This window comes from Eptesicus fuscus, chromosome 19, assembly GCF_027574615.1.
Source record: "Eptesicus fuscus isolate TK198812 chromosome 19, DD_ASM_mEF_20220401, whole genome shotgun sequence".
In the NCBI taxonomy this organism is placed as follows: domain Eukaryota; kingdom Metazoa; phylum Chordata; class Mammalia; order Chiroptera; family Vespertilionidae; genus Eptesicus; species Eptesicus fuscus.
Genome location: NC_072491.1, coordinates 51,049,641 through 51,337,998, shown reverse-complemented (window position 1 = coordinate 51,337,998; position 288,358 = coordinate 51,049,641). Strand labels below are relative to the sequence as shown.

At 49.3% G+C, this 288,358-nt stretch overlaps 2 protein-coding genes and 1 long non-coding RNA gene across 4 annotated transcripts; 1 reads left to right on the top strand and 2 right to left on the bottom strand.

The window, feature by feature from the left end:
* The first annotated feature begins 33,352 nt into the window (after positions 1–33,352).
* ZBTB10 (zinc finger and BTB domain containing 10) lies at positions 33,353–65,312 on the top strand. The gene is made up of 6 exons (XM_008156818.3): positions 33,353–34,300; positions 40,226–41,117; positions 55,436–55,534; positions 62,911–63,087; positions 63,274–63,446; positions 63,714–65,312. The coding sequence occupies exons 1-6, from the start codon at positions 33,368–33,370 to the stop codon at positions 64,017–64,019; spliced, it is 2,580 nt and encodes an 859-aa protein (XP_008155040.3). The 5' UTR covers positions 33,353–33,367; the 3' UTR covers positions 64,020–65,312.
* A 4,502-nt stretch (positions 65,313–69,814) lies between these two features.
* Positions 69,815–105,548, bottom strand: LOC114228140 (uncharacterized). Its single transcript, XR_003614238.2, has 4 exons — positions 105,331–105,548; positions 92,195–92,328; positions 71,492–71,636; positions 69,815–71,099 (listed from the first exon to the last, which is right to left on the bottom strand). It is a non-coding gene; the product is annotated as an uncharacterized LOC114228140 (long non-coding RNA).
* A 52,739-nt stretch (positions 105,549–158,287) lies between these two features.
* On the bottom strand, positions 158,288–282,170 carry ZNF704 (zinc finger protein 704). Of its 2 annotated transcripts, XM_054708506.1 has the most exons (10): positions 281,868–282,170; positions 281,763–281,837; positions 243,483–243,724; positions 179,535–179,638; positions 174,602–174,828; positions 169,776–169,876; positions 166,983–167,247; positions 165,168–165,272; positions 159,057–159,154; positions 158,288–158,399 (listed from the first exon to the last, which is right to left on the bottom strand). In XM_054708506.1, the coding sequence occupies exons 1-10, from the start codon at positions 282,168–282,170 to the stop codon at positions 158,288–158,290; spliced, it is 1,632 nt and encodes a 543-aa protein (XP_054564481.1). The 2 variants fall into 2 exon arrangements, with proteins under 2 accessions (XP_054564481.1, XP_054564480.1); XM_054708505.1 differs by having other exon boundaries at positions 281,763–282,170.
* Between the last annotated feature and the right edge of the window lie 6,188 nt (positions 282,171–288,358).

The window sequence follows — 288,358 nt, the reverse complement described above, 5'->3', positions numbered from 1 at the left end:
TATCAGACACAGCATCTTGAATGGACCCCAATTCGGGAGAGAAGATGAGATAGGTATATACACCCTTGCGCTCACCCCGCACCCCCCCCCCCCCCGACACCCACACACACACCTTCCAGTTAGATGAGGAAACAGGGACAGAGAAAACAGAAGTGACCCCCCCCCCCCCCGGGGCGGCCAGCACCAGCACAAACTACAGAACTGGTCTAGGGCCGGCTTCCTCTGTCTCACGGAACAGGAGGCGCAGTCAAGGGCCATCTCGGGTCCAGACCAGGGGCGTTCGGCCAGCAGTGACTGTCCCCTGGCAGCATCGGAAGCCTCTGCAGCAAGCAGGGAGGGCCACAGACAGAAGGTGGAAAGGTGGCTTGCGGCTGAGATGAAGAACTGGTATGTAGCCCTGCGCAGGGCAAGCTCGCCGGGGGGCATGCTAAGGGGTAGGTCCTATGCCTGAGGAATTTTAATCCAATGTGCCTGAGAGGGTAGAGATGTGCCCATTTCTCCTGTAAATGGAGGCTCTTACCCTCTCACATAACTGCAGTAAAGATTAACATGGGGGTGTATGAAAAAGCTCAGGGGAATACGGTCAGGAATACTGCGATAGGTTTGAGCAGTGCGAGATGATTACTCAACTTGGTGTGGCGGTCACACAAAAAGATACATACGTGTTAAATCACTGTATTGTACACTTGAAACTAGTATAATATTGTATGCTACATTTTTTAAAAGACCATCTTGGGTAAAACGCATAAAGGAATTTCTACATGGAGCTGTTACAGAACCTGAGGCTCTGCAATTGAGAAAATAGGGAAAAAATAGACTCCTCTATTCTTTCTCCCTTCAGTGTATCCTGCCCCAAACTGGGTAGGAGACTTCCACCTGTTAGAGCGCCTGGTTTCCCTCAGGTGGGGTTCTAGGCAGCCAGGCTTGGGATGCTCACAGGTCCGCAGTTTCCTCCCCAGCCAGCCATGCTCAGGCCAATCCGACTGCTTTCCTGCCTTCGGAAGGACACCGAAGAACACAGGAGAGCTTGGGCCAGGAGAGGGGGCAGGTCATTGAAGGGTAACGAGCAATTTGGGGAGGATGCAGTATTGGGCCCAATCAACTAGTGGGTGCCCAAGTGACCCGGGAGCACCCCCAAACTGCCGTAGGGAGAAACAATTTTCCAGCGCTGTGCCTAGATCCAGAGAAAGCATGGAACTGCTTTTCTTCTTCACATTCCTCCTGCAGAAGGGGTCCTGACTGACGCATCCTGCGACCTTACCTCCTGGCACCTCCCACCATTATTTGACTGTGCGCTGGTTAAGCAGATAGTGTGGGCTGGCCTGGGAGGCGATGTAGTTGCTGCAGGAAAAGGATTCCTGAGTTGTAAGTAAGCAGCACACAAATGAAACTTGTGAACTTGGGCCGTACCTGTGCTTATAGTGTACATATTGATACAGCAGGCTGATGTCTTTAAATAAGAAACAGGCAGCTAGAACACCATTATTCCTGAACTGCCCCCAAACAGAGAACGGGTCTGGATTTTCTACTGTCATTGGCCAGAGTTTTTCCTGTATGACTTTCAAAATGTAATGAAGCCTGGCCGGGTAGCTCAGCTGGTTTGAGCACAGTCCCGATAGGCCAAGGCTGGTGGTTTGAGCTCTGGGCAGGGCACATACAAGAAACAACCAATGGCCCTAACCGGTTTGGCTCAGTGGATAGAGCGTCGGCCTGCGGACTGAAGGGTCCCAGGTTCGATTCTGGTCAAGGGCATGTACCTTGGTTGCAGGCACATCCCCAGTAGGGGGTGTGCAGGAGGCAGCTGATCGATGTTTCTAACTCTCTATCCCTCTCCCTTCCTCTCGGTAAAAAATCAATAAAATACATATTTAAAAAAAAAAAAAGGAAAAGAAAAAAGAAACAACCAATGAATGCATAAAGAAGTGGAACAACAAATCAATCTCTCTCTCTCTCTCTCTCTCTCTCTCTCTCTCTCCCCCCAAATCAATAAATAAAAATTTAAAATTTAATTTAAAAAGAAATAAAATGAACAAGCAGTAGAAATTGATATGTCTTGTATTTTTCAAGGATAGTTCCAGTTGTTATTGCATCAAAATGGTTTAGAGGAGTTGTTTAAAGTCAAGTGACCATGCCCTAACTGGTTTGGATCAGTGGATAGAGCATCGGCCTGTGGACTGAAGGGTCCCAGGTTCGATTCTGGTCAAGAGCACGTGCCCCGGTTGTGGGCTTGATCCTCAGTAGGGGACATGCAGAAGGCAGCTGATCAATGATTCTCTCTCATCATTGATGTTTCTATCTCTCTCTCCCTCTAACTTCCTCTCTGAAATCAATAAAAATATACTAAAAAAAATAAAGTCAAGTGACCAATCCCTGAAAAGATCTGATGCAATGCCCCACAAAATAGATTGTTGAATAAATTCATGTGTTATAGAGCTGGACAGCAACATCTATTGGAAATCCTTGCTAGTTATCTAGCTATCCTAAAGATACTTGATTTCTTTCTTCTAAGTACATTATTATTTCTTCTTAACTTATTTAGGACCCTGAGTGAAAATCCCCAAATATGCCTGACCCCAAATCCAGTACAAAAATTTTCACAAAAAAATGACATTTATTCGGCATGACCTTTATATCCTGGCTGATCCCCTTAATTTTTTATTGAATTCACATCAAGGTTACCAAATTTATTAGTTAGTCTGAATCGGTTTCTAAAGTGTTGCATTACCATGGAAGACACCTGAACACCAGGATTTAGGCCAATACCTCACCCTCCCTCAGGGCAGGCCTCCCTCTCCCCGGAGGCCAGGTTGCCATGATCTCTCACCTGGCATTTTACAGCAGCTTCTGAAATTGGTTTCTTTGCTTCTGCAATCAAGTCTCCACACAATGTCAAAGTGACATTTTAAAATAAATCAGATGGCACTGAAAATAAAATTCAAACTCCTCCCACGACCAATTGGAGCCCCATGACCTGGTTTAGCTCTTTCCTTGCCCTCCTTCACTCATTTCCATACGCCAACCCCACAGGCCTGTCTGTGTTCCTCAGGAAGTCTAGCATGTGCCCTACCCAGGTCTTCGGCACTGTCACTTCTGCCAGGAACGCCTGCCTGGCTCCCAGGCCTCACAAATCTGGACTCTTCTCTGTCTTCAGGTCTCAGCCACGCCCTGCTCATCTCTGACGTTGCCGCCGGGCCATCCAGTCCCTCTGAGGACTGTGACCCCATCTTGTTTCCTTCGTAGCTCTTGCTCCTAACTGCAATTATTTCATGTGTAGCTATCTCTCTGTCTTCCCTGCTCACTAGAATTTCAGATCAACTGGGACCCTGCTCTGGGACCCATCCCTGAGCACTGCACCTGGTGCATAGAGAGTTAATAGCAGTTGAATTCATGATATTTTTTAATTGAAGTTTTTTTGTTTTGTTGTTCGTTTTGTTTTTTAGAAAGAGGAAGGAAAAGAGAGAGAGAGAGAAACATTGATCAGTTGCTTCCTGCATGTGCCCTGACCAAGATCTAACCCACCACCTTTTGGTGAATGGAATGATGCTTCAACTAACAGCCATCAACCAGGACTGAATTCATGACATTTTAACTCATAAATTACTAGTGGCCCGGTGCACAAAATTCGTGCACTGGGGGAAGAGGGAGAGTCCCTCAGCCTGGCCTGCACCCTCTTGCAATCCGGGAGCCCTTGGGGGATGTCCGACTGACGGTTTAGGCCCACTCTGGCAGTCGGACATCCTTAGCGCTGCCACAGAGGCGGGAGAAGTTCCTGCCACCACTGCTGCACTTGCCAGCCATAAGCCTGCCTTCTGGCTGAGCAGCACTCCCCCGTGGGAGTGCACTGACCATCAGGGGGTGGCTCCTGCGTTGAGCATCTGCCCCCTGGTGGTCAGTGCACGTCATGGTGACCAGTCATTCTGCTGTTCGGTCAATTTGCATATTAGCCTTTTATTATAAATTATATTTTAGAAGAGAAAGAGGCCTTAAATACTATCCTATATAATAAAGAGGTAGTATGCATATTGACCATCATGCCCTCACAAGATGGCTGCCTATGACCAGGCCAGCAGGGGCTTTAGTGAGGGACGACCAAACAACTGAACAGCAGGCTGTGTGGGGTGACCAGGCCAGCGGGGGAGCTATGAGGGGTGACCAGGCCAGCAGGTGGGGCAGTTTGGGGTGACCAGCAGGGGTGTAGTAAGAGGTGATCAGGCCGGCGGGGGAGGAAGTTAGAGGCAACCAGGCTGGCGGGGGGATGCAGTTGGGGGCGACCAGGCCGGTGGGGGGGGGGCAGTTGGGGACAATTAGGCTGGCAGGAGAGCAGTGAGGGGCGACTAGGCTGGCAGGGGGACAGTTAGGGGCCACCAGGCAGGCAGGCAGGTGAGCAATTAGGAGCCAGTGGTCCAGGATTGTGAGAGGTATGTCTGACTGCAGGTTTAGGCCTGATCGGGCCTAAACCTGCAGTCGGACATCCCCCAAGGGGTCCCGGATTGGAGAGGGTGCAGCCTGGGCTGAGGGGACCCCTCCCCGCCGTGCACGACTTTCGTGCACCAGGCCTCTAGTAAAGTATAACTTTTCATGTTGTGGGTAATAAAATTAGAGCACAGCAGAGATTAAAACACAGATTTGTAAGTTCCAAGGCCAGCACTAGAATCCCATTCCCCACAAAGTCCTCAGTTTCCCCTAATTCTCCAACTGGCTTGTTCATTTCTCCTTTTCCTTCCTTGTACATTTTTTTCCTAAGCTATTGTTTTGTTCAGTCATCAACACTAACATAATTCATTTGTTTCTGGGTACAGCTTTATCATGAACTCTATGAAGAGGTTTGTGGTGCGAGTTGTGAAGAATACCTTATGAAAATAAACCATCGCGTGTGAGAACAGTACAGTCCGCAGCAGCGCTGATACCGGCTGCAGCACAGGCGGGGCTGTGTGCGGGGAGAGCCGGGAATTAGTAACACATTTCTGAAGGTCTTTCTTGCATAATTTTTGTGTCCAGATGTCTATGACATTCGGGTTCTAAAATAGAGTTCCAAATACCACACATTCATGCACATTTTCCAAGAATAATTGGATGGTTTTTGAGTCTTTCTACTTAATAAACATCAGGACTAAAGATGGACTCCTCCACAGGATCAGACTCACGCATTTAAACACTAATTCTGATGTGGAATAAACACAATTAAAAGGGGGCCAGATTGGGAGCCTTTGAAGTGCTTCTTTCGGAGACATATCTTCCAACTGCGAGCAGCGTAAAAATGGAAAGTCATTTCCATAAACTTCTTCAGCTCACATGTTCTTGGAGATTAACCATTAACAACAGTTCCCACAAAACCCTCTGGTGGGTCCCCACGGCCGAGGATAAAGTCCAAGCTCTCGCCCTGCTCCCTCTCCAGCGCCCACGGTTTGCAGTCCTCCCGAGTTAAAGCCCTAGAAACACAATGGGTTGTAATTCCTGGAACACAGCACAATACTTCTTGTTTTGATGTTTTGTGCACACCATGCCCCCCCCCCCCCCCATCCCACCCTACCCCACCCCGGCCCTGCACTACCTTCCAGTTAGGTGCCACTTCCTATAGGAAACCCTCTGTTGCTGAGGTCGTGCTGGGGGCATAACCCCTCCCTGCACCATGCTGACTAGAACTGTTCGTGCTGGTCCCCGTTGGGCCCTGGACTTTTAGACGGAGCTCATCTTTGTCTCCACAGCATCTGGTAGGAGTTCAATAAAGGTTAAATCAGGAAATAAGGCATTTGCATAAGGAAATGAAATTACAAAAGTTAGACTTCAGTGACTGTTACATGCAAGTAACCTCAATCAATGAGAACCAACTAACTCTGAATTTGCTAGAATTTATGGAGAAAGAAGAGTTACACTGCTTATGCTTAAAAAAAAAAAAATCTCAGGAAGGAAGAAAATGTTTTTACCAAGGAGCTCTTACAATGAATGAAAGAATGAAAAGGCAATTTCTAGGGTATGTCATACCATAAGCAAGATTCCACACAATCTTCCAAACCCTCTACATCGCTTCCACCAATCCTCAGAGAGATGGGGTTCCTCAAAGCTATTGAAAGTTGCCCTGGCCAGTGCGGCCAGTTGGTTGAGTCACATGCACCCAAAGGTTGCGGTTCGATTCCCGCCTGGGTTGTGGGCTCAATCCTCAGTCGGGGCCTCCAGGAGGCAGCCCATCAATGTTCTCTCACTCTCTCCCTCTCCCTTCCTCCCTATCTAAAATCAATAAATACATTTTTTAAAACATATTTTCTTTATTTACTTCAGAGAGGAAGGGAGAGGGAGGGAGAGAGAGAAACATCAATGATGAGAGAGAATCATGGATCAGTTGCCTCCTGCATGCCCCACACTGGGGATTGAGTTTGCAACCTGGGCATGTGCCCTGACTAGGAACTGAACCGTAACCTCCTGTGCTGGGGTTGACCAGCAGCCCCTGAACAATGGATGAACAGATTACTCCGACAGTTTCACTGTGGGGGAGAGGGCTAAGGGATTTGCCTGGCTCTAGTGGCCAGAGCAGCCTCGATTGCCTGCCTCGTTAGGCTTTTATTGGAATTTTTGTCTTTAGATACAATCAGTAGGTGAGTAATCTTGGAAGGACACACGTATTTACATTGTCCTCTAGACAAGGGCATCCAGGGAGTAAGCATAAGGGTTTCATTAAACACCCGGGTCTGCACTGCACAGACTGGTTTGGAAAGGTCAGGGGATAATTAGGGGCGCCGCCTTCGACACTCCCCTAAGTCTCCCCTAAGTCGGAATTCCGATAAACAGGGCAGATGGCCTTCCACACACTTCCCTTTTCTCAGAATGTCCTCCTGACAACTTTCCAACCAAGTCTCGTGTGCTCCCCAGCACTCCTGGTTCATAGGTTGACGCTCAACCACTGAGCCATGCTGGCCAGGCAATAAAAACATATTTTTTAGAAACTATTGAAATTTATCTTTAACCTTCTACTGTAGCCTATCTATGCATGTCTAATTCAATAACGACACTATATTAATATTTTAATGTACATTGATATCTGACATTAATAAAATATATATCCACTTAAAGCAATACTTAATGCACAGAACTGATGTCATTATGTATTTTTTCAATACACATATTCAGACATTCATTCAACAAATATATACTGAGAGCCTGGCATGGACCAGGCTCTGGCATGTACCAGGGAATTCGGTGAACAGGTTAGATGTGGCTCCTGCCCTTAAGGTATTTACAATCCAGTAGGAAAGACTCAACAAGCAAATAACAAGGAGCGGGTGAGCCCTGGGGAAGGGAAAACAGAGCTATGCTGGAAAACAGCAGCAGAGAAGGAAGCAGAGATCAAACAAGGCTTTTCCAGGAAAGCAACTTCCAGCTAAGCTCTAAGGTCTAAGAAGCAGCCAGCATGCAAAGCGGCGAGGAACAGCATTCCAGAGACAGGGACTGGCAATGCCAAGGCCCAGCCAGGAAAGAAGCCGTGTGTGTGAGGACCTGAAGGAAGGCAGTGTGAAGGCAGCAAACTGGGCAAGGAGGGAGGTGCACACCCAGATCCCTCGCTATTGGACCTTAGGGGTTTCCTTCTAATCACGTAGGAGAATGTGGCGAGGGGTAGGCTACTGTCCATCTAAACTACTTAATACTGGGCTAACTGTGCTGCGAATGAGCACTTGTGTTTCTCATATACGTACTCAAGCAATAGTTATAAAAATATTGACCTTTCAGAATACAGAAAGAACACTGCCTACTGAACATTTCCCCAAAACATGAAGTTTATTCTAATACTAGAGGCCCAGTGCGTGATTGAAGTCGTGCGAGGAGGTGCCCCGCGAGGAGGCACCCTGCGGGGGGCCGGGATCCGCACCTGACTCGCAGTGTCCCCCAGCTCCCCTGGCTGTGTCCGCTCTGGGGCATCCGAGCCACAGCGCCGGCTCGGGCAGGCCTCCCTGCCTCTGACTCGGTCTCCGCTCCGGGACTCACCTGAGCGCACAACCTCCTCCTGTCCAGTCGTGACCCGTTACGGAGTCCCGGCCTAATTTATATATTACCTGTTTATATAGAGAGAGATAGCTTGTCTACTGTGTCTCAATAGAAGCGTGGGCCTTCATGGCACCCTTCTCAACCAACTCCAGATGATATCCACAGAGAAAACAGGGCGATGGAGTTAGGACCCATGGGCAATGCTGTTTCTCTTCAGCTGGAGGGCACCGGTCAAACAGCAACATTTGTCAGGCCGGCTGTGTGGCCATGAGACTTCAGGGGTCTGACCTGAGACACGGCGCACACGGTCACGGTGCTGTGTGCTCTGAGTTTATTCTCATTGTTCTCACGTCAGCCGAATTTCCATGCCCGAGGCATTCTCCCCACCGGGGGAGGCATGCTTCCATGTCTCATGCTCATGTGTGGCCAGCTCAAACTTGAAATGGGAATGTGGTGATGTGCATGGACCTTAATGAACATCTACAGGGTTTGTTATGAATTTGAAGCACCTTCACCCACTGGGGACATGAGTCCTGCAGCTTCAGGCCTTTGCCCTAGGCGATCCACAAGGAGAGACTGAGAAATCGGCTGTCAGCCATGTCTCGGGGGTCTCCGAAGCTTTGGTGACGCAAGCACTTTTTCACCGGGTTAAATTTAGGAGGAAAGAAAAATCTGCTGAGTTCGTGTTTTTCATGGCAATAAGCCAATTTCCCTTTCCTTGCGCCATTTGCCCCGGGGGCACTCGCCGGGACGTGGGAATTGCCTCCCCTGAAGGAGAAGCCTCGGAGCCTGTGGGGTGATGAGTGAGCCGGGCGCTAAGATTCCCTGTACCCGGATAGGCAGAGGGTATAAAACTTGGGACTGGAGACGTGGGGATGAGGAACTTCCACCAGGTCAGGCTGGCTTCTTGGTGAAAGCAAGGGGAATCTCCTGAATTATTATGCAAAACAGGTTTCTGGAAGGTCCAGGCCGGGACCCTTTGAAGTGCAGGCCCTCCCTGAGCTCAGCTCCCAGGACCTCACACTGAGCAGGGACCAGGGTTTGGGAGGGGCTTTGAGGAGGGAAGCAGAGGTTACTATGATCGCACAGCACACAGGGAGGACTGGGAGCCTGGGGGCCTGGGGGGGGGGGTACGCTTCCTGGAGGGAAGTCCTCTCAACTGATATCTACACAATGGGATTCCAGGCACAGGAGTGGGTGGGGTGGGCTAGAATGGGGAGCAAGGAGAAAGAAGGGATGATGCAAAATAGTGAATGGGAGGTGCATCCGGGAACTGCGGAGATTCAACTCGTGCCCTGTCTCCACAGGGTCGCGGTGCTGTGTCCTCTGTTTATTCTCATTGCTTGTTCTCAGGACAGCGAGTTTCTGTGCCCGAGGTATTCTCCCCAATGAGGGGAGGCATGCCTCCTCACTGGACAGTGGACAGGCTGGCCGGGGAAGAGAGGAGGCTAGAGATGGGTAGCCAACTAGTCAGGGCCTTACCAGACAAGCTCAAGGTTAATCTGAGGACAACGAGGATCCAATAACGATTTTAAGAAGGAGAATGATCAATCGGGAGAGAGTAGGCACCAGCGTGAAGGACGCATTGGAGGGTCAGGGGGTACAAGGGAAGCCCATAGGAAACTGTTGCGATAACTCGGGAGATGGATAATGACCGGAATGAACTAAGACAGATTGTGGAGAGGGGAGAAGTGGGTGGGATTCGGAAGTGAGAACAATGAGACTTGGTTATTGGTTGGTAGGAGGCCCAAGTGTCCTGGTGGAAAGGGCTGGTGGGTGGCGGGTGGGCTCTCTGGGAGGGAGCCCAGGCGCTGGGCCAGGGTCCCGTGACCAGGCCCGGCCCTCCTCACTGCAGGCGAGCTGTGGAGGGAGCGAGCGGGGCAGCCAGACGCAGCTCTGACCCAGGTGCCATAGCCACGAATTCCCACAGTCCTGCTTTATGTCTGTGCTCCTGATGCCTCGTCTGGTCCAGCATTTTTTCGGAGAAGAGTGTCCTGGTCCGGACCATAAATCAGAGTCACCGTTCTTCTGACCGACGGCCAGGAGGAACACGAGTTAGTGCTTTTCTGGACACACTTTCCCGAGGTGCTGTCCTAGCTGGGGTAAGAGGGGTGGGATACTTAGTAAGAACAATTCATTATGCGTTCACCTGAGTGAAATCACCTTGGGAGAAATTCCAAATGTTTTCAGGAAAAGGTCCCAGTCCTTGTTGAACAGGTTCACCCAACCTGCCGCTTGTGTTTTAAGTTGTGAGCACCAGGGCTTCTAAACACTCCATGGCGGCTGGAGACACCATGGGCCTGGCCACAGGCGACCAAGCTTCCAGACTATTCTTCCACGTGGGTGTGCTTTTCCTGGATGAGATTATGCTTCGGTCATACTCAAGGAAGCCCCTTGTTCCCCGAAGTGAGCGGTTGACTTCAGGGCTGCGGGAAGGTGAGACTCGCCTATAGCTGTCCTCAAAGGCGGACCGTCCGTGTGATGCTCTCGCCAGGCTGGCTGCGCGGCCATGAGACACGCCGCAGGGGTGCAGGCCCAGCGTCCGGACAGCTCCGCAGGGCGGCCCCGCGGACCCGCCTCGCACCCAGGCTGCGGCTACAGGCTGGCGGGCATCCCTCCTCCAGGAAGAGTGCATTTCAAACCGCATTGGGGCTGCTCTCCGGAGCGGGAAGACACTTCCTGCCCGAAACACTGACTGCCGGCGGGTCCCAGGGGAGCACAGAAGCCGCATGACTGTGGGTGTACTCCGCTCACTTGAACTCTCGGACCTACAAGCATCACGGAGGAGAGTGAAAGAAAGAGAGCCCCGCCCTCACCCACCCCCCATTTTCTACATAAGGAAGAAAATTCTAGAAAATGTGAAGTCTCTCCTATCGCCACCTTCTTCTCCGTCTCTCTCTCCTGCCGCTGCTTCCCCAGGTCCTCTCTGCCTTCGCCCACCTGGGCTGTGCCCGCCCCTCACCCTGGCCCGTTTCCTAACCATGGCTTCTCTCTTTCCTAACGAACCCCGTGCCCTCGGTGCGGTCAGCGGAACTTCCCGACGAGCTTTCTAACTGAGCACCCAGATGCGAATGCCTAGTGGGTCGGAACATTTGCAGAGCATGTCTTTCAAAAGACCCGGCGTATCTGTTATTTCAAACATTTATGTTTTTTAGAGGAAGAACATAATGAAACTTAACAATAGAAAGGGGTAGTTTCGGGGGAGGGCGAGGTATCTTTGGACCAGGGCCTCCAAAGTTCAACTCTTTAAATACCTACTTTAATTTATTTTTTTTAAAGAAAGCTCATTTTATTTATTTTTTATTAATCCTCACACAAGGATATTTTTCCCATTGATTTTTTAGAGAGAGAGGATGGGAGGGAGGGAGAGAGGGAGGGAGACACACACACACACACACACACACACACACACACACACGGGAGAGACAGATGGATTGGCTGCCTCCTGCACATGCCCTGATGGGACCAAGATAGGATCTAACCTGCAACCCAGGTACGTGCCCTTGACTGGGAATTGAACCCAAGGCCCTTTAGTGCTCAGGCCAACACTCTAACCACTGAGCACACCAGCTAGGGCCCTACTTTTATGGACAACATCTGCCTTTACTTTTCAATTACAGCAGCAATTAGCATTAGTATCTTGCTTGATGAACTACACTGATTTGAACCCGTAAGGTATTATTCCTACTTAACAGAGAGGACACCAAGGCTCAGAGAAGCACTCACTGTCAGGGGAGGGCCTGGAGTCAGGGCTTCAGTTCGGGACTGAAACCATCCCCAGAAAACCACTCGGGTCAGAATGTAGAGCTACCACCTCCTGCAAGAAGTGGCTCCTCTACTAATAGCTCGTGTGAAGTGAGATCTGGTCAGAGGGACGGAGGAAGGGGGTCAGGAACAACGGGGAATTTGGCACAGTCAAGGAATATATGTCTGTGCTTTACAGATAGATATGAAATGATGACAACCTTGCATATCAGAAACCATAGATCGATATCTACCACCATTGTTTCCCAATTTCCCATTACGAAGGAGACAGTGAAATTATGTGGCCTATAAATCTCCGTGTTTGAGAAAACACTCGGAGATAGAGAACATACTAAATAGTGAAGCAATGGGGGCTGGGGGGAGGTCTAATGCAGAGGCAATGACAGCAGAGCGTAATCAGAATTAAAGTGAGGCCCATCGAAATAAAAGCCTTTAGAAAGAGCGTGTCTTTGGAAGAAAGAAGTGTCTTGAAGGCAGCTCTGGTCATGGCATGGAAACTCTTTCTGTCCCTGATGCCATGCTGGGACCTGTTAGGAGAGTTAGGGCAGTTTCTTGGGGGGAGGGGGGTGCAGTGCAGCTAATGAGCACAGGAAAAGCTTACACAGGAGAGCAGAGGCTCCAGGTCCCAGCCCCAGCTCGGCTGGCCTGTACTAAGAAGTGCTCTGAAAAGGCCGCAGGGAATGAGCAGGAGCAACACATTAGTTCTTGCCACATAAAATTTAAAGAGACACCTGGACTTAAAAACACTACTCGGCAAACATTTATGAAAAGCTTCTCAACCGGAAAATACTTGGCAACTGTGTGATGAAAGGCAGGTACTATCGCCTGCCTTTAAACAAATGAGTCACAGAATCTTCTTGGGGAGAGTAAGGGGTTTTGGGAGGGGAGGGTGGGGCAGGGAGGGTGAGGAGGGAAAAGCAAGGGGGGGCTGTGGGCGTGGTTCTTTAAATTGCTGATAATCTATCAAACCTAGATTGCAGAAAGTCTCAACGATGAAAATGCTAATCCGTAAACTTTGTACAAAGGCTGGGACCTGAAGTAGGCAGGCTGGAATTCGCCTTTCTTTGGGAGTGGTTGGATCTATCTGAATTCAGAACCTCCTCAAAGAATCTAGGGGCAAATAAGAAGCTTTTTTTTTTTTTTTTTTTTTTTTTTTTTTAGTTTTGTTTCGGTGGTAAGTATGCCTGTTTGTATAGAAGCATATTTGGGTTCACTAAGGCATAGGAAAATTCACTAAGATTAATCTCCTGTAGTATAGTTTATTAATAAAAGAAATATTCTAAAATCAAAAGATATATTTCTATGCATTGGTGGCTCTTTTTTTTCTTAATCCTCACCCGAGGATATTTTTCCATTGATTTTTAGAGAGAGTGGAAGAGAGAGGGAAAGACGCAGAGGAATATCAATGTGAGAGAGACACATCGATTGGTTGCCTCCTGCATGCCCTGACCAGGGCCTGGGCTGGAGAGGAGGCTGCAATAAGGTACGTGCCTTTGACCGGAAATGAAACCGGACTCTTCGGTCTGCAGGCTGATGCTCTATCCACTGAGCCAAACCGGCCAGGGCTGCAATGGTTACTCTTAATCTTCTTTACGCAGTTAACTTGTCATTATTTATTTAGATGTAATATACTGAGTCTCAGTAACCTTCAATTCCAGTGCAAATTATGATTCTGTCTGACATTTTCCGTCAACACCTCTGCTTATGCAGCATATACCTCCTGTTGTCTTTTCTGTTGTATTTAAAGAGCCATTTATAGAGCAAGTTCATCTCTGCCTGAGGATAACAGATGAATTATGCTTTGGGTCAATTTATATTCAAATCCGTTACCTATAAAGATTTATGAGAAGAGCTCAATGTGTTTTTTTTCAATGCATATGGCTTGAGTACGTGGACTTCGTATTGAGGTTTTAAGAACAAGGTAGAGCCCTAGCCGGTTGCTCAGTGAATAGAACTTCAGCCTGCAGACAGAAAGGTCCTGGGTTTGATTCCCAGTCAGGGCACATGCCCGGGTTGCAGGCTTGATCCCCAGTGTGGGGTGTGCAGGAGGCAGCCAATCAATGATTCTCTCTCATCATTGATGTTTCTAACTCTCTCTCCCTCCCTCTTACTCTCTGAAATCAATAAAAATATATTTAAAAATAAATAACAAGGTAGAATTTGTGGAAGGGCTGATTTGGTTGGGCAAGACAGGTGAAGCAATACAGACTCAAAGAGCAGATGCCATGAAGTCCCATGGCCGGCAGCATGGCTTGGTCAGTGATGGCAAAACTCAAGGTACACGCAGCATTTTATAGTTAGTACTAAGTTTGTTCAATTCGTTATTTTGTAGGTCTTCACAAGTTCCACCTCCAAAATACACCTTCGGTGTGTCTACATCTCTTTCTCTACACTGCTCTCCCTCAGTCTAGGCCTTCGTCATTGCTGTCTTGGGTTAGGCTTGGCTTTTGTTTTATTCCATTATCCACACCACTGTAGAACAACTTAAATCAGATCATGTCACCCTCTGGTTCAAACCCTCTGCTTCCCCATGAGCCTTAGACTAATATCCCCAAGTCTTACTATGGACTATAAGGCCCTGCAGACCTGGCCCTGCCCACCTCCAGCATAACCACCCGTTCTCCTCCCTCATTCACTGCACTCTGACTAGGTGCTTTGAATTCCTCCAACATCATAAAGGCTTCCGTACATGCTCATTCCCTACCATCCTTAAGCTAGCTCCTTATCAGTGTTGGCCAGGATATTATCATACATACCCTTTGTGAAGTTTCCTTGTTCTCTTGTTCCCTTCATAACATTGGTCACAGTTTGAAACTGCTTTGCTTATTTTCAGTTTACTTGGTCTTTCTGTCTTTCCCCTGCGAGACCCATGACCACAGAGAGGACGCCGTCTTGTTCTGGTGAACGTGTGGTACCTAGCGCAGAGCCGGGTGAGTAGTAAGTAAGCAATGAAATCTCATTACGTGAGGATTCACAAATAGATAGACAATACCTCTACGAAGTCCCCTGGCTTTTCAAAGAGGACATGGTGATTTACAGTGACCAAATGCCTGTTTAGTGGTGAACCAAACAGATCTTGGATGAGGAAAGTAATAATAGGAGGAAAGCCGAGAATAACTAGGGAGCATGAAGGGCACAAATAATAAAGCACCTTAAATCTTTCACTTCTAACGAAATGATAGAGCAGTCAAGTTAACCTTCTTAATCTTCTGAAGATTAACAGTCAATCAAGCCATGAGAAGAAGGAAGGCTAACAAATTCTAAGCTCACCCAAACCGAGAGGCTAATAGTAACTAGAAAGCTGACCACACAGTCACCTCCAATCTCAGGGACGCTGGATTGAAAGTGCATGTTTATCTGTTAGCTGCAAACATACACTTGGACCTGTTTCGGCAGAAAGGGGGCTGGTTAGGAGGATTCTGGTGTTGAGACCTGAAGACACGCTGTGGGGCTGGGGGACGGGACCCAGGGACTCGAATCAGTCCCCTCAGCCTCGAGTCTCTGTTCCTTTACACATCGCCTTCCCTTCCTTTACGTTAATGCGTTTAATTCCAGGCCTTATGAAGTAGATACAACTAATATTTCCATTTTACAGAGGAGGAAACCAAGGAACAGTATCTTGCTCAGGGTCATAAGGTTAAAAGGGGCAGGGGCCACTCTGCCTCCCCTTCCCGTCCTCCGCTCCCCCAGGCGCCTGGCCCGTGCCTTCCTCCCTCCTGAGCTCCGAGGGCCCTTCTGCCTCGGTGAGTGTTTCCTGAGCCTACGCAGCCCACCGGCTCACTCCCACAACCCCTCTGACTTTCTAAATAAACTCTCTCTTATAATAATAATTAGAAAAAGGAGAGCAGATACAACTAATATTTCCATTTTAAAACATATATTTTTATTGATTCCAGAGAGGAAGAGAGAGAGAGAAACATCAGTGATGAGAGAGAATCATCGATTGGCTGCCTCCTGCACGCCCCACACTGGGAACGGAGCCCACAATCTGAGCACATGCCCTGACTGAAAATTGAACCGTGGTCTCCTGGTTCATAGGTCAACATTCAACCCCTGAGCCAATGGCTGGGCTAATATTTCCATTTTATGGATGAGGAAGCTAAGGCTCACTTCTTTCCCACAACATTCTAGAGAGTCAAAGCAACCCCGCTTCTCCTGTTGCTTCTTCCATCCTAGGCCCTTCCTTGCTTTGCTGTCCCAGCTGTAATAAACGTGCTCTCAAAATAAAATTAAAAAGCGGGGTGAGGGGTGGGGGGAAGGCAGAACTAGGATTCAAACCCAAGTAGTCTATTGCCAGAGCCCGCACTCAGCTTTTGATTACAGAATATTGTAAAGATACGCTGGGTGGAGAGCCTGGTGCAGTGACGCCTGCATGATCACAAGCTCAGCCTTGGGCTCACTGGTGCTTCAGACGCCCCCACCCGTCCCCCAGCCCATCCCTATCCCCACCAATTACTCCCCATTGGAACTGCATTATTTTGAAGCAAATCCCATACATAATTTCATTTCAGCCATACATTTGTCAGTGCATATCTTGAAAAATAATTTTTTAAAATATATTTTTATTGATTTCAGAGATGAAGGGGGAGAGAGGGATAGAAATATCAGTGATGAGAGAGAATCATTGATTGGCTGCCACCGACATGCCCCACACTGGGAATCAAACCCACAACCTGGGCATGTGCCCTAACCGACCGGGAATCAAACTGTGACCTTCTGGTTCATAGGGCAATTCTCAATCACTGAGCCAGGCTGGCCAGACTCAAAAGAGAATTTTTTAACGTAATGACAAAACCATTATTAGACCTGACAATTAACAATCATTTCTTAATATCATCAACCATCCAGTCAACATTAAAATATCTAGTTGTTCCATCTGTTTTTTTCCATCTCGGAGAGCCTGTGATGAAACATTTCAGCAGCACACCACTGCTCATAACACATCTCATTCTGACCAGTCACATTTCAAGTGCTCAATAACCACATGTGGTTAGTGGATATTATATTACACAGCCCACCAGGGTTTGCAAATGAGTGTAATCTATTCTACCATTCCTTCTTCGTTTACTAGCTGGAATAATTCTATAAACATTTTCTTCACTAACTATTTAGTTGCTCTAATGCACAGTAAATTCAAGGAAGGCAAGATAAATCCTTGACACTTTTCAAATAATAATAACCATATTATGTTTTCATTTATAGCTCTAATTGTTAATCTGGAATACTGTGTTTTGCAGAAAGGACATGATTCCATGTCATTTTCAAGTATTGCTGATTCTTAAACTTTTTGTTTTTCAGATATAAGGCAATTAGGTAAATTGTATATTTCTCTCCCTACCTGTCCCTCCAGTATTTGGCAATTCTTAATAAGTGGCAATATGTTTCTTTGCATGAATTCAGTAAGACCTGTTTCCAATTGTAGCTATATTAGCCAGGATAAACTGATAATGGGCTTGCTATGGCAGCCATGGCTTCACCGCCTTTTGCAGAACTTGGTCCATCCAGCATCCCACAGGAGTCCCTTACAATCCCCGGGGCAGGCCATCATTGAACGTGCCCATGCTACCCTGGAGGGTATGCTAGTAAAACAAAGAAGGGGGAATGTGGGACTCCAGGACCTTGCTATAATACTATCTAAAGCACTCTTAACCCTTAATTTTTTGAATTTGAATGATCATTTTCAATCCCCCGTAGAAGGGCGCTTTACCTCAATAACCCCATCTCAGAAACCACAAGTCTTGTGGCAAGATGTGGACACTAATAACTGGATGGGACCCAATGAATTGTTAACATGGGGGAGAGGATATGCGTGTGTTTCTACACCCACAGGGCCGCTGTGGATTCTAGCTTGCCGGATTAAACCCTATCATGGCATGGCACAGGACCAATCCTCTTCCAGAAATGAAGAATCTGGGCCTAGGGACTCCGAAGCCCAGGACGATGTGCCTTCCCTGGACCCAGGCGGCCCCCGGAATAACCTGGGGAATGATGAAGAAGCTGATGGCGGAGGCTGAGCAACTATCGGAGCGTACTCACACTCTACGCATCCCAGATAACTAACCATCACTCCTTTTGTTTCTCTTTAGTCGGTAAAATTGAAACTGGAGCAATAAATGCACTTCACGGACCCTGACATTCTGAAGCAGAAAGTTCACCACCTCCCTCTGGCTTCTATATTCAGCAAAACAAAAAACGGGGAGATGTTGGGGAGCACAGGAGACTTGGTTGGGAAGTTGTCAGGAGGACATTCTGAGAAAAGGGAAGTGTGTGGAAGGCCACCTGCCCTGTTTATCAGAATTCTGACTTAGGGGAGACTTAGGGGAGTGTCGAAGGCGGCGCCCCTAATTATCCCCTGACCTTTCCAAACCAGTCTGTGCAGTGCAGACCCGGGTGTTTACTGGAATCTTTATTCCAAATCTTTGGGTGCCCTTGCCTAGAGGACAATGTAAACACGTGTGTCCTCCCAAGATTACTCACCTACTGATGGTATCGAAAGAGAAAAACTATAATAAAAGGCAGGCAATCAAGGCTGCTTGGTCCCTTTGGCCAGGCCTCCCTTAATCTCTCTTTCACAGCAAACGTTGTGTCGGAGTAATCCATTCATCTGTTGCTCAGGGGCTGCTAGTCAGCCCCGGCACTTCCTCTCTGAAATAAAAAAATATATAAAAAAATAAAATAAATCAATAAACATTTCCTCAGGTGAAGATAAAAAAAAAAAATCATGTCAATAGTTCAGTAACTTAGAACAGAGGGTGAGAATTTTCTCTCTCAACTCACTTAGAGGGCTCATCCCCATCATTAACTGTGAGCTTTAGATGCAGTACCTCTCATGAGTGGGTCAACCTATTAGACTTGTCATTGATTTATCTTTGAGGCTGTTCTCCGAAGCCTGCACATGGAGGCTCACATGAAGTGAAGAAGCACAGGACAACAAAAGTGTCTACAATTGAAAGCATGTTCAGTTCTTCAGGACTATTTCTTACATCCAGGGTTCAGCCTTACCCCCAACACACTCATTCTTCAATTTGTCTTACTGCTTAGTTCAGCTTTTATACCAAACTCTACCTCTGCCAAGCAAATATGTCATTTATTTTTTAGTGATCTAATAATTTGACTATTAATACATCATTTGACAATGTGCCATCAGATAACAATTAGCAATAGCATCATAAGATAGATTTCTTGGGGGGGGGGGACTTTTAAAGTGGCAGGTGAATTCTTCAATTAATTTTTTTAAAGTCTCTCATTTTTGTTGACTTTTAAGTCAAATCAAAACTATTTTCTTAGCAGCTTCAAGGAAAGAACCACGAACCGATTGCAATGACATTTCAGAACTGTGTGTGGCAACCATGCAGATCAGCACTCACACCATATCCAAGAGGAACTAAAAATAGACTGTGGGCAATTGTGCAAAATGAGTGGGTAGATAGATTTTTTTTAAGTAGGGTCATGACCTCTGAGGTTTTCTGTTGTCTTCACTGTGATCTATAAATTGAACAAAATGCTGTTTTCTGTCTTATGGGAGTTGTCCATTACTAGTCTGGGGCCAAGGCATTGCATAGGGACGAAGGCATAACTCCTGTTGTTTTCAGTGGCCGGTATGGGCTACCGGCACCTCCTCGCCTATGTCCCATGTCCACGGCAAACAATTTGCTGTAGCAATTCATAAATCTGATTCCCAACAATTCCAACTTGCACTGGCATTTTTTATGATGCAAGACTCTGCTTGAGAATCCTTCTAATCACCTGCTCAGCAATCACTAAATTACCACCAACCCCTCAGAATGCCACTCGACTTAAGGCAGCATCGAACGGGTTTTCCTTGAATTAGAAGTTCACAGTGGAGTAAGGGAGACAGACATGCGAGATACGTGAAATAAGGAAGGTTCCTTCATATTTACAGTGTAATTTGATTTTATAGTGAAAACAAGAAAGGGGAGATGGAAAAAAATACTCTGAACCTCTGTCATCCTGTGCAAGTACACGGAGCACAAAGCTCTCACCTCCTCCTGAAGTCATACGAGTGCGGCCAGGGGCAGATCACCTTATTTCACTCCATCTGAGAATTCTCTCTAAATGATACTGAGCATTATCTCTGAAATGCCACAGTCAACAGGGATTTCATGTGAACGATACATACAAAAACTTAGCTGGTTCGACTTAAATCGACAAAATAAACTGGTTTACTGGAAATCCTGTATTTAACGTGGAGCAAATCCAAGCCCAGCACTGGGATATGTAAAGCTGTCATATAAGACATTTAAGAAAATTGTTCCATGGTACTCAAAGCGAATCTCAAAAGTACAACCTTCAGAAACGGACTCTACAGCTTAAAGAGGGATGTGGGGAGAGTGGAAGGGACGCAACAGGGAGTCACAGAGATGATTAAAGGGTTGGAAAAATAGGAGCCAGAAATTATTTAGACTAAGTTAGAGAAGACTACCAGGTTTCTTAATAACAGTATTCAAGCATGGGGAGGGTGGTTATATACAAGATGATGCACAGCTGCTTTCTCCCTCAGCTGGGGAGTGAACAGAGAAATTGACTTTGATTACCGCATGAAAGATCTAAGTTAGATGTAAAAAAGGACTTTTGAGAATGAGGATTATCGGAATGAAACCTTCTCGTGTGCCTCTTCTTGCACCTGCTCATTAAACGACACTGTTACACAAACTTCTTTTTTTTTTGTTTTGTTTTAAAAAGAAATTTATCCTCACCTGAGGATATTTTTTCCATTGATTTTTATTTATTTGTTTGTTTATTTATTTATTTATAGTGGGGGGGGGAGGGAGATACAGAAACTTTGATGTGAGACAGACACATGGATAGGATGGGTTGCCTCCTGCACTCGCCCCGCCCCTGGCTCCTGACTTATCCAGTGTCATCTCCTGTCACTCCCCAAATGCTGCGCTTTTCTGCCTGCTTCTCCAGGTGACCCCTGCACTCTCCCCTCCTCCTCCGACACGACACACCTTCGCAGCGCTCCACGCTCACCATCCTCTCCTGCTCCAGGACCTGCGCTCCGGCCTTACCACTTCGGACCAGTGACCCTCACTAAAAGCTCACGAGTTTCCATGAAAACGTCCCTTGAGTGCCTTTATGGACTAGTTAGTATTGATAAGAGCCTTTCCCGGCCTCAGAGGCAGTAACTGACCATTTAGAAAACATCTGCGTTAAGGCGCGTCCTAACAGAATCTAGTGACTGAAAGTGCAAACGTCAGGCTGGAATGGCACTGCGGCCCCTGCAGCCTTCCCTCCACCGACCCACGGCTTCTCCCGGCTCCCCCTGCACCTGCGTACGCTCTTTGAGTACATCACCTCCAACTCAATTCTGACAACATTCCTTTGAAGCAGGAAAAAGTCACCACATATATGTAGACGACGTATATGTGTGTGTGTATGCACATACAGTATATGCATTCATTTATCATGTATATATCCTATGAGCTCTAGCGGACTTAACATGCCTCTTAAATACCTCAAAAGAACTTCAGAATCAAATTTCCAAAAATGAATTCATAATTTTACCCCCAAACTTTGTTCTTCTGATGTCACCTGTCACAGTGAATGATGTCAGACACCTAAGAATCATCCTCAACACTTTCCTCTTTTTAATGCCCGTAGCCAATCCATCACCAACTTCTGCAAATCTTCCCTCCCAAATAGCTCTCCAGCGTGTCCATCCTCTCCACCCAGGCCACGCTCTCATCCCCTCTTGTGGCAGCCTCCATGTCCTCTGGTCCTCTTCTTAGCCACTTCCTACAATCAAGAGAATCCCAAGATGCAAATCCCTTATCTGGCCTCACTCAAAAGCCCTTCAGCAGCTTCCATGGTTCTTTTCAGAGACCAATTTAAAGCTGCTCTAGGGCCGGGCACACCCACGTCATCTCACGGCCACCTCACGCCCATCCTGCTCCCTCAGCTGCCCAGCCTCACACTTGCAGGCCCCCCTCCCTCCGCACCGCCGGAAAGCCGTCTTCCTTCTCCCCGCCACCCACGTCACTTCACCAGCCTCCAGAGGCCAGCGGAGCACTTTCCCGGCGTCCCCTCTGGTCACCCTAAGGGTCCAGTCGAATCTTTCCATTGTAAGCTCCAAAGCGGCATGTCCTTCTCCTCCTCCCTCCCCTTCTTTTTACATTTGCTTCTGTGATTTTGGGCTCGGCGCCCTCCTCCATTAGACTGCTGGCTTCCTGAGAGCAAGAAGCGTGTCTACATCCTCGTCATCATTTGATCCCGGTGCTGAGTAGGCCCCGGCATGCTGTCAGTGTTTGTTACCGGTTGGTTTATATTTGCCAGGCACTGAGCTAGCCAGGTGTGCTTTACAAAGACCATCTCATTCATTTTCACAACAGACTTGCGAGGTTACTACCAATCTATGAGCAACTCCATTTTGCAGATGAGAGAACAGGGTCTAGAGATGTTGGGCATTTTCCCAATCTCACAACATAAACACTCAAGTCCTCTACAGTAAACTGCACGTAGGCTGCTGCCCATGCGTGTGGGTTTCCTTGGGGAAGTTAACGTGTTAACTACAGTAACTGAGCACATGAGAAGGAAGAAATCTCTGAATCACAAATTGATCATTTATTTATACCTTGTGAGTGAAAATCCTGAAATATTTAAGCATCAACAACAGGCCTTGGCTGGGTATCTCCGGGGTCAGAGCGTCGTCCTGATAAACCAAGGCTGTGTTTCAATCCTCAATTAGGACACGTACGAGACTCAACCAATGAATGCGTGAATAAGTGAAACAACAAACCTCCCTCTCTCTCCTCTCTCTTTAAAATCTATTTTTAAAAAGAGTCAACAACAGGGTGCCACGGTTGTTAGGTTGGGTTGCTCAAACAGAAGAAACAAGTAGGCTGTACCTGAATTGTACTTGTTCAGTGAGCCTCACTGCGCCCCGGCCAGTGACGCGTAACCACCGCCCAGCACACGGCTGCCTGAGGCTGGCCTGGGGACAGATCTCTCAGGGCAGTCAAGAACCTTCTCAAGGCAGAATTTATGACGTCTCTCTTCACCGGCAGGAAAACAACATACTCCACTTTTGTTGACTCTCGGAATATGCAGAAGACTCGACTGAGCTACTGTGCAGAAGCAGTACGCTAATCCGAAGGTACTCATGAGTTTTCCTTCTCCACCGCACTGCCCGGTCCACTCCTTCTGAGAGCGGAGGCGTTACTGCACAGCCATCGTTATGGCTCTTGTTGCAAGAGTAACACCTAAAAGTTTGAGGCAAATCTTACGTTGGCTGACCTGACCCTGACTTTTTGGAAGAGCCTCATCCTCATTTCTGGAAGCTGAGGATTTTAAACGTATCATCACCATCGTTTGTGAAATGATTGCACCATGACGGTGGAACTCTCAGTACCCCCGAGCGGTGGGCGGGGGGGGGGGGGGGCTGACAGATATGCCGCCTTCATTTGATCGAAGCAACAGAAACACATTGATATTAAACAGGACATAAACATCTATTGGAAACACATTTCTTAATTAGTTGAGTTTTTCCCATCTAATCAATGTGCCAAGAATTTGTTTGCCGCAGTGAGAAAGGGATTGTCATACATTTCATTCCCCTTTTTATTCTTTTGAATACGTGCTGAGAACATTTGGTCATAAAAAATTATGGATGACGGGAATAGAAGGGGTTTTGTGTCAGCTGTGCCGCATTCTTTAAACTCCTTCCAAGTTATGTGCAAAAACCCTCAGTGGTCTATGGTTGAAAATTACTTTTAATGATCAGCTGACCCTTCCCCTAGGTCCTTCGTCAGTTTTGTTGAAGAAAAGCTGGAAACGAACGATGAGAGGCAGAAGGCCGCTCCCGGGTAGTGACGGTGGCTCTCTGTCTCTGGGCCCTGTCCAGGCTGGGCGGTGCCACACATTAGGGAGGGGAGAAAGGTTGCCTTCTTTTGGGGGAAGTGGGAGAAGAGAGACTATGGGAGAGAAGCATTCGCATCAGTACAGTCTTGGGGTGAAGAGTGCAGATGCAGTGGAAAGCCTGCCAATGAATTTGCCTGAGCACTGAGCTGCCCACCCTCGGGAATTCTTTATACCGCTCCAGGCTTCACATGCCCGTCTGAAGAGCACTGGACTAGCCCGAAAGTGTTCTTTTCTTTGAAGTTCTATCCCAATCTTGATGTGTCCTCAATCTTGAGCAAATGGGAGAGTCACCCTAACTCTTTGGGATGGTGGATTTCTTTGGAAAGGCCCATCTCATGACTTATACTGATGCCAAGACTTTAGTTTCTGACCCCGACATTCCCTCCACATTCTGGGGAAGGGAGTTACCGAAGGCAGAATTGGGGCCCTTGTGAGGTTCCTGTAGGAAGCTGCTAGGAAGCCCTGTGGGGCGTTTCTTCCCATCACGGGGCCTCTGGGCCTCTGCCCCTACCCCCCCCCCCCCCCCCCCGCCCCCGCCACTTGGTCCTGCTGAAGCTGGTTTGCACTGAGAGTTTATGAAAGAAGTGGGTGAGGTCAAATCTGTGGCAACTGAACCGAGCCTCGGTAATGGGCCAATCAGGGAAATAAATCTGTGAACCAACAGTACCTGCAAACTAAATAGCTAGGATGGATCTCCTACAGAAATCAGTAATGTATGTGTCTTTTCAATAAGAAATAAATATCGAACCCCTAACTTCACTGTTCTCATTCTTTGCAACCTATATCAAAATTCATTCTGCAAAAAGAATCTGTTTTTGTACAACTCATATATACAAAGGAGCTATTTTACTTTTTACTTTATCTCTCTACAAATTCAGGGAGTGAACTCGTATTTGCAATTAACAGAATAGAGAAAAACTGCACTCACAAAATGGTTAGCTATTGTTAAATTTGGAATTTTAAATTAAAAGCATATCTTCACAGGTAAAGCAATGTTTATTTGTGTATATTTTAATGGCCTAGTAGTTTTAATTGGAATTGTTTTTATTTAGTTTTAATTTTTAAAATTTTCAAAACCACCTTCCTACAACTGTACACTCCATGGAAATGCCTCACGTGGAATAACATGCACACATTGATCAACACTTGAACTCTTCCACATTTCTGTTCTACTAGTTTATTCAGTAAAATTCTCATCTACGTTTTCATCTTTTGTTGAAAGGTCAAGGTTGTGTGTCCCTAGTGGTTGCAAATTTGCACATTCATTTACTGATTCACCCGACAAATCCTTACCGTCTGCTGTGTCAGTCACTGTTGCTAAATGCTGGAAACTCAATACTGAGCCAAACCAGAATGGCCCCTGCCCTCCTGAAGATATCAGTTTATTGAGGGAACGTGCAATAATCAAGCTATTAATTACACATGTGTAGAGACTGTGACTGTGACAAGTTCTGTGAAGGAGCGTTCAACATGCTAGGAGAATCTTCAGCAGGATGTTGGAGCGCTGGGGGAGGGGGAGTGATCGGGGAAAGCTGCCCTGAGGATGTGATCTAGGGATTAACCAGAGGGAGGGAAGAGCTTTACCGACAGGGAACAGCTTGTGCAAAGTGCAGACGGGGATCAAAGCAAACGCAGCGGGCAGAGGAGGAGTGTTGGGGAAGGAGGGAACCCATCCAGTGAGGCTGGAGTGGTGGAAGGCAGCCAGACCTGCTAGGCTCTGCAGGAAAAAGTGTTTTGATATGTAGACCAACAGGAAATAATTGAAACCTCTGTAGGGTTTTAAGTGTGGGTGGGGTGAGAGGACCAGGTTTGCATTTTGAAAAAATTACTGGCTTTGCCATAGGAGTGGATTAGAGGGCAGAGCCAGAATGTGAGGTTTATTGAGATAGATACTTCCTTGGACATATGCATGTAAACGTAAGCTTCTGAAAACAAACGTTTTAAAAGGATTGGAATTTTCTAAGAAAAGAAACAACTGGTATTTATCTTTTAAATCTTTTGTGTTTATTTGGGAGGGGTTAGGGCAAAACTGCTTCACAGTAAGCGGAGAAAAAGAATGCACTGTACTCCTTCCCAGAAGTCCTGGAAAAACATGTCATCAATGATCAAAGTTACATTTTCCCTCAAAAATGAAAATAGCTGTATTGGGGTGTTTTTGGATTATATTCAATATAAATTATATTCTGAATGTCAGACAGTACAGAAAGTGTATTAATAAAATATTCTAAAAACTGCAGTTCTACTACAGAGACCATGATGGTCTGCATTCTGAGGAATGTCAGTGCTTGTATTCACATATGCACCTATGCACATGCTCCAGGGACCTCAGCTGTTTTGTTCAGAATCTATATATGCCCAGTGCTCAACGAAGTAGGTGCTCAATAAAAATTAATTGGATGAATTCATTATTCCAATTACATATGTTAATATAATGCGCTTTTCACTCAACAGTTAAGTCTTGGACTTAGGTTGCCACATCAACCTTTTTAATGACCAGTCAGTAATTCGTTACAGGCATGTGCCATGTATGTAAATAACTTCACATTGATGGGAGCCCAAGTGTTTTAGGCTTATAAACAGTGCTACAGTGAACATCCTTGCACAGACATCTTAACACACCTGTCTAGGATAAATTCCTAGAACTGAATGAAATTGCTGGGGGAGTATATATACAGGGGATCCCCCCAAAGTGTACCGGTTAATAATGCGGATTTTTGTAATCAAAGAGAACATGATAATTTCAAGAGAAACATCAAAAGTGCTTTATTCGAAGTAATGTCCATCGCTATCTACACATTTCCCCCAGCTTTCAGGTAATTTGTGGATACTGTCCCCATAGAACTTTTCTTGTTTTGAGGCAAACCATTCAGAGACCCAATTTTCCACTTCTTCGTACGTTTTGAAGTGCTGCTCAGAAAGTGCGTGTGCCATCAATCAAACAAGTGGTCATCTGAAGGAGCAAGGTCTGGTGAATACAGCGGGTGGGTTAATACTTCCCAGGCAAGATCTTTTAACCTGTCTTAACTGGTGTTAAAGTGTGTGATGGTGCGTTATCATGAAGCAAAATTACTTTGTCGTGTCTTCTGGCCCATTCTGGTCGTTTTATGTTCAAAGCGTGGTTCAAATTGATTATTTGTTGTCAGTAGCGATCAGTGTTAACGGTTTCACCTGGATTTAGAAGCTCATAATACACCACCCCTTCCTGATCCCACCAAACGCATTGTCTTCTTTCAGAAGCGATTTGGCCTTGAAGTTGATGTTGATGGTTGACTTGGATCAACCCATGATTTTGTGCATTTGGATTCTCAAAATAAATCCACTTTTCATCGCCAGTCACAATTCGATGCAAAAAAGACTTCCTTTCATGCCATAAAGCAACATTTTATTGATGACTTTTCGGTTTTCCATTTGTCTTTCATTCAGTTGATGTGGCACCCATTTTCCTTCCTTTAAACTCTTTCCCATTGCTTGTATAATGATTGGAAATTGTTTGCTGAGCAATGTTTAATCTTTCTGCAAGTTGTTTTTCAGTTTGACACGCATCTTCATCCAATAATGCTTGTAATTGTTGGTCTTCAAACTTTTTGGGTTGACCTGGATGTTCCTAGTCTTTCACATCGAAATCATCACTTTTAAAGTATTTAAACCAGTGTTCACAAGTATCTTGAGATGGAGCATGTTTACCATAAGCTTCCCAAAGTATACAATAACTTTCAGCAGCACTTTTCTTCAAAATAATGAATTAAAACTTTCTGCAAATGCTCTTTTTTTGGCATGAAATTCGACATGCTTCCCTCCCTTCTCCACCGCCTGCTCGCTTGCTTGCTTTTCTGCAGCTTCGCTCCCTTCTGCAGCACTTGGCTTCCTTCTATGCTGTCTTCAGTCTTCACTCTGTGCCTGAATATGCAAATTAACCGGCATCTTGGTTGGGTTAATTTGCATACCTGCTCCTGATTGGTTGGTGGGCGTGGCTGGTGGGCATAGCGGAGGTACGGTCAATTTGCATGATTCTCTTTTATTAGATAGGATGTGTGTGTGTGTGTGTGTGTGTGTGTGTGTGTGTAATTTCAAATTTTGATGCATATAGCCAGTCTGCCAGAAAAGTTATTCCTATCTGCATTCCCAACTATGTTCATTTTCATATGTTTAACAGTCACTTGTATTCTTCTTATGTGATTTTTCTAATGCATGTCCTTTATGTTTCTCTCCTACCAGGCATGTTTGTCTTGCTGATTTATAGGAGCCCTCTGTACATTGGTGATACTAAACCCTGTCCATTCTATAGATCTGGCATCTTTCTCCTACTCCACTTTTAAAAAACCTTTGTTGCCATAGTTATGTGCCCTTGACCAGAATCGAACCCAGGACCCTTCAGTCTGCGGGCCAATGCTCTATTCACTGAGCCAAACCAGCTAGGGTGCTTTGACATGTTTGAAAGTGTTTCTGGAGGGCAATCAGGAAAAATATTTTTTAAAAATATTCATTCCCTTTTAGAATTTATCCCAAGGAAATAATATACACAAAGTTTTAGTTTCAAGGATATTCACTAAAGAGTTGTTTATAATGGCAAAAAAACAACAACACACACACACACACAAAAAGAAACGACCAAACAACCAACTGTTAACAATGAAAAGTTCAAAATGGAATGAAAATTGGTTAAATCAATTATGGTAAATCCATAGCCATTACATACTAAAAAGATTTAATCATATTAAAACATTAATTACTAAAAACACAAATATGCTTTTAGCACAAATATTCATAAGATCCAACTTATGAATGCCAAAAACAATTTTAACTCGGCACAGAAAGAGAAAACTGTATTTACTTATTAGTGGTTCGTTCTGGGCATTGGAAATAATGGGTGATCTTCTTTTCCTTTTCTTTTATAAGCATGTTTGAATAAAAAGTTTAAAATTTAGTGTAGCCCATAATTATGCAGATATAATATTGTTAAGTGTATTACACGTTTTAGTAGCTAGATTAGAGAGTATTACCTTTGTCTTCAGCCTTGTAACTTGTGCTTCATCCAATAACCAAGTCAGTTCACCCTTTTGTACTTGGCTTTCCTCATACGTTAAATGAAAATAATAATATCTACTTTGATTTCACTCACAGGAAGATTGTGTTACTGTTTGTAATACACTGTAAGCTACATAGAAAATGGTGCGAATAATATATTATTTACACTCAACCATGACATCATTGTGGGTTTTTTTTGGTTAAACCCCTTTATTGAGTATGACCGACATACAAAAAGCTTTACATCTTTATTCTGTACAACTAGATGAGTTTGGAGATAAGCATACACCCATGAAACCATCGCTACAGTCTCTGCCATAAACATACCCGTTAGCTTTCAAAGTTTCCTGCTGCCACTTTATTATTATTTTTTGTGATAAAGACACTTAAGATCTACCCTCTTAGCAAAACCGAAGTACACAGTGGAGCACTGCTGCTCCGGGCACTGAGCTCGAGGACTGTGTCTTGCCAACTGAAACTCTGTGCCTTTGACTAGTGCCTCCGGGTCCCCTCTCCCCAGCCCCTGGCAACCACCACTCCACTTGCTGCGTCTCCGAGTCCGGCTAGATTCCTCACATAAGTGGTATCAGGGAGTCTTCCTTTGGTGCTTACACTCCCTTCACTCAGCACAGTGCCCTCCAGGTGCTGCATGTTGTTACAAATGGCAGGATTTCCTTCTCTTTTTTTAGTTGCTTTCAATGTAAATGCAATGAAAACATTAGCTCAATACCTTAAAAAATATTTTTTAAATTAGCTAAGGAAAATTAAAAAAAAAAAGTTGCCTACCAAAATAGGTTGTGAGAGAAGAGAAAGTAGTCAGCAAGCGTTTACTAACTGCCCACTGTGTGCCAGGCTGGGGCTGGGATGCTGGGAGAATGAGTAACACACAGTCTGTTCTCGAGTCCTTCACCGTGGAGATGGCACAGGCAGAGGCACAGGCCAGGCTCCCGAGACCCTCAAGAGGCAGAGAGCGAGCCTCTACCAAGGCCGTCAAGAACAGGCAAGTCTGACCACCAAGGCCAGGGAGCCAGATACGGGTGCTCAGCCTCACCTCTGAGTGACGGTGGGGCAGTATCAGGGTGGCCTGCAGTAGTTCCACAGCCTACAGTGAAATGAGGGGACAAACTGGTTGGGGATGCCCCATTCTTGAGGGGTTCCCCTGGTAAGCATAAGGGGGAATCCCCCTGAATATGGTGTAACCCCAACAGTAAATATAGGGGCCAGAGGGGAGAACAGATCCCTGCTTGCTAGTGGACGACTGGAAGGGGTGGGGGAATTCTTAAAAACTCCATTTACAGAATAGGAGATCCCCTTCTGGTCCTCAAAGTTCCCTCAGGCGGGGTACTCCGAGACAGCTGTGGTTACTAGCCTCTTCAACTTTATTTCCGAGTCCATCTTCGCTCAGGGTTAGAGGAAGAAATGTGAATATACAGCATATTAATACATCTAGAATGATAGAAGTAGAAATACACACTCACCACACAAGCACACTGCTTGGCTGCTAGGAGTTCAGTAATCCCAGAATTTAAGTCATTTATTTGTGCCACTGGAACCTAATGGTTGTTCATTTTTAAATATAATTCCAAACAGAAGACAGTGTAAGACATGCGTGTGAGAAAAATTCACTCCTGACACAAATGCCATTATGGATTCCAACATTTTGGGTGATTCTGGCATCAGCAGGAAACAAAAATAATAACATTAGCATAAACTTACTTAGTGCCTATTATGCACTAGACACAGATGAAAAGAAGCAGAGATATGGATCTAACAGGTTTGGAATGAAATTAAAATTCTCAAGTCCATTTTCATTTCCCATCACCTTAACCCTAGAGAAGCAATTAACTTCAGGAACTCTTCCTTCTTTATATGGGGGAGGCAGTGCTGGTTAAAATATAATAAACAATGCATTCATTTGCAAAGTGCCTGGAATTTTAAAAATGCATTAAGGACCAAGCACAGTATTATTACTACACTAGAGGCCCAATGCACGAAATTCGTGCAAGGGGCTCGGCCCCCGCAGCCCCGGTTTCCACTAGAAAGACTCCGGTATAATTAGCATATTACGCTTTTATTATTATAGATTCTCCCATATATTCCATGGAAGCACATACTAAATGCATCCTGATAGGCAGAATTCTCTCATTTTTCCAAGGTACAAATTAGGTCAACGTCAGAGATTCTACTGCCCTAAGCGTCCCAACTACTAACATAAAACAGGACAAATCTTTCATTAAACCCACAAACTGCACCAATCTGACCTATATTGGAATTTCGAGCTGGTGATCACTGGTGGCCAGGTGACAATATGATCATTACTGAAAAATAACCCAAAGCCAAAATCTTTTTGTGGCAGGTTGATAGGATCATTCTTTACATTAAAATTACATTTTGTCTATTACATAGATACTAAAATTTCAGTGAATGAAGTGGAAGTTGCTTTGAATAAATCTATACAATCAATAGTAGTCTGGCTATGCCTGCATGTGTAGCTTTTTTAAAAACACTAAGTAGCATTTTTAATACTCATGTCCTCCCAAAAAAATGTTTTCTAAAGTTAATCTAAAAAAAAATACCATATTCCATATTATATATTCAAAGCTTTACATACTGTTATTTTAACAATAGAAACTTCTTAACAGAATAATAAAACTAGAGGGCCTAAATATTGTAACATACGCTCTTTATAGAACATATGTAACTTTCCACTAATATATAATATAGATTAAAACCTCTAACAGCCCAGCTGGCATGGCTCAGTGGTTGAGCATCGACCCATGAACCGGGAGGTCACGGTTGGATTCCTGCTCAGGGCACATGCCAGGCTTGCAGGCTCTATCCCAGAGTGGGGCTTGCAGGAGGCAGCCGATCAATGATTCTCTTTCATCATTGACGTTTCTCTCTCTTTCTCCCTCTCCCTTCCTCTCTGAAATCAATAAAAATGTATTAAAAACAAATAAAACCTCTAACACTAGGTAAACCATACCTGCAAAGAACCTTTACATATGTCTCATTTTTTCTGTGCACATCCTAGTACACATATATTAATGTAACAATGTAAATCAACACCCATTTTCCACCCAATAATTACCTTGAATATATTTTATGTTTGTAATTAAACTTTTAATATATTTCTTAAGAGTAAAAAGCCCCTGTTCATAGTTTGAGAACATCATTTTACCTGAAAGAGGTTTGCATAAAAGTAACTTGAGACTTACTTCACATTTAAAATTACTAAAATGAGTCTTGTATACACTTTAGAATTTGCTAAATTTAGCATACTAAAAATAAATCGGTATGAGGGCTTTAAGCTGGAAATTTTTTTTCCTGAATAACTCGACTAAGATTATGAGTTTCATTTCCAGCTCAATCTATTCTTCTGATCATTCTAAATTCCATAGGCAATGTACACAGTTCAAAAAGCAGTCGTAGGGATGGAGGCTTGTGTCGGAACAGACAGTGATGGGAGCCCCACACGACGTCCGCGCGAGCAGGCCCCGCCCCGCCCCGGGGAAAACCCTGCCTAATATTTATAACGTTCTGACATCGTGCTCCTCACAAGGTGGTTGTGGCAGCATAAACACCACGGCGGCTGTCTGATTGGCTGCTGGTGATGTCACACCCATGTCAATACTTCCCAGCGAGCGCACGTGTCCGACCTTTTATTTAAATTTCCATTTCATCACAGCAATCAGACACTCGGGGCGGTGCGTTTTCCGTGCGACGACTTTCGCCCGGGGCCCGAGGTGCCGCCCGGCACCCGCCAGGCGTCGCAGCGGGAGGTGTCCGTGGTCGGAGCCTCCACGCCCGAAAGGCACCGCCCGGCCGGCCTTTGTCACGGAGCAAAATAAAATACGTTCACTTCCTCGGGCGCCGCCGCCGCCGCCAGCCGCCAGCCCCAGCGAACGGCGCGGCCGGAGCGCCGCTCCCAGTCCTTTCCACGTCCCGGTGCGCGCGCGGCGAGGGAAGGAAAATGCGCGTCCCGGGCGCTGGTAGGTGCGAGCGGGCAGCGGGAGGCGGCCACCCCCCGACACTCCAGCTGCCCGTCCCCGCGGAGCCCGGCCGGCCGCACGCGCCCGCCCCTCCCGAGACCCCGGCCCGCCGTCCGGCCCCCGCCCCCGGCCCCCCGCCGGCCGCCGCCGCCGCCGCCGCCGCCCGCCCGGGTCCCGGCGCCCCCACCCCAGCGGCCCGGCCCCAAGCCCAGCCCCCTCCCCGCCCGGCCCCCACCCTTTCCCCTCCAGCGGTGGCTGCTACCCCGGTGCATTGTGGGCGCACGGTCCGTTGTTCATTTGCCATTCGACCTCCGCCGGGGCCTGGTCGGACGGAAGCGCTCCGCCCGCTTCATTGTCGGGCGTTATGTGGCGGGGCCCGGCGCCGTGACCAGCCTCGCGCCCCAGCGCCTCGCACCGGCTGCGACAGGCTCGGCGCTCGGCGGGCGGCGCGGCGGCCGGAGGGCAGCGAGGGGCGCCCGCACTCCGCCCAACTTCCCAGGCCGCACGCGCCCGCCGCGCCTCGCTCCCCGCCGCCCCTTCACCGCGCGGGACGCGGCCCGGAGCGCGGCGGGGCGGGGGCGCAGGGCGCGCGGGCGGCCGGCGGCGGCGGCGGCCCGGGTGGCGAGCGCGGCCGGCGGGAGGGCGAGGCCGGGCCCCGCGAGAGCGCAGCGGGGAGCGCGGGACGCGGCCCGAGGCAGGCCGAGCCGAGCCGGGCGGCGGCGGCGCGCGCCATGTCGTTCAGTGAGATGAACCGCAGGACGCTGGCGTTCCGGGGCGGCGGGCTGCTCGCCGGCGGCGGCTCCGCGAACAATAACGCCGGCGGGGAGGCCTCGGCTTGGCCCCAGCAGCCCCCGCCGCGCCAGCCCCGGCCGCCCGCGCCGCCGCCCCCCAACGGGCGGGGGGCGGACGAGGAAGCGGACCCGGAGGGCCGGGAGCCCCAGGACCCCGAGGCCGAGGCCGCGGCCGCAGAGGAGGCGCCGGAGCCGCCGCTGCCCCCGGACGCGGGCGGCCCCGGCTCGCTGGGCGGCGGCGCGGGGGGCCCCCTGCTCGCCGAGAGGAACCGTCGGACTCTGGCCTTCCGCGGCGGCGGCGGCGGCGGGGGTCTCGGCAACAATGGCAGCAGCCGCGGCCGGCCCGACCCCCCGGCGTGGCCCCCGAAGCATTTGTACGGACGAGGGCCGGCGGCGGCCGAGCTGGAGCTGGACGCGCTGGAGGGGAAGGACTCGGTGCCGGACGGCGCGTCCCTGAGCGACAGCAGCGAGGACGACGAGGAGGGGGCGAGCCTGGGCGACGGCAGCGGAGCGGAAGGCAGCGGCCGGCGGTCGGGCGGCGACGGCGGGGACGAGGCGGAGGGCGGCGCGGGGCCCGGCGACGGCGAGCCTGTCCAGCACCTCCCGCTCGCGCGGCCCAAGTCCCTGCTGCAGAAGCTGCAGAGCTCCTTCCAGGCGGCCTGGCTGCGGGACTTCCCCTGGCTGCGCTACTGCCAGGACACCGGCCTCATGTCCTGCGGCTGGTGCCAGAAGACCCCCGCCGACGGCGGCGGCGGCGACCTCGCCCCCGTGGGACACGACGAGCTGTCGCGAGGGACCCGCAACTACAAGAAAACCCTCCTCCTGAGGCACCACGTCTCCGCGGAGCACAAGCTCCACGAAGCCAACGCCCAGGTACAGTAGAACCCCGCTCCTGCCCCGGTCCGTTCCGGGAAGGGTCGTCCGCTCCGCGCGCCGCTCGCCCGGGGAAGCATCGTTTCGGTCGGGAGAGGTGCGGGCCGCTTGGGCGTGGGAGGCTGGGAAGCCTGGGAACAAGTTCTCAAAGTTAATGTGTGAGTTGGGGAGGGCGGGGGGATGACAATTTATTAATCGTAGCGCTGAATTTATTTCGCTGTTTTATGACTCATATTGCTTTGCGCATCAGATTGAGTAAAAAAAGAAAACTTAGTAAAGCAAGGTTGAAGGTTTTAACCCGAAAAGGTTGTCTTTGCGGTCAAAAGTTTCATTGCCTGTGATATTTGAAAAGCTCCTTGGGTTCAGTGTTTTATAGCATGCCGGTGGAAGTCAAACCTGGGAACTCTTTGAAGAATGAATTAAACCATTTCCTTAACCTTTGACGCTACCCCTTTTAGGAAAACATCCAGCCGGGGAAATTCCTTACATCAAGTCAGAATAGTTTGAAATATGAGAGCAGTATGTAAATGTAGTGGAAGCTATTTGCTTAACACCCCTTTCTCTTGTACAGAGTTTTACTAAATTCATCTTTGAACTTGTTGAACTTTGCTTTGGGTAAATTACTGTAGTTTTTGCCTGTTTCTTCTACCCAGATTTCTGTGTTGAGATTTTATATAATCCGCCTTTTTCAAAAGTTGATTTAACTGGTAGAGTACATATTTACCAAACTCCTTGAAAGCAAGTCCTTAGTTACAAAACAAGTAAGCTGAGCGCTAGTTCTTCCTTTTTTGTTTTAATATTTCCATCCTAGAGAATCCCCTTTCAGGCCTAGCCGAGGTTGGTCAGTTCTCCTTTAAGGCTTTTTGGACAACCTGTGCTGGTGGGTGGAATTCCTCTTGTTCTAGTAGCCCCCTGTTTATGGGAATGGTCTTGCTGCTCAGAACACTTACACTGGAGTTAATTAAGCAGCATCCAGTAACGCCATAGCCCAGAACCTTCTCAGAAGGTAAGGCTTGAACTTTAAAGCGTAGGTTTATTTTTCCCAGGGGACAGTGGCAATAGTTTTTGCACAAATTTTAACTGCCTAAGCCCAGAAGGAAGGTTATTTAAAGATATAAGGCCCAGAAAGGTTAAGTAAATTGTCCTGAGCCTTAGAGCCCTTGGTGATAACTGAGACTAGAGCCTGTAAGGAATGTTGTAATGGGGAAAGAATGGGTTTTGGAGTAAATCTGGGTTCAGATCTCAGCGTTCTGCAACTATTAGCTTTGTGAGCTTGGGCAATGGAGTGAAATAGAACTAACATTTCCTTGTTTTCCATATGCCAAATACCCATTTACCTTAACTCTGCAAAATAATCACTTTGCTCTCATTTTACAGGACTCCGAGGCTTTAAAGGGTTAAGTATGTATTTCTGCAGTTAATTAGTAGAATGATGAGGTAGGAAACTTGTGAAAATGAAAGTAGACTTTTCTAAATAATGGTAGGTTGGTTATTCAGAAAAATTGAAATAGACAATTAGAAATAACTTTCTTAATGTACTAGTACAATGGGCCAGTTACTCCTCTTATCAGCATAGTCTCTCCCTAATAGGCAAAGCTGAATGGAAATGCAAATTATAATTAGCTGCTTAGTGAACCTGAAATCAGGAAGGGGAATTAGTTGTTGGATCACCTTATGACAGGCTTGGTGTGGTGCATGTATTCTCCCCCCAGGCATGCATCCGGATCAGGGAATTCACTCCTAGGTAAAATCATTATTTATTAAACTTGATCTCTGAATCATCCCTCCCTTCCCATCTCCTTGGCTCCCTTGAAGCTCTCTTTTTATAGATCTTATATGCAGCCCATCTTCTTTCTCTTGGGACATTCTTCCATCAGACCGAGGGGATACAGTTTACTTGGAAGCTATATATTGGTTTCCTTGTTTGGATTTTGGATGTTTCCACTCTGAACTGATCCTAACCATTTGTCTATTTTAATTCTAGCTAATCTTAGTTTGGGGTGTTAATTTGCTATTGTGTGTGCCTTGCAGGTACCACCTACATTTCTCCTTGTTAATGTGAGTGACAGGTTCAAGAACTGACTTATCCTGTGGACTGAGTTCATTTTTTTCCATTGTCCTGCAGTCTTTGATTACCAGTAGGAGGCAGTATAACACAGACTGTAAGAGCATTTCGGGTTTAAGGTTGGGGGGACCTGAATCCTAATTCTTTTTATTGGCAAGCAAAACTTAGCTTCCTCATGTATGCAAAGTATATATGCCAGCACATAATCACTTAGTAAATGAAAACTGTGTTTTTCATCATTCCCATTTTCTTTGCAGGTAAGTGTAACAAGATGCTTTTTGTGCCCTGGTGTCTCTCATGTCTCAGTGTCAGCACTTTTATCAGTTTGGAGGCCACTTTATCTCACGCAATCACACTGATTCTAGAGAGCAAACCAGTTCCCTTTTTCATACCTTCTGAGATCTTGGCCATCCAGTTCTTTGAACATTCTGAGATTTCTCATCACACATGCCATTTTTCTCAGCTTCATAAAAAATGCCTTGCATTAACTTTCACCTATCTTAAAAACATTGAAATGAGAGTTTTAGAGTTCTTCAGGCAAGAATTCAGTTGGAGGTTGGGGTAGTTCACTCCTTTTATTATACACACACTTCTTTTGTTGTTTTAAGGAGGCCTGTTTTTTTAGAGGAGTTTGGCCAAATCTTAGTATGTCACTAAGGGTTACTTTTTCTTATTTTTCCTGTAAGTAAGAAAAGTTCTTTTTCATTAATTTCATGGTGGTAACTAAACCATTATAGCACCTTCTTAAAAAGTTTGATATTCTTGTTAACTGGATGTTAGTTGTTAAGGATTCCTCATGGAAGAGTCTGTAAATAAGCTTTCAGAATCTGTCCTGGGCCTTCTATTTCAAAGAGAAGACTGTAGTTCTTTATAAGCATATGTGAGGTGTAACATGTAAGGGACAGCATATAGCGAGGAAGAGGGAGAGAGAAACAATGATGAGAATCATCTATTGGCTTCCTCCTGAACGCCCCCTACTGGGGGGTCGAGCCTGCAACCCCAGGAACGTGCCCTTACCAGGAATCTGTGACCTCCTGGTTCATAGGTTGACCCTCAATCACAGAGTCACACTGGCCAGGCTATACCTTGTATTTTGAGTAACAGCTGACTATGTCTTTATAGAATCAAGTTCAATAATTAGCTCATACAGGAATTGACCATTTGGCCTAGAGGACTTTAAAATTGTTTTAACAGTGATTATACCACTGTCTGTTGGTTCAGATCACTTTCTACCCACTTGTGAAATTTCATAGCTTACGTCACACATTCTGCCAACCCTTTCCAGTTTACTAACCCTGAAACAAGCACTCAGGTGTATAGGTGTTATGCATTTACTTAGCCTTTCCAGAAAGTAAATACTGAATTCAGATCTGGTCTGGTTGACATTAATAAGTGGACTATGTTGAGGTCATCACTAAAGCAAAGGTGAAACAAAGCTACCAGCCTTCTTTGAATTTGGCAAAAATATGGCTCAAGGATTATTGTTTTTATCACTTTAGGAGGAAAATCTGAAAACCCTCTCACTAAGAAGAAATATTAAAGATGAACCTATGCCCATTAAATAACCACTTTGTATAATATTATTTGTATAGGTCCTAACATTGTGTTTGAATCCGTAATCGTTTTTTGAAAGGGGACTATAATTCTGGGCAGGGAAGTAAATCCTAATTGCTTGTTGGTTTTTAGCTAAATAGCATTTTCTTATTTATTGATTAACTACAGGTGAGTTCACTGCTTGCAACTGAAGTTGTCTCTATCAGAAGGGTGGTGTAGATTTCCCTACAAATTGGTGACATTATCTAGCTCCTCAAGCTAGAATGCTGAGGACCCTGTGATTCTTTTCTCCCCAGTCCCCACAATCTAATCACTCAGTTCTGATTTTTACCTCCCAAATATTTTTCCAAACTCTGCCTCACCACCTCTCCCCCTATTAACATTATCCATCTTCCCTAGTTAAGGTCCTGATTATTGCAAGGACTGTTAACTGTTACACAGTAGCTTCCACTGGTCAGAGTATCTCCAGTCCTAGTCCCCCAGTATTAATCCTCTACTTAGCTGCCGGTCATCTCTTCTACTAATCCAATCAGATCACTCTGCTTCTAAAGCTCTGGCACCTATAGAAGTGATTCTTAATCTTGTCCGGGATTCTAATCTCTTAATAATCTGATGAAAGCTATAGAAACTTTAAAGTGTTAGTAAGTGCACATTTGCATATCTTGGGTTTTTGGATCACCCTGGAGTATTTTAAGAAGTCTGGAATTGTAAGGATATTGTAGCGATCTTGGTTCTTTTTCTCCCACTATCTACTTTGCTTAGAATGCACATCCTTCCATCCTTTTCTTGCATCTTCTAAGGCTCTGCTCAAATCTTTCCCCCAAATCCCCTGTGTGCTCTCATAACACCCTTGTCATATTCTTCAGTGCTTTAGGAGTCTTGATCACTAGTGACAACTTTTTGCCTTTAGTATAAGAATTTAACTTATTTGGTTCAGCAAATAATAATGGTCATTTATTTTAGCTATGTTTCACCCAAATTCTCAAGTAATACTCCCCTTGGAAAGCAACAAGCACTTGACTTATAACCCATTTGCTGCCAAGGGCACATTTAGTAGGTGCTCTGATCAGTAGTGGAAAAGAAGTTGCTAGTGTTGCTTGTAAAAGCAGGGAACATCACTGTTATACAATAGTAATGAGAGAAAATCATGATTGAATAACTGTGCTTGATTTGTGTAGTTTGTGTTTAAAATAGAATGGGCAAATGTTTTGGTGTACAGGCTTTTGTCTGAGTTATTTTTAAAAATTAGGCTATTTGGTCTGATAATGGCGGAGAATTTCAGAACTTGGGACTAGCCCAGGAAATTGAGGACACAGTGACCAGAGCCTGAAATGATCACTACAGTTAGACACAGCCATGGCCTTCCTGCAGTGCCAGCTGCGTAATGTGCAGACTTTGAAGCAGTTCTTGATTTGCAAATGCTAATGCACTGCAGAGTGTTTTATTTTAACTTAAGTAACTCTTAATTCATGTCCTTATTTTATATTCAAGAATGACATGATACATGTTACTCTGTAAATGAAACCCTGCTGGTGTCATTTAGGTGTTTGATTTTTCTTACACTGAGTGGCCAGATTATCATGATCTCTGAACACATAATAATCTGGCCACTCAGTGTATATCCTATATAATAAAAGGCTAACAGGCAAATTGTCCCCTCGGCCAGGAGTTCGACCAGCAGGCAGGCCGGCCAACCGCCCATGTCCCCTCCCCCTGGCCAGGCTGGCTGGACTCCACCCATGCACAAATTCATGCACCGGTCCTCTAATATATATGTGTGTGTGTGTGTGTGTATACATATGTATACACACACACACACACACACACACACACACACACACTCTGAGTGGCCAGATAACCATGCGTTCAGAGATCATAATAATCTGGCCACTCAGTGTATATTAGCAATGGCTTGCACCAAGCTGTTCACTTTCCTCTCAGTACTTGGGATGTGAGCACTTCGTGGTGATTACTGACATTAGTGTACATTCAGTCCTCTGCACTTGCAGGCTCTGCATCCACCCAACCAACCGCAGGTCAGACATGTTGGGGAGAAAACATTACATTGTTGCTGACATGTACTATGGAGTGAGGCCTGCTATGGTTGAGCCTGTACTGAAGATGTACGGACGTTTTTCTTGTCATTCCCTGAACAACACAGAATAACTATTTACACAGCATGTCCATTGTAGTGGGTATTACAAGTAATGCAGAGATTATTTGAAGTACACAGGAGCATATGCAAGTACTACCCATTTTATATGAGGAACTTGAGTTTAACATTTATGTTTTCCATTCACTTACAGGAATCAGAAATACCTTCAGAAGAGGGATACTGTGACTTTAATAGCAGGCCAAATGAAAACTCTTATTGCTATCAACTTCTTCGACAACTAAACGAGCAGAGAAAGAAAGGTATTCTTTGTGATGTCAGCATTGTGGTGAGCGGGAAAATCTTCAAAGCTCATAAGAACATCCTGGTTGCAGGCAGCCGTTTCTTTAAGACTCTATATTGCTTTTCCAACAAAGAAAGCCCTAACCAAAACAATACTACCCACTTAGATATTGCTGCAGTTCAAGGTTTCTCCGTCATCTTGGACTTCCTGTACTCTGGTAACCTGGTGCTCACAAGCCAAAACGCCATTGAAGTGATGACCGTGGCCAGCTATCTGCAAATGAGCGAAGTTGTTCAGACTTGCCGAAATTTCATTAAAGATGCCTTAAATATAAGCATTAAATCTGAAGCTCCGGAGTCTGTGGTTGTGGACTATAACAATAGAAAACCAGTTAATAGAGATGGTCTGTCTTCATCGCGGGATCAAAAAATTGCCAGTTTTTGGGCAACACGGAATCTTACCAATTTGGCAAGTAATGTAAAAACTGAAAATGATGGTTGTAATGTCGATGAGGGCCAAATAGAGAACTACCAAATGAATGACAGTGGTTGGGTCCAGGATGGTTCGCCTGAATTGGCTGAAAGTGAAGCCCCAGGTCAAACAAAAGTGTTTATTTGGAATAATATGGGCTCCCAGGGAATTCAAGAAACTGGCAACAAAACAAGGAGGAAACACCAAACTGCAAAGAGATTTATTTATAATATACCACCTAATAATGAAACAAGTTTAGAAGATTGCTCCGTGATGCAACCACCTGTTGCCTATCCAGAAGAAGATATGCCATTCATTAAGGAAGAACCAGGTAAATATTGTGCATACAAAGTTATTTCAGTTTTCATTATAATTCTATTTGGCTACAGTGCTGAAGTATGCTTTTTAAAGTTTTTTGTCATTATAAAATACACGTAACTAATAAATTTAAAATAGAAGGGTGAAATTATTCAAGCACATAATTTTGGTATCTTAGTATTTTCTCTAGGCCTGTGGATGTGGGTTATGCAAAGGCTGTGTTAATAATCAGGCATTTGCCTATACTGTTGTGTGACATGCAGACGCCACTCAATGTTTAGTAATTTGACTTTCCTGCTTTGGACTCTGCTAACCTTTTTTGCACTCAGTGCTGGGAACGATAAATTCTTTAGTTGTAATATGTAGTTTGTCATTTCATAACATTTTTGAGATCTAGTTAACATCCTTGACTCTTTTAAAAATATTTTTTTATTGACTTCAGAGAAAGAGAAACATCAATGATGAGAGAGAAGCATTGATTGGCTGCCTCCTACATGCCCCTACTGGGATTGAGCCTGCAACCCAGGCTTGTGCCCTGACCAGAATTGAACTCTAACCTCCTGGTTCATGGGTTGATCCTCAACCACTGAGCCACATTGCCCGGGCAGCATCCTTTACTCTTTAATGTTTTGGGTAAATTAAACATTTATAAGTGCTTATAGAATTTGCAAATGGTAATAGGGTTATTCTCATTTGTGTAGAGCTGCTGTTCTTACAATAAATATTACAGAAGCTGGAGTATTTTAAATTTGTTCCACTCTCACGTCATTTTCCTTAGTTAAGAGAGGCCTCTGAAATTTTTCTTGAGACTTTTCAGTATATCCAAAGGAGTATGTACAAGAATCTTAGCATATCACATTTGTTGTGTGGGTTTTCAAAATAATGGGATGGAGGGCATTATTGAGGAGTGGAAATAGATTGGAACTTTTCCTTAACGTAACTTTTAACTGCCTCTGTCTGACTTTTTATTTGAAGCAGCAGCCCAGTGGGTTGGAGGTTTTCTCTGCAGACCCCAGACTTGTCCAGCGCCGCACGTGTGATGTAATGCTTGCTTTGCCCTGAAGCTCTGTAGCTGTTCAGTGTCTGATTTCCATGATGGTGATCATGTGGGGGTGGAGTACTTTCTGTTAAAAAGAATTACTGTTTTTATTTCCTTTTCCCTTTGGGAAAGGGCAAAATGTCATAGTAATCCTGTGAAATGGTTCCTCTGGCTTTTTCGGTTTGGGTTTAATTTTCATCAGTCGAAATTTTGCTTGTTTGAATATCAGGTGTGTATAGTGAACACTGTTTGCTGGTCTTCTCCATCCGGTTTATAAGAGTTAGGACATAATTGATATAGAGCCAGGGATTGGAAATTTTTACTGTAAAGGGCCAAACAGTAGTAACTATTTTGGCTTTGCTGGTCATAAGGTCAGTTACTTAACTCAGCCATTGTAGCATGAAAGCAGTCATACAGGATGGAGACATGCACATGGATGCGTTCCAGGAAAGGTGGATTGCCGACCCTTGGTATAGAACAGGGGGTGTCAGTCGTGCCTGTATGTTGGCATCGCTTGGGTCTCTCCATTAGTTATTCTAGTTAATTGGTCTGGGATGTGGCCTGGTTGGTGGGATTGTTAGAAGGTATACAGGTGATTATAATGTGAGCCAAGGATGAGATGCACTCAGAGAGAGGAGAGAACCCAAATAGACTCAGGATTTGAAAATGAGCTCTTCTCCTTACCCTCAATTTCCTCATCTTTAAAATGTGCATAAAACCACAACAGCAATCATGGTCACTTTAATCCCTCTTAAAGTTGGGAGACTATTGAGGTTATTTAAAATCGGTTTTCCAGTACAGTGTAATTCCCACCAAATTCTATATAAAATGGTCTTACAGCTTCAGCTTGACTTTCTGTTTGAATACTTAGAATACTTTTATAAGCAGCCTATTCCAGTATAGGATAATTAACTATGATTATTGGGAAGTTATTTTATATTGAGCCAAAAATTGCTTTGCTTTAACTACTTAATTCTGTCATTTGGGTAGTACAATATAAGCCCAACCTCTAACCTCTAATCTGCCTGATGATAACTCTTCAGATATTAGCACTTAGAGAATTTCCCTGAAGTCTTCTGGGCTAAGTGCTATACCTCCCACCTTGTGGATTCTTCCAGTCATAGACATGACCTGGCTTGTTTCACCTGGAAGTTTTGGTGGACAGAATAGACTACACCTCTTAGGCAAGTTCTGACCAGTAGAGAACACAGTGGGTCTGTGTTTACCGAGGGTCAGGCCTTGCTCAAGGTCATTCAGCTAGGAGATAATAGAGGCAGGCCTCATGTTTTGTTAAGACTGTCTAGTATAAGCATGTCAAAGGCTATCACGGGCCAAATAAATAAGGTTTAAGTTTGTGTGGGACACAAAAAATCAAAAGCTTCAATTTTAATAGAAGCGTAGGTTTATTTCTATAGAGCAGTGGTTCTCAACCTTCCTAATGCCGCGACCCTTTAATACAGTTCCTCATGTTGTGGTGACTCCCGACCATAAAATTATTTTCGTTGCTGCTTCATAACTGTAATTTTGCTACTGTTATGAATCGTAATGTAAATATCTGTTTTCCGATGGTCTTAGGCGACCCCTGTGAAAGGGTCGTTCAACCCCAAAGGGGTCGTGACCCACAGGTTGAGAACCCCTGCTATAGAGACATGCTGAATACAAAGGGCTGAAATAAATGAGTCATCGTTAACATAAAATAATAGAACATTTTAATAAAAATTAATATTTTTTCTTGAATTTTAACTTACCAGACATTGAATAACTGCACAAATTAATAAGCGTAACGCAAATAAACCTATTTTTCTTGTTCTCCAAAAGCGGAATACTTCTGTTGCGCACACCGAACAAGTCAGTACAAGACTAATGACCTGGCCATCGGCCGCTAAAATATTCGCTGCTAGTATTAGTGGAGAGAGATGGTGCGCCTGCGCATAGGGCGAGTAAGGGAAATGAATGCAACACGATTATAGTAGTCAGTCATTAGCGAATGTTGTAGCTCATTATTAATAATTATGTATAACAGGATATTGTAAAAATTAAGTTAGGAAGTTTATATTAAAACGTTTTTTACATACCGTTACATTGGCTGGGCCACAAAAATTTTGTGGGTCGCATGTGGCCCGTGGGCCACGAGTTTGACATGCTTGGTCTAGAAGACCCATTCTTTTTAAAAAACGAGTCCCTTTTAAAACTTCAAACATTTTTATGAACCCCGCAACATTGATTATACTTTATTTTATTAAGGAAATAGAGGAAGTTTCCAGTGAAATACATGCTTTTAAGATAATTTAGGTTCTGGACCTGAATGTCTGGAGAGTTGTGAGCTCTTCACTTTTTCTCCAAGCATTGCTTGGCACACTTGGGTTTCTTAAGCCTACAGTTTGTACAGCACAGCTCTCTCTTGCCGCATAATGCTGAAGCTGGTGTTTGGATGCCTCAAAGAAATGTTGTAAGATACTGAGAGAAGGAGACACACCCAAAGATAACGTGATTAAATCGGAGGCTAGCTAGCATGTCTGTTATTGGACTCACTACTCAAAGTTAGGTCCGCTTTGAATTAACATCAAGACTAATTCCACTGCCCACAAAGTCCCACGTGCCACCTCTTCACCCCTCCCTCCCTGTCCTCAGGCTCCTGGCAGCAGTTGGGCCTTTCACATCTCTGTTTTGCCTTTTCCAAAGTGCCATATAGTCTAAGCGGCTTCTTTCAGAGGGAGACAGCCGTCCTGCAGGGTGACAGACTTTGGCACGGAATTCTGAAAGGAATCTTCAGTGCGGTTTTGTCGAGCTGACACCAACCAGTATGATAGACAGCGTCCTCAAAAGCATTCTCTAGTGATGCAGCAGTAGACTATGTGATTGATTTCTGTCTTCCATAGAAGCCGACAGAATCCTATACTGATGACTAGATTTTTCTTAATACTGTACAGACTTGGGGACAAGGTGGTCTTGGTCACGGGATACAGAGTTCATCTAAAAACTCCTTTCTCTCATCTGTATTTCTGATGGGAAAACAGCTGCACAGCATGTGTGAGTTGAGTTGAATTGGCTTTAAGCTTTATATTTTTAATTTTTAAAATTGCCTTTTGTCTAAAAAACATAATTTGAGTATTTATTAATTTTGAGAAAAGTAGGTATTAAGATACCTTAATGTGGCACGTACTTGAATTACTTGCTCTAATTAGAGTAAACTCTGTAATTAGTTACCTGCTGACCACCACTTCCGCCCTGTTGTGTTTTGCGTGGTGTTTGGTACTTGGCATTATTTTCATGTTGCTGCAGAGTCTAAAAATGCTTTCTAAGTGACCATAGTTTTTAAGTTATTAAACATTTTTACACTTGAAAAATGGCCATATGATTTGAGACTTCTAATATTTTGACCATGTCACATGTGTTTGCTGTATGAACTATTTAAAATATGTTTAAAAACCATGGAGCTTGGGCTTTGGACTCAGTTTTGTCACTTAACTAGCCCTGAGTTTATCCCACATGATGTCCCTAATGGAAAGGAAGGAAGGAAAATGTCATAATTCTAAAATCTTGAAAGCTGTAAAACTACCTAAAGCTTTTTCTTAATCATTTTTATAACAAAACCTGATACCTAGTTGGCAGCAAAACCAGCTGTTGATAGTCTTACTCCCTTAGATGTGAACCTCTGTGTGTTTGGTTGCGGAAGTGCTGTTTTGATTACAGGATGCTACGTAAACCCCACCGGGAGTGCTGTAGTTAATTACTTTCTGAACCCTGAAATGTCTGCCTCTGTACCTCAACTCAGGGGTTTTGGATAACAGGTGATGATGGGCCTGGATCTTGGGCTAGTTTTCTTCCTCTAAGGATTCCAGATGTTCTTCCTCATTTTCCCAGCATCCTTTTGGTTGAATATAATTTAAGTGATGATGTTATTATTTTTAAAATAAACTGTTATAATTGGGTTTTAAATAGTAGTTTGAAAGTCTGGTGCTCATTAAAAAAACATTTTTTTTTTTTAGGATATGTTTACTGATTTGAGAGAGGAAGAGAGAAACATTGATCGGTTGCCTCCCATATATGGCCCAACCAAGGATCTAAACTGAAACCTAGGTCTGTGCCCTGACTGGGAATCGAACCTTTTGGTGTACGGGCTGATGCTCCAACCAACTGAGCCAACCTGGCCAGGGCCCTGACACTCATTAAAAAAAAATAAAGATCTCCACCAGTAGTTAATAGGCTATAAAATACAGTGATGCCTAAGACTCTTCACTATTTAATCTTGAAAGAATGCTAGTAGGCATCTATATGGTGGTAAGCCTGTTTTGCCATCTCGTTCCCCTTATTTATCTTTCCTCCACCTGTGTTCCTTTCCTCTCCGTCTGCTGTATTTGACCCAGAAGATGGCTGTGCTCACCTAAGTGAGAGCCCTGAGGACACAGACAGTGCGGCCAGACCCCGGTGGGTGCCGAGGAGGCTTGTGTGGACCTGGGAGAAGGCCATCTTTGTGGTTTCCACCTGCCAAGGGCATTACGTTTTCTAAACCCTGAAAACGTCAAATCGGAGTTTCTGTAACACTGAATGTTTGATTTCTGACACAACTTGAATATTCTGGGTGACCAGATAGATTTAAATTTTCAAAGCTTTCCTTTCCAGAAAAGTTGTTATATCCAAATGTTACATTTCTGGGACTCCAAAGTAGTTTTCCATATCATAACATGAGGAAATTTGGTAATAAAAGTTTTATTTAAAACTCCAAGAAACTAAGCAACAGGCCAGCTGGTGTTGATGTAAGACGTAGCACACGCGTTCACAGCGGGTGGCCGTGGCACCAGTGCCGTGTGACGGGTGCTCGGGAAGAAGCATGGGGAGCGCTCACTGGAGAGGCAGCCGTGGGGCTGGCCCTCAGGAGAGGGGGGAGGACGGGACCCACTGCAGCTGACGAGTTGGAATCGCGGGTAAAAACATAGAAAGGGACTGTCACAGGGACAGGAGGTTGGTGGGTAGGTTAGGGCCAGACTGTGATTCTCTGTTTGACGCGGTAACTGCGAATTTTTTTAGATTCTGAGAAGAGAGGTTTTAACTAGAGATTCAATCTGTTTATATTTGCCTTTAACACAAAGCATTTGTAGGGTGTTGTTCATGGAGTGGGAAGTGACCCGGGAGCCCGTGAGGTCTGGTCATGGCAGAAATGCGCGCCTTGAGTAGTGTGAGGAAACGGGGGAGCCCAGGCTGGGAGTTGCGTTCCGCGTGGAGGGGAACTGAAAAACATGCTCTTTCCATTGCTTGTGAACCAGATTTTTAAAAAACCCATGACCAACAAGAGGTCATATTTTAAAAATGCAATATATGTTAATCAGAATTATTTTAAAATGAATTCTGAGGAGGAGGTTGCTTTAATTTTTTTTTTTAATATTATTGATTTCAGAGAGGAAGGGAGAGAGAGAGAGAGAAACATCAATAATGAGAGAGAATCATTGATCAGCTGCCTCCCACACCCCCCTACTAGGGATCCAGCCCACAATCCAGGCATGTGTCCCCATGGTTCATAGATTGAGGCTCAACCACTGAGCAACACTGGCTGGGCTGGAGGATGCTTTAAAGATGACAGTGTATAACTGTAAAGAACAGTGATAGTTGACATCTAAGGCCCACTTAAGATTTTGAAATGGTTGTATTAAATAAAGGGAAGTTAATAAAGTTGAATGCTGGTTTAGCCGAGTGTAGGTGAGGTTTATCTTTGCGCGTTTAGCAGAACAGTATATCAAGCATCACTAGAAAGTGAGTTTAAGATGGACAGCATTGCATATTGAGCCCTTTTTGGTTGCTTGCTGTGTGCCAGGCCACACATCACCAGGAGTTCAGCTCTCTGCCTGTAGCTTACCCTCAGCTCCCTCCTACAACAAGGATAAGAGCACCCTGACCGTTGTGACACACACACGGACAGTTTGAGTGGGAAAGCATATACAAAAGGACTTACTGCTTGATGCATAAACTCTGTTCTCTGTCTTCTTTGGGGGAGGGGTCTGCTATTACCTGTTCATGGGAGAAAGACATTTGTAAAAATAGAAGAAATTATACATGGCTTATCACTTAACTCTGATGATTTGAATCATATTACACAGCACACATAATACCTGCTACCATTCAGAAAGAGCTGTTATCTTGTGAAACTAACGTCTTAATAGTTCTTTAAAAGGTCTGACAATTGTAGAGAGATCTTAGCGCTTTTTGCTAACTTTAAGTGAAGTGGAAGATTTCATAGCAAAGTCATGAATGTTAGAAAAGCAAATATGTTGAAAAGTTTTAGATTAAATTATTTTATAATTTTAGAGAAAAAGATGGTGAGGAAGACTTACTGCCTTTGCTTCCCAGCGAAGCAAATTCATCCCTAGATCAGTGAACAGCTGGTTGCCTGGCTTCTCTCCCACTCACATCAACGGAACTGATGAGAAATTAGTTGCTAGGCAGTGTGGCTGTGTCACATAAGGTCCAGAAGTGATGTGATGTGTTGCTTCGTGCATTAAACATGCTACTTAGGAAAGCTATTGTCGGCCTGGCAGAGCTCACCTGTGTTGAGGTTTGTTTTTAATACCAAGAACCAAGTAGCTGGTACCTCTCCAAAGAGATTTACTGTCTAGCACAGGTGTGGTTTTGTGTGGAGAGGAAATATGCACACAGGAAGACTACACTAGCCATCTATTGTTGCTGTTTTGTACTTAGTGTCCATGTAGGATTAAAGATTACAAATTAAATTCTAATACTTTCAAGATGGGGTAGAAGACAGGAGATGTCTGTTTTAAGAACCAGCAGAGGAAAGCCTTTAACAAATCACTATAGAACGTTACATAAATGGAAATACCCCATATTTACAAACCCATGTGGGAATTTGACAAAGCGCCCTCTAAACAGACTACACTTTAGAATTACTGTTTTTAAAAGATGGTGAGAAACTTAATATTGTTTGGATAATGATTTGAATTTTATTTTTGAATTTCAAAATTTATTTAACTTTTCATAGTTAATAATGAATTTCACTTATTTTTCAGTGTATGGATGTGTTTTAGTGCGATTATACACCTGAAAACTGAGAAATTATTCTTCAAACACTATTAATTACAACTAAACTAGTAATGTTGCAAAGGGCAGATTATTTATTTATTTATTTATTTATTTATTTTTTTAAATTTCTTTATTGATTAAGGTGTCACATATTTGTCCTCATCCCCCCATTCCCATCCCACCCCTCTCCCCACGCATGCCCCAATCCCCTGTTGAACTTAACCGTTGGATAGGCTTATATGCATACATACAGGTCCTTTGGTTGAACTCTCCCCCTCCCCCCCACCCTCCCCCTACCCCCCCCTATCCTCCCTCTGAGGCCCGATAGTCCGATCCATGCCTCCTTGCTTCTGGTTCTGTTCTTGTTCCTCAGTCTATGTTGTTCATCATTTCCCCTAGATGAGCGAGATCATATGTCACTAGATATATACTAATAAGAACTGAATGTGAGACGAGCAATAATAGTTATGCTGACAGGCAAATGAATCAATCTGTAGCGAGCTTCCCCCTGGACCAACAGTTCTTTTGAGACCCAATTTCAATGTCCAGTAGTTCCTTATGTGTACATGTCAGCACTGACCCCTCAGCTCTGGATGGTGGACAAATGGTGGCAATGGAGGTCCGACTCCCTCTGGTTTGGTCTCGGCCTAACCCAGGGGCACGGCGTCACCCAGACTAAGGGGCACGTGGCCTCACCCTTACCCAAGGGGCGCGTGGTCACACCCGGGCCTGGGATCCAGCCTCACCCGGATGGATCCAGGGGCGCACGGCCTCACCCGGACCCAGGATCTGGCTTCACCCGTACCCAGGGACGCTTGGCCTCTCCCAGACCCAGGGGCACGTTGCCTCACCCGGGCCTAGGTGTACGAGGCCTCACCCGGATCCAGGGACACATGGTCTCACCCGGACCCAGGGACGCTTGGCCTCTCCCAGACCCAGGGCCACTTGGGCTCACCCGGGCCTAGGTGCACGCGGCCTCACCCGGATCCAGGGACACATGGTCTCATCCGGACCCAGGGACGCTTGGCCTCTCCCAGACCCAGGGGCACGTGGCCTCACCCGGGCCTAGGTGCACGAGGCCTCATCCGGATCCAGGGACACATGGTCGCACCCGGACCGAGGGACGCTTGGCCTCTCCCAGACCCAGGGCCACTTGGGCTCACCCGGGCCTAGGTGCACGCCGCCTCACCTGGATCCAGGGACACATGGTCTCACCCGGACCCAGGGACGCTTGGCCTCTCCCAGACCCAGGGCCACTTGGGCTCACCCGGGCCTAGGTGCACGAGGCCTCATCCGGATCCAGGGACACATGGTCGCACCCGGACCCAGGGGCGCTTGGCCTCTCCCAGACCCAGGGCCACTTGGGCTCACCCGGGCCTAGGTGCACGCGGCCTCACCCGGATCCAGGGACACATGGTCTCACCCGGACCCAGGGACGCTTGGCCTCTCCCAGACCCAGGGCCACTTGGGCTCACCCGGGCCTAGGTGCACGAGGCCTCACCTGGATCCAGGGACACATGGTCTCACCCGGACCGAGGGACGCTTGGCCTCTCCCAGACCCAGGGCCACTTGGGCTCACCCGGGCCTAGGTGCACGAGGCCTCATCCGGATCCAGGGACACATGGTCGCACCCGGACCCAGGGACGCTTGGCCTCTCCCACACCCAGGGCCACTTGGGCTCACCCGGGCCTAGGTGCACGCGGCCTCACCCGGATCCAGGGACACATGGTCTCACCCGGACCCAGGGACGCTTGGCCTCTCCCAGACCCAGGGCCACTTGGGCTCACCCGGGCCTAGGCGCATGAGGCCTCACCCGGATCCAGGGACACATGGTCGCACCCGGACCCAGGGACGCTTGGCCTCTGCCAGACCCAGGGCCACTTGGGCTCACCCGGGCCTAGGTGCACGAGGCCTCACCCGGATCCAGGGACACATGGTCTCACCCGGACCCAGGGATGCTTGGCCTCTCCCCGACCCAGGGCCACTTGGGCTCACCCGGGCCTAGGTGCACGAGGCCTCACCCGGATCCAGGGACACATGGTCTCACCCGGACCCAGGGACGCTTGGCCTCTCCCAGACCCAGGGCCACTTGGGCTCACCTGGGCCTAGGTAGGGCAGATTATTTAAGTAGCATTTAACATTTCTTGAAAAGCTTTATTAGTTATGCATTTTTTATACATATACACATATGTGATATATAATTTTATTCTAATAAGAATATTTCATTATGGATTTCCCTCTTAGTTATATTTTAATATCAGTTTTTTTCAGCTTAATCACTTTTATTTTTTTTAAAAGGATACATATTGACTAGAAACAATCCAGACAATAAATACAAAATGAATAAATACAAAATACAAAAATGAAAGAAAAAAAGCCAAATTGCTCACTCAGAAATTACCATCATTAACGTTAGGTGAACATCAATTGCAATATTTTTCTATGCATGTAGAAAAACAATAATTCTTTCCTAAAACTGGAATCATACTATAGATGCTACTTTTAATATAAAAGTATTCATTAATTTTACTTGACTTTAAGAAAAAGGAAAACTGAAATGGAAGAGAATTAGTAGTTTAATGCATACTTATACATATGAATATACATATACACCTCAGGAGATAATTTTCTCAAAAATTATGCTAAGCCTTAAAAATAACTGAATAATTCAAAGTTAGTTTTTTTCTTTATTGATTAAGGTATTACATATGTGTCCTTATCCCCCCATTGCCCCTCCACCCCCCACTCATGCCCTCACCCCCCTGTTGTCTGTGTCCATTTGTTATGCATTTTGATAAATATTGAGAAAATAAGACCCAAACAGTGTTCTGCTCTGAAGGACCAGGTGAAGGAGGGTGGTCTGTTTACTTCTCAGTCATCCTCCCGATGTCCCGCCCATTTCCTCTGGGCATCACCCTCCCGTCTGCTGGACAGAAAGGTCCTGAGTGCTACCTTCAAACTCCTCTCCGGACAGATGTTCCTTGCTCTCTCTCCTGTTATCTGACCAAATAAATCTGACCATTTCTTTTTGTGGCATTTCTTCCATAGCTTTAACTTCTCCCCTTCTTAGTGACTTCTTCCTTTCATCTTAAAAACAACAAAATGCTTACTCTATTCGGCACTCTTCCCTTCTTCAGCCAAATTTCTCAAATTGTATTATCTCCTAATTCGTTATCTCTCATTCTTAACACAGGCCATTGTTACTCTTCCTGCCTGCCCCACCCACCCACTGGGGTGCTCAGGATTCTTGGATGAAATGAAAGTGATGCATATTAATCTTTTTATACCCTTTGGTAGATTATTAAATGCTAGGATTCCAAGGCCTCATCTGTTGTTGGCCACATGTATTCTAACGACTCAAACATTTTTGTCCCCAGCTCAAGTACCAAATCTATAGTTTTTGGTGCTAAATTTCTCCACCTAGAAGAAAAAAATAGTTAAAATGTTGAGTGTTTGTATAGCAGACAAAGAAATAATAAGCACTTTTCATTTGTTGCAGTAATGTTAAATGGAAAGTGCTTAGCTATTTGCCTGGTAGTTCCCCATCCTATCTAATAAAAGAGTAATATGCAAATTGACCATCACTCTAACACACAAGATGGCCACCCCCATGTGGACACAAGATGGCTGCCAAAGGATGGCCCGCAGTGGAGGGCAGTTGGGGGTGACAAGGCCTGCAGGGGAGGACAGTTGGGGGGGATCAGGCCTGCAAGGGAGGGCAGTTGGGGGTGGTCAGGCCTGCAGGGGAGGGCAGTTAGGGGTGACTGGGCCAGCAGGGGAGGGCAGTTAGGGATGACCAGGCCAGCAGGGGAGGGCAGTTAGGGGCAACCAGGCTGGCAGGGGAGGGCAGTTAGGGGGTGGTCAGGCTGGCAGGCAGAAGTGGTTAGGGGCAATCAGGTGGGCAGGCAGCGGTTGGGAGCCAGCAGTCCTGGATTGTGAGAGGGATCCCAGATTGGAGAGGGTGCAGGCTGGGCTGAGGGACACACACACACACACACCCATGCACGAATTTCGTGCACCGGGCCTCTAGTTTTATAATAAAACAGCTCTAAGTCTTCCCTGAGCATCAGTCCCCTAGAGGGCTTACTAACTTCAGGTTGCTGGGCCCCACCTCCAGAGTCTGAATAGGTCTGTGGCAGGCTGAAAATGCACATTTCTGGAAGTTCCCAGATAGCACTCTGCTGGGTTGGGGACTGCACGAGCAGCTGTGGCGTGGTCCTCAATCACAGAAACAAAGTAGCCTGCTTCACAGCGGGGCCGTGGCATAGCTGGTTCTAGTTCTTCATCCACTGTCCCCATCCCAAGCATATTATTAAACCTTTTTCTGAAGTCAGGCTCACAATTGAACTTCCTACACCTCCTGTTCCCTCCAGAATGGGCTCTTTCCTAAGGTTCCCAACTGCCAGTAGCAATAGTCTGGAAATGTACTCATGACCCCCACCCCCAACATCCAGTCTGTCACCAAACCCTGTCAGTTTTGCCCCACAAACTTGCTCAAATTCATCCACTTTTCTCCATTTGCCATGGCCATTCATCCATCACAAGCCAACACCAGTTCTCACTTGTAGTATTAAAATAGCTTTCTAACTGTCTCCCTCTATCTCCTCTTTTTAAAAAAAATACATTTTATTGATTTTCCACTGAGAGGAAGGGAGAGGGATAGAGAGCTAGAAACATCGATGAGAGAGAAACATCGACCAGCTGCCTCCTGCACACTCCCTACCGGGGATGTGCCCGCAACCAAGGTACATGCCCTTGACGGGAATCGAACCTGGGACTCTTCAGTCCGCAGACCAATGCTCTATCCACTGAGCCAAACTGGCTTCGGCCCTGTATCTCCTCTTGCCCTCCTTTAATTCACTCCTACAATACCAGGAATCGTTTATTTTTTTTTAAAGACAAATGAGACTAACAGCCTGTTTAAAACCTTTTACTGCTCTTAGCAAAAAAAAAAAAAAAGGCCAAATTCTTTACTGAAGCCTCCAGGAGTCTCCATGACTGTTTGGGATCAATTAAACTATTCTTCTCTCAGTCATTATGGAAGTATGTTATCATAGTGGCCTCTTAGTATGATAGTACCAGATCTGGTTTGTGGTTTGGGTTTATAGCTGCACTAGAACCGCTGCTGGGTAGTGTTTCATTGTATGATTATATTTTCCCACCATAAACTTTTTAATCTTTAGTATTGGGAATCGGAGCAGTATAGAATGGTGATACCAAGGGTGGGTCTTGAATAGAAGGCAGAGGAGAGACAGTCCGCAGTAAGTGGCATTTTAACACTGTCTTCAGAAACGTGATTCATTTGAGAGAGTAGGCAGTGCCAGTGGGTGAGTCTGGATTCCTAAGCTGCACCTGGAACATTACCTTGGACTCTAAACTAAGGAGTTTGAAGATTATCGTAAAAGCTGTGGTTAACCATGGGCGCTCTTAAGTAAAGGAGCAACTTAAAGATGGATGTTTTTGGAAGATCTCTCGGGCAGTGTGTGGGAAGAGAGTGGTGGTGGGAGCACTAGATTTGGGAAGCAAGGAACTGTTTGAGTCATGTACTCACTAATCAGGAGAGTAAAGACCAGGCAGTGGTAGAGAAACGGAAGAGATGGAATAGATTTAAAGGGATTAACACGTTAGTGTGCTTTTTTCTTTTTTTTATGCTTCCTATCACATCCTTTCCATAGTTCACTATGAACTCTTGGGAATGACCTCTATTTGATAGCTTCCTTTTTATTTTAGCTTTAACCCTTTGCACTCGCTTGCTTTTTTCTCGATTCCTTTATTCTAATGCTAATCGTGTCGGGTACATCCGAGAGCAAAAGGTTAACCGGTCCTTCCCACCTCTGAGCCATACGATGTTTTATACATCTAGTACTTAGTACCAGCAGTAGTCATCATCTGTTGGGTGCCAGACATCATAATTGTAACAGTTGGTTTGCATTAACCTAATTTCTCTATCAAATCTGATACAAGTAGATGCATGTGAGGAAACTGACATGCGCTCTATGTAGCCAGTAACAAGTGGAGCTGGAGTACCAGTTCACCCGGGCTCTGCAACTCATGCCTCTCCAGGACACTGTGCTTGCTGCTGAGCGTGCGCTTACTCTTGTGGTTGAAAATCATGTCTTGCCCTTCGTGCCTTGCGGTGTTGAGCAGGTGTTCAGCACTTGCAGATAGCCGCTCTGTGTGCCAAAGAAAGTTCCAGAGGGGAGTGGTGGTGGGTGGCGGCTGTGGTGTGGCTGTAATAACAGATTATTCTCCATCTCTTTCAGATCTGGATGGTGCTCTGCTCTCGGGGCCAGACTGTGACAGGAATGTGAACACAAACGTGCTGGCAGAAGCCAGCTTGGGGCAGGATGGAGGCGATGCTGGTAGGCACAGCAGGACTTGTCAACAGTATTACAGTGTCCTTTTAACCCCCTCCGCCCTGTGCAGTAAGAATTTAAAAAGAATAAATTTAAGAGGATTTGAGGCTTGGGAAGTGTTTGTGTGCGTGTTTACTAAGGACCTACTGCAGTTTCTTTTTCTTAAAGGAGAGGATTATATGTAAGTACTTTCATCTGTGGTGTCTGTGATTATGATGGACTTTGGAAGCCTGGTACATATTATACATAATATGTATAATATGTACCTGGTAAATAAAAATAGGTAGGTATTTCTCCTTTGTTGGGTGGACATTTTAAAACTCAGTATCAAAAGTAATTATGATGACTTCTGTTAAAGTATAGATGGCATGAGAATGGTAATTATTAGAATGATTAATGCATTTGAATTAGCTTTGATATAAAATAATTGGTTGTTGCTGGCTATAGAAAATGTTAATTGTAAATAGTAATATTTACCTGGTATATCAGCTGTACTTTGGGGAACAAAGAATTCATGAGCATTCCACAGAATTACATGAATACATTAGGAGTCAATTAGAAAGGGAAAGCTTTCTTTACAGAAGAATGACAAGCTCGTAAATATAGAAGAACTAGGGGCCTGGTGCATGAAATTTGTGCACTGGGGAGGGGTCCCTCAGCCCAGCCTGCCCCCTCTCACATACTGGGAGCCTTCAGGGGATGTCCCAGTGGGAGCGGGCCTAAGCCACAGTCTGGCCTCCCTTTGCAGGAGGCGACCGGGCTGATCAGGGGAAGGCGCCAGCCCCATCACCCTGCTGCTGCAGCCGCCAAGGTATTTTCATCAACACGGACTCCAATCCCTTCACCATGAAAAAAATTACAACTTTCTTTAGGCATTTTCAAGATGTGTCTTTCATAGGATATGACATTTCTTTGTTTTTCTTTTTATCCTCACCTGAAGATATGTTTCCATTGATTTTTCCCTTCCCTCCGATCCCAGGCTCGGCCCCTGCCCAAGCCTCCACCCCAGGCTTTAGGCTTGGGAAGGGGGGCCCCTTGCCCCTCTGATCACAGGCTCAGCCCCTTCCCCTCCGCCCCTCCTATGGCCAGCTAGGAGTGACCTGGGTGCCGGGGAGGTTCCCAGGACCCAGGTATGTATGCAAATTAACTGTCATCTTTGTGGGTTAATTTGCATACTCACTCTGATTGGCTGTAGGCGCATCGGAGGTACGGTCAATTTACATGTTTCTCTATTATTAGGTAAGATGATATTTTTGCACCCCCACAGGAAATAATTCAAGAACCTCACTCTATGGTGACATTGTTGATGGGCTTCCAGGACTGAGCCACGGGGGTGTGGGATTGGAAGGTTTACAGGGCGATGCGTCTTCCATTACAAAGGGGAAAAGAGATCTGTACAATAAAGAGGTCTGATGAGTGACCATAAGCGAGTGATCCAACATAGTGCTATGGTGAAAGGAACCAGAACACAGGCCTCCTGGTGCGGTGGGCAAGCTGATGCACAGGGTCTGTGGTGTTCTTGCCCCAGATCTAATCACACAGGAAATGAGGTAGATGAACGTAAGTCCAGCTAGTCCAGATTCTAAAGGTCTAGTGCCAGGAAAGACAAGCAGAGGGACCATGGATTGAAGGGGACCAACCAAGCGCACTGTGTCCGTCATGATTATATCATGAGTCCCAACAAGGACTAAAGGGGCGTTTTGGGAACAGCTGGATATGTGACTATGTCATATGGATTAACCTTTTGCACTTGGATGTCGAGTGTGACTTGACACGGTTCGCATTAGAATAAAGGAATCGAGAAAAAAGCAAACGAGTGCAAAGGGTTAAATGACAGGTGTTGAACAATTTTAAATTTCTTGGATGTGATAAAGATGCTGTGGTTATGTGGGAGAAAGTTCTAGAAGATGTACGCTGTGTTTAGGGATGAAGTGATGGTTGTACAGCTTGTTTTCAAATAGACATCAAAGGTGTGCATATGTATTGCAAAGCACCTTCGGCAAAATGAACATTTGTTGAATGTATATAAAGAGATATAAATGGTCATTGTTTCAGCTTCTGTAGCCTAGAAATTTTTTAAAGAATTGATGGGGAGGGGACTATTAGGGATACTTACCAAAACCTGTTGGGCTTCTGAATTCAGTATACACTGACAAAAAATGAAGCCAAAACTCGGAAGAAGCTCCCTTAAGGTGGTTGAAAGAATTTACAAAAAAGGTTTTGAAATTAGTAGTTTACAGATTATTTAAGTTATATTTTGAAGACTTTTTGCTTGTACAGAGAATTGCTGAGTACAGGAATGTTTTCTTGCTTTTGGTTTAGAAATCTGTTTCAAGAATGGGCTGGTTCAGTTGGGCTGTGTGCATTCATACGTAGTTTTAAATTTGCACATACACATTTTCAGTAGGTAATGGTCTCTAATTTATCTCATTCTCAAAAAAAGAAACACCTTGATTTAGAGTCACTTGTCTTTAGGGGACACTTGGACCATTGGATTTTTTGCAACTGAGACCAGCCTTTATCTTACAATTTTGACTATAAAAACATTGCTTTCTTCTTAGTTTGCCATTATGGAATCATAAGCACAATTTTGCAGTAGATTTTCAGTGACCTTAATGATCCTTCAGTGGGTTGAATTACAAAGGGACCTTTCTTCAAGCTGCTCTTAGATGTCCTACAAGATACCCCATTGTTGTAAGAATTGGGAGAGATGACTAAGTTTGGGATAAGCCTTCCTTAATTTGAATTACTTAGAATTTCAGAATGCTCTTGCCTATTATTATCATGAACGCTCTTTATTATGTCTTTACTGTAGGTTATTTAGAAAAACATGGAATTTCAAGTATTAAAAATCTTTAATTCTGACTCTTGGATTATCAATTCATGTTTTAGGCTATTCTGTCTATTCCTTTATGTAATGAATAATATTTAGTTGATGTCAACATATCTAACATGATTTCTTATGTTAATTTTTCAAGTATTTTGAGCATGTCAGAAATACTATTTGCCAGGAACATTTATTCAACATATAACTAAAGAGTATGTTTTCGACATTAAAAATACAAAGGCAAGACAGGCATTGATTTGGACAAGAACTGTGAGTCACAAAGCTCAAACTTTAGGAATGTGAAGGTGATCTATTCCTTCGTACACATGGACAAGGTGCCTCACTAGGATTCTGAAAACTTTCCCCCAAACAGCAATACATTATAGTTAAATTACATAATTATGGATTTGGGATTTCCTTCCTTTTTCTCTTTTATTCCTTTGTTTTTTGTTTTTGAGAGGGCTTTCCTAACATTTAACAAAATGGGTGGTTTTCTAAGCACAAAACAGTTTATATTGTTAGCAATGAAATGCGATCTTAAATCTCTGAGAGGTCTTTGTGCACTGTTGGGAATTGAGACTTTCACCAAAGATGTTTTAAGTTCTTAAAAAATTTTTTTAAATATTTTTTTATTGACTTCAGAGAGGAAGGGAGAAGGAGAGGAGAGGGAAAGAGAGATAGAAACATCAGTGATGAAAGAGAATCACTGATTGGCTGCTTCCTGCACACCCCCCACTTGGGGATCGAGCCCATAACCCGGGTGTGTGCCCCTGACTGGAATTGAACTTGGGACCTTTCAGTCTGCAGGCTGATGCTCTATCCACTGAGCCAAACCAGCTAGGGCAGTTATTTTAATTTTTAAGAAAATTAATGTATCTGCAAATAGATGCAGTATAGGGAAATTAATTTTTTATTTTTATTTTTTTTATTAATCCTCACTGGGGGTATTTTTCCACTGATTTTTAGAGAGAGTGAAAAGGAGGGGAAGAGGGAGACATTGATGTGAGAGAGACATCGATTGGTTACCTCCCACATGACCCTCGACTAACTGGGGCCAGGGCCTGCAACCCAGGTACAGGCCCTTGATCAGAATCAAACCTGTGACCTTTCAGTCTGCAGGCCAACACTGAATACTGAGCCAACCAGCTAGGGCTGGGAAATGAATTCTTAGAAAACCCATTTTTTGACAAGCATTCCTTCATTATATCCATGGTGTACATGCGAGGAAACTTAATCAGTTGCTGCAGAGTGAGCTGTGCACAGCCTGGAAGGGGGAGTCCAGGCAGAGACCTTGAAGGTAGGACCATCTCCCCACAGAGGACAGCACCGAGGAGTCTGCTTGGAGCAGAGCAGCCAGGAGGGCGGTTGGAAGCAAGGGCTAGTCAGGTACTGCTTTGTAGGCGATGGGGAGTCCTTGGCTTCTACTCTCTGAGATGGATAATCCTTGCAGGCTGTGAGCAGAGGGCCAGGCTCTGACTGAAAGTTTAAAAAAGAACCTGATTGTTGTGTTGAACTACACTTGAGGAAGGCAGAGCGGATGGCTACTGAAAACAATCCAGAGGCTAGAGGTGACGGTGGATTGGATCTGGGTGGCAGTAGCCATGAGGATTATAGATTCACATTGCCCAAGGATTCTCAGTACAAGGAATAGTCAAGATGGGACCAAGTCCAGAGGAGAGAATTCCTATTTTAGCTAATCTGAAGATCCTACGGGACTTCGACTATTCTATTTTGATTCTTCCTTCTTGATTTTCATTTGTTTAAGGATGAAACAAATGGTTTTAGAAAGAGGGCTTGGTGAAGCTCCCAAAGGGCATTCAGTTACCTTGGCCCAGTGTGTCTAAAGCCACCAACAAGAGTCTAATAATACAAGAACTTGATATTTGCAGTTTACCTGTTTATATATATATTTTTTAATTTAATAAATCTTTATTGTTCAGATTATTACAATTGTTCCTCTTTTTTCCCACCATAGCTCCCCTTCACCCGGTTCCCACCCCACTCTCTGCCCTTACCCCCTCCCCCGTCCTCATCCATAGGTGTACAATTTTTGTCCAGTCTCTTCCCGCACCTCCCACACCCCTTTCCCCCCGAGAATTGTCAATCCACTCCCTTTCTATGCCCCTGATTGTATTATATTCACCAGTTTATTCTGTTCATCAGATTTTTTTATTCACTTGATTTTTAGATTCACTTGTTGATAGATATGTGTTTGTTCATAATTTTTATCTTTACCTTTTTCTTCTTCATCATCTTCTTAAAGAATACCTTTCAGCATTTCATATAATACTGGTTTGGCGGTGATGAATTCCTTTAGCTTTTTCTTATCTGTGAAGCTCTTTATTTGCCCTTCAATTCTGAATGATAGCTTTGCTGGGTAGAGTAATCTTGGTTGTAGGTTGTTGCTATTCCTCACTTTGAATATTTCTTGCCACTCCCATCTGGCCTGCATAGTTTCTGTTGAGAAATGAGCTGACAGTCATAAGGGTGATCCCTTGTAGGTAACTGTTTTTGCTCTTGGCATTTTAATTATGATGTGTCTTGGTGTGGTACTCTTTGGATTCCTTTTGTTTGGGGTTTTCTGCGCTTCCTAGAGTTGTAAGTCTATTTCTTTCACCAGGTGGGGGAAGTTTTCAGTCATTATTTCTTCAAATAGGTTTTCAGTGTCTTGCTCTCTCTTCTTCTGGCACCCCCATAATTCTGATCTTGGTACGCTTGAAGTTGTCCCAGAGGCTCCTTACACTATCTTCATATTTTTGGATTCTTTTTTCTTTTTGCTTTTCTGGTTGAGTGTTTTTTGCTTCTTTGTATTTCAAATCTTTGACTTGATTCTTGCGATCTTCTAGTCTGCTGTTAGATCTCTGTATAATATTTTTTATTTCAGTCAGTGTATGCTTAATTTCTAGTTGGTCCTTTTTCATATCCTCGAGGGTCTCGCTAAATTTATCGGCCTTTTCTAGAAAATTCTTGGAAAACCTTATAACTGTGGTTTTGAACTCTATATCCAGTTGTTTGCTTTCCTCCATTTCTTTCATTTGTGATCTGTTTCTTTGTCTCTGCATTTTGGCTGCTTCCCTGTGTTGATAGAGTGGCTTTGTGTGCTAGCTATCCTATAGGGCCCAGTGGCTCAGCCTCTCCAGTTACCTGAGGTGGACACTCTTGGTGCACCCCTTTGTGGGCTGTGTGCACAGTCTTGTTGTAGTTAAGCCTTAATTGTTGTTGGTAACTCTGGGAGGAATTGACCTCCAGGCCAATTGGCTGTGAGGATCAGCTGTGTCTATGATGGGAGAACTTCTGTGCTGGAGACATCCTTATGGGAGAAGACTTGCAAAAGCCTCTGTGCTCAGCTTGAATGGGGCGGAGTTTCAGGGCAGAGCAGACAGCATTGGTTTCCCGTCAGCCCTGCCCTAATAGGCCCCTGTGTCTCAGTGTCCCGTGATAATCGCTGCAAGCACCTCTGAGAGAAAGCCGCCCTTGAGTTCTGCCCACTGCCAGACAGTCCAGTTTCTCCCCAAATGAGTCTGGGTCCCTAGACTCTTGCCCGGAACTGGAGTTCAGTGCAGTTGGGAGCTTTTGTCTCCCTCCCGCTTGAGAAAGCCAGCCGCGTACTCAGTTGCCTGCCCTCTCTGCGAACGTGCCTTGGTACGTCTGCCTTCCACAGTTCCTCTGAGTCTCAGTGTGCTTTTCTCTTTCCTTCCTAACAGTCCAGTTGCACCCCATATGAGTCTGGCTCCCCAGAGTCTCACCTGGAACTGGAGTTCAGCTCAGCGGGAGCTTTTGTCTCCCTTCCACTTGAGAAAGCCAGCCGCGTACTCAGTTGCCAGTCCTCTCCGCGTGCGCGTCTCAGTACCTCTGCCTCCTGCAGCTCCTCTGAGTCTCAGTGTGCTTTTCTCTTTCCTTCTAGTTGTAGAATTTCCACTCAGCCAGCCTTCCTGTGGTTCTGGATGATGTCCGTTTTGTCTTTTAGTTGTAGTTTTGAAATTGTTGTGCGAGGCAGCAGTTTAGGCGTTTACCTATGCCGCCATCTTGGTTTATTCTATGTTTATATTTTTCATCCTTCATCCATTTTTCTAAACCAGTTAGTCTTAAAACAAAACTTATTTTTTATGATTGTTTGGGGGACAGAAGGAGACTGTCTAGTTCCACAGCTGGGCTTGGGGTGGTAGTCACTAGAGACAGAATAATTAGGAAGAGTAACTATTTTAAGACAGGGTTCTGTGTTGAATATGTTTGAAAGATAGTATTTTCATTGTGGCCTCCACACACCATTAAATAGTATTTAGATTTACTTCACTGAATTTTCCCCTATGTTTGAATTGTATTTTAAACTTTAGTTTGTTTTCTGTTTAAGATGTCTGCCAATCAGGATATTATAATTAGGTAATAAAGTATGAAGACCTGTCAGCTTTAGATTAAAATGTAGAGGATTTTTTATTTAGCTATTTTAAATTAAGCTCTTCTATCTTAATTCTCATTTATCATGTTTTTTTTATTCCAGCAAAAGACAGTTCTTTATTACCATTATTACATCGAAATCATTTTTCAATTGTATTAGGTACTTCACATGATTTCAAGTATGGCCTGATGCCTGGCCCATCAAGTGATTTCAAGTATGGATTGCTACCAGGTACTTCAAACGATTTCAAGTATGGATTGCTACCCGGTGCTGCAAATGATTTCAAGTATGGATTGTTGCCTGAATCTTGGCCAAAACAAGAAACTTGGGAAAATGGCAAGTATTAGTCAACTAAATATCTACAGAATTATTTTGAGTTGTGGTTTTTTGCTTGTTTGTTTTTTTAATCAGGTCAGTAGTAGCCCTATAATAGTCCCTGTTATTAGGAAATGGGTAAGCTTTTGAGAGCAAGTTTTCTGTTTATATATAAGTGCTTTTCTGTGTGTGTTTTTATTCTCAAAGGTGAATCATCTCTAAATATGAACAAGTTAAAATGCCCTCATTGTACCTATGTAGCCAAATACAGACGAACACTAAAAAGGCATTTGCTCATTCATACGGGAGTCCGATCCTTTAGCTGTGATATTTGTGGAAAACTGTTTACTCGCAGAGAGCATGTAAAAAGACATTCCCTGGTAAGTAACTCTAAATATAACTGATCTTTGAGCTAAAAACTATGTTAATGTCAGTAAAATTAAAGGCATTTTAAGACTGTTACCTGCAGTTTTAAGGAAGGCTGATTATTAAATAGCTTTAAGCAAAGAATATGATTTATGGTCTGATACTGAGCCTCATACAGCAAAAAATGGTATATTCACTCACGGTTCAACTGGTGATATGAGTGGTTCAAATGCATTCAATTGTTTATACCGTCCTTATTGGATTTTTCCCCCTTCAATTAGGTGCATAAAAAGGATAAAAAATACAAATGTATGGTGTGTAAGAAGATCTTCATATTAGCTGCCAGTGTTGGAATAAGACATGGATCTCGACGCTATGGTATTTGTGTAGATTGTGCAGATAAACCACGGCCAGGAAGGCAACAAGTTGTAGTTCAGGGACAGGATACAGATTTCCCTCGGGATGAAGAGTACGAGGAGAACGAAGGGGGAGAAGCTGAAGAAGAGCTGGCTGATGACGGGGAAGATCAGAACCACCCGTCACAATGGGACGAGTTGGGAGACGTCTGCATGTCTCAGGATGACTAACTGGCCTACTCTACTCCTCAAGGATGCTGCATTGGGACGTAATATGAAGCGACCATTTGAATTGTTGAACTTGAAGGCTTGCAAAATATGGTACATGCTGGATGGTAGTTAAGTTGCTGTGAAAACTGTAGGGTCAAAGCCTTATAGCAAAATTTTTTTATATTTGCACAGGACTGGACAGCAACCAACCTTGTGGTTGGATTACATGGAGTCCCCACATCTTCAGTCAGTTATCAAAGTAAAAATATTTTTTATTTATAGGATATACAGTAACTCTTTGGGTCCTAATGAAAATGGATTACCTGTCTGTAAAGAGCTGACGTTTACGTACCAGTTAACCGGAATGAAGAAAATCCAGTTAAGAGAATACAGTGACAGCTGGCCCAACTACTCTGTCCACCAAACCACTCAGGCTAGTTTGTACTAGTAGAGTTTTGTTTCTATTTTTATTTTTATTAATTTTATTTTTTTTAATACAGATTTTCAGTGAGGGGCCTTTTCAACCCCATTGGTTGTACTTTTCTGTATTTTCCATTTTGATTTGCTTCGTAAGTTAAACCAAGTCTCTTCTAGTCTTAGGTGTTATTTCTCAGTTTTGTGCTGATGGGCATGTTTATAAGAACTGGAGAGGTAATTTATTGGAATGAACTAATTGACTTCCTCCATCCCCCCTTCCTTTTTGACATGAATTTTACTACTTCACAAATGAAGAATGATGTTGCAAAGTTACCGTGACGAAGTTGACAAATACCACTAAATGATTATGATTTAGAAGTCACTTCCTCTTGCTGCTCTAATCTGATAAAATGGTTCTATATGACGTTTTCTGACATGGTATTCGATTTTGGGTATCTGTTACTTTGGCACTATTCTTGTTTGCCTTTTTTTTATTTTTGCCAGTGTACTATACCTCAGTCCTATTTGAAAAGACAGAAATCTGATCGAAAGAAGAGTCATAGAAACAATAAGTAAAATGATTTGTTTTATGATTTATCCTCCATGTCCAGTTTGGTTAGCTTGTTATGCAATATAAGTGAACTATCAGGTTTTTACTCTTGTGCCCTTTTACCATTAAAATTAACACAAAAATTGCATTCTCTTTTGTTTCATATTTACTGGGATATTCAGTGTTTTAAAATTATGATAGACAATTATTTTTTTCAATTCCTTAGTCACTACACCTTGGTATGCAGTCTTTCTAGTAGTCACCTTGATTCAGTGATCTGCAAAAGTCTTACAAATAAAATATTGAGGCTTTACAATTTATGATTAACTGAATTTTTCAGAAAACAAGGGGTGATATATTATAAAGTAGAAATTTTCAGGTTTATTTAGCCTGATAGATGAATTAGCTAATTGTAAAGCAGCAAGATGTCACATAATTAATATTAATATGCACAACATTATCAGGAACATATTGTATATTATATCGAGTGAGGGATATCAAACTTTCAGCTTTCTTTTAAATAGAGATTGAGCATATTTTCCTGCTGTGTGGTGCTCCATTTGATCAAGGCCGAAACATTGGTACTTTTCTAAGAGACACGCTTTCTCATTATCTTTGATTTCAGTAAAATGATGCTTAAATGTTAGACATCGATGTTTCTGCCCGGATAAATCAAAGATATAAAGTACAGTTACATGGTCAGATGCATCTTTCATTATCTAAACTTTATTATAGTTTCTACAGAACTATAAAACTGACATGAATAGTTTTGGTTTGGTTTTTAAGACTGAAGAGTACATCTTATTCTCAATGTTCTAGGTAAATGAGTAAAATATAGTTCTGGTGGGGTCCAAAGTAGACGTTAGTTGGGTAAAGATACTATGAATGAAAAAGTATTTTAAGCATAAAATGTTCTGCATTGTGAATATGTAAGTATAGTATAAAGATTTCTTTCATCCCATTTATCCCCCTCCTTTAAAATAAACCATAGTTTACAATCGGTAGATCTGTCTATATATAAATATATATTAAAGAGAAAAGATATATATCTGAAAGTTGCTAAATCTGCTTTATTAGACTGCAGGTCACTTATTGCATAGAAACTGGACTGGGCTTTACACTCTAATGTACTTTTTACTTTTCCCAAGGTATGAACTTACTCTCTTTAAGTTGAATTTTCCTTACTTCTTAAATCATTTATGTATATCTGGTAAATTATGACCAAATTTCTGTTAGATTGCATACAGTAAATTGAAATACACATGTGGTACACTACGGGATTGTTGTGCTTTTGCTTGGTTTAGTTGGAAGCAAGGTTTGATGTAGATGGCTTGTTACTGTTAATTTAAGATATTCTATGATTGTCCATTGCCTTTTATGTTGTGTTATGACAGATCGGACTATATTTACTTTACCATATTGTTTTTAGATAAGGCAATCCAAAGGAAAAATGTTTATACTCTTGAATATATTAGCCTCAGCCTATATACAAATTTTTTCTTTAAAGTAAGCGTTTCACAAGAAATGGAACTGACAAACTTTTCTACTTGCTGACTCCCTAATTTATTTGTTCCATAATCTTGAGGGACTGCCTTTACCCTTCTAGATCATTTTTAAAAACTAGTTTTAGTACTAAGGTATACTACTGGATGTTTTTATTTTTTTAAGTATGTTCTTTTTCTGACTTACAGTACAACTTCAGGAAGTTGAGATGCTAAGAACTTAGGGTTGGTCTCAGAGGTAACACGGAATACCCACAGTTTGGTCTGTGGGGCCCTGGCAGAATTGTGTGTTACACATTTGCTGAATTTTTTTCTTATAACTTAAAATTAAAAATATTTCAGAGCTTTTAATTTTAATGAAGGGGAAGAGCATGAGCTGCCTCTTTCCTGTTCACTGTAGTACAGACCCTCTCAGATAAATCAAGGTCATGCACTGTTCCGTAGGCTTCTGACAGTCACCGCCACACCGTCCCTGCACTGTCGGTCAGTTTGGCCCTCATTTTTCACAGTCACTGGATGTTTGGCTAAATTTCAGTACCACAGAAACTAAGAGCTGAAGAAAGAAGAGATGTTACAGGAAGGGAAACTGAACTGTCATGCGTAGCTTTGAAATTTGGGGGAAAACATTCACTGGTTTGGGTAGAGCCATCCTGATGAGAAGAATGAGGTGATGCATAGACTCATGTCAAATGCTTAGAACACTGGCAGTTGTTCCGTAATAGACGGGAACCGAGAGGAAAAGAAGGAATGAGGAAGGGGGAGAGAGGAAATCGGGAAAGGACCAGGGCTTGGAAACTATCACTACAATATAGTGTCAGAGGCCTGAACAGAACTGGAGCAGTATAATCATGGGGAAAGGATGACGAGATGGGTTTTTAAAATCACAAATTTTAAAACTTTGATAAGCTTTACTTATATTTTTAGGACTTTGTCAACATAGAATGAAGAGTTTATTTTTCTGAATAATGATTCCAAAAGCTACCATTTTTTAGTGCCTACACGTGCCGTTGCGCTTTATTTGATCTGTTCTCTCTAAGGTAGGTGCTATTGTCTCCATTTTCTAGACAGGACAGGCTCCCAGCGGCCGCCTGCCCGCTGTAGCAGCCGCAGGGCCAGGGCCAGGGCCAGGCCGAGCTGCTCCCCCCGCCTCCTCCGAGCCTGGCCCTTCAGAAGGCTCCACTGGGCCTCATGCAACAGCTTCTGTAGTTCACTCTCTTAAGGAGTCCCCTGAGGAGACGTTTCCCTTAGAACAGCTGTTAGGAATCTAGCGTCTACGCCTTTCTCCCCACTGTCCGCAGGTGCACGTCCTCCCTGCCTTCCCCTGTGCAGCCATTGCTGCACCACCTGCCTACAAACCAGACACCCCGCCTCAGTGCGGCATTTTCATTTGTAAATGAGGAAAGAAACATGAACCCCAGGTTTTGTGCCGTTCAGTCACCCAGATCCTTAAACTTAACTATGGTACAGGCTTCTCTGAGTCCCTTTCGGTGTGAAGGGAAGCTTTGCTCCTGCTGTGGCCCTGCCTCCCGGCGGCGGGGCAGCTCTAGGCGGCCAGGCCGTGTGGGGAGAAGCCGCGGTAAGCCCTGCCCTGGGACACTGGGGACTTCGATTTGGAGCACACTGGCTGTTTGGGTTGAGGAGAGGGGTGGTTGAGGCCATTATGAAATGGGAGAATCCGCATTTAACACTGTAAACATGAAAAGAACACTTTCTCTGCCTGCTGTTTGTAAAAGCTCTTTGGGAAGATCTTTTACGAAGACCAATTTTTAAATGTAATTTACCTACCTAGTATAAGTGTCCTAAGACATGTATGTAAACTTCCAAGACTGTTTGTCCGTGTATTTAGAAAATACACAAGAATCTTTATCAAACCTAAAAATATAAACTTGTGAGCACTAAACTGCTTCTGGCTTGTGAATTTTGTTGACTCTTGATTTTTTTCATTCAATTTTTTTTTGCATTCAAAATGTACACAATTAGGCTATGGGGTGGGGGGACACCTTTGTAAACTTTGACTTATGTACAATTCAGTTATCTTTGTAGTTGAGGTTTACAAGTTTGAATTATATACTATTTTAAGGGTTTTTGCTTGTGTATTTTTATATGAAGAAAAGTGCATATAAGCGCCTCCAACTACCTCCTCACGCTGCGTGGAGAGCTGCTCTGGAGCACAGAGTGGCTCTAACCAGCACGTGTCCCATCATGATGACTTGAAGGTTTCTCTACAGGTTTTAGAAACATTAAAGTATTTCCCCTGTAATTGACACTTATAATTTGGGGAATGGGTTGAAAAGCAAAGCTCAATCACTTTATCCCATATTTACAGCGTATTAGATTAATGGATTATAAGTAACTATATAAATTTCACGTCTTGCTAAAACTTGAGTAATATGAGAAAACATACTAACTAGTTATTTAGGTTTTTGTGGTGTTAACAGAACAAAGGTGATCACAGAAAGGACCAGATGGTCAGGCTTGACTAAGGGATGAGAGTCACGATTTAGTTTGGAGAATGGCGAGTTCAAGGCGGGGTGGATGCCCATGTGGCATGTAATGCCCCACCGCTTTCATTGTCATGAGGCAGAATTGGGTGCATTCTGTGTGGTTCCAGGGGTTAAGCTGAGACCACTTCCCAAGATTAAAAAGCAGTTTTTAATAATTACCCAAAGATGAAATGGGATTGTTCACGAAAGTCCCCATGTGCACTGGCGCTGTTCTGGATGAAGGGGGCACTAGCTGGCGGCCTCTGCTTCGGCAGTATTGGCCAGCATTTCTATGGGAGGTGCTGTGCTTTAAACTTCTCAGACCGTGATAGTTGTCAGTTGTTTGCTTTGCTTTACTAAAAACAAAATATCTAATGGAGGATATTCTGACACCAAAAAGGGGACAGTTAACATTTAGAAATCATGTTTCACTTTATGGAAAAAATTGCTGCTTGAACTTTTTTCTTTTTCACTACAAGTCATCACAGACCAATGTGTGGAGGCTGGTATAGGAAATGGAATTCCTGGCTCGATGGTTAGATAAGAAGCAGAGGTCCTTCAGGGCTCAGTCTCTGTCTTAACTACCTGATTTCTGTACTGAAGACGGGAAGAAAAAGTGCACCACACATCTCTATTACGTGAATTAAAAGGCAGGAAGCTGCTTCCTCGCTGCTCTGTGCCATACTTGCTGTGAACCCGACCTAACCTTCAGCCAGACACTTTTCTTTTTTCCAACACAACCAGTTTGGCAATATGAAAGCATCGTTCTACCCACATAATTAGGTGTGTGTTAGAATCTTAGTGAAAGACTCTTACTTCTTGGCACATGTCCCAACACTGGTGAGAGAAAACCATATAACATGGTTTCAAGGTAATTGTGGATTTTATTTTATTTTTTTAGGTTGGAAGAAACTTTAGGAGTAATAAAGAGTTGATTCCCAGACAGGTTGCTAGAGTGACTTTGCCATGAATTTTAGGACCCAAGGCCCCTGAACTTCCATTGTGATATTCTTTCCCTACATCAAACATATATTCAGTAAGTACTTTAGGTTAGGAATTAGACACTACAAAGTATATTCAAATGCAGTACCTGGCACATAGTCTGAGCTCAATATTAAGTGGATGATTATTTAAAAGATACCAGTAACTTAAGGATTTTGCCTGCTAGTATCTAATGGCTTGTAGCTGTCAAGCTATATTTTGTTTAGAAGTAGTTTTGTGTTGTCAAGCACAGGATATGTGGGGTCACACATCCTGGACTCTCGGGACCCTTTTCCCCAATACACCCTAGGGGACCATAGCCAAAGACAGTGACCAAACCCAGTCTAGCAGATACTAGAGATCTCAATGCAAGGGTCTTAAATGTGCACCATCTGCATAACTCGGAATACTTAGTGACAAGAATATTGGTTGTTTGCTGCAAAATACTTGTTTTGAAATTACTAGTGTGGCCAACACTAATGCAAATGTCAGAACTCTGTATGCGCGGAAGATGTGGAAAACGGGAAGAAAGCCCAGAGGAGCTGGTTCCTGATGAAGGTGCTGGGTCGGAGGTTTTAGTTGCCATATTGTGAAGAGGCATGTGAGGTGATGGCATTTACATTTTACCACATGAGACAAGTGTTCGTGTGAAGGATCTGTGGAGCTTAGTACTTGTCACCCAGCCCCCCATCTTGACTCACCCACTTGGGTTACTAAACTGGGATGGTGGTATTTACATAGAGACACGGGCAATTCCCCAAAGTAGGTTACACCCTAATTGTCAAGTAATGGTCCCCTAAATCATTAGATAAAACAGCTAGCTCATTTCAAAGAACAGCAATTACAGAATCGAATCAGCCTCCAAGAGGCCTAGTCCACGGCCGCATCTTCATTATGGCAAAGGAAATGGAAGACATTATTTAAAGATGACATAAACAGCTAGTTTTATATGTGTGTAGTTTCTCTCTCATCGGTGATCATAAATGTGCCTCCATGTAAGATGTTATTGCATAAGTTAAAAGGTGTTGGTTAGAATCCTGCAGTTGCCTCTGGAAGCCGGGACGCCTAGGCTGTCTGTCGGCTCTGCAGCTGTTGGTGACACAGCACACTCGGAGCTCCCCTTTCAGTCTGTGGGCACACATGTATTCAACGGACGCATGTTCAGTACCTGTGATGGAGAATGAGATCACACTGAACGCTGCTCTTAGTTATTCCACAAGCCATGGGATGGAAAAGATGCAAGTTTAGCCACGCAAGGAACTTGATCAAGAGGCCCTTCATTTCAGAGGTTTTGAAAAGCAGGAGTAATTGGGAGGAGTGGACAGGTAGAATCACTAACAATAGAACCGTGCAGATGGACATAAGCTAGTGCGCACACAGCACTTTGCATTCATTCCCCTTTGACATAATAAAAAGACTTTCACCTTGAAAACATATCTTGAGTCTTTGGGAGAAAATATTTGATACCCATAAAATTTTTGCATGGACCCTAATACTTTTTACTTCACTGGCAAACAGAAGTGTTACATTACCCATGTGCATCTTCTGGGACAGGAGTACCTGACTTTCTAGGTGCTCCCCGTCCTCTCGCTCTGCTGGACCACTCGAGGGTTAGACGAGCTCTTTTTCAGAACCAGTGAGGACCCGGGAAGCTGGCACAGTGGGGTCGGCCTGGATGAAGGGCCTTTGACCTCGCAGAGCTTTCCTGTCCAAGAAAGCAGTGCAGTGAGAGCGTGTTTGTTCCACGTAGGTGCCAGATAGGAAAAGAACGGCACCTCCTCTCAAAGGGTGAAGCCAAGCTGAGTCCCCCTCCCACGTGGTTATTAAGGAAAGCGGTAGCTTAAGTACCTTTCCTCAATTTTCATGTTTTTTTAGCAAAGCATATTTGCACCTCACCAAAAATCTCTTATTAGCACACATCTGAGTGTTCAAAATCCCACTCATCTCGTGTTGGGGGGTGGGGTGTACATGTGGTGTTTTATAGTTTGCTTTCAGTGTGATTCCAAGTCAGCTTACTTGTTCTGAGAGGACCAGAGAATAAATACTTTTGCTTTGTGGACGACAAGGTCTCTATCACAACTAGTCAGCTTTGCTGGTGTACCACGCAAGCAGCCAGAAACTGTACATGACAGCACGGCTGTGTTCTGCTAAAGCTTCCCTTAGGACAGGAGGCTGCGGGCTGCTGGCCCCTGTCCTTAACTTCTCCCTGCACCATCTCCCCACCTTTCTGTCCTGTCCAGAGTTACAGATGTAGAAGAGCAGCAAGAATTAGCACCGGTGGCATCCTTTTAGCCGAGAAGGGGGCTCTGATTAAGCAGTAAGACCTTCCATAAGAATTCCATTGAACCCCACATCCCAGTACACAAGGAGCCCCTCCACATTCCCTGGTGCCTAAGTAATAAGTAAGAAGAGTCTTAAGGAGAGACTTTCACTTGCCAATAAAACTGTGTCTTTCTAATTCTAGACCCTTCATTGCCAGTGTATCCTGTGTTAAACGATACCCTGGCAATAAAGAAGCCCTTCAACCCTAATTGCACACCATGACATTGACTCTGTAGGCTTTGGGAGCCTCACTGATGCCTGCATTTATAAAAGGTGTCAGTACAGTGGACTGTCAGTTATTCGGCCACAGCCTGAAAATGCCGAGCTTGTGAGGAACTGACCAGCGTATCTGGCCTGAACAAGGCTCTGCTGAAATGAATTCCCAAGACAAAGACTAGCCAACGGACCTGGGAGCCTGTGGCATTGTTTCAAGCACGTGACCCCGTTGTGACCCACTGAGGACAACCTGGTGGCCTTTGTGTCACTCAGTCTTTTGCAATAGGAGGCTCTCAGTCACACGTGTCACATTTCTATGGGGAGCAGGGCTGAGATCTTACTCCACAGCCTGTGTCGCCAGTTTGACTCATAAACTCGAAAAAATTTCTCAAAGAAAAAATTTCTATTCAAGACAATTTAAATGTTGATCTAAAATAGTTTCAATAGGTTTTCAGGTTAAGATTGAAATTAATGAGAACAGATGGTCCGATCCTAAGAGATTAGACAAGTTTTGTTGTTCTAACGGGATACTGCACCGTCGGGCGTGTCAGGTCTATTCTGAGAGGACACCTGATGGGCTCAGAAGCACCATCTGCAGCCCATCCACCCTGTACACTGCAGTACAGACTGAGCTTCGGTATCTGAAGGAACTACCCTCTTCAAGGCCACGAGTGACTCAGCTGACTCCTCACCTCTTCGGCGTCTGGCACTGTTCGTGACTAATTTCCTTCGACTCCTCTTCTGAGCCCAAAAGCATTCTTTGAGGGGCTCTCTCCCAGCGTTCTTTCCGTTGGTATTGTCGTTCAGTACCAAGTGACCACAGTGACTTCAACCTTGGTGACGTCCATCACTGGCCACTCGTGGGAGTTTACAAATCTTTGTGTAACAACACCACGCACTGTTAGACGCACAAAGGAGTTGTAGTCGCAATCCTAATTAGGGTCTCGGTTCTTTCATGAGCAGAAGGGTCTTTACAGTTATATTCTGCTGTATGGAGTCTCACCATGAGCTGAGACGGCCTGGCAAAGTCACCCTTAGAAGAATTAAAACCGTGATTTTAATTCTTTCTCCAGCCACGTCCACACTGTTTGATGAGGTGGTATCTGGCTGCCTTATTCTGTCATATCAGCACGTATGTATCTCTGCTAACTACACAGACTCATGGACTGTTTGAACAGAAGGACCTTAGAAACAAGGACAGTGTGTGTTATCCCGCCTCTGAACTCATTCTGTTAACGTTCATAAAGCAGGTCTTCTGAGCTTGAGACTCTCCTCCTCCTCCTCGCTCTGAGCTGCATCGAGTTGAAATCTGCTTCCTCCATCGCGGTGCCAGATTCATATCCTTCCACATACTGGTCTGTGTGACGGTGGACACTGGGAGGGGCACACTGTATTTGAGCAGAGCTCAGGGCCTTAAGTTTTTTTCATTCATAGTAAATAGTATTCTGTGTCTTCATTTCTGTAGAATAATATCAGAATTCATACTTGTCTACCCTTTTCCAGTTTGATGTTTCACTTTTCATTTTAAGGCTAATACTAATATGGAAAACTAATGCCCAATGAGAGATTTTTAAAGAAAAGCCAGAAATATTTCTTAAAAGTAGAATGTTAATTTGCCTGCACTACACTTAACATGAGATTAAACTTGCTTCTCCAAGATAAGATTTTGTTTGCAGCTTGATATAAAAATGTTAATGTTGCTTAATCCTAGGCTTTCAAGAATCTCATAATTGATTTTATGCAGCATAATTTTACCATATATAAATTTAATGACTCAGTTCCCTTTAGAAAATGTATTACAAGGAAGATGAGTTTTTTCTTCTAATTGCATTTTAGATCATATTCTGAAAGATGTGAGAAATATTTCGTTTCTATTAAATTCTTATAAAACTTCAGTCCCTCGGCCCAAGCCATTCCTCTCCTTTATGCATCAAGACAGCTGTGTATTGTGGCCGCATGGTTATCGCTTTGAAAAGACGCAGAGCCCAGTGCTGGAGGCCGACCTGTCCCAGAGATGGACAGTGTCCTCTTCGGGAGGCCAGTTTAAGTCCTAACCATTATTCAATGCTCATCAGCGTAGTATTTTGTTCTCAATGTTTGAACTTTAAAAATTACGAGCGAGGGAATTTCATAAAAATAGCTACCAAAATGCTTTTTGTAAGGTTTACTGCATGCTGTGTGAAAGTTCCCACAACACCCTCGCTGTCTCACCGCAGCCGGAGCGGGGCCTCCCACGCGGTGCCCCGGGGGACCGCTGACGCTCATGAGAGCAGGGGGGGTGGCTTTGCTCTGTAAGCACTACCGCTCACTGACACCAGGGCATTTCACATCATATTCTGAGAGATTAGTTATAACTTTTAGGTTGAATGTAAGCAATTTCTTTATAATATGATTGTGACTCTAATCCAGACCTCAGAACGACCATTTTGGGGAAAATAAGCATAAATGAGGCAGACATAGTATTTTTTTGCAAGCAAAAAGTGACTAGGTTGCATTAGCTGGTTTTCCACTGTAAAAGTCCATTTTCTGCACATATAACGGAAGTGACTTGAAAAATCAGATTTGAGAATTTTTCCAATATATCATCCTGTCATTGATGTCCTACTTTTTAATAGAACCTTTTTTCTTATATTCCAGCCTTTATTAACATGATTCGTTGTTGGAGATGATTAATGAGGCAACTGCAAAGGCAAAATCCAGCGTTTTGTATGTCCTAAGAGACTGTCAGCTTTATTTTTGTAGCCACATGTGCACACAGAAAGCAAACTTAACCCTGCCATTAAGGAGAAATCTTAAGCCAGTGAAACAAAAGATTAATAGGCTGTAATCGAGTACCATCATAATCGTTAAGGTTTAAGTTTCCATTGTGGGATGAATTTTGGACTACAGGACACATTTAGGCTTTTGTATTTTAGTTTCAGAGTTGAGAGTCAGGCTTGGTGAGAAGTAAAGTGTTATGACTCCTCAGAGCCTCGGGGAAGGCACTTCTGTAAGTTTGATGCACAATCTATTGACAAGAGTATTGATCTGTAAACAAGTTTTCATGATATGTAGATGCAACTTAGAAAGTTTAAGAATAACTACTGAATTTCATATGAACTTTACTTACTTGAGCAGGTATATTTGTTGAATAACTGAAGAATGTGTCCAGACCAACTGGGCATTTTTTCTGGCTGAATTTTATATCTATCTATATAAAAACCTAAGCAACCAAACAACCGGAACGACCGGTTGACCAGTTGCTATGATGCGCACTGACCAGGGGGCAGACGATCAAAACAGGAGCTGCCCCTGGCTGGTCAGTGCGCTCCCACAGCCAACCTCCCTGGCCCCGATGGGGACTGAGCAAGATGGCCCCAATCGGCCCTGATCACCAGCCATGCCGAGGAATCCCATCTGTGCACAAATTTGTGCATCAGGCCTCTAGTATATATACACTGAGTGGCCAGATTATTATGACCGCCCCGTCAGTACTTCGGTGGGCCACCTTTTGCCTTCAATACTGCAGATTCTTCTTGGCATTGACTCCACGAGATGTTGAAAAGTGATGTGAGGAATCTGACACCATGCCTGATGAATGGCACCCATATCTTCAGAAAAAAATCACTTCTACTGTCGTGGTAAACACCTGCTTCCCTATTTATAATGGTCTGGCCCTCTAGCAACTTCAGCGCGAAATTATAGCTAATTTGCCTACAAACATCAGGTGGTCATAATAATCTGGCCACTCAGTGTATATTGATTTCAGAGAGGAATGGAGAAGGCGAGGGAGAGAGAAAAACACCAATGATTAGGGAGAATCATTGATTGGCTGCATCCTGTATACACCCCACTGGGGATCAAGCCACCAACCCTGGCCACAATCGAACCCAGGATCCTTCAGTCCGCATGCCGACGCTCTATCCACTGAGCCAAAGTTGGTTAGTGCTCTGGCTAAATTCTTTTAACTAAATCTAGCCATGTTTTAGATATAAATACAAAGCTAAGTAAGGATCCATTTTATCCTCAAGTTAACCTGAAGTGAATTTTAATCCTATTTTATTTGCCAAAAGTAATCTCGATGTAAACATTTAAGGTAACCATGTGAATGTACTGCCTGCTTGTGAGTACCTTACTTCCGGGGCACATTCTTCACTGTTTCTTGGCCTTAAATGCGGCCTTTCGCCCTGACTCTGACCTTTCTTATTTAAGCCTAACTGGCTAACAAATGCAGAGCAAACCTCAAAAGAGGGGCATTGTTCTCGCTTGTAAATAACGTTCTTCAGGGATTTTCGAAATGTGCTCTGGGATCCTAGGGGTTCTTTGAAGATGCCTCCTGGGCGTGGGGTTTGCTGGCAGAGCAGGTGGTGCCCTGGGCCTCAGCCAGACCTCCTCAGCTCCCCTTTCATCTCCTAGCTGTCAGGGCCGGTTCTTGAAAAAATGTTTTAACCACCAACTTAATTTAAAAACAGTCATGGAAGATGACCACAACAACAGTAATCGTAGCTTTTGAGTGCTTATCAAGTGCCAGACCGTGCTTTAAATACTAACATTAATCCTTAAGAAAAAAAACCTTAAGGTCAAGTATTTTTATGATCCCTGCCTTACAAATGAGGAAACTGAGATTTAAGGAGATTAAGAAATTTGGCCAAGAGGTCACAGCTACTAAGTGATAGACTTTGGACTCAAATCTGGGTGTGCCAATTAGTGTCTTAGTTGAAGTCAGGAATGGCACATCCAAGGTAAGTGTGCGCCACCCGGGTCAGCATTCGAGGCCTATTTACTGCCTCTACTCTAAGGTGAGACATCTGTGACCTCACACTTCTGATTAGGACGTCTCCCTAAGTCTAAAGGTATTGCCAAGTGGCTGTTTGGAGATTGGTAGTAGAAAACCACCAACTTAGCATAGATCCTATATGCACGTTTTCATGATGAAGCTATTTTATGGACAAAAATCCCTAACTGTAACATCCTCATTCTCACCCACTACTAAGAGAGGATTTTTGTTTCTGTATTTATATATTTGTAATTTGTATACATTTATAAGCAGGTAATTATAAACACGATACAGTCCTCATAATCAGGACAGTTAGGATTTTAAGTTTCTCTTTGCATGCCTCCTGGAACAAAAACATACCAGTGCAGGCGGAGAAGGGGGGCAAGGCCTGGGGCATGTCTGCTGGTTTCCACTGGAGCAGAGAGCTCAGCGGTTTGAAGAACCTTCACTATTCCCACTGCCAGTATCTGGTAGGAACGTCACAGCCATAGGGCTGGGTGGATGCCCAAAATTTTAAAAAAGGAACCCCCAACCCCCACCCCCAGCTGATTGTTCAGGTGCTCTTGCCAGGAGGTGGCCAGCAGTTCCTGGGCTGTGCCCGTCCTTACTAGGGAAAGCCGGTGCAATTAAAGTGTTTCCTGTTAGGTGCCAGACTCTAAGTGACTCATAGTAGTTCCTGCTTAAGACACGTCAGAGGCCTAAGGCTCTATTTAGGAACTTACTATGAAATTACCAGGCAGTTCCAACCAATTTTTCCAATACAGTATATATGGAGAGTTAATAGCAAGTAATTTATAATATTTAATACATGGGGAAAAAAATCTTGTCGTCTTTGTTGTCAACTGGTATTGAAATCTAGATTTCCTTAAATGGATGGACATCCCTTTTGTGAAATTATTTAACATTCATTCAGCAGACACATTAGTGTACAGTATTGAAATGATCTTCATATGACCATTATGGAACCCATTAAATCTTTTTTATAAAAATGTTTGAATATGACCTAAAATGTTCTGTATACGAATAAAAAGTTTCTTCCTAAAAGTATTTCTGACGCCTTCTCTGCTCAGTTGCTTGTGAAATTAGACATCGCGGGCAGTGGGAGGGGAGTGGGTCTCGGTGCGGCCCAGGGCACTGGGTAGAAAGTGCTCTGAGAGTGTCAGACCCCTCCTGCTGCTGAGGGTGTGGACAGGCCCCTGGTCACAGTGGACGGTGAGCGCCACGTGCTCTTTTCTCCTGGTTTTTGCTTTTGTGAGACGAGAGAACAGAACAGCCAGTTTTATGTTCTATTGGTAGCTATCAGGGCTTGCTAAAAAAGACAACCAAAGCCACTGATTCAATTACATGAATGAGTTAATTAGGGTTAGCAGCCCACATGAAGTGGAAATAGAAAAACCAACCGAAGAACTCTGTGATTCCAGATAAGATTCCCAGAAATGGAGAAGGGAACATTATCTGAGACTGGAGATTACACCAGGGTTATCACACGGTGACTGGTAGCAGGTGAGATTTGGTGAGAAAGGTTAGTTATGTGTGTTTGTTTCAAAAGCTTGACATTTCTAAGTCATTTTATTAAAGCATCTAGCCCTAAACATTAAAAGTTAAAGTTTTGGATTTTGTTTTTTTAAAGTAAACATGCCACTTCCATTACTTGATGCTACCACATACACACTGCATGAAAAATATCCCAGAGAAATAAGTCCTTTTTTTGTTTTATGTTTTTTTAAATTTATTGATTTCAGAGAGGAAGGAAGAGAGCAAGAGAGATAGAAACATCAACGATGAGAGCAAATCATTGATCAGCTGCCTCCTGCATACCCCTACTGGGGATTGAGCCTGCAACCTGGGCATGTACCCTGACCGGGAATCGAACCATGACCTCCTGGTTCATAGGTAGATGCTAACCACTGAGCCATGCGGTGGGCTCACTGGTGATGTATTTTAAGAGTCGTTAAAATGTTCATGCCCCACAATGCATTCCTAGGACACTGTCCCACAGCAGAGAAGATTTTCATACAAGGATGTTTTTGAGTGTTATTTATAAGAAAAATAAAAAGTAATGTAATTTCCAATTATGTAGGAATAAATAAGGACAGTCTCATTATATTAGGATCCCATTAATATTTTGAAAGAGTGTTTGATAATATATTATCTTCTGTAAGCATATATATATATATATATATATATATATATATATATATATATTTATATTTGTTAATCCTCACCCGAGGATATTCTTCTAATGATTTTTAGAGAGGGTGGAAGGGAGGGGGAGAGAGAGAGAGAAATATTGATGTGAGAGCAACACATCAGTTGGTTGCCTCCCGCACACTCCCTGACCAGGACCAGAGATGGAGCCTGCAATCGAGGTATATGCCCTTGACTGGAATCGAACCTGGGATCCTTCAGTCCATGAGCTGATGCTCTGTCCACTGAGCCAAACTGGCCAGGGCTATCTTGTGTAAATATTAAGAAAAAAGACACAAACTGTAAAAAAGTAAGTACACCAAAATGCTAACTTTAAGGATAATTTATTTTTTTTATCCTTTAGTATATTTTCCACTGCAACAAGCAGTTTTTTAATTAGAAAATTATATGATAAAAATTAAGAATCAAAGTATTTCTTATTAATTTAGAAAACATAGTTCCATTTCATGATTTATGGGAAGGTTGTTATTTAGTTGATTTGGTTGCTATCTTCTCCTTTGCTTTATTTCATTGTCCAAATATACGTATATAGCTTTTCTTCTGAGTTTCAGAGTAATAATGCTGTTAGTTTAAAAATACCTGAGCCCTGCTGGTGTGACTCAGTGGTTGAGCGTCCACCTATGAACAAGAAGGTCACAGTTTGATTCTCAGACAGGGCATTCCGGGGTTGTGGGCTCAATCCACAGTGTGGGACATGCAGGAAGCAGCTGATCAATGATTCTTTCTCATCATTGATGTTTCCCTCTCTCCTCCCTTCCTCTCTGAAATAAATTATATATCTGAAAATACATAAAACCATGAGTAAATAAAAAAGAGACATGAAAAATTCCACAGAGTCAGTCATTGTTAACATCTATTGTGTAATTCTTCAAATAATGTTCGCGCGTGGATGTGGCGTCAGGGCTGGTCTCGGGTACACACTGACAACGAACCACATTCAGTATTTGCAACTACAGCTGTTCTGGTGGCCCAGGGTCCATGCCTACTGGTGGCAAAATAGGTTGACTATCACCCTTTTCCAGTCTATCCATCGACAAATTGGTTGATCTAGTTTTTTATTTTTAAAAATGTGATCATATTATGCCCTTTTTTCATTTAGCAATATAGTAACATCCTTTTATGTGAGTTAGCGTGGGTCCATTTCATCATTTTAATAGCTGCACTGTGTTTGATCGTGTGCTTAGAAACACCTTCTCCACTTCTAAATTAAGATAGCCATCTGTTTTGTTTTCCAGTTAAGCTTATTTCCAGCTCAGTGGTCAGTGTTTTTCTGTAAAGGGTCAGATAGTAAATATTTTCAGCTTGTGGACCAGCCAGTCTCCATGACAACTACTCAAGTCTGCCCTGGCAGCGGAAAAGCAGCAAGAAGATACCTAACAAGTGGGTGTGGCTATGCCCCACGAGAATTTTATTGGTGCACACTGAAATCTGGTTTCCTATAATGTTCACATGTCATTGTCAACCATTTAAAAATGTACAACCATTTTCCTCCTCTTAGCGCGCCAATCACACAGAAACGGGCAGGTGTGATTGGGCCGCACGCCCGACTCCTCCGAGAGCCCGACGCTTCCCTTCAGAGCTATGTCTTGCTGTGAAGTATGTCATGTCACAACTAAGTTTCCTTCAGTTAGATGCTGGCCTTCTTGGAAAATATTCTTTTGATGGTACAGAGAGTCCCAAAGGAATAAAGCAAAAACTCAGACCTCTGACCCAGTTTGCTATTTCTATCACACGTTTCCAACCCAAGTCCTAAAACTAACATTGAGAGGCGGGATGAACCCCTTCATTTCCATTTTAGAATCACAACTCTCCCACTTCTCAGAACCTGAATGCACTCCCCGAATGCCTGGCATGTTTTATCACTTCGCTTCTTTCTTTCTCTGTAAAGTTTCCCCATGGTTTTTATATCTCACTGAGACAAACTGACTTGATATTGGAGGAGGAGGCCTGGCCTTACTGTTGTCTCCTGGAAGCCATATCCCAAGCCTCATGGGTGCTTCTTTTTTATAGTTTGTGCTGCTTAAGTATTGCTGTGTTTTCTTAATTGACAATCACGCCAGGGAGTAGAGTATCAACAGTGACCATGTATTTAGGCATGTTTTGTTTGCCAAGTACTCTCCCAAGAACCTAACGTAAATGATCGCAGTGAATCATCATGTGAGCCTTGTGTGGGAGGCACTTGGTCCACTGCACAGGTTCAAGACTGTGGGTCAGGAAGGCAGGGACCTGCAGCTCCCCCGGGCCAGGTGGGAAGTGAAGCCGCTCTGAGCCTCAGCCACAGAGCTCTGAGCAGAGCGCGCCTGCAGCCCTGTCATGTTGGTTGTTGTTAATCCTCACCCGAGGATATTTTTCCACTGATTTTTTTTAGAGAGAGTGGAGGAGAGAGGGAAAGAGAGAGAAATATCCATGTGAGAGAAACACATCGATTGTTGCCTCCTGCATGCGCCCCGACCAGGGCCCAGCCTGGGGAGGAGCCTGCAACCAAGGTACAAAGAAGACTTGGCCGGCCGAAACCGGTTTGGCTCAGTGGATAGAGCGTCGGCCTGTGGACTGAAAGGTCCCAGGTTCGATTCCGGTCAAGGGCATGTGCCTTGGTTGCGGGCACATCCCCAGTGGGGGGTGTGCAGGAGGCAGCTGATCGATGTTTCTCTCTCATCGATGTTTCTAACTCTATCCCTCTCTCTTCCTCTCTGTAAAAAAATCAATAAAATATATTTAAAAAAAAAGACTTGGCCAGAACTGACCCCGGGATCCTTTGGTCCACAGGCCGACGCTCTATCCACTGAGCCAAACCGGCTAGGGCTGCAGCCCTGTCATTTATTTGCCACCCGATGAGTATAATTTTGTTGTGTGAGCGGTTATTTTAATGTAATTACTCAGGCCCATATCCCACCCAAAAGAAATTACAAGCTGGCTGGCAGCATGGTCAGAAGCTTAGAATGGATTCAGCCCCACAAACTAATTAAAACAAACCAACAGCCCTCGCTGGTGAGGCTCAGTGGATAAAGTGTCGGCCTGGCCTGCAGACTGCAAGGTCCTGGGTTCAATTCCGGTCAAGGGCACATGCCCAGATTTTGGGCTTGATCCCCAGTAGGGGGCATGCAGGAGGCAGCCAACCAATTATTCTCTCATCATTGATGTTTCTGTCTCTCTCTCTCTGAAATCAATAAAAATATATTTAAAAAAACAACCCTGCGGTGTGATACCATACCACATGCAGACATTTTCAAGCACTGTTTTATGTATTATCCTTTTCTGTATAGATTTTTGTATGTAAATATATAGATTTTTTTAGCATGGTCAAATCATTTTTATTTTCTATATGGTTTCTGCCTTTGTTGTCTTGTATAGAAAGATCTTCCCCAACCCAAAATTATTTTAAAAGGCATCTATTTTCCTTTCAATGTTTCTCTTCAAGGAGACTGATCTCCAGGTCGTTTGTGAGACTGCTTGGTCATTTGTTAGGAAGAAATCCATGACAGAGAACCCAAGTTTAGTACACCTTTGCCTTGATTTCAGTCCCAGCAAGTTGGACAATTTTACTGTCGCATTCTCTTCTCCGTTACAGGTCTTGCCATCTGAATTTATCATGTTCAAATTTTACTTCACGTTTGAACAGATTCAGTTCCCTTTGAAACTGCCTCGTGTTTGTAACTGCAGAGAAGCCCGGAAGTGTGGAAGCTGCTCCTGCTCCTAGAGATTAATCTCGATTACCATCTAAATAATTAGCTCACATCTTAAATGAGCTCTTCAATGGTCTCATTAATTTCCCAGGAGAGGAAGTTTAATTCAGAAATTGCCTGCTGTGTGGCTTTCTGTGCACGTGCGACACACAATGGCTGTTCCACGTGTTGCTTACGGGGAATTGGCCAAAATTTCAGCCTCTCCCCAAGAGCCCCTGAACCCTCGGGCTGTTGTGATAGAGACCCACCGTCCACCCAGTGAGCTCGCTGGTTTCAGCTGGGAGGGCCGGGCACTCAGGCCCTCTTCCTTCGTGTTTTCCGGCTCCGCAGAGGTTGTGTGTGGAGCGGCACAGCCTTCCTCTTCTGAAACGCTGCTGAGTAGCTGTGGGTTTCATTCCGCTCACATTTCCCATTGTGTTGTTTTCTGCTTGGAAATGTCAAGCCATGCGGTTCTAAAGGTGAGTGGGAGAGGCAGCGTGCTTCCCGGGCAGGGTATGACCTTTGTGCGAAAGAAGAAGAGCAGCGTCCACAGGAGAAGGAAGCCCGCCAAGAGCATCGTGTGCGGGTGAATCCTCCCGAGCGGAGGAGTTATGATGGTTTACACTTCCTTTGGTTATTTTCAAAATTTTGACATGAACTTTTACATTAGAAAATATTTATTTGGAAAAGAAAACATATATTCCCTTTTGCTAAAATATATAGGAATAGATATTATTTGATATAATTTTATTTCTGAATTAAAAAATAAAACAGCAAAATGTAAAAAATAATTATCAAGCCATTGACTTATTCTATAGCACTGTAAGGAATGGGAAGTGAAGAAAACCCCAGAACAAGGGAAAGGAAAGCGCCTGGGTGACTGATAAATGAAGGGAAGACATATAGGTTCTGGGTATTGTTTCACATCCTTTTTCTTCCATTGATTTTTGGAGAGAGTGGAAGGGAGGAGGAGAGACAGAGAGAGAAACATCGATGTGAGAGAGACACATCGATTCGTTGCCTCCCACACATACCCGGACCAGGGCTGGGGATAGAGCCTGCAACTGAGGTACATGCCCTTGACCAAAATCGAACCCAGGACCCCTCTGTCCACTGAGCCAAACTGGCTAGGGCCCTTTTTCTTTTAATTTCTTTTATTAATGGAAATGTTTCTTAGAATAGGAAAAAAATCTTGAAAACCAAAAGATTTCTGTATTTATTATTTGGAAGATTGAGTTAGCTCTTTGATCACAAGCATGGGTGATTATAATTTTGCCATTTTGAGAAAACTTATTTATTGAGTTAGCATATAGAGAAAACTGCCCCAAGAAAGGTTCAAATGAAGCCAGTCAAGACCTAAGTGAACGTGAAAACAAATTCAAATGGTATGTTTCATGTCTTGATCTTGGTGATAGCTATACGGGTGTTTCCACTTTACAAACATTCCTGAAACGCTATACTTGAAATTCATGTACTTTTCTGTGTGTATTACATTTAAATTAAAATATTTTCCTGTGAAAAAAATCTCACCCCAGCTCTGCTTCGGTCTTTCTGCAGGGCATTGGGGTAACCCCTGTGTTTGTTTCCCCATAACACTTCCTTCACATCCCCAACTCAAGATCTGGCCAATCATAGCCGCCCATCTCCTGGGCTCAGTGATTGGTGAGTATGCTTCTCAAGCAGGGCCAATCAGAGTCCTTCCCTGGGCACCTTTGTGTTTTGTGGGAGGGACTCCAGGTGGTGGAGTAGGTGTCAGAGGTTAGGTTAATTTCTGTATATAATTTAGAAATGCATTCTGCTACATTCTGTGTGGGTATAATCACCATATCTGGTCTGGCTGCCTCCCATGAGCACCCACCTGCCTCTAACTTGGGGCAAAGCTGGATTGTTTTAAAGTATGGAGATAGGACTGGTGCATTTTAATATTTCCCTAAATTCCTCTATTCCTCTCCACTCTTTTTTTTTTCTTCTTCTTGGTATTGTGCTACTTACAAATGTAATGATCCAGAGAGTCAGGAAGTGATTCCTCACTATCTCATCCGTCCTCTATCAGCCAGCCTGTCGCGTGGAAAGGACAGCTGATAGTCTTTCATATCTTGCTGCTTTTCTTGGTTACACCAGGTTCTCTACCCCGAGGATAAGGAAAATGTACCCCTCTTTGCTTTATGGAATCCATGTGAGAGAAAGAAATCCATGTCTTACAAAGAAAAAGGAGCAAGATAAAAATTAGTTTTTACTGCTCCATTTTCAAGTGCCCAAACAAAACACTAGTCGCTAAATGTCATCTGTGTTTGTAGAATCACTTGCTTTAGGCAGAATGGAATTAAGTAACAGGTCTGAGGGGTTCTGAAGCCGTGGTCCCTCCCTCCCAGCCTTTTCCGAAGCTTTCCTTTCTAACCCGTCCCTGCCTTCCTGCGCAGAGGCCAGCCTGGGACTGGCTTATGGGAAGAGGCCACCAGACAGGCCCGGGCGGGGGCACTGCTGCAGGCGGGCAATGGGCTGGTTCACGAGGCTGTTCCTTTGTGCTTTTCTGGATCCTCTTCCAAGGATTCATGTCACATTCAAAATATACCAGACAGCGCGCGACTGACTCAGGTCCGACTGCTTTGGCCAGAGGAAAGAAAAAGGAGTAAAGAAGGTAACAGACATAGAGCTACATGAGTCTAATTTTATTTATTGCAATTGTATTTAATATTATTTTCTCCCTACACATAAGCATCCTTTCTGGTCTTAGAAAAAGTATCCATACATTTCTTAGGCTTCCTTCACATTTCCGTTGCTGTAGCTTGAATAAGTATAAGCGTGGAATATTCTGTTGATGTACTGTGAAAGCACGTTACATCATTTATCTCAGTAAATGACTTACTTAAATATTTTAGCACCAAAATGCCTGATACATGTATGTAAAAGCACTCAAAATTGGAAAATATTCAAAAATTAAGAATTATGTTGATTTATACATATGTCTCTAAACATTAAAATTTAATTATATAAATATATGTGACTTCATTTCTGACTTTTGTATACTCTGTATATCTGTCTAATATCTCCACATCTAGCCCTCCATGGATGGGGTTCTAAGAAATTCTGTGTACATATAAATGCATTTCTCCCAAATCACCAGGAATGCATGTCATGAATAATTTCAAAGAGCATCAGAAATCATTCAGTCCATATAAACCTTAAAGCTTCTAAATATATGAAAAGCCATCATAAAAGAAAAAATTACAAATTATGGCAAATAAAAATGTACTACTCTTTGTGTACAAAGAATTCTTACAAAGCAGTAAGGAAAATCCAAATAGACTAATAGGAAAATGGGAATGGGCCATGAACTGGCAATTTACAAAAAAAGACACGCAAGTGGCAATGATATCAAGAATGCTGGGAAGCAAGCCCTCCCACACGCTGTAAATATGTAGGAAATGCTGGAAACTGCCAGGAAGACAGTCAAGTTCATGCCTTTGACCAAGCGATGTTGCATCCAGTAATCACTTCTAAGTAGTCATAGGTTAATGCAAGGGTGTGCATACAGATACTGACCACAGCGTTGTACACACAGTGAGAATAAAAACCTCGGTGTCCACTAATCACAAATAAAGAACCCAGGCTGAGGAGTTAAGCAAATTTTCCAAACGCACATCAAAGTGCAGGGTTGAATTCACACCCAAGTCTGTGCCTCCAGTCCCTCTCAGAGCCCCTAAGCCAGTGGCTCACCTGGAACTTTCCTGAGGTGCCTCTCATATTCTGGGATTAAGAGTTTGTTTCTGTGGTTTTCTATCCCTCCCATGGCTCGGCCTCAGTGCCCTAGGCTCCAAGTAAGATTGTTTTCAACTACAGTTGACATTCATTATTACTTTATATTAGTTTCAGGCGTACGACCTAGTGGTTAGGCATTTATGTAATTTACAAAATGATCCCCCGATAATTCAAGTACCCACCTGGCCCCTACATGGTTATTACAATATCATTGACTGCGTTCCCTATGCTGTACTTCACATCCCTGTGACTATTCCGTAACTGCCAATTTGCACATCTTATCCCTTCACTTTTCCCACCCACACCCCCAACAACCCTCCCCTCTGGCAACCGCCAGTCTGTTCTCTGTCTACGAGTCTGTTTTGTGTGCTCAGTTATTTTGTTCTTTAGATTCCACCTGTGAGTGAAATCACATGGTATTTGTCTTCCTCTGTCTGACTTATTTCACTGAGCATAATACCCTCTAGGTCCATCCATGTTGCAAAGGGTAAGACTCACGTACGACTTCTTGGGGGTGGGGAGAGGGGGGGGAGCAGTGGTGCTGAACACAGAGCCTCCGACACCCTCCCTCCATGGCCTCCACGCCACTCAGCACCCAGGCGGGCGGGCACAGTGCGTCACCAAGACCAACTAAATTTCATTGCCTTAAGCCAGTGGTTTTCAAAGAGTGCATCATCACCAGAAACTTGTTCTATATACAAGATATACAAGATTCTGGGCCCCACCCAGAATCCACTGGGTGCACTGGGACAAGGGGCCAGAGGGTGGGGCCCAAAGTCTGTGCTGTAATAGGCCCTCGGGGACTCGGATGCACTGAGACAGATGGCTGCACTGAGCTTGCAGTATACAGTCCAGTACGTGGTTTCCACAGCCACGGATTCCACCAACCACAGATGGAAAATACTCAGACAAAATGTTACGCTGTTGCTGACCTGCACTAGGTAGCTAGGCAACATGGCTTTGCCTGTACTGACCATGCACAGACGTTTTTCTTGTCATTATTCCCCAAACAACGCAGCATAACCACTACTTACACAGCACTGACTACATTGTATTGGGTATTGTCCGCTCCCTAGAGATGATGTAAAGTACACGGAAGGATGCGTAGGTTGTATGCCAGTCCTGCCCATTTTATATGAGGGACCTGAGCACCTGTGGATGTCGGTATGGACGGGGGCCCTGGAACCACTCCCCGACGGGTACCGAGGGACGACTGTCTCCTTTCGTGTCACCAGACCACACGCAATATCGGCACCATCCACTGACCCGCTGAGAGTCGTTTTTTAAAGTTCTGTTTCTGACGAGCCCCAACCAAGCGTCCTGCAGAGTTCCAGGTGAAGCCAAGTAAGCTTCTGCTTCACTCCTAGGCGACGGCGTGAGCAGCCACGGGAGATTAGCTAGTAGGGAAAGCACAGAGACTACCATCGACCACGGGGTGACCAGGGGCCCAGTGAGAGCTGTGGAGGAGGAGGAGGGGTAAGCACGGACTGCAGACTCCTGTGCCAGCCTCAGGCTTGCGGGGCCCCCTCGGAAGCTGGAGAAGGTCATCGGTGTGTGTGCCCCTCTTCTCCAGCTGCTCATGGTGTAGACAAGGAATTGATGTCTGCAGACTCCTGATAACCTGTCAGTGCAGGTGACTGCATTTTCACAGAATATGTATATTGGTGGGTGGAGTCAAACAATGACGGAGGCTGTCTTGATACTGTTTCCACATGATTGAAAGCGAGCGTCACTGTCATCTTTCTACCCGTGGTCCCGGTACACTGCTACCCCCGGGCTGAGACGCCCTCTTTCAGACCTGAATCTCCCGATGCAGTGAGTGAGGAGGGCAGACGCTGAAGACAGGAAGTGGTGGGCAGAGACCTGGTCCTGGAGGCAGCGGTGGTGAGGCTCCAGGTAAGGGGACCAGAACTGGCCTGGGAAGTGCTTCCTGGCTTGCCAACCGCTCTTTTCTATCAGGACCCCCTTCTGCCGACACTGATGTTCCAAAGATGCACGTGTGCGTGCACACACACAAGTCATGAAACATCACATGGTGTGATGTGTGATGCATTTCTTTTTTCTGTTGCTTAGTTTTTATTTCATAATCATCAACTTAACTCTGCAATCCAGCTAGACTGGGAAGGGGTGAGGAAAATATGAACCCAATGAACTGCAGTGAGAGCATGAAGGTGACAGAACATTCCAAGCAGGTGGGGTACAGGGGTGCTCTCCTGGGCGACAGAAGGAATGGTCTGGTGGTTAAGATAAAACGCAAGTCAGAGTTCTTAGAGTTGTCCACAGTCAGCAGTGGTGATCTTCGGTTGGTCTTGCCATTCCTGGACCCAGCTCCATGGCTGCCGCAATATCCAGGCCTTCTTTCACCTGGCGAAGGCCACACGCTCACCGCCCACCCACTAGGCTTGGCGGTGCAGAGGAGAGCTGGGAGCCTTGTGCTGGGTGCAGCATTTGCCAGGACCTGTATGTTTCAGGATGAAATTCTCATCCTCAAATTTCTCCCCATAGACGGACTTGCCGCCTGTGCCATCATGGGTGTGAGGTCACCACCTGGCACATAAATCAGGATGTTCTGTGGAAGCAGGAACCTTTGCAACCAGATCCTTTCTCCCCAGTGCTGAGAGCATGGAGTGTTCTGCTGTCTTTGGAACTTTGTCTGCAAACAGCTCGAAGGAGATGCGGCCCAAGGGCTTGCCATCCATGGTGATATCGAAGGACACAGTGGGGTTCACCATGGCTGGGCACAGTGACTCTGGGCATTGTCGTCTGCAAAGCCTATAATGCATTTCAAGTGCCTGCTACAGTGCCTGGTACATGACAGGTCCTATTATTGTTATTATTACTAGGGGCCCAGTGCATGAATTCGTGCACCTTGAAAGGAACTGTGGACCGAGAGGCTGCGGTAGCACAGGAGTGGATCTCGGTCCATCTTCCATGCCCCTGCCCAGCCCCTCCCACCATGGCCCCTGGTCCCCTGTCTGCTGGCAGCACCATTCCTGCCGCCGCTGCTGCCACATGCGGATGGCGCCCAGTGAGCGGGGCTCCGGTGCCGGCTGTGGGTGCAAGCGGGGCCAGCAGCAGCAGCAGGTGAGAGCAGGGCCATCACTGGCAGCGGGTGCGAGCAGCAGCTGCTGCCCCTATCGCCCCTCAGGAGCATGAGGAGGTGAAAAAGCCCTCAGGGGCGATCGGGGCCGGCGCCAGGTGCCTGCAGTAGGTGCGAATGGCGGCTCCGGTGCCAGCAGCGGGTGTGAGTGGGGTTGGCACCAGCAGCAGGTGCGAGCGCCGGGTGGGAGCAAAGAATTTTCAGTAACCACCAGAGGCTTGCCCCAATGACAGCCACTGGTACCGCGCCTTGGGCTGGTGCCTCCGCTCACCTGCTCCACCATCCCACTGTGGCCAATGCCCATCATGTCCTCTGCACTGCTGCCTGCTGCCGACACCTGCCATGTTCTGCACGCGCCCCCTGGTGGTCAGCGCATGCCATAGCGACTGGTTGTTCAGTTGTTCCACCATTTGTTCTATTTGCATATTAGGATTTTATATATATAGATTATTAATATTATTACTATTTTACTTTAAAAGTAATATTTTTTCTTTTCTCTCTCATTTACCTTTCTTTTCTGCTATTTAGTTATCTGCCTGACAAATGCCCACTGTCATTCTCTGGGAAGCCCTTGCCACGCCTTCCGCCCTCACACCCTCCTCTGTGTGGCCAGCCACACCGCACTCTGTCCTGCTGTGCTGTGTCGCGATCACATTATGCGACTTCGTTGTGGTCAGCACTCCCCTCTGTGAGACCTTCAGTGACAAGCAGGGCTCCGCAGGGCTCACATCTTCAGGGCAGGCCGCCTGGCCCTCAGGAAGTATGTCAGTGCGTCCTGAGCAAGTTGAGCCACAGAGGAATGGGAAGCCTGAGACCCTGAGACCGCTGCCTTCGTGCAAGAACAGCCAACAGCCAGCCCATGCCCCCACCCCGCGCCCCGGGCCCCCGCGCCCCCTTGTATGACCTTTCACAGGTTTCACCGTCTTTCTTACTGAGTCCACATTTTTTGCAACAGTTTCCTCGTGTGTAATATCTTAAGCTACAATTTGTTCCAATTTTGTCAGTTTTCTCACATTTTCCATGGAAACCTTTTTTTTCTTTCAGAAATCTAAGACATTGTCAACTAACATTTACTGAGCCCGTACTATTCATTTAGTTGACAGGTATGTATTGGATATCGACTACATGCCAAGCACTGCTCTGCATATGTGATAAAATAGCAGAGGCGGAGATTGGCCCGTCTGGCTCTGTGTGGGATGGTCTCTACATGTACCATCATTAGACCACGTTGCGACAATGAACTTCCCAGTGTCCTGGCGCTCTGGACCCAGAGCACTGGGGAGTTTCCAGTTTCCAGTAATCTCTTTACTCCATGCTGAGTGGCAAGAGGCCGACCAGGGCTCGCTGACTGTGACTCCTCGCTTTATGGAGTCTACATGTCCTTCTCTGCCCAGCCCGCCCTGGTCAGCGCTGGGGAGGCGCTCACGAGTACTGCCCGCTACCCACAGGGCATCCGCTCCCACTGTGCTGGGGAGGGACTCGGAGCACTTTGCACGCGGCAGCTTGGCCAGGACCAGGAGAGCTGTGCGCTGGTCTCACAGCCAGCATTACTATTGGGGTGACAACCACGTGGCACGGAACTTGGGGGCACCTGGTTGGATTTGTAATCCCTTGTTGAATGGAGGACTATTAAAGATTAAAGAGAAGAGAGCTGATCAAATTTTCCTACTGACGTAGTATTTAAAAACATGCACAATGACGGACTGTTTTACCCTGGCAAAAAAGACATGAACTCTCCCGTCTGAACCATGCTAACTCTGGGCCACTGGTGTTCCGCATATTCTCGTGGCTGTGGAGCGGACCTCCAGAACTTTCTCACCTTGCAAATCTGCAATGCTGTGGCCAGTAAACAACGCCCCCCTCCCTCCTGAAGTATGTGTACGTGGCTTTCGTCACAAAGCTCTAGAGTCCGCCCTGGCTCCCGCATGGGTCCCCTAAAGCCCAGGAGAGAGGGAGAGGCCCAGACTGCTGTGCGTGTCTGCCTGGGGGGCATGCGTGGCTGTCCAAGACCAGTGGCTGTCCGAAAGCCGTTAACAGGGGCTCTGACCCGAGCAGCACCAGGAGTTGGGACACCTTTTGCTTGTGTGCTTTGGAAGAACTTCTAGAAACTGTTCTAGGAGAGAAAAGGGCCTCGGAGCTGTGGGCTCACCCCCGCCCCAGTGCTGGCATTCTCTCTCTGTCCAGCTCAGACAATAGCCATGGCCTGTACGCACACAGCTCTGACGACACGTCTCACCCACCTGAGTCCCTGCTCTGTCCGCCCCGCCGCCTGCCGCAGCTGCTCTCTGCAGACCTGTGCGCGTTTGGGCTCCGTGTCGGGTCCGGTTCCTGGCTGGACTGCTTCAGGCTGGTGTCCTCTCCTCCTGAGCACCAGCTGGATTGAGGAAATATGAAGAGAATATCAGCATGAGGCAGCTGAGCCTCCCACATCAGTGCAGCTCACCCTGCATCCCAGTCAGCAGTTCAGAGAGCAGCTGACTGTGGGGTGCAGCCTGGGAGGGGGGTACCCTACTGGGAACGCCCTCTCTTCTTTTGGTCATTTCTTTGTCACAAAATAAATCAAAATCTCTGATGCCATCCTTCCTCTCATTCTTAGTCCATCTGGCTCTGTCCGACCACGGCGATGATGGGAGCCACCATGTCACCCTCATCTGCTGCTGCGGCTCTGGGAATGGCTTTGTGCACACACGCATGTCCAGAGCAAGCTCCAGTACCGGGTGCTACGATGTAACTTTCACCTCCAGTGTAACATGGTCAAAGAGAATCGAAGTGACCAGATCAGAGTGAAGGTCACCAGCCCAATGTGATGGGAAGGATGGCTAGGAAATGAGATCTATTAAAGAATCTATATATTAAATCCTAATATGCAAATTGTCCCCTCGGGAGCTCAACCAGGAGACCAGGAGTTCGATCGCTCACTATGACATGTGCTGACTACCAGGGGGCAGCGCGAAATGAAGGAAGGCCTGGGCTGGCAGCCAGAAGGCCCCGATTGGCCCTGATCACTGGCCAGGCCTAGGGACCCTACCCATGCACAAATTTCATGCACTGGGCCTCTAGTCTGACAATAAAATGAGAGTTCATTAAGAAACTGCTAATAAATTTGGAAAATGTAAAGGCAGACCCAAACCTGAGAACATTTTGAGAATTGAGCCAAGTAAAAATATTCCTAAACTATGTTAAATGTCATATTATATCTGAAATATACCAAAATTTATTTTTACAAAGACAAAATGTAGCACATGCTATTTCCACACTGAACCCTGTATAAAGTGTTTTTGAAACATTGGTACATTAATATAGTCTCTACAGAGAATTGATTTATCCTTCTCCTATTTCAAAAGTTTCCAGACAGTTTGAATGAACTGTGCCTCTGAGTTGAAGATTAATTTGTGTAGAAGACTTTGTGCTGCAAAAAAACCCAAAAGGTTACAAAAATAATAAAGAAATAAGCAGTTCACACTTTGCTGATCATTACAATAACCTAATTTCTCTTGTGGCTATCTACCTACTAACACTCTAAAACACAGGTAATTAAGTGTGTGTGTGTGTGTGTGTGTGTGTGTGTGTGTACACATAAGGTTTTATGAAATGTTGCTTTTCTTTTAAAAAAATATTTTATTGATTTTTACAGAGAGGAAGAGAGAGGGATAGAGAGTTAGAAACATCGATGAGAGAGAAACATTGATCAGCTGCCTCCTGCACACCCCCTACTGGGGATGTGCCCGCAATCAAGGTACATGCCCTTGACTGGAATTGAACCTGGGACCCTTCAGTCTGCAGGCCGACGCTCTATCCACTGAGCCAAACCGGTTAGGGCTGTTGCTTTTCTTTACAACTATTCCCCCCCCCCCCATTTCATTCCACTCCACCCCCTTCCTTTGTATTCTATTTCTCTACCTGTTCTGTTCTATCCTAGTCCATTTCCCTTTAAAATGTCAATTGTGTGCCGAAGCCGGTTTGGCTCAGTGGATAGAGTGTTGGTCTGCGGACTCAAGGGTCCTGGGTTCGATTCCGGTCAGGGGCATGTACATTGGTTGCGGGCACATCCCCGGTGTGGGGGGGGGGGGGGTGTGTGCAGGAGGCAGCTGGTCGATGTTTCTCTGTCATCGATGTTTCTAGCTCTCTATCCCTCTCCCTTCCTCTCTGTAAAGAATCAATAAAAAATATATATATATATATAAAAAGTCAATTGTGGCTCACAAAGTTGACCTCACAATGTGCTAACTGATCTGTGGAGTCGTGTGAAGAACACTGCTCTAGTCCAGGGTTCAGAATGGACAGAAACAAGGAGTGTCTTCTCTCTTTACCAGCCCCCAGAACGTTGCCCATCTGTGTCACACTCGCTTCCACACTCCTTTTTCATTCATTCATTTATTCCTTCATTTATCAGAGGAAAAGCTATGAAACCCTGCCATGAGCTGGGTGCCTGGCCGGTTATTGGGAATGCAGTGATGGCAGGAGAGATTCTGGCTCTTACAGGACCAGCGGCTCTAAGGACACTTGAGTCAGAGACATCCAACCCCCAAGGGAGGGGCAGTCAAGTGAGGAAGGAGGTGGGAGTGCTCTTGCGTCACAGCACCCAGGGCCGGGAGTCATTTACTCGGAGCTTCCTGGTGCTAACAATGAGTGCGCCTTTCTGAAAGGAAGGCATTGCTCTGGGCTCCGCTGAGGTGAAGATGAGTAAGCAGAGTCCCTTCACTGCTGCTAGCCTGATAGTCGGGGTGGGCGACACGGGAGTAATTACAATACATATAATAATGCATCAGACCAACGTAACCACTTTGGAGCTGCACAGAGTTCAGGAATAGTTAAAAACAGAGGAAATGGAGACTGCAAGCAGGGGAGGAAATGACCGATGAGGGCAAACTTTAGGGAAGGAGCCGGTGTGGGAAGAGGTTTTCTGGAATAGGAAGAGATCTGAAAACTCCTTACAGGAAAGATGAAGAGGCAAAGACAGGGCATGATTAACTGATGCAGGAGGTGTTGATGGATTTGGGGGTGGGAATGGGGGGGTCAAGTACACAGTGGATGGACCCACCTGGGAGAAGTGACTAACATGGTGACCTCTTTCTGGCTAAAACAAAGGAATAATAGTCAAAGCCTGCAATAGTATTACATTTATTATGAAAAGTAATAAACATATTGTTTGACATGGTGGGAACTGTGTCATTAGGTACCTTTCCTCTTTGTTTTTTTTCTAAGAGAACAGTTATTGGGTAAATCACAGAGGAGGAAGCAGTCATTCCTGGGAGAAATGGGCTCAGGAAACACGTTATGAAGGTCAAGGAAGGGCCCTTGGAGCTTGGGAGGGAGGAAGCTGATGGTAACGTGCCTGGGGGTGGGGTGGGGGAGCACACTGGGTTCTCCATCCCCAGGAAAGACCTTAACAGAATATTTAGTAACTTCCCAGGTGCATCCATTCAGGGTTGTGGTCTCCACTGACTGATTGGCCGGCCTTCAGTGCAGCTGGTCCTGATGTCAGCCAATGGATGCTTTAGTTGCTTCTCTGGGCCTGGAGCTGAAATACAACTGAGGCCTAGCTGTCATCTCTAGGGAGGAAAGGTCAGGGGGACCGAACTGCACAACCAGCATAAGCTAGGGGAGGAAAAGCCACCCGGGAGCGAGGTTCCGGCCTCCAATTAATTGTCCACTGCTAGGCACCTGGGGCTTCCCATCCCGGTGACCTTCTGCACCTGGCCCCTCGTCCTCGCTCTGCTCATGTCTGCCGGTATCTGGCTGCCTACAGCTTCCCTCCTCAAGGATCTCGGCCCTGAAATCTTCCTGAGACTCATTTTCTTGAAAGATGTGTAGCTAGCATTTTGTCCTGAAAGTACTCCTCATGTTGCAAGTCTCACTCCTCAGCCCTTTATTTCATCGATTTCTTTGGGAACTGCCAAAATGACATCATCTTTCACACCATGGCCTTTTGTTAACGTGTGATTAAAGAATAACATGCATACAGCGGAGTACAGGAAACCAAAGTGCAGAGCTTGACTTCTCACCAGTGAGCACCTGTGTGTAACTTATATCACTCCTGAGAAACAACACTGCCCGTACCCAGAGTCTGCCGGGATAGGGATCCCTACCAGGGACTCTCTCCACCCAAGAGTGACCCCGTCCCGACTTCTAACAAGGAGGCCCTTTTCAACAAGAATCTAAGCTCTCCAAGAGATCAATCCATATACAAGAAAGTATTTCTTTAAACATTATCCAAATAAGGATACTATTTCCAACCTGTTCCTTCCCAACTGTTTACTCAAAATGTTTCTCTCACTCCTAGTTTGCTTAGTTGGAGTAAAGTGGAATGAAGAATAGGACAATCATGATATTACACTATGTTAGTATAGTTTTGGTAATATTATTATTTTTTTTTAAAGAATAGGCCAATCAGAAGACATTTTTTTCTGGAAGGCTCCCTTCAGAAAACAAATATTTTAAAATGAAATGGGAAGAATTAAAACGCCATAAGAATTAAAACGCCATAAGACAGGTTATATAGTAAGTAACCTGTCTCTGGCTATCTTATGCATTTGATTCATTGTTGTATTTCTATTTTTTTTTTAAAGATATGTTTTTATTGTTTTGAAAGAGAGGAAGGGAGAGGGAGAAACATCTATCAGTCCCCTCCTGCACGCCCCCTCCTGGGATCAAGCCCACAACCCGGGCACGTGACCTGACTAGGAATCTAACAGGTGACTTCTTGGGGCGCGGGACAATGCTCAACAATCTGTGCCTCACTGGTCAGGCGCATGGTGTCCTTTTAAAAACTACTTACAAAATGACATTTGGAGAGAAAAAAAGGCCAGTCCATCACCAGAGATGCCACTGTGTGTGACAGGGAAACACTGTCACGTCCACAGGAGGGAATGGTTAGGTCACGGCACACACACTAGGACACCCTGTATGTGTACGTGACGAAAAAGGAAGTAGAGCTACAGAACTGACATGGGAAATATCCACCATCCATCTGTAAGTAGAAAGTCTCAGAACTGTGCATAAAATGATGTCTCTCATGTTAAAAATGCACACATGAAAAGGGATTTGAATGTATTTTTTTATCCAAAAACACCTTCTTTGGTCTCACACAGACATGCCTTGTTTGTGTCAGGAGTCATCAAGTAACACTGGATACTCCTGGAGACAATGCTATTTGAGGACAATGACAAATGGCTATTTAATCTCTTATTCAATGCCTATTTTTCGGTAAATAATGGTTTGGAAACCAATACAAAGTATCTTGTGGAAATGTCAGGTGTTTACAATGGTCACATTGATAGCACTTCCGTTAGGTATTAACACATGATTTCTAGCATGCCATTCTCTTTCGTGAGACGGTAAAGTCATCGAGCCAGGTACGGTTTGTTCAGATCTATTACGTGGGACGCTAACTTCGAGATGCAACCAGGATACTCCAAGGACGAGACCGCTGGTTGCCGATTGCCTTGAAGTTGGTTCCTCATCAGAAACCCAGCTTCTGGGCACCCTGCTGCCCCCACTGCCACTGCTCCCTCCCTGCTTTTTATGACCGCACTTCCCCGGAGCCGCCCCGGCTCCTCTGCACGGCCCGTTCCACCGGGCGCAGCGCGATGCCGTTTTCTTTTCACTTTATTACTAGTATCTGCAGGCTGCGTTTCCACATGTAATTGTAATTATCCCTTCAGGCTCTCCCAGGAGATGACACACCCTCAAAGGCCAGGGCGGTGCCGTATTCTCCTTCAGAAGCCTCGCCCCGGCACAGTGCTCAGTCCTGCCAGGGTTCAGATTATGGAACTTACATGCAATGGTAGTCTCTAACAAGCAGGTCCTCTTTTCTCAATTTTTATTTATTTATTTTAAATCGATTTCAGAGAGGAAGGGAGAGGGAGAGAGAGAGAGAAACATCAACGATGAGAGAATCACTGATCAGCTGCCTCCTGCACGCCCTCTACTGGGATTGAGCCCGCAACCTGGGCATGGAGCTGTGACCTCCTGGTGCATAGGTCGACGCTCAGCCACTGAGCCACACCGGCTGGGCAGAGCCTCTTTTAATGAATATTTCCATCTGAACAGTTTAGCACCTGTGGAAGATTTTACTTTCCAAAATGGCATCACAGAATATCCCGTCCAAGGGGTAGGTGACACTCCCCCCATCAAGTAGTGTGGCCTATGTCCTCCTCTTGCACCTGGGCAGACCTCTGTGACTGCGCCATCCCGTCAGCACAGGTGCAGTGATGCCACATGACTTCCAACGGTAGGGCTTAAAATCTCCGCCTCTGCTTCGTGCCCCTGGGCACTTGCTCTGGCAACCCAGCCACTGTGCGAGGAAGCCACACAGGCCCAGGGGCCGCCTCATGCAGGTGTTCCAGCCCAAGTCCCAGCTCTCAGCCCCATCAAAGGTAGACATTCGAGTGAGTCTTCGGATGATGGCTCCAGCCCCTAGCTGTTGTCACCTGCTGTTGCCACAGGAAGAAGAAAAAGGCTGTCCCTGTGGAGTGCTGTCCGGATTACAGATCCATGAGCAAATAAGCAGTGGCTGTTGGTAAAGCCGCTGAGTGCGGGGAGGTAGCTCGTTACACCGAAGGGCCCCGTTGGCTCACCTGCCGTGGAAATGCAGGCAGGCTCAGCCCGGAGCCCTCTCTCCTGTTTCCCGATCTTATTCCAGGCGCATGAGAGGCAGCATGGTCCAAAGGAGGGAGGATTAGAACCGGCAGGATGACCCCAAACTAGGACAAAAGTCCCTGGAAAATCAAGGGCCCATTAACTTTCAAACAGAAACATTGAAATGTATTTGTGATGCCTGGGTTTGTTTTTTGAAAAGGCAGAGAACAATGTGTTAAGTGACTCCAGAATGACTGTGGCACACTCGTAAATCTCACTGAGGTCCTAAAATCCTGGTAGAGGTATGGGAGCTTGGTTCTCAAAGGCTGGTGTTTTGTGATGGAGAGCCTGTTACTTGCTGCGGGACGTGGCGAGATCGGCCCCAAGTCCCTGAGCTGTCGGCAGGAGCAGTGCGGTGCGGACCTTGTCAACGCTTTGACACGGTAAGCCGCATCCTGATGAAAAAATCACACAGGAGTGGGTGTGCCATGCAGACAAGTTAACTGCCTGGCCCACAGGCTCTCCTTCCTGGGAAATTACTTGTGACAGTTAAATTAACCTCAGGACGGGGAGGCTGGCAAAGATTTGCATACTTTGCCCCATTATTTGTGAACTGCCAAGTTCTTTTGAGAGCAGAACAGTGCACTTTTCTATTAACAATGAGACACATTATTTGGGAGGAAGCAGTGAGGAACGTGGGGCTTATCAAGCATTTCCATCTCTGAGAAAGCTCAGCACATGACCCGAGCAGCTCTGCCTGGTTCTTTAATGAAGACAGATGTACTATTTTTATTAAGAAATAAAAGCTATTGGATTCTAATTTTTTTATTCCCACTTAAGTCAAACTACCTATTTTTGTCTTTGAAAATGGCAGCTGAGAGTCCATGGAGCCTGACTTTGCTAACGAGGGCCTTCCTTCCGACAGCCACGCCGGCAGCCCTGAGCGCCGCCACCTCCTGGCAGGCGACACCCTCGCTGGTGCAGTGGGAAGAAACAGACGCCCGCAGCTCTGCTCTTCCCTTCAGTGTTTTTCCTCTTTCCTCTTCCACCTGTCATCTCCAGTGGTCGCCGATTCAAGCAAATGACAAATCTGATTCCTAAACACACTTCTGAGGTTTTAAAATCAGGGCCGGTTTCTAAAAGGAGGTGGTTAGCATCCATTGTCATGTGGATGGCCTCCGGAAACTCCACTCTGCCCTACTGCCTGCGTCTGGGGGCTGAGAGTCAGTAAATATAATCATTAAACCCAAAATCTTGATAGAGTCTATGCAGAAAGATGTTCATCTCGGTGTTGCTATCTTTAAAATGTCAAAGGTTAAAGACTGTCACATGCCTTGCATGGTGCAGAGCTTACACATTACGGTTATGGGGACCAGTGAGCAACTGGGGGATCTTATCTGAGACAGGCCCGTACAGTGTGGTACGGAGACCGTGATACGGCTGTGGGAGGGAGTTCATAGAAAAAGGAAGGAGACACATTCAAAGGCTAACAAAGGTTGCACTAGGCCCTAGTGAGTAGGGTGATAGAATAACGGGGGATTATTTTTCTTCTCTCATTTTTCTTTACATCCCGCATAGGTGCTTATGTTATTGACATGAAAGTTTTTTTAAAACAATTTTAAATACTTAACAATGCTTGGATCCAGCAGGAGAGATTAGGGATCATTTTGAGCTGCAGCTAAATATGGAAGAAGTTGTCCTATTCCCCAGATCACGGGCACACAGGTGCCATCCATCAGGGGACACAGTCCCCTTGCAAGTAAGCTCTGTTCCCTTTCCTAATTTTCCTCAGAAGGAGTCTTTGCTTGACTTCTCCACATAACTCTTCCATATCCTCACCCGCACACAACTTGCAGTGAACCAAGGCTTTCTGTTTAGGAGTAGGAGTGAGTAATATTTTTCTTTTGAATTTAGAAAACAGCAAAGTGCACGTCCGGAATTGCAGAGCTGTTTTTTGAGAAAACAAGACCCAGTCTACATGAAGAGATAACGAAGAACATACAATGCGATGCCATCAGAGGTAAGCCTGGTTTTGAGGAGAAACCTTAAAACTCGCATAGGAAAGCCAGTAAGAAGGGGAAGTGGAATTTGCAAAATAGATGTAGTTGAACCACAAACTTTACAGGCAAGTGTTGGTATAAACAAAAGTTAGATCTATAAACAAAACTTACATTACATTGGGGAGGGGGTGTGTTTGGGGTTCCGCAGGGTCTGGGTTGCACCCTGCAGGCGTTTGGCTTGCTCTTCTGTCCTGAGCAGGTTACTAAGCTGCAGTTCCCATTGTGCTTGGAACACAAATGCAGATTTGAGGGGTTCCCAGAAAGCTCTGCTCTCTTCCCTCCCCTTTACCAGGGGAGTTTCTTTGCCTAAACAAGTTTAATCATGGGTGATTTTGGTTTTCCTGTTCAATACACACTTTTGTTTAAAATATTATTCTAGTTACAAGTAGTTAATAATAGACAAATGCAAAATTTATAAAAAATGTGTTTAGAAGTGTTCATTTTGCTTTTACTCTGCATGCATCCAAAATAATTCCATCAAAAGCTTATATTCACTTCTCAAATATGAGACTAATATTCCTGAAATTCTGGCTGATGTCTTTTGGTCTCATGAATATCATTTTTATTTGCATATATTTGAAATAAAGGCAAAGGGCCAATAACATTATCTGTACCTTGCTTGAAGTCATTTCCCTCCCAAAAGAGTTCCATTAAAAAGCAGCATTCTCTTAGCAAATATATTTGATAATTCTGTCACGTGGCTGTCATAGTTCTTTGTTAATATGGTTACAAGAAATTCTCCGAAAAGCAATCAGTTGGGTATAATAGCTAAACTAACTTTCCTAGTTCTCAAGAGAAATAACAACCACCACTCAACCCCCATAGAAAGCGACAGACAGGTCCTGGGGGGCTCCGTGTTCCCAGGGGCTCCATGTGGACAGGCTGCATCCACGCTCGAACTAATGCCTGTGGGAATCAGCGAGCACCTGTCATTCAGCTGTCACACGATTCATGCGTGAGTCAGGTGCGTGAGTCACACCTCCTCTTCTTTTGACAGTAATCCTTCTTACTGCTCTAATTTTTGGATGTAATTTTAGTGGATTTAACCTGCGTCAACTCAAAATTATGTAATTAATTATACTCAGCTTCAAATATAATTACTGTTTAATCTCAGCCTGTCAGCCCGACACCCAGCAGAAATCCAAACACACAACGGCAGGCCTGGGTGGGTGGGAGCCTGTTCAGTTTGCTGGTTCCTCCCAGCTCACCAATTATATAAGTTGTATTTGTTTTTGCTTTAAAAAAAATCTCAGGAATTAATCAAGTTTATGCCATTAACTTGGACCCGAGGCTTGGAGAAGTCCAGGGATAGCAATCCTGAAGTACGTTTCCCTTAATAGTCATTTTGAAAGGGGTTAGTTGGTGTAATTTATTAAAAAGTTCCTATGGTCACATAAACTTGGTCTATGCTGGTTTAAAAGATTAAGTAGGTTTCTTTACCATAGGGTTTCTGGGTCTTTAAAATGTTAATATATGTTGCAAATAACCTCCAAGAGGTGGGATATAAAATGTTTTCAAATTGCTTTGAACAGAGAACACGCTTTCCTGAAAAAACACACAGCAGCGGCTTTATTGAGATATAACTCCCATATGAAACCCCCTTGTTTTAAAGGCACAGTTAAGTGACTTTCGTGACTGTACAGAGTTGAGAGTCATCACTAAATCCAGGTTCAGAACACTCCATCGCCTCAGAAGCACCCCTGTTCCCATCTGCTGTCACTCTGACTTCCCACCTCCAGCCCCAGGTAACCACCAGCTGACTTGCCTTCAGTATAGATTGGCCTCTTCTGGAAATTTCATCTGGCTTCTTTCACCCACATAATGTTTTTGAGGTTCACCCAGTTTTAGCCTGTATCACAACTTCATTCCTTTTTAGTGACAAACTGTATTGCATACAGATGTACCACATTGTTTTCTTATCCTTTCGTGAGGCTATAGACATTTGGATCATTTCCACTTCTTGGATACTATCAGTTATTATGAACATTCATGTACACGTCTTTGTATGGACACATTGTTTTTTTTTTAAATATATTTTTATTGACTTCAGAGAGGAAGGGAGAGGGAGAGAAAGATAGAAACATCAATGATGGAAGAGAATCATTATTGATTGTCTGCCTCCTGCACACCCCCTACTGAGGATCAAGCCCGCAACCCAGGCACGTGTCCCTGACCGGAATTGAACCCAGGACCCTTGAGTCCACAGGCCAACACTCCATCCACTGAGCCAAACTGGCTAAGACTGGACACATTGTTATTTCTCTTGAGAACTAGGAATGAAATTGAGAATCACATGGTAGATTTCTGCTTAATTTAAAAATATATATATTTTTATTGATTTCAGAGAGGAAGAGAGAGAGAGAAACATCAGTGATGAGAAAGAACCATTCATCAGCTGCCTCCTGCACACCCCACATCAGGCATTGAGCCAGCAACCCAGGCATGTGCCCTGACCAGGAATCGAACCATGACCACCTGGTTCATGGGTTGACTCTCAACAACTGAGCCACACTGGCCGGGCTCTGCTTAATTTTTAAAGAAACTTCCAAACCGTTTGCACTCTCACCAACAGTGTATGGGAGGCCCAGTTCCACATCTTCACCAACTAGTGGGTGTGTAGTACTCTCTGGGTCCCTGATGGCCAATAATGTTGAGCTTCTTTTCATGTGTTTATCGGCCATTTATATATCTTCTTTCTCAAGTACCTGTATAAATTGTCCATTTTAAAGTTTATTTTCTTTTTAGTGTGCTGCAAGAGTTCCTTGTACTCTAGATACAAGACCTTAATCAAATATGATTTGCAAATATTATCTCTGTGGTTTTTCTTTTCACTTTTTAAATGGTGTTTTTTAAGCATGAAATGTTTAATTTTGGTGAAGTTCAATTAATGAAGTTTCTTCTTTTATTGCTTGTGCTTTTTTCATTGTATCTGTGAAGATGCTAAGAGTTTATAATTTTTGCTTTTACATTTAGATAGATGATTCATTTGGAGTTAAACTTGATTGTGATGGGAGAGAAGAATTTAAAGATATCTTTTTGCAAATGGATATCCAATTATCCCAGCACCTTTTGTTGAAGACTATCCTCTCCCTACTGAATTGCCTTGGCACCTTTGTTGAAATTCAATTGAGCATAAATGTAAGAGCCTTTAATATGTTAACGATGTTGTGACTCTCCAACAGGGAGGATACAGAATGTTTCCCAAAATGTTTTTAACAAGGAATCCTACTCTCCCCTCCCCCTCCCCGCCCCCTTTAAAACGGAGGTTCTCCCTGAGCACACTTAGGGAAAGCTTCTCTAACTGCTCAGGACTCTAACTCTTGATTGCAACTTTACTGCTTGCTTTTAGAGCCTGAGAGGCTGAGTGTTGTATTTGAAACTGCAACACCAAAGACATAATTCCTAATAATATGCTTATAATCAACAGAATAAGAAATGCATGTAAGGGCTGTGGAAAATATTTGTTATCGAATTAGGTCCATTTCTCTCTTCTCTCTTCTCTCTCTCTCTCTCTCTCTCTCCCTCTCTCTCTCTCTCTCTCTCTCTCTCTCTCTCACACACACACACACACACACACACACACGCATACACACGGAAGTTTTCTTATGGGCTTAGTAGGTGAAACTTTGGAAGTATGGAGAATTCTGCAATGGTGTTTTTTAAATTTGTAGGGCAATGTGTCTTGCTTGATCATGACATCTAAAAGTATCAGTAGTAAGGTGTTACAATAAAGAATACTTACTTGCGCACACTTTATCACATATATGCACACACACATATATATATATATACACACGTTGGTGATATAGTTTTCGTTTTTAAAGGATTTTGTCTTAATATTCTTATTTAACCAAATATAATGCAAAAATGCTGGATAACTGCTTAAACGACCTTGCAAAAATGACAATACTCTGCCTTTAGCATATTACAACAGAAAAAAGCTCAGTACAAAAACAAAAAGCGAAATCAAAATGAGTGTCTCTTTATCACAGTATGTATCTGCAGAGGACGAAAAATATAAAGGTCCATGATGGGGGTGGGGGTGGGGCGGAGACAGCAAAAGTGCATTGTCTGCGAGGAGCCTGGTGCCTGGGTGACCCATTGACAGGCACAGGAGGTCCTAGACAACAACAAAAAACAACGCGTAATGCTGCTTTCTGAATATTTCAGGTGGCACGGTCCCACCTCACCTATGAGAAGTGACGGCAACCCTGGCCCGGCAGCTCAGCTGGTGAGAGCATCCTCCCTGAACCCCAAGGCTGTGGGCTCCACCCAGGTCAGGGCACATACAAGAAGCCACTAACGAATGCCCGAATAGGTGGAACAACAAGTCCATGTTTCTCTCTCTCCAAAGTCAACAAATAACAAAATTTAAAAAGAGAAGTGACTGCATACACCAGTTCCCAAACAGAAAACGACAGTCTTTTGATTTTGACGCCCAACAGACTGTAGAGCGGGAATTGTGTTTCCTTGAGAAACGTCAGCGTATTTAGGGCAGGATGTGGGATGTCAGGTACCCCCCCCCCCCCCCCCCCCCCGCCATTCACACCTTGGTCAGGGTTGGCATTCCTCTAGTTTGAGGCCAGAGCCCTCCTCCATCGCTAGCCTCGCTATACTTTTTAAGGGCCTGGAGTGCTCGTCTGAGTTTAAATCGCAACCCTTTTTCGCGAATGGGTTGCAGTAATTGGCTGGTTCAGGGAAATGTACTCGTCCCCTAGGGCCTCGTCTGTCGTTACCTGAAACCACGCCGGAGGTTCGCTCAGCATTGAGGGCTGTTTCCCCGGATGGCTGGGTACTTCCGGGCTACTCCCCGCAGAAAGGCCGTTTGCAGAGGTGGTTTCTGACCGTTTGTCTGGCCTGCGTGTGTGGGCTCGTGTGTTTCCCCGGGGCCTGTCACGCTTCCCTCCAAGGCCCGTTCCTCGAAGCAGAGGCGCGAGGCGCGGCCCGCACCGAGTTAAACAGCCACCGCGCTGCCCCCGTGACCCTGGCAACCGCGCGGTGGGCGGGGCCGGTGACGTCACGGCCAGCTGCGCTGCCGGCGACCTCCGGGTCTCGCGAGGGCTGGCGGGTGGCGGAGGGATGGAGGGGGCCTGCGTGCCGCGCAAATGTCGGGCACCCGCGTTCCTGTCCCGCGCGCGGGTGGCGGGAGCATCTCTTTCCAGCCCCGTGCCGTTCTGCGCCGCTGGACAGTTGCAGGATGGATGGGGCGGGGGGCCGATGGAGCCGGATGCCAACGGGAAGCCGCTCCCGCGAGGGCCAGGGACGCACAGCTTTCCCAGGAGAATCCGGGTCTGGCAGAGCCTCCTCCCCGGCGGAGGCCGCCGCCCTGAATGGAACCAGGGAGGCTCCCTCCTGCAGCGGCCCGCCTCCTGGAGACCTCGGATAGCAGGGGAAGAAGAACCCGTGCAGCGGGGGGCGATGCAGTTGTCCACCGGGCTCAGCTTATTCCAAGCGAGAAGACCGACAGGAAAGCAATACATTTGCAGTCATATGGAAACCGGCTGTTGTGAGACGCTTTTTGTAAAACCGCAGTGTCGGTTCCAGCATCGGCACACCAGTTCCTCCTTTTGTCTGTAAAGCTCTGATGCAAACCCCCTACGGGGTGGTTACAGATAAACTCCCACATCACTGCCAGTGACCCCTAGGCTGTTTCTCAGCCTGTTAACCTCAGGGCTACTACACCTCGCACATGAAATAACAAATGGAGTCGGTGAGGGATGACATGGTAGGAAATGACCCGCAAATCTGGAAATTCCAGCCAAGTGATTATATATCCCTACTTAATGACGTGCATTCTTCACATGTCCATTCCTTCTATTTACTTTGCAAAGACAAACGCCCTTTGAACCCAAACATTTATTGACCCCAGACCCAGACAAGTCACGGAAGAGGCCAGGGGGGATGCAAACCATCTACTTCCGGCCCAAGTACAATTGCAGGGACTCGCTGCTCAGTTTGCCCCCCTCTCCCTCCCGGCCCCCAAACCCTAGTCAGATCTGATTGAAAACCGTCTTCATACAGCCATTCCAACTATAAGATATATTTACCAAAGTGAATGTGATTTTTCTGCTTTTCACACCACTGCTTCCTGTAGGTTGACTTTAATTACCTTAATACATTCATTCATTTTGATTAAATTAAAAAGAGGGGAGAAGAGGTAGGTTGTGAAATGACCCGAAATAGACACCTATCCTCAAAGTGTCCATATACTCTGGGAAATTTTCCAGAGGAAGACAGTGTTAGATTAAAGCAGGAAAGGTTCCCATGCTGGGTTAACTTAGACTATGTTGTTCATTTGTTTAGAGATATCAGAGGTGGGACAAATTTCCCCCATTTATTTAAAACCAACTTCTAGATCAGTGATGGGCATCCTTTTGAGCTTGGTATGTCAAACTTCGCCAAAAAACTGAGCATAACTCGGGTAGTGTGTCACTTTGAGGAAAAAACATTTCGCCAATGTTTCATCCTCAGGAGCAGCAAATGTTTCATCCTCGGCATGCGGCCGCCTCAGCGGCCGCGTGTCATCTGAAATGGCTACGCGTGTCAGTGCTGACACGCGTGTCATAGGTTTGCCATCACTGTTCTAGATACTTCTTGTGAATTATAACCTGTTCTTTTTTTTAAACATTTTTTTTTCAGAAGTGTGGACAGAAACACCTTTACTATTTAGAAAATGAATTTTATTTTCTAGGAAAGTAGAGAATGTGAGAGCACTTACAAAGGAAGGTTCATTGTCATAAAACGTGGATTTCAGAGTGTTGTTTGAAGGGCAATACTGCCATGTACCCACGTGGCCATCATTTAGAATCACTGGCAGTCTGTCTGAACCAGCTCTTCCCCTCAGTGTTGCACTGCTTTGGGGAAACATCACACCTTTTATACTCCAGGAACGTAAGTTTATTTCAGAGAATGGTAAACAGGGTTTGAAACCCTGCACAGAAACTAAAAGGAACGCGTGTGTGAGAAACTGTGGCGGATCAAGGATGGCTGCAAATTCTTTGTCACCACCTCCCCCTGCGTCCCCCGACTTTCCCAAGGTGGAGTTTATTTCCTCTCCCCTTGGACATGGGTGGCTCTGGGCCTGCTGAATTAGTAGAAAGCCTGGGAGGTGGTGGGGTGCCGCTCAGTCTAAGGCTTAAGACGGCCTGGAGGTTTTCATTGCCTGTCTTCTTGGGGAGCCCCAAACTCCCACACCGAGGGGCCACCTGCCCTGCCTGGAGGGCTGCAGCTCAGCCACCCTGTGGAAGGCACCAGGGGAAACCAGCAGAGCCACCAGCTGAGCTGTCAACCCACAGAAGCTAGAAAGCAAACAAAGTGGTTGTCATCGTAAGCCACTAAGTTTGGGGTAATTTGTTTCTTAGCAAGAAATAACCAAAATAGAAAGCAAACCACTCTCTGGCACCATCTCTTGGTTAACAGGGAATAGCTTTGCTTTATTCAGCTAGGAATGACAGCTAGGCTGCTTCTATGGATTGAGTTTTGGCTGATGATTTCTTGTGAGTTACAGAGGGTTCAGGCAAGGGTTCCTGTAATTAGCAGCGGGTGGGGAGGAGAGATGGACTGAGAAAAGACCAAGGGAGTAGGAGGCGAGGAGTGACCTTGGGGCCTGGGCTGCTGGTGGCAGACACGAGGAACCAAATGAATGCTGTGAATAAAACCAGTGACCCCGAGGCAGTGTTGAGAGGAGTGGGGAGGAGTGACAAAAATAAATGCTTATTCAAATACACGTTTCTTCGTTTCTTCGTTTCTTCGTATGCCACATCAAATTACCTTCTCCACTGCATTGTGGGAAATGCTGCCTAGAAGGAACACCCTTTTTATACCTCCTGGCTCCTTTTAAGAAGTCCTTCCGAAGAAAGTACATAGGGATTTTCTCATTAAAAACCCCCAAACTGGGACATGTTTTCTTGCATAATGGAACTCAGATCTTTCTTCATGTGACACCTGGCCCCATCAACACGATTACACAGACACATTCACCCAGAGAAACACACACACACACACACACACACACACACACACACACTCACAGACCCACACTCTAACAGGATGTTGTTCAAACTGGCAAACATGAAGAAAAATTTTCAACTTTTATATTTATGGAGTTTATTTGATACAAATGTTTTGGTATATTTGAAGGAAATTATTTTATTCACGTTTTCCAACATGTAAGAATAAAACCATAAAATTAAAATTACATCTTTGATTTGTATAATTATCTTAGCATTTAACTATAAAATTGAGATATTTGTTATTAACCTTTCTTTAAAAATCAAAAAGAAAGTATGCTCCTTGGGTAAAAGTAAAGCTTCTCTTGATTTTGAAAAATTCCAGGTTTTCCACCTCTGGAAGGCTTGGGTTATGGCCCCGTGAGCACGAATTTCTGTCCCCGGGTCTTCCTTTATAAAAGGACGGATCCCTGTATGGAGCTTCCTAAGCTGCAGAGGGGAATCGCTTGGCTGTATTTTAAAGATGAAATACGTTGAGTTGCACATAATTTTAAAAATAACTTATTGTTGCAATTGTTTCTTTCCTTACCCAGGAGTTACAAAAGCACTTTCTTTCTTTTTTTAAAAAATTATATTTGATTGATGTCAGAGAGGAAGGTAGAGGGAGAGAGCGATAGGAACATCAATGATGAGAGGGAATCATCGATTGACTGCCTCCTGCACACACTGGCCCAGCACAAAAAGCATTTTCTTAAAATCCCTAAGCAGTTAATTATTTGGGCTATTTTTTAAAATGCCTGGATTTTTAAAAAAAAATTGCATTTAGTTAGAGGACTTCCTAGGTACCCCTTTGTGGTTTATTTTTTATTGAGAAACATTGATCCGTTGCCTCCGACTAGGGATTGAACCTGAAACCTGGGCTTGTGCCCTGACCAGGAATTGAACTGGTGACCTTTCAGTGCAGGGGACGATGCCCAGCCAGCTGAGCCACACTGGCCAGGTGCCCCTTTTGTGTGTTTTTTTTTAAAATGTATTTTATTGATTTTTCACAGAGAGGAAGGGAGAGGGATAGAGAGCCAGAAACATCGATGAGAGAGAGACATCGACCAGCTGCCTCCTGCACATCCCCCACCAGGAGATGTGCCCGCAACCAATGTACATACCCTTGACCGGAATCGAACCTGGGACCCTCCAGTCAGCAGACCAACGCTCTATCCACTGAGCTAAACCGGTTTCGGCCCCTTTTGTGTGTTACTGTGTGATGAATTTCTCCTGTTCTTTCTCTATGTTTACATGGACTTGGGGCTGCAGAACTGTGGGCAGTCATGGAAGTCATAAGTTCTTATCCTGCCAGTTCAACTTGGTAACCGTGGCTGGGAGAGCCGTGTTTGCAAGTGATTAGTCAGAAAGATCTCGTTTCGGTGACATGTCAGCTTCTCCAGTGGAGGCGGGTTCATGGTGCCTCCAGGGGGGCAGAGCCGGACACGCTGGCCCCGCCTTCCCCGTGAGAAGAGCCTCTGCAGGTGCAGGAGCGGCTCTCGGAGCCCCGCTCGTCCACAGGCCGGGCAGCCATCAGTACGGCAGGCACTGCCGGGTGCTCCCGCGCTCCGGGTGCTGGGGAGCACAGGAGACTTGGTTGGAAAGTTGTAAGGAGGACATTCTGAGAAAAAAGAAGTGTGTGGAAGGCCACCTGCCCTGTTTATCGGAATTCTGACTTAGGGGAGACTTAGGGGAGTGTCGAAGGCGGCGCCCCTAAGTATCCCCTGACCTTTCCAAACCAGTCTGTGCAGTGCAGACCCGGGTGTTTACTGGAATCCTTATGCCTAATCTGTGGGTGCCCTTGCCTAGAGGACAATGCAAACACATGTGTCCTCCCAAGATTACTTACCCTGATGATTGTATGTAAAAGATAAACTTTATCTCAAACTGCTGCAACAATAAGAGCCTAACGAGGCGGGCAATTGAGGCTGCCTGGTCCCTTTGGCTAGGCCGTCCCTTAGCCTCTCTTTCACAGTAAACGTTGTATCAGAGTAATCCATTCATCCTTCGCTCAGGGTCTGCAGGTCAGCCCCGGCATCCGGGCACCTGTGAGCTGAGACCTGGCTGGTGGGATTCCTGCCCTTCCCTTCCTTACTCTGTGCCTCCATCCCTACATGGGACGGGGGTACCTTACAATGGAAAACCCCCTGTACAGAGAGTTCTACACAAACGTAGTGTGTGGCCCAGGCAAGGCACTCAGCACCTGCAGTTCTTAGTGGACGGATTCATCGATCTCTGAGATAAGCAAGGACAAGCAACAGATGCTCAATTCAATAGTAAAAAGAAGACAATTTTCCCACTTCGGTTTTTAAAAGAATATGCTGTCCTTGATTGCAAGACAATAATCTAATATTCCTTTCTGCCCCTTAATCCAGAAGCAAGAAGAATGGGGGTGGGTGTCACTGTGATGTTCCACCCCAGGGCAGGATGAAGAAGTTGTGACATGGGGGCTGGGAAAACAAAGAACACTGTTTGGTATTATTTTTATTTATTTGTTTGTTCGTTTGTTAATCCTCAGCTGAGGATATGTTTCTCATTGATTTTTAGAGAGAGCGGAAGGGAAGGGGGAAAGAGAGAAACATTGATGTGATAGAGACATATCAATTGGTTGCCTCCCACAGGCACCCCGACTGGGGCTAGGATCAAATCTGCAACCCAGCTACGTGCCCTTGATCAGGAGTCAAACCCAAGACCCTTCGGTGCACGGGATGATACTCTAACCACTGAGCCACCGACCAGGGCCATGTAGTGTTATTTTTAAAGGAACGGGGATGAATAGCAGTTAGCATGGGACAAGGAAAGAAGCTTGTTAGGGAATCTGGAAGCCAAGGTGTGCGGAGTTAGAATGTGATGGGGAGACTGCCTGCCTAGCCCACATCAGGCCCACATCCCCGAGAGGGACCTGGCTTCCCATGTAAATCAGCTTCTTACGCAGGTGACTGGCTCGGGGACACCACGTTGAGTGACATCAGGCCAATTTTCACCCTGTGTCTGGAGATGAGATCAGAGATGGCCAGTGTGTAGTGTTCCCTGTGTAACGTGATCTGAACCACGCCCTTCTGTGACCTCTCGGGCCACGTGTTCAGAGGAGCAGCAGAGCTGGTCACAGAGGTGACAAGGTAGGCGGCTTCAGGAAGGGAAATAGAGGCAAAAGGCAGAAGTGGGGGGGGGGGGCTTCCTTGCTCCTAGGGCCAGGCTGCGCGCAGCGTGCCCACCTCCAGGGCCCCTCCAGTAAACGGGTGAGCATCCTGAGGCATCCAATCGAAAGCGGCAGGAACATGCTCGCCTAGTGGCGGCTAACGAGGAGGCTCAGTAAAGAAAATGTCCTTGGCCCAGAAGTTGGGTTCTTAGGCAGCAGAAGGAAGGTGAACCCCGACTCTGGCAGCCGCACAGGGTCCTTGCACAAGCTGGCCCATGCCTGCTCCCCTCCCCTCTCTGCTCCTCCAGGTTGGCTACGTAACCAGCATCCCGGATCCCAGGCCCCTCATCCCTGACTTTTCCTTCAGGCTGTAAAGAAATTCACTGATGATTTCCAAATCTGCACACTTCATAAAACAAGGATTTTCAAGCAGATTTCATAGTAACAGTACCCTTTATCTTTATTTCAAGATTCCATTAGTCAATTAGCTAAGACATGTTCTCTCCTTTCTCCTTCACTTCACCTGCTGAGCCACGATCACCCCAGCTCCACTAGGCTCACACTTCTGGTTCCGAGCCGGAAGCTGCAGCCAGTCCTGGAAGTTCTGAGCGTCCAGAGCCTAGGAGCCAGCCTCTGCTGTCTCCCGATCCAGGTGCGAGAGGCTGGTCTCCAGGGGTCCCTCCGCAGGAAGAGCCGCCGCGCCCAGCTGCAGGCCTCTTCCAGTGACCCTGGTATCAGAGCAGCAGGCAGGCCTCTTCCAGTGACCCTGGTATCAGAGGTCACAGAAGGGCGTGGTTCAGATCACCTTACACAGGGAACACTACACACTGGCCATCTCTGATCTCATCTCCAGACACTGGCTGAAACGGGGTGTCCATGGGCACTGGTGTTTGGGAGTTGTGGGGGGGTTCCCCTCCACCCCACTCATGGATCACCATGATGGAAGGATGAAGAGGAAGAATGGAGAGGGAATCCCACCTTCACCCTTTATGGTCTGGGGTCAGTCCTTCAGCCTCTCCAATTCCCCCACTACAGGTGGGCCTCGCAGGGCTGTGTGCGGAGTGCAGAGGGTGTGTCTAACCCTACCGCGCGCAGAACATCAGCTGGTCTTTGTATCCAGGCAGAAAGCCTGTTGGACACCTCAACCTGTCACTCTTGTCCCCGTTCAGCTTCTCTGCCAGCATCGCCCTCATCCCAAGTCCTGTCTCCTCTTCCACTAAATGACGTGTCCTGCGGACACTTGTTTTCTCACGTGGCAGTCAGGAGTCCCGCTTTATACGGCCCCCTTTTCTTTAAAAAAAAAAAAATAATATTTTATTGATTTTTTACAGAGAGGAAGGGAGAGGGAAAGAGAGTTAGAAACATCGATCAGCTGCCTCCTGTACACCCCCTACTGGGGATGTGCCCGTAACCAAGGTACATGCCTTTGACCGGAATCGAACCCGGGACCCCTGAGTCTGCAGGCCGATGCTCTACTCACTGAACCAAACTGGTAGGGCGGCCCCTCTTTCTTTTCCTGATGCTAATGAGGTCCAGATATAGTGTTGCAGCTTTTATTTTTCTAAGAAGATATATTGCTTCCTTTCTATGTAAGCAGTACACATGCTTAGAATTATTTGGTGATCAATACTAATTAGGTATTCTGTTCAGTGGATGCTTAAAGTTTTCATTCCAGACTTCCACCTAGTCACTTTGAATTAGTTAACCCAAACTCTGTATTGATTAAATTGTCATCTTTTTGTTTGACCTCCTTTGTAAGAAAAAACCAAACCATTCAGTTGTATTCCTTTAAATGTCAGACCTAAAAATCAAACTGTGGGCATAAAAAAGAAAAAGCAAGGCATGCAATTATGTTACAGCAAAATGCTGCTTATGAATTCAATTAAAATGAACTTTTGTTGAGACAAAAACTAGAATCCTATGAAAAATAGTTAGAGCCTCTCTGTATCTTTCCCTCTCTCTCTCCCTCCCCCCATTCCTTCATTCTTATTTTCTAATAAATCTTACTCAGACTGGGACCCCACTGGGAAATTTTACTTTTAGTTTGGGGAAATGTCAAATACCAGTGGTGGGAATATCAGCATGATTAAGTAACATTGTGAATGGTCGCTTCTCTGTCACATGTGTTAAAAATAGTCCAGGGTGTTTTTTCCCCTCTAAATTCTGTAAAAGGGAAAAAATTACCTTTGGACTAAAGTAAGGAGGGAGTGCTTTCCTAAGGGGAAACGCAGGGCGGCGAGCCTCAGCAGGCAGGGCACGTGCCCCCTCCCCCAGCTCTCGGGGCCTTGGGACCAGCACACAGGCCGCCAGGGACAGTGGCTCTGGATGGGAGCAAAGGCCCTTCGGTTTTCAGTGGGAGAGTAAGTCCTGCTCTCTGAAACTTTCTGGGGGCCTCGCCTCTGGGGCAGGGGTCTCACCCTGTCCCCAGTAAGGCAACTGAAATTCAAACTTGACTCTCAGCCGAGTCTGAAAAAACAGCTCTTCCCTTTAGTTCTCGGCCTAAAAGATGGGCCTCAGCACCCGTAGTGGTTCCCACCCATCTTCCCATCTGCCCCCCATCCTTGAGCACCCTGACCTGCAGCCCAGCACTGGGGACCCTGCATAGGGAAACAGTAGCCTGTTGCTCACTTTGGTCCCAAAAGCTCCACTCTTGTGTTTTCAGCACTCCTTCCGCCCCGAGCTGAGTCAGCGGAAGGACTACAGGACTGATTCAGACAGAACAACGGGGAAAGATGCAGGCCAAAGATTTCACGGCAGGGTAATTCTAATTATCTATTCCTAGAGGCCAAATTCAGCAGGAAACTCTCAGCCCTCACTTGACTTGGCAGGTGCAAACCGACAGCAGGTGCTGCTTAGTCTGTGCCTCCTAACTTGCAGGTGCCTAAGAATTAAAGGTAATAAAGAAACTAGTCAAAATATAAGCAACAGGACAACCCCAAACCCAGGAGGCAATGGATCGATGTTTCTCTCCCTCTCACTCTCCTTTCCTCTCTCAAATAACATAACATAACATAACATATCCTCAGGTGAGGATTAAAAAAAAAGTATATACAAGTTAAAAAGTAAGATGGGGCAGAAACCGGTTTGACTCAGTGGATAGAGCGTTGGCCTGTGGACTCAAGGGTCCCAGGTTCGATTCCAGTCAAGGGCATGTACCTTGGTTGCGGGCATATCCCCAGTAGGGGGTGTGCAAGAGGCAGCTAATCGATGATTCTAACTCTCTATCCCTCTCTCTTCCTCTCTATAAAAAATCAATAAAATATATTTTTAAAAAAAGTAAGATGGGTTATCACTGAATTCAGAATATGTATTTTTAAATATTGCCAGAACTCTAAATACTCATGTGAACATACAGGAACAACTTGTGCTGAGTAGATCTGGGCCTGGCAGGTGGCTGTTTTCTGTATTTCTAAAGTTTACAATATTGCATAAAAATTTATTACGGGAAAACTGAAAAAATAGGAAAGTTATGACTCATGAATTCACGTCTACACAATGCCACAAAAACTGGAGGATATCGAGAAACTCAGTTAATCTGTAAGCGTATTTGACCCACAGTTAATTCAGAGCTATTCTAGGTAAGACCTAAGGGAGGCCCCATTCTGTGGGATGTGAGGTCACAGAGCAAAGGACCTTGCTCAGTGATGGCTGCTTTGGGGTCTTCCTTCCTGCAGCCCTGCCCGCTGACTGCTGCTGTGCGAACCTGGGCAGGTTGTAGGTCCTCTCTAAGCCTCGGTTTCTTCACCCATAAAATGGGATAATACTGTATTAGTATTTGCCTTCGAAGTTGAATAAATTTAAGTAAAATGCTAATATCTATACATTTGCCGAGAATAACGCCTGGAATGCCGTGAGCCCTCAAAAAGGTCCCACGTCAGCTGGCCGGGCGGCAGAGACTGGGCCATTCATTTCGTGTCCAAGCAAGGGAGCATTTACAGCTTTATAGATGCAGTGGGACCGTTGCCTACATTTTCCATCTTTTCTCTTCTTTTTGGTCAACGATAGAGTTGAAACCAGATGGGATGTCATATAATTACAAACCTACAGCTTTCCTGTTGCTTTTAGATTGGTACCTAATTTGGGAGTATGTGGGTAGATGAGACCAAAAAGCATTCCTTTGAGTAATACCTGCAAACAGGAATTAGAGATTACAGTTTTCAGAACAAAAGACAAAGCGAAAGCCCTGGCTCTACACAGAGAAATCCTGCTTTAAAACTTAGAGGATGCTTTGACCTTTACTTTATGAAAAACGGACGGACAGTCTTACACTCGTCTGGCCCATTTTCTGCTGGGTGTGTGCTTTTTTTTAAACCAAGTCCCCTGCCTGAAAGCTAAGCCTATTTATGGTGAGCGCTGTTTTTTCAATTAGGGTTATTTTCATTTTCCCATAGGCCATGTGAGCTGAGAACGTCCACAAGTTTATTTTTCTTTCCCTTTTCCTTGCTGTAATAATTTTAAAATAAAATATACAGCACTTAGATCTACTGGCTTTCTTTTGAAGCCCTAAGTCTGAAATTGTTTGTTCTCACACATTTAGGAGCGTGGTCTAGTCCAAGTTTGTGGGGAGCTCGCCCGGTGTCACGATCACCCCGTTTTGCCCACTTTGTGAGGTGCCCTGTGAGCCGATGCCAAGCGGATGGCCCTGAAGAACCACGATGAGTTTGTTACTTGGCTTTTCCCAGGAAACTTCTGGACATCAGGTAATATTGCTTCAGTTCCCAAGCTTCTCCACGGGCCCCTCATTTTTGGGGGGAGAGGGTGGGATTAGACCAAAACCCTCACCACCTTTCCAAGAGTCCGGCCACAGAAAGGAGGCTCTGGCCGGAGAGGAGCGGGCGCGGGTCCGGCCTGCAGTCGGGGGCCCGGAGCCCGGAGCCCGTCGGGGCCCGGAGCCCGCGGGGGCGGGAGGCGCGCAGCTGCTGAGCGGACTCCAGTCCCCGCGCCCCCGCGGCTCCGCCCAGCGGCGGTCACCCGCGGGCCACCGCGTCCCCGCCCGGCCGCCGGCTCCCGCGCCGCCTCCCTCCCCGGGGACCTGGGGCCGGAATGCCGCCCACTCCCGCCGGGGGCGCGGTGCCCCGGAGGGCGGAGCAGGGTGGATCCGGGGGGCGGCGCGCCCTCCTCCAGATCGCGCCCTCCGCCAGCCTCCCGTCCCTCCCGCCCCTCCTCCCTCCCGCTCCGGCTCCCCGCTCCTTGCCCTCCGGCTCCCTGCCCCCCACCTACGCTCCCGCCCGCTTCCCTCCTTCCTCCCGGTTCCCCGTCTCCCGTCCCCCTCCTCCCTCCAGGTCCCTTCCTTTCCTCCTCCGGGTTCCTCCAGACCCCCTCCTCCCGCAGCCCTCTCCGCCAGCCCCTCCTCCCCTCCTCCGCACACCCCTCCCCCCTCCCCCTGGACCCCGCCTCCCCTCCGCCCGGCGCCCCCAGCTCGCGGGGCTCCCACGCGGTTGCTATGGAGGCGCCCGCGGCCGCCTGGCGGGAGCTGGCCTGGGGCCCCGGGGACAGCGGAGGCTCTGTCCGCGGCCGCCGCGCCTCGCCCCCTCGGGCCCGGGAACAAAGCGCGCCCTCGCCCGCTCGGGAGTGTCTGGGACCGCCAGCGCCCGGCCCGCAGCTGGAGGCACCGCGGACCGCTGGCCGCCACCCCTGTGCGCAGGACCCTGGGGTCGGGGTGGCGGCTGCGCGCAACCGAGCTACCTTCCCGGCCCCCCAAGATCGCCCCCGCTTCTCCCCATCCCCACCCCCATCCCGGAGGTGTCACTGGGGCCGGGGGCCGGCCAGGTGGCCCCCTTTAACGGGACTATCCCTTTTTGTTGGGGGCTGGGGCCACGTCCGGGCCCATTTACATAGGAAATGGGGTTTGTGTCCCCAGTCAGCGCCGTGCCCCACAGCTGACGGCTCTCCGGTCCGGACCCCGCCGCGTCCGGTCTGAGCGGCTCTCGGTGTGCGGCCGTGCGCGTGCGGGTGGGAGCGGTGGGAACCGGCAGCCCGAGGTCGGGCTGGGAGAAACGCGGCGTGCGCACCGGAAACGCCCCGCCCGGGCCTCGCCTCGCCGGGGAGCCGTCTTCCCGGGACTGAACCCGGAGCGCCCAGCAGCCTGGATCTGAGGGCGATTCCGAGACCCTTACCGCGTACACTTTGGTCTTTGGTCTGCTTGTAAAAAGGGGGAGGCTACACGTAAAAAGAGGCGATAAGGAGGGCTGGTGGGACTGAAAAATTATTGATGGAAGATCTGATCCAATTCCTGTGATTAAACCCTTTAACTCGGCCGGTGTGAGTCCGTAGCTGGCAGGAAGCGGCCGCCAGTTTAAAATCGGTAGCTTAAGGCGTGTGTTTAAATGACAGTGTCAGGACCGGGAGGAACTTCATTCCAGGGAGGAGGTTCAGAGATCTCCCCGAGATCAGGCTCTGGAATTTATGATCCCCATTGTGCGGGTCCATAAAAGTTGGGAGCTTTCCAACGCTAGATTCGGGAGCCTGTGGAATACCTTAGCCAGGAAGGAAGGTCTGCACCCCGCCACCAGCCGCTGGAGCCACCAGCAGGTCACTCCCTAGAAGACAGGGAGCGAGAGGAATTTCCCCTCAGCCTTTATATGTATGTTCATTCACTTTAGCTGTATCGGAGCCAGTTCTGGCCCCTAGAATCTTCCAGAACCCTGAACTGGAACTGGTGACTTTGTGTCCAACAGAGCAGGTGCTGTGTGACAAGATGGAAAACGCATGGTTAGGATTTGTGGGAAACAGGAAATCAAAGCTGGGCTGGAACCCTGTCATGTCGTGTGTGTTTTTTTGTGTGTGTTTTTTGTTTGTTTGCTTTTTTTTTTTTTTTCAGGTGAGAGGACAAGTGACTATGACGGAACCTGCACTCACCTTTTAGAAGGTAGGGTTGCTAATTTGGAAAGGCTTTGATCTCCACAAAACACCTCTGGCTATCTTTATCGCCAATGAAAAGAATCCTTTCCTGCTCAGTGCTTGAGTGTCGACCTATGAACCAGGAGGTCACAGTTTGATTCCCCGGTCAGAGCACATGCCCAGGGTGCGGGTTGCGGCTCAATCCTCAGTGGGGGGTATGCAGGAGGCAGCTGATCAATGATTCTCTCTCATCATTGATGTTTTTCTCTCTCTCTCCTTCTCCCTTCCTCTCTGAAATCAATTAATATGTATATATATATATATATATATATATATATATATATATATATATTAAAAATCCTTGAAATGGGTCTCCTTCCTGGGAGTGTGTTGCAAGAATTCTATTGGTTAAACTCTCGGCCTTTAAGCCCTAAGCGAGTTTGTGGTAAATTAGGGAGAATTTGTGACAGCTGGAGCAGTCACAGGGTGCCACCCTGAAAGAGAATGAGAACTCACACACAGGACCTCAAACATGAGAAAGAGCAAGAATGTAAACTGGACAGGAAGTGGAAATAGGGTTCATTTCAGTTCTGCCTCTCAAACCAGATAAACTCGGTGAGTTTTTTCTGCCCCCCCCACTTTGCTTGGACTCATAGAACTAGGATAACAGTGCCAACTGGGTGATGAGGGCGTTAGGTAATCAACACAGAAACTTTCAATTCTTGGAAAGGAGAGTTTTTAGAAGCACTAATAATGTGTTACATATTTAAAATAACTGTATACAAGGAAATTATTCTAAACTAGAGGCCCAGGGCACGAATTTGTGCACCAATGGGGTCCCTGGGCCTGGCCTTCGAGATTGGGCCGAAACTGCTCTCTGACATCCCCCAAGGGGTCCTGGATTGCAAGAGGGTGCAGGCCAGGCTGGGGGACCCCAACAGTGCAGGGCCAGGGAGGGTCGCAGGAGGTTGGCCAGCCAGGGAGGGACTGCAGAAGGGCTCCAGGGCGTGTCCGGCCCATCTCGCTCAGTCCAAATGGGCCAGACCCCAGCAGCAAGCTAACCTACCGGTCGAAACGTCTGCCCCCTGATGGTCAGTGCACATGATAGAGAGCGGTTGAGCGGCCTTAGTATGTCATTAGCATATTATGCTTTGATTGGTTGAATGGCTGACCAGTCGACCGGACACTTACCATATTAGGCTTTTATTATATAGGATGGACTCCCCACCACTACCACACACACATACTGCTTTCTACCCCTTTACTGCTCTTTAGCTCTTGTATTGGTGAGCTATTGAGGTGTTACAAGCAACCCCAAATCTCAACACCAAGACAAGTCATCTATTATAGCTCATGCATCTGGGGTCAGCAGGTCAGCTGACCTCAGCTGGGCACCTTGGGTGTCCTGGCTGACAGCTTATTCGGGCATCTCAGGGGCTCCTGAGGCGCTGCCTTGGACTGAGCTGGCCGGGAAGCTGGCACCTCCCTCCACGTCTTCTCTCCTCCTCCTGGGACCAGAGGACCAGCCTGAGGGGCAGCAAGAGGGGCATCGGAATCACCAAGCCCTGAGGGGTGTGTGTCAGTAGTCAGGAGATGACACACTGTCATCTCGACCTCATGCTGTTGGCTGAACTGGGTCACGTGGCTGAGCTCCAAGTCGAGGAGAAGAGATGAAGCCCAGCTCCCATAAAAAACAAAAACAAAAAACATAGAAGGGGAGTGAGTAGAGGGGGGGTAAAGAATTGGGGCCATTGGTGCCATCAAGCACAGCCCTCGCTGACGTGTGATCTCTATTTTCCTCGGAAGTTCCCTCTCCGCCTGCATGGCCGGGAGCTCTGTGTGGGGCGGGGTTCTGGGGCTGCTTATTGCTCCTCAGGATCCAGACGGCAGCACACGATAAGTGCTTCCTAAACACTGACGAGTCCTGTAGGGGGATCACATCAGTTATGTTTAAAGCCCGAATTCCCTGCCATAGAACATAGTTTCATTAGTTCATCTTCGTCATCTGACTGAAAGAGCATTGCTCACGTTTGCCGACTGCAGACACTGCTGCTGTTTAGGATAAACATTACTTCTCAGACTTTAAAAACTTGCTGGATTTCAAAATAGGGGAACGTTCCTCTAGAACATATCAACAGGTACCATGTAAATGTAGATTATTCAATAAGCAGAAATCAGCAGCAGGGAGAGATGGGTTTCATATATATTTTGGCAGAGAATATATTGCTTCTTATTGGGGGATAATATGGATATAAATCTCAAATTTCCAAAATTTGACTCTAAGAAGTCCTGAAGACCTTTGGATTTGAACTGTTCCAGGCAGTACCGACCCAAACTACCGTTCTTTGGCTTTGGGTCCACAGACCCGCAACCATTTCTCTCCCCTCCACCCCACTGAATCCTGAAGACCAAGGGCAAAGGGGTTTTATTGAGGTCAGGCTTGACAGGGGAACTCCTGTGCTGTCTCTGTTATTTAATCCCTTGAAGTTTGAATTTGGGCTGCTAGTTCCTGACGGTGACGGATGACGAGGTGGGAGATAAAGTAATGCCCAGTTGCACAGGGAGCTTTGCATCTGTCCCTCCCAGCAGCAGGCTGATGCGGGACTCAGGAGGCAGCCAGGGTGTGGACACTGCAGTGAGTACCGGAGGTTTCATCATCCAAGCGACTAACTCCAGATGGGCAGCTGGATTCCAGGTGGATATCTTATTTTGGATAGAGAGGGATCTGGAAAGTTAGAAGCCTAGAGACATCCTGAATTATTGTCATCCTCTCTCTCTCTCTCTCTCTCTCTCTCTCTCTCTCTCTCTCTCCCACACACACAAAATGACTATTACAAGTTATAAATGTAAAATGTTGCACATTTCTCAGGTTTCATCTACAAATGTATACAAACACATTTGCCTTATTATTCGTGAGACCCTAAAAGCGCTCAGTGAGTCTAGTTGAACTCTCAGTCTATTGTGTTGGAAGTTTGAAGGTTTAGAGGGTCTGCGGGGTGCACCAAATGCAATTTGGCAAAGCCCTTGGCTCTAGGGAGCTTGACATCTGGGGGGATGACCTGCATGTCGGACAATTTCAGCACAGGGGGATAGAGGGTGTGATTGGGAAAAGGGTGGGGGGGTTCTGAGGAGGGGTACCAAGGACAATGGGGGGACATGGAGAAAGCAAACTAACATTGTAATTGCATCATGCCTTCCCATTGGCAGGAGTCCTTTGACATTCATTGTCCCCTCCCCCCCTGTCAGTTTCCCTACCTGCAGGCTCAGGCCGGCATTATTTCCCTGATAGCCAGCAGAGGAGACAGCTGAAGGGTGTACAGCCTCAAGGTCAAGCACACTTTGTGGCACGGACCCTGCATCCCCTGTGGTCTCTCTCCAGGGCTGATCCTTCCTGGTCTCATCACCTCTCCCTTTCTGGGCCAGGCTTGGGTGACTTTCAGCTGAGTGGCTGGTCCAGGCTCCCGGGCCTTCGTCTCTCAAGTGTAAAAGGAGAACATTGTCCAGGAGGACCCTAAGATCCGGAGCCTCTGATGGTCTATGATTCCAAGAATCCCAGCTCCTCTGGTCCGTATGAGGAAGTGTGATGTGAACGCAGGGTCCGTTTTTATTCATGTTTTGCAGAAGCCTGTGGCAGGCCGGTCTTCAGTTCTTACAAATGTCTGTTTCAAGATGAAGAATTGAGGAACCAGGGTCCCGCCACGTCTCTGAGGCCCCAGTCTCCGGGCAGGGTCCGCACGTTCACTTCTGCCTCCTGAGTTGCTGATTCTTGTTCCTCTGTGTGAAATGTCTTTCCGAGGACCTTTCTCTCTCTCTTTTAAATGTAAGTTTCAGGTGTACAACATTATAATTACACATCTGTACACACTACAAAGTAATCACCCCCCAAAGTTTAGTTACTATCCATCGCCTACCCCCACCCACCTTCCCATCTGGTAACCATGATCTGTTCACCGTATCGGAGTTTGATTTTGTTTAGTTTGCTCATTTTCAAAAAAATTTTTAAAATTTTTTATTAATCCTCACCCAAGGCTATTTTCTCATTGATTTTTAGGAAGAGTGGAAGAGAGAGGGAAAGACAGAAAGAAATATTGATGGGAGAGAAACACATCGATTGGTTGCCTTCTGCACGAGCCCCTACCAGAGGAGGATTCTGCAACCAAGATACGTGCCCTTGACAGGAATCGAACCCGGGACCCATTGGTTCACAGGCTGACGCTCTATCCACCTAGCAAAACTGGCTAGGGCTTTTTTTGGGGGGTAATATTCCACATGAGTGAAATCAAACAATTTTTGTCTTTCTCCTTCTGACTCATTTCACTCAGCATAATACTTTCAAGGTCCATCCATGTTGTCACAAATGGCAAGATTTTATTCTTTCCTGTGGCCGAGCAGCATTCCACTGTATATATGCACCACTTCTTCTTTATCCAGTCATCCATTGCTGGACATTCAGGCTGTTTTCATATCTGGGCTATTTTATTTTATTTATTTAATTTTTGTTATAGCTTTATTTTATTATTATTATTGAAAAATCTTTATTGTTGAAAGTATTACGTATGTACCTTTTTCCCCCCATTGACCCCCTCCAGCCTGGCAACCCCCTGCTTCCCCCCGTCTCAGGCTTTCACCACCCTGTGTCCATGGGTCATGCATATATGCATACAGGGTCTTTGGTTGATCACCTCCCACCACCCACCTCCCACCTCCCCCACCTTCCCTCTGAGACTCCACACTCTATTCCATGCTTCCAAGTCTCCAGATCCACTCTGTTTGTCAGTTTATTTTGTTACTTAGATTCCACCTATGAGTGAGATCATGTGATAACTGACTTTCTCTGACTGACTTACTTCACTTAGCATGATACTCTCCCTCCATGCTGTCTCTAAGAGATCCTTCTTTTTTACTGCTGCATAGTATTCCATGGTATAAATGTACCACAGCTTTTTTATCCACTCATCTGCTTACTGATGGGCACTTGGGCTGTTTCCAGATCTTAGCTATTGTTAATTGTGCTGCTATGAACATAGAGATGCATACATTCTCTCCAATTGGTGCTTCCAGTTTCTTAGGATATATTCCTAGAAGTGGGATCACAGTGTCAAATGGCAATTCCATATTTAATTTTTTGAGGAAGCGCCATACTGTTTTCCATAATGGCTGCACCAGTCTGCATTCCCACCAGCAAGTGTACTAGGATTCCCTTTTCTCCACATCCTCGCCAGCACTTTCATTTGTTGATTTCTTGATGGTAGCCATTCTGACAGGTGTGAGGTGAAACCTCATTGTCATTTTAATTTGCATCTCTCTGATGATCAATGAGTTTGAGCATCTTTTCATATGTCTCTTGGTCATCTGTATGTCCTCGTTGGAGAAGTGTCTATTTGGGTCCTTTGCCCACTTTTTAATTGGATTGGTTGTCTTCCTTTAGTTACGTTGTATGAGTTCCTTATATATTTTGGATATTAATCCTTTATCAAATGTATCATTGCCAAATATATCCTCCCATACAGTGGGCTCTGTTTTTGTTTTGTTGATGGTTTCTTTTGCTGTGCAGAAACCTTTTATTTTGATGTAGCCCCATTTGTTTACTTTCTCCTTTGTTGTTTTTGCCCTAGGAGATGTATCCATAAACATATTGCTACCAGAGATGTGGCTAGGACTTCCAGTACTATCTATGCTAATAATAGCCTAGGTGGTCATCACGCCCTCACGACATGATGCCCTCACGCTGTCACAAGGAGGCTGCGTGTGCAGCGGGTGCACACAGGTGGGCGGGGCCCGGCGGCTCTGCGTGGTGAGGCCTGGGGGTGGGGGAGGACAGTGGTCTTGGGCACGCAAGTGCTGCCCTTGCACTGGTAGCCACTAGAATAGGACAGGCTCCATGGGAGGGAACGCAGAGCGGCGCTGGTCACACTCAGGCCCAGCAGCTCCTCTTCAGGTGTGACGGGCTTCAGCCGCCTGGCTGAGAGGGAAGGGGTGAGCGTGGTGCTCTGAGTGCAGTCACCATGGACCGCCCGGAAGAGGGGCCTCCTGCCAAGGCCTGCTGCCTAAGCAGCTTGGAGCCCTCTTAACACGACATGGCACCTCTGCCACCTCCGCCACCACCACTGTGCATGTGACTGCTCCTGCCTCCACCGGAGCAGCGCCCAAGGCTCCGGGAGGAAATGGAGGCGGCACGGGTGCTGGCTGACATGAGGGGGTGGGATTGGGCCCCACTCTGCCCCTGCTGCCTCCTCGATGTCATTCTGGAGGAGGGGGGAGTGCGCTCGTACTTCACCCTGGGTGCCGGGTGTTCCTACTGGGATCCTGATTTCGAGTCTGGGTATGGGGAGGCGCCCCTCCCACGGAGAGCCTGGAAACATTCTCTCCTGAGGAGGTGGCTGGGGGAAGCCTGGAGATCGACATTCAGGTTACCGAGCCGGAGCCGGAGCCGGAGCTGGAGCCGAGCAGCTTTGGTGGAGAGGCCCTAGATACCTGTAGCATAGTGGGCCGGGAGTACCAGGTGTTAGCCGGTCTACAGGGGAAGGAAGAGGCCATTATCGTAGTGGAAAATGATGAGGAGAAGGTGAAGGAGGATGTGAGGAAGAAGAGGAGGAGGAGGAGGAGGAAGCAGAGAAAGAGGCCTGGAGGGCCCAAGGCTCCTGTGGCACAGAGGTGGGGCCTGCGGCTCCGGTCTACCTCTTTGGGGCAATCCATCGAGGATCCCCGGGGTCCCGGGTCTTGTGCGATTTCACGTACTGGGTCACTAGTCTATATATATAAAAGCCTAAGCGACCTTTACGTCTGATTGACTGGTCGACCGGTCGCTATAGCACACACTGGCCACCAGGGGGCAGATGCTCAACGCAGGAGCTGTCCCCTGGTGATCAGTGTGCTCCCACAGCCAACCTCCCTGGCTGGCCAACCTCCCGCAGCCCCGATCAGCCCCTGAGGGACCCCACCAGTGCACGAATTCATGTGCCAGAACTCTAGTGTTGAATAAGAGTGGGGAGAGCAGACATCTATATTTTGTTCCTGTTCTTATGGGAAATGGTTTTAGTTTTTGTCCATTGAGTATGATGTTCACTGTAGGTTTGACATATATGGCCTTTATCATGTTGAGATATGCTCCCTCCATTCCCACTTTGCTGAGAATTTTTTTTATCAAAAATGCATGTTGGATTTTATCAAATGCTTTTTCTGAGTCTATTGGTATGATCATGTGATTTTTGTCTTTCAATTTGTTTATGTGATGTGTCACGTTTATTGATTTGCGAATATTGTACCAGCCTTGCATTCCTGGAATAAATCTTGAGGATTTTAGCATCTGTGCTCATCAGGGATATTGGCCTGTGATTCTTCCTTTGTAGTGTCTGTATCTGGTTTTGGAATTCGGGTGATGCTGGCTTCATAAACAGAGCTTGGAGGTGCTCCTTTCTCTTGGAAGCCCATCGCTGAGCCTCTGCCAACCCCATCCCGTCCTCATCACTCGCATCCTGATCGTCCCCTAGTTCCCGGGGGCCCTGCAGACATGTGTGTTCGCACTGCTCACCTCAAGTGCTTGCACACTAGATGTCCGGCCCCCACAGCAGGCAGCTGCTGGACCCAGTGGAGGAAGGCATCTCACCTGCAGCGTGAGGGTGAAGGTGGGTGGAGTCAGACAGACCTGAGGCCTGAGCAGAAAACACCAGCCAGGAGAGAGGCTTGGCAGTGGCTGGGCTGTTTGTTTTCTGGACAACAAACAACAAATAAAACAGGGGAACCGGAGCAGATGGAGAAGAGGTAGAACAAGAGGGCTGCTTGGAGGACAGAGGCACAGAGGTGGCAAACGGAAGAAAGACATGAAATGGAGAAGATGAGCAAATCCCTGATTTGTGTCTGTCAGGGGGTTAGCTTGCTCGAGAGCGGTGGCGGGGAGAGGCCATCCAACCCAAGACCCCACCGCACTGCCTGGCCGGGGCGGAGCTGAATGTGGGTGTGGCTGCTCAGCACACGCTGCTGGGAGCACAAAGCATATCACTTCTTTCTGGGTATAATTGTAGTGTTTTAATGGAACGGGTGCCCCTGGGTATTGAAAAGCAGTTTGCGAGTATAGCAGCATTTCTTTCCCGTTTCCTGTGGCCTCCTGGTCCCACAGCAGTTATGGGAGGACTGCAGAGTGGGCACCGGAACAGAGGGGTCACTGCTCTCGCCTCCCAGGTGCAGGGGTCACTGCTCTCACCTCCCAGGTGCAGGGGTCACTGCTCTCATAATCGCAGCGTGTGTTCTGGGCTTGGAGCTTGGCTGCGTGCGCGCCTAGCAGAGGGTGAGCGTCTGTTTGAACAGGTTTCTTGGAGGCATTGGCAGAGCACACCGTTCTGCCCCCCTCCTCCAAGCCTGAGGGAAGATTGCACTTGCCGTTGCCTGGAGTTCAGGTGCGCCCTGGGACTTCTCTTGATGAAACGGTTTAGAGGAGATTTGAGTCGCATCGAGAAGCTGCTGGGCGACGGAAGCCAGGGGAGCGTGTCGAGTTAACTTGGCCTGTCGAGCTTGGTGTCCTGGGTGACTCGGATGAGCAGACACACCCTCCCGCCCCCTCCCGCCCCCCCAACCTGCACAGAACGCACAGGAGTGACCCTCTGTGTGCTCGGGCGCTCTTGCCGCTGTGACTGCTGCGTAGCCTCCCTGTCCTGAGGGATAGAGCTGCTATTCCAGGGACAAGGACAGTGGAAGGACTGGCTGCTCTCCATCGGAGCCCAGGTCTAGACGGGAGCCCCGTGGAGAGAGAAGTTGAGCTGGAAGCTGAAGAGAACTCAGCCTGGGTGACTGTCAGAGCGGCTTGTCCTAAGTGACAAAGAGGTGCTGAAATCAGGAGGGACCGTGCCCCCCGCCCCCCCCCCCCCCGCCCCCCCTTCTCCCGGGCCGCAGCTGTGGCGTCTCCGGCCTGGGGTGAGGAGAGGATTTTTCCAGGCCTGGGTATTTCCACACCTCGAGCAGCGGGGGCAGGTACGACACCCGGCAGCGAGCGCAGGAGCAGAGAACAAGGGTGGGTTTGTGACGGGCAGCGGACATCACCCTGGAGACGCCCAGAAATAGCCGGAGCCGGGCAGAGCGGCTGAGGCCTGACGTTACCCCCGCGGCCAGGAGCCACTGTCACTTGGAATTAATGTTAATGGGACCTCGTGTGTGTGTGTGTAAGGACAGGCTTGGGAGGTGTGGGGACAGTGAGTCAGAAAAGGAGTCAGCTGCTTTGGTTCTGTCGGGCCTGCAGCTCGGCTGCAAATGGCTGCTCTCGACCTGACAGCTCTTTCCGACCCGGTACCAACCCCTCTCACCTGGCCCTGGGGATCAGGTAGGGTCTCTCCTGCGGTCACACTGAATGTATGAGTTAGTCATTCTTGAGGAAGAAAATAGAAATATAATATTTTTTAAAATAGTGTTGTTTAAACCACTTTGATCTCTAGACTTCATTACAGGACCAATTTGCTTTGTTCTTTTGTTGTTGTTTTTTCAATCCTCACATGAGGATAATTTTTCCATTGCTTTTCGGAGTGTGGAAGGGAAAGAGGAGGGGAAAGGAGAGAGAGAAACATAGATGTGAGAGAGACACATCCACTGGTTGCCTCCCTCATGCACCCTGACTCGGGGCAGGGAGCAAACCTACAACCCAGGTAAGTGCCCGTGACCGGAATCGAACCCATGACACTTTGGTGTGCCGGCCAACACTCCAACCCCTGGGCAACACCGGCTAAGGCCCTTTGTTCTTTTTATGAAATAACTTTCCTTTGATTTTGAGGAGAGAGCCACACCACACCGACCTTGTCTGTGAAATGACTGACGAAGCCACACGCCTCCCAAGTAGGGTTCATGGGGCGTGAGAGCGTTTCCAAGGAAGAAATACGAGCCGAGCCGCGTGACGCACCGCACTCAGCTCCCGGTGTGAGTCTCAATACACAGAGACCATTTTATTATAATTAAGCTTAAATGGGGTTGGAGGAGTTCCATTTTTTAAAAAAAAATATATTTTATTGATTTCTTACAGAGAAGAAGGGAGAGAGATAGAGAGTTGGAAACATTGATGAGAGAGAAACATAGATCAGCTGCCTCCTGCACACCCCCCACTGGGGATGTGCCCGCAACCAAGGTACATGCCCTTGACTGGAATCGAACCTGGGACCTTTCAGTCCGCAGGCCGACGCTCTATCCACTGAGCCAACCGGTTTTGGCCAGGCGTTCCATTTTAACACCCCTTACTCACCACAGCTTCAGTCCCACTCACTAGGGAATGTTACTAAAATCCTGCATTCACCTCAGGGCATCTGACCCCAGAGGCACCCCGAGAGAAGAATTCTCTCTCCCTCTCTCTCTCTCTCTCTCTCTCTCTCTCTCTCTCTCTCTCTCTCTCTCTCCTGTCTTCAGGCAGTGCTGTGGAATTTCCTGGGCATACCTGTACCTGGCTTTGAGGATCTTTCATTTTCTGTCTCTCCCCCCCACCACCCCGCCCTGCCCCCAGTGTACACAGCAGAGCCATCTTCCTCTTGTCCTATAGTGTGCACTTCTGGGACAATGACAACGTGGAAAATAGCATTTATTCTCTTCACTAGAGGCCCAATGCACGAAATTCATGCAGGGGGCTCTGCCCTCAAAGCCCGGCTGCCTCACAGCCCTGCCCACTGGTCCTTCCAGAGGGTGGTTCCGTCGTCTGGTCTAATTAGCATATTAGCTCTTTAGTGTATAGCATAGTCAATGGCGGATTGTTATCTTTGTTAATAATGTCACATTTCTTTCAAATATTCTAACGTAAAACTTCGAACGGCCTTTCTAATAAGTCATGGTGAAGTAAGTCCTGGCTCCAGGTCACCAATTGGTAGCAGTGCTGGAACCCAGCTCAGGACTTCACGCTCCCGGCCCGGCCCCTCGCCCTCACCTGGGGGCATTGCTAACTAATGACGGGGCTGGAAAGAACTTAGATCCAAGCAGATATCTGGGCTCTGACACTTTAGGATAAAAGAATATTAAAAGAAAGTAAATAGTTGCCTGCACATTACTTAATCCAAACCTCTCCTGGTTGCTTCTAGAGAGAATTACGGTGATAAGCTACGGGCAGCAGTTTCCTGGGTGACTGTGCTGGGCCCCCCTGGCTGTGAGGAGCTGCGGCGAGCAGGCGTCCAGCCCAGGGCGGGAAGCACGAGGCGGCTGGGCCTCCGCGGGACACCACTGACTCCGCTCATCCCCGAGGAAACCTCATTTCCAAAAAAGATGTCCCACAAATTGAAAAACATTTCACCCAACCCAGAAGCAAGCTGAAGAAGCCTAGAGAGCCATGCCACAGCCCCCGCTCTGCTTATCGGAGCCTGGCTTCCGTGGGGACGTGTTCATTTTATCCGTTTCCCCGGAAAATTAGTTTGCTTTGCAGCAAGGCCTCGGAGTGTGTGTGCGAGACCCGGCCTGCCTTCAGCCAGGCAATCGTCCGATGTAGAGGGAACCACAGCGGGTTAAGATGGAGAAAAGCTCGCCATTCAATCTATTATCTTTCCAGCTTCAGGGTCCTGACCCCTCGGGCTGCTGAAAGGAGTCGCAGGATTGATGGAGGAAAGGGGAGGCAGCAGCCCTGAGATTCACTGGCGCGCTGATGCCTGTCCCGACTGCCTCCTGCCAACGGGAGATTCATTAAAGGAAACTCTTAGCGAAATGGAAGCTCTCCTGGCCCTCCCCCCGCAGATGTCCACACGACGGCCGCCTGACAGCCAGGTTGTGGGTGATCAGGGGAAACGTGTCTCATAGGGGGATGGCCAGAGCACTGGGAAATATTTTATTTACTTTTAACTCAAAATGACAGAAACAGCTGGCGATGGATGATGCTGTGTGTCAGGACCCACAAGGAGACACAGTGCTCTCCCGGTGGAGCCAGCACTCAGCAGGTCAGATGGGATGTTCCTGAAGCCACAGGAGGCTGCGGTCCCTGGGGGAGGGGCCTAGAGAATGGCAGCAGGGACAGGGGGAGGGGCCTAGAGAGTGGCAGCAGGGACCTACAGGGTGGCAGCAGGGACAGGGGGAGGGGCCTAGAGAGTGGCAGCAGGGACAGGGGGAGGGGCCTAGAGAGTGGCAGCAGGGATAGTGGGAGGGACCTAGAGAGTGGCAGCAGGGACAGGGGGAGGGGCCTAGAGAGTGGCAGCAGGGACAGGGGGAGGGGCCTAGAGAGTGGCAGCAGGGACAGTGGGAGGGGCCTAGAGAGTGGCAGCTGGGACACTGGAAGGGGCCTAGAGAGTGGCAGCAGGGACAGTGGGAGGGGCCTAGAGAGTGGCTGCTCAGACAGGTCACGCCCCTTGGTGAAAGGCAGCTTTTTCTAGACTGAAGGCCCTGGTGCAGCAGCCCCTCCCCTGGGCACCTCAGCTTCCGGAAGACAGCAGGAGACACACTCCTGTCTTCTTGCTTGCTGCCCTTTGAGAGCTTCAGAGGATGCGAAAGGTCAGGGGCTGAGGGACAGCCCCCAGCTGGCAGGCGGGGCTGTGTCTGCAGGGAGACAGCGTGGGTGTCCCACCTGGTGTTTGGGCTCTAATTCTGAGGTGAGTTTGAGCGTCACCTAAACCCTGGGAGTCAAAGTAGCATTGAGTTGCTTCAATCTTTTACTGGATCATACGCTCCGAAAAGCAGGGATGGGACTCGGTTAATTATTCCCAGCCTTCTAGTGCGGGACTTGGCTCATGGGAAGAACGTACATATTTGAGTGAGTGAATAAATGAATATGGTGAGCCTGATGTGAACATGGAAGAGGCCCCTTTCTTACGTTCTTTGAGGGGCTGCAGTCAGACAGGGGACGAGTCCTCACCCTTAGGGACCAAGTGTGTCCCGGGGTGCTCAGGGGGAGGGACGTGGAGGGCAGCTTGCTCCCCAGTGCAGGGCTCGGGGCGCGTGGTTCTTGCAGTGTTAAATTTGTCTTCCAGCTGATCTGGGGCTGAAACTCCAACTCAGAGCTCTCAACCTTCGCTGCACCTTGCAGTCCACTGGGAGTATTTAACAATTCTCGGCTCTGGGACGTGCTAGGATCATTCGTGAACGTTCAAATGTGTAAATACCTGGCCCCACTTCCAGGGTCCAGGTTAGGCTCACACTTCTGTATTGACACGGGGTTTTACTGTAAAAACATACATTTTTTTATTGATGAGAGAGAGAGAAGAAGGGATATATATATATATATATATATATATATATATATAGAGAGAGAGAGAGAGAGAGAGAGAGAGAGAGAAAGAGAGAGAGGGGAAACATCAATGATGAGAGAGAATCATCGATTGGCTGCCTCCTGCACACCTCCTACTAGGGATCGAGGTCGAAACCCCGGGCATATGCCCTGACTAGGAATCGAACCGTGACCTTCTGGTTCATGGTAGATGCTCAACCACAAAGCCACACTGGCTGGGCATTGACATGAGGGTTTTAAAGAATATCAAGGATGGAGAGAACTCTTTGGCTCAGGGCTTCGTCTTTCAAAGAACAATCTGGGTGCTTGCTAAGAACACAGATTCCTGGGTCCTCCTGCACCTTCTGAGCGGACGCTCTGAGAGGGGCGTGGGGACTCGCAGTTTAAAAGTGCTCCAGGTGATTCCCAAAGCATGGGCCCAGACCAGAGCGTGTGGAACATGCAGAATCTTAGGCCACGCCCAGACCTAAGAAGTCGGAATCTGCATTTTAAAAGAATCCCAGGTCATTTTTCTGCCCATTAAAATGTGGGGAGCCCTGCTTATTGCCCCAACACACATCCCTTTGCTGCGGAAATAGATAAATGTAAAGCTCTTTTAATGAGAAGCAGATCCAAAGTCAGTCATGGGTCTCCCTTTAAAAACAGAAGTAGCTTTAGCTAAAGAGAACCTAAGAATTACCCTAATATAATTATGCTGGAGTAAAGGATTCAAGTAAATCAAATGTAAAGATCTTCTCACCCTCTCCTGTATTCCTTTTTCTGTCCATAGTGTTTCCTAAGCGTCTGTCAAATTTTCATGGAATCTGTCAAATTACTTCACTCCAGAGCCTGACTTTACTCCTTTGGAATAGAAATTTGTGTTGTGTATATATTACATGTACATATACATACACATATATACATGTGATGGTATAAGCCAGGGTTCTCCAGAGATTCTATCTATCTATCTATCTATCTATCTATCTATCTATCTATCTATCATCTATCCATCTATCCATCCATCCACCCATCTATCTGTCTATCCACCTATTCATCCATCTATCCATCCATCTACCTCCCTAGAGGTCGGGTACTTTAAGGGCCTGGCGGACACAATCCGAGGCTGGCAAGTCCAAATTCTGCAGGGCAGTCTGGCAGCAAGAGTTGATGTAACAGTCTTGACTGTGAAGGGAGCCTGGGGGTCGAATTCCCTCCTTCCTGGAGGAGGGTTTGGTAGGACTAAGGCCGTGCACTGGTTGGTAAGGCCCACCCACATCATGGAGGGAATCTGCTTTGCTCAGAGTCCACTGATGTAGCTGCTCAGAAACAGCCAGCCAGTGTTTGGTGAAACAACTGGGCAACATAGTCAAGCCAAGTTGACGAAATTAACCATTTATAATTATGAAACAGATATTTGAAAGTTCCAGGAAGTCAGAGAATAGGATCAGAATCAGAGCTGGTGATAATTTATAAAGTGCCTCTATTATTACTTATGTAATTGAATTCTTTGAGTTTTTCTTTTGTCGCTTCCTCTCCCAACCCCCGCCTCCTAAGGTCACACTGATACTCACTACTCCCCGGGGTTCAAGCTGGCTCCAGTGTCCTTAAAGTGGCTACTTATTTGACCAATCTCCCATCGCCTCTCTGTCTCCTCCCAGCGGGACACCTCCTCCTCCGGCCAGTCAGTCTTCCCACCCTGGGCGCTGCCTCTGTCCCCCTGAAGGGACGCCCTCTCCACTCTGCTTGGGCTCTAAGACTCCTCTGAATGCTGCCCTATCCCCATGCAGGGTGTCCTTTGACCTTTCCTAGGTTCTGACCTCACTTTCTGGGAAATCCATTTGCATGGACAGAAGGTTTCTTTTAAGCAAGAAAACAAGTGGTTTTAGAAAGACCTGCTTCCTGGGCCTTTTGTCTTAAGAGAAATCATCATGAAGCGTGGGCCAGCACAGGGCCACCGGGACCTGCAGAGGGGCACGCTAGACAGCTCTGCAGCCACGAGACCACCGGAGAGCTAGAACGCCGAGCACGGCACAGTTTCTATGCAAATGGGCTTCTGGTGGCTGTTTTGTTCCTGGAGACCAAGCCTAAGCGGGCTGCTTGTGCAACACGCCTTTGATGTGGTCTGTGAGAGCCCAGCCCGCTCTCCCCGGTGGGTCTCGCTGTGTCAAGGCCCACGTGCGGGGTAGACAAAGTCAGAGATGGCTGCTTAGCTGCGATGAAAAGGCCGTGAGCGGGAGCCCCGCACACAGCTTCCCGACAGACCCCAGGAGGCTTCTGTGACGCCCAGGCTCGCAGAGGTGCTGGGAGCACAGGGCAGGCCACAGCCGGGCTGCTGAGCTCCGGGGCCGTGACCTTACTCCTAGGACTGGTTGTGAGGGCTGGGGCTGGGATGCCCAGATGGCCAGTTAAATATTATTGGGGGGGTGCCTGTGAGGTGTGCCTGGAGGAAACATTTGAATTGGTAGCCTGAATGGAGAAGAAGCCCTCCCAGTGCGGGTGGGCCTCACTGAATCTGCTGAAGGTCTCAATGGACAAAACGGGAGGGAGCTGGCCTCTCCCTGCCTGACTGCTGGCCGGCCGAACGCTGGGCTTCTCACCGTCAGCTCCCCCGGGGCTCTGCTTGCAGATAGACTGTGGACTTCTCAGCTGCCACGATCATGTGTGCCAGTGTTTTATAAGAAATCTTATAGTACATTTAAATGCATCTAGGAGACTACACATAAACGATGAACATATAATCTCCTGTTGGTTCTCTTTCTCTGGAAATTCCCGATGAACGCACATGGTGTTCCAGGAGCGAGTTTTGACTGGATTTGAGGATCCCTGTGAGCTGTGGAAGAATAATTAAGCCAGATATTTGGAGGGGAAGATGTTACTGAGGACAAGGGGGCAGCATGGGACAGAAACACGTCCAGGGCAGCCCGAGACTGAGGACAGGGCTGCGTTTGGGGCTTCAGGACCAGCCAGGGGAGGGGTAGAAGTGAGCTGGCACAGGCTCAGGAGGAAGCTCTTTCTGAGGAAGATTACAGACGCGGCATAAGCACAGACAGGATTCAGTGTCCTAAGAGGCAGCTCATTTTTTTTTTATATAAAATTATTTTTAAAAAATCCCTAAAACACTTTAACACTTTGTTGCAGTTCAGAAACAAATATTGTGTGTGTGTGTGAGTGTGTGTGTGTGTGTGAGTGTGTGTGTATATGTGTATATATGTGTATGTATGTGTGTGTATATGTGTGTGAGTGTGTGTGTATGTGTGTGTGAGTGTGTGTATGTATGTATGTGTGTATAAGTGTGTGTGTATGTGTGTATGTGTGTGTATATGTGTGTGTGAGTGTGTGTGTGTGTGTGTGTGTGTGAGTGAGTGTGTGTGTGTGTGTGAGTGTGTGTGTGTGAGTGTTGGGTGGAGGCGGTGGAGGTGGCACCTGCCAGAACAGATCCTGGGAGAAGAGAGGACAGAGGGTCAGGCGAGGCGCCCGGCTGCGGGGCTGGTGCTCCTGGGGACTCTCGTCACTTCAGGGGAGTGGGCGCAGGCGAGGTCAGACAACAAGCGGAAGGGAGGGTTTTAAACGAAAGGACAGTGGCCTGTTAGTTTGGAACTGACATAAAGGACAATGAGAAGGTATGGCTACCAGACAGCCAGAAACTTTGTTTTACAAACTTTGTTTAAAAATTACTAATATTTTTGCTGAAGAAGTACAGAGTAAAAATCTTAATTACAGATTCCAGTTACAACCGCTTCATTGCAATTAAGCGCTGACAGCTAAAGATGCAGGAGATGTCGAAGTGTTTGTTCTCAGAGAACATCCTGGCGAGTGGGTGCAGCAAGGTCGTTCGAACGGCTGAAAGGCGCGCCCGATGAACAGAGCCGCCAAGGAGGCCACGTGAGCCGGGCACCAAGAATTAGGGATTTTAGATGCGATGGGCACCCTTCACCCTCTCACAAAGCCCGATCTGGCATGAGGCTATGTTTGTTTTCTTTTTCCCATTTCGCACGGTTATTTTTTCTGCTGCAGAGATGCTGATGTTTGATTGTGGGCGGCCTCTGAGCTGCCCTCCAGACATTGTGTTGTCTGCGCCTTAGAAACAGCCTTTCAAGATTCTCCTTAATGTCTCTTCCCCCTGGCCCTCAATTCTGGCCGAAAGCAGGCGTTTCTGCTCTCTCAGGATTGCACCCCAAGACGGGGTGCGGACGGAGCCTGCCTGGGAATGAGCAGAACCCCAGGGTAGCGTGCCCTGTGCCTCCCCGTTCCCTCTTGCCCGCTTTTAGGATTCTGCTCCTTTGTCTTCATTTAGAGCTCAGTGGCGAACTCCCCAGTGAGAAAAAGAATTCTTTCCCATCCAGAAAACGTTCCCATCCAGAAATAGGAAATCCTTTTAGACGTCTATTAATACAGCGGCTGGCGCTGTCCCAGCTCCCGCTGCTCCCCCCGGGGCCTGCTGCCACCTGGGGCCGCACCTGCTGTGTCTCGGCGTGGCCGTCCTGTGAGGCCTCTCGCACACGCTATGTAAGACGGGAACGCAATAGGGTATTCTATGGAGCATGCAATGAGTGACCTTGTACATGATACAGTGAGTGAGGTAAAATACCCACTTCCTGGCATTCTTTTAAAACTTCGTAACCCTGCACGACAACGGTGATGGTGGTCATTGTTCAAAGCCCGGAACCTCCAGGTGACCTTGCCGTTGTCCTGTGCTCATTCCCTCCCAGGGCTGGGCAGGTTTGTGCTCTCTGCTGCTGGGTGCTGGGCCACGCCAGTGGGACTCCCCATTCTCCTGAAGCCCCCAGAGCAGGCCGATGTCCCGCATCTCCGGGTCTTACCTGGTGGCATCCGCATCCAGGTGAGCGGCACAGCGCCTCCCTGGGCTGACCATCTCACAGCAGCGTGGAGGGAGCAGGCCTCGGACTCACCCAGAAGAGTGCACGTTCCTCTCCACAGATTGCCTCTCTTACCTCTTCTCTCTCTTCCAACAAATCCAAACTCCGAGAACACCCACATGCTCAAATTTGGCTGCCGCTTGACCTCCCAAGAGCAAATTCAGAAGTTCTCCCGGGAAACTTTGTAAAACCCATGAATTATTCAGTCTTTAACCCATATAGAGTCTTCAGACATTTTATTTATTATTACTTTAAAAATATATTTTATTGATTTCAGAGAGGAAGGGAGAGGTAGATAGAGATAGAAACATCAATGATGAGAGAGAATCATTGATCGGCTTCCTCCTGCACGCCCCCTACTGGGGATCAAGCCTGCAACCTGAGCATGTGTCCTGGACTGGAATTGAACGTAGGACCCTCCAGTCCGCAGGCCGATGCTCTATCCACTGAACCAAACCGACGAGGGTTTATTTTTTATTATTATATAACTAGAGGCCCCGTGCAGTGCACTGGTGGGGTCCTTCAGCCTGGCCTGCACCCTCTTGCAATCTGGGAGGCCCAAGGGATGTAGTAGTGCCCGAAGCAGCAGGCGGCTGGGAGGAGCCCGAGCCCCAGCTGGGCGCCGGCCCCTCCCACTCATCCTGGCCCCGCTGCTGTGCCTGCCCGGCTGTGACAGGAGCGGGAGAGACTAGCGCCACTATAGCTGCGCTTGCCAGCCGCGAGCCTGGCGTCTGGTGCCCGTCGGTCAGCTGAGTGGCACTCCCACTGTGGGAGCACGCTGACCACCCGGGGCAGCTCCTGTGTTGAGCGTCTGCCCCTCGGTGGTCAGTGCGCATCATAGCGACCAGTGGACCGGTTGTTCGGTCATTCGATTGCTGGGTTGCTTAGGCTTTTATATGTATAGATAACCAATGTTTATTGCAAATGAATTAGGAAAAATGTGTGAGTTCCCATAAGTGAAAAAAAACCCTAATAAATAATTTCAATATCCAGGATTTGTCCTGTTGGCATATTAGTGCATGGACTTCTGTATTTTCTCACACAGCCCAGTTTTGTGGGTGGGATATGGTACATCTGACATATTTTAACCTGAATTTTTAAAGATTAATTGAACTTATTTTGAAAATCTTTGCTTGTTAAGCAACAAAATCAGATGGAATCCTGACCTTGAGGTTCATTCATAGATGGGAGGGCTCCAAGTAGAACCTCAAATACACAAACCACCGCAGGGGAGAGGCCACGCCCTGATTAGCACCTGCCTTTCTCTCCATAGTCTGATCATCACTGACTGTTCTTACTGGTGTGTATTGCTTGTGGTTGTCCCACCGCCCCACCCGAACATAAGCTTCGTGAGAGCAGAGATGTTAGTTTATTGTTATCTCTGGCATTAGAACTCCATTGGATACAAAGCCAGCACACAGCCAACATTCACTGATGAATTAATGAATAACTCACACCATAGCCTGTGATTATCTTCTTGTTCATTTATTTGCTGTCATGTTTATTGTTCCTCCTTCTCCTCCAAGATTGGTTTGCTTGAGTCAATCATTTACCTACTAGTAGCCCATTTGTAGGAAGAATCCTGCAAGCGGCCGCTGTGGCCGCGTGCGCAGCCGCTGCTGCCACCCTTTCGGCCACAGCGCCTGCACTCACGCGCCGCTGCCGCCCTCCTCGCTCCGCCCCGCCCCGCCCCGCCCTGCCCCGCCTTGCCCTGCCCTGTCCAGGCTTTCCCTCTGGCAGCCACCTTGCTTTCTGCTTTTCCTCCCTCTTCCTTCTAAGTTGTCTTCAGTCTTCACTCCTTCCTCCCTCAGCGTATGGAAATTAACCGCCATCTTGGTCGTGTAATTTGCATACTTGCCCTGATTGGCCGATGGGCATGGCTTTGGCTGGTGGGTGTGGCTTGGGCATAGCGAAGGTGCGGTCAATTTGCATATTTGTCTATTATTAGGTAGGATTTCAGAGATTCTTAACTTTCTCAGTTCCTGGTTATGGTCAACTCAGACATTAAACCTTAGATTATTAAGTAGTTAGGTTACACAAACTGACTGGCAGTAATTTGTATGGCATTGTCGTATTTCCTTCAAAAATGGAAAACCTCCCTCAGGGCCCACCTGGTTCGCTGTGTTGAGTTGGCATCTGTGCACACATAGTTAGAAAACTGTAGACCTTTGATTTAATACTTGTGAGGACTTGAGGAACCCTATCTTCTCAGATCTTTTGAGAAGTTCATAGCCTTTCAAGAGCTTCTGTCTCGTAGCAACATCAGAACATCTATTGCCAACAGAGCAAAAGCTGCAATTGGAGTTTCATGTGAAATTTGGAGCCTTGTGACCATCATTCTGCATATTTCACTTTCATTAAAAGAAGCAGTCACCCACCTCAAAGGAGCCAGAAACGCAGAATGGGGTAAAGAAAGCCTCTTCAGTAAAGGGCGCTGGGAAACTGGAAAGCCACATGCAAAAGAATGAGACTGGGTGAGAGTTGGTCCCCGTGAAAAAAATTAATTCAAAACGGATCAAAGACCTACACATAAGACCCGGAACAATAAGTTACATAGAAGAAAACACAGGCCCCAACCTTATGGACCTTCGCTGTAGAGAACATTCTATGAACTTGACCCAAAAGGCACGGGAAGTAAAGGCAAAAATAAATGAATGGGACTATATCAAACGAAAAGACTTCCGCCCAGCAAAAGAGACTGACAACAAAACAAAGAGGCAGCCGGCCGAAGGGGAGATGATATTTGCAAACAATAGCTCTGACAAAGATTTTAATATCCAAAATATATAAAGAACTCATAAAACTCAACACCAAACAAACAAGCAACCCAATAAAAACAATGGGCAGAGGACCTGAAGATACACCTCTCCCAAGAAGACAAACAGCCAGCAGATCTATGGAAAGATGTTCAACCTCACTAGCAATTAGGGAAATGCAAGACTACAAGGGGATACCACCTCACACCTGTTAGAGTGCGTGCCTATTATCAACACGGCGAGTAATAAAGGTTGGAGAGGTTGTGGAGAAAAGGGAACCCTCATTCACTGCTGGTGGGAATGCAGACTGGTACAGCCACTCTGGAGAACAGGCTGGCGATTCCTCAAAAATTTAAGAACAGGCCCGAACCGGTTTGGCTCAGTGGATAGAGTGTCGGCCTGTGGACTGAAGGGTCCCAGGTTCGATTCCGGTCAAGGGCATGTACCTTGGTTGCGGGCATATCCCCAGTAGGGGGTGTGCAGGAGGCAGCTGATCGATGTTTCTCTCTCATCGATGTTTCTAGCTCTCTATCCCTCTCTCTTCCTCTCTGTAAAAAATCAATAAAATATATTTTAAAAATTTAATAATAGAATTACCATATGACCCAGCAATCCCTCTCCTGGGCATATATCTGAAAAACTAAAAAACATGTATTCCCAGAGATATAAGCACCCCAATGTTTATTATAGCATTATTCATGGTGGCCACAACATCAAAACAACCCAAGTGTCCTTTGATAGATGGTTGGATAAAGATGTGTGCATATATACAATGGAATACTGCTCAGCCATAAGAAAGGATGAAATATTGCCATTTGTGACAACATAGATGGATCTTGAGATTTATGCTAAGTGAAATAAGTCAGGCAGAAAAAGCTAAGAACCATATAATTTCATTCATATGTGGATATAACACCGAAACTCACGCCCACAAACAGCAGTGCGGTGGCCGTCAGTTTTGATGTTTTCCTTGTGAAATCTCGCCCAGTCCTTCAATAAAATGAAACCAACCTCACAGCATCCGGAGCGGTGGCTCCAGAGAAACTTCTACTCACCCACAGCGTCTCCGTCAGGGCTCTTCACCCCGGATGCTCAGGAGAGTCACCCAGGGAGGCCTTTGGGTGCCAGAGCCCGGCCCTGACCCATCAAATCAGCTTTAGGAGGAGGGGCCTGGGCATCAGGAATTCAAAAATCTCCTGAGGGGACTCGATGAGTAGCCAGGGCTGGGCACCACTTGGCTACAGGAGGCTGATCTGAGAAACGAGTGGGGGTGGGGGTGGGGAGGGCGACTGAACTCGGACCTCTGCCTGGCCCACCAGCAGGTTCAGGGACTAGAGCCCTGGGCCGGGGGCCCTCTCACCACGAAGCACAGAAATAAAGCCAATGTGAGCTGCCAGCTGAGACATGAGAAGACTCCAAGCCGATGGCATCACCTGAGCTTCCCCTGTGTTTCCCCCTCGTTTTGCTCCCGCCAGGATGGCGTGGGTTTTCCTTTGCGAAGGGAGTGAGTGGAGGGCTATGTGCACGGCTATGGCTTCTTACCCCCTCTGTTCCGCCGAAGCCCGGGGCCCTGTGTAAGGGACTTGGTTTTCGTTCTGGTTGGCAGGGCGGCTCATTGCGTCCAGTATCTGCTCTTGCTCTCCTCTGCGTAATATCAGCTGAGCCGCCTAGGAAAATAAAGACACAATTCTTAACTTCCGTTGTAGCTGTGGCCGTAAGATGAGTGTTGACCAATAGGGTACAAGCAGAAAGAGAATGGGGTAGCATCGAGAATCCTTAAAGGACAGCAAGAACCGCCCTCTTCTCCATCCTCCCTCGATTTGGCCATCCGAAACGGGTATCATCATCTTCGACTCGAGGACGAGGTCACACCTGGGGAATGGGGTGGATGGGGAGCTTGGGTCCCGGGAATTGGGGCAGCAGAGCCAGCACACTGGCCGTGGCCGGCACTTCCAGACTTCACTTCTGGGAATGAGAAATGCATTTCCCTCTGTCTGAGCCAACGCTATTTTGGGTGTCCCGTCACTCAAAGCTGAATTAATCCTAATGACTGTGGCCTATAAAGTTTCCTGTTGATAGGTTTGGGCTCTCACTCTGGTCTTCGGGCACCGATGTCCCCACCCAGCGCCTCTGCCCGTCAGCCCTCCGTCATCGGTTAACGAGATCGGCGTGCCATCCGTGCCTCCCTCCCACCCTCCTCCCATCCCAGCCCTTACTAAGCACAGAGCCAGGAGAGGGAGACAGCAGCCTGCTGCCTGGACGCAGAGCTCTCTCTCTCTCTCTCTCTCTCTCTCTCTCTCTCTCTCTCTCTCGGGTCCTGACGTTCTGTCCGTCTTGCCTTCGGACACGGGTGTGGGTTGGTGTGGAGGGAAAAGGAGGAGCGTCAGCCACAGATCAGTGGGGCTCTAACTTTCAGGAGTATCTGGACCCCCAGAGGGCTGTGGAGACAGGTGGCTGGGCCTCCTTGCTGGTTCAGTACTGGGGTGACGCCGGGCATTGGCGTCCCTAACAAATCCCAGGTGATGCTGGGACCGACGTCTCCAGTGTGTTCCCGGATGTGGGGTGTGCCCAGCTGGCCCATGGTTTCTTCTTGCTCCACTGACATCTGTGCTGCAGGTAGGGTTCTTGCATATTCTTCACCAAGAAAGTAGAAGCCACTGGACAGGCCCCCCCCCCCGCCCCCCCTCCTCAGGCACAGGGGCCGTCTGCCTCCCCGGCGCCGACTTTGCCGGTCTCATCCTGAAGGCCGCACTGGGTGCCCTCCTCTTGGAGCCCCTCACTCCTCCCCACAGGGACCTGCTTTCCGTAGCCAACGTGCTTTTCAATGTGCTTCCTCCTGCGTAGTCCACCTTCCGGGAGAAGCTCGCCTGGAGCCGCCACAGCCCTGGGCTCGGAGGCCCACGCTCGGCACAGTGTCCTGCTGTGGGCAGTTGAGCGTCCTGGTGACTCTGGAGAGAGGGCTCCCCATTTCCTTCGTGCCTGTTTCTGTTTCTGTTTGTTTGTTTTTTGTCCTCTCTCCTTTCTGGTTAAGCAGAAACCGTGTGAAGTAGTCTTCACCCACGAATTCTCTAAAAGGCCACGCTGTCTAATCACACACGTTAGTGTATGAAACAGTAAGGTTGCTGGCACGAGGCACCCCCCCCCCCCCCCCCCCACACACACCACCAGGTGAGATTCTCCCAGAGAGGAGATGTGAGCAGAAGGAGCGGATCGGGTATTTGGAAAAGTCTGACACAGTGAGGTAGACATTCCGGCCAAGGCGCCTCCCTGAGATCGGGGGAGAAGCCGGGAAGGTGACGGGGTGGGGAGAAGGTGACGGGGTGGGGAGAAGGTGACGGGTGGGGAGCGGAGGCTGAGAGAGAGCTTAGGAGAGAGGCGATACTCCGGAGACTGAGTGTGAAACTGCGGGAGGCCCAGGCTGGGGAGGTGGGTGATGGGGTGGAGCAGGGAACTTCAATTCTCTCCAAGTGATTCCTGCTTTAACTCTTGGATGTGCAAACCAAGCTCTCCAAACAGCAGGGGTTTCCTGTGGTATTTGCTCTGCTTTTGTCCTTTTAAATGGGCCCCCTGGGGAGCGCGGAGGGCCGGCTGCGAGAGGGAGAGGAAGCCGAGTTAGGCGTGAGAAGCCTGGTAGCTGAACTGGGCACGAGGTTGTCAAGGTGACCTTGGGGAACCGGCTGAGCTCAGCTGGGTTCTCACCCCACCCCGGACCCCGAGGGCCGCTCCGCGAGGGTGACCTCATCAGCCCGCCCTGCCCAGCAAAGGGACAGTCAGGCGGCTGTTGGGGCCGCAGGGCTCCGGTACCGCGCTTGCAAAGGTCGGCGGAGTCGGCCTGCTGTGAGAACCGCAGGCGCTGAGAGTTTAAATGTATTTTTCTAACCGTCTTTGATGGGTGGATGTCAAAGCCTGGTGACAGATGACAGGGCACAGCGGGGCCAGGGGCAGGATTCGGCCCAGGCCCTGGAAGGATGCTGGCGCCTGCTGTTTCTCTCCCCCATTTGCAGGGATCAGGCTGAGAATTGCCCTGTGGACGTCTGAGCAAAGCCTCCGACTTCTCAAGGGGGAAGGTATACTGTGAACGCAGATGTGACCTGGCTGGGGAAGAGGAATTTTTAAAGCTCAGAGAACTTGGCAGCGTGTGGTGTGCGTGTGCGTGTGCGTGGGGCTGCTGACATCTGATTTTTAAATGATTGTACAGATCTACACAGTTCTAGAATCAACTTCTATGAATTAGTATGCATTTAAACATTTCGGGGGGTATTTGCATGATTTTTTGGAGAGGTGTTTGTGGGAATCAAACCAGCAACCTTTCAGTGCACGGATGATATTCAACCAACTAAGCCACACCAGGGAGACTGGAAATCTATTTTTAACAGGTCTTTCTGAATAGTCCACTAGAGGGCAGCATTTGATAAGGGTTAGATAGAAATCTACATCAACAGTGTAATTTGTAGACATCACAGACATTTAATTTGTTTTATTAACAATGAAAACAGTCAGAAGTCCTTATCTTGCTTCCATCAGCCCAACCAAAGGAAGCTCCGCAGGCCTGGCCTCCTACCTGTGGCAAATCGCTCTGAAAGCAGCGTGTCCTGCGTTGGAGAGGGCGTGCTTGTTTACAGTTTTCAAGATGAAAAAAGCCATCAAAGGCGCTGAAGCCATGTAGGCAGTTCTTTACAACCCCGGGCTGATCCCACTGGTTTGCTAGAAAGGAGTCTGGTTGTTTTATCTGTTTCCAACACACCGTGTTCTCCCTGAAACTGTCCCCATTTGGCTGCATTCCGCCCAGTAGGACCGCCGCCGGGTCAGGGCCTGCTGAGGTTTGCCGGAGGTGGGCCAACAGCAGGAAGCCAGGCTGCAGGCTGGTGTCCTGGGGCAGCAACGGGGGGGGGGGGGGGCAGCGGGGGGAGGTAGCAGGACAGACACCTGCCCGCCTCAGACGGAGTCTGTAAACGTTGGTTTCTCCTTTGTTTACTTGCTATGCAATTATCTCCGGACTTGTGGTGTTGCTGATCCTTTATCTGTTGTATCTACAACCTAAAACATTAAGGAAATACATGCATGCGGCAAACAAACCATGTGAGACATGCACGATCAAAACGGCTTTCCGACCCCACATCCCAGGCTCTCCAGAGGTAACCAGCGACGACGTCTCACCCACACATTTTCACACAAACAGGAGCGTGCTATCCAGGCACTGGTCTATGTCATGCTTGCTTATTTATTTACCTATTTATTTACTTATTTTTCCTAATGTAGTTATTGGATTGAGAGAGAGACATCAATTTGTTGTTCCACTTATTTAGGCATTCATTGTTTGATTTTGAAAAAAAAAAATTTTGTTGATTTCAGAGAGGGAGGGAGAGGGACAGAGAGATAGAAACATCAATGATGAGAGAGAATCATTGATCGGCTGCCTCCTGCACGCCCCCTACTGGGGATCAACCTGGGCATGTGCCTTTGACCAAAATTGAACCCGTGACTCTTCAGTCCACAGGCCGACATTCTGTCCACTAAGCCAAGCCGGCTAGGGCTATATCATGCTTTTTAAAATTGTTGTTGTTCAACAATGCATCTTGGAAATCTTTCACATCTTATTGCTTAACTTTTCAATTTTATTTTTCAATGGTAGCAAATCAGTGAGCTGTGCCTTTGGGTTGGCAGGTGTTCATAAGGCCATTATTATTATTTTTTAATATATTTTTATTGATTTCAGAGAGGAAGGAAGAGGGAGAGAGAGATAGAAACATCCATGATGATGTTTCTTGCAAGTCCCCCACTCGGGATCGAGCCCACAACCTGGGCATGTGCCCTTGACTGGAATCGAACCTGGAACCTTTCAGTTCACAGGCCGACGCTCTATCCACTGAGCACACCGGCTAGGGCTCCTAACGCCATTATTGCTGACGGGCTGCTCTGTGACGGCAGGCCCGCAGGGACCTGCAGAAGCCGAAGACGGGGTTCAGAGGCTTGAGCTCCACGCAGCGATGGTGGCCTTCCTCCCTGTCCTCGCCCCAGGCCTTCATGGAAGGTTGTGTATTAGGAGAGTTGGACTCACAGACAACGCTGTGGGTACTTGTAACCGTGGCCTGTGAGAGTGACAAATGTCCGGTCTAATGCGTGAGGCACGTGTGGAAGGGGCCGGAGGAACGTAGACCGTCTAGAGTCCCCAGACTGACTGTCCCGGGGTGGAGAGCCGTGGAGGAAGGCCTTGCCGGGACGATGGGAGCATGGCGACCGTGTGGATCCAAACAGGAGGGGAAGGCATCCGGGGAGGGGCGGGCCGGGGAAAGAGTGACGTGGGTCTGGCACATACTGAGTTAAGGGGCATCCCAGGTCGCTCACTGGGGACTTCGGATAAGCTTTCGGAAGCTCAGAGGGGTCAGGAATGGGGTGTGTGAGTGAAAGGTTAACAAAGCATTTTGCCCTGCTTTCTGTAAACACACACACACACACACACACACACACACACACGCACGCACCCAAAAGCAGACCTTGAGTTAACACTCTAGCTCTGTGGTCTGGAAAGCGGACCGAGTGAATGCTGGCTGGGTTACCAGGCAACGCAGCGTCTGGGAAGCCTGACCCGTGATGGCGGGCTGCAGGTGGGCTGGGAGACCAGGCATGGCCATGGCTGCCTGGTGAGAAGGCACAGTTTGGGCTTGCTGAGTGGGTGACATCCGGGCACCCCTGCTGGGACCCGGCAGCTCTGCTGGGACTGAGACAGTGAAGGCGGTTCTTGATGTTTGGGGCATCGCACCCACCTGTCTGTCCTCAGGCTCTCCGCTCTGCCCTGCGGCAGAGACCTCCCATCTGAGCAGGTTCACCACGTACTTACGCGTGCAACCCTGGGGCAGAGCTTTTTCCTTCGGCAAAGCTCCCTGGCTCTTGTCCTTGGATTAAGGACTGATGTAGTGAAAACGCCCAGTTCTCATTGGCAGACCTGCTCAGTGAGAAACCACGTCGAGTCCCAGGTAGGACTTAAAACACACACACACACACACACACACACACACACACACACACACACACGAAACAAACATCCTTCCCCTCCTCCTCTGTCCCCCTGATAATCCGATTTAAAAATGAGCAAAGGACCTGATTAGACATTTTCCCAAAGAAGTCATACCAAAGGTCAGCAGGGATAGGACAGGTGCTCAGCACCACAAATGACCAGGGACATGCCAATCAAGCCACCGTGACATCACCTCACTCCGGGGTGGCTGTTGTGAAAAAGCCAGGAGACAGCACGGCTGGTGGGGGGCGGGGGCGTGCTGCTGGGAATGTTAGTTGGTGAAGCTGCCATGGAACACGGAAGGGAGTTTTCCAAACAACTACAAATAGAATTACCATGTGACCTATCGACTCCACTTCTGAGTGTAATTCCAAAGGGTGTGAAATCAGTGTCACGAAGAGAGAGCTGCCCTCCCATGGTCACGAAGCAGGATCCACAGCAGACAACACGGGGAAGCAGCCCCGTGTCTGGTGAGGGCTGAGCGGACAAAGAAGGCATGTGAACCCCGTCTTCATGGTGCTACATCCACGCAGTGGGATCGTACCGACCATGAGAAAGACAGCAGGCCTGCCACTGTGACAACATGGATGGAGGGCATCGTGCTAAGGAAGAGAAGCCGGACAGAAAGACAAATACTGTGTGATCTCACTTACATGAGGGGTGTTAAAAAAAAAGGTGAGCTATAGAAACAGAAGGTGGAGAGGAGAATGGTGGGCACAGGGCCAGTAGGTGGAGGAAATGGGGAGGCACTACTGTATTGTTAGATACTTGAAATTTGGTAAGAGAGCAGATCTTAAGCAATCCCACCACCACCCCCCGAAAAAGAAGTAAAAACACACAAACAATCCAAATGCGGGACCTGAAGTTGGAGATGAGGGCCTACTATATTTCAGGTAACACTTGGCTGGGTGACTCTTTAGGGGAAGACTTTGTAAACTATGTAAATGCCTAACCACTGTGCTGCACACCTGCAACTAATATAATCTTGAATGTCAACTGTAATTGAAAAATTTATAGAAGGAAAAAAAAAAGAGTGGAGGATGGGGTGATGGTGGCGGGAAGTGCGAAGGCCAGATGGAATGACGCTGACCTCAGCCGAAGACAGCATGGGGCTTTGTGGGCCCAAGGACTGTGCTCCCCGTCCCCTGGCTGACCGGGGCCCAGAGCCCACAGGAAAAGGAGGGGGAGGTAACTGGGATGAATGAGCTTAATCAGGAACGAAGGACTTTGAGAAGATGCGACTATCCCAACAATTCAGTGATGAATGGCCTTGCAGACCTGGAAGACTGGCCGAGGTCAGCATTAGGGAGACTGGGACAATTAGCCAGATATTTGGGGAGGAAAAGTACATTCCAGCTTTTCCTATACCAACATGTTCTAGATAGTAAGAAAAAAAATAGTGTAAATAAAAGCAGAAAGAAAATACAAGGGAATGTTTTCTGATTGAATGTGCGGAGTGTAAGATGTGACATTTTAAAGGAAAACGTGGACAGATTTAATGATACAAAGATGAAAAGATCTGCATGCAAAAATGTCCATGACTGAATTTAAGATGCACATCGATTGGGAAAACTATTCCAGCAAGTGAGACAGAAGCTGGCAAATAAAGAACTCCTAATACATGAGAACATGCCGCCATTGTTATTTTTTAAATATAGTTTTATTGATTTTTATTTATTTCAGAGAGGAAGGAAGAGGGAGAGAGAGATAGAAGCATCCATGATGAGAGAGAATCATGGTGGATCGGCTGCCTCCTGCAAGTCCCCAACTGGGGATCGAGCCCACAAGAGTTAATATCTCAAAAGATAAGTAAGCAAAGGACAGGAATAGATGGGGTCTAAGTAGAAAGTATCGTGGTTGACGGAAAAATGCTTGATATCATTAGCTAGTATTCAGAAAATAGAAACAAGCCGGAATGCCTATCAACTTAGGGAAGAGTTAGAAAATGATAAAACTCATTTCAGGTGAACACACGGCAAGGCACTCATTCACTTCGTTGTTAGGAGAGCAAACTGAGTCGAATTATTTGGACAGTAATTTGGAAACCTCTAGCAGGAGTTTAAAAGCGATTAAAATTGGACACAGCCTGTTTTCCAGAGAGGGGACTGTTTCAGGAAATCATGTATACCCACAAACTGTTGTTATACAGGCACTGAGATGGAGGCACTCAGAAATATTTACGCATATGCTACCATGTTAAGTGGCTAAAAGCAACATGCCTCCCATGTGACCTTTGACCCACCCCTCCCCACAGCCTGGCTGATGGAGCAGGAGCTGAGTTTGGAGTCAGTGTGCCCAGATTCTAACCCTCCCTTGACCGCCCGCGCTGCGTTCAATGTGGGCCTCTCTGGCCATTGTCCACGGGCTGGGAAGCAGGGGCAGCTCCGCGGAGTGGGCAGGAAAACGACTCACGGGACGCAGAGGACCTGGCCCGCAGCCTGGGAGGCGGCTGGGGGGCAGGCGATTGTCTTATTTCCAGATCTTGGTTCTAGAACTCCACAAGGCCCGGCGACATTATCTGACCCGGGGTCCTGCAAGGCACCGTGCTTTCAATAACTCCTCACGTGCGTTTGGAGTTATAGATTTGCTTTATCTAGCTTGAGTGGGACTGTTACTTGCTCCCAACCATGCAAGACTGGAGCTGCTGTGGGACTGAATGAGGTGATCCAGCCCAGGGCACCGCCTAGCCCATGGGAACAAAGGTAATCTGTCCTCCGTCCCACTGTGTCTCAGGAAGGGTCAAAGGGCTCCAGGTCCCCTGTGCTGAACAGAAGGAGGTCATGGAGGTGGGCCCGCCGGGGCTGGTTGGGCTGGGGTGGGTGGGAGAAGGCTGTGGGTGCCACTGCATCAGCCTCCAGTTCCCACACAGGCTGAGCTCTCACCGTCCCCGCTGCTCGGTCTGTTAGTGGATGACATCACTGTGGCCAGGAGTCACCAAGAAAACATTGGGGTGTGTGTGCAAGCGGCAGGCCATCCTTATTACAGAGAATCCTCTCATAAGCGGAAGGGAGAACGTGCTGCGATCTGAAGGCACTCATTCTGGACATCGGAGGGTCCCGTGGTTGAGTAGTTTGGCTTTCGCTTGGGAGTCCTTCTCTGTGCATTTCCAGTCATTCCCACAACAGCCCTGGGCACAGGCATGTCTCTGACCCAGGCAATAGGTCGAGTCCGCGAGCTCCCCACCCCTGCCGAGGCGGATTGGACGAGGACTAAAGACACTGTCCAAGCCAGACTAACGAGCTCCGCTCTCTCCTGACCATTCCCGTTATAAAGACAAGATTTATCAAGGTTGGACCACTTGCCCAGCTACCTATCTCGCCAGAGGCAAAGCTTGGTGTGTGCCCGAGTCTGCCTGCTGCCGTGCTGGGCTCTGGCCGGGGAGTACCTCCGGTGCCGGTGGACATCGCCTTGGCCTCGGGCCGGTCTCCAGGCCGGCTTGCCACCTGAATGGACATTGCCTTCTCTCTGCCAGGTGTGTCTACACACCCGGGACCACAGGACCAGCAGCACGGCGTGACCAGGGACCGGGCTTGAGTGGGATCACCCGGCTGACCTCGACGGCCTTGCAGTTGACAGGGGAAGACCTGGCCGTGAATGGTTTTTACCACCCCAGGTAACAACCTCACCCCTCAACCCCAGGGGGCTCTCTTGGGTGTACCGGAAGTTAGTTGCCTTTTACTTAAATAAACAGCCCCCAAGAGAAGCAGGTACACAAAAACGTTTATTAAGGGAAGCCAGGCCTCCTGGAGTTAACCAGTTACAAGTGCATTTAAATTCGCGTGTGTGGACGCCGCGCCATCAGGCTGGTCCGGTGGCAGCCGGGCTCTGGCTCAGCCCACGCGGCAGCCAACAGGCTCAGACCAGCCTGGCAACACCAGCTCCTCGTTCCACGAGGGGCTGCAGACGTGAGACTCCGAAGACCAGACGACTATTACTAACGTGATTCTTGCTATAAACCTTTACTTCTACTTAAATGCTCCCACGGGACCGTCCTCGCCGAGGGGACAGCACGCACAGGGGCCCCGGAGCTGTAAACACGCGTGGCTGCCGCTGTGCCCGGGGCACGCCGCTAGGTTCACAGGCGCGAACACTCGTACGGCTTCGCTCTGCCATCTCCCTTCTGTTTCAGTTAGCACCAGTTTATTTGAAATATTTTTCCTGGTGTTAAGTATTTAGGAAACAAATTTTAAAAAACCCACACACAAAGTCCCAAACAATGGAAAGCAAAAAACATTCAAAAAAGTTGTAGAGAACAGCATTTAGAAAAACAACGTCATTAAACATTCAACAAATCTATGTACAATGTACCAAAGCTGGCGAGGAGCGTGGCTGGGGAACAGCCACGGAAAGGTGTACAAACTCCACAGGCTGTGTGGACAGTCGGCTAGGTATTCAGAAATGTAGCATCAGAGCATCTGCATTTGGCTAAAAACCATGTAAAAGACACATCCCCCCAGGACTTCTGCACAGGTAGCACACGTGTCCAGGCCGACAGCCGTGAGGACAGGTTACAGCGCGTTTCCCCGCCGTTTACATACAAACAGCGGCCACTGAAGGGAAGCGGGGCGGGGAGAAAGGGCTTCTGTTCTCAGGCCGAGTACCAGGGCAAAGCCTTGATTAAGGACCAAGGCCAGTCATTGGTGGAAAAGTTTTCATGAAAATGCAAAATAACAAGAGGGCTGAAAAAACGAGCATATTCTATGTGAACTTCCCCAAAATAGAAGTAGTCATCTCCATTTGATTTTGAAAAAAGATCAGTGATTTGCTTTGCAGGGCAATGTTTTATTTTTTATAGAATTTATTGGGGTGACACTGGTTTAATTGTGTAGGTTTCAGGTGCACCATTCCACAATACACCATCTGTGTGTTGTATTGTGTGTTCACCACCCCAAGGGACAACGTTTTTTATATTCCATTCGTTGAAACTGTACACCCTAAACCCTTTGATGACTATTTTTTTTTAGATGGAGAATGAAACACACCAGACTCAACCCACACTGTAATTATCCAACGCGACCCTCATGAACTCCATGCAATGCTGATGGATCGTTAATCCGTGTGACTGGGGCACATGCCTTCAAAGAACGGGGCCCGGCATGTGATAACCAACGTGTCCCTTTTCTGTTGAAGACCTAGAGTACCAGCCGGTTCCTGGTCAGTCACCGAGTGGCTGGACTTGCTCAGAGCCTCAGGTGTCAAAGCACCGTCTTAAAACACACCAGCTGGAGAATGCCGACGGGCGTCCCTCCCACCGCCCCTAGCAACACGCGCTCCAGTTCACCTTGAATACTTTGTGGTTGTGGTGAGCCTCTATGAAAAGAGTTTACTTGGATTTAACACAAAATAAACATTACTCTTTGAAAATGCATAGTTTGTAACCTCATACATTCATTCACTAACATGAACGACGCCCGTAAGCACGCCCTCACCTCCAACTGGTGCTAACGTTGTGTTTGGAAAGATCTCTAGAGTTGAGGGCCAGCCGCTGCTGTGGAACCCGTGCCGGCGCAGGGCCCCCCACGCAGGCGGCTCCGCGGACCCCGCCTCCTCGCCTGGTTTCACAAGCACCAGAGCCACGCTTTCCACGCACAGGTTCCCACCGACCACCCCATCCCAGCGCGTCCGAGTTTCATCCCCGTAGTCCAGATTTGATGTAGGAAACGATGGGAAAGATGGCTTAGTTTTTCATAGCGCAGACTTTTAAAACCTGCTCGTGGACTAAGGACACGGAGACTGTGATAACTGCGGCTCCTACGCGCGGCCTCTCATCGGAAGGTGACCGCAGGCCGCGCCCTGTGCCCTCGCTGGCCACGGACCCTTTGGACGTAGTGATCGCTTCTCTCCTGAGTCCTCCTTCTAAGGACATAGATTTGGAAACTACCCTAGTGCCTGCTTACTCCAGAGAGCACACGTTTAAGTGGCTGACCATCGCCCAACCATTAACTACAAAAATAGGAATTTTAGGGAGCATTGTCCAGGAAAGCCCTACTTCCAGGTCAGAAGGCCTAGCCGCCCGGGCCTGATTTCTGCCCGTTCTGTTGTCTGCAGCTGGGCCCCCTCCAAGGGGGGTGTTTTCCCTTATTGGCCACGATCGCCACTACTCTCCAGTGTGTCCTCTGCCAGATCTGAATCATTGTTCACTCACAACCAGCCTGGCCCTTCGGAAATATCTGCTCTACACTTTTAAGAAGCTTCTCCTTAGAGACGAGGCCGACTTGCTTGGTTCAAAACCATTCATCAGCAAATGCTTCTTGGGGACTTTGATGCTGACCACGGAGATGCTCCAAGCAAGGGAGACGTGCAGACCGCCGCAGCCCGGCAGCAGCAGGCGGACCGTCCACGTGGCGCCCTCTCTGCGTGCGAGTCGCACAGGTTCTAAAGCCCCTTTGAAAGCAAGGCCCGAGTGACCCTCTGGCCGCCCCACGGAAGTTGCCCAACGGGTGCATGATGTCCTGTCCCGGCTTCTCTGTTGATGTTATCTGCATAGTCGGCTGATCAGTCTGGCTTCTGGATGACTAAAATCTTAGAAAGAAACGATGCTTTATTGCTTCAGCAGTGAGTGGGCTAGAAACACTGCACAGCCCTAGGAGTGGATTGGCGACGCTCAGAACTACGTGTGAGGTAAGAGCTCTCCGTGCTTCCTTCCGCACTGCCCGGCTCTTGGGAACACAGTGCCTTTCTGATCTCAACCTGGCGTGTCTGCGAATTCTTCTCACAATCAACCACTTGTTCTGATCAGGAAATGAAAGGTATGGAGTCAGTGCTGAGGGCAACATTATCTTAAACACCACGGACGACCTAAGCATTCTACCTTTGGGCTTGCATCCATGATTTTAGAAATTCCTGCCAAATGATACCAGCTAGTTAAATGCAGGTTTGTGATTCTGGAAGGTGGATTGGTAAGCTTGTCTTTGTGGCAGAATCTATCCTTTTACACTAAAAAAAATGATAAGAATCTCTCTCCCATGGCCTATAGGCATATCTATACCATTTTTTAGATTTAAGATACATAGGGTGATTCCTAGTGTCCCCTCCCTCCCTCCCCCCTCCCCCCCGCCCCAAACCTTTGAAAACACAAGGGAAATGATTGAAGGAGTCGCTGTTGCCACCCTCGTCCTCTGGCACTAATCTCTCCATCTGATCTACATTTCTGCCCTGTCGCAGAGGGTTAGCTAAAAAACATGCATCAAAACACTTGCTTCAAAGAGGCATAGCCCTTAGTTCAGAGACAGGAACGGCTTATAATATTAACACTTCCTGTCCAGTAAAATATTGTATTTTAAAAAAGAAGCTACAGTGTATAAAACCGGGGTCATTTCCCACAAAATGTTCATGTTCTTTGTGATTACAAAACACTGCATCTTGGAAAATCTCTCCGGTTCCGTTAACTTGAGACGTTAAGTACGAGTGCTTGCTAAAAACGTGGTATGTCTCCTAGGATTGTAGAGGCCTAAGCAGCAGAGTTCTTGTCTTATTTGGAAAATTAAGTAACAACTGCCATTGTATTTCCCATTACATTCTGACACAACACACTAGCATTGTGGTTCTCAGACCCACAAGAGAAGTTATAAAATAGGAGATTGTCTTAAAAAAAAAAAAAAAAAGGAACTATTTACAAACCAGGACCTACTCTGATTGCTGGTCCTGTGGTAGATGCGCCTCCTAAAGCGCCCAGACCAGCGGTCTCCAGCCGGTGAGCGGCAGCGATTGTTACAACGGCAGCACCTGACCGCGGTCGGGGCACTGGCCTCCTCTCCCTCAGATTGTCAGAAAAAAATGACAACAGCCAGCGCAATAGCCATCTGGTGTCAATGAGTTAAAACTATACTTATTTTTTTGGTCAAATCAACAACAAACATATTGGGCACGCTGCAGAATTTTCGTAATTAGTTTATGTGCCGCGAGGTGAAGAAGGTTGAAAATCGCTGCTCTAGACCATTGACGGCGGGCTTTGTTCCAAGTCAGTCACAATGAAACACGTTGTATATTTTGATACAGTTGGTACCCAGCGTGCTAATCTCATTGATTTCCTGGCTCGCGGTTTGACTGGTCACAATGGAACGGACACAGGGAAACAATTCCCACAGGGAGGACCCCCCAGGCCTGAGGAGCGGGCAGGAGCAGGGAGACCTGTGGGGCCGGGAGGGTAGTTTTCTTAGAGAAACAGAATTTTCAGTTGCCCTGTGTGCCCGGGGCATTTTCCAAAATGGTCCCCACACCCATTGCCACCAGAGAAGCCTGTGTTGGCACCATGTGCGCGCTAGGACCCTCCTCCCACCACTCCCCTCGTGCAGCGGTGCCGTGGCGACAGGGTCCGAGGGAAAGCCGCGCCTTGTGCAGGAAAGTCCGGGAAGGCCGCTCCTTGCCTTCCAGCGAAGCAAAGCGCCCAGCTTTCCTGTGGCTTCGGCTCGGCCCAGAGCCGGCCTTCCGGGTGGGGGCGGAGGGACGCCAAGGCCAAGGCCAAGGCTGCTCTCACCGTGGCCCTGGGAGAAAGCCTCCCGGGGACGCCGCCGGGGACGCCGCAGCCCACTGGCCGGCCTCCACGCAGCTCAGCCGCTGAGAAACGCTTCCCTCCTCCCCCAGCGTCCCCTCTCCAAAAGGGTAGTCATGTAAGTTTGTCTTGAAACGATATCATGTCCCTAAGACACCCCAACTTTTCTGACTAGGAGACGCTAGAGGTAACAAGTCTTTCCAGCCTTCAGCTCCTCCAGTTCTCTTTCACACGCCCTGTCCCTGTCCCTGAGGAATGACCATTAGTATAGCGTTTTGCTGCTGCTCTCAGGACGCTGCTCTAGCCGTGCCAGTCCTGCCACTCTCCCCGAAGATCCTCCAGCGAAAGCTGCGTGCCCTCTCCCTGCCGAGTCTGGGAAGGAGGCCACGGGCTGGTTCAGAGGCGGGACCCCTGGCTCGGCCTCCCACAACGGGGTGCACGTCCTCGGGGAGTGCCGCCCGGCGAGAGCCTCTTTCTGTGCAGCCCTGGAGGGCGCCTGTCCACGCAACGCCTTCTCTGGGGAGATGAGAAACCTGCGGGAGGGGGGGGTACTCAGAGAGAGGACAGTCAAGGCGAAGACGAGCCGTACTTAGAAACACGTTGGGACCAGCGTCCCCGCACTGCATGCCTCGGACAGACAGGCCTCTGCGGTCCCCGTGATGGATGGGGCCCCGGCTCAGTAGCCGGGGGCCCTGGGACACCCCTTCCCACCCACCTCCCTCCGCCCTCCGCCAAGGGAGGACAGAGAGGAACGTGGTGGCCCGGAGGTGGCGTAAATGAATGTCGGGCTTAATTTGGCACTTCGTTTAGTTCCAAAGTATAACAAAATAGCTCTACATGTTAAAAATTTAGCTTTTACAATCAGCGTTGTATATTGCAACTCATAGCTTTTTGGGTGGCCTGCAAGAAATGGATTTCCTTGTTTTCAAGGCCAGCCAGGCAAAGATGGGTGGTCCCCTAGTTACCAGGTGCCTGGGTACAGGGAAGGGGTGTCCGCGTGTGCAGGGCGGTACTGAGGCTCTGTGCACGCCTGGCTGGAGCAAGGAGCCCCCGTGGGCGGGAGATGTGTGTAAAGAAGGTGCCAGAAAGGCAAAGATCTCCTAGGGAAGGGCCCTCCGCTCCACCTCCTGTTGTGCCTCTGGTTTGGCTAACAGCCAGGCCAGAGCCCAGAACCACGCGTGCCCTGTGTCTCCAGGGCTGCCCGCAGCACCGTCTCTCCCTCGCGTCCCCAAGTTCTGTGTGTGTGGGTGGTGGTGGTGGATTAAGCCCCTCATCACTTTAATCATTTGTGATTAGTGACTTAGCCCCAGGATCAAGAGCCAGGGGTGCCGAGGGGAAGCCTCTGCACCAGGTGGTACCCCCACCACCTCAGTGTGTGGGAACCTGATCAGATGTTGTCCAGCTCTGGATCACGGGGGCCTCCCTGCCCCAGCCCAGGCGCCGGCACCAGCCAGGGCACCAGCTCACAGCGAGGGCGCCTCAGGGGAGCGGCAGGCCGGGGAGGAGAAAAGGCCGGCCGGGCAGGGCGTGCAAAGCCACGTCTGCACCGAAAACATGCCCTTTCTTGGCCGACCCCGTCTGCTCGGAGCTCACGTTCCAGCTGCTGCCCTGTGCGTGCGGAGGGAGCTTCCTGACGTGAGAGTAAATGAAGCTCTGTTCCTGCTCTCTTGAAATAAGTGTTTTTAAAGAAAGAAAAACATAAACGAAGGGGAAAAACAGGACTTCTTCTAAGAAATAATGCTTAAAAAGTCATATGAGAGCTTAAAAAATCAAATTGCCAAAATATAAGAATGCAGATTGTGGATGTCACACCACAGAACCTCCTCATGTATAAAAAGGGTAACTATTATTCTACACGACTTCTTTCTACTCTTTACAAAAGGCGTATGTCAATCCCTAGACATATATTAAACTTTCCTCTGTGCAATTTCCTTTCACATTCCTACGCTGATCCCAGGCTCCCGGCTCACACTCATCCGTAAGGTGCTCTTTACCTCTTTGCATAGGGAGAGGGGAAGTAACTCCTTCCAGGGCAATCGAGAGGGGGAGGAATCTATAGGGCGCAACGACTCCCCTCTCCCCACACCACCACCACCACCACCACCACCACCACCAACACCACAACCACCCACCCACCCACCGCCAGGCCAGAGAGCCTGGAAACCGAACACAGTGCAAGCCGCCCTACGAAACGAGAGCGCCCACAGTGCATGTTCCTTTGGTGTCTCTAGGTTCCCTTCTGAGTCAATTCCTGACGAACAGCTCCACTATTTTTACAAGCAAAACAAAGGTTTGGATCTTCCCTTTTACCCATAAAGCGCTTAGGCTGCTCGTGAACCCGTCCCCCAGACACGCTAAAGCATAAACCCTACCAAAGTGCACTCAGAACCGGTCGGTCTGCCGGCCTCGCGGCTTTCCGAACAGACGGCCCGGAGGCTGTGCCCTGCCGTCCAGAGCACACCGCGGGGCCCGCTCGAGTTCTGGACCTTTTCTCAGACAGACAGTGCGAACGGTGCCCGCAGCCCCAGCCGCACCTCCTGGAAGGAGCGCCAGGCTCCCGGGCCTCCCCGCCGCCGGGTCGGGCTGAGCTGAGCCGCAGGGGAGCCGGGAAGGGCCCTCCAGGTCCCCGGAAGACTTCCAGGTGTTCCCTCGGTGACAGCTGCGGTCAGCTGGTGACCCCACCCGCCATCGGGCCTGCAGGCCCACACTCCACCAAGCGGGGCCATTCTTCAAAACAAAACAAACAGGAAAGACACGGAAAAGATGCCGGAGCTGCCCAGGAAGTCCAGTGGGAATGGGAAGACCCAGGAAAGCAAGTCTTGGCCTTTACACAGATGCCGCAGAGTCACCTGCAGCTTTCCCCGGGCCTCACCCCACCCGCAACGGCATTTTTCAGGAAGCTCATCAAAACATGCCTCCTGCTAGGGACATGGCTCCGTGGGTCCCGGTGCTATGGAGACCCCAGCTTCCAGACCTGACACCCGGCAGAGGAAGGGGCTCCCTCTCGCGCACGGGAAGCGCGGGGCCGCGGCGCCAGGCGGCTCTGAGCGCACGGGGGACCGTGTGGCCTTTGTTCTTCTGAAATTCCACCGAGGCTCCTGGACGAGCTTTTCCTGGGCTCCAGGTGCGTTTTGTTGAAGGAAGAGTGCTTTCCCAAAGCTGCCCTGGAGGCAAGGGCGGGTGGCCCTGTGGCCGCAGCCACACCCCTCACTCCAGGAGGCGCTGGCAGGCCTTCTTCCAGCGGCAGGCCATGCACCACAGTCCCGGTGGCCGCGACCTGGTGGCTGTGACCTGATGGCCATGACCCAGTGGCTGCGACCTGATGGCTGAACCCCTCAGTCCAGGAAGCGCTGGCACGCCTTCTTCCAGCGGCAGGCCATGCACCACAGTCCCGGTGGCCATGACCTGGTGGCCATGACCCAGTGGCTGCGAGCTGATGGCTGAGCCCCTCAGTCCAGGAAGCGCTGGCACGCCTTCTTCCAGCGGCAGGCGGTGCACCACAGGTCCCGGTTCTCCATGCCGTACACCTTCCGGCACTTCTTGCCCTCTCCCCGAGGCTTCCTGCAGAAGGGAGGGGGCGTGGTCAGCGGGAGGAACTCAAGGGGCACTGCTCGGAGGGCTGGACACCCTTCGGAAGATGGAGAAAAGCCAGGAAACAGCAGGGCTCTCTGCGGGTCAGGCCTTCCCGTGTGCTGGGGGGCTCCGTGGCCACTGCCCAGGGCTGTTACTCGTGGCTGCCCGCATCCCTAAGATCCTATTTGCCCGCTTGCGGACATGACATTGGCCATCTGCAGAGCACCGAGGCAAACACGTACAGAGAAATGCCAGCAGAGAGCATTCCTCTTCTGAGGTTGGAAAGAGGTACTTTCAAGTGCTCTCCTGTTTCTCAAGTGTGTGGCATCCTGGTTAAGGGGCTCCTGGCTCTGGGCAGAAAGTCTACCCTGTGGTGCATTCACTACAGGGGTCAGTGCACCGGGCGCTGGGTGACCCAGGCGTCCCCTCGGCTGTTCTGTAGGAGAAGTGACTGTGAACTGTCACAACAACAAGGCAACGCCTTTTCACTCAGTGAATGGACGGGGGAACCCTGGGGACAAAAGAAAGGGCGAATCACCCACTACGGGGACATTTCACGGGAGACCCTGTCTCTGGTTTCTCTGTTTCTCGCGGTTCTTCTGCGTCTCAGTTACTCCCTGGAGGCGAGGCGTGTGGGCATCCTACCTCAGGCCGACCGGCCCCCTGGGCGGGGAGGACAAGACCGCGTGGCCGTGCTGCCGCTGCTCTCCTGCGCCCCCGGGGTGGTGGTGTGTCGGCGACACCTGGAAGGACAGGAGGACAGAGCTGACGGCCAGGTTCTCCGTGCCGCCCCTTTGGGAGCCTCTGCGGTGCGGGCAGTGGTCCCCGATCGTCAGACGTGGAGGTGAAGTGCCCGTCACAGAGACCACGCGTTAGAATGGATGGATGGGGTGGTGCTCACGGCAGAAGGTAAACGCCCCTCCCTCAGAAAGACCAGCAGCAATGCCTGCCACCCCCTGCCGGCTTCGCCTTGGGCGTCCCACTTGGCCCTGGGTCACATGTTTTCTTTTGAATCATGTTTTAATATCTATTGCCAGTCCGAGCCTCATGGTCTCCCTTTTTAAGGAAGAGAAAAGCTAGTCAGCGGCCACGACACCACGTGGGGCTCGGCCTCTGTGACCTGCAGAAGGGGTCCAGCCGGCCCTGGGCCTCGGCTCCCAGGATGCCAGCGCCCTGCCCCTGCTCCTGCTCCACGCCTGGCAACAATGTGGGCCCTCTCCCCACCCGTGTCCATCCATGAAGCCCAGCCAAGCACTCTTTTGTCCATTTCTCCCAACAGTCTCCACTTTTCCATTTTCACTGGTTTTATCTCGTAACGGTTTCTAAGTTCTATTGTGGGGCATGTTTATAAAGTGTGTAAGGCTGCCTGGTGCAGTTTCTAAACAGATGGAGCTATTGGGTGATAGGCTTGTAATCTGTCTGCTCATTCGGCGGAGGCCCAGAAGCTGACCGGGCAGGGAGAGACCAGGATCACAAACTACAGCCCGCTAGTTTCTCCCGCCGGCTGAGGGGAGCTGGTCCCACGAGTCACTCCCAATAGGGGGGCTCACGTTCCCTGAGACACGTCACAGGTGCCGCGATGGCGCGTGCTCCACCATGGCAGTGCCAGGCTGTGCTCATCGCGGCGACTCTGCTGGGCTGCGCTGGAGGTGAGGGCGCTGCTTAACAGGCCGTGGCTGGCGCGAGGGCACAGTGCAGCCCCGGAGCCGGGTCAGGAGCCTGCGTCTCAGCCTCGCACCAGGGCAGAAGCAGCGGGTTGTGGAAGTTAAAGACCCTTGTCTTGGTTTTAACCTTTTATACTATTTCTCTTTCCAGGTGTGAAAAACAAAACCAGCGAAACCGTGAACCAGCACGTAGGACAGCATCAGGCCTGGGCCTCGGGGCCGGCCCCAGGACAGCAGGCTGGTCGGCTCCTAATGCTTGCCCGGGCTTTTTATAATCTGAATGTTTGTGTTTCCCCAGATGCGTATGTTGAAACCCCAATTCCCATGCCTGGGAGGTGGCCTTTAAGGAAGTAATTAAGGCTAAACGAGGCCCAAAGGGTAGAGCCCTGGTCCTCTAGGATTGGTGTCCTTTTAAGAAGAGACACCTGCCCGGCCGGCGTGGCTCAGTGGTTGAGGGTCAACCTATGAACCAGGAGGTCACGGTTTGATAGCCAGTCAGGGCACATGCTGGGTTTCGGGCTTGATTCCCAGTGGGGGGTGTGCTGGAGGCAGCCAATCAATGATTCTCTCTCATCGATAATTCTCTCTCAGTCTCTCTTCCTCTCTGAAATCAATAAAAAATATATATTTTTTAAAAAGAAGAGACACCAAACCTCTCATTTCTCCCCAAACCCTTTAAGAGAAAAGGCCGTGCGAGGACACAGCGAGAAGGGGCCCTCACCAGTAAGAGGCCCTCGCCAGGAGCGAATTGGCCAGCACCTCGGTCTGGGACTTCCAGCTTCCAGAACCATGAGAACATAATTTCAGCTGGTAAAAGCCCCCTCCCTGCCCTCCCCATCTATGGCATTCTGTTAGTGCCATCTGAGTAGACTTGTGTCATGAAAAGACAGAAAGAGGAATGGAGATAATAAGAAGAAAAGGCGAGTCACTTGGGGAAAAACAGGTCAAAGAAAGCTGTCATTAATAAAGATCCTCTCCCCACCCCTGTGTCTGTCAATGAAGGTCCTCTCCCCGCCACCGTGTCCATTCATGAAGGTCCTCTCCCCATCCGTGTCCATTCATGAAGGTCCTCTCCCCATCCGTGTCCATTCATGAAGGTCCTCTCCCCACCCGTGTCCATTCATGAAGGGCCTCTCCCCATCCGTGTCCATTCATGAAGGTCCTCTCCCCACCTGTGTCTATCAATGAAGGTCCTCTTCCCACCCCTGTGTCTGTCAATGAAGGTCCTCTCCCCACCCCCGTGTCCATTCATGAGAGCCTCTCCCCACCTGTGTCTGTCAATGAAGGTCCTCTCCCCGCCACCGTGTCCATTCATGAAGGTCCTCTCCCCACCCCGTGTCTATCAATGAAGGTCCTCTCCCCACCCCCGTGTCCATTCATGAAGGTCCTCTACCTACCCTGTGTCTATCAATGAAGGTCCTCCCCACCCCCGTGTCCATTCATGAAGGTCCTCTCCCCACCTGTGTCTGTCAATGAAGGTCTTCTCCTCACCCATGTCCATTCATGAAGGTCCTCTCCCCACCTGTGTCTGTCAATGAAGGTCCTCTCCTCACCCATGTCCATTCATGAAGGTCCTCTCCCCACCTGTGTCTGTCAATGAAGGTCCTCTCCCCGCCACCGTGTCCATTCATGAAGGTCCTCTACCCACCCCTGTGTCTATCAATGAAGGGCCTCTCCCCACCTGTGTCCATTCATGAAGGGCCTCTCCCCACCCATGTCCATTCATGAAGGTCCTCTCCCCACCTGTGTCCATTCATGAAGGTCCTCTCCCCCGCCACCGTGTCCATTCATGAAGGTCCTCTCCCCATCCATGTCCATTCATGAAGGTCCTCTCCCCACCCCTGTGTCCATTCATGAAGGTCCTCTCCCCACCTGTGTCTGTCAATGAAGGTCCTCTCCTCACCCATGTCCATTCATGAAGGTCCTCTCCCCACCTGTGTCTGTCAATGAAGGTCCTCTCCCCGCCACCGTGTCCATTCATGAAGGTCCTCTACCCACCCCTGTGTCTATCAATGAAGGGCCTCTCCCCACCTGTGTCCATTCATGAAGGGCCTCTCCCCATCCATGTCCATTCATGAAGGTCCTCTCCCCACCTGTGTCCATTCATGAAGGTCCTCTCCTCACCTGTGTCCATTCATGAAGGGCCTCTCCCCATCCATGTCCATTCATGAAGGTCCTCTCCCCACCTGTGTCCATTCATGAAGGGCCTCTCCCCATCCGTGTCCATTCATGAAGGTCCTCTCCCCACCTGTGTCCATTCATGAAGGTCCTCTACCCACCCTGTGTCTATCAATGAAGGTCCTCTCCTCACCCATGTCCATTCATGAAGGTCCTCTCCCCACCTGTGTCTGTCAATGAAGGTCCTCCCCCTGTCCCTCGTGTCTATTCATGAAGGGCCTCTCCCCATCCGTGTCCATTTATGAAGATCCTCTCTCTACCCCCTTGTCCATTCATAAGGTCCTCTCCCCACCCCCTTGTCCATTCATGAAGGGCCTCTCCCCACCCCTGTGTAAGACGTGGAGGAACTCGGGAGAGCATATCCCTCAGAGTTATCTCTGTACTTCAGAAGGAAGTGCTTTAATCGGAGGGGCAAAGGGGGGGGGGAAGAGGGACATCTGCAATACTCTAACAATAAAATCCTATATAATAAAAGGCTAATATGCAAATTGACCGAATGGTAAAACGACTGGTAGCTATGACGTGCACTGACCACCAGGGGCAGACGCTCAACACAGGAGCTGCCCCCTGGTGGTCAGTGTGCTCCCACAGGGAGAGCGCCGCTCAGCCAGAAGCCGGGCTCATGGCTGGAGAGCACAGTGGCGGTGGCAGGAGCCTATCCTGCCCCCACAGCAGCGCTAAGGATGTCCGAATGACGACTTAGGCCCGCTCCCCATGGACATCTCCTGAGGGCTCCTGGACTATGAGAGGGTGTAGGTTGGGCTGAGGGATCGCCTTCCCCCCACCTGCCGAGTTCACCAATTTCATGCACTGGGCCTCCAGTAAATAAATAAAACGTAGGGGGAAATTCCATTTGAAAGTGGTCTGGACTGGGCAGTTCCATCTACATGCTATGCATGGTTTTACACAAGCTGAACAAGAGGGTATCTGCCCTTGAAAATCGTCCTCAAGTCAAAGACAAGATGGACAGATGAGCATAACAGGTCTCCGGAATTCCATCGCGGTAGCGGCCTTTCCAGGTTAGGAGGGTTGTTGCGAGTGTGACACAGAGACACTCTGGGCCCTTTTAGTGTCTAACAAAAACAGAGTCACCAATAGGACTGATTGCTAACCTCGACACCCACCTTAGCAGATCACGGTTCTTGCCAGAAAGGACTCTAACACCTGATGTCTAAGTCATTTTCTCCCACCTGCTCGCTCGTCCCTGGTGGCCGTCCGGCCTCTCAGAGCCATCGCGGACTCTCAGAGTGACCAGCAGTGCTCACCCTTCCATAAATAAGGCAGCTTTCAGGATTACTCCAGATCCACACTATTGTTTAAACGTGGAATCCAGGGGCATTTTCTGGAAGCCACAAATTCCCAAACTGTTGCCAGCAGTTTGCTTTTTATCCTTGGCTAGTCCTCCAGAGATTCAATACATATTCATCTTAGTATTTGCTGGCAACCTCTGGGAGTTTCCAGGGGTTGGTAATAAGAATCTTTTGGGAGGTCCTTGGGGAGAGAGGTGGAAAGGAGAAAATAACATGAATATCCATTATCATAAGCTACTCTCTGGATCTTACTAGGAGGCAGAGACCGCTGTGAGCGCCAGTGGTATGGGGGTCTATGGATGCTCTGTATAACCTATAAAGACCCAATATATATTTTATTTGTTTATTTATTATTTTTTAAAAATATATTTTTATTGATTTTAGAGAGGAAGGGGAAGGGAGAGACCGAAACATCAATGATGAGACAGAATCACTGATCGGCTGCCTCCTATTGGGGATCGAGCCTGCAACCTAGGTATGTGCCCTTGACCGGAATCGAACCTGGGACTCTTCAGTCTGCAGGCCGACGCTCTATCCATTGAGCCAAACGAGCAAGGGCCCAATATATTTTTAAGTGAATGCTTAGGAATCAGGTTAATTCATGGCAATTTATCAGACAGGAATCATATAATATGTCAAATCAATTCTTATATACTGCTTAAACCTGATGGCATATTTTAGCACTCATTTATTTTCAAATTACACATCCATATGGATGGATTATTCAGGCTTTGGGTGCAAAAAGTGACTTTAATTTTTTATTTTTTTTGAACCATCAAGATGACATACCAGCAAACAATAATTTTGAAGTCATAAATATTATGAATGTATTCATAATGATAAATGCCATTTATGTACAAGGTGTTTTTTTAATGCTCAGGATCTGAGCTCAGAGATGATTTTATAAAGCCTTTTGGAAACATGTAAATATCCCACCAACAAAAAACCTTGATCTACCTCTGACATGTTTATCAACAGCTGAAACGCTCTTCTATCTGACAGAGCGGCCGGCCTGTCGGAGCCACAGAAGCCTTGCTCAGGAGTTTACAAAATCCACGCAAGAAGCAGGGGCTTCCAGCTTTCTGGTCTATGTTTTTCTGTTGCACGTGTGTAAATGTGTTCTCTAACTTACGTGTGTAAATGTGTTCTCTAACTTACGTGTGTAAATGTGTTCTCTATCTTACGTGTGTAAATGTGCTCTCTAACTTACATGTCGTCAGCTTGTTCTCTATCTTACGTGTGTAAATGTGTTCTCTAACTTACGTGTCTAAATGTGTTCTCTAACTTACATGTCTACAGCTTGTTCTCTATCTTACGTGTGTAAATGTGTTCTCTAACTTACGTGTGTAAATGTGTTCTCTAACTTACGTGTATAAATGTGTTCTCTAACTTACGTGTGTAAATGTGTTCTCTATCTTACGTGTGTAAATGTGTTCTCTAACTTACGTGTGTAAATGTGTTCTCTAACTTACGTGTGTAAATGTGTTCTCTAACTTACATGTCTACAGCTTGTTCTCTAACTTACGTGTGTAAATGTGTTCTCTAACTTACGTGTCTACAGCTTGTTCTCTAACTTCACGTTTGGCTTTTTGTATTTTACTCACTGGAATGCCTGTGAAGGTAACTGGAGGAGACTGCCAGGAGACACTGAAGCTGCTGCCATTGGGGGTGAACTTGGCCGATCCTGGGATGGTCACGGGGGGCGTGGCCTGTTACGGAGCAAACAGAGATGGTCACGGGGCGTGGCACGGTACAGAGAACACTAAGAAAGGTTTCTCCTCAATCTTAGCTGTCATTTACCAACGCGGGCCTCAGAAATGATCTCAGCTGTATTAATAATTAGACTAATTATCTGATAGGAAGAGATGAAACATGGTCAAAGAGAGTAGTGGAAAGAATCTATCTAATGTATCTAAGGAGATGGTTTTTGACTAGTGATTTCTGAATTTTACGACAGCTGTGAGATATAATTTCTCACTATCAAATTTGGAAATAAACACTTTTATACAGGGGCGGTGGGGCGTAATTGGTACAACATTTGGGAGGGTAATTAGGCAATATATATTTAAACATTTTTAGAATTCTGTATATTAGCTATTCTACTGCTAGAATTCATTCTAAGGAATGGATACAAGGATGTTCATTGTATTATATTTTAAAACATTGGAAACACAAATATCTAGTAATGGGTAAATGGGTAAATAAATCATGATATACCAACTGAGCCATTACAAATGATGTTGTTGAAGAATACTCAATGACATGCAAAGACATTCATGAGCCCTGGCCCATGTGACTAAGCAGTTATAGCATCTGCATGGAAGGGTCTCGAGTTCAACTCGAGGTCAAGGCCACATACCTGGGTTACAGGTTCGCTTCTGGGCCCTGGTCTGGGTGCATGCGGGAGGCAACCAATCAATGTAGCTCTCTTACACTGATGTTTCTTCCTCTCTCCCTCTCTCTCCTCTCCCTTCCCCTCCCCCCGGCTTCTACTCTTTCTAAAAATCAATGGAAAAAATATCCTTGGGTGAGGATTTAACAGAAAAACACCACATTCATGATGTATTCAGTGGAAAAAAAACAAAGCATAGTAAAAACAGTACTACAATACTATTATTATTATATGTATACGTATATGTATTAGTTTTTTATACATATACACATAGGAGAAAGTCTTGAAAGACATACCAAAAATATTAACCAAGAGGCTTTCTTGTCATTGGGATTAAGGATACATTTTCTCTCTCTGCTTTGGTTTTTAGCATTTTCTATGCTGAACATTTATAATATCTACAGACAGAGAAATCCCAAATATTATGAATACAGGGTTCAGGAAGATCAAGTATGTGTTCCAACCCACTTTACAGATTAACAAAATAATTTCATTAAGTTGGTTCAAGCTCATGCTTTTGGACCTAAATGCCATCATGAACAAAGGAATGAGTTACTCTTTTGACCCACATAACGAGTCAGGAGTAAAACGTATTGCACATCTAATCTAATCATTTGCTCTAGCCCATTGCTCTTGAGCTTCAGTCTGCTAAATAAGTGGTTTAGCTTTGCGAAGGATCAGTGCAGTTGTGATGGCGGTGGCTTTGTGTGGCACACGGAAGCATTTGGGCAATGCTTAGCAGCAGCATCCTGTTCAGGCTGCATCCTCCGACTCAGTCATTACTCTTTTGTGACTTCAAAGGGAAAAAAGCTACCGGCACAGAGATGTTCATAGTAGTTATTAATGAAGAAACTGGGTAGACTAGTACCTAACAATAAGAGAACACTGGAGACAATTTGGTTGAACTTCCTGATGAAAATGAACTCAGCTACGGGGTTACTGTGTGGGATGCTGCTTTTCTATTCCTAGGTCAGAGCGCACTGCTTTAGGTCAGGGGCAAAGTGTCACCCGGGGTCGTGCGCGGCACCTGGTAAGCGTGGTCGGTGTGCACGAGGTAGAGGGTGGTCGGGGCCGAGCGGCTCAAGGGCGTCATCAGTTTCGTCTCGGCTTTGGCACCAGGGCTCTCTGTTCTGCTTGGATCCGGGATGGGGAAGGGGGGAGCTGAGGCCAGGGACGGGGGCGGAGCCGGGGCCAGGCTGCCCGGCCCGTCTGCCGCGGCGTCTGTGTTGAGCTTGATCTCCGTGTAGTAGAAGTCCTCTTCACCGTCGCTGTAGTCAGAGTCCCCAGCACGCCTGAGGCAAAGCACAGCAAACGGTCAGACGGTGCCTCGCCCGCAGGCTGTGCCCTCTGTCGGGGATGCTCCTCCTTCTCGTGTCTGCCTGGAAAACGCTCACTCATCCTGCAACACCCAACTGGCCACTGCCAGGGAAGACCTCCCGACCTCTTAGAGGACTTGATTCAAACAATCAACCGAGCAATTACTTATCCAACAATGATGTGAGGATCTGCTCTGTGTAGGCACTCTCCTAGGGTCTCATGGTATCATGGGGACCAAGTCGTGGGTGGATTCTGCCCTGATGGAAGTTACAGCTAGTGGGAGAGGCAGACAAGGGAGCCACAAATAAACAGGTATTTAATGCATCGGGGAGAAATGAATCCCGGAACGAAAAACTAAGCGGCATAGGAGTGCCCGTAGCAGGTCAGTGAAGGGGGTGTATTTTAAACTGAGCTCAGGGGAGGTGATGTGAACAAGACCTGGATGAGGTGAGGGGAACCGAAGCCTGGCCACGGGAAGAATACACAGTGAGGAGCAGTAGGGCCGGGTGGGGTGGGGGTGCTTGGTGTCTTCCGCCAAGGGCAGAGGGGAGGGCGGAGGCAGGGTCAGAGGGCTCTGCAGTCGCAGGAACGCTCTGAATGTGACGGAAGCCTCGGAGGCTTTGAGGAGTCTCAGTGTTTTTGTTTCTTCTTTTTTTTACATTTTGAAATTGTCATTTTATTTATTTTTATTTTTTAATTTATCTTATTGTTGAAAGTATTTCAGATGTCCCCCTTTCCTCCCCCATTGACCCTGGCCCCCAGGCCTTCACCACACTATTGTCTGTGTCTATGGGTATGCGTACATGCAGGTAAGGTCTTTGGTTACCACCCCCACCCCCACCCCCGAGATTAAAGGGATCGCTCAATATGGACGACCCCGATCAGCCCCGACAGTGGGAGGGGAGGGGAGTGACGAGAACCCGGGCTGGGATGTATGCTGATTATCGGGATAAGGACTTCACTCCTCAATGTGCCCCCTGGCGGGGTTCATTTATTTAATTCGCGTTATTAAATTACTTCGCACATTTCTGTAAGTTTTTTCCTCTGCTGCCTCCTGCCAACATTCTCTAGGGCTTTGCTGTCCACAACCAACACCCAATGTCCCACTGTCCTATCGTCACGGCATTCAGCTCAGGGTCTGAGGCAAAGGCGGTCCTCTCCCCAGTGAACCCCGGGGTCCTGGGGGTGCCGGTAGAGCACAGAGCACCAAGGGAGCCCGGGAAGCAATGAACTTCGCCACCGTGAGGGCACCCGGAGCTCAAAGAGAACGGCTGGCGCCACCTACTCTGCAGGCTCCAACGGGCGGGCGGGCACGGCTTCTGCCCGGCGCTGGACAGGGTGCGATTCTCCGGGCAGGTGGGCTTGACAACAGACCCCCTACATCCTGAGTGTGGCTTCGGGAGGTTCTCTCCGGACCTTTAAAGATGCTGAGCTATTCCCGTCGAGGTCGTCCTGACATGAGGTCAGGGAGACATGCCCGACTTCCTCCCTGGCATTCTCAGGAGCAGGACTGGGCGGCTGCCCAGAGGGTGCAGGGTGACCCTGAGCCACGCCCACTGGGTGACCTGCACACTGTGCTCTGGGAGGGATGGGCTACGTCGCAGACATCAGCCCCATGATGGGGAGGAGGTCCCTTCTCCTCCCCACCCACGCAGGTCAGCAAAATCCCGCTAGAGCCCTGGCTATTTCCTTCTTGTACCGCTGCTGGGGTGCTGCACGCCCCCCATTGGTGCCTTGCTGGGCAGAGCGACGGCAGTGTCCATCTCTCATCTTGTGGAGAGGACTCCTCTGGCCCAGGCACCGGGGGCTCGGCAAGTGTCTGGGTTTGCCGTCCGCACCCCGGTCAGCACGTGCAGCTTCTCAAGGGCCCCCTTCAGTCCCAGGTCCCTGGACAGGAGGGGCCCAGAGCCCCCAGGCCAAGACGGGGACCACCGCTGCCCGGGAGGGGCCTCACCGACGGGCCCCAAGCTTTGGTGTATCTTTCCTGAGGAAGGTTTTCATAAAACACAAGGGAAACATGGTGACAGGTGGCCAGAGATCACGGCCACAGCAAGAGCAGCTCTGATGGGCACAGTGGTGCCTTGACCCTTTTCAGGCTCCAAGTCACGAATACTCTCCATCAGGAAAAAAAAGTACATTTACATTTACAGACATCCTCAGGGGGGTGCTACCCTGCCCTGGTGTTGTATTTTTACACATGGCTCTCACCACGTTTTATTTTTGACCTTCACATGTGACCCCTGCAGGGCTGACTGTATTGTTAACCTCATCTTCAGAGGGAACCGGGGCGCAGAGCAGTCACTAGCACCCCTCAGTGCAGTGCAACTTGCGGTAAAGGCCTCTGTTATCTGCCCCGCTCCTCCCCCCCCCCCCCCCCCCCCCCGTGCCCAGGCCCTTCCTGCACTCAGCCTGGGCACTTCTGAGGCACAGGTGCTGGCTGGGGCCCGAGGGCGGGCGGCCCGGCGGCACGGAGCCCGCGCCCAGCGGGAGGGAGGGGCCTCACCCGAGGTGGACGCCGCGGATGTGCTTCTGGATCCCGGCCGCGGTGCTCAGCACCTTCCCGCAGTTCTTCCAGAGGCACTTGAACATCACCTTCATGGAGTTCTGCAGAGGGGAGAGGGCGGGAGAGTAAAGGGAAATGAGCCTGCCAATGCTGTCGGCCCAACACGCTGCGTCCTTCCTCTTCACTGGAAGCTCATCCCGACCTCACAGCACGAGTGGGCAGATCCCACGCCCGCGAGGAGGCTCTCTGCCTACGTCTCAACGAGGAAGCTGTGCTGCTCAAATCTACCTCCACCTGCTGTGCCCGAGGTTGACCTCGTGTGTCCGTGGCCCTGCCCGTGGTCTCCGGCTGGGCCTGGCCCCGGCAGGCAGGAGGCCATGGACTCCCAGTCCCTTTCTGCCTGGCCAGCTGGGCGTGGCTGCCTTCCTCCTCCGAAAACCACCTCTTCCGTTGTTATTTCAGAGTTTTGGTAACTTTATGGGTTCTGGAAACTCCTCTCTTTACTTGTCCCTTCAGGCTTAGGGGTGGTGAGGGCCTTGCCCTATAGTTAGCTCTTGGGATCCTGGGCTACCACCCCACCCCAACCCTGTCTACACCTTTGCAAAGAGCCCCTTCAAACTCTTTTTAAATTTTTAAACAAAGTTATTGATTTGAGAGAGAGAGGAAAGGAGAGGAGAGAGAGAGTTCCTGCTCCACTGTCCATACATGAATTGGTTGATTCTTGTATGTGCCCCAGCCCAGCAATCGAATCCACCACCTTGGTGTGTTGGGACAACGCTCTCACCACCTGAGCCACCTGGCCAGGGCCGCCCAGCTCTGTTTGCCCGCTGAGCACATCACCCACTTCCGGCCAGGACCTGGCGGGTGCGGGAAAAGTAGGGTATGAAGGAATATGAGCGCCGTGATCTTTTTGGGGGTGGTATGAGATGCAAACACACGTCTTCCTGCGTGGTGAAGTGCTGGGGAGGGGCCGCTTATTCAGACATGAGTTTCCAAATACAAAAATCACCCTGTTTTTAATGTTAAAAAGGTATTTCTTTGTAAGTGGAGGTCCCCCTATAATATTTGCAGGACTAACTTTGGAGAATAAGCACATCAGTGGATGAGCTCAACTTTAATGGAATCAGCGGTCTCTGTTCATAGGCGAGGCGTTCCGCGTCACCAGGAGGCCCCTTGCCAATGTCCCGACTACACCCACGGAACAATCCTCCCGTGCAACAGAGCCACTCATTTAAAAAATAAAAATAAAAATATTTTAACTGATTTCAGAGAGGGCAAGATAGAAACATCAATGATGAGAGAGAATCATCGATAAGCTGCCTCCTGCATGCCTCTCACTGGGAGCCCACAACCCGGGTATGTGCCCTTGACTGGAATCGAACCCAAGACCCTTCAGTCTGCAAGCTGATGCTCTATCCACTGAGCAAAACCGGCCAGGGCCAGAGAGCCACTCTTACACGGCAGGAAAGCAAGCCTTGCAGGAGACCGGAGACAATGCTTACCATGGCCCAGCCCGCCCCACGGGCCCCAGCTCTGCCAGGGCAGCCAACCAAGCCCAGCTGCAGGCACAAGCGCAGCCGCCGATCTGACCAGGACCATCTGCGCTCGAACCCTGGCTTCTCCTGGCAGCTGCACCGACATTCACGAGGCTGAAGGCCCTGTGGGCCAGGCCACATGGGCTGGGACCGCCCCTGTGCCCACAGGCGTGCCTGGTCTGACACGGCCACGCCCGGGGCAGCCGGCTGGGGGGGGACCGGCAGGCCCTGCAGACCCACCAGCTCGGGCTGTACCCGGGACCGGGGGGGAGGGGTCTCCGTCCCTGACACTGCCGTGTGGGCTGAGGCGCCAGGCTGCCTCGCTCTCTCCCCTGAAGCCTCCGTCTGGTGTGAGCTGTCACCCATGCGGGATTCCTGGAGTGGCTTCCACTTCCCGACAGAACCCCGGCTAACACACAGGCCTGGCAAAGGCCAAGGTCCCTCCAGTTCCCAGGGGGTGGGCCCACCTGCATCCTGACGGTCCAGACTCATCCCTGGGCCAGTCCGCTCAGAGCTGCCAGGTTCACCCGCACCGGGCCCATCCCCAGGTGCCTTTCCCTCAGGTGTGTGTACATGGTGATGAGGGTGTGTGTGCGTGTGTGTACGTGTGAACATGTGTGCTGGGGCAGAGGCTCGGACAGGAGGACCCGGGCTCGGAGGAAGGAGCACAGGTGAGCTCACGGCACCGTCCTCAGCGGCTCGGGCAGGAGGCCCTCACTGTGGGCAGAGGCTCAGTGACCGCCCTCTCCTTTCTCCTCCGGCTCTGGCTGGCGGGCGGTCATCACCGGACACCGACCAGGAGGGTCGGAGCTGCCTTCTTGGCAGCCGTCTGGTCCTGCCTGACGGGCCCATTCCCGGGGCAGTGGGTTTTCCTGCCCACGCGCTGCACTCAGCGGGCCTTAGGAGCGCAGTCAGCCGACAGGTGCTCGCTCGTGTCCAGGCCTCGCCGTCTCTCCCACTTCAGAGCGAGTCCTGCTTTCCGGGTGTGAAGACTGAGCGTGATTCGCTCACTGATTGCTCCTGAGCAGTCGGCAGTTAACGTGGCTCTCTTCCCTGACTCCAGGACCTCCCGAGTGCACGGTGAAGTGGCCACGGCCACGACGCCTGCGAGGGGGGTGGAAGGAAGCGCCAGGCTCAGCGTCGTCGTCAGACCAGGGATGCACCTCCCCTTTGTGAGGGGCCTGACGTGTCATTACCACGTGTCCGCTCCGCGGGCGGGTTTCAGGGCCTACAGTGACCTGTCTACGCATGGTCACTGGATCTTCATGCTGTCCCGGGCGAGGGTGGTAACTGCCGTTTGCTTGTGTTGCAGATGAAGAAGCCGATGGTCAGAGAAGGGAGATGATTGTCTGAAGTTTGCAGGGTAGCAAAGCTGAGCTGAGCCTGGGGCTCCTGTGACTTCTGATCAGGGCCCCTTCCTGTCCCACGGCTCGAGCTCTCTCCCCACGCTTTTTGCCCACGGGCCACAGTCGCTGCCTAGGCACAGCACGTACACGAGTGAACAAGCGAGACAGAAGCGCCGAGAAACAAGGCCCCGATCGCGCACGACGCACCGGATTCTGTCCAGTTCAAGAACCAAGTGCTACTTATTCTCAGCTCATTAAGCTGCTTTCAGCAGGGCACTGCGCAAGCACGGGTCCCTGCGCTGAGTCCCGGCCACCACGCCGCCACCTCTGATGGCAGCCGGGGACACACACTCATGACCCCGGAGAAAGCCCGCGCAGCCTGACGCACCAGGATGGCCCTTCAGTCCCCACCGCTGTCCGGAGTCCACCGACTGGTCAGGCGAACACGGATGCCCAGCCCCTGCCGCTGGCTGGTGCGGAGCAGCACCTTCATGGCCGCCTCCGGAAGGCGGGAGCTCCTTACTCCCGGCTCTCTGGGTAGCGAGCCCGCAGCCTCCACAGCGGCACATGCAGCGGATGGAGCGGAGACGGAGGGAAGGGCAGGGCTGGGTCAATGCCGGCTGCGAGTTTTCCTCTTCGAAATAAATCGGGGGAAGAGGTTGCATGGCAGTCCTCAGGGTTTTGCTTTGGGTTTTTGTTTGTGAATAGTGACTCCTAATGAAGCTTCTGAGAACAACTTAAAGGACCGACATGTACAGCAGCAGCCTCACATGGACATGGCCATCAAAACCAACGTGAAAAGGTACTCGAGATGTAGCAGCAGATGGCTTCATCCTACAAAGGGAAACCCTTTTGGAAAATTGTGAGCGGCCATGACAGTGTAAATACACACACAGAGGAAGGAAGGAATAGGAGCTTCAGGTTCGGGTCTGGCCCTTCTTCCATCCTCAGGACAGGGCAAGCTCACCGTCGAATCTCCCCGATCCTCCATGGCCTCATATCAAGTTGGGAGAATGATGCCTACCGGCTCTGGCAGGTTTGCTCAGTGGTTAGAGTGTCGGCCCTCGCACCGAAGGGTCTTGGGTTCAATTCCCAGTCAAGGGCACGTACCTGGGTTGCAGGTTCCGCAGCCCTGGTCGGGGCGCATGTGGGAGGCAACCAACTGATGTGTCTTTCTCACATCAATGTTTCTCTCTCTCTCTCCCTCCATTCCACTCTCTCTAGAAATCAATGGAAAAAACATTCTCTGGTGAGAATGAAAAAAATAAATAAATGAGGTACTTACCAGACAGGACAGCTGTGAAGATTAAATAAATGTGTTATCAATGTATTAAATCAATTTATTAGAGCCCCTTTTTTCAGTTTTAGTTTAGCAAACCTACAGTTTTTGGTCTGTAAGTACATACATGCGTTTATGTGTCAGCTTTCTTCTTTTTTTTTTTATCCTCACCTGAGGACATGCTTAGAGAAACATCGATGTGAGAGAGAAACAGCTATCAGTTGCCTTCCGAATGCTCCCTGATAGGGGATCAAACCCCTACCCCAGGCATGTGCCCTGACTGGGAATGGAACCAGCAACCTTCAGTGCATGGGAGGAGCTCACCAACCTGGCCGGGCTGGGCCAGCTTTCTGCATGTGTCACAGCCGCTTTTATAAAAATAAGATGCAAAAATTCTTCCAATATGTTTTTGAAGCAGAAAATAGGAAAGGGTGTTTGTCTTTATTTTACAGGTGAAAAAATGGAGTCCCAGGAAGAGAGTGAGGTGGGCACCAACCCAAGCCTGACATGCACTTTTGTAGCTTCCAAACCCTGGTCAACGCTGGGCACCTCTGTCCACGCGGCACCAGGCGGCAGAGGGTGCGAGCTCACACTGGCTGGCTCTGCCCTGATCAGGCCCTGGGTGTCTGCTGAACCCTCAAAGAAGGAGCGGGAGGAGAGGCTGACCTTTCTCTTCCTGGGGATGGGCTCGTCGAAGAGCAGGCTGCCGGCCTCGGCCTCGTCGATGCCGTCGTCGGGCGCGGGGCTGCGGAAGGGCTTGGCGCAGTCGGCGGACAGGGGCGGCGACGGTGTGGATGGGTTGGACTGGTCGCTGGGGGCGCTCCAGCTCCAGTAGCCGCTGCTGCAGCTGCTGGACGGGGCACCGCCCTCCTTCCAGGATCCGCTCATGTTCTCTGCGAGCCAGACAACCAGCGTCAGTGCGGCGGGGTGCAGGGGCTGGGGACGCGGACACAGGGCGGGCCTGGACCCTACTAAGCACATGCAGCCCCCCCCACCCCCAGAAATGTGCAACAGCTGGGGGTGCACGATGCATGCCTCGGGAAAAGAGGTGCATTACCCTTTATAAACACTGAGCTATTTTAACCACACGACCGGCTTCCCTAACAGCTTTCTGATGTGGGTGGCTTTGGGCACGTCGTGCCTTGGGATGACAGTGGGGGGGCATGGAAACAAGAAAGGAAAAGATGGCCTTGTTCACTAAGTCGGGGCGCTCCGGGTTTACTGGTGTTTCTAAGAGGGAAATCATTTGCAATATTGTCCCTCTCCCCACCCCGTATTTCTCACGGGTCTGAGACCTTTGGAATAGGTTTACGGAAAAAGTGAGTCCCGGATGTAAGAGTCTAAGAGAAAGAATGATTTCCGGATAGTTACCCAAGGCCACTGACACGATGAGAAGGAACAGTGCCTTGCATTTGTTGTTTTCCATCTCACAAAACTCACTCACACAGTCCTGTGCGTTCTCACAACATCTGTCTCTCGGAGCAAGGACTCCATGTGGGTTTTACAGACGAGGACCTGAGGCACAGGGAGTCGTGACTCGCCACGTAGCCAGGAGTGGACCAGGCCCAAACCCTGGTCTACCAGTTGGCTTCTCTCTCCTTCAGGGCATGGGTCTCGTGTAGTAGGAATCCTCCTCTCTTTCCAACCACACTGAGATCAGAGGAGAATTTATGCGCAACGTTTACTGATACGATGGCTGTTGAGTTCTTCTTTGCACTTGTGGGGAAACAGGAAGTGTTTGCTGAGGTGAGAGATCTTTGTCCAGTTAGAATGCCTTGGGAGGCTCCTTAGAGACCTGACCTTCTTTTTGGATAATTTCTCCTCCATATTTATGTGCATTCGTGGGAAAATGACTATCTTCACCCAATCACAGATTTCCAGCATATTCCTCAACCGTGTCAAGCACAACGTTCAGTTAGAGGAATGAAGTTTTTATTTTATTTTATTTTTTAAAATATATTTTATTGATTTTTTACAGAGAGAAAGGGAGAGGGATAGGGAGTTAGAAACATCGATGGGAGAGAAACAGCGATCAGCTGCCTCCTGCACACCTCCCACAGGGGATGTGCCCGCAACCAAGGTACATGCCCCTGACTGGAATCGAACCCGGGACCTTTCAGTCCGCAGGCCGACGCTCTATCCACCGAGCCAAACCAGTTAGGGCTGAAGTTTTAAGTTGAAATCGTGGAAGAAAGTTACCCATCTCATTAAGGCAAGGCTCTACCCAATCAAGTGGCCATTTCTGCAGGATCAAGCCTTTCTGGTACCAACAAAACCAAATTAGCATCTCACTCCCTGCAGTCCACCGACAGTGCTCACCCGAGAGCCTCTCTGAATGAGACAGCTGCGTTCTGCAGGTCCTTTGGGGGGCCTCCGGGGGCATGCCCGGTGGGACACACTCCTTGGCAGGCTCAGGAGGCTTATGATACAGCACAGCACAGCTCGTAAAGTAAGTGTGTGGTGCCAGCGGGTGATCAGGGTAAGTGACTACGCAGATCGGGGGAGGTGATTGGGGCCTGGATTGATTTTGAAAAGCAACAACTTATTTTGAAAAGCAGTGTGTCGCATTGCCTCATGTCAATGCCCAAAGTTCAGTTGCTGACTTGGGAATGACATTTCCTTTAAGAAACACTATTCAATGAGAAGGACAATATGACATAGAAATGAATTTTTCAGAAAAAGTCAGAACCAATTGGAGATACATACACTGAGTGGCCAGATTATTATGATCTCTGAACGCATAATAACCTGGCCACTCAGTGTATATTTATATATATATGAGGCCCGGGTGCATGAATCATGCATGGGTGGGGTCCGGCCAGCCTGGCCAGGGGGAGGGGACGTGGGTGGTTGGCCAGCCAGCCTGCTGGTCGAACTCCTGGTCGAGGGGACAATTTGCATATTAGCCTTTTATTAGATAGAATATACACTGAGTGGCCAGATTATAGTGCGTTCAGAGATCATCATAATCTGGCCACTCAGTGTGATGGCCGTGTCTCCTTCCCTGACGCACGCATTTGGTAAAATGCACACAGGCCTTGCTGGAAGCTCACCCTCTTTGCAGATCCACTTCCTGACAAAATGATCCTTTCTGGGCACAAAAAGAATCACAATAGTTTAAAAAAATTCACTGATAGACAATAATTCTGGACATAAATTAACCAACACCTTCATTATCATTAACTGCTTTCCCTGCCTGTTGCAGACTTAATGAGCTAGCAGACAATTTGGGATTACAAACTGGGTAGTTATTTTTTGAAATCATAACGAACAGTGAATTCCTTTCTGTATAACTATGCTAATAACGGTTTGCATTGCAGAAGCAAACGGTTTATTTTGATTCTAACCTTTCAAGACAAAGGAGCATTAAAAATGTCCTCAATTAAAGAAGAATGCATGTAAAATACCGATTGCGTTAAAATGTACTTTCTTCTCTGAGGAGTCTATGACATTCTGTAGTTCCTTTTTTTTTTTTCTTTTCTGTAAAACAATGAGAATCTACAATTTATTTGCATTTGGTGGCCCAGCTTGGGACAAGCACTTGTCTGTAACCTTGAGGAATCTTTTCTCTATGAACTCTTCAACCTTTTATGCAACTCCTTTCCCCTGGGATTAGTGTGGGGGTGTCTTCAGTTTTGCCTTCTCTGCAGTCTTCCTCAGGGGCCTCGCCACACTGAGCAGCGGGAGCCGGGAGGCCGGTTAGAGGCCCGGCAGAGAGGGTGTCCCTCAGCAGCAATGCCAGGCTCCCTCCCAGCACCTCCCCGCTCCGTGGGCTGCGGTGGCAACACCTCGTGCGGTGGTCGTGACGGGGTGGGGCACTACTGTGGACGGTATGGATTTGACTTCCCGGCACCTCAGTCTTTCTTCGCACCGGCAACTGGAGTGGAGTGCGTTTTGGTGAGGACTCACTGGATGTTCAACAAATGTATTTTCACATCTGGTGCTTGCCTCCAACTTATGTGTGGGCCATAGCTCAGTCTCCTAACTGGCCAGGCTGGCTTTTGAGAGAAGGGGTCCCCTTGCAGTAATTTCCACTCCGGGGTCTCATGTTCATTTCAGCCCACTCCCGCCCCGCTGGTCCACCGTGCGCTCTTGCCAGAAATCAGTGCCTTCGTCTGGATGCGGAACTCAGCCTGTTTCATGCCTGAGCTTCTGAAGCATCAGACGTCTGTCCTTGAACATTGCTTTTCCCTCGGCTCCCAGGAGCCCACATTCTCCCCCTCTCCTCACCGCTGGTCCCCCTCAGGCTCTTCCCTCTGGGTCCCCAAAGTGAGGGCGGGCCTCACCCCACCTCTCAGTCCCCTCCCAGTCTTCGCTCCCCGTCTCCACACGACTCCTGGTGGTCTCACCTACCCTCATGGCTTCTGCACGGCAGCCCAGACCTCCCCAGCCGCTGCCCTAGAATGAGCCTCAGTACTGCCCATGACACACGCTTCCTCCTGGGCCTGCCATCGTCTTCAGGGACCCCAGCTCCTGCCCAAACACTCACTGACAGACGTGCTCCCTCAGCTTACTGGTATGTGTGGACCATCTCAGGGCAGGCCTCCGTGCTGAGGCCCCCGACTGCCCGGAGGGCATCCTGGCACTCCTCCTCCTCCATCCCTTTTGTCCATCACCACGTCCTGTTGACTCCTCCTTCCTCCCATTTCTCGGTTAATGTCCTATCCGTCCCCTCTGGGACCACCAAGGTTCAGGACAGCCGTAGGGTTTGTTGTTGCTGCTGTTTCTTTTTGTTTTTGTCTGTAAGCCCAGCTGTAACTGTCCAGTGCCGAAGCCACGTCGTAGCTCTCCTGTGGCCTCAGACTAACGTCCGTGCTCCTGGCCAGGCCTCCGTCACCGCCCACTGCTCTCCTGATTCCTCACAGTGAGTGAGTGGGCCCTCAGCAGCCATGACTAAGATGGCAGACCCGGGATTGGGCGGGTCTTGGAGGATGCAGGGGAGAATTTCAGCTTTGCTATTTACAAGTCAATTAATCCCATGTGCCTCAGGCAACTCATCTGTAAAATAGCGATGATGACAGCCACAGGGCTGTGAGAATGACGTGAGATAGAGGGAGCAAGGGCTCAGGAAGTGCTGCCCTGGACGAGGCTGTGACTGAGAGCCTTTCCCCACGAGACGGAGCACTGCACGGGAATATGGGTGTTTCTCGCCACGACACACCCACACCATCTAGCACAGCACCTACTAAGTACACACTGAGCGATGAACGGACTGACTCATGCTATTTGACTGAGGAGTCTGGGCTAATGCCTTTGCAAACGTCTTCAGAGTTCTTTGACCCAACTACCTCTCCTGTGGAACAGAAACGATGCTGGGAAAGAGCTCCATTTACCTGGGGAAGGGACAGGGCGCTGCGGGCAGGTGCCCTGGACACGGGATGTGCGGGGAGCGGGTGGAGGGCTGACTGTGGCGTCTCTGGGAAGATGAGGAAGCTGGCCCTGGGGTCTCCATTTCTCCCACATTGCCCCTGCTCCTGCTCGCGGTGAGGCTCAATCGCTCATTTCATTTGACAGGAATGAGACCCCCCCAAAGGGGGGCTGTGCTCATGGTGCCCTCCCTACGCCCATCCCGCCCGCGCTCCCCTCACCCCCAGCTCACCAGTCGGCCGCACAGGAGGGCTTCGAACCAAAGGGCTCGTGGACAGGCTGGTGAGTACCATTGCTGCTGTCACCTTGTCCATGTCCAGTTCCTCCGAGGATTTCCTGGAAAACAGGGAGGGCCACTGTCAGGGGTGCTCGCTCTGCATGGACTAGGAGCCTGCCGCCTGCCATCACAGACGGGAGAGGCGGGAGGCGCGCCCCGCGAGCACTCTGCAGGGGGGACAGGACGGAGCAGCGATTCCGAGTGGCGGAGTGAAGACTGCCATCACTCACGGAGACGGACACGCACCGAGACGGACAGGTCACGCTGGCTCGTGAATTTTGGCCGGTTAACCCCACATAAAGGCTCATACGACCATGGCCGTTGTGGACAGCAGTCAGCTTACCTGGGCTGGTTTCCATAAAGGAGTTGATATGGAAAATGCATGCAGTACACCGGCGTCAGATAACCGGCACCGCCTCCCGGCACGAGCATTCCCGAGGGGCACGCGGGGGTGGACGCCATGTGGGCAGTGGGTGGTCACACTGACAAACGCGGCTTTCATCCCAGCCGCGCCGGCTGGCTCGTAAAAGCAATGAAGTAGCAGAGAAAAGTCAAATTGTTCCCGGTCCTGGGGGTGGGGCTGCTCAGTTAATTTCACGACAAACTTATGAGAAGTTTAGGATTTGGCTCTCCAGCGTGCACCAGGACGCTCAAGCACAAAGCACAGCTGCTCGTCCCGTCCTAGCGGGGAACTGGCCATCTCCGTCTGTAGTTCTCCTCAAAGCTCCTTGCTCTCTTTCTTGGAAAACTGTTCTAGTCCAAGACTAATTCCTTTTTCCAGAGACTGGCAATGAAAGATGCTTCCAGAAGGTGAGTTTGCGGGCACACAGCGAAGTGTACTCTGCAGAGGTTCTCAGGACAACCTGGCACAGCGGGGAAAGCTGCTCGGTCCCACGGCACACCCTGGGAAGGCCACAGCACCACAGGTCACGAGGCCTTGGACTTGGGAGCAAAGGTGAGGCCAGTTTCCTGCAGAAACGGGAGCAGCGCGGAAAGGACGAGAGCACCTTCAGGTCACTGATGCTCACGGCCCCCACCCCCCGCCCCATGCAGGCGTGTGGGTGTCACGAGGGCCTCCCAGGAGAAGGGCTTGCTGGACACACTGCGTCCGCTGGCTGCCCCAGAGCCCAGCCGTCACCATGGCTCCTCACGCGGTGGGGACAGGCGCAGGCCACGGTCATCTGTCCCAGACGGAATTACTGCAGCTGCTGGCTGCTCTTTCCCACTCCGTCTTCTTTTTAACAAAAGGGCTGAAGGCCGGGATCAGGGGCCCGGGAGCTGGGCGCTGGGCAATGGCAGGTCCCCAGTTCCTACAGGGACACACTCTGCGGCCACACTTTTTTCTAGTCCTTGGTTTCAGGGACCTCCATTTTCCTCCTGTAATCTGCCTTGTATCGTTTTAAATTTTTCACATCTAAGGTCTGTTTTAGAGGTTTAGTTGATAATTAACTTAAAAGCTGGTCTATGTGTTTTTTTTAATATGGAGATCAATAGCGGAAGTGTCACTATAAAATATGCATTTTTTGCATTGCCAAGGTCTGCCACGACCTTTCAACACCATGATCAGAAAGCAGGTTCCCAATGAAGAGCAAAAAGCAGAACAGACGTCAGCATCATCGGCGTTTTGTGTTTGGCCACCCTTAGTTTCCCGTGGGCACGGGAGGTCACGAGGACGCCCCACGGCCGCTGCTCGCCCTCGGCGAGCCTGTGGTCTCGGGCAGTGTATCACGCCGCCTGGGACACGGTGGCGCGGCCCTGGGCTGAGTTGTGTTTCTGTGTGTTTTTTTTTGAAAATATATTTTATTAATTTTTACAGAGAGGAAGGGAGAAGGATAGAGAGTTAGAAACATCGATCAGCTGCCTCCTGTACATCCCCCACTGGGGATGTGCCCGCAACCAAGGTACATGCCCTTGACCTGAATCGAACCTGGGACCCTTGAGTCCGCAGGCCGACGCTCTATCCACTGAGCCAAACCGGTTAGGGCTTGTTTCTGTTTTTTTTTTTTATCCTTGTTTATCTCTTTTGGTACATTGCTATCTAATTACTGATTAATTGGTTCTGCAAATGCAAATCCTTGTAATTAAATGTGAAGAGATGATGCGCCCCGTGGGACTTGTTACACTTAGAGAAAACATTGCTGAAGCCGACTGGTAGACGTGGGGCTGTTGGAGGAAAAGACCACTCGCCAGGTGATGCTGAGAGTTTTCTCTGATGGGAAACGGATTTGGACCCCCTGGGGAGGGCGGCCCAATCCCACGTTCACAACAGGCGGAGAGCTTGTCCAAATAACCTTTCTTCCCAGACCTGGTTGAGTATTACGGAACTTTAGAATTAGTTCTTAAAAATAGTCCTACGCCTTGTCATTCTGTAGGCGCTTTGTCGCTCAGCTGAGCGGGCTTTGATGGATGAGCAGGATTTCCAGATGCGAGAGTCACATTTCAGGCGAGGAAGCAGGCGAGTCCGTGGCTGGAAAACCGCTTGGGCATCCTGGTTGGAGGATGTGGTGGGAGAGGAGAGGGCACGGGCCAGGCCAGGTGGATTTTCGTGTTCTCATAAGCAGAGAGAGAGCCACTGATCATACATGAACCTGGGAGAGAGGTAGCTCATCAACCTGGATTTTAGAAACAGGTCAAAACGCCAACAGGAACGGAAAGGGAGACTGGAGGCGTGCTCTGTAGCTATCTTAGTTAACTCTCCATTCAAACGCAAAGTGCTAGCCTAAGACCACTGCTCCTCCCTGCACTGGCGGTAATCTGCCTGCGCGCACAGAGCTCCCTCCATGCGGCCAAGGATCGGTCGCTGGGAGAAAAGAGAGTGCAGGCTCCGCGATGAGTTACATCGTGCGGCTTCAAATCGGCTCTTCGCCACTACTGGCTGTGTGACTCTGGGGAAATTACCTAACCTCTCTGAGTCTCTGTTTCTTCATTTGTAAAAGGAGGATAAATATAGATCTGTTGAGATGATTCAACGAGAAAACACACGTGAGCACCAGCAGAGCCTCGCCCACAGCCAGGATTCCACGGACGTGAGCTCTCACCTTCACAGTCACGGACCCCCCATTACGTGTCCCGCACGCGAGAGGGGCATCGTCGGTGACTCTCCTCGCTCTTCGGACGGGCACCCGCACTAGCAGGGGTTGCCTTCCATTTGGGGGGAGGGGCGCTGCCCGGGGTGTTGTTTCTCATAAAGAACCAACTGTTCCAATTCCACAGGCGTTACCCGGGGACAGGTGACAATCGGCACAGGAAGCGGCAGCTGCTGAGCCCTCCCTGGGCTCGCCGTGCCTGGGCCAGGATCCAGCGCGTGACGTGGTGGCCCTGGGGCACGGGCCACACAGCCAGGGCCCGGGGCGGGTCTGGGTTATGCCCCGAGTTCCTGCTTTCAGCCCTCACTCTTGAGGACCAGCTCTGAGCCGGGGCGCTGCTGGACACTGCAGAGAGAGCCTCAGAGAAAACTCGTGGGCCTGGCCACCCGAACCCCCGCCCCCCTCAACCGGAAACCTACGCAGGTCACAAAGCCAGGAGGTGGCACGGCCTTGGTGAGGACCTACTAGATCCCCAGCTAAGGGAGCCTGGCGGTGGGCACTGGCCTTGTGGGGTGAGGGGGGGGCGGGGGGAGGGGAGGCTGGGGCGGGCAGTGCCGGCGTGGCCAGACTGCCCTGAGAAGGCGCAGGACGCTCAGCGCGGTGTGCCGGGCAGGGGGACAGGGACAGGCCTGGGCGCACGGAGGTGTTTCGAGTGGACAGGCTTCGGAGGTCAGGTCCGGTTAGGGAGATGCCCTCAGACTTGCTTTTCAAAACGTTCAGTCTGGCTGCCGGGTGGAAAATGAGTTTCTTGAGTTTGACAACTGATCTTTTATCGGCCAAATTGATGCTTGGGGACTGTGGCAGCGGGTGGAGGGTGACGTCATCTGTGACAGCGAGGTCCTCAGGCGTGCCACGGTATCGGCAGGCACAGCACCGACAGGCGTGGCGGGCACGGCAGGCACAGCGTGAGCACGAGGCGGGCACGGCCGCAGGCCCCGGTGGGCGGTGGCGCTGCAGGTGTGGCCCCCTCGGCTGTGGCCGGTGCTGACAAGGCTGTTGTTTCTGTCACCAGAAGCTCTTTCTTCTTTTGAGCCACTTCACGCCTGAAGGCCATCTGCTGGGAGCACGTGTCCACACACTGTCCCCGCTGACCTAGCAGCCAGGAGAGACGCGCTAACGGCCCGAGAGCCGCGAAGGACATTTACCTGCAACTAGCGTGCTGCAGTAACAGATGGAAATGAAAAGGCAGCGCACACCCTGGGTCAGCCCTAATCCCGCTCCTCAGCAACTACTGGAATCGGCGGTCTAGACCAAGTCCAATCCCTTGGAAGACGTACAGTGACCCTCAAACAAGGAAAAAGCCTGGCAGTGAGCTCTTCCCTGGAAGGACACAGCCACACCCCAGCCTTGAAGGTGGGGACAGCTTTCGCTCAGAGTGGGCACACGGATCCGGGTGACTCCACAGTGGCCATGCGGAAGGAGCACTTTGCTTCCTTTCTGAAGGAATCTCGTGGCAAAGGCAGTCGCTGTTAACGCTCCACATTCATTCGCGGTGTGGCTTCTTTTAAGACCACCGGGAAGATGTGTTTTTCTGCGTGGAGAAGGACACGGAGAGCGTTGGAGGGGACCGTGCCCCGGGCCCCGTGTCCTGCCCATGGTGGCCAGCCTCTGTCCGGTTGGCCACGTCCTTGCCGACGACTCCAGTCCTTGAAGGAGCTCCCGCGCCTCCGCAGTGGCCGGAGCAATGGTCACACCGTCGGGAAGAGCTGGGCTGTTTCCGCTGGACTCCTGGGGGCGCGGTCGGGCAGGGCCGGCGTGTGTGCGGGGCAGGGCGGGGCAGGCGGGCGGGTGGAGGTGCCCTGAGCGGCGGGCAGTCTGCCGGTTAACAGGGCACCTGGTAAGTGCCACCGTTGTCCTCGGGCAGAAAACCGTAATCAAAACTGCATCTCTCCCTCTGACATTGATTTGCATCCTGGGCGGGGGTGTGGGGGTGGGTGGGGGTGTGTGTATGACCTCAGTGCCCGGAGGCCTCGAAGCCGTGTAGGTTTCCATACTGGAAAGAACCTCCAGCCACATTCTGTGGTGATAACAGCGACCTCCTGAGGGCGCTGGGAAAAGATGAGTCCAGTGTCTTCTGGTTTGCCAATTAAAGAAAAACAAGGGGGCTTTTGCGTAGATTTAAAAACCAGGCAGAGAAGACTGTATCACTTATCCCCATGACCTCCTTTTCCTGAAATAATAACATCTATGTTGGCACAGACCTACAGGTGGGCTCGCAGTTGCAGCCATTGTATGTCATTGTTTCTGCAGAGAGAGGACTCCTACTGCTCCGCCAGGCTGCCCAGGAGTGAGAGGGCACAGGTGACAGAGAGGGAGCAGCTGGCACGGCACCAGTCCCTGCTCCGAGAGCCAGGCCTGCCCTCCGGGGCGGCCACTCGCTGGTGGAGGTGTTGGCTGCCTCGTGTGCTAATTCACTCTCGCTCTGGGCTGGGGGAGGAGGGAGGGTTGGGGGAGGGGGATAGGGACTTTTATTCTAGTTGTCAGTTTTGGTTTAGTTCATGCTGAGCTGTCTGGGACCCATCTGCTGATCTCAGTTCACCGGGGGCAGAGTACGGGGGACGCAGCCCCTGCCTCACCTGGCTCGTACTCTGAAGAGGGGACCCACGGGTACGCGTTGTAGACAGAATTAATCCCTTTTAAATCTGTTTAAGTTTCAGATTTGGCTTTAGAAAATGTAATATTTCCCCCCCCCCAAAAAAAACTGCATCTTCTTTCTCATCACAACTAATACTTACTTAGCATTCCCAGTGCCGGAGGCTTTACGCACGCTGTTTAAATGCCACCGTGGCCTGATGTTACTAACACCCCATTTACAAATGCCTTCCGAGGGCGCTGGGCCGCCAGCCAGGCCTGCTTAATTCTAGCGGCCCCAGGGGGGTCTTCAAACCACACAGCAATGCTGTTTGCACGATCATCTCTATAACCTTGATTTAAATTTGAGATGCTCCTCTCCTCTAATGGAACTATATTTGTGAACTAAATGCAACCTGTGTACACGTTTTTCCTGTGTTACATTCACAAACATCTTATCATGAAAAGGACTTCTTTTATACACATGGGTGATTGATTCCACATTCACAGGAACATAGCATGTACATGTTCAAGTTGACTCAATGGATTAAATTATAGGCTCTTACTCCTATTGAAAAAGTGTTTTGCTTTTAAAAGGGTTCTTTAAATAGAATTTAAATTAAATAAATTTTCTTTAAATAGAATTCTTATAATGTGATTAAAATGTTGTGAATGATTAGATTTCAATTCAGCTAACTTACCCAAATTTTAACCTCTACATCAATACCTGTTTTATTGGTTGAACCACATGAAATTGCTGATACTCACTATTTTCTACCTGCAGAAGTGGCATTTTCATACGGTTCGTATGACATGTACTCTTATGAAACATTTATCTTCAGTTTCACCGGCTTTTATTGAAGAGAATCTCCTACAGTAGAGTTCACACAAGCTTCAATTCAACATCTACTACGTGCAAAGTATTGCTCTGGGAGGAATGCCTGGCCCCCAGCTTGTCCAAGGCCACGTGAGGCCTGGGGGCACCAGCTCCTGGGCGGGGGTGGAGGTGTCCATGTGCCCCCGGCGGATCCTCACACACAACATGACTGCTCAGTTGTCTGAGTTCTTTCAGTACATGTCACCATGTTACTGGCATGTTTCCGTCTGTTCATACAGCCATGTTGGACGACCGATCAACTCAAACCGTTGAATGGGATCCTGTCCGTGGCAAATGGTAATCCATCGTGCTCAAACCTGCGCACCGCTCTACCATGTCAGGGCTATGGAACCACGCCTGTGTGCTGAGCACCCAGCGGCTGGCAACTGCACAGTGTGTGTGTCTGCTCAGTGCAAGGAACATGACCTCCCCGAGGGACCGCGGGAGGAAGCGACAGAGTCAGGAACACAATGCAAAGTTACTGCTGGGCATGGCGGGTCAGGGCCGGCGGCATGGCTCCTGGCCAGGGCACCTCTGCTTCCTGCCACAAGAGGCGGTGAACAGCGGTCAGCAATGCCACGCGGGGTGTGGGCTGCAGCAGGGATATGGCGTTAGTATCTAAGGTAAAGCGCATCACCTGACACGGGAGCGCGCTCGGGCATGAACAACCATTTCCACCTCTGCTGGCAATACTTCCTTTATTCAGGTTGTCACACGAGTGTGGTCCCGGCTTATAGGTGCACTTACCACAATGGCTCGCTGATTAAACTGTGGTGGGATGACCCATGCAATCTACCTTCCAATTCTGTGCTATGAAGAAATTCTAAATATTTCAAATGCAAATGGCTTCTATTAGTCAACAGCTCACAGGTTACCTGTCTTCCTTTTCCCTTTGAGTCACTATCACCTGCCTGTCTACAGACTGAGAGGAGCCCAGGAGCTTCTGATAGGGAATTCACAAGCATACAGGCACCCAGGGTTTACCTGAGATCTGAGGAGAAGGTGCGCCACTTAAACACAACTACAGAAGTCTGGAGAAGAAAGCCCTTTTCAGGATGGCCCCGCACTGACTCCATGAGAGGGCTCTTCCCCGTGGTGTGCTGTGTCCAGGAAGCCTCACGCAGCACAGGGAGAAACCGGCACCTGCTGTCACGGGTCGGCGGGCGGAGGTTTCAGGAGTTGAGAGGGTAGTCACAGCGGCTGTGTCGGTCTGACACCTCCACGGAGCAGCCACTGAGACAAGAGCCACGCTGTATGGGACGTCCTGGGGAGGACGTCTGGGGAGGTGGAGGGGGAGCCCCGGGGTGGGCGAGCCTGCGTGCCCCAGGCGGCGAGGCGGCTGCAGAGGAGCGAGGGAAGCAGCACGGGGTAGGAAGGGCTTGGGAGCGGTTCTAAGAGTCTCAGCACAAGCTGCTGGGGCGTCCTGAGCAGGTGCCTGTGAAGAGTCCCGGGTCAGACATAACGGCCACTCGCCCAGCCCTGCGGCGTGGGGTTCGAGGAGGGGAGGGCCCTGTCACCAGAGCCATCTGCAGACCACTCCGATATTTGCCCTAGAGTTACCTTTATTATAACGCCTTCAGGTCACAGTCCTCCGGGCCAAACCCTGGGTACCAGCCACCTCCTTAGGTACATCGTAACAGTTGACACTCACGCAGCGTGTGCGCCCTCTACCCCCGCCACTGCTCTAGCCGTGACCTCCCTGAGCTCAGTGGTCCTCAGGATGCGGCCAGAGGTCAATGCTGTTCGGAGTCCTACTCTCAGGGCCGAGAGAACGGAGGCTCCGAGAGGCAGAGCCACGTGCTGGAGGCTGGATCCCCGCCCAGGCAGGCGGACTCCACAGCAGTGTGTGTGGACTGGACGTGTGTGTCCTTCTAAAACCCACACGGGAAGGCCACCCGCCACGCGATGGCACTAGGAGGTGAGCAGGCTCAGGTGAGGTGGCGAGGGTGGAGGCCCGGGATGGGGTTGGTGCCCTTAGAAGAAGGCGACACCAGACAAGAGGGCCGCGCCTGCCAGCGAGGAGGGCCCCCCGAGAACCCACCCGCTGGCCCCTGCGTCTTCCACTCCAGCGCCCAGGACCGGGCGCGAGAAAGGCCTGTGGTGAGGCCGCCCGTCCGACACTTTGTGACGGCAGCGGAGCCGAGGCTGTCCCCGGGGCCAGGGAGAGAGGTGGCGGGAGTCAGGCGGGTGGATGGGGCCGGCCCAGCCCTGTGAGTGCAGCTTCCCACGGAGGCCAGGGCGCCCCCGGGGGACCAGCTGGGCCGTTTGCCAGGGAGGCCCGGGCTCACCTCACTGCGGGGCCCAGGCCCCTCCAACTCTTCAGACAACACCCGGGGAGGCGGGGTGGGGGCGCGGGGGCGGATTCCGGTGCATTGCGGCCACAGCCCGAACTGCTTCCACAGCCGGGCCCGTCCCAGGCGGCCAGCCACAGGTGCCAGGGACGGCCTCTGGGCAGCAGCGGGAAAGAGGACCGTGACAGCTGGGAGGGCAGCGGGCGGTGGACGCGCAGGGCAGCAACAGCGACCATCCTGTGGACACGGGCCCGGGGCCACAGACAGGAGACTAGAGGAGTACTGCGAATGGCACGCAGGGGCAGCCTCCGAGTCCGGAGAGGAACATGGATGCACCCTGCGCACGGATGCTGGGAATTGTTTCAGTGGGGGGTGGATTCCTTGACACAGATCCGCAGCCTCTGGCAGGTCAAACGCTAGCTGTTTTATTTTTTTAAATTAATTAGTTAATTTATTTATTTTAAAGGTGAGTTTCCTTCTTTTTAAAATCTTTTTAAAAAATACATTTTTATTGATTTCAGAGAGGAAGGGAGAGGGAGACAGAGAGAGAAACATCAATGATGAGAGAGAATAATTGATCGGCTGCCTCCTGCAAAACCTTTACTGGGGACCAAGCCCGCAACCCAAGCACGTGCCCTTGACTGGAATCAAACCCGGGACCCTCCAGTCCACAGGCCAATGCTCTATCCACTGAGCCACACCAGCTAGGGCAACACTCGGTGTTTTAAAGAAACCTCAGGGGAGCCTGGGCGCGCCAGCTGCACGCCCACCTCCGGGCGCCCCGTGTGGCGGGCGGGCACCCCGGAAGCGGTTGTACAAGCAGGGCTCCCACCACAGCGAGGCTCAGAGTCTTGCCCTGTACACTGGTGAATGTGAAGTGACACATCGGTGCCAGCCTTTCAGGGGAGACAGGTGCGTGGCCCGCCTCCACCCCCGGACCACGTGCAGGTGCGGCACGCGGCCCCACCAGGTCCCGCGGTGGCAGGCGGGGCGCTGAAGATGTCCCCTTTAGTCTCTGCAAACACCCCTAATAACCACTTTACAGACAGACAGAACGGGCGGAAATGAATGGGCTCTTGTCTGGATGGAGACAGCCAGCCACCGAGTTCCCGTGAAACTGCGGCCTGGGACCATTTTACAAAGGACCGAAACTCGTTCAGATCTGCTGATGGCCCGACTTCCAGGTGATAAAGATGGACTGATTTCAGGAGCTATTTTAAGAATCTATTAAGTGAGCAGAAATGTTGTTCCGTGTTCATGTGGGAGTGTGCAAGGTGACAAGTCATTAGGAAGAGAAAGGACCACTCTCTCCCGGCACAGGAGACCTGAGGGATGGGTTACGACCCAGGAGCGCCTCCTGGGGTAAGTGATAGGACCCACTAACAGGAAAGCCAGCTCGGGGGCAGCCAGGGCACCCGTCATCCGTCATCCGTCATCCACGGCCGCCTTCCCACATGCTCACGGACCCCGCGCTCCCACGGGACACACTCCCCACCCTCAGAGGCAGCCCGCCTCCCTCACACATTTCAGAGTTAGAAGTTCTCCTCCGTATTGAGGCCCAGGCCGCCCCTTCCACATGGAGCTCAGTGTTTCAGGACAACATAGGGCAGTCCTCATCCCTCTTCACAGGAATGGCACCCATATTTCAAAAACTTGAATGTCCCCTGTAAGTCTTTAAAATTTTTTTAAATTGATTTTTAAAGAGAGAGGGAGAGGGTGAGAGAGAAACATCGATCCTCCTGCACATCCCCTACCAGGGACGGAGCCCACATGTGCCCTGACTAGGAATTGAACCCACAACCACTCTGTGCATGGGACAGCACTCAACCAACTGAGCCACACTGGCCAGGGCAAGTCTTTTCCTTTTAAAATACACTGAGTGGCCAGATTATTATGACCACCTGACGTTTGGAGGCAAATTAGCCGTACACTGCATCGTATGGGATATGGAAGCCGAAGGCCTGTTCGAACACCTTTGCTGTCTGCAGTTACCAAGATAAAACGTCTCCAATTCACACAGGAACACAAGGATTGAACAGTCGAGCATTGGAAAAAAGTCATGTGGTCCGATGAATCACTTTTCCAGTTGCATCATGCAGATGGCAGAGTGAGAATTTCACGGAAACAGCATGAAAGCATGCACTCCACATGCGTGAGCCCCTTCAAGCTGGTGGGGGCAGTGTTATGGTTTGGGGGATGTTTTCCTGGCATGATTTGGGCCCTTTAATTCCTGTGGAACAACGTCTGAATAGCACAACATACCTAAGTATCTTTGCTGATCAAGTTCATCCTATAATGTTGATGGCGTATCCCAATGGAGATGGCTTCTTCCAACAAGACAATGCGCCATGCCACGGTGCTCGTATTGTGCAGGAGTGGGTTCAAGAACATGAGGGAGACTTTACCTTGCTTAGGTGGTCCCCACAATCACCAGATCTCAATCCAATTGAGCATTTGTGGGACGAAGTTAAATGAGCCATCAGGCAGCTGGTTCCACCACCATCAAATCTCACAGAACTGGACAGTGCTATTCATCAGGCATGGTGTCGGATTCCTCACATCACCTTTCAACATCTCGTGGAGTCAATGCCAAGAAGAATCGCCGCAGTATTGAAGGCAAAAGGTGGCCCAATGAAGTACTGATGGGGCGGTCATAATAATCTGGCCACTCAGTGTAGATTAAACATCATACACGTATTCGATGTTTTGCTCCAAACAGTCTAAATGTCCTAATTTCCATGGTGAGATAAGCTCGCACTTTCATCTGTCCCAGGCCCAGGGCTGAATTCAGCATTTCAGGCATGAAATGCTCTGTGAAGGGAGACCTAGTTCTGGGGACTTATTTTTTTTTCTTTTAAATAAGCTTCATTAAGTTATAGTTCATATACTCCCCTCCCCCCAATCATGCTTTTAAAGTATGTAGCCATTGGGTGTGAGTATGTTTACAGAGATGAGCAGCCATCAGCACTTCTGGAACATTTCATGCTCCCCAAAGAAATCCCATCCCCATTAACACTCATACCTTCTCGCCAGCTCCTGCCAACATCCATCTACTTTCTATCTCTAGAGGTTTGTCTGTTCTGGACATTTCACATAAAATGGATCAGGTGACATGTGTCATTTTGTGACTGGCTTCTTTCACTTGCATGTTTTCACGATTCATCCACATTGTAGCATGCATCAGGATTTTCTCTTTGTTGCTGAATAATATTCCGTTGTAAGACTGATCCCATTTTATTTATCCATTCATCAGCTGATGGACTTTTATGTTGATTCTATCCTTTTGGCGATTATGAATAATGTTTTTTTGAATATTCACATGCAGGTTTTTGTGTGGCTGTGTATTTGCAATTCTCTTTGGGATATACTTAGGAGCGGAATTGCTCTGGCTCACATGGTAACTCTGTGTTTAACCTTTTGAGGAACTGGCAAACTCTTTTCCACAGTGGCTGCATTATGTGACAATTCTACTAGTAATGCATGAAGGCTCCGAGTCCTTCGAGACCTCGCCAACACTCGAATTGTTCATCTTGTTGATAACAGCCGTCGTCATATTGAGTGTAAAATCACTTTGACTGGCATTGCCCTAAGGACTAATGATGTTGCATATCTTCGCATGTGCTTGTTTTCTGTTTGTATATCTTCTTTAGAAAAAGGTCTGTTCAAGTCCTTTGCCCCTTTTCATTGGGTTAGTTGTCTTTTTATTATTGAGTTGTAAGAGTTTTTGTATATTCTGCATATTAGACCACTATCAGATATATGACTTGCAAACATTTTCTCCCATTCTGTGGGCTTTCTTTTGACGAAGCCCAATTTAGCTCTTTTCCCTTTCCTCACTTGTCCTTTTGTTGTCAGATCTAAGAAACCACTGCCTAACCCAAGGTCATGGGCTCCATTCCTGTTTTCTTCTAAGTGTTTTATAGTCTTACCCTTTGAACTTAGGTATTGATATATTTTGAGTTGATTTTTTTGTATGGTTGAGATAGAGGTCTAACTTCATTCTTTCGCACACCAATATTCCAATAGTCTTAGCACCATTTGTTAGCAAGACAATTCTTGAGTTGAATTGGTCCCCTCATTGAAAATCAATTGACTATGATGGAGGACTCACTTCTCATAACGATACTGGACATTTGCATTTCATAGTGCTGACTCATACTGAGTTTATTACCAACTGTTGGGTCCAAGTCCCTCTGCCAGAGCCTGGACCTCCTTGGACACTGGGCATTAGAAGATGGAGAAGACATGAGAAGTTGTGGGTATATGAGAGCCCTTATTGGAGTCCAAGTGGCCATTGCTAATAGGGTAGTCCCCAAAGCAGCTCTTGATAATATAGTAGCAAACACAGGAGCCATTGCTAACAAAGTAGCCTGACCAGGCAGCCGAGCACTGGCTGGTCAGTAACACATCTTCTCCATAATGCAGCCCCGTACTGGCTGGTTAGTGGCAACTTATATATAAGCTCAAACAGAAGAGGCTTTATGCCAAATAGTGACCTCAGTATTTGGGCTACAGAAAGGCATGCCTGCCTGCGCAGCGTATAGCTTGCCGCATCCTTGTTTTTGCACCTGTGTATAGCAAATTAGCCTTGAACACCCTGATTAGGATTCCCACACTCAGAGTGGCCTTGAGCATCTGGCATACTCTGAACAGGGTACCTACACCAACCAAGTCCTCAAAGTGTTTTATAGGCCTTGCTGTTAAGCCAAATCTCCCCCATCCTGCCCTTGTGCAAATGGAAACTGGGGCCCCAGAGAACAGACCTCATCTTTAGTGCTCTTAAATGCCAGCTGGTCATTGCACTAAGTTGAGAGCTTTGGGATGTGAAATCCGATGTCTCTCTAGTTTTGTATTATCTAGATCATCAGTTTTTCAGATCAGTCATGAAACATTTAATAAGCTTCATATCAGGCAACTGGTCTAAGACAGATAATATAGAAGTGAGCCATTACACAGATAATTCCAAATCGTGAGCTTCTTCAGTAAGAGGTCATTTAGGGAAATCTCTTTTATCTATAACTGGAGGCCGATGCACGAAAATTCATGCAAGAGTAGGCCTTTCTTCCCCCGGCTGCCAGCACCGGCTTCCCCTCCGGCACCCAGGACCCAGGCCGCCCGCAGGCACCCGGGACCCGGGCTGGCTTCCCTCCGGCCCCAGCTTCATCAGGAAGGACATCCGGAAGACGTCCAGTCTAATTAGCATATTACCCTTTTATTACGTATAGATTGTTTCTAATTGCAATTATGTCATCACTATCATCTAAGAAACCAGGCATGTCTCAATGTCATTGCTAAGATTCAGTTCAGTGAGTGGTGGGCTTTGAGAAGCAGCCTCCTTGTATCTGATGCTGACATTAAGGAGAACACCCTGTTTGGTACCACTCAGGGGGTTCCCCACAGGGATGGCTGGGCTACGGCCCTCACCCAACAGAGTCTTGCTTTCGGTTCTAGAAGAATATATCGCCATCCTAAAAAGGACTCCTTCCTTTTGGTCCATCAGAGGGCTGGAAGCACTACTGCCACTTTCCCTGGATGAATCACACAGTCGTTTGGAGTACAGGCCAGACCCCCTCACCAGCGGCCACAGCCCTATGCAGACGCGTGTTCTTCCTCTCTGTGAAAACTGCCATCGGGCAGGAAGTTTGTAGGGTCCAAGGAGGATAATAAAAGGAGCAAGTCCAACGGAAGCTCATGGAAACGAAATGAACAAACCTCCATCACCTCCGAGATGAAAGTCCATCCACGTGGGTGAAAAACTTCCTTATCCCCCGAGGCGAACACAGTGCCAGGCATGTCCAACAAATACTTACTGAACGAATGAGCGACACGAGGAAAAATTCGGCACCAGCTTAAACGTCAGCCTCTTCTGCAGGTCCTCTTGTCCCTGAGGCTTTTCAAGTTCATCTGAGAATCAAACGTCTGCGTTTTGTTTTGTTTGTTCAACTTTGGTTTTTAATTTCTTCTTGATCGATGAACCATCGAGGACTCCCAAGGCTCTGAGGAGGGATTGCTGGCTGCCTGGAAGCTCCTGGCTCCTGGAGGGGCTACTGGGCGCTGCCAGTGACCTCAGCTCATCAGCTCCTCCACCGGCCTCTGACCTCTTCCTTCCTGGCCTCACATATTTAGGTCAGCAGTTTCTTCAACTAAAAAAAGTGCTCCAAAATGGAGTTTCTCCTAGCAACCACTGGTTCCCGTTTGATCGCTAAGTCATCTGGAGTTGCATTGAGTGCAACTGAGAGTGACGTATAGGTCCCGTTACAGGTTGTGTAGAGGGGCGGCGGCAGGAGGTGACAGGGCTAGGACTGGGCTGTTTCAGCATAAACATTTTGCCCAGCACACAATCCCTCTACTGTCACTGATCTTTCTTTTCTGCCATTTTGCCTCCATGCACACAAGGAGAACTCAGATTTAATATTCATCGATTCAACTGATTCCATGGAAACAATAGTGATTTCTAAGATGAAAAAGAATTATGGATGCATGCTAATCATATTCTTGGCTGCAAAAAAAATCAAAATTCTGACTCATCAAATGAAATGACTCATTAAAACACAGGCCACCAAAGGACACTCGGCATTCAGGTCCTGCGGGCTATCAGATGGGCCAGGGAATGAGGTAATACTGCGAAACAGTAATCGGCTCCCCGGTTCTCGTGGGCAGAAATCTGGGACGCATTTCTAGGATCGCTGTGAGTTTACGGAGCCCACACAGGATGTGCGCCAAACTGCCCTGGGCTGTTTTCAGCGAGACTATCGGAGCTGCTGCGTTTCTTTCTTCTCCCAAAGGAAGCCGCTGCTTCTTTTTCCCACGGGAGGTTCAGAACAGGGCCCAGCCCTCGGGGCGGCCACTCATTTGTGGCTGTGCTTTTGCTATTCGGATGAGGCCTTCTGCACTGTGGCTTCCGACTTCTGATTTGGGGATGTGGGGGATAGAGGGGAGCATGAGGCCCGAGTTGGGGGTTGGTGAGGGCAGGGTGCCTCCACACACATCTTTCAGAGATCTGCTTGAAAGATTGGTCTAATCCTGCATTCCCCACACCTTCCTGCACCTTGGACTCTTTGAAGACCTGTTAAAAATAATACAGATGCCCCGCTGGGCCCCGGACGGATGGACTCGGAATCTCTGGGGTGGGCCTGCGACACTGATATTTTAGGAACTTCCCAGGAGGCTAATGAGCTGCCCGCGTGCAGAACGACTGGGTCTGGTCCAGAGGTTGGCAGGTGGGGACGCCCTCATGACAAGGCCCGGAGACTCCGACCAACTCCTTCAGGGGTTCTCCTGATATTCAATCTCTTTCATCTTTCATTATAAACACCGGACAGGAGCCTTAAAGCAGGTCACGTGGCAGGCAGGGTGACGGGAGTTTGACTTCAAAGGCTTGATGTTTATAGTCAGGAGACTTTAGGATTCTCTCCAGTACTTAACAGGATCCGTGTCCACGAACCCGGCCCACCTTCTAGAACACTTCTTTCCCAGCCAGGGTCAGAAGCCAGATCACTTAGAAGGCAATCAGCAGCCCACAGACAGCAACTAGGTTGACCTGAGTCCTCTGTCCCCAGACATCATTCCTCAGCCTCCCAGCACCTGGAGTATTGGGGCGACATGCCGGCTCAGTGGCCGCAACTGATCCTGGCTGCTCACGGGAGACATATGTCAGGACTGGCCCACAGGAGGAGTTTTTGGACAGATGTCTAACGGTCCAGAAAACTCCAACTAACCCCTTTGAGTCATTTAAACTGCTTTTTTGTTTTTGTTCATAATTTAGCCATTTCAAGCAAAATGGTTACATTTTTGGCACGTTCTGTATCTTTAAGATTGCATGTTTATTCCTAAACTCTGACAACAAGACCCCAGGAGTCTATTCAAACTGGGATCACAATTTCATCAATCGTGTCTACTGAGGAGCCTCGCACTAAATTCTCCACGAAGCTTGTGTGGTCAGGAACAGACCGATCAGCAAGCCCCGTTCCTTGCCGCCGATCGCTGTCAGCTTCCTCCCCGCTGGGCTTCCCGCCGCAGGGGGACCAGGCCAGGCCAGCGACAGCACCGCTCACATTCCCGCACTCCATTTGTAAGTGGCAAAGGCATTGCGTACTCTTTAAATAACTGCGGTGGTTCAAGCCTCGTCGTCCCTTTTAGCTGTTTTCAGCGAGACTATCGGAGCTGAAATGTAAGAGCCTCCTGGGCAGGAATATTTTAAGGTGAAAAAATGTGTGAAATGTCTTCTAGTCCAGCAGTGGCCAACCTTTCGGACCTCACGGACCACCACTAGAATCGAGTCCACCCACCACTCCCGAAATCTTGTCCGCTGTTTCTTGTCACTGTGAGGAGACACTCAAGTATCCCACTGCCCGTCACAAGCCCACGCGTGCACCCAGCAGCCTCGCTTGCACACGGAGTGCCTTCTTGGGAAACTGTTCCCTGGTTCCTGCTCTGAGGTTGGTGCAGGCATGAGATCACAATGGGAAACCGGACAGCTGAACTCTCGAGGCTCCAACAGGAGCCGGGATGGAGGGCACAGGGACTCCGCAGCCCGCAACACTGGGTTCAAGGTTTTGTTTTCTCCGTAGCAGTGAACAGATCCATAGCAATGAACTAGCAATACCTGCTCCGTGGGACCTTGTGAGACTTGGGAGATACTGTGCACAACACCGCCGCCTCACCCTCTTCCTCTCTTAGCCTGGGCCCCATCCAGCTTCTTTTGATTCTATTTCTGCAGATCCTAACCCATTCCTTCTTTTTAGACCCTCTTACTGAATTACTGTCTTCTTACTGGGATTATTACTGGTTGGCTGGCTGGTCTGTCTTCTACTCTAGCTTCTCTCTCCTCCCCTTTTGGCCACCATTTTCCGTCAAGTTTGTAAATGGCCTCTTAAGTGATCTTGCTGAACTCTACTGATCATGACCTTGCCCCTTCTCCAAATCGGAACCCTCCATGCCGCCACATGACCTGCTGAATGACAGCTCCCACCCATCCCCGCATGACATCCAAGGCCATTCACGAGCTGACTCCAATCTAGAATTGTCTCCTCAACTTACGGACTGAACTTGCATGAAAATATTCATGTTTATGTCCGTGGTTCTAGGATAAAGCTTCAGAGCATTCAACAGATCCATCAAACAAACCCAAGATGTTGAAGAGCTGACCAATGGTACCTGCCTGGTCTTTGCATCCACCGTCCAATGACCCGCTGCTCCAGGGCCCAGCCACCCCAGATTTCAACGCCTTCCTAACGTCAGTGCTGTCGAGAATTTTCTTCATGGAGTTTCCTGTCCCTGGAATGCCCAGCCCCCAACTTGGCTTAGGTTCTACCCACTGTTTAAGGTTATCTCAAATTCAAGCAAGTGATAACGATTCCCTAGTTAGAATGAATTGCTCTCTTTATTACACCCCCAATGCTGTGAACTTGGTTATATTACTATGGTAGTCACATCACGCTTCCCAGTCCCCACGCACACCGGTCACTGGATGAGTTGACACTGCAGTTCCTTTGTCTAGAGGTGGGGGCTCTCCTCACCCCATCATTTTTGAGTGTGCTGTGGTACCTGCTTTGGCCAGGGAGTGGGGAGCCATAGTGGTGTGCCAGCTCTGGATCTGGGCCTCAAGGAGCATCATGGGCTTCTGCTTGTCCCTCTTGCCCCTCGGCCATCACCGTGTGGTGGACGTGCTCTGGCTAGCTTGCCAACCCAATGAGAGCGAGTCGCATGGAGTGAACTTTGACACCCAGCCAGGCCACATCTAGTCTAGATGGACTGGCCCCAAGCCAACCAGCCTGCAAATGAGCGAGAATGTAGAACTTGTCTTAGTCACCGACTACAGGATGGTCTGCTACTCAGCATGGCTGTGCCAATATCTATCTGGCACAATTTTTGTAGTTTTGTATTTTAGCTTTCCTTGTACACAAGTCTATTCCTTCTCACTCTTCATCTTTCCTTTTTTCAATCTCACCTGAGGATATGTTTTTATTGATTTTAGAGAGAGAAGAAGGGAGAGACAGAGAAACATCACTATGAGGGAGAAGCATCAATTGGTTGCCTCCCATACACTCTCCGACTGGGGATCAAACCCTCAGCCTAGGTATGTGCCCTGACCGGGAACAGAACCTGCCACCTTTTGGTGCTTGGGACAACAATCCAACCACCGGAGCATCTGGCCGGGCGACAGTCTTCATCTCCATGTTCCTCAGTGACACAGTCCATTGTTTGCACAGTGGGCATGCCATACTTTTTGTTGGTTTTGATTGGATAACGAACAATTGACTAAGGTGTAACATCAGCACAAGGAGTCCTTAGTTAGCCATGTCTGGGTTATCATGAGAGACTACCTAGCGAGCTTGAGCTCGGTACCAAACAATGGCAAGCTCCATGAATGCTCCCAGGGAAGATCAAAGTAGCAATGATCACTATTAGCTGCGGAACCAATTAGGGCGGGGCTACCCTTTTCAACCCGTGACAGAGGCCAGTCCTCACAAAGCTTTAAAGAGCGAGGACAGCAGGAGCTGCCTGGTCTTGCAGAGTAGATTTGGGATGTTTAACTTGCACTCACAAATCCTCCTGGGGGCATGATTTGCCCAAGGTCACACAGCTCTTCAAGGGCACAGCCGGGGTCTGAATGCAAGTCCTTCTGTCTGCCTCTCACCCAGCCTTTTCCCAGGACACCAGGCTGCCTTCCCCACCGCCCAGGTGTGACTGCTTGATGTCAGCCCCAGGAGTCTGAGGTGGGCAAGCTCTGCTATATTTGCATCTCAACATACAGGGGATTTCCATCCCTGTGCCCTGCCCCCACTGGCAGACCAGCTGCCAGCCAGCTCTGCTCCTTCCTTGTCCCCACGTGCTCCCGAACCCGCAGCCAAGGTCATGCAGGTTATGAGAGAGCTTCTGGACTCTTCTTTCATCCATGTCTGTACGTAGGAAATGCTAAGGTATGAGGTGAATTTTCAAGACTGGTTTATGGAGCCGTCTTCATGTTGCAGCCACAGGAACTTCCTCTACAAACTTGCTGTCTTCCAGAATATTCCATTTCGGTAATTCAGCGTGGAGGAGGCTCAGCATCTGGTGAGGAAAGGACTCAGACTCCTGACGCTGTCAGTCTTTTCCTTTTAACCAGTAAGAGCTGCCGAAGCCACGGGGGGAGCAGGAAGCTGTGGCCATCCTCGGGGGTGAGCAGACAGCCTGGAGGAACCAAGTCCACGGCCCCGCTGTGCATCCCAAGAGAGACCCGGAAGCTGCACCCAGCCCTGCACTGAGCCATCCAGGAGGCTAAGCGGCCGCTGCCCTCCAGTAGTCCCATCCATGCCAGTCCGCAGCAGGGCCCTCCCAGGTGCTCCCCCGCTGTCGCTCACCCACGTGGTGTCACTCATCCTGGGGCGACGCTCACACCCCTCCCAGCTATAAGCTGTGGTGAGGAGCACTTGCTGTTTTACTCCCTGCTCCGGATCCATTCAGAGCCGCAGAGCCGGGCCTGCAGGCGATGCAGAATCAGAGATGTGAAACGAAGTGCTGAATCCTGAGAAAAGGAACTGCATTTTGGAGGGAGTAACTTACGGAGGAGGCCGGAGGAGCCTATGTAAAAAGGAAGAACTATGCGGCGTCCGTCTTCACAGCTGCGATGCGCTCATGAGAGGGGATTGGGGACGGTGCGGGGACACACGGGGTCACAGGTTTGTATCAGAAGGTGCACGGGGCTTAATTGTCTGCCTAATGAAAATACTGATATTTACACTGTTAACCATACTCTGGCTTGCCACAGGTACTGTAAGAATTTTTCCCCCAAGGCACAGGAAAAGGAGAGCGACAGATAACATATTTGGTTTGAAATGAGAACTTGTTCAGTTGTTTAAAACTTTTTAGTATCCATTTTCATCCTGTATTCAGTGATTATGTTTTAATACCAAACTGACGAAGCAGTTTCTGGACACTAAAGGCACCCGCCTTGCTCCTGACTTGCAGCTTCTAGAGCGATGACTGCCTAACGCTGATGGTCCAGTGAAGACCTCAACTCACTGGCTTGGTCAGTTCATCAAAAAAGTGTATCAAAGAGGAAAATCATAAAAAGGATACGTATGGGTCTTACATTTTATTTTTAATTCCAAATGGGAAGAAAAAGGGGGCACATGGCAGGCCTGACTAGCTCAGTGGCCAAAAGTAGCCACGGATGCTCTGACCGCGGATTCCTCCCCGGGCAGGTCACGGCGGCTGTCACGTCGCAGGCCTGCAGCTTCCTCAGCAAAGGTCAGTCTTTACCTGAAGGGCCTGTCCCCGCGGTTACACATCTAAGATAACATGCCTCTGAGAGGTCAGTCGTCTCCTTCTCCAGCCCCTGGGGGCACCCCGGCCACCCAGAGCAGAGACCACACAATCCTCACTGCTGTCCTGTCCCCACACACCACCCCTCTGTGCTGTGAATGTCAACTACCCTGTACCCACCACCAGAAAAGAGGTACGCGCCTCTTTCACTCTCTATCGGGCCCTGGAGGTCTCCCCGCTCTGCTTTCTCCCGCCTCCCTCATTTACCGCCAAGGGCTTTCATGCACTCCCTCCCCACCATGTTTTCTCCTTGGACTCTAAATGCATAAAATAAGCTACAAAACCGCCATTCGCCAGAGCATTTTCTCAGTCTATTGAGATCTTGCTTCTGGGCATGCCCTCAGTTTTTATTTGCTTGTTTTTTTTTTGTGTGTGTGTGTTTTTTTGGCTCAAGTAAAATCTAGTAACATTTTTCTACAGGTCCGGATGTTCCTTTGTTGACAAGAATCAGATCTTAGAGTGGAGAGTTACTTAGTAAGAAGCCAGACTTGAGTACCACCGCCTGGCGTGTCACTTAGCAGCTGTGTGACCTCCACCTGGTTACCGTCCCTGGTCTCAGTGTCCTCATCTGTGAAATGGGCGTGTAGGCGGCCTAACTCTCGGGGCTGCCGTGAGGGTTAATTAATGAATGCACACAGTTCATCAGGAAGACCCCGGCACACGGTGACCTCTCCATCAGTGCTCATGACTGTCACATAAATCACAAATTATATAATCTAATAATAGACAAATATGCAAATTGACCGCACCTTCGCTACACCTAAGCCACGCCCACCAGCCAAGCCACGCCCACCAACCAATCAGGATGAGTATGCAAATTGCCCCAACAAAGATGGTGGCTAATTTGCATATCAAGACCGCGTCCAAAGAAGCCAACAGCTACAGAAGGGAGTAAAGTTTGGGGGAAGGGCGGGGCGGAGGCGGGGCCAGGGGAGAGGAGAAGGGCGGGGCAGAGGCGGGGCCGGGGGAGGAGAAGGGCGGGGCGGAGGCGGGGCCAGGGGGGAGGAGAAGGGCGGGGCGGAGGCGGGGCCGGGGGGAGGAGAAGGGCGGGGCGGAGGCGGGGCCGGGGGGGGGAGAAGGGCGGGGGGGAGGCGGGGCCGGGGGGGAGAAGGGCGGGGCGGAGGCGGGGCCAGGGGGGAGGAGAAGGGCGGGGCGGAGGCGGGGCCGGGGGAGGAGAAGGGCGGGGCGGAGGCGGGGCCAGGAGGGAGGAGAAGGGCGGGGCGGAGGCGGGGCCAGGGGGGAGGAGAAGGGCGGGGCGGAGGCGGGGCCGGGGGGGAGAAGGGCGGGGCGGAGGCGGGGCCAGGGGGGAGGAGAAGGGCGGGGCGGAGGCGGGGCCAGGGGGGAGGAGAAGGGCGGGGCGGAGGCGGGGCCGGGGGGAGAAGGGCGGGGCGGAGGCGGGGCTGGGGGAGGAGAAGGGCGGGGCGGAGGCGGGGCCGGGGGAGGAGAAGGGCGGGGCGGAGGCGGGGCCAGGGGGGAGGAGAAGGGCGGGGCGGAGGCGGGGCCAGGGGGGAGGAGAAGGGCGGGGCGGAGGCGGGGCCAGGGGGGAGAAGGGCGGGGCGGAGGCGGGGCCAGGGGGGAGGAGAAGGGCGGGGCGGAGGCGGGGCCAGGGGGGAGGAGAAGGGCGGGGCGGAGGCGGGGCCGGGGGGGAGAAGGGCGGGGCGGAGGCGGGGCCGGGGGGAGGAGAAGGGCGGGGCGGAGGCGGGGCCGGGGGCGAAGGGAAAACGCGGGCGGGCCGGAGGAGAAGGCAGGGCGGGCGGAGCGGAGGCGGGCCGGGGGCGAAGGGAAAACGCGGGCGGGCCGGAGGAGAAGGTGAGGCGGGCGAACAAGGGATGAACAGAGGCGGGGTAGAGTGCAGCAGGAAATCCTATTGCAGGATTTTTTCCTGCAACGGGAAAGCTAGTATAAAATATTCAGCTGTGATGTAAAGGGGACAAGAATTTAAAGACATTTATCAAGCAAGAGGAGTGCAGAGCTTAAAGAGTTTTCCAGTCTTCTGGAATGTTTTGTAGTACCCACTGCGTCATCAATCTTCAAAGCAACTTGCCTTTTTCAAAGCAATCAACTTCGTTTGTATAGGAATAATTTATTACACGCTTCCACTTGTCCGTCCACTTTTAACAGTGCTCTCTCCTATAACCGATGGCAGGGCGTATCTTCGGTTGGAGAGAGTGGGTTCACATCCCCAGCCACCCTCTCCCTCCAATCCAGCCTCTGTGAACTGCCCAGTGAGGTCAGACCACCAGGTGGCACTGAGGAGTCCATTAGAGTTGGTGTCATAAAAAGTGGTGACAGTGAGTATTGGATACAAAAAAGTCCTTTTGCAATTCCATCGGTTTCCACTTCTTTGGTTTCAAGAAAAGTGAAGAAGAACCTAATGAAGTGAAGCACAGTTGTTGAGCCCTGGCCGGAGTGGCTCATTGGCTGGGTGTGGTCCCAGGCATGGAAAGGTTGCCAGTTCGATTCCGGGTCAGGGCACATGCCCGGTTATGGGCTTGATCCCCAGTAGGGAACGTGCAGGAGGCGGCTGATCGATGTTCTTTCTCCTCTCTTTCTTTCTCGCTCTCTCTATCCCTCTCTCTCTCTAAAAAAATTAAAAAATATTTAAGAGACTAGTTGTTGATGATATACCATGTAATATTTGGCATTTATCTCTCTTGAAAGAAGTTCAGTAATTGTGACATTGATATAACAAAACCCTTTCCTTTCCATCTTCCTATGTGAACATGGTTTTTCCATTGCTCACATTAAAAACAAACAAACAATAAAGGAATAAACTGATGTCAAATAGTGTCTGGTTCTATATGTAATAGTCATCCACAGATACATACATTTAAAACATCTATCTCACTAAGAGATGTGTTTTTTAATAAAATAAAATTTTTATATTTATTGCTTACCAATTTATTTACTTTTTTTTTTTTTTTTTTTGGTAATCCTCACCTGAGGACATTTTCCCATTGATTTTTAGAAAGAGTGGAAGAGAGGGGGAGACAGAGAGAAACATCAATGTGAGAGAGACACACTGATTGGTTGCCTCCTGCACACGCCTCAACCAGGGCCAGGGATCAAGGGGCCAAGGATTGAGCCTGCGACTGAGGTACATGCCCTTGAGCAGAAATGATCCCGTGGACTGATGCTCTACCCACTGAGCCAAACCGGCTAGGGCTGCTTACCAAATTTTTGATGGCTATATGTTGTATTGGTCAAATGTGCACGACTAAAAAATACAATTATATTCAGACCAGAAAAACACACACCTGTTAAGCACACAGAATATGATGGTCACAGAAATGTAAAATGTTTTAATTTAAATTTATAAATAGGTTTTTATTGAAGAAAACTATGGAGTAACCAATAAAATCTTTAATGCATTAATATATTACATTAGGATAAAGTTCTGTGGAGAAAGCAGAATGAAAAAGAGTTAAAAAGAAAAGCCAGACGTAAAATTTCTGCCAATTAAAAAAGAGTTTATGTATTTTAAAAAGTGGGTGGTCCTGGACGGTGTGGTTCAGTAGTTACAGTATTGGCCCGGGCAGTGAAGGGTCTTGGGTTCGATTCCTGGTCAAGGGTACCTACCTGGGTTTCAGGTTCAATCCCTGGCCATGGTTGGGGCGAGTGCGGGAGGCAACTAATCGATGTGTCTCTCTCACATTGATGTATCTCTCTCTCTCTCTCTCTCTCTCTTTCTCTCCCTCCCTCCTCTCGACTCTCTCAAAAATCAACGGGAAAAGATATCCTTGGTGAGGATTAAAAAAAAAAAGTGGGTGATGGCAGGTATCAAATTTCTATGGCATTTAGATTCCATCGGATACTTTAAAAGTGATGCTATTTAAAAAAAATTAAAATATCACTCACTATTATTACTTAAATTGCTATTTAAATACAATATCACTATTGAAACCCATAATGTAAGATTTAAGAAGTCAACTTTAAAATGTGTGAGGGGGAGTATAGTTTGCAAAATTCCTGAAGAGAATTCATGAGCAAAAGCGTGAAGACCTGGCCGGACCACAGCCCAGCAGCTCTGAGTTTCAGGCATCAGCATGGAGGCACTAGCTAACTGGTCAGGCCCAGTGCTCACTGTTCTGGTTCCCACAGCCGTTTATCGTCATCACTTCGTCATGCGGGAGGGCCCAGCAGAGGGGAGTGATCGCTGGTGCCACCTGCTTCCCACCATCACACCATCACACGCCTTTCGGGGAGCTGGCTTATATTCACACACGTTCATAAAAGGCGCTGCTCCGGAGAGTCTTAGGAGGAATTACTTTTTTATAATATTTTATCATCATCAATAATTACTTTGCCATGCTGGAATTTTCATTTTTTCCTGTCCCATGCAATTCAAAGTACTTACGGACTGTTTTCGGTCGGTTTTTCACAGAGCCTGCTGAAACAGGCAGGCGGTGGCCAGGCAGGGCGGGGGCTCAGAGTGGGGTCAGCTCAGCCGGTAAGACCACCGGCTGCACTTCTCGTCTAAGCTCAGGCTGATGTCCGGGCTCCTTCCACCACGTGGAAACTTCTACATTTACACACATACAGGACAGACATGTACATGCGCAAGTGACAGATACAGATACATCTGCATATGGCCCTTGCCAGGCCCCTCTACATGATTCCACACGCTCTGCCTGGCTGGCTTCCTCCATCGTCACGGCCTGAATGTCAGTCCTCGCTGCTGCATCCCCCAAGCCACTCTCCAGCCCAGACCTCCAGACGCGGATCCCCGGCAGCCCCTGGGAGCCGTGGTCCAAACGGCTGTAAGAGCCAGGAACCTGGCGTGTGCAGGCCGCATCCCCTCCACCTCTGATGCACAACTGATCCGAAATTCAGTTGATTTTGCTCAGAAATAACCTAGAGCCCCCTTTCCCCTCTGACCTGACCACCACGGCTAACTCCGGCCCGGCTTCCTCCCAGGACAACAGCCTGGCGGTCCCTGCAGCCGCCTCCGGGCATGGCCGTCCTCACCGTCCAAGCGCCCTCTTCCCAGGGAGGGGAATCTCGCCACTGCGACCACCACACTCGCTTCCCAGTGTGGCTGGCAGCCTCCGCCTGCCCTCACCTCGGCCCCCGGGTCCTGCTTTCCCCAGCACGTGCACATCCACCCCACCAGGCTCTCCGCCCAGCTTCGCAGGGCCAGGCAGCCCCCGCCCGGGCCAGGCAGGTGTGGCCGTCCCTGCCTCCGCAGGTCACCTCTGGGCTTGGCCACAGCCCGTTCCTCTGCGCCTGCCCTTTCCTGCCGGGAGTGCCGTTCCCCACCCTCACCTGTCCGGCAAACCCCCTCCACCTCAGCACTGGCCTGCTCCCCGGCATCTTGTCCCTCACCGTGCGGCTGGCATCCCTTCCTTAGGAAACGAAGCCCAGGAGGCACCTTTCCCTGGGCCTGGCTGCACGCTCCGTGCCTAGAGCAGGGCCTGGCAGACGGTGGGCTTTTAATAAATATTTATCAAGTAAGTCACACCTCCCCAAATACCTACCCAGCTATGCTTCTATCTTCAGACCACGAGCTGAGTTCCTGATGGCCAGAAACTCGTCTCATGCCTCTCTCTACCTCCACGCGTGCCGCATGCGGTGCTGGCAACCAAGTAAATCCTTCTGGCCTATATCCACGGAAAACCAAAACCACAGATCCACTGGGGAAACGGTGGTGATGGGTGAGCATTATCTGGCCCCGCAGGGGGATGGGGGAGTGGGCGCAAGTTCAGAACTCTAGGAATAAGATGTGGTGTTCGTGTTGTTAGGCGGGGGAGGGGGCAGGAGGAGGGCGCATATTCATATGACTAACTTAAAAATATTGGGGTGCTTATGTATTTGATTAGAGGTTCCAGCAAAATGCCGTGGTAGCAGGGTGGGTGGAGGGAAGCCAGAGGGCTCCCCGGAAGAAGAGCCACGCCTTGGAGGTTTCATTGGCAGATAAGACCAGGCTCCCAGTTAAATTGGCATTGCACATAAACTGAGAATAACGTTTTTGTATAAGTATGTCCCATGCAAGATTTGGGATATACTGATACTAAATATGTATTCAGTGCTCATCTGAAATGCAAATTTAATTGGGCCTCCCGTATTTTTACTTACCAAATTTGGGGAAAAGAGGAAATGAGGGCGGGGGGGGGGGGGGGGGGCGGTGCCTACTGGGAGGTAAGCAATGGGGCCCCGATCACAGAGGCTTTGAATGACCTTGACCTGTCAAAGAATGTGATGTCATCCTGGGAACTTACGTTCAGCAATGAACAGAGACGCTATCCTTTATGAAAAATAGAGTGTACACGTAAGTTTTATGGACATAACTCAGACCCCCTGAGACTTAGTGTAACACTGATTTATGAGTGCTAAACACACTGGGAGCCATTCAGAGCTTGTCCTTAAGTAGGAAGATTGTTTTTTTTTTTTTTGAAAGTTAAAATGTTTACATGTAACCAAGCACAGGTAAATAAGATTTTAAAATCATATGTTAGATAATGAGCACATAAATATACTGGCCATCTGAATCAGATATGAAAGTAATGATAAAAAATAACACACTTATTACTTAGTTACCCTAGCCAGCACAAAACCTCTTACTTTAAAATAAATCATTCAGCTTAGCAATGGACAAAAACAAATTAGCAATCCGTTTTTTCCTACTGCCTAAATAGCAATATCTGTGTTTTGTAATGTTTAAAATTTAGCTCTGAAAAAGCAAGAATTGATATGAAATATTTAGAAATCCCCTTTTTAAAAAATGCTAAACATTGGAAAATACTTTCTGCGATTTAAAAAAGTATAAAAAGTTATTATTGAACAATTGGGGGAAATTTGAGTATGGGCTGGAGGTTATAAGGAATTATTTTAATAAGGAATTATTTTAAAGATGGCCACTGCTTTTTTTTTTTTGTATTATACTGCTTGAATAGATTTGTGTTTTATCATTCTTTTTATTTGCACCATTTATTTCAGCAGGATGCTCATTTGCACCCATTCTAACAGTGCTGCTGATCTCCTCATAAAGGATTATTTACACCCCTGTGTAGAAGCAGGCACCCCCCAGACAACGCCTCTCAGGTATTTTTAAGGCTTTTATGTATCTGTATATGTTATACGGTACTAGTGGCCCAGTGCACGAATTTGTGCACATTGAAAGGAAATTAATTAGAAGAAATATTTTAATATTGCTCTTCGCCCTTTCTCTATAATAGAAGTGTCAACCATATTCACGATCGACAATGACAGATCAAAACACACACGTGTGACTGGCACCAGCAAGAGCTTCATATGATTCACGCATGTGCGAGTCAACTTAGCCTTTTATATGTATAGAATAATAACTGTGGTTGAATTAAAAATAAAATCCTTTTCTGTTTTAGGTACATACTGAAGATGAAACAAAAGTTGCCCAAATGCTGATGGTTGTTGAAGTGGGTGATGGGTACGTAGGGCTTCAGTATATGATTCTACTTCAGTGTATGTTTGAAAATTTCCATAATAAAAAATAAAACTCAAACAGGCCTTTTTCATGAGTACCGTATTTTCTGGTGTATAAGACGACTTTTTAACCCAGGAAAATCTTATACGCCCAGTTGTCTTATACGCCGGAAAATACAGTAATTGTTTTTTTTGCTATACTGATGGATGAGAGATGATAGTACTGTATTTTCCGGCGTATAAGACAGTAATTGTTTTTTTTGCTATACTGATGGATGAGAGATGATAGTACTGTATTTTCCGGCGTATAAGACGACTGGGCGTATAAGATTTTCCTGGGTTAAAAAGTCGTCTCATACGCCGGAAAATACGGTAAATAATTTCCTTGAAAGTATTTGTCTATAATAATAAAAGCGTAATATGCAAATCAACTGAATGACCGAACAGCAGAATGACCATCCGGATGACCTTCCGGATGACCATGCTATGACACGCACTGGTGGCAGACGAGCCAAGGCGGGTGAGATGCGATTGGTCAGGGGACCCCGCCATCGCCCCATGACCACCCCGCAGAGGGAGGCCCAGGCCGCCGGCCAGGATGCTGTGGTGGGTATATGGGGCCGGCCAGCGATTGCCCCGCAGAGGGAGGCACAGGCTAGCCAAGCGATTGCACCCCAAGCCCGTCGTCCGCAGAGGGAGGCGGCCAGTGGTGGGGGGGGGAGGGGTGACAGTGCCACACAGCTGGCAAGCAGTGGTAGTGGCGGGGGCGGGGCCAGCTGCTGGAAGCCAGGGGAAGGAAAACCCCGATAAGCCTTGATGGCTGGCCAGGCCTAGGGACCCTACCTGAGGGGTCCCAGATTGTGAGAGGGCACAGACCAGGCCGAGAAACCCCACCAGTGCATGAATCCGTGCACCGGGCCTCTAATATTATATATAACATATACATCCTCCATCCAATTCACATTTGAAAATACATATATATTGACATCTACATTTGACCCATATTCTCTTGCTGTGACTGGTTCATGAAGCAGTTGAGTGTGTATCTTCCATGATCGCTCACATTTATGGGCCAGGCATGTGCCTAACATTACATCCAATACTGATTTAACGTCTGCAACCCTCTTTCGAGCTGGGCTGCCCACCCCCACTTTACAGCTGGGAAACGAGCCTTAGGGTGCAACTCTCAGCGTCATGAAGACCGAACACGTGTCTGCGTCAGGACCCAGACTCTTAAAGTCCGTGTGTTTAACCATTTCCGATCCGGCCAGGTAGACAACACAGACTATCAGGAAAAGCATGTGGGGGCTGTCACACTCTCTCTCTTGCCACGGACCCGGCTCAGGGCCAGCCCGAGGTCAGCTCAGACCCACTGGGTCAGGCCCACCCACTGGGTCAGGCCATGGAGCTGTGGTCTGAGCAGGAAAGGGGAAGCTGCTCTCAGACAAGGACAGCAGCGAGCTGAAGGCTTCTCAGCGGCCACAGGGGCTGTGCGCTGCCTACCGACTTCTTAGCAACGCCATCACTAGCATGCATGGGGGCCTCCTCACGCCGCTTTCCAGTCATTCATGCGCAGAGCTCAGCGGGGTGCAGGGCTGGGGCGGGTGGGGGACAGGGTCGGGGAGCTGGAGGACGCACAGCTCCCGGGAGGGGCTGGCGCAGCTGCAGCCGCCCCGCCCCATGAGCTCACCCCTGGCAGTGCACCCAGGGTGACATCATGCGGCCCTGCAGCCCTGCAGTGAGCAGGGACAATCAGCCTGGCTATTTCTAGCTGTTCCCGAATCGTGCGTGCTATTCATAGGGGCTGGGAATGTAACACCGTGCCTGCCCGCTATCAGCTGCTGCGGGAAAGGCAAACAGAGCTTATCAGTGAATAGTCACTGATTACCGCCCTTATCAACAGGCCCTTTAGAATGGCAAGAGCTGGTGTGTGTGTGTGTGTGTGTGTGTGTGTGTGTGTGTGTGAGAGACTTCAAAGTAGTTTAGCCCAAGACCCACCGTGACAACAATTACTATTATTTCTTTAGCTCTTACTGTGTGCTAGGAATTATGCTAAATGTTTTTGTATACATTATCTAATGGAATCCCTATTACAACCTTGCAAAATAGGCATCACCTCCCGCCCCCTCCCCCCCCCTCCCCCCGCCACACACACACTCTTCCGGTGAGGAAGCTGAGGCCTGAGAGAGAGGTAATTTGCAAGGTCAGACAGCAGCAAAGCCCACACTGGCAGGCACTGGTCTGTGTCGCTCTGCGGCCACGTGACAACTCTGCGGCCACGGGACAGCTCTGCGGCCACGGGACAGCTCTGCGGCCATGTGACAGCTCTGCGGCCACGGGACAGCTCTGCGGCCACGGGACAGCTCTGCGGCCACGGGACAGCTCTGCGGCCACGGGACAGCTCTGCGGCCATGTGACAGCTCTGCGGGCACGGGACAGCTCTGCGGCCACGGGACAGCTCTGCGGCCACGGGACAGCTCTGCGGCCACGGGACAGCTCTGCGGCCACGGGACAGCTCTGCGGCCAGAGGGATGGCCAGCTCAGTAAGGACTCAACAGAACACCAACAAGGGCTGTTTCCACCAAGAAACCTCAGCACCAAAGCTGGGCTACTGGCCACGCCGGGCGTCTCTCACCTCACTAGACCCCCATCTTGGAAAGGGAAGGGGCGTGGAGAGCAGTATTTATGAAGAGCCTGTGGTGAAATGATAGAGAAGCTGCAGACTGGTTTCCGCCCCAGGTCCTGCAGCGGGCACTTCCTAGGTGATAAGAGCAGCGTTTGTTCTAATATTTGGTCTTTGATCCTGGCACCCCTGGAATTTCCTTCCCGACAGTCCACGCGCCACACCAGCTCAGTGGTGCTGCCCCAGGACTCGGTCTGCCAAGGGGACGATCACCAAGGCCGTGCTCGACGATGCCCATCAAACCCGGTCACTCCGGAGTCCAAAGTCAGGCACCGAGCTTCGGCGGACGGTGCTGTGCCCGCTGCGCCCGGGATGGCAAGCCGCGCGCCACAGCCCACCCAGCGAGAGGCCGGCTCCGGAGGTTAACGCCTGCCCTGGGTCACGCAGGACAGGACAGCGCCTCCACGCGCATCATAGGCTCGGTGCTGTCAGCATGAAGTAGGCAGACCTTTCTTTGGTGAAATAAAGCTTATTGATACAAATGGGCCCTAGCCGTTTGGCCCGGTGGATAGAGCGCCGGCCTGTGGACTGAAGGGTCCCAGGTTCGATTCCAGCCAAGGGCACATGCCCTGGTTGCAGGCTCAGTCCCCAGTGGAGGGCATGCAGGAGGCAGCCGATCAATGATTCTCTCTCATCATTGATGTTTCTATCTCTCCCTTCCTCTCTGAAATCAATAAAAATATACTTTAAAAAAGGGTAGTTTATTTCGCCCAGATGCCTTCAGCAGCTAATTCTCTTGGTGCATATGCAGCACCGCTGCTTCGGTGCTTACACTTGCCGGAGAACAGGAGACACAACAGGAAGGAGGGCCCCAGCTCAGCCCGTGCACCAGGGAAGCGTCAGCCGTCCCGGGACCACAGTCCACGCAGAGCTTGCTTGCTGCCATGTGGCTGGCGGCCAGGCTGATAATCCAGCTCCTGTGGGTGGAAGATTGCTTCGGTCCCTCCGGAGGAGGCTACATAATCCTGTGCTACTTCACTGAACAGTTTTTGAACCTTTTTTTTCCCCAACACATTTTTCCCAAGGCATAAAGTCAGTCCTTTCTTGCATGGCAGACACCCAGCTGGCGGGGGCGGGGGTGGGGGCCCCGCACTCTGCTTTAACTGGAACACTCAGGCGCGGCCTGTGAGAGGAACGCCTCGCGCCCGCTCTCCACCCTCCGACCTGTCCTGTTTGCTGTGGGGATGGACGCAGGCAGCAAGCAGTTCAAAGGCAAGAGCTGGCTCGGATACGGTCCACGTGCCAACAGACTCTACAAGACGCTACTCCATCAGATCAGCTCCTGCAGGACATGGCCCTTCTTCAGCCTTTAGCTGGAGGGGATGTCGGGAACTCGCCTGCTTTCCCTCCCCGCGTTCACAGCTCCGCCCGGAGCAGCTCAGAAGGCGGAGGTTGTTCCCTCACCTCTGTGGGCAGCTGGCGAACCAGGGCCCAGATCCTGACTCAGCCTCCCCATCAAACCCTATGGGGAGCAAGGACCCAGGAGTTACAAACACGCTTATGATGTCTCTGTGACGTTAGCGGGTAAATATCCTCACACGTCCCCACTGAATACATATGAACTGATGCTCGGCCTGGAGTCTCCGGTGCCCCGAGGGTGCAACAGGGGTGGGGGGGTGGGGGAGGTCCAGCCTGCTCCCCACAAGGCCTCACACGGGTGAGCCAATCTCTCCGGATCTCCATTTCCCTGGTAACAGAGCTGCCATGCCTACCTGCTCAGGGTCGTGAGCGTTCATGAGATGAGTTAGTGGAACATGCTTGTCAGCACAGCGGACGTTCGACACGTACTGGCTTTTCTAATGACCAAACTCCCCTTTCCAATAATCTGAAGACCGGAGGACAGTGAAATGTCACTCCCAGTTAAGAAAAACAGTCAAGAATCTTCATGACAAAACCACGTGAGGGGTCTTTGAGCTTGAGATAGGGAGACACCTGGAGACTTGGAGGGTGGCTCGTCTGAGTTGAATGTGTTGTAAGTGTAAAAGGCATGCCGGATTTGGGATACTTATTTTGAAAAAAAGAATCTAAAAGATCTCATTAATAATGTTAAAATATTGATTACATACTTGTTGATATAACACCTTGGGCATGTTGGGTTGGATAAAATGTATTATTAAAGTTAACGTCACCTGCCTCGTCTCCCCTTTTAAAATGTGGCTCCTGAAAACAACACTACTTAGATGTCTCGCTCTGTATTTTTTTGGACCATGCTATTCTAGAACTCAGGTCACAGGGAGAAGTTCACTGAGCTCCATCCTGGGGCCAGGACCGAGGTAAGGCGTCTCCCTGAAGCGCTGCATGAAAGTAACTGGGTCACAAGGGAAGAACACAGCCCAAGATGTCACAGACGCTAACCACACGGTTACCCAGTCTCCCTGCTGCCCTGTGCAGTCACATGGAAAGCTCAAATGTCCATTCAGCGATCTCCTCGTCCTCCCTGCCACGTGCCATGTCTGTCACAGCCTCCTCCGGCTGCAGGTTAGTGCGTGACATTTTTTATCACCATCCACAATACATTGGCTGACGCACAGGGCCTGGGGAAGGGTGAGCTCTGCTTAAAACCATGTGCTTAGCTCATGGGCTGACCCTTTCCATTGGGGAGGCCAGAAGTATTAGGAAGACACCCCTGAACCAACCAATAGCAAATAGTCAAACAGCTCATTACACAGTCTATTTAAACCGGGACAGCGATTTCCACTTAAAACAGGCGACATCTGACTATTTAGTCAGGGCACTGACCTCTTCCCCCTTGGATTATCAAATAATAAAATGACGAGCCAACACAATAAGAGCTGTCTGGTGTGAATGAATCAGAATTCTACCTACTTTCCTTTTTTTGTCAGATCGCAAAAAAAGGTATTTCTTGGTGTGTCAGACGATCAGAATTTTAGTGATTAGTTAATGTGTGCCATGGGGTGAAAGGGTTTAAAGGCAACTGAACCAGAGGATAAGCAGTGAGAGAAGACCCATCCCTCCATGCCAGCCACATCACGCAGCATTCTGTAGCATTTCCTTAGTTTTCCATAATAGGTACCATCTCAATATACTTGACAGAAAAAAACCTGGAATTCCCAAATGCATAGTTAAGAAATTAAGTAATTTTACTTCTTTTTGAGGACCTATGGAGTTTCAAAGCTATGCTGGGGTATATTTCTTATAGCAGCCCCTACCTCTGCAATGCTATTATATACTGTATTAGCCTTTAAAGATAGTCAAGACAGGACCTTGGCAATTATGCAGCTAAGTTCCAGAAAAAATGCTCTAAAGGAAAATTTTACGACAGGAAGGAATGATATTTTCCAGGAGAAATAACACTGTGTGTTGGTTGAACATGTACAGTATCTTAAGAGCTCTATCCCCCAATCTATATATAAAAAAATGCAGTGACCGTGACGATGGAAACAACCAGTCAACCGAACAGCAGGCTGCATGGGGCGACCAGGCCAGCAGGGAGGGCAGTGAGGGGTGACCAAGCTGGTGGGGAGGCAGTTGGAAGCAACCAGGCCAGCAGGGGGCGGGGGGCAGTTAGGGGCAATCAGGCCAGCAGGGGGGGCAGTTAGGGATGATCAGGCCAGTGGGGGAGCAGTTGGGGGCAACCAGGCCGGTGGAGGGGCAGTTAGGGGCAACCAGGCCGGCAGGGGGTTCAGTTAGGGGCAACCAGGCTGGCAGGGGGGTCAGTTAGAGGCAACCAGGCCGGCAGGGGGGCAGTTAGAGGTGACCAGGCTGGTAGGCAGAGGCGGTTAGGGGTGACCAGGCCGGCAGGGGGGGCATTAGGGGCAACAAGGTCAGCAGGGGGGGCAGTTAGGGACGATCATGCTGGCAGGCAGAAGCGGTTAGGAGTGATCAGGCTGGCAGGGGGGGCAGTTAGGGGCGATCAGGCAGGCAGGTAGATGAGTGGTTAGAAGCCAGCAGTCCAGGATCGGGCCTAAATCGGCAGTCGGACATCCCCCGAGGGGTCCAGGATTGGAGAGTGTGCATGCTGACCTGAGGGGACCCCCTCCCCCTATGCATGAATTTTGTGCACCGGGCCTCTATAGTTTTTAAATAAGGGAGATATCTTAAACTTATAGTAGATAGACTACATACTCTATAGAATTTACAATCTATTTTGCTAGAGAGCGTGTAGATCACAGCAGGAAGGACTCATGTACATCAGTGTGTCTATTAACAAATCACTTTGCAGGTACACAGTTGTAAGAAGAAGCACCATGGAAATCTAAAGTACAGACTAATGAATATAGACAGTAATACTGTAGTATAATGTAATGTGACAAATACTGCTACATGGGCAATCGTATTATAATATATAAATTTATCAAAGGAAATGCTTCAACTTGATGGGCTTAAATTTGATATCCAAATGCATTGAAGTATCCCTTAACCTTATACAGTGTGACATGCCAAATTTATTCAATAAAATTACTTGCAATTTCTCTCTATAATGTTGGAAGTGCTTTCGCATCCTAGAACACCAGTCCCTGTTCACGAGCCAAATCCCATCACAGGTTATAGCTGAGAAAACACGGGCCTCAGAGTGAAGTGGCAGGGCTGTGGGGAGCAGGCAGGTGCTGGTGGCGGAGGGTGCACGCCCGGGAAATCAGGCAGCGCCCCCTCCGCCTCCCGTACTCTGAGCGGACGGCACAGTCCTGTCGAGGGAAAGATTCGATTTCCCAGCACAACCCGGACTTCGCAGGACTGCTGTGAGGACTGCAAAACGGTGCCATCTCTTCGGAGAGCTGCTGATGATTTCTTATAAAATGAAACAAGTATCTACCCTCTCCTTGTAGGTATTTACCCAGGAGCAATGCAGCCTCCTGCAGAAGGAGACCAAATGTCGCCGAGACGAAGGAGATCGTGTGTGTGGAAGTGACTCGCACAGAGCCAGGCGCGAGGTAGGAGCTTGTTAAATAACATTTCTACCTCCTTTCATTTTCACACATAGAAAGACAGAAAGCGTGCGTGGTTTATAAGGCGGAGCAGTCCTATTCCCATTTGAGAGTCACGGCGGGACGTTGTGGGCGGCCCTGCACCCAGGGGAGACGCTGACAATGTGTTGTCCTCCGAACAGCTGCTGGCTCTGGGCTCTCCTGCCTCCCAGCTCCCAGCACGCCCAGCTCTCTGCCTGGGAAACCGGGTCACCGAGGAAACTGTGTGTCACCCACAGGCCGGTCTGACCCCCAGTCCGGTTTCTGGGTTTGCTATCGGCACAGTCCGTGCTGTGGCTCGTGGCCTTGACGCTTTAGAGGCTTCCGGAACAGCTGAGATCCCGAATCTTCTGGAGCCCACCGAGCACTGAATAATTCTTTGCCATTTAATTGAAAGGCCCTGTTTATGGGACTTAACATACAGTTCACGCCATAAACACTCCAAACTATCACGTGGTGCCAAACCCACCGACGCTGCTGGAAAACCTGCCACCGCTCGCTGCTTGCTTTATGTGCTACGCGAACGTCCGACGAAAGGAAGCAGGAAGCAGGAAGCAGGACTGAGGAAAGGGCCCAGGAAACGACTTTCGCCGAGCAGCCTGGCACGAACATGAACTTGGATGAAGGAGCCACGGCTGAAACGCCTGCGCCCTGCCTTCTCGCCACACGCGTGCGCCCCGGTGGGCGCGGCCTTCGGACTGCGGCAGCGTGAGGTGAAGACCACTCCACGCGTGAACCCGGACCATTGAAGTAGGCTTTTAAAAAATGCTTACAGCACCTCTTTTTCCTATCGGGAGCTGGCAAAGTAGCTACAAAGAGCAATACTCCTAGTGATGACAAGGTTTGTGCCATTATTGTAATCTGCCTTCAGAGACACACGCCGGATGTCGGAGATGCTTTGTGGGTTGTTGGAAAAGAGAAGTCGTGACATAGAGAGGCCCCTTCCAGAAACAACAGCAAGTGTGTACCCAGAAACACAGTCAAGAGGCAGCCTGCCCCCAGCGGGGCACACTCCACAGCCCTCTCCCGTGAGCAGGGCAAGTGCGGATGATTACATAAGAATGAGAGAAGGAACAAGCTGGCCAACAACAGAGGTGCCCAGGGCTCTGGGTTAGGCCACCACCCAGTCCTGCCCGCCTGGCATCCAGGCCTGGTACTTGCAGCAACAGGCTGCTGCGCTGGGGGTCTCACCAGGTCCCCTCAGAGCCTGCGGCCCAAACCAGGGCTCCAGCAACACGCCCGTCGTGCTTACGCCGCCCACAACTGCCTCATCCTCAGGGCGGGAGCCTTGTCTCTGCCCAGGGCCAGTCGGGCATTTGTAACATCTTTCGCGGCCACACAGAACGACCAGCTTAAACATCAGCCTGCTCTATTTGGCCAAACATCGACGTCACCCCGAATGCCTGGGCGGGGCCAGACCAGATGCCATCCAGGGCCTTCAACGAGGCCGGACGACCCCCGCCCCTGTAATCAGGGGACAGTAGAGGAAGGGCGGTGACTGCAGGAACCGGCAGGAGAAAAGCAACTTGGCTTTGGTGGGAAGAGGAAAGAGGGGGAGAAAGCCTGGGAAAGAGAAGGGCCGATTTGGGCAGGGGGGCCTGGCTTCGCGTCAGAAAAGGCACCAACTTTTGGAAGGAAGTTAAGGAGAGAAGAGGGAGGAAGGTGGGCAGGGAGGAAGCTGACTAGTGTGGAGACATCTTCTCCACCTTCCAGGCCTCCTGGGCCTGTCTTCCCGAGAGGAACGGGCGTCCACGCATCCATGGTTCACTCTAGTTACTCACTCAGCACCGCATGTGCCCACCACTGCCTTGGTGCCGGGAGTCAGCAGTGAGCAAACAGAAACGGAGACCTGCTCCATGGACTTGGACTCTGGGGGAAGATCTGAAGCCGCCGGAGGCCGCGGCCACTCCCCGTGGGCGAGGGGGGTGTTCAGACCCTCTGCCCGTCCACTGCTAAGAAATATCCGATTTTAACTACGTGCAAGGGACAACCAGCCTTCACCGTCTAGTAGCTGCCCATCCCCCCGAGGCCAGGGGCCATACCTTACTTTCTTATTTCTTCTTTTAATGCACAGACAAAAGCCCAGTGCCTGGCTGACAGTTGGCATTTAATAAGTGTGCAATTTGCATCCAGTACGTACCGTCTGAGGTCCCTGTAGACAGCAGCAAACGCAGGCACCTGTGACCCCACCCCTGAGTGTCAGCATCCTGTCCAGCATGAGCCCCCTCCCTCCTGCCTTCCCCTTTGCCGGAGCGGTGCTGGAGCTGAGCCCGGCCAGCCTGAGTGCTCCCTCCTGCACTGTGGCCACTCCCTGTTCTCACAGAACCAGGTGTTGTTCTCACAGAACCATCGTCACTCTGGCTTGAGTTGGGTGCAGTGCCCTGGAAGCTTCTACTCAACTGTCCCTTAAGCCCATTAAGAACTCCTGGGCGGGAGCACGCTGAGGGGGAGTTTGGGGCGCTGTTCCCCACTCAGCCCTGACTGCCTGCATTCCTTCTCAACGCCCCCCGCCCCCAGGCCTCTCAGACAACCCACTACTCCTGGGAGGGCAGTGTCCCTGCTGTGGAATCGGGCGGTGCCCCCGTCACTGCCACTGATTCTGAAGCGTGGGATCTCCGAGTCTAAGGCAGCACAGACCCGGGAAATACCAGGCATGCTACACGTGTCGTTCTGAATTTTCTAGCAGCCACGTTACAACAAAGAAAAGGAGATATTAATTTTAATAATCTGTGCCATTCAGCACAACATGAAAATATTATCATTTCAACATGTAATCAACATGAACATTACTAAGGAGATATTTTATACCCTTTTTCTCATACAAAGTCTCCCAAACCACTCTGGCCAGTCTCGCCCAGTGGATAGAGCATTGGCCTGCAGACTGAAGAGTCCCGGGTTCGATTCTGGTCAAGGGCACGTATCTAGGTTGCAGGCTCGATCCCGGGCCCCGGTGGAGGCACATGCGAGAGGCAACCAATTGATGTGTCTCTCTCACATCGATGTTTCTCTCTGTCTCTCCCCCTCCTACTCTCTCTAAAAAAAATCAACGGGAAAAATATCTTCGGGTGAGGATTAACGGAAAACAAAACAAAAAAAGACTTCCAAACCCACTGTGCACTTCACACCGAGCGCGCACGTCCGCGCCGACCAGCCTGGGCGCAGGCGCTCAGCAGCCACGCGGCTCGGGGCGCTGCTCCGGAGGGCGAGGCTCTGAGCCTCCTGAAACCTCGAGGACACCGTGGAGTTGCTGTGTCAGGGTAAGTCTTTTGGCACGAAGATCAATTCAGGAAAAATCAAATATGCCTCCAAACTAAGAGCGCCGATCAGTTCCGCGTGGGAAATGTTTCTCCTTGCAGCCTGGGTTACCATCTTGTAACGGAAGGTTGTTAACGAGAGAGTGCTGCCCCCCTTTGGCACTAGAACCCTAAAACCGGGACACACTCGCGCCCTGAGGACGTTTTTAAATCGCAGCCGCAACCACAGGAATGCGTCACCACAGCGGGGAGTGGGTGGCGAGACGCTTCTCAAGGTCGGGGCGTCCTGCCGTGACCACAGAAGACCGGGGGGTCAGCCGCTGCTTCTAATGGGCCCGTTTACAGCGGGAAGACAAGGACCCTAGAAAGAGGCCGGACAAGACGCCCCTTCGCTTCCCACCTGTGGGCCTGAAGGTTCGGTCGGTCTGCGTGGACGCCCACACTGTCCGTGGACGGCAGGCTTACTTTTCCGGGGTCACGACCTGTGGGCTGCTAATGATGAGGCAGCAGTTTCAGGGGCTGCATCTGTCTCCCACATATTTGCACTGTTCCCAAAGAGGCATGGACGGTATCCCAATGAGCAAAATGAAAGTTAATGTAAAAACACGGACGGATGACGAGTAGTTATCTCCCTGCATTTTCCCATCGGCGGGAAAGCCCACACGGGGGGTGGGAAGTTGCTGGATGTGGACGTGGGTCCTTCGGTATCACAGCCACTGTGCCCAGCGGGTCACCGGGTCACCACTGTGTCTCCGCAGCGCTGGCCGCCGTCAGCCAGGACGCTCCCGACCACCCGAGCGCCTCCCCCCTTTACTGCGTGCACGTCTCCGCTGTGCGCCGCGGCCGCCGTTCACGGACACACACCCAGCACACGGACTGCGCTAGGCGACACGCCCGGCTCCGTTACGGTGTCTCCTTGGGCTTCCCCACAAAACCCACATCAACGTTTATGTACAACGCCATCGACTTATGTCCGCTGCCAAGACAAAAAGAAAAACCAGTGAGGTGAAGGAAACCTTTACTAAGGAATTGGACCCAAAGGCCAGTCACACCCGTCCTCCATTCGGGGGCAATCTCTCGCCAGCCTGGGTCCCAAAGGATGTTCCATTTAACTGCTGCGGGCGGTCTGGAGCTAAGCTCTTTAGGTGCTGCCAGCTCTGCTTTTGGGGAGAACGGACAGATGACCTTTTAAAGTTAGTCGTTTCCAGCTGGTCTACTGATCTAGCTTTGTCTCCTTTGAACGGTATCAAGAGTGAGCGGGTAGGAGAGAAAAAAACAAACAAACAAAAAAAAAAACGCCCGGAGAACGAGGGATGAGCAATCAGGTTCCAAATCTGGCCGGGAGACCGGACCCCGCCACGTCCTGGATCTCCGAGCGGGCAGGGGGGCAGGCAAGCTGCTCCACCTCTTATAAACACCCGTGTGCACAGGACGCGTGCGCAAGGCTGGCTCCCCGTCTCTAAGCTGGCTGTACCGTTTCACTTCTTTCCGAAATCCTAAAGCGAGAAGCAGCCAGCCCTGTGCCCGCGGTTAGAGCCGCGTACCTCGGCAGGAGACGGGGCGTGCAGCCGGCCCAGCTCTGTGTCTGCGCCTCCCGCTGAGCGCCTGCCGCTGAGGCTGCCGGAGCCCAGCGCGCCCTTCCCGCCGCAGGGTGGCCGCCAGCGCCTGCACACAGCAGCTTCCCTCCTGAGCAAGCCTTCCTGCCCACCGAGCTCTATATTTAGAGCCATCTCTTGGCATGCTAGCTTATATTTCTGGGCTTCCTGCCACTCAGACAAAAAAAAAAGGGGGGGGGGGTAAGAAAAGCGGGTTGGGTCCCAGTGCTGACCCAAACAGCAAGCGTGCGGTGTGGCCTCCCCACGCACTTCGGTCAGCGGTCCCTCCTGCTTTCGAGCAGCCGCCTGGATGCAGCTCTGCAGGACGCTCCCTCCGCTTCTCTAGGGGCAACACGTCCCCCTAAAGGGTATTTTAAAAAATATATATTTTATTGATTTTTTATAGAGAGGAAGGGAGAGGGATAGAGAGTTAGAAACATCGATGAGAGAGAAACATCGATCAGCTGCCTCCTGCACACCCCCTACTGAGGATGTGCCCCCAACCAAGGTACATGCCCTTGACCGGAATCGAACCTGGGGCCCTTGAGTCCGCAGGCCGACACTCTATCCACTGAGCCAAACCGGTTAGGGCTAAAGAGCATTTTGTAACGAAGGAAGCAGTGAAGCAAATTTCTAGGGAAAGACCAGGATGTTGTGAAACGTTAAAGTAGCACCAGCCATGCTGGGACTGTCGACCACCCCTGAGAAAATTACCTCAGAGCCGTGCGGTGGCTGGACGGGGCCGCACAGGGCTGGATGGCCCGCCTCGCCACCCCGCACCGCAGGACCAGAGAAACACGGGGCATCTGGGAACATCAGGCTCTGCACCAGGAAGGGAAGCAACAGGGCCAGAGCCCTGGACACAGACGTGCTGAGCCAGCGCTCTGGTGCCACGCGCTGGACTGGGGGAAGGACACCACCCGCCCGCCCCCGAAGCGGAAGGGTCCGACACGTGTTGCCAGCGTGCTCTTTCCTGCATCCCGTGCACCGAGGCAATCTCACCATTTCTTTCAGGTCAAGTCCCAGCTGGACATGACACATAAGCCAGAACTAAACCTTTGTCATTTAACTGTCTGAATCCAAGGAGGCTTGGGGTTGATGGTCACCACAGCAGACTGAGCCTGGCCTGACCATTGCAGCACTTAGCAAACAATGACCAAGACTAGCAGACGGTGGTGTGACAGGCCCTCAGGGTCCTGGGACCAAGAAGGCCCTCAGGACGGTCCTCACATAGTGCCCATCCCATCCCACCGCAGCACAAGGTTGGGGTCAACTTCCAGATCCACCAACATCCACTTGCTAGGCGTCCTGTGGAGTGTGTCACCCGTGCTGGGTGTCTGTGGAGTGTCACCCGTGCTGGGCCGTCTGTGGAGTGTCACCTGTGCTGGGTGTCTGTGGAGTGTCACCCGTGCTGGGTGTCTGTGGAGTGTCACCTGTGCTGGGTGTCTGTGGAGTGTCACCCGTGCTGGGTGTCTGTGGAGTGTGTCACCCGTGCTGGGTGTCTGTGGAGTGTCACACTTGCTGAGCGTTTTGGACAGAACCACAGGCTGACACAGCCATTTTGCTAACATCCACACCGTATTTGCAAAACTGGCTTTGTAACTGTGTTCTCCAACTCAATTTCAGATATTAAAATGATTTGTTTAGGACTGTAAGAAGACCGTAATCGCTTATAATAATGAAATAGCTAATACTTATTAGGCTCTTACTGTATGAAAGGTACTGTTTGATAAGTTTTATGCATGCTACCTCACTTACACTTCATAAAAATCTTAGAAGGCCTGCCGGCGTGGTTCAGTGGTTGAGCATCGAACTATGAACCAGGAGGTCATGGTCTGATTCTGGTCAGGGCACATGCCTGAGTTGCAGGCTCGAACCCCAGTGTGGGGCGTGCAGGGGGAGTTGATCAATGATTCTCTCTCTCCTTCTCCTTTCTTCTCTGAAATCAATAAGAATATGTTAGAAAACAACAACATCAATTCCACAGCACACAGTTCTGTCCACATTCTAAGATGTTTGAAATCAGGGTACATCTTACAATCAAGTTATGCAGTTTAATTGAGAGCAATTTTTCTTTGTGAGTTACTCATAAAATAAAGTTGTGTTCTAAAATGCATGCTGCCTCAGATGCAATGAAATATGGTATTATTAGCCCCATTTCACAGATGTAGAAACTGAGACCTGGAGAATTTGAGTAACTTGCCCAAGGTCACACAGCAAGTAAAGGACAGAGCAAGGATGTGAGCCCAGGTTTTTCTGGCTCCAGAGTTCAGTCTAAGCTGGTAAGTACACTGCCGGAAGCCACAGGTTTTAGAAACACTCGTTCACTCAGCGCTCAGCCTCTATAGCGAGCCCCCGACGGCGAAGGCAGGGCTGCTGGGCCCCCAGAGGAGAAGACAGCTCTTCCTCCGTCCGGCCACGGTCTGTGGTGCAGCTTCCACTTTGACGGCTCAGAGCAGCAGCAGCTCTGGGTCCGGGCTTCCTTTTCCTCACCGAGAGCTGTTTTGTTCAACAGCTAAAGATCGCACTCCCACGAGCCGCCTTCCAGGGGTGAGTCCTACTTAAGTCAACATTTCGGTGTAACAGACAGACTTCTCCTCCTCCCAGCCACACCCTCGTGTGCTACCCTTCCCGCGTGTGGGGGGCCTGGGACTTGCTTGTAACCAACAGACTGGCAGCAGGGACGGTGGCACCGCGGTTAGGCCGCAGGCTGTGGCTTCCATCTTGCCAGCAGACTGTCGTGCGGCCTCTGATGAAGCAAGTTGCCACGCTGGGGCGGCCGCGTGGGAGGGAGTCGAGGGCTGTCTCTGAACATCAGCCGGCTTGGAGCTGGGGCCCGCAGTCCGATGCCCCAAGGGAGGGGACTCCTGCCAGTAACCCCCCATGTGAGCTTGAGAGGGTCCCTCCCCACCCGAGGTCCAGAGGAGACGAGCCGGCCGGCCTCTTACAGGCAGCCTCAGGAGAGAGACCGGGGCATCTGCCCAGCGAATGCCCGGACCCCTGACCCTCAGACACGATGAGACAGATGATCAGCGTGGGTTCCTTCAGGACGCTGCCCACGCTGCGGTCGCCTGTCACGCGTTAACAGAGAACCAATACAGCTGGGGCGAAGGCACATCCCTTCGTGTCGGGGCCTCCGTGATGTTCTCCGACAGCTGACGCCACAGCTGCAACAGGCGAGACGGTGAAGCCACAGCGGCGCTCCGGGCACGGGGCCCGGCCGCACGGGCTGGGTGCCACTGAGGCGAGGGCCGCACTCACTGGCAGGAGCTCCCCGTCTGGTCGCTGCCCCGAGAGACACTCCAGGTAACACTTTGGACAGGCGAGTGGACTTCCCCCTGTCCTGTCTCGGAAGTGCTCTGGTGCGAGCGTGTTCCAAAGACACCCTCCCCTTCTCTCCCGGGAGCGCCTTCTGCCTTCAGAGCCGCCTCCCCGAGGTGCCCGCTCTGCCAGGGCGTCCCTTGCTCCCAGCCACGCAGGGAGCGCAGCCAGCACTATTGTGAAACTGACTCCGCTGCCAGGCGGGCACTGGCCTTATCGGGCGATCACTGGGTAAGGTTTTTAAATGCCTCATCTCCATGTTGTACACCGGAAACTAATGTAACTGTGCATGTCAGCTACAAGTGAAAAATAAAACCTAAAGAGAACACCTGGGTCTCCTAAGCACCCTGGGCTTCCAAAGACTCTAACCTGGCTTTCCCGAGACTTGCTTGGCGTCCAGCTCCCTGGAAATCTCTATAGCAACCGCCCCCCACGCTCAGACAGCCTGGGGCTCAATACAGCCAGTGAGCCGGTGAGCCGCGGCCCCAGGGCAAGCCTGATGCCACAGAAAGCTTTCCGGTAGGATAGAGCTGTGGAGCAGGGAGCCCTGGAGGATTGAGCCGCGGAGGAGGCAGCCGTGGAGGAGGGAGTCGCTGCAGGACAGGGTGGAGTAAACACTGCGTCTGAGACAGATCGCAGACATGGAACAGACTGAAGCCAGCAGAGGGTGAGTGCCAGTTACTCATTGTGGGGAGTGAGGCTCTCACCCCGGGACACCAGCCCATTGCACAAGCCAACGGGACTTCCCCTTGCAGAAGCCTGATACAAACCAACCTCAAGGTCTGTGTCCTTTTACGTGATCGCCTCCAAGAAGAACTAGAGGCTGGAGGAGCCTGCCCCATCCCTGCGCTCCCAGCTCTCAGCGCGCGTGTGCGCACCCGCCCAGCACAGAGAGGTCTGCTCGCCCACAGTAAACACGTTCTTGCGTATTTTTCTGTCTCGTTGGAGGGCCCTGGCTTGCTCGGAGCCAACAACGGACAGATTCCCACTGGATGGATCTCTTAAATGAACAGAACATCTTCGACAAACCACGTGGAAGGGACGAGGCGACAGCCCGAGGCCCGGTTTTCTTGGTGTTTTTAACTGGATGCAGAAGGTGGACATCAGACAGGAGGGCAGTTAGCATCACCCTCTGCACCCTCTCCAGCAAGTCACTGTTTTTATTATTTTTAAAATGTGTTTTCATTGATTTTAGAGAGGCAGGTAGGGAGAGGGAGAGAGAAACATTGATGAGAGAGAAACATCATCTATCGGCTGCCTCCTGCACTCTCCCTACCAGGGATCAAGCACGAAACCTGGGCATGTGCCCCGAGGGAATTGAACTGGCAACCTTGCAGCGCACAGGATGACGCTCAACCATTTCTTTTGTGAAATGTCTGTGGTTGACCTTTGCCATGCATTTCCTGGGATTTGGGATTAAAAAAAAGATCAATTTGAATGAATTGTTTACAATAATAAAAATGTTAAACTGCAAATTGTTTTCCAAATTGGTCTTTTAATATCCTTTAATGTAATAAGGTTTTCACTTTTAGATAGTTAAGATTTCTGATTCTTTGTGATTTGTTCAGTTTATTAGAGTATTAGAATGCCATTTGCTATAATTCTATTTTTCTTTATACTTTTTACTTAATAACCAATGTAATTTAGTTCAGTGTCAAAGAGGAAGGGTAGAGTTGATTTTGATTCCCCCCAAAATTGCTAAGAATCTGTCCCGATATGATTTCATTAGCAGTCTCCCCTCCCCTGCTGGCCATCCTGTGAGAAACTCGTGGTCACGCAGGCGTGCGGCCTGCTTCCCGCACCGGCCGCTGTGGTCAGACAGGGCGCTGTCCCGCGGCTCCCGGAAACGGCGGTGCTGGTGGCCCCCAGGGCTCATTTTTTGGAAATTTCCTTAATATTCTTTCTCGTGTTTGTTATCCTACATCCCCCCCCCCCACCCCGAATTTTATTTCGAACAATTTCACGTCTACTTTTACACTTGGATTTCTCTGCCGGCTCCCCACTTGTGTGTTCTTCTTGATACATTTTGGACCTCTCTCAGGCCCAGACTCATCTTCCTTCCCTGACTTTCAGGGTCTGGGCTGACACTGGGACAGACCGCCTGGGGCGGGGTCCTGGGTCTCTGTTTCCTTCCTTTTTAAAAAATAAATATACACATTTTATTTTATTATTTTTTTAATCAAAGAATTTTCAGTTAGTTTACATTCAATATTGCTCTGTATGAGTTTCAGGTGTACAGCACAGTGGTTAGGTAACCATATACTTTACAGAGTGTTCCCCTGATATTTCCCGGCCCCCCTGGCCCGAACATGGATATTACAATATTAGTGACTATGTTCCCTATGCTGTACTTCACACCCCGTGACTGTTTGTAACTACCAATCTGTACTACTCAGTGTCACCTTGTCACCTTGTCCCCCAGTCCCCCAAGGCCCTTCGTCCCCCCAGCAACCCTCAGTCTGTTCTTTGTGTCTTTCTCTCTTTAGTTTGTTCATTTATGTTGCTCATTAGATTCCACATATAAGTGAAACCCTGCGGTATTTGTCTTTCTCCTCTTAACCCCTCCAGTGCTTTGGTTTCCTTTACTGGGAAATGGTGATAACTCATCTGCTGGCTTGCTGGACAGATTAAATAAAATCCTATAAATATGAAGCACGGAACGCTGCTCCGTGTACTAGTATAGTAAGTGCTGTGTATGCCATAGTTATCGCTAAAATCTTTAAAGTTATAACTCCGCAGGCACCAGAGAGGCCCCGTGTGGACTGAATGAGAAACTCCACATACGAGAGACCTGGGCACAAACCTGGCCCCTTGAAGGAGACTGCCGCTGACAGAGCCCGTAAACCCAGCCGCCTCAGCCCGCAGCCAGCAGGCGTCCCACACCTACGTCCAGGAGAGCCTGGGAGAGGGATGAGACTCAGCTATGCTCCGCTGCTCCTTCGAGGAAAGGTGTTCTGCGGGGGAGGGGGGTGTCCTGTGCGGGGGGTAGTGGTGGGGAGTGGTGGGCTGCTCCGTGGAGAGCTGGGATGGGGCAGAGATGGGTAACCCGTAGGTTTTTAAGAATACTTTTCTCATTGCTAATGTATTACATTTGCAAACAGCATAGGTTACATTTGCTTTAAAAACATTATCCTTGGAAGCCAACTTTCTAACGTGGCTTCCACAGGGAACATGCACAGCGACTCCTGGAATAACGGAGCACAAAGAGGCACGCGCTTGGGGACACGGTGCGCCCTGGAAGAGGCGCGCCAATACCCGAGCTGCCTGCACAGGCCGCAGGCCGATCCCATGGGGCTGCCACAGGGCCGGAGCCTGGGACCCGGACGGCCGGGCAGCAGAGCCAGCGGCCAGCACAGGCCGCCCTCGGAAACGCGGCCGCTGCGTGGGGCAGAGCCATCTGCACTGCGACCCCCGGTGCGGCCAGGCTCCGTCATCACAGCAACTCCTCCGAGTTGGCCCGACACGTGCCTCTGACCCCGAGCTCTGCTCACCCTCCTTGACGGCCTCCTGTCGTGACCGGCCCTGCGGCCCTAAAGCCTGTAAATGTGGGTGCAGCCCAGTTCACCCACTGGGCTACGAAGCTGCCCGACCACCGTCTGCTACACCGTCCCGGCTCAGGGTCGCCCGAGCGGGGCCCCGGGAGCCCTGAGCGTGATTTCTGCCTGGACGCTCAGCCCCACAGCGCAGTCTGTTAGGCCAGGAACCCTGAAGAGCGCAGTCTCCCGGGCTCGCGTGGGAAGCTCCTCCTTAGAAGCGTCCCTGTGGCCTGAAAGGGACCCACACGCTGCTGCTCCGGGCAGGTGGCCGGGCCCGTGGCCTGTCCGTCCAGGCACTTGCTCCTATCAGTGGACTTCATCGCAATGAAAGACTTCCCTCTTTGGCACTTTGGGTTATTGGGGGTTTGGCTACAAGCCATGTCGTATGGTAGAAATCACTATAAAATGAAAACATATTTAACCACCAACACTCCACTTGATGAAAATAAATACCGTAGTATAAAAAATATTATGTGATTTCTAACATTACTCACACCCAGCAAAAGGGGAAACGCTGGTTTATTTATGTTGGTTCTGGCTGAAGATATGTCACACCTAGAACTGATAGACATGGGTCCAAACAGAACTCAGGCCCCGCTTCTGGGCTCCGTACTGAGCTGAGATTTAGTGCCTACTTCTCAAAGTCCTATATTAGCCATCAGGAAATAGAGATAAAATCATAGTAACAGCTCAATATTGTATGCTTCCTATATTCTAGCTACTTTACATGCATTATTTTTTTAAAAAAAATATTTATTGTTGAGAATATTACAGATGTCCCCCTTGGTTCCCCCCATTGCCGCCTCCACCTGGTTCCTACCCCGCCCAGGCCTTCACCTCCCACTGTCTGTGTCCACAGGTAATGCATGTATGCAGGTAAGTTCTTTGGCTAATCTCTTCCTGTTCGCCCCCCCCCCCCCCCGCCCCGCCCCCAACTCTGAGATTCCTCAGTCTGTTCCATGTTTCCATGCCTGGTTCTATTTTACTCATCAGTTTATTTTGTTCATTAGATTCCTTGTTCATTTATTTTGATTTTTAGATTCAACTGTTGATAGATATGTATTCATTGCCATTTTATTGTTTATTTTCTTTTTTTCTTCTTCTTCCTCTTCTTGGAGAATACCCTTCAACATTTCATGTAATACTGGTTTGGTGGTGATGAACTCCTTTAGCTTTTTCTTGTCTGTGAAGCTCTTTATCTGACTTTTAACTCTAAATGATAAGCTTTGCTGGATACCATAATCTTAGTTACAGGTTCTTGCTATTCTTCACTTTGAATTTTTCTTGCCACTCCTTTCTGGCCTGAAAAGTTTCTGTTGAGAAATCAGCTGACAGTCGTATGGGCCCATGGTCGGCAAACTGCGGCTCGCAAGCCACATGCGGCTCTTTGGCCCCTTGAGTGTGGCTCTTCCACAAAATACCACGGCCTGGGCGAGTCTGTTTTGAAGAAGTGGCGTTAGAAGAAGTTTAAGTTTAAAAAATTTGGCTCTCAGAAGAAATTTCAATCGTTGTTCTGTTGATATTTGGCTCTGTTGGCTAATGAGTTTGCCGACCACTGGTACGGGCAATCCCCTTATAGGTAACTAACTGCTTTTCTCTTGCAGCTTTTAAGATTCTCTCTCTGTCTTTAGTTTTTGAATTTTAATTACGACGTGTCTTAGTGTGGGCCTCTTCGGGTGCCTCTTGTTTGGGACTCTCCGTGCTTCCTTTTCTTGTAAGTCTATTTCTCTCACCAGGTCAGTGTCACTTGGTGTAGGGAATCACTGCTCAGCATGAAAAGAGCGCACTGGGCAGAAGCAGCTGGGAGGACCCCATCCTGTCCATCTCCTGGGCTCATCGATGTCGTTCTGTCTGAGTGTCTGTCCAGGTGTGAGCCACAGGGGATGAAACACACCGACTCCAGTTCCTGTGGCCGGGGATGGAATCCAGCCAGTCCACAGGCTGACGCTCTATCCACTGAGCCAAACCAGCAAGGGCTATTCTCTTTAAGAACACTTTTCCCTTCGACCATTTAACAATGTACAAGAACGGGTGGCGAGCCATCTGGTTTACCAGCCCCGCTTCGACTTCAGGCCGCGTGCAAATGGCTGCTTTAAGTGCTGGTGCTGGGACTTCTGAAGCCAGTGGCGTGGAGACTTTTGAAGCGGCGGGAGGGAGGTGTCGGAACATCTGACGCACCAGAACATTCCCGGCAGGTGGCAGCCCCGCCCGGAGCAGCGGCCGCAATGTGACCAAGCAGCCGAAAGGAAGGCGCTCTCAGGAACACGAGCTGCCGGTGTGAGGTCGGCTTAATGCAGGGTCCTCAAACTTTTTAAACAGGGGCCAGCTCACTGTCCCGCAGACCGTTGGAGGGCCGGACTATAGTTTAAAAAAAACTATGAACAAATTCCTATGCATACTGCACATATCTTATTTTGAAGAAAAAAAACAAAACGGCAAAAACACCCGCATGTGGCCCGTGGGCCGTAGTGTGAGGACGCCTGGCTTAATGGACAGGGGGCCTGGGTGGAGCAGTGATGGGCAGCCCGGTGCAGGCTGCAGCTGCCTCGACAAACCTGGTTTCTAGTGTCATTCCACCCGACGTCTCCGCTGAAGAACGTCTCAGAGCGTGGGTGGTGGCAGGGTGATACAGTCTCACATTCACCCATCTGTGAGTCCTCCATCCTTCCCATGTGTTCAATGCAACTGGAAACAATGACTTTCAATGTACTGCCCAGTGCTGGATGGTGAGCAGCCACCACCACGTCACAGAGCTGCTGCGGGGCTAGAGACTCGCCTCCTCCTGGGGCAGGCGCCGCCACCTCCTGTCCGCGCCTCGGGCTCGGCCTGGCCGGCGGGGAGGGCACGTACAGCTTCCTCTGCCTGGGCCAGACACGAGTGCATCACAGGGACCCACGGCAGACCAGGTCAACAGCATCTCCACCAGCTGAGCCCGGGGCTCAGACCAGGTGAAGTGGGAGCGGGACGGACCACACTGTCTGCATGTACCTGGGCAGAGACCGGGTTACAAAGGCCCAAGGTGGACCCGACCTCAGAGCCCTCGGGGAGCTTCCACCACCGTCTCCGGCTGCTGAGATGGGGCTGCTCACGCCCTTAATGTGATTTTGGCCGCATTAATGCCATCACGACGTCCAGATAAACACGAGAGCCCCTGTGCGCTGAACCGTCAGAGGATGTGTGGGCTGGCAGGTGTGGGCTGCGGCGAGAGAAGGGACCTTCAGACCAGGTGGGAGGAAAGGCCTGCAGGAACCCGGTGATCGGAGGAGGACGGGGAGGAGGGAGGGAAAAATCTGTTTTACTGAGAATACTTGAAGGCGCTGGTGTTGTCAGCAATGTTTGTGAGGAAGCACCGGGAAATGAGAGACATGGCACACTCTGGAAGGTAAACCACACAATGAACGCACAGTGGGCCGAGGCCCTACACGTTTCCGCGCTCGGGCTCTTGGAAGCAGACCTCAGGTGACCGCCCCGCCCCACGGGGTCTGGTCTGGGGAAGCGAGCGCGCAGGGAGGATGCGGCGCCGCAGTCACGCCTCCCGTAACTGTCACCGGGAAGAGCCGGCTGGGGCTGCCCCGCGGGGCAGAGCCACACCGACACGCCAGCTATTTGACGTTCACGTGAAGAAAAAGGATGTAAGGACCAGGACTTTCTTTTGAAAAGGAATGGGCTGGCGCGGACACGTCATAAACCCCGTCCACACGTGAGCTGGGCGCCCGGCCTCGGCTGGCCCGGTGCCGGGAGGAGGCTGCCCGGGGCAGGGGCGGGGCCGCCCGCTCCAGGTCTCCTCAGCAAGAAGCCGAACCTGCAGTCAGAGCCGCTTTAACAAAACTTGTCGGCTAAACCCATGTGCTTGTAGCCCAAAGATTGGGATTTATCATCAAGAAACGAATAAACGAGACTCCTGGCTAGTAGCACACAAAAGAAATAGGGGCCGAAACCGGTTTGGCTCAGTGGATGGAGCGTCGGCCTGCGGACTCAAGGGTCCCAGGTTCGATTCCGGTCAAGGGCATGTACCTTGGTTGCGGGCACATCCCCAGTGGGGGGTGTGCAGGAGGCAGCTGATCGATGTTTCTCTCTCATCGATGTTTCTAGCTCTCTATCCCTCTCTCTTCCTCTCTGTGAAAAATAAATAAAATATATTTTAAAAAAAAGAAAAAAAAAAAGAAATAGGGACGTAAACATACTACAGAACGGAAGAGGCAGCTCTCCCTGAGTAAGGGTGGCGGGCAGAGTCGCGAGCGTGCCCCAGACTCGCTAAGATTACGGCAAATACTTGGACCCCCGCGAAACCTCCGCAGAGGTGCTCCCTCCGCTGACGAGGAGGTCTGGGATGGGCCCCACGGAAACCAGACGATCCCGGACACCTTTTCCCGAAATGAAATGCTGCCAGTCTTCCTCTCTCCCTCTCCTTTTCCTCAAAAATTACGCACACGGGGCACCCCCCGTGCACGTGTGCACGCACACACAGACACCTTCATTCTCCTTCAATCCGTGAAAGGTCTAATCTTGTCCCCAGCCTGTCGCCAGCCACCCAGACGTGCCGATGCAGGAAACGAGCAACACCAACCCCCCCTCCCGCCGCCCTTCCCCGGAGGTAGGAGCCGGGACAGCGAGGCCAGGCCCAGCAGCACAGCCTGGTGCCTTGGAGGCAGTGTGGCCTCACACCTCACAGAATGACCGTCAGAAATCGACATGAAAAAGGTGCATTTCAATGCAGTCCCTGGGGATGGCCGATTCCTTTCTCTTTCTTTCCTTTTTTTTGTTTTGATAGCCAGGCGAATTTCATTGCCTCAAGGTCACCCCCCGCCCCCCAGTGTACTTTCTGGTGACATCATCGCGGCCCAGACCGCCCCCTCCCGCAGCTTTCTGGGGCCTGTGGCTCATGCTGGAGCTTGTGACTAATGACCAGGTGCCACCAGCGTGTTGTGAAGAGAGAAGAAAACAATTACAAAGGCACTAACTTTAAAAGCTTCTCTCATATCAAACCTGAGTTACAATATATTTCCACCTCAGCGCGCCGCTCGGTGAGCAGGGAAGAATGTCTTTGCCACAGCGACTCCTCAGGTTCCCATTTTCCCATGTGAGCAGGATTGCACGTCTGTTTTCAAATTCCAAAATCGAAACAACCAGGCAGCATGAATTTATGATACATTTTACTTTTCTCATTAAAACCCCACGCCTGCCAACGATCAGAACTGTGTCCAAGTGCAGTGACCTGGTTTTTAAACGTGGTGGACGGAGGAAGCAGCTGGACGCTTCCATAAACATGACCAAGGAAAACCAACAGAGTAAAGCCGACTCGGTGGAACCCAGCTCATCACCATAAAAGTCCAGCCAATGTGGTCTTGAGTTAACGACTGTTGTCTTTCACGGCCATGAAATTCACAACTTTTCACAAGACATGAAGGAAAAAGAAAATAACGCTCCCTCTTTCCTGCCACCGGCATGGCTGCTGGCTTGGGGACAGCGATGTTGTCGGCTAGAAATCACATTCCCAGGCGCAGAGGCGGCCGGGGGGACCATCTGTCCAATGAGATGTGGGAGGCGCAGGGCGGCCTTCGGGGACGGGGAGCCAGGGAAAGGCCTTCAAAGGGCAGCCCCACTCCGCACCGGCCGCTCTTTGCCTCCCGAGGCTCTGCCTGGGGGAGAGGGCGGCGGGGAGGAGGGCGGCAGTGGCTCCGGGGCCCGGGGTGCGGGCGCAGCTCCGCAGAGGCGTCCGTCTGTAGGACTCTGCTTGCGTGGAGGGGAAACTCACCGGGGTCAGCCGCCCTCGGTGAGGTTCCTGCGACACGCTGCCCAACTCATTGTAACAAATAAACAGAACGTCCAGCACCCTTAGGGGATTTTAAAACACCCGCTTAAAAACAAGTGATGTGCTAAGCAGCACCTACTTTTAACTCTCCCTTTTTAAAATTTATCTTTATTGTTGAAAGCGTTCTAGACATCCCCTTCCCTCTCCATTGACCCCTCCCCCCTGCTTACTCCCCTCCGCGCCCCCCAGGCCTTCACTGCACCCTAACCAGGCCTCCTAAGGATCTCTCCTCGAAAAGCAGTCCTGGCTGACTGAGCAGACATACGGCCCTGAAAGTAGCTCAAAGTTCCCACTAAGGAAGTTGAAAATGAGCATCGTCACCATTTGGGGGACGTTGTACATCGAAGCTCACGAGTGACACCCTGGATTGCTCGGGTCCCGGGGGCCCGGTGGCTGCAGCCAGAACCCCTCAGAGCAGCTGCAGTAACAGACAGGAAGCTCCTAGAGCAGGCATGCCCTCCCGTCAGAAACGCCTCCCCTCAGGTTCATCTGGAAGAGGCAGAATGTGCGCAGGTGCATGCATCAGCGGGCCCCCCGTGACCTCTGCCCCCTGGCATTCTCCCTTGAGTGCGGATGCTCCAGGGACCTGCTTCTGACAAACAAGGTGACGGGCTGGCACGCCTCCGATTGGGCTCCGGCACCTTGTGACTCCTGCCTTGCTGGCAGACTCGGTCCCTGGCACAGGAAAGGCAAAGTATTCGCCTAAAATGTTGGAGGTGAAGAAGGCTCCTCTTGCTGAGGTTGGCGTTGCTGAAGCAAGCTGGCACTTTGTGAAGGCCCCCTCGCAAGGCACTGGGAGCCACCTCCAGCCACAGCCACCTCGGACCGGAGCCTCTCCATCCAGCCAAGTGAATTCTGCCTCAGCCACGCCAACTGGGAAGCGTGTCCCTGGCTGAGCCTTCACGGGCGACGCAGCCCGCTAACACCCTGACTGCGGACGGGAGAGCCTGCAGCGAGCCTAGCGAAGACGCGGATCCGGACCCAGAAACCGATGTGTGTTCTCTTACATCCAGAGGCCAGGGGTCATTTGTTAGGTGGAAATTGGTAAATAGTTCAGTTAACTACAGGGCTATTTGTAATAATAAATCAATGGGAACAGCCAGAATGCCCCCGAGGACTGGCTGAGTAAAATAGTACACACGTGTGATATAATGCAATTCATCCATTAAAATCAGGCTCTAGATCAGTGGTCGCAAACTCATTAGTCAACAGAGCCAAATATCAACAGGACAACGATTGAAATTTCTTTGGAGAGCCACATTTTTTAAACTTAAACTTCTTCTAACGCTACTTCTTCAAAATAGACTCGCCCAGGCCGTGGTATTTTATGGAAGAGCCACACCCAAGGGGCCAAAGAGCTGCATGTGGCTCGCGAGCCGCAGTTTGCCGACCACGGCTCTAGATGAATAGACAAGTATTTGTAAATTATTCTGCAGTGTATTGGTTACAATATATTTTTAAAGTTCACACCCTTCTGTGCCATATAAAACCATTATCTGGAATAAATATGCTTTACATATGCAAATATAGAGAAGGGAGTAGAATCATACATAGCAAGGTGTTAGTAGTTACCACCACCTTGCTGGTGTTTTTTGTTTTATTTCTTTGCTCATCTATACTTACAAATTATTTAAAGTGATTGTGCGCCGCATTATAATAAAACACAGCTATGTGCACAGAGAAGAGGACAAGAACAATAAACAAAACAGGAATCCGCAGCAATACAGAAGCCGCAGTACACGAAGGAGGCTTCACACGTTCTTCGGTCGATCGCCTTCTATGTGCCAACGTAAAACTGAGCGTTATCTGACTGTCCTGGCAGGCCAAGGCAGCCAGGCCGCCAGCCACGTGCATCGGGGGAGAAGGTGAGTGACCCATTCCCACCTGCTAACTGCCCTGGATGGAACACAACATAAAGAAAGAAATGAAAGGAGTCATGTTGCAGAGACATCATAATCGTTGCAAATGGATAGGAAGCATTACATAGACAACATCTGGAAAAGAAGAAAATTGACATCAATTGGACAAAACTGAGAGGTAACAAAGTAACGAAAATGAGAGGCCAGTGGTTCCCAGCCTTTTTCTGGCCACGCCCCACCTACGCGTCTCTAAAATCCTGATGCCCGCCCCCTCCTCCCCCCACCCCTGTGACATAGAATTCCTGTTGTTCAAAAAGTGACTCCTATTCACGTGGAGGAAGCCCAGAAGGCCATTAACTTGGTCTAAACAAGCTTCCAGAGAACATGGCATCCACGAAAGAGAAAAATAAAAGAACGAAAGGACAGTTGAAGTACTGAGGAAGAAATCACTAAGAAATTGTTTAAAAAAATAATAGTATGAAGTGATATGAAAAAACAGCAAATAAAGTTTCAAACATATAACAGAACAGAAATGCATAAATATGTCACAATATATATTTACACACTGTATGTGAGGCCCCTAGAACCATAAGAAGTGCAAAGAAGTCACTGTTAATTACTCATTCCCGAATCGCCCCCCTGTGGGGCGCGGGCCCCCGTTGGGAGCCTCTGGTGCAGGCGGTGCAGGCGCAGAGCGAGATGCAGACACATCAGGGAGGGAGAGACTGCGTCGCTGCTAAGGAAACCTTCACGTTGTATTGATGAGTTTTGACTTTTTTGCCTGGCTGACCTGTTTCTGTAGAATACAAGTAATTTTAGGGCAAAAGCTCAAGTTTCTCCCATTCTATTTATTGGTCTTATGAAGAAATACACGCATGCAGAATCGTTTAGCGTTTGATTCTGGTGATAATTATCTAAGAAAAATATTAGATCACGCTGATTATCAACAAAAACTGCTATTCATTTTGTAGCTCAACATTTCAAAACTCTTTCCAGGAAACAGCCACAGAGAAGACCACCACCCAATAGCCAACCTCTTCAGCAGACAAGTCAGCTCTTTGGGGCCGCAAGATGTCGCACCGACAGTCACTGAAAAGTGACTGCAATTTCCCAGCACGTCTCCGAGTCCCGGGGGCGGAGGGGGGGGGGAGGGAGCCAGGCCCTGTGACCCCCAGAGCCCCTGGAGGAGGACACGGAACCGGGAAACGCGAGGGCTTTGCACACAAGCCCACAGGCCCTGAGAGACCCGCTTCTGTCTGGACGCACCACGCGGCGCCTGTGCGAGCCAACAAGTGGGTGTGACTGAGCTTTGAAAAAGCAAACTATTCAGGTAAACGTGTAAAAGGATTAAACTACAACGAAACTTGAACCTTGAGGTGGGAGGGAAAACTCGAGGATTATTTTCCCTGCCTGGTCTGGCTATGGCCCAAGGAGCAGAATTCCAAGGAACTTTTTCACGTGCGTTTGTGGAAACAGACGTGAAGAGCCACGGCATACGTATAGCGGACAGACGTGCGGAGGGTGGACGCGGAACTGGGCGAGCCTGGGCTCACCACCGGGGTGAGTGACAGCTCGTGTCGGGATGCAGAGAGGACCTGCAGGAATCTAGCAGAGATATCTGGGGGGCGGGGGGAGGGGGGCAGGCCAGAAGCCCCAGCACCCAGAGATGTGGAGACAATGCAAATGAATGACCTTGGGTTTCTGAATGGAACTTGCCTTTTATTTCTTAAAAAGGAGAAATGCTGTTCCCTCTGCTTCAATGGCACCGTAACGTGTAATTTTTGAGATATAAAATGTGAAACATGAGGCAAGGGGTTCTAAATCAGCGGGAGACCAATTAAAAGACTTAGACTGTCATTCAGAAGCATCCCACAGAAGGCAATAAAATGAGGGGGTGGCGGGTTCTATTTCAGTAACAGAGGCTGCAGAAGGATTTTATTTCTTCCAACCGTCAGCCAAATATATCCAGCACTGATCAGAACATGGGAAGTACACTCTTACACTATGTTAAGCTAAGAGAACGAAATCCATGCCTCACCAGACTGCACCTGAACAGAGCTCCGATTCTCAGGGAGGCTGTGCGAGGTTCCCTACCCTATCTCCAGTGGTTTATAACGCTATCAATAAACACTAAGTCGCCAAAACCGGTTTGGCTCAGTGGATAGAGCGTCGGCCTGCGGACTGAAGGGTCCCAGGTTCGATTCCGGTCAAGGGCATGTACCTTGGTTGCGGGCACATCCCCGGTGGGGGGTATGCAGGAGGCAGCTGATCGATGTTTCTAACTCTCTATCCCTCTCCCTTCCTCTCTGTAAAAAATCAATAAAATATATATTAAAAAAATAAAAATAAAAAAATAAACACTAAGTGTGCAGTTAACGTAATAATCAAGTTATGTTCAGCTGTAATCGATCCCACCATTTTATCATAAACTAGAGGCTCGGTGCACGAAATTCGTACACAGGTAGGGTCCCTAGGCCTGGCCAGCGATCAGGGCCAATCAGGGCCTTCCTTCCCTGGCTGCCAGCTGTCGGCTGGGGCCTTCCTTTGTTCCGTGCCACCCCCTGGTGGTCAGCGCATGTCATAGCGAGCAGTCAAACTCCTAAGGGGACAATTTGCATATTAGCCTTTTATTATATAGGATAGGAAACCCGTCCACATTTCTGAGCGAGGGTGAACTGGCGTTTGGGGCAGGAGGTATTAGCTGCACAGGACTATTTTGTGCAACCGAAACTGTCCCCCTGGACATCTGCAAATGCCTCTTGTGAGTAGAATGGGACTCGGTGGTGGTGACACGAATCACCCATAGAAAACAACTGGATTTGACTGATGCAGAATTTATGTCCTTTAAATGGGGTAACCATTTGCCTCTTTGAAAAAAATGGATATTTATCAAGAAACTAAATAAAGCCTGGAAGTGCTGTTAACATCCCAAATTGTACGGATTCTGTCTGAGAATACATATAAAAAGTTGCAAGGAATCTACACTAATAAAAGAGAAAGATGCAAATTGACCGTACCTTCAGACACCCACCAGCCAATCAGGAGTGAGTATGCAAATCAACCCAACAAAGATGGTGGGTTAATTTGCATACTCAGGTGCCAAGCAGCCAGGGGAAGGGTGCCATGGCAACGATGCAGGCATTCCACACCACCCCAGCCACTCCAGGCCTCTGGGCAGCATGGGAAGGCAGAAAGGCGGCTCTGGGCCGGAGCAAAGGCAGTGCCAGCAGCCAGGGGAAGGAAGGCCCATTCTTGCACGAATCTTCGTGCATTGGGCCTCTAGTAATTATAATAACGCGTTAGGCTGACGTATTAAATCAAATCACAAATTGCTTCAGAGTTGAGTTGGATGTTTGGTTTAACTGGGAGGCCCGACTCGAAGGTGGGTGCTGACCCCTGAGACCAGGCTGTGTTTGATGATGAAGCCTGATGTTCTTGGTGTCCCTGCTGGACGGGACAGAAGAGCTCAACCGGCCCAAGTGCCCGAAGCATCTGTAAAAACATGACCAATGGAGGTTTTTGTGTCCAAGGCGCGCGGCCAGCGGAGTGGAAGCGTCCCCGTCTCTTGCCTTTAGGGCAGCGGTCGCCAGCCTTTCGGACCTCGCGGACCACCGACTGGCGACCGCTGCTTTCGGGGACAGGCCTTTCCTCCAGCTTGCACATTTGGGATTTCATGAGCCCACGATATTAAGACACACTCTTCAAGAATTCTCCTCTTGCTTAAAACTGTATTCCCGAAGTGGTCCGAAATGTTTTTCCAAGGCACAACCTAACATAAAAATCAAATTCCCAAGGCTTTCCAAGTGAAGCCTTAACCCTCAACTCTTCCCCACCTACCAGCAGAACTCTCTTCATAGAAGGGAAGAAAACAGGAGTTAAAGTTTAAAAGAATCAGTAACATTTTAAGCCAATAACAAAGTAACAAACTAAACCTTTCCTACTTAGGAGTCGTTAAAAAATGTGACACATTTCCAAGTTTGCATGCGGCATGCATTGATCAGCTGTTCCTTATGGGAAGAAGCATACGCACATGCATGCTGTGTGGGGGCCCAGCCGAGCCCCGCCCGCTGGCTGGTGTGGACCGCGCTCTGGCTGCCCGCTGCCCGCTGGGTCAGTCACAGCATCCGGGGACCAGGAAACAGGCGCTTGCCCCCCCCCCCCCGCCCCCCCCTCCGCCCTCGGCAGAAGCTGCTTTTATGCTTTTAAAGAACTAGAACTGTGACGCTATCATTTAACCTGCCTTGGACTTACTTAGATGGGACTTAAAACATTTTAAGAATTATAATTGCACAAAGCATAGTCACGCACATCTGGGAGTCACTCTCTAGGGGACACAGTGGAATCATGCTGCTGAGTTTTCCCCGTGAAATACCTCCTGAGCCAGACGCTGACCCGTCTCTCCTCACAGGGACCGCACCGGGGGGGCCCTCGGCCGCAGAGCGCCCGCTCCCCGCCCATCAGGCTGAGTAGGAAAAGAGCCCAGCCACTGCCTCAGGGTAAGCGACAAGCTGCGCTGAAAGGCACAGTGAGCTGGTGCGTTACCCCGAAGCGGCACTGCCCGCCCGACACAGTGGCCGCTCGCCGCACGCGGCTCTCCACTCGTGACGCGCCCGTTCAAGGTGAGATGAGCCGTAGCAGTAAAATGTACACAACTTCGAGGGCCTGGCACGCGGAAGAGCATGCAAAATGTCTCACTAATGCCCTTTTATACTGATCATAGAAAGCAACGGTATTTGGATATATTAGGTAAAATAATGTAGTTTTACCCTAATTATTTTCACCTATTTCTTTTCCCTGTTTTTTAAAAATGTGTTTTTATTGATTTGAGAGAGAGGGAGAGAGAGAGGGAGCAAGGGAGAGGGAGAAAGAGAGAAACACCAATAAAAGAAGAGACCCATTGATTGGCTGCCTCCTGCACACCCCCTAGTGTGGACAGAGCCTGAACCCTGGGCATGTACCCTGACCAGGAATCGAACCAGTGACCTCTCAGTGCCTGGGATGACGCCCAGCCAACTGAGCCACCCCAGCCAGCACTCTCTTTCCTGTTTTTAATGTAGCTGTTAGAGATGGGAAATTGACACATGGAGCTCACATTAAATTTCTATTGGACAGTGCTGCTCAAATATTATTCTTTTAAAATAAACAAGCGATCAACATCTTTGAATTATTTATCTACCTCTAATGACTGTTTGCCTTTCTGTAATAAAAACAGGACCCAGGCTCCGTACTGGCAGAGGGAGGTGGGTGGGGGGAGGCACAGGAGTCCCATTATTTCCACACCTGATTGATGGTTGAAATTATGAACAGGCACAGGGAGGAAAAAAGATGCTGAACCAAATGTAAATGCAAACCCAGTCGGAGAGGTGACCTACGGCATGGTGCCAGACATCGAATGACAGCTCTCCGGAACATTCTGGAACATTCCCACGTACGCAGCCTCGGGCACGGAACCGAGGTCCCTCTAACACAGCAGTGCGGCAGGTCCCCCTGAGGTCTCAGTGGTTAAACATTGTCTAGTTTACTGCCCGAAAGGATTCACAAGAAGGAACATTTACGAACGGCCCCAGGACTCTGCAGGTGATCCCTGAAAATGTGGGCATGTCGCAGTTCTAGCATTTCACTTCATAACTACCCAACTGGTCCAGGAAGCATAGCCCTCGAAAATGGCAGTGCCTTAAATTATTATTTTAAAAATTCGCATTAATGACCCAAATTCTAAGTTCACAATACAATTCTGAAAGGAGACACATTCTAATTTGATATGATTTTGTGCTTATAATAAAAGGATATAAAACACAATAATTAGAAATTGATGAATCTTGAATGACAACAAGTCAACAAAATACGTGTGGAGAGCTTTCTTTAAAACATACACACATACACATATCCGTACCCTGAGCCAAATGTATGTCACAGAACACCCGCTTTCCCCAGGTGCCCTTACGACAGCATCGGCCCCTGGTGGCCGCAGCAGCACAGGAGAGGCCTGGGGGCTCAGAAGGCTCCCTGTCTCAGCTTGCTAACTTCCCCATGTCTCCGCAGGGCACTGGGAAAGTGGGTTGCAGTATATGTGCATTTAAATCATAGAAATTCACCCACAGGCACGTGGCTGGAAGGAAGAGCTATTTTTAAAAACAACAGACGGAACCTCACCATTCCACCCCATTCGATGAAACGCTGCCCCGGCATGGGGAGGGAGAGAAGACGTGTCTTTTTTAAACTGGTTTCAGCTCCCAAGTCTTTCATGTAGCTCTGGTCTCCCGGGTGACCGAAGGCATCGTAAAGAATACCCGTGGCTTATATGTTGACTTAGACGGTAAATCCCTGGCTGGAGGGCCTGGCAGTGCGCTGAGGGCACAGTGTGCCCAGTAGGCCGTAATGTCCACTACGCTGGTCCCAGCACTCTCCGGGCTCCATCCTTCTTCCCACCGCCTCTGCCTGAGCTTTGGAAAGATCACTTGGTGGCTGCGTCACACAAACGGCCTGTAGCCAGGAGGCAGGAACCGCAGTTACCTGGTGACCTGAATCACTAACGTGATGGAGAAGGACAGAAGTGGACAGAGGGTTCCCAGGAAGGGTGCCGGGATGGCGGCTCCGTGGAGGACTTCGGTTGCTAACAGGACTCCACAGATTGCACAGCATCAGTATTCTCCACCATGGTACTCTCTCCCAACGCACACCTTTTCAATGCTGACTGAGATAAGTTTAGAGCGACCTTTTACACCCCCTCCTGCCGTAGCTCCGCGCTGGTTACAGAGTGCAGCCTCAGGCCTTGTTCATGCAGTTAAACATTTGCTCGGGGAACGGCTGGGCTTTCGGAGATTCAGAAAAAATGACCCCCATCTTGCCTAATCTCTCATTCAATCCCAAAACTGAGTCAGGAGACTTGTCTATAGGTGCACAGTATATACAGACCAAGGAAAAAGTGTAGATAGCACCACTGAACACGTGGAGTCACAATTCTCCATATTGCTTGCAGCTCAGGTAATTTCTAATTTCGAACGCAAAGTTGCGAGTCTCTGAAATTCAGACTATACAATTCCCAGAAGGATCCCTTAAGACAAACATGATCTCATTTTATCCAGCGAGTGATAAACAGGACATCACTGTCTTTTTAAACCCTGCAAACAGTGCCGTGTGGTGCATTTTTCTTCTTTCCAACAGCAAACCAACAACAACCCGGCGTCTTCTAATAAACGGCTCTTAGGCCTGGGGGTCCCTGGGGCCAAATGTTCTTTATCCCCATTGCTACTGGTTTGCTCGTAATTTCTTTAGCCTCAGAGTTATAATTAGAAGACAGTCACTACTTGGCAGAATCAAACTGTAATTGCTATTTGGGTGAAATCCAACCAATTTAAGTATCAGTACTTAAAAACACACACACAAAAACCCCCAACGTCTGGCAAAAGGGAATAACAGACACCATGCTCCAAGGAACAGGCTGTCCAGTAAGGTGTGCCTAACGGTTGGGCTGTTTGCTTTTGGAGGTGGGAGAGCAAGTGATATAAAAACACCCCTGTGTGTTCAGGCATCGCGGCGTGTGAATGGCACAAATGAAGGCTCTTCCATAACACGAAGGACGGCAACAAGGATAAAAACTCACTTGGGGTTACAAACGTACCCAGGCCTCGGGCCTCCGGCTACATGTGTGCTCCTGGGTGGTCACCTCACTTTTCTGAGTCTGTTCACTCATTTGCAAACCGGAATTACAATACCTTACTATGACAGACACGCCAACTTTCTGACGCCCCCCAAATCTAGGTGAGATCAACGATAAGCAGGAAAATAAGCAAAAAGGTCTCTTTGTGCCACTGTCATCCTGCCGTAATGTTGGTCCAAAGGCACCGATGTGGCGTAAGTAAAACTGTAATGTGGCAAAAGCTTTTGGTATTTCAGATCAAACCTCCGGCCCAGTTCCAAGGTAGATCTGAGCTTAAAGAATTACCCTGATATAAACCACGGCAAACCTCTTCTATAACGAGTCACACATAAATATGTTAGGCTTTGCGGGCCACCTCTGATTTATGTCGCATAAGCTTCATTTTTTCAACCCTTTAAAAAACATGAAACCACCCTTACCTCAAAGGCCACACACAAAAGGCCAGGGGCAGACTGCAGCCGGCCCGACAGCGTCCTTGCTGTTAAGCTATGCTCAGTCTACATCCCTTGTCTTCAATGCCCCCCCCCCCCACCGCCTTTTTTTCTCTTTACTATTCATTTGCCAAAAATCTAATAAAGTTTTCTTTTCTAGCACAACAGAGTTCCAACTTCCGCGGCCTCAGGCTCGGTTCTGAAAAGCTCTATTTCACACAAGCACCAGAACCGAGTGCTTGGAGAAAACCTTTCTCTACTTCACACCGAGCTGCCGAGCTCCCGCGGGCCTTACCTTGCCGGGGGGACGTCGATGCTGGAGGAGACCACTTTTCGCTTCTGCTCAAGGAGGCAGACGGAGCGGGCGTTTTCCCTGTCATGGTCCGGGGCTCGGCCAGCCGGCCTGGTGTCGGCGGTTTTCACGTCCTCCTCCATGGCCAAGGGGAACCAGGGCTGATGAGGCAGTTTTTTACTCGAGTCCCGTTTTAGGTCCTCCGGGTGAAACGTGAAGGTCATGTCCCGCTTAATGCTCCCCACCTGTGAAATGAACACAAATTCTCACTCACACACCTGGGAGCTCTGCGGGACCACGTGCAGGGGCCGCCAGGGCAGACCACAGACACTACCCCCCCTGGTCAGCTTGAAGGTTGTATAGTTTAAGTGGGAAAAACGCAGCATACAAATAAAATACCTGACACCACAGAGTAGCGTATGGTTAGTGCGTCTTCTGTCCTCTGCAGACAAAAGCACAAAACGCAAGAGAAGCCTTCTGGGAGAACAGAAACTTCGGAGGCTCGAAAGCATACGACTTATAAACAAAATCCAAAAATTTAAAACATCATTGCTTTCTACAACTGAGAAAACTCAATTAAATCAATAAGTTCCTTGATTTCTTTTAAGCCTTTATTGTTAGAGTATTATAGATATACCTCTTCTATTGCCCCTGCACCTGGTTCCTGCCCCGCCCCAGGCCTTCACCACCGTATTGTCGGTGTCCACAGGTAATGCATACATGCATGTAGGTTCTTTGGTTAATCTCTTCCCACCCCCCACTCCCCTTCCCTCTGAGATTGGTCAGTCTGTTGCATGTTTCCATGCCTCTGGTTCTACTTTATTCATCAGTTTATGTTGTTCATTTGATTCTTGTTCATTTATTTTGATTTTTAGATTCAATTGTTGATAGGTACAATTTATTGCCATCCTATTGTTCATATTTTTAATCTTTTCTTTCTTCCCCTTCCCCTTCTCCTTCTTCTTCAATACTCTTTAACATTTCATGTAATACTGGTTTGGTGGTGATGAACTCCTTTAGCTTTTTCTTGTCTGTTAAGTTCTTTACCTGACTTTCAATTCTAAATGATAGCTTTGCTAATCTTGGTTGTAGGTTCTTGCTTTTCATCACTTTGAATATTTCTTGCCACTCTCGTCTGGCCTTTAAAGTTTCTGTTGAGAAATGAGCTGACAGTCATATGGGTGCTCCCTTGTAGGTAACTAACTGCTTTTCTCTTGTTGCTTTTAAGATTCTCTCTTTGTCTCTATCCCTTGGCATTTTAATTATGATGTGTCTTGGTGTGGGCTTCTTTGGGTTCCTCTTGTTTGGGACTCTCTGTGCTTCCTGGACTTGTAAGTCTATTTCTCTCACCAGGTAGGGGAAGTTTTCTGTTACTATTTTTTCAAATAGATTTTCAATATCTTGTTCCCTCTCTTCTCCTTCTGGTACCCCCATGATATGTGAATGTTGTTACCTGAAACTGCCCCAGATGCTCCTTACACTATCTTCATATTTTTTTATTCTTTTTGCTCTTCTGATTGGGTGTTTTTTGCTTCCTTATATTTCATTCTCACCATCCTCTACTCTATTGTTGATGCCCTGTAAATTATTCTTTATTTCAGTTAGTGTATGCTTAATTTCTGACTGTTTTTTTTTTTTTTATGTTGTTGATGTTCTCATGAATTTCGTTGAAATTCTAAGTTCCTTGAAGTTCTCATTAAGTTCCTTGAGCAGTCTTATAACCACTGTTTTGAACTCTGTATCTGGTAACTTTCTTGCTTCTGTTTCACTTAGTTCTTTTTCTGTTCTTTCATTTGTGACATGTTTGTCTTCGCATTTTGGCTACTTCCCTGTATTTGTTTCTATGTATTAGGTAGAACTGCTATGTCTCCCAGACTTGGTAGAGTGGCCATGGATAATAGGTGTCCTGTAGGGCCCAGTGGCTCAGCCTCCCAAGTCACCTGAGCTGGGCACTCCAGGTGTACCCCTGTGTGAGCTGTGTGCACAGTCCTACTGCAGTTGAGCCTTGATTGATGTTGGCATCACTGGGAGGGATTGACACCAGGCTCATTGGTTGTGAGGACCAGCTGCAATTACAGCTGAAAAGTTGAGTGCAGGAGACACTCCTATGGAGCAGGACTTGCTTCAGTGGGGCTTTATTGCTCACTGAGTCTTCCCCTTGAGTGTGTCACTCATGGATGTGTAGAGTTGTAATCGGGTGTGATGTGAAGCTATCCACTAGATGCACTGGTTCTGGGGCCTCCTGGGAGGTACAAAGTCAGCCTATGCCTATGCCCTGCCCAGGGCAACCCAGCATGAGCTACAAAGCAATCTACAAATGGCTGCTATTTGTGTTGAGTTTGGTGGTTCCAGGAGAGGCCAAACTGTGAACCAGAGTGAGATGCAACTAGTGCTGGACCTGGGGCCACTTATTAAGAGGTACAGGGCATGCTGAGGCCAGCTGCTGCTTGTTTGAGAGATTTTAGGAAAGTCCAAAGGATGAGACAAGAGAGGCCAGTTGAATGGAAAAGCCACTGGAAATGGCTTGGATGAGCCTGTAAGCAGAGAGGGGTGGGATCTCAGGGAATCACCAGGGCAGGGATAAAAGTGTGAGCCAGGTTGATGGAGATTCAGATATGGCGCAGCCTATCAGCTCTGTGGCAGGGAGGGCTCAGCAAAGGAACAATGGCCTCTGCCAGGCCTCTGTTTTAGAGAAAGCTGCCCCTCCAGCTCTTGCCCTGATTCCAGTCAAGTTAGTTCCTCCTTGATTATCCCAGGTTCCTTTCAAGCTCAGAGGGAGTGAGTCTGAGTAAGTCCATGCACAGGCCCTTTAAGAGAACTGCCTGGGACTCCCACAGCCTCCGTGTCACTCTGTCAAAATCCCTGCTGGTTTTTACAGCCCAAAGTTACGGGGACTTCTCTTCCCAGCACTGGAAACCTGGATTGGCGGCCTGGTGTGAGGCAGGGACTCCTGTTCCTCAGGGAGACCTCCACAGCCTAGATATCCCTTCCGATTAAAAAAACACTGCACGTGGGTGTCAGTCCAGCCGGTTCTGCAATTCCACCCCGTGTCTCTGCCCCTCCTACTAGTCTCCGTGTGCTTCTTCTCTAATTCCCTCGTTGTAGGACTTCCGTTCAGCTAGATTTCAGGTGGTTTTGAATGATGGTGTTCTGTATTCAGTTGTAAATTTTTATATGGTTGTGGGAGGTGGTGAGTACTGTGTTTACCTACACTGCCATCTTGACCGGAAGCCTCTAAAGTTTTCAAAGTCAATAAATTCTTAAATATTTCATGCTGATTATGTTTCACAGAAGACAGTGATGACTGAAAACACCAAGGCTACCTTTGACCGTGAATACTGGTCTTCACCATACTCGTATGCTCATGAAGAATTGGATTTTATCCTTTATTTGCAGCAGTGAATATCTTAAGGAAATCCCTCCATTGATATGACAATAAAAAAGATATTAACTTTCCTTACTGTTGACTAAATACAACAATGCTTAAGGCGTAAGACAAATATAAAATGAAACCGCAGGGAATCGACTCGGGCTATTTCAGAATCTGGGAAGAGTGAAAAGGAGACGGACGTTACAGAAAGGTTGGGGTGAGGTGATGGGGATTGGAGATGAGGTTTGGAGTGAACCTGGTCCAGTCTTAAGTGTGTGAAGAGAGCCGGTACCCTGGGTCCTCACTCTCAGGGATTTCAAAACACGCCTGTACGACATGCCACAGGTCCACACCACATTGCAGCCCTCAGGACTCAGTTCCTGGGGTGAGCAAATCTTCGCCCCCCCACTCGAGTAGAAGCTCTGCTTGTTTGTTTCTTCTTAAGTTCAGGTAGGAGGAGAAGCACAAAGAAGGTGAGCAAATAGATTTAGAACTTTAAAAGCTAAGGCCACAAACAAAGACCTTTTCAGAATAACATGAGACTAGGATGCATGTTCAGCGAAAGTGGAGACTTGGCCAAGTATGATATCGATGGCCAGAGATTCTCAGACGGAAGGGAAGCTCAGAGGTGTGTGTGTGCTGAGTCACAGGGCCACCCACAGATGAGGGCGCCAACGCACAGGGAGACCCGCGTTGTGGCGGGGACTGGGCCGTCTCGCCGGCTGCGTGTCAGGCAGGAGGCCTCCCTGCGCTCCGGAGGCAGAGCCAGCTCCACAGGAGAGCCGCCAGCCACGCCTGCCCACTTGTAACTCACTAACAAGCGACCACGTTCCTCGGAGCGCCTTCACAACATAAAAGGCCAAGAAAAATGAGCGTTTTTAAGAGCTGTTTTAATGACACCAATACATTATACAGAGGAATAAGAAAATACTTCAAACTTCCGATAATGCAACGAGTGTTCAATAACAATGCAGTTTATTTATTATTATTATGATTATTATTTTTTAATACTCACTCGAGGATGTTTTTCCATTGATTTTTAGGGGGAGTGGGAGAGAGAGGGAAAGACAGAAGAAATATCGATGTGAGAGAAACACGAGTCCCGACCATGGCCCAGGCCGGGGACGAGCCTACAAATGAGGTACATGCCCTTGACCGGAATCGAACCTGGGTCCACAGGCTGACACTCTATCCACTGAGTCAAACTGGCTAGGGCAGTGGTTGGCAAACTGCAGCTCGCGAGCCACATGCGGCTCTTTGGCCCCTTGGGTGTGGCTTTTCCACAAAATACCACGGCCTGGGCGAGTCTATTTCGAAGAAGTGGCGTTAGAAGAAATTTAAGTTTAAAAAATTTGGCTCTCAAAAGAAATTTCAATCGTTGTCCTGTTGATATTGGGCTCTGTTGGCTAATGAGTTTGCCGACCACTGGGCTAGGGCAACAACAATGTAGTTTATCTAATCACTTTCCGTCCCGTGTTTCCTGTCTGGAGGCGGGCGTGAGAGCGGGAGCTGGCTCACTCCCAGAGCAGCTCAGTCCCAACCGACGTCACAGCGGAAACATGCTCAGCACCAGGCATAAAAGGAAAGCAAAGCCTCGTTCTGATGGTTACCAACCATCTCTCCCTACGTGCCAAGTCCATTAATTAAATATTTAAGGAGTCATTAATATTCATCGGCAGCAATAACTGACATCCACACCTCCCTGGGGCCCTCAGAGCTGGTGAAAGGATCAGTCCACAGAGAGGTGGGCAGGGAGGACATGCCAGCAAGCTCAGCTGTTAGCTCGCAAACGGAGGGACCCACCCAAGCATCTACAGCCAATGAATGGAGACGTGATGCCACAACTGTGTGTCACGCTCTTAGCCAAGACTTCACAATAAATACATTACAGTAATAGTCAACAATGTAAGCTATTAATCTCCTACACTACATTCCCAACACAAACCCGTGTCTCTGTAGAAGTCAGAGAATTTTCACAATGCACGGGCTTCAAAGACTCTTCAGCCCAGATCCTTGTTTACAAGTGGAGTCAGATGCGTTAGAAACGACCAAAGAAACCAAAATGCAGAGCGAGGAAGAGATGAGGAGACTTGGAGCCCCAGGCTCCGTGGTTTGTCAGGTGTGGGGACATGGGACGTTCATTGTGTCACTACAGTTACAGCTTACACAGACACTGATGCTGTCTTTCATGTTCTATTCATATCCGATATTGTATCTAAAAGGTTTTGTAGGAGAGTTCACAGGAGGGGAGAGTGGAGAGAGGACATGAGGTAACATGAGAAGCTGGGCTCAGAAATGGCCCGAGGAATTGGGAGGTGGCTGGAGAGGATGCGGGACAGGGAGCGTCTCGCCGGCGATGACACAGGCACCGTGGACCAGCAGCTCCCCTCCTGGTGACTCCCCAAGGAACCGGGAGCACATGCGCACACAGACTCGTGTAAGGAAGGTTCACACGGCGCTGGTCACGAGAGCCAGAAAGTGGGAAACCACCCCCGTGTTTATAAAAAACGGGTGCGTGCGCGCTGCTGCCGGCACAGCGGGACGTGGTTCAGAAGTGAGATCCCGGCCCCGCGGCCGCACCGCTGGCCCTGAGAGCATCCGCAGGTGGCAGGAGCCAGACGCTCACAACCCACACGGCATTACTGATGTAGGGAAAGTGGCCCAAACCGGTCAGTCCCAGGAAGATGGAGTACATTTGGGTTTGCCTAGCACTTAGACGCACGGGGAGTCTGACTGTCTCCTCAGGAGTAAGGTATTTCTTGGGGAAGGTGGGGAGCGGGGAGACAGATGCTTCTAGACGGGATCGTGGCGCTGCTGCACAATCCTGTGAATGTACTAAAAACGCCGAATTCACACCCTGAAGTGTGACTGGTAATGTGCATCAGTTGTATCTCAATGGAGTTGTTACAGTAAAAAACAGGGGGAAAGAGGGTGTCAGAATGCCGCTGCGCGGCTATATCCTCCCCCTACCCCCACCCCCGCTCCCTGGTGGGCTGGGCCAACATCCAGCCCATCGCCCAGCAGGGACACTTGGAATTCCCCCCCCCGAGAGGGACCTCCTTTCTCCGGCCCCGGTGTGCACAGGCCCCGGTGTGCACAGGCCCCGGTGTGCACAGGCCCCGGTGACGGGGGAGGGGGGGGCTGCCAGGTGATGCTCGCTGGCCGCTGCCCACGGGGAGGGCTCCTTAGGCCGAGCGGACGGTGGTGTGCGTGCAACAGCGAGGCACCTGGGACTGCTGCTCCCAGGGAGGCCGGCTCAGCAGAGAGCCAGCCAGAAGGACCGGAAACCCCACAGCATGGGGGGAGCCCGACAGCGACTTCAACGCAGGGACGTGCAAACGGAGAGCGACAGGGCCCGCGGAGCTAAGTGGACGTGAGGACGCTCGTTCCTGGGGACACAGCCCTGAGGAAGGGGGGCGTCCCTGGGCTGTGGACTCTGCAGAAGTGCCGGGGAGCGAGCAGGACAGGCAGGAAAGAGGCGCCGCCAGGGCCACGCCAGGTGGCGGCGGAGCGGCTGCAGCTCTCCCAGGTGCGCTCCTCCGTCCGCCTGGAGCAGAGGCTCTCAGCCCCCCCCCCACACCCCCATTCACTGACCCTCAGCTGTGAGTGCACCCCAGGACCCGAGGTCCACCAGGGGAGGGAGAGACAGGCGTCCCAGCAGGCGTCTGGCTGCGTCTCCGCCCAGAGCTTCGGAAGGCGGAGACCAGCAGGCCGGTGCTGGTGCCGGTGCCTGGCCGAGCGAACAGAGAAGCCTCTGGCTCTGCCCGGAGGGACGGACCTTGGCCTTGGCAAGGCCACCGGGGCCCGGGGGGGGGCAAGAACTTCCTTGTCGGAGCGTCACTGATGGACACACGCTTTCCCTGACATGTGAGGAGGCGGAAGGGAGCCGCCAGAGCGAAGGCCCACGCTCGAAGCCTCCACACACCAAAGGCTCAGGGATCATCTCAGTCCAGAATTTTAAAATAATAACTCCTGGGCGAGGAAGGAATCCCTGACTGCACCCACCCCGGCGAGGCTGGAGGCTGGTGGGCGGCAGGACTGGGTCCTGCTTGTCCGTTTCGGGGTGGGCACTGGCCAATGGGAACCCGGGACTCGTGGGGCGGCCACGGCTCTCCTGGGAGCAGCTGGGGTGCTGCGAGTGGAGACAGGTTTCTGGTCCCCGAGGCTGATCTTCACCGAGGAGGGGCTGGAGCTCTGGGACCGGGGCCCCCATCCCTCCAGCCTCAGGGCCCCTCTCCGCCTCTGACCTCCTCACTCCCCCTCCACTCTGTGAGGGAGACACTTAGTTCCTATAAGAAATGCCACTTTCTACTTAAGTTTTCCCACGGACTCATAAGCTGGTAAGCGGGGGAGTCTCAGAGACTTCCCAGTCTCACTTAAACATTTTAATGATTGTTTTTGTAGAGTTTAGACGCACTTTTCATTTTTTTTTAAAGTTTACTTATTACAAAACACGTTTGTCAAAATTGCAATTAAAAAGTGTGTAAAATAAAAGAGAGAAAGGTGCCTATTCCTCCCCACCGCACCCCGAACCTGCCAGACAGGTCTGCCCGGCCGGGAGAGCTGCCTAACCCACGGGCCTCTGGCTGCGGTGCTTAGACACGCGTGTGATGGCGCGATACGTACTTTCTGCGGTGTGTCTTTCCACCGCACAGTAAGCCATGGGCAGCTTTTCATGTTAGAAGCAGATCTACATTTAAACATGTTGACGACTGTAACATTTCACGAGATCATATTTATAAACCCATCTCTTCTCGACAGACACTGAGATACTTCCAATGTCTCACGATTGAAAGGAACGCCACGGCCCTGGCCGCATGGCTTCGTGGTTAGAGCGTCAGCCCACGCAGTGGAGGGTCTCGGGTTCGATTCTTGGTCAAGGGCATGTACCTGGGTTGCAGGTTCAATCCCTGGCCCTGGTCGGGGTGTGTGTGGGAGGCAACCAATCAATGTTTCTCTCTTTCCTCCCCTCCCTCCCTGCCTCCCTGACTCCCACCCTCCCTCTGTGTCCCTCTCTCTCTCTAAAAATCTTCTACTCTCTCTAAAAATCAATGGAAAAAATATCCTTGGGTGAGGATTAACCACAAACAAGAAATAATAATAATGCCACAGTGAACTTGCTTATGGGTGTATGCTTAGACCTTTACGCACTTAAGCACACATTTTGTAGGAAAAATTCCTGAGGGTGGAAGTGCTGAATCAAACCACCACCATTTTGTTCATGGGGAAGCACAGTGCGAACGGCCCCCGACGGACAAGGCATAAGCCACTCAAAGGGCGTCAGGACGCAGCCGTGCTCTGCGAGGAGGAAACATCTGCCCGTGAGTTATGAGGAGAAACAGGCAAATGGCACGCGAATATGTCAGGCTCGACCCCACTGCATTCCGAAGACAGGGTAGCCCCGCGGTGGCTCGGTTGGTTGGGGCGTCGTCCTGTCACCAAACAGGTTGCCGGTTCGATCCCCAGTCCTGGTGCGCACCGGAGGCAGCTGATCGATGTTTCTCTCTCACATGGATGTTCCTCTCCCCCTCCCCCCAACCCCTTCCCCTCTCTCTAAAATCAATAAAGCATATCCTCTGGTGGGGATTAAAAAAGAAGAAGAAGAAGAAGAGAAGGTAGACTGCTAAGGAGCTGCACCCCTTAGAGAACAGAGGCCTGAGGGGGCCAAGAGGGCGCGTCCTTTCTCTTCTCACATCATTAGACCCATGTCCACACAATGTTTAAGTGAGGAAATCATGGGAAATGTTTACTTTCTTTAAGGTTTTCAAACTTGTAAAAATTAAAATAAAGAGGCAACTTTAAAATGAGATTCAGAAAAGGTATGGGGACTAATCTCTGAGCTGGTTGCCAGGGGAGGGGGCGGGCGGGAGGCGGGGCCAGGAGAAAGGAGCCAAGGTCACAGTGTGTCCTGCACCCCTTGGTGCTGGCATCTAAGGGGATAAACAAAAATGCACAAAAGGGCATGTACCCCAGATTTCTTATACTACTAAAGAAATGCACATTCCCTAAACACCCATCAATAACTTTAGGGTTAAATACGCACCAATAAAATGTATGGTGAAAAACAAAGACATATTTCTATATTTATTGACATGGAAAAACATTTAACACATTAATTGAAAACAAGGAAATAGAAATGAGTCTATGTAACATGATCTCTGAGAGGAGGGATGTGTATCTATAAAGAGAGAAAAAAATCTGGAAAAACTTTCCAAAATGTTAAGAATGGTTTTCTAGGGAGCAGAATTATAGGCCAATTTAACTTCCTATTTTGTTTGTAATTTGTATAATGTTTGTATATAATTTTATATTTCAAAACCTATGAAATTATTCTATTATGAAAAATACACATCATTTTTTATGTAATTAACTTTCTTAAGAACCTGATACCTAATACTTTTTATTCTACCAGCTTTCACTTCTGTGTCTATTAAAGGGGGAAATGAATTACTTAAAACAATACATCCATTTACACTATGACTTTTCACGGATTATTGGCTCCCCTCAGCATAAGAAACCACAGTAGCTTCAACTGAAACCTCCTGCCCACCCAACACAGACGCCTTCGTCAGCTTCACACACACACTTGCCCTCCATGTCCTTTCCTGCAAGAAAACAAAGCTTCCTGTTCAATTATCCGAGAATTACTGAGTTAGCGGACACATAAAACGCAACGTTTTTATTCCAACGAACAGCTTTTGTTTTCCTAGGAGAAGATAAACAGCATATCTATGACCATGATATACTTGGGAAATTGGCAATATTTTAAACAAGAAGTTAACGGCATCCATTTAAATCCTGAATTTTGCTAAATGGTGTCCTTTGTAAATTGGATGCTACTTTCTAAGACGGTGACTGAGCTCACCAGCTTTCCTCAATACAAAGCCATCCGGTTTCCCCGGGAGGACCCTAGGGGCGCACCAGGAGAGAGGGTGGCTTCTACCTCAGCCACTGGCTTGACCAATCCCTCCCTCTGCCTACACTCAAGTGCATCCCAGGACACCAACACCCTCCCTGCGGATTTGCCCTAGTGAGATGCCAGCAAGCATGTGTCAACACTCACTCTTGGAAATTGTATTCACTCATCTCAACCCAATAAGATTTGAGGAGTTGGCCCTGGAGAGTCACTGAACTTCCAGGAATCATCTGCAGAAAGCCAACACATTTGCCTTTGGCGGCTTCTGAACAGCAAGAAATTCTGGAAGAGAGAATGAAATCCAGGCCACAGCAACAGCCACCATTGGAGAACAAGCTGTGGGAGGCAATGCTCAGAGAACCTCCCATTCGAAACTACATGCGCACACCAGACAAACCTTGTAAGAGAAGTTTTCCTACTTCAGATAGCTTTTTCTCACATTAGCATTTATTTTAAAACTTGCTTTCAAAGCGCATAAATTCCATACGCAGTGACTAACGTGTGAACTGCAGTGTGGAAACGGAATCAGACCCGCAGATGTTAAAACATGTCACGAAAGAAGCCAAGGTTATATGAATAATAGGAACTATTGGTTTTTTAATTAATTAAAACTATTACCACTCAAGGTCATGCTCCAAGAAAGATCAGACTCTTTCGCTGATTGATAAAACTGTGTCCAAAAATAGTCCACAGAACTCTGCTCCTCACTTCGGATTAAATTCTCCACATGTCATGCCAGGCACCCAAAACACCAGTGGGCTGGCCAGCTACCCAGTCCTGAGGCAGGAAGCAGAAACACTGAACCCCGCTGCTTCCCATTGGTGGCCTCTTGACTCTATCATCCCCTGAGCCCTCGGAACCAACCCAGGGTTTCGTTGACTACTCCACCCGCAAGCGTATTGCTTCTCTATACCAAGACAGAGCAGCTGGCGATGGGATGTCGGGGCAGCAAATAAAACACAGCACATCGGAGCTGAGCCCTGTGTTGGGTTGGGGCATCATGCCCACCCACCTTCCCACTTCACCATCTCAGCCAGGAGTGCTGTTCGGGCTGGGTTTACGACAGCACGTTCTAAATTAATGTCTTCACAAGTTACTATCCAACAGAGCATGACCTGGTTTGACTGATGCCGATGACTCATCAGCTAGCTCGGAGAGCGCCTGCAAAGCTCCTCGGTGGAAGGCAACTTGGCCGGGGTTCCAAGCCTTCTATTAACTTTCTGCAAGTGAGAGCACGCGCTCGGGTATTTTTAAAAAGCCTTTCTGACAAGTCCGGAGGGGAAATATTCGTTTCTGTAAAGCCAACAGTCAATTCAAGCTCAGCAGAGTTCTTGTATATTTCTTCCAGCCGAATGTAAAAAACAGAGGGAAAGTGAGTGTGAGGCCAGTGTTATTGGGTCTAACTTCAGTATGGAGAACTTTGAACCTAGCACATTTGTTTTATATAAATTGAAGTTTAATTCGAGCAGTCACATCCAACCCCTGGGGAAATCCTGTGGACTTTACCTTCAAGAATATACCCAGAATCCAGTCCTGTCTCACCACCGCCATCCACAGCGGACACCTGGTCAGGCCACCATCAACACTGGCTGCATCTGAACAAGCCTCCTCCCTGGACCCGTTTCCATCCCTGCCCCACCTTCCCAGCCCCAGTTCCTCTTTTTTTCTTTAATTTTTTAAAATCCTCATCTGAGCATAAATTTTTATGGATTTTATAGAGAGAGGGTGTGGAAGAGAGAAGAATCAATGTGAGAGAGAAACATCAGTCGGTTGCCTCCTGTACACACCCTGACCAGGGATTGAACCCGCAACTTAGGTATGTGCCTGACCAGGAATCAAACCCCCAACCTTTTGGTGCATGGGATGATACCCCAACCAACTGAGCCACTGGGCCAGGGCCCCTCAGTTCCTCTTGGTAACAGCAGCCGGCCTACCCTGGTGACACCAGGCTCAGCTCGTGTCCCTCTGCAGCACAGACCGCCCAGGGATTTTCAAATTCAGCAGCAGCAGCCACAGTCTCACAGCCTTTCGCTCACAGAGCAGATTAAGAAGCAGATTTTAAGTAGAAAAGAATATCGGTTGCCAAGGGTTCATCCTTAAACATACATTTCATTTAAAATACAACTTATCATTCTTTTGAGCAGAAAACAAGTGAAATGAAAAACAAAACCTGAAAACGAATGAATTTGCACGTTAGCTTGGGTTGTGATCCTAGTTTGCAGGGAGCCAATTAATTCCACTAGCAGCACAGATGACCAAATAAAATCTGTTAATAAATGCAGCTAGTGCATATCCAAGGAAGTAAGCAGGACATACTAGAATAAGTGTGTACATCTGCTTATCGTAATTTTATTTTTTTTCTTTTTTCTCTTTTTTTGCTTATCGTAATTTTAATTATTTAAAATAAAGGTCCAACTGGTGTATAAGAGAGTGGATGGCAATGTGAGGAAGAAAACCTGCCGCTTCAACACCCTCTTTCAGACGAAAGTAGATGGCGCAGCGGAAAATGGGGCCAGCCCACGAGAGATGAGTGTAGACCTTCAGGTAAAAAGGTGCCCCTGACCTTTCAACCCACTCAGGATCCCTCCATCCTGCTTGCTGCCTGTGGGCACCAGGCTTGCTTAGCCAGCCATAATAAACATACGTGTGTGTGTGTGTGTGTGTGTGTGTGTGTGTGTGTGTTAACACCCGTCTCCTCGCGGTCCTGCGCCTGCCAGGTGCTGACACAACATAGCACCTGTATAAAGTATTTATGCTTCACCCATCTCTCCTCTCTGTGGTCCACAAGCTGCTTGGAGGCAGAGAGTAATTTTGCTCAGTTTCGTATCCCAGGCACCTGATGGGCACTTGACAAGTGGTCACTTAATTAACGTATGAAGTGATGATAAGGTGTCGATGGGGCCAGCCTGTAAGTGCCGAAGGGAGAGGGGTCTGTGAACCCGGAGACGGGAGTGATGGCTGTTCCGTATTCACAGTACTCTCGAGTATACCGAGTATACCGAGGCAACTGCAGGGACCGTCGTGGGAGTAATAATGATGGCTATGAAGTACAAGACCCCGATTAAAATCTCTTCCTACACGTTATTTCACTCCAATCCTCCCCCAGGTCCTAAGAGGACCATCTTCTTACCCAAACCGTGTAGGTAAGCAAATAAGGCACAGAGACGTTAAACACCTGACGCCAGGTCTCACAGATTTCCCCCTCGCCCGCCTACCCTGTGTCCCCCTCTCGGCTGCATCCCTTCCAATGGCAATCAGACACGCACCGATATCCTAATCTTAAACAAGACCCTTTCTGGACCTCTGATCCCGCTCCCCTATTGCTGCCATGAGAGTCAACTTATAAGCAAGACGTGTCTCCACTTCCCACCTATTCCCTCTTCTACTTCAAGTTGGAACCTCCCACCGCCTCCCACCACTCGGAACCAGCGACAGGTCCTGAAAGCCAGACCTTCCCCACGGCTGCCGGCATCACCAGAACCGTGGGCGTGGGCTTACCAGCACGTGCTCTGCACACTGCTGCCCCTCACTGGCTCACTCGTGCCTCCGTCACATGCCTCGTGGGTCAGAAGCTTGGCAGAACCTAAGTCACACACGGGATTCTAGCTGCAAGCGATTCGGGACATTCTGGCCACAGCAGCACGGGAGATGATGTGGAAGGGATGGTGGAGGTGTTGGGAGGGTGTCTCTGCAGCCTCCCCTCTGCTACCCACACAGATGTTTGAAATCTATAAACGTCTCTCCACTTCGATGGCCACCACCCTTTCTCACTTGGAATACCACAGCAGCTTCTGGTCTACTCTACCCACTTCCACCCTTAACTCCCAAGAATCCACACGTTATTAGGGAATCAAATAAGAATGAAGAATATTTATTTTGTAACTTCAATAGACCATGTAAAAAGACTATTAGTAATAAACTATTGTTCTTAGTTATAACTATTAAACCTTTGAAAACATCATTTAAGTTGGCAGCTACCTATGTGACATGCCTGGAAGGTGCCAGGAAGATGCCTGGTGCAGATATGAAACCCAATGCCTAGGAACGAAGCCAGAAAGTCGATCAACAGGGTTCAAGCATGCTTATATTTCTAAGCCCGCATTCCCGATGAAACACTAAATATCCCAAAAAAGGAGTCAAATAGAACTGGAATCAAATCCTAGCTCTGTCACTTGCTGGGGGTGACGGTCAAGGGCTGGCCCTCGTCTATGAAGCAGGCATGACAGGAGGTAGAAGGAGCACCCCAGTCCCAGGTCTGTAACAGTGCTCCCGCTACAGTGCCTGATGCAGGTCATGCAGGCAGTGAGCTTCGGCCCCTTCTCTCGGCAAGACCTCTCGGAGGGAGGGTGAACATCGGCGTGATGGTTAACGAAAGACAAATGCTGTAGCCATGGGACACGGGCTTAGTGCATACAGGGGACCCTCGCCGAAAGGGAGGTGCTGGTGGGAAGCCTGTGGCAGCCAGAGGTAGAAAAGGAGTTGCCTGGAGTGGGTCGGGGTTACCAGCACGTGCTCTGCACACTGCTGCCCCTCACTGGCTCACTCGTGCCTCCGTCACATGCCTCGTGGGTCAGGAGCTTGGCAGAACCTAAGTCACACACGGGGTTATCCAAGAAACAGAAACAGCAATAAAACCAGGACGAGATCGTGAAACCCGGCTCACTGTCTAAAAGCTTCCGCCTGCCCTAGCTGGTTTGGCTCAGTGGGTAGCGCGTCGGACTGTGGACTGAAGGGTCCGGGGTTCGATTCCAGCCAAGGGCACGTACCTCAAGCTGCAGGCTCCCAGCCCTAGTCAGGGGTATGCAGGAGGCAACCAATCGATGTGTCTCTCTGTCTCTCCCTCTCCCTCCACTCTCTCTAAAAATCAATGGAAAAAATGTCCTCGAGTGAGGTTTAAAATAATAATAATAACAACAACAACAACAATAAAAGCTTTTGCCTGACGTGAGCCCAATGGGGTGGTATCAATGTCTGGGCCACTGCCCACTCACCCCACTTCCTGAGCTCTAACCGCCTGCAGGAAACAGGAGCCACAGTGGGGCCGCGGGCAGCGGGAGGAAGGAATGTCCGCAGCGGCACCCGCCCTGCTGGACCCCATGTCCCAGAACTGGGACGCCAGCCATCTCCCTCAAATCCACGGGTGCTGCGCCAGAGATCACACCAGCAGAGCTCACCCCTCCTCCACCTGCTCCCACCTGCTCCATCCTCAGCGGGGAAGCCGCCAGGCAGCCCTGCTTGCTGTATGTACTTACAGCCGTGGACCAGTGCACACCATGTAGACGACATGGCTTTCCACCAATATTTCTTACGTATTGGGCCTGTGGACTCAATCTGTAGCTTTTTAAAACAAATAGAGGCCAGCCAGCATGGCTCAGTGGTTGAGCGTCAACCGATGAACCAGGAGGTCACGGTTCGATTCCTCGTTGGGGCTCGTGCCTGGGTTGTGGGCTGGATCCCTGGTGGTGTGTGTGTGTGTGTGGGGGGGGGGTGCAGGAGGCAGCCGATCAATGATTCTCTCTCATCAATGATGTTTCTATCACTTTCTCCTTCTCCCTTCCTCTCTGACATCAGTAAAAATATATTTTAAAAAATAGAAATTTTGGGTAAAAGGGGGATAAATAGTGATGGAAGGAAACGTGGCTTGGGGTGGTGAACACACAATACAGTGTACAGATGATGTGTTGTGGAATTGTGCACCTAAAACATGTATGAGTTTGTTAACCAGTGTCACCCCAATAAATTCAATAAAAATAAAAAACCCAGGAGCCTTGTATTAGTGTAAACATCACTAATTTAGTAAAGGAGGAACTCGGCACTGGTTTGTATATTCTAGAATGGCACTACTCAATTTGGCACTGAAAGACAGAATTTGTAGGTGAGGTTGTGTAAGTAGTTTTACCGGCTTTGTGTACGCACGTTCTCCGTAGGAGCCAGCGGTCCTGGCTGACAATGAGGGCTGGCCGGCGGCCAGGAGTGCTTATCCCAGGACCCCGCACAGAAAACGGTTACGTGTATGTGGATGTCAAGTCACACATGCGGTTTTTTAACAGTTGAAATCTTGTGCTCATGTGTTAGCTGCGTTGAGGATATTTTACAAAGAGAAGGTATAGTATGAAAAACCACTCTGTATTCTCCATCTTCAAGAGGCAAATACGTTGTTTACAGCCAGAAACATGTACATTCTTCCCGTAAAACAGCAGACAGTGACAGACACGATATAAACACCTCTGCGTCCGTGCAACATGCGGTTTAAGTCTGTGGGAAGACATCAATTCCCAACTAAAACACCTCTTACCTTATTATTTAAAGATCATTTTCATGGAAAACTTTACCAAAGAAATGGTATAAAAGATTTCAAAGATACAAATTTTAAAGCTTGAATCTTTATTTCGACCCACACATACACCACTGTCCTTTCTCCTTGGGATAACAAGAAATAAAGATGTTTTAGTAGACCTTTGAAAAGAGTGTTTGCTTGAAAAGTAATCATTCATTCAACAAATAATTTTACTAGGTATTGTAGTCACAAGAGGTCATAGGGACATACACATATGTATATATGTATGTGTGTGTGTGTGCATGTGTGTACTAAAAGGATATAAGGTCCCTGCACCCATGGAGCTTGAGAGCAGTAGGGAGAAGGGACATAGATCAATGAAACCCACAAGCACAATCCCACAACCACAACAAACACTGCTGGGGAGGAACACGGAGGGGCTAGGAGCACAAGAGAGGGAGAAAGCAGAGCTGTCTGGGGAGGGCTGGGCTGTGACGTTGGAACTATCACAACCAGCATTTATTCTGCCCAGTTCTGGAGGCTGGGATCCAAGGTCAGCATCTGGGTCTGGTGAGGGTCGGGTTCAGATCATGGAGAGTTGTACCCTCAACGTGGCAGAGAGTGAGCTCAGAACTCTTCATTCCTTTGTAACCCTGGGACCTGGGACTGTCCCCTTAGACGGCAGAGGCTACTCTGCAGATGTGACTAAGTTAAGGGCCTTGAGGCAGGGAGAGCCTCCTGAATTACCCAGACGGGCCCCGGATCTAATCACCAGTGTTGTATAAGAGGGAGGCAGAGGGAGAGTTCACAGAGGGGACGGGTATGCAAGGACGGAAACAGAGCAGATGAAGTGTTTTCTGGACAGGGGAAGGGCCTACAAAACGAGGAACACAGGTGGCCACCAGACGCTGGAAGAGGACACGGCCCTGCCTAGACCTTGACCTCAGCCCGCAGAGAACCATATGCACCTCTGACCTCCAAAAACTGTTAAGAGAGTAAATCTGTGTTGCTTTACACCACTAAATCTGGGGTCCTTTGTGGCAACAAGAACCTAATACACAGGGATCCGCTAGGAGGCTGCAAGTCCTGGCCTAGTGGAGAGATGCTCAGATGGGGAGGTAGAGAGGGTGGGAAGGAGACATTCACAGGAATGGTTCCCGACTCAAAGTGGGGGGAGGTGAAGAAGATGGAGCCAGTATGAAGCGTCGTGTGCTCCACTTCTCCACCACAACCAGACAGGGGCAGGGCCATCTCTACCATCCCACATGACAGTCAGGGCACCGCTGAGTGCTTGAAGGCTTGAAGGCAGGAAACAAAAGCTGTTTTTCTCATCTCACTTCTTGGAGTTTTTACATTTTAAAAAATCTACCTCCAAACAAAGTAGGCTATTAAATTAAGAGAACCAAGGATGGTGATGTAGGTAAAACTGGTTCTCGCCACCTCCCACAACCACATCAAAATTACAACTAAAATACAGAACAACCACCATTCAGATCCGCCTGAAAGCTGGCTGAATGGAAGTCCTACAACTAGAGTAGTAAAGAAGAAAGTACATTGAGACTGGTAGGAGGGGTGGAGGCACAGACCCAGCTGGTCAGACACCCACGTGTGGCATTTTCATAATTGGGCAGGATGTCTCCATTGCGGAGGCATCCTGTGAGAAGCAAAGGGTCCCAGTCCCCACACCAGACCCCCAGCCCAGGGTTCCAGAGCTGGGAAGAGAAGCCCTCATAACTTTGGGCTATAAAAACCAGCAGGGATTATAACTGAGTGAAATGGACCCTGCTGGAGACCCAGGCAGTTCCTCTTAAAGGGCCAGAGCACTGACTTACAAGGACTCACTCCCTCTGAGCTCCAGCCCTAGGGCAACGGCTTGGGGGAATCCAGGGGCATATGGAGAAGAACTGTATTGCCTGGCATCTGAGCAAGAACTTGGGGCTGGCTTTCTCCCAGACAGGAGTGCTCACAGGGGTCATTGTTCTTATGCTGAGACCTCTCCCATTGCAGAGCTGACTAGCAGCCAAACCTGAGCTTCCATCAGCCTGGCTCACATTGTTTGCTCTGCCCTGATGATTCCCTGAGACTCTGCCCCATCCAATTTTCAGCCCCACCAAGCTGTTTGCAGTGGCTTTTCCATTTGATTGTCCTGTTCCTGGCTCAGGCTTCAGATGAAATTTCCTAAAATCTCTCAAACAAGCAGCATCTGGCATCAGTGTGCTATCAATAAGAGGCAAAGAGAGCTAGGCCTCGCCTGGACACTTCCAAGCCCAACACAAGTAGCAGAAATCTGCAGATCACTCTGTAGCTCTGCTGGGTGGCCTCAGGCAGTGGCTGACTTTGCACCTCCCTCGAGGCCCCAGAGCCAGTACACCTGGTGGACAGCTTCAGACCACAGCAGATTACAACTGTACACATTCACAAGCACCACACTCAAGGAGCAGACTCAGTGAGCACCAAAGCCCCACTGAAGCAAGTCCTCCTCCACAGGGGTGTCTCCTGCACAGAAGCTCTTCCACTATCGTCGCAGCTGGTCCTCACAGCCAATTGGCCTGGAGGTCAAATTCCTCCCAGGGATGCCAACAGCAATCAAGGCTCAACTACAATAAGACTGTGCACACACCTAGAGTGTGCAGCTCAGGTGACTGGGGAGGCTGAGCCATACACAAGGCCACTCTACCAATTCCAAGAGACATAGCAGCTCTACCTAATACATAGAAACAAACACAGGAAAGTAGCCAAAATGCAGAAACAAAGAAATAGGTCACAAATGAAAGGACAGAAGAAATCTTCAGAAAAAGAACTAAATAAATGGAAGCAAACAAACTACTAGATAGATTTCAAAACAATGGTTTTAAAGTTGCTCAAAGATCTTAATGAGAGCTTCAAAGGACTTACTGAGACTTTCAAGAATCTTAGTGAAAATATCAAAAATATGAAAAAGGACCAGTCAGAAATTAAGCATGCACTAACTGAAATAAAGAATGTTTTATAGGAAATCAACAGTAGAGTAGAGGATTCTGAGAATCAAATCAATGATTTGGAATATGAGGAAGCAAAAAACACCCAATCAGAAGAGCAAGAAGAAAAAAGAATCCAAACACTATATGAAGATAGTATAAGGAGCCTCTGGGACAACTCCAAGTGTCCCAACATTCACATTATGGGGGTGCCAGAAGGAGAAGAGAGAGAGCAAGAAATAATGACAGAAAATTCCCCTACCTGGTGAAAGAAATAAATTTACAAGTCCAAGAAGCACAGAGAGTCCCAAACAAGAGGAACCCAAAGAGGCCCACACCAAGACACATCATAATTAAAATGCCAAAGGTTAAAGACAAGGAGGAAATCTTAAAAGCAGCAAGAGAAAAGCAGTTAGAAGAAGAAAAATATATATATATAAACAATAAAATGGTAATAAATACATATCTATCAACAATTGAATTTAAAAATCAAAATAAACAAACAAGAAATCTAATGAACAAAATAATCTGGTGAATGAAATAGAATCAGAGACTTGGAAACATGGAACAGACTGATGAATCTCAGAGGGAAGGGGGGAGGGGGCGGGAAGAGATTAACCAAAGAATTTATATGCATCTATGCATTACATATGGACACAAATAACAGGGTGTTGATGCCTTGGGGAAGAGCAGGAACTGGGTGGAGGGAAAAAGAGGGACAACTGCAATACTCTTAACAATAAAGATTAATAAAATAAAAATAAAATTTTATTTGGAGACAATCAAAACTCTTAGTTTCAAAAATGTTTCCAAATGTGGAATATTTCTTGACTTTGATTTAGAAGCTTCTGGAGCCCTTGAGCAATAAGCATGAATATATCTGAATGGACTTTATAGAGGACCTTTTAATTCTGTTCTGTTCTGTTCTGTTCTGTTCTGTTCCGTCCCATTCTATTCTGTTCTGTTCTACTTCATTCCATTCTATTCCATTTATTTAAGATATGCTCCCTTCCATAAATGTTTAGCTTCTCACACCACCAAAAACACGGAAGAACGTTATTTAGAACAATATACCCCACAGCACCTATGCCAATCCCTCCTCACTTCTTTGGTGACTGATGAGAGGGCCTGAGCCACTGCAGACCACGTCCTGCACCTGCATTCCACTTCCTCCCTCCGGACGCTGACCCCGCTGATAAGAGTTTTGGCTGCGTTGAGGAAGTTCAAGCCTTTGATTAAAAGCGATGTTCCTGTGACCTGTGCTACTTTCCTTTCTCACACTCATTGCCTGGCTGAAAAAAAAGAGCTGGCATGCTCCCAGGCTCCACATTCCTCTGTCAGGGACAGAAAGACTCCACGCGTCCAGATACAAACCTCTGCAAACATTGCTGAGAATTTGGAGGGCCTCCAGCGGTGAGGAAGGGGATATGTCTTCAAGGCTGCGCTGTTAGTCAAGTGGTGAAGGAGCTATCCCAGAACCACAGACTTAGACTTGCTTACAAGTAAGCTTTCAAACAGAAGAGGCATCCCTGAATTTTCTGAAACAGGAAAAACACAAAAAACCTGCAAAATGACGGCAAGCTAGGGCCGTCTTACTCAGGTGTTAATGGCCCTGAATGGCATGGATTTCATTCTAATCATGGCTAGCACTGCGATTCGCTTTATAACCACAGCCCCATTGTTTGCTTTATATCACAGGCCTGGTGTGGGAGTCAGTTCACCAGCCTTGTCTTTTCTGTTAGCGATCAGTGTTCTCTAACAGAGAAATGAAGCTGCTTGCATGTGTGGCTGTTTCTTCCAGAATGGGCAAACGCTTGTTGTTTCTGTATTGATCGGAATACCACTTAAAAATCATGTGTGACACACGCATGGGACAAAAAATACTTCTTAATCCCTCTCTCCAAAAACACTTTCCCTATGCAACTGAAATGCATCTTATGTGACGGCACGGCACCGAGGCCCACCTACACCACAGCCATAACCACAGCCACTGCCCCAGCTACCACCACGGCCTCCACCATGGCCTTCACCACAGCTTCCACCATGGCCTCCACCACGCCTCCACCACGACCTCCACCACAGCTTCCACCATGGCCTCCACCACGCCTCCACCATAGCTTCCACCATGGCCTCCACCACGACCTCCACCACAGCTTCCACCATGGCCTCCACCGCGCCTCCACCACAGCTTCCACCGTGGCCTCCACCACGACCTCCACCACAGCTTCCACCATGGCCTCCACCACGCCTCCACCATGACCTCCACCATAGCTTCCACCATGGCCTCCACCACAGCTTCCACCATGGCCTCCACCATGGCCTCCACCACAGCTTCCACCATGGTCTCCACCACAGCCACCACCAAGGCCTCCATCATGGTTTCCACCACGGCCACACCATGGCCTCCACCATGACTTCCACTATAGCCACCACCACGGCTTCCACCACCATCACAGTCTCCACCAAGGCCACCACCATGGCCTCCGCCACCACCATGGCCTCTGCCACCACCATGGCCTCTGCCACCACCATGGCCTCTGCCACCACCATGGCCTCCGCCACCATGCCCGGACTTGCTGTAATTTTTGTGTTGTTCTGCTTTTGCCTAGAGAGCCATTCACATCCCTCTCCACTTGACCTCTCCATTCAGCCTTCAGACGTCGTGCCAACATCATTTACCCCAAAGCCTTCACGGACTCCCCTACATAGTTAATGTCCCCTTTCCTGGGTTCCCAGAACACTTGAGCTCATTACACACAGAACTCAAAGGCTGTGCTGCAAACATCTGCCAACATGTTTGTTCCCTGTAATTGACAGGTGGGGGCCACGGGAAGGTGCCAACGAAGAGCAGGCTACCGCGGAGCAGGCTCGCTTCCCGACGTCCCCAGCCATCAGCCTGCTGGGCCCGGCTATTGTTTGTTTCTGGAAAGCGGGCAGGTTTATTCCCATGATGTAGGCAGAATGCATGGGCCAACCATCAGGCTGGGACACTTGTTTTCCAGCTGACCCTGGCGGGACCTCTCAGGACTTCATTGAGAGCGCGGGGCTGAGAGAGAGCACGCCTGCTCGGTCAGGGCTGTGCGTGTGAGCAGCCACATGGGGACAGCACTTCCTTTGCTGGTAGGTGACTCTTGAGGGCAATCCCCCTTGGAGAGCCATGGCTGAGAAGGGGGCCCAGTGCCCTCAGTATGGACCCCTTGGAAAACACACTATGTTAAATGCCCAACGTGTCTTCACACTAAGGTTAGAATATCATTCCTTGGAGCTTTAAGATCTACAAATTAGGGGAGAAAAGCAACGTGGGGCTTCGCTGACAAGAACGCTGAAACTGCTAGAAATGAATAAAATTATTTGGGATGTACTTACATATGGCTGTACTTATGGAACCCTGTCAACATTAGTGGGCATATGCCATGTAAATCAATCCTATATAATAAAAGGGTAATATTCAAGTAGACCGACCGGCAGAACAATTGAACAACCAATCAAAGTGTAACATGCTAATGATATAAGAAGGCTGCTCAACCGCTAGCTATGATGTGCACTGACCACCAGGGGGCAGACAGTTGACCGGTTGACCAGTCACTATGACGTGCACTGACCATTACGGGGCAGATGCTCTAACCAGTAGTTTAGCTTGCTGCTGGGTTCCAGCCGATCAGGACTGAGCAAGATGGGCCAGACACACCCTGGAGCCCTCCTGTGGTGCCTCCCTGGCCCCAATTGTGCATCAGTGGTGTCCCTCACCCTGGCCTGCACCCTCTCGCAATCCAAGACCCCTCAGGGGATGACGAAGAGCCAGTTTCAGCCCGATCCCACAGGCCACCCAGAGAGACCCCACCCGTGCATGAATTTGTGCACCGAGCCTCTAATTTTTAATAAAAAATGTTGCTATCCGTGACTGATAAACCTTAGTAATTTTTGTAGCAAATTTATCTAAAATGTATTAGTTATATTCTTGCCTCTCTGTTGAGCATAACAAACCTTTACTGATGGTACAAGGTCCTGGGAATATTATTAAACTGTAAGAGTGATATGCTCCCAGTAGCTCCTTCCCACCACATTCAACAGATCCGGAGAATTAAAATGTAGGGTGTCCCCCCAAAAATGTATACACACACTTTGAATAATTATAAAGGCGGTGTTCATTAAAATACATTGAATTTTCACCTATTCTATTAAAACTGAGCTATCGGCTGTTAAAGTGTGTCTACATTTTGGGGGGACCCCTTGTGTATTGTTCCCCATGCTCACTTGCACAGTGTTTTAAACATAGAGAACATTTCCTCCACCAGCACCCACTTCACACCTGCTGCTCCCAGCACATGGGATTTCTTTAAAGATCTACAATTCCATTTCTCTTCGTAGTAAACTGAAAACATAGATGCCATTTACTACTTGATCCTAGCCACTAAGCTTATGCTTAAAATGCGACTCCTTTTGCTGAGAACAGCAGAAAGAAGATGTGAGCAGGGGAGGGAAGGGGGCAGATAGGATTCAGCAAGCTCGCGCTTAGGCTAGCTTGGCGACTTAGCAGATCATTAACCACGGACAGGGCTCTACATTTCTCAAGTGAAAGCTGTCTTATGAGTCCTTTACCTACACTGTCCTTGAATCTGTCATTCCATATCATTTGTCTGACTGTTCCTCCCACTAAAATGAATGCCTCATGAGGACCACATCATACTCTGCGTCCGGCGAAGCGGCTGGCGCAGAGCAGGCACTAAAAGAATAAGTCTGGATGCTCCCAGACAAAAGTGGTAGCAGAAGAAATTTATTTAATTACTAGAGGCCCACTGCATGATATTCGTGCAAGAATAGGCCTTCCTTCCCCTGGCTTCACTCCCAGCCGTCCGGGAGCCGGCAAGTCCTCACTCCCAGCCCAGCCCAGGAGCCGAAAAGCCGGAGCACTGCTCCTGTAGCTCCCTCCGCCGCCCCCCTCCCCCTCATAGCAGGCATCCTGCCCCTCCTGGCCGCTCCACGCCTGCATATGCAAATTAACCCATCTTTGTTGGGTTAATTTGCATACTCACTACTGATTGGCTGTGGGTGTAGTGGAGGTACAGTCAATTTACATGTTTGTCTATTATTAGGTAAGATTCACCTATTCTATTAATCGTGTCTCTTGGTGGGCCTGCATCTTTAGTTTTGATAAAGTGTAATTTATCCATTTTTCCCCTTTTATAACTTTGCCTTCCTAAGGTTGCCAAGATTTTTCTCCTCTATTTTCTTCAAGAAGCTTTATAACAGTTTCAGTTTTTACATTTATAACTATGATTCATTTTGAATTAACTTTTGTGTATGGCTGCAAGGTAGGGGGAGAATCTTTTTTTTACTTTCTTCCTATGCGGATAGTCTTTCTAGGACTGTTGGTTGAAAGAAACTTTTCCGCTGAATTTATTTGGTGCCTTTCTTGAACCACATCTCAGTGTGAATTTACTTGGGGCCTCTATTCTGCTGCATGAATCCATCTGTGCATCTTGTAGCAAACTTTCTAGATTGTTCTTGCCTCATAGAAAGTAGAGTAAATCCTCCAATTTTGTTCTTATTTTTTCATAAGTTTTCTATTACAGTTATTTTGCATTCCCATAGACATCTACACAAAGTCCTGCTGACATTTTGATTGGGATGGTGTTGAACCTAGAAACCAGTTTGTGAAGAACTGACATCTTAATCATTTTGAGTTTGCTAACTGAAATGGACTATCAATTCATTTATTTAGTTCTTTGTTAATCATTCTCATCCATGTCAGAGATATCACACATCTCTTTTGTATATTTTATTCCCAAGTGTTTGGGTTTTGATACCCTTGTAAACATATTTTTTAAATGTTATTTTCCAAATGCAGTGCATGCAATTGTTTTGTGGGGTTTTTTGTTTGTTTGTTTGTTTGTTTGTTTTTGTAAACTGATGGTATATACTGTGGCTTTGCTAAATTCACTGATCAGTTCTACTGGTTTTATTGATCATTTAGGGTTTTCTCTGTAAGTGATTATATCACCTGCAAATAGAGACAGTGTGACTTTCTTTTTTCCTAATTTTTATGCCTTTCATTTATTTTTCTTGCCTTATCACACTGGCTAGCCCTCCAGCGCAATGTCTAGAAGAGCACACATACCTCGGATGCATTAGAAATGCAGAGCACCCCCTGCTCCCATCTGTAAACCCTCCCTGGGCCCTTTCAGACCTTCCGGTGGCAGCTCCTTTGTAGCCGACCACCTCTTCCCACTCTAAGATGCGAGAGCGTTCCGTACATCTTCCTCCCTTTTCTGAGATCACGTTACTGCTTCTAATATTTGATGAAACAAGACTACTTTTCTTTCAGATACTCTCACATACTTACTTGTATAAGTTCAAGATCCTTATTCTAATATTTCCACTATTTTTCTAATATTTTGTTAACCTACTTCTGTGCTGCAAGTATGTGAACCTGCTAATTGAAAACATTTTCAAAAGCTTACATTTTAAAAAAATTGTCCTTTAAACTAAACCTTGGGTGCTAACCTAAATTAACAGAAATTCGTGAGGTATGGTCTTCAGGAGGCACTTGCATCTGATTTGTAAAGCATGTGCAAGCGACATGAAAGTATTTATGACAACCCTTAAAAATTGTATTACAGCGCTCCTCTGTCCTTCAATTCCCATTGTTGGTTAGGTACCAATTCCAATTATTTTTAAAATCTGTTGTTCCAAATGTTCTCTAAAATGTTTGACAAATATCTATGTCATTTGGAATATAATTACCTCACATATTTTTTTCCACAGAAACTGCCCTAAATCTTCCCTGGGTCTTATTTTCCACATCTATAGGATAGCAATAACAATATCTACCTCCCAAATTACCAGGAGGGTCAAATGAAGTTGGTGACGAGGGCCCTCTATAAATACAACACATTAAATGTTGGGTAATACTGAAATAGGTACAGGACAATATCCAAAAAGGTATTCAGTGTTCCAAATGCTGAACCACTTTATTTGCAACAATCACCCTGCTGTTGACAGAAAGTGTGTCCATCCTTGTATCCCAGTGAATTTATCCATTCATTTCATTTAAAGCATTCTGATATTTTCAGTCTTCTTCCTCAATAATGGAAAACACATTGGTAAGCCCACTTTCCTGGGAATAAACACCTGTGAGTCTCACAGCTCCCATCCTCCCATTAGACCTCCATGGACCGATTTACTGAGAAAAGGTGTGTTTTCCACCCGTTTTTAAACTCCACACATGCTGTACAAGTGAAAATTTACTACATGAAATACTCCCTTTAAAAAAGGTTTTCTAAAATATGTTTTTATTGTTGTGTGTGTGTGTGTGTGGTTTGTTATGTGTGTGGTGTTTGTTATCTGTGTGTGTGTGGGTGGGGGGGTGTGTGTTATGTGTGTGGTGTTTGTTATCTGTGTGTGTGTGTGTGTGTGTGTGTGTGGTTTGTTATGTGTGTGGTGTTTGTTATCTGTGTGTGTGTGTGTGTGGGGGGGTGTTTTAGAGAGTGAGAAAGGAAGAGGGAGAGCGAAACATCCATAATAGAAAAACATCAACATCGGTCTGCTGCCTCCTGCACACCCCCGGCTGGAGGTCAAGCCTAATCAACAGCGACCTCTTGGTGCACAGAACTACGTTCAGCATCGGGGCCACCCCGGCCAGGACTGAAACACTCCTTTTTAAAGGAAACTTGATAGTGACGAAATTATCAGCTTATGAGGAAAAATATTTCCAAGCCTCCATGACCCACTAACAACATTTTAACTCTTTGCACGTGTGACAATGTATTTCTTTAATAATGCAGTTTTCATTGTTTATCCCCAGTATAAACCACTTATCCATGGACTTCCCATTTGGAAAAATAATTATAAGCCAGTATTTCCCAAAACGCATCCCAAGGGAATGCAGCTCTAGGAAAAAGCCTCCTTAGTACAATCAATAATGTTAAGTATGATCTACAGTCTCCTCTTTGGGAATGCAGCAGGCTCTTGGCCGCTATGGTCAGTGACTTTGTTTAGTTTCAGTCCTCACCTGAAGATATGTTTTTATTTACTTTAGAAAGAGAAGGAAGGAGGGAGGGAGTGAGGGAGGGAGGGAGGAGGGAGATCAATGTGAGAGAGAACCATGGATTGATTGCCTCCTGTGCACACCCTGACCAGGGAGGGATCGAACCTGCAACCTAGGAGTGTGCCCTGAGGGACTCGAACTGGCAACCTTGTTGGTGCACAGGACGACGCTCCAGCTGAGCCCCCTGCCCAGGGCCGCCAGCGACTTCCTTAGGTGCCAGGTGCTGCCTTTCTCCCAGTGGTTCTGTATGAAGATGCTGTCTAACTTTAGAAATCGGTCTCTCTCACTTAGCGGCATTGCCCAGGCCTTTCGCACAGAGCCCTCCCCTCCCCTGCCGCAGTCTCCCCGATGGTGGAGCAACGGGTGCCCAGTTCCAAGGAACTCTGTGCTCTGCACCCCGCCCACCCACAGGACAAAGATGACCCCTTCACCCAACACAAGGTCAGCAGGCCCTCGCACCAGAGCAGAGTCGGCCGGGAAGGGCAGGCCCAGGCCTCGTCTCAGGGTGGAAGGTGCCGCCACCGTGCCGCCACGGCAGCTTTCAGGGACATACATCGCCGTCGGAGGCAGCCAGGCGTGCTCACTGTGGGAGGTGCAGATCTGAGCAGCCGGTGGCCAAGAGGCAGAGGCCTCTGTCCCCTTCGCACAAGCGGGTCGGTGGCTCGCGGCCTCCTGAGCTGAAAGGGAAGCGCGGAGCTTCCCACCACGAGGCCCCCAGAGAGCTCAGGCCGGGAAGCCACTCCCTGCCCTGCCCTGCCCGGAGGGAGGAGGTTGGAACAGTCACAATGACTGTGGGATTCTGGATCCTCAAACAAAACTTCACAAAAGCTTTCCTTCCGAAACCACAAAGGAAACAAACTGCCAGCCAGGTGTAGTTCCAGGAGCCTCCGGCATCCTCCACGGAGGGGGCTGAACTCGATGGAGGGGGCTGAACTCCATGGAGGGGGCTGAACTCTATGGAGGGGGCCGAACTCCACGGAGGGGGCTGAACTCTATGGAGGGGGCTGAACTCCACGGAGGGGGCCGAACTCCACGGAGGGGGCTGAACTCCATGGAGGGGGCTGAACTCCACGGAGGGGGCCGAACTCCACGGAGGGGGCCGAACTCCACGGAGGGGGCTGAACTCTATGGAGGGGGCCGAACTCCACGGAGGGGGCTGAACTCCACGGAGGGGGCTGAACTCCACGGAGGGGGCCGAACTCCACGGAGGGGGCTGAAGGGGGCTGAACTCCACGGAGGGGGCTGAAGGGGGCTGAACTCCACGGAGGGGGCCGAACTCCACGGAGGGGGCTGAACTCATGGAGGGGGCTGAACTCCGTGGAGGGGGCTGAACTCCATGGAGGGGGCTGAACTCATGGAGGGGGCTGAACGACGCATCCCAGTTGTATCTGACGGCACTGGAGCCTGACGTTAAGGAGCCTGAGGAGGCCCCAGCAGCAGGCGGAGAAGCCGGCCCTGGACCCAGAGCCTGGGCTCCTGTTCCCTGATCCAGGCAGCGGCGGCAGTGGCTGGGGGGCCGCGGTCACTGCTGTGCTCAGGCCTGCTCTCCCCTTCTCTCTCAGGAGCCCACAACCAAGGGCAGATCAATGAACTAACATGACCCGTCTGTGGGGTTCTTCACATGGTATTTCAAGGCACACAGACTTCTTTAGAAAATGGACTGAATTTAGAATGTAGGTGCACTTCTGATGTTCACTAGCTCTGACTGGCCATGCCAATTAGTCCCAAGTCAGGGGAGCATGCCAGGTGCAGCTGGGGGCAGCATGGAGCCGCCCTCGCGGAGCAGCTCCCAGCCGGGCCCGGCAGGCTGGGCACCTCCAGGCTCCCGGCGTCCTGCACAAGGAGGGAACCCCCTCGTCCGTTACTGCAAAGTCCTTAGCCCAGAACGACAGCCTCTCCTTCAAGACTGGAGCTCAGCCTGTTTGCCCTCGGACCGTAACACTGGAGTTTCCAAAACAGTATCTTCAACAAAGTGTTAGGATTTAATCACTCTGATTCCGCTCAACGAATCTCGGTGTTATGTCATACTAGTGGCCCGGTGGACGAATTCGTGCACATTGAAAGAAAATTAATTAGAAGGTGGCCAGCGGGGCAGGACTGGGCAAGATGGGCTGGACACGCCCTGGAGACAACCTCCATGGTCCCACCCCAGCCGGCCACACCTGGGGTGGCGCCACGGCTCACCGAGGTCTGCGGCCACCACAGCTCGGCAGTAAACAAGATTCAGGCCGACAGTGCCCCAGCAACACCAATACCCACGGCCGAAGGCGGAATCACGTGGCCCCGTGAGGAATCAGGCTCCCTCCTCTCTGGTTCCAGGGTGCGTCACCCGAGAACCGCCACTGCCAAGTCACCACAGCTCGGCAGCTCCTGCGTTGAGCTTCTGCCCCCTGGTGGTCAGTGTGCGTTATACCTACTGGCTGATCAGACGGTTGGATAGTCAGACGGTCACTTAGGCCCGGTGCACGAGATTCGTGCACTTGGGGGGGTCCTTCAGCCTGGCTTGCACCATCTCACAGTCCATGAGCCCTCAGGGGATGTCCAGGAGCCCGTGGGGAGAGAGCCTAAGCCATCAGTCGGACATCCTTAACGCTGCCGTGGAGGCAGGAGAGGCTCCCACCAACGCCGCTGCGCTCGCCAGCCGTGAGCCAGCTTCTGGCTGAGTGCCTCTCCCCCTGTGGGAGCGCACTGACCACCAGGGGGCAGCTCCTGCCTTGAACGTCTGCCCCCTGGTGGTCAGTGCGTGTCATAGCGACCGGTCATTCTGCCGTTTAGCCGATTTGCATATTCGCCTTTTATTATGTAGGTTGCCCCAGTAAATGAGGGCAACCATTTGCCAGCTTCAGGGGTCGAGGCTCATCCCTGCCCTGCCATGCAGGAACCACCTCCTGGCCAGGCCGCACCACCTGCTTCACACAGGGTGTTTGGCTACAGTTGTTCTGGGGACATCTCACAATTACATTCCAAATTGTGGGAACCAACTCACTCTCTCGGCAGAGCTAATCTTGATGGGGGGGGGGGGCGGGGTTTGAGGGAAGGAGGGATAAAGAGAAAGGGAACTCGGAACCTCTTTCTAGACAATGTGTCAGGAATTCGTTAGGCTGGGCCCCCTGAGGGGGAGGTCGGCCTTATCACTGCTTCCCCCCGCCCGAGTCTCAGAGCCCACCTTGCACATCTACCGAGGGCACAGACAGAAACACAACAGCAAACCCCGAGAAAACCATCCCGTGTCAAGGACTTGGATTTGGCTGGGCCGGAAGGTGGTTGTGAGGTCTCCAATATGCCCGCAGGCTTCAGGGCGTCTACCGAACACCATGCACTGGCCTCACTGTGAGATGGTGCAGGGCAAGGAGGGCACGAATCCCTGACCTCCGACATCATTTCACGTCCCTGTGACCAGGCTGGCTGCTCCACGCAGGCGAGAAGCTCTGACAGCTCACAGCGTGGCGGGGAGGGAAGCTCCCACCCCACCCCCACCTCCTCGAGGGGAGGACACAGTAATCCGGCGGGTACAGGCTCAGTAAGGGCGAGGCCGGGCGGTGAAGGGGTCAAGCACACACGGCACTGTGGCTCCCTCCGGCTGCATCTCACCAGAGGCGGGAACACAGATGCGGAGACCCGACGGCTCCCTGGCTCTCCTGCCCTAACGCTTGTGTGACAGAGCAGCCCACAGCCAGCCAGCACTGAAGCCAGGGGAAGGGGCCCGTTAAGGGCTGAGTACACATCTCGTCCGCTCGGCCAGCTCACCAGAGGCACAAGGACACGGGGCCCATTTCCATGAGGGTCCCCCTCTGAACGTGCACATCCCGTAGGAACTGCGCAAAGCGGGGAGCCCTGGCCGGGGCAGGGGTCACCGAAGGTCCCGCCCATCTGACCGCCCTCAGGGGAGCCGCCTCTGTCTGAGGTGCTTTACGGAGGAAGAACTTTCCAAACACAGAAGCTGATTAGCACTGGTAGATCATTTGAGAAAACGGTGATTTTTATTTTATTTTTTTCTGAAAATCGGAGGGAGTGGAGTGCAGATCATGCCGGACCCAGGGAGCTAACCCAGTGAGGAGGGTGATCCCTTGGGGCTGGCAGACCAGGGCACTAACCCTGCCCCCCCTCCCTTTGCTGGTCAGCAGCCCCGGCTGGACGGCATTCTCCTTCGGTGTCTCCAAGGAGGGTACTGGATTGCTAGATCATCCCTGTTTCCCTGCCAGCTCGGCGGTGAATGACAACTTTGTCTGGTATCTTAAGCACATGCTTTTCTCCGCAGCCAACACAGACCGTTTGCAAGACACATGCTTGTTAGCAAATTGGAATTCAGTGTTTGCTGCACAGTCCCTGCCAAAGGCGCCGCACAGTCATCTGCTCTTCAAGAGCCGGTCTAACAGCTGGGCCAGCCATCCCCGCGGAGCGGGCACGCAGGGAGCGGATCCCATTCCATGAAGGTTTACTGAGCATCGATGGTGGGAACTCTGGCATCTAGTATCTCATCTAAAAGCCTTTCTTCCCAGTTTTTCTCTAGAGGGAATCTTGACAGACTGCCTAGCCATCTTTCATGTCGGGTTTTTCCTAAACTTATATTATCCCAGTAAATGATTAATCCCTTCAGATGCTCTGATTCTGACCCCTGAACGAATCCACAGCATCGCAGAGCGCAGTCCTGGCCCATTATCTCAGCCCGCACTGCTTGGCCTTCGCTGAGTAGGTATGTATGCGAGAACCCTTCCTCCCTTTGACACGGTCCTTTTTAAAATTAAACTCTGGTTGAAGATTTGTATACTCTGCCACTCAGTGTTTCTCACACAGGCCCAGGAGGTTAGTTAGTTTTCCCCTTTGGTGGGTAAGGGGAGGGAGCTTACCACTGAGGATCAATGTGTAAATTTTCTTTGGTCAGAAACTGAAAACCACACTACACAGCGTTTCTCCTGTTGTTTCATTATAGCTCTCAGGCAAACATCTCAGCTACTTACTAGCATTTATTCCTCGATTTCCTTAGCAATCCCAAATCCTCCTGGAAATAAGTGGGCATATAAATCCCACATAAATATGGGGAGAGAGCAGAGATCCCAGTGCAGTGATTGAAAGCACAGGCTGTGGATGGACATACGCCGCCGTGGCCACGTGGTGGGTCCCTCAGCTGGAGAATGGAGCCACAGGCCCCCCGGGCATGCTGTCTCGTGAGCTCCTCCTGCATGCACGCCACTTAGCGCAGCTCCTGGCTCAAGTAGTCAGCAAACATTCATTTGCAATAACGTCACTTTGGAACCCAAACTGTCCTACATTTCATTTCCATTCTTCTATGGATTTTATCGGTTTACTCTGTTTTCTCCGATTCACTGACCCAAGCATGACTTTGTCACCATCGCTCACCCCTTCCTGTCCTCACTCTTCTTAGATCCACGTCTATGGTTATAGTCACAGCTGGGCCACTGCTCATGCACCTGGCTAAGCCCCATCCCTGCTGAATCCAGCTGTCTGCTTTGTCTACGAGACAGCGATGCAAGCATGCTCTGCAGGTACCCTTCTCGGGCTCAGCCCCGTTCTGCCGCTCAGCACCTGTGTCTTTAAGGGAACTGCTCATCACTTCTGCAAAATGAGGATGATGATAATGATGCTGATGACTCATGGGTGTGTAATCAAGTTTAAGCGAGAATATACACTTAGACTTGAGCTGACCATACTAGGTATGTGATGCCTTCAGCTCTACTTCGGGTCTCCCTCACCCTCAGCCAACGACCTTCCTCCCTGCTGTGTGGGGGAAACAGAGGCTCCGGCCCAGTACCACTTCATCCGACCATCATCCGACATATGACCACCCACACCTGGGCTCCCTGTCTCCACCTTCTCTCTAATTCAATGAGCAAAGGGCTCCTGCTTCCATCAAAGGCCAACCCCTGTCCGTGGGGTCCAGGTCCCCGCCCCTGTGGCTTTTCCAAGGACTGTCATCCTGAAGTTATCCCTCTTCTCTCTGCATCTTTGGTTCCTCCCTAAGGTGACCCCCGAGGATCCTCCACTCCTGGTGTTCGTGCCTTGTGTATCCCTTCCCCCTACGAGTGAGTGGAACCCAGGAGTCAGTTCTAGCCAATAGCAAAGATGATGATCGTTTCATTGCTCCTGTGATTACAGCGCAGTACATGAGCCTCCAGCTCTCCAGCAGACAGGAGGCTTGATGAAGTAGGCGGCTGTGTGGAGGAAGGCCACATGAAACAGCACTGTGGGGTGGGAAGAGGGGGTCTAGAAGCTGAAGGCAGCCTCCAGGTGACAGCCAGCAAGAAACTCGACCTTCAGACCCACAGATGCAAGGGACTGAATTCTGCTGACAACCTGAGTGAGTTCACAGGGGAGCTCCTCCCCAGCCCAGCCTCCTGATGAGAACACAGCCCACCTAGCAGCCAGACTACAGCCTGTGACACAGCATAGACCCAGGGAAGCTGAGCCTGGACTCCTAACCCTAGACACCGTGACCACTGTTGTAAGTCAAAAAGTTTGTGGTACTTTGTTACACTGCAATAGGAAACAAATACACTTGCTCTGGACCAGACTTTCCCATCATGCACTAGCATCTACTGTATCCTGTGAAAATAAATCTGGACCATATGCCCTCCAAATGCTCCGCTTCTCTCTGCTCTCCTTTCCAGCAAAACTTGTAAACAGTTTTCCATATGTGTCCTCACCTCCATTCACTGCTCAGCCCACGCTAGTCACATCACAGACTTCACATTTTTTTGGTCAAGGACACCAAGTTCCGCATTATCGAATCGGAACGAACATGGCTCCGTCCTTATCTTATTCACTATCCCAGCAGAATTCAGCACCACTCAGCACACACCATTTTCGGAGTTATTTCGCTTGGCTGACTGGCTTTCACATTTCCCAGTTCCCATCACTCATGCTTTGCTCCAGACCTGTTTCCCGAGCAGTGCTGAGCCGCAGGGTCTGGCCCAGGCTCCCTCTCCAGGCCTGTCTCACTTCCTCTCTAACTAGTTTCAAGCGACATCAACATGCTGGCAGCTCCCAAATATTTCTCTCCAGCCCTGACCTCTCCCCTCCACCCCACATCCTGCAGCCAACCGCCCCATTGCAGCTTCCACATGGATGTCTAACTGTCATCTCGGACGTAATATGTCCGAAACAGGGCTCTTTTCCCTTCCAAAAATCTGCTGTTCTCCCAATCACAGCAAACAGTACATCTAACCAGCCTTTACATCGGGGCCTCACCCTGGATTCTCTTCCCTCCCCTCACGCTCTCACATCAGCAAGTTCTTGAGAGTCGTCTGTCACAATGGACCCTGACTCCGTCCACTACTCTCACTCCCTCTGCCAACCTGGAGCACTGCCCTCACATCCCGCTTGGATGATGGCCACCTGGCTGGTCTCTCCCTGCTGTCCACACGGCATGGCCTTTTAAAAACACAAGTCACCTCGTATGCCGTTACTGCTTAAAACATTCCAAAGTCTTCACACTCTATTTCAAAAGGCCCACAGGGCTCTGAGCTGCTGCCCCAACCTGCCTCCCTGGCGCATCTCCAACCCACCAAGTCTCACCACCTTTCCTCCTTCCCACATTAAGCCTTTTGTCATTGCCATTCCTTCCTTCTGGAAAGATCTTCTCCAGCTGTGGCTCGGATCTCAGATCAAAATCCTCTCCTCAGGGAAGTCTTCCCCATAACAGTGTTCTCCTCTTCCTCCTCGTTTCTAAGGTACCATCATTTCCCTCTCATTGTGCAGCACACTCCACTCTCAAGCACCCTGCTTAGCATCTTTGTTTGATTGTTGCTATGATTCCTCTAATCAGATGTGAGTATATGAAGGTGCTTACTTCTGTGTTCTAGAGTAGCACCTGGCACATCATACGTGTTCAATAAATATTTGAATAAACAAGTGCATATGTGTATATGTATGCATATATATATACACTGAGTGGCCAGATTATTATGATCTCTGAGCGCATAATAATCTGGCCACTCAGTGTGTGTATATATATTAGAGGCCTGGTGCATGAATTCGTGCATGGGTGGGGTCCGGCCAGCCTGGCCAGGGGGAGGGGACATGGATGGTTGGCCGGCCTGCCTGCTGGTCGAACTCCTGGTCAAGGGGACAATTTGCATATTAGCCTTTTATTATATAGGACTAGAGGCCCAGTGCACGAAATTCGTGCACGGAGGGGGGTTGTCCCTTAGCCCAGCCTGTACCCTCTCCAATCTGGGACCCCTCAAGGGATGTCCGACTGCCCGTTTAGGCCCGATCCCTAACCGGTCTGGCTCAGTGGATAGAGCGTCGGCCTGCAGACTGAAGGGTCCCAGGTTCGATTCCGGTCAAGGGCACGTACCTTGGCTGCGGGCACATCCCCAGTGGGGGGTGTGCAGGAGGCAGCTGATCGATGTTTCTCTCTCATCGATGTTTCTGACTCGCTATCCCCTCTCATTTCCTCTCTGTAAAAAAATAAAAATAAAAATAAAAATAAAAAACTAGGAGCCCATTTGCAGGAAGATTCCTGCAAGTGGTCGCTGCGGCCGCACACGCTGCCGCTGCCACTGCTGCCTGCCCCGCCCCGCCCTGCCTGCCGCCTCCACTGCAGTTGCGGCCGCAGCAGCCACGCGTGCCACCACCGCTGCCACCCGCCTGGCCCGCCGCTGCTGCCGCCCCGCCCCACCCCGCCCACGCTTTCCCTCTGGCAGCCACCTTGCTTTCTGCTTTTCCTCCCTCTTTCTTCTAAGTTGTCTTCAGTCTTCACTCCTCCCTCCCTCCCTCAGCGTATGCGAATTAACCGCCATCTTTGTTGGGTTAATTTGCATACCTGCCCTGATTGGCTGGTGGGCGTGGCTTGGCATAGCAAAGGTGCGGTCAATTTGCATATTACTCTTTTATTAGGTAGGATGTCCCATTATATTCCACTGGAAAATCTCTTCAGATGCAATGTCAAGATGGCTGAAAAGCAGTAAAAACTTATACAAATTATACCTCAAACATCTCAACTATTCTAACCAAGACATCTAGAATAATAAAAAGGTAATATGCTAATTAGACCAGACGTCCTTCCGGACATCATTTCAACCGTCCTTCCTGATGAAGCCAGGGCCGGAGGGAAACCAGCTGGGGTCCCAGGTGCCTGCCTGTGGCCAGAGGAGGGAAGCCCAGGTCCCAGGTGTCAGAGGGAAGGAAGGCCTACTCTTGCATGAATTTTTGTGCATTGAGCCTCTAGTTATAAAATAAAACCCATTTTGATATAATGTAACAGAAATTTGTTAGATGTGAAAAATCTTTTTTGATAATGTAAATTACCACACTACCGTTATTCTGTTTTTATAGATTTGATTTTTGCCCCTACACTGCATTTGCTTAGAAGACAGACCATGAATTACAATTGTTTTCTATCACAAATTGTGCAAAGCACTGTTCAAACCACAAGGCATATTTTCAGGATTTCTGGAAGAAAATACTAAATATTCACTACTCCTGCTCCTCGATGTCCTGGTGTCACGTGAATGACGTCCACGCCCAGCCGGGTCCCATAGCTGTCAGTGCAGGAACAGCCGTGGTAAAGAGTGTGGTCACGGTCTGGGTTCCAACAAGCAACTGTCAAAACTCTTCCCACATGACTACTTGCCGGAAATCTCTCACTCCCAGAGAGATGCTTGCGGGTGGTCTGGGAAAGAAATCTGTGGCATGCCAACACTGGGGCTGTTCTAATGCTCCTAAGGTTTCTTTGCAACTACAATTTCATGCTTTGAGGAGCTGACTTTTACGCAAGCCCCTGCAAAAATAAAAATAAAAATATATAGTCTCTATCTATTAAACTCACTAGTTTATGTATGTTTCCTCCCTCGAGGGTCGACTGCCACAATAGATTCCGACTCTGTCCACGGTTACCTTCTGCAACCTCCAGGAAGCAGTCCTGCAGGTGGCTTTCAGGGCCACTGTGGAGAAAAGGCCCTCCCTCCTTCCCACTTGCTGCCTCCAAACTTCTTAGCAACACACACTGTGCATGAACCGCGGCGCGGCCTGCCTTGTCCAATCGCACGCCTGGGAGCCCGGCCAGTCAGTTGTGTAATGATCAACCCCTTATCTCCCGGAGGTACACAAACCCAGCGATCTCGCGCTTCAGTGCACAGGGACTTCGCTGGAATCCTCAGCACACACTCACATGCGTTTCCAGTGCCAAAGCCACCCTACCCCCAATTTTCCCCATTTCCTCCTTTTTGCTCATTTGCAGTTTTGAGGAGGGAAAGAAGCCAAAATGCTAAACAATGTCGAGTTTAAACAGGGAGGGCAGGGGGCACTGCCAAGGCTGCCAGCAAAATGCACGTAGAAACCGCAGGCTCGGCGGTGGCCGCCCGGCTCACCGCTCCCTCCCGGCGCCTGCGATGGAAACTCGGCAGCAATTGTTCTCGCAAGAGCCGGGCTGATGGGCAGGACGGGCTGCGGGCTGGTAGCCATGAGCCAGACCGGCCTTCAAATCCCTGACCAGGGGCCACCCTGCTTCCTCAAAAGAACGACGTCCCCCCTCCGGCCTCGCCGTCCCCGCCTGCGCAAACGCGCGCCCACCTGTCCCAGCGCCAAGTTCGCAACCGCACAGGGACAGGTGGCCTTTCCCGCGCCGCGCGAGACCCGCCCTGGAGGGAAGGGCAGCGCCGCGCCCGGAGCCGGGCCAGGCTGAGCGACCCCCGCCCGCGGCCCGCGCGACACGCCCCTCCCGGCCCGTCCCCGCCCCGCCCCGCCCGCACGCACCTTCCCCGCGCCCCGCGCCAGGCCCCTGGGGACCGCGCGGCCAGGGCCCAGCGGCGGGAAGCGCTCCTCGCCGTCCTCGTCCTCGTCGCCGTCCACCTCGATGACTCCCTCCTCGTCCTCGTCCTCGTCCTCGTCCCCGTCCTCCGCGCCCCCGCGGGGCCTCTCCAGCAGCCGTCCGCGCCCCCGCCGCCGGCCCGCGCCCTCCTCCTCCTCGTCCTCCTCGCCGAGCAGCAGCAGCGCGGGCGACAGGGCGGCCCCGGCGGCCCGAAGGGGGCCGGTCCCCGCGCTCCGGGGCGGCGGGGGCAGCAGAGGCCTCCCGCTCTCGGGCGCCGGGCCCGGCGGGTGCAGCGCGGGGCCCCCGCGGCGGCCGCCCAGGCTGGAGCGCTTGGCCAGGCGGCGCGCCTGCATGCCTGCCGCGGGTCCTCCGCACCCGCCGGGTGCGCGGGGCTGCGGCGGGGCTACGGCGGGAAGGGGGTTGGTGTGAGCGAGCCGCGCGCCGCCGCCCCCAACGCCGCTGCCGCCCTGGAGCCGCGGGCCGCGCTGCGCCCCATGCGGCCGGCGGCCGGGCCGCGCCTATCGGGCCTACAGCGGCCGCCTGGGCGCGAGCTGTGGGCGCCGCCGCCGCCCGCCACGCGCCCTGGGCCCCCGAGCCCGCAAAACCCGGACTGGATTTCTCCCGGACCCGCGACCTCCAGATCCGGGGCCTCCTCGCGCCGCGCCCCCCGCCCCCGCGTCCCCGCCAGGAGTCGGGGACTCCCTGTGGACAGAGGACCGCGCGCTCCACTACAACTCGGGTTGTGGGTCCAAGTCAGACTCTGAAGGAAGAGATTTGCCCCTGCCAAGTTCATTTGAAAGGTCTCTGCTGTGCAGGGACAGATCCAGAGCTTCTGTGACATCGGGAATGGTGTCCCCATCCGAGATTGGGGGTCAGCCCCTAAGAGGGGTTCTTGAAGCACTTCCATGGCGTGGCCTGTCCACAGGCCAGGCTCTGTGCGCACCACGAGGCCTGACTCCAGCTCCCTCCTGCGCCCCCAGTGAGGGGCCCTGGCACTGTTCACATCTGTGCAGAAAGAAGCAAAATGGCCCGTTCCAAACTGCTTGACTTTGTTATTTTTTAAAAATTAGTATGAAGTGAGATCAAGTCTGGAGACCAAGCACATGACCAGTTTGCCATGTAACTAACGGCACTCACTTCCTAAGGATTTTAGGTGTGGCACAGAAAAGTCACTTGTCACTGTGAGGTGAGGCTATTTGGGAAGCCATACTCTTTATATTCACAGCAGATGCCAAATTCCACCTCTGTGGGTGAGGGATGGGGCACGGACCTCCCCAGCACTCCGAAGGCGCCTCCAGAAGAGGGCCCGCCCTCCGCTCTCAGCCCTTTCCTGTAATTACTGGAGATTTAACACCGCACACCCTGGAGACCCTTGAAGGAACTCCTTACATAGGCTCACTCGTGGCGTCTCCCAGCTGTGGAACGGGAATGATGGCAAGGATTCTAAAAATGAATTTGTTCTCCCTGAGTCAGATGAGCTTCCTGATAGGCCTATTTCAGATAATGACACTCTCATTTTACCCATTCAGCCCAAAATAGAGGGATCATTTTAACTGCCTTCTCTTAGGTATCCCCAGAGGCAGCTGCCCACCCACCCTTCCCTTCCATTTCCAAACCTCCCACAGTGTCCGTGGCTACCGAGGGGAAGTTTTGGACCAGCTCCCTCCACCCACTTCCTCAAGCATGCCCTCCCTGGACCTCTCCACATGCCAGCACTAGGCTCATCTTCCTGCGACCAGTCAGATCATGGCATTTTCCAGTTGAACTCTTCATTCCTAAATATTGCATTTAAGACTTCAGAGAGTGAGGCGGGCTCCCGGACTGCTAACGGGCGCAGGCCGGGCTGAGGGGACCCTACCCCCGCCCCCGAGTGCACCAATGTCATGCACCAGGCCTCTAGTCAATAAATAAAAACTAAAGAACAAAGAATGGCCACCTTCCCAATTGCAAGAAATTTGCCTTGGTCAGTTTGGGAGGTGATTTTAGAGATGGGCAGCAGGTCTTTCTCTGCCCGGAGAAACAGAGATCACCAGGGCTTGGCTGCTGGGTGCAGCAGTGGCGGAGCGCAAAGGTGTGAGATGAGTTGGGGAGGGCCGGGCTCCCAGTCCCTGCTCAGGTACTTACCAGCTCTATGTACTTACCCATCCTTCCTCTGTGCCTCAGTTTCCTCATCGGTGAAATACAGATAATAGCAGTCCTTACGTAATAATAAAGTTGTTTTGTAGGACAATGGGTTAATATGTGTACTCAGCTTAGAAGAGTACCTGGTACAGGTGGGTCTGTATAAAGGCTCATTATATTCGGTGTGTTGCTAGCGGTATATGAACAAGGTAGCTTGGGATACTCTCAAAGAATAACAAGTAAGCTCAGAACTGTCAATAAATAGCAACAACGTGCTTGTAAAGCCCGACTGTATCTTATCCAGGGCTGTGGTCAGGCCAAGGATAAAGCTCTGTGTGCCTGAAATTGTCATAGATGAAAGAAAGTAAATGTTTTCTCGAGAACCGACAGGGAAGACAAGATTAAGTGAGTTCATGGTTGGGATTTGTGGTTGAGTGGAAGAAGTACTAATTTATACCATTGTTTTCTTTCAAAATTGCTGTATATGTGAGGGGGCCCTGACCAGAGGATGCCGGAGGTTCAAGGCCTACTCCCCACTCGCCATACGCACGCATGCGTGCAGGCAAGGACACAGCAGTGTTACTACGTTAAAGGCCCTTTTGCCCTACGCATGCGCAAGGGCAATGACTCAGCAGTAGCAATATACGTACTGCACAAGCGCACCCTTATATAATAACCTGCTTATGTTAATATAGCATCACTAACTGGCATGAGGCCTCTTCCATTTGGGCATGTATATAAGTTGCCACCAACCAGCCAGTTTTTGGTTGCTTTGTTCGTAATAAAGCACGCCCCACCTACCTACGGTCACCCCTGTGTTCTTCCTGCACCCAGAGGGATCCAGTTCCTAGCTGAGGAATTTGCTCCCAACACTTGGTGTAGTCGGCAGGATTCTGGGGTAGGTACCCGTCCACCACGTCAGAGGGCATGTGGCCTCCAACCAGGTGTGGTATCCGGTAGCGTGGTCCTTCCTGACACCTTAAACCGCCCCCACCCCCCGGAGGACTGGCAGCTGGTTGAGGTAATGCCAGAGGCATTAGAGAAGGCTTTGTCGTCCCTGATGGATTCCCAAAGGCCAGCGGAGGCTGCCAGGAAGGTAGGCTGGTGGCTCCTAACGGCCTTGAAATGCAACACCGCGGGACGCTGGCTCGGGAAGCCAAGATACCTGAGTTACAGAACCTGGAGGAGGCGTTGGAGGCCCTGGCGTGTGTGCTAGAGCAGATGGTAGCCTCCCTGGACGGGAGGGACCGGGAGAACCAGAGCCAGACAACAGCTGGGAGGAAGTGTTACCGCTGGTGCCGCGGCCTCTGTCTTGCAGGCGTGACCGATCATAAAAAGGCGTCTGGAGCATGATCAGCTCGTGGCCCCAGGAGGTGGGGCTCCAGGGCCGCCACGGTTACTGAATTAACCACATACACCACTCCACCCCCACAGGACTGAGAGGATTAGGACAACAGAGCCGGCAGAGGCCCCGGGAGCGGATTCCGGCGTGGCTCCCAGGGTTGCAGGATGATGGCACCGCTCGCTTGCAGCTGTCTCCGCCCAAGATGGAGAAGTTACCTCCATAATGACCCATCCTTCCTGGTGGCAGCGACTGCAAGATCAGTCGCTGGTTGGGAACCGGGCAGGGAGACCACTCCCTGATGGACGGCTAATGGCGGCGTCTCGAAGCATTTGGCAGGATGCTGGAGAATTGCCAGAAACCACGAGTACAGGGGCCATGTATGTAGATTTAGTGCAAGTGACACGGGAAATGGGCTTGAGACAAGCCATGTCTAATTTGAATACTCATGGTCCTAATGATGAGCGTTTAATGACGCATATCAAAGACTTGATTCTCGCTGCAGCCCCCGCCCCAGCGGCGTTCGGCTCCCTGGCAGCCACTTGGACCCCTTTCGTAGATCGCCGTCTGCATGAAGTGACTACGGCCGAGCTGGCCTGGGGGACGAAGAAGTCAAGCAGCGAGACCTGTGACTGTGCCGAAGCCTAAGGCACGTAAAGCAATGCCCAAGCCCACGAGCCGGACGAGGGCAGGGACAGAGCCCGTGGAGGTCTCCCGCACGCCAGGGTGGGTGGACCTGCTGGCCGCGGGGCTGAAGAAAGGGAAGAGAGAGCAGCAGCCCGCGGCCCTGTGGCGGCAATGACCAGCAGGACAGCGTTTCCAGAAGCTGCCGAGGAAAGGCGGGTCCCTGACGGGTGGCCTCCAGGACTATTAGACTCCCCTGAGGAGGAGGGGCTGAATCTCCTAGACTGAGGAGCAGGCGAGGCACCCGGTTAGGAGGGACCCGAGGACCGGAGGCCGCATGTTGAACTCACCATATGTTGTCCCCCTGCAACTTGCAACGTGTGTTGGCGCTGGTGGGTACCGTGTGGACTGCAGTTTGCTCTGCGGTAACCCGGACAGATATACGGGCCCAGGGGCCCATATAGATGGGTCCGGAGGCAGAACTGTCCCTGTGTGGCAGGCAACCTTGACCCTGGGTACTGGCCGCCTTCCCTGCAGGCCTATCCGTGTGTGTTTCTCCCTACAGACTACATCTTGGGAGTGGACAGGCGGAAGGGTTAACGCTTGCCATGACCCAGGGTGAATTCCGCTTGCGGGCGTGTGGTAAAGCCCATCACACGCGGGGCACCCACACCATGCGGTCGGTCGTGACACTGCCTAGCCCCCGCCAGGTAGTGTGGGCGCGGCAGTAAAGCCTCCCAGGAGGCCAGGAGGAAATTGGACAGACCATCGTGCGGCTGGAGAAGGCGAAGACATCGGCCACGCGCAGCCCGCACGGTTCTCAGAGTGGCCGGTGAGCCAGCCCGAGAGCAGCGGGCGAAGGGCTGGGTGCAGGGACCTGGAGAAAGTGACCCCCCACCTCGGCGGTGCCGGCTGTCACGGAGCTCATGGGCCTCCTGCCTCTCAGGCTGGGGCGGGCCGCCGTGGGCGGATGTGGCTAATGCTTTCTGTTCCATAGACACAGCCCCACAGAGTCCGGAACAGTTTGCTTCCACGTGGGACGGTCCACATGGACTTTTGTCGCTCTCCCGCAAGGACACTCGCACAGCCCTACCATCTGTCGTGGTTGGTGGCACAAGGTTTAGCCACCTGGGCACGCCTCCACAGTGACCATGCTCCAGACATTGATGGCAGCGTGCCGGCCCCTCATTCTCTTGCAGAGTTGAACGCAGCTGCCGGAAGTCGAGGGCAGGCTTTGGACGCAGGGGCATAGGAAGCAGGAATGACTCCCGGGCCCAAGGACCTGGCTTACTGCCAGATTCTTAGGAGTTGTCTGGTCAGGTGAGGCAGGTGCTATCCGGGCAGACACTGACCAAGTGTGGCTAAGCCCCGACCTGCGACGGCGAATCGGTTACAGACCGAGGTTGTCTTTGGGATGTTGGCGAGTGTTCACCCCCACCTGGCGCGCTGTTGCGGTCACTGTATCAGAAGTCCCGGAAGCGGGTGACGTGGGACTGGACTCCAGAGGTTGAGGAGGCCTTTCCAGCTGCCAACAGGACACTCGCCCAAGCCCAAACCTTGCAGGCCGTAGACCCGACACAACCATTCCAGTTGGACGTAACTGTTACTCCACGGGGGCTCCGTGGGGTCTGTGGCGACAGCATGGGCGGAGAAGGGCACCCATGGGGGTCTGGTCCCAGCTGTGAAGGGGGCGGAGAGTCGGCACTACCTCACTGAGCAGCAGTTGGCAGCCTGACGCGGCCTTGCAGGCCTGTAAGGCGGCCGTGACACGGAGGGAGGTGCTGTGAAGACTGCCTAGCCTACAGCCGTTGGCTTAGGTCCGGGGTGACCACGCCCACGTCTGCAGTGGCACAGACCCCCCCTTTAGCAAAGCGGGGGTCTGTTTGGAGCCCAGGGCAGCGGTGAGGACCGGCCCTCTGTCACAGGAAGTGCAAACCCTGTTGGGTCCTGTGACGCATGAGACCCTGTCCAGGGATGAAACCCCTGTGGAGGCGGAACTCCCTATCCATTCCGAGAGGGTACGCCCCCTCCCGGAGACCATGTGGCACACGGACGGGTCCAGTAGGGGGAGCCCTGCCACCGTGGCTGCCGGTTTGGATACAGATGAACTGTGGTTCGATTCTGGTTCGGGGCAAAGTAGCCAATGGGCGGAACCTCGAGCCGTCTGGATGGTGTGGACACAGGAGCCTGGCCCTGTGGCCATTGGAGCAGACAGCGGGGCCGTCTTTAAGGGCTTGACTTGGTTGTTGCCGAAAAGGCACAAGCAGCAGTGGACGATAGGACATCGCCCCGTGTGGGGACAGGAGATGGGGGAGGAGATACAGGAAGTAGGGACTTCCAAAGAGGCACCAACATACCATTGAGTGGCCATCGACCGCTGCCAGCCCCGGGGAGTGATAAGGCAGATGCCTTAGCAAGGGTCCAGGAGGTAGCACCCTGGGCGGCTTCATCGGA

What these genes read in the sequence shown, in the direction of transcription:
- ZBTB10 (XM_008156818.3), top strand. Translation starts at nt 33,368, where the DNA reads ATGTCGTTCAGTGAGATGAACCGCAGGACGCTGGCGTTCCGGGGCGGC. An exon ending in TCCACGAAGCCAACGCCCAG is followed by an intron (nt 34,301 to 40,225) that starts GTACAGTAGAAC and finishes ATTCACTTACAG; the next exon opens with GAATCAGAAATACCTTCAGA. An exon ending in ATGTAAAAAGACATTCCCTG is followed by an intron (nt 63,447 to 63,713) that starts GTAAGTAACTCT and finishes CCCTTCAATTAG; the next exon opens with GTGCATAAAAAGGATAAAAA.
- ZNF704 (XM_054708505.1), bottom strand. Translation starts at nt 282,170, where the DNA reads ATGCAGGCGCGCCGCCTGGCCAAGCGCTCCAGCCTGGGCGGCCGCCGC. An exon ending in ACACCGACCACGCTTACCAG is followed by an intron (nt 165,273 to 166,982) that starts GTGCCGCGCACG and finishes GCTCCGTAACAG; the next exon opens with GCCACGCCCCCCGTGACCAT. An exon ending in TTACCTTCACAGGCATTCCA is followed by an intron (nt 159,155 to 165,167) that starts GTGAGTAAAATA and finishes CTGTCCTTCCAG; the next exon opens with GTGTCGCCGACACACCACCA.